The following is a 288,358-nucleotide window of genomic DNA, read 5'->3' on the forward strand; positions in this document are numbered from 1 at the left end:
AGTTTTGATTTTGTGTATTCAGGATCCCACCTAGCATATTGTTCTTTTGAGTGTGGCTACTATTCATGCCTTAGCTTTTGAGGCTTTTTTGATATTATGAAGCAACAACTCCATGAATGATCAAAGGATGGGAAATTCAAGGTTGATTCATGCATTTTTAAAGTAAAAATGTCTTACAGCCTTGGACACAGTGAGAAGCAAAAATGCCAACGAGATGGTAACTCTAGAGAACAGAAAGTCCTTGATTTTGATTTAAGAGACGCAAAACCAACCAAACAAAAATGAACAATTTAATCTCTGCAATTTGGCTTCATGTCTGACAGAGAAATTTACAATGATAATAAGAAGGAAGTAAACCCACAAATGACTGGGTCAGTTTCCCCCAAATTACCAAGTGTTCCAAAGAATACCAAAAATCTCTCTCACAGAAGCTTTCTAGAATTCAGACTTGAATATGTCTCTTTGCTTAATGTTTTGTTGCAGGATAAATGCCAAAGTTTATGAAATAGAACACCTTTGTATCATAAACTATGTGTTCATGTTAAATGTAATTCTTAATGATTTTTGGTTAATGGTACTTTTTAAAAAGTGCTTGGTATGCTATAGGTATCTAGTTAATTAGGAATAGTGTTTAGAAGTAGGATTAAAGGAGTCAAGTGCCCTGAGCTAGAAATATGATTCTCTATTTTGCAATTTTCTGAAAATAAGATCCCATTTGCCTAATTTCAAATTACATATTCCAAATACAATCTGCTCTGAAGTAGAGCTTTCATGCTTTTCCTATGAGTTTGCAGGTTATCTTGTCTTTCTTTTTCCTCTTCAATGCCTTTTCTTCAGCTTTGGTGTCCAGCTTTTCTGTGTACCAGGTAGGAAGAGGGTTGAGGATGTAGCAAAATGAAATTGCCTTCTTTTGTGGTTAGCCAGTGCAATGAGCATTCAATCTCCTTGAGGTATATTTTTGGGCAGCTTTCCTGAGAAGCATTTTCCTGTCCCCACTGAACTGATAAGGATGAAACTTCAATCCCTGTTGCCTTCAATCATTTTCTTATTATGCCAGCTCAATGAATTTCTTCAACTCCAGTTTTGGCAGCAGTCTGGGAGTGATAGAGGAGAAAACCAAAACCAAAACCAAAACAAAATCTTGTGGTATGGGCTGCAGTGAACTTGGCTTTTAATTCCTTGTCAATGTGCTGTCTTAAGTCCTATTTAGAAAAAAATTGTGTTCATATTTGTGGCCAAAAAAAAAAAAATGGATACAGAAAAGTGACAAGTGTAAGATGAGAGAAGAGGTGCCTTTCATCATTTTGTTGTCAAAAGCAGCTTTGGATCACCCTTAATAGAAAGCATTTTCTCAGCTGCTTCTAGCAAATTGGAGACTCATTCTCTTGCCCTTTGCAGATTCCTTACCTAGAAGGTTGAACTCCTCACTGAATGTAAAACTTCTGATCTTTAGATCCTTGCTACAAAGCAGCCCAGTTTATAGATTCATATTTCAGAAGAACTGGATCCCTTTGCTCTAAGTATATAGACTCTAATGACTCACGTAATCCTGACAGAAGGAGAGAAAAGTTATGGCAAGAAATTGAACCAGCTACATTTCATAGTGAGGCTTAGTGCTAAAGCGCATACTGTGTACAAAGTAAAAGCCCTTTCCCCTTAATCCCTGTGTGACTGTAATTAAGCAGGAGAGTTAATTTTATGTAAATCATGCATTACTGTAATTGGGCGCAAGTGCACATTCATGTACATCTTATTTAAAAGTGAAATATAATGTTATTATGTGCATGCTGGTGCAGCAAAGTCTGGGGCCCCTGGGGGGAAGTCAGCAACATCCCTGGCTGTTTACAAGGCTCACTCTTTGGTCTGTGAGCTTAATCACAAATCAGCTGGCTGTCTTTGGCGCTGTCCTGTGAAGAATTCAGCCATGTGCCTTTGGAAAGGCTGTGAGGTGTGACATGGAGGCTTCTCTTCCCGTTTCTTTCTTAACCTCCATTTATGGAGCAGTCATTTTTTTCTTTCTACTCATCTTTTCAAACCTAAACAATACTTTCCAATGGTTTGCTGCTCTTGGCAGTCCTGACCCATATATCCCCAGGCAGACCACAGATGGATTTGTCTTCTGTAAGTAGGGACTAGTCTGCTTCCTTTTTTAGCTTGTCTTTTCTAATGCTACTCAGGGTTGCTTTATGATCTGAGGATTTTGTTTTCCAAGTGCAGACAGATCAGATACCATCCAGAAGCCTGCTTGCGTGCTCTCCATGACTCCTGTACCACCGGAAGAGCCAGGGTGGCCTCTGTGTGCAGGGCGGCCTCTGTGTGCAGGGCATGTGCTGTTCCTTTATTCTTTATCTGCAGAGCAGATCCAGTGCTTTGGGACAAGCTTGCCCTGCAGAATATAAAAAATCAAATCTACATACCTTGAGGTCAAGATTCTTGAGGAAGAAAATATGCACATGACAAAAGGTTTACTTTACATATTCTCCTTCTCACCCGAAGGCCTGAAAAGTCTTTTTTTGGAGTTGTGCCCTGTCCTCATTCTGCCCAGCTAGTCAAGCCTACTCTTCTGCTTGTGAACTCTGTGTGCACAGCAAGTTAGCCTTCCTAGACTTCGGGGCAGGAGGCCTTCTGGGGGGTGACACTTTTCTGGCAGCCATTCTATATTCCTGGTCAAATGCTTTAGACTCCTTTCTTCTAGAAGGGCTGTTTAAATAAGCTCTCTTTCCTTAATTGCCTCTACTTTTGGTAATTCAATTGTTTGTTATCTCCATTCCTCTCACCTTTTCAGGGCCTTTGATTTCTTGTTCAGCTCCTTCTTGCTCACTTTTCTGCCTGTTCTCTATGTTGTCATTTCTCACCCTGATGGTTCTTACATGACATGCTATTTGTCTAGGGGTTATGAACAAATGAAGTAACTTCTAAGAATTTTCTTTTTCCTCCACAAATGAATAAAGAGGTAAGTGTGTTCCCTAGTAGTCATAGTGTTTTTTCTTCATCTTTGTTCTTCTATTAGACTCCTTAAAAATAACATGTGGTAAAGCAGATTAGCAGAATAAATTGTCTTCACTAGACCAGTGCAACCAGTAAAATTCAAGCCAACTTCAGCTTAGGAAATGGGTGGTAGCTGTTTGTGTATTCCTTGATTAAAGACAATAATTTTTACTTTTATTTACTTAATTTTATATTGTGTTCAAGTTTGCACATACACTTACATAAGTGATCTGAAATTGTGCACACAAATACTGTGGTGTTTTTCTCTTGGTCTTGGTGTATTTTATATTTTTTGGCTTATTCATGTTTTCTAATATTCTTGGCTAATCAATACATTTATTGATAAGTTTATTAATACTGTTCTAAGCCCTGGTAACAATCTGGGGCATTACTCTATGCTTTGTGTTCATAAAAAGTGGACTCATATAGAAGGCCCCAGTTTTCAAGGTCTAAGTCCATGAGGAGAATTAAGCTGAATTGTAAGAAAGTCTGTAACAAAGGATGGATGTTTCATGCAATGACGAATAGAGATGGGTAATATTGTGAGAATGGGAGGAAGCCCAGTAAGAGGAAATATTCACAGACAGGAAGGGCAGAGAGCCATCTCAAAATACACCCCAAAGAGTAGGTTTGGTTGTGTGGGTGCTAAGAACTGCTTCCCAGGGTGATCACTGTGGGTAACCTTGGGTGGAGGGAATGGCTTTGATGGGTCTGAATATTTAGCATGGTGTGAGACAGTGAGGAGCAGAGGCCAGGTCTTGCTCCTGCTCTTCTCTCCTGTTCTCCATAATACTTGATTTTGGACTTAATTCTAACTTAGGTTCTTGTTCTGGGTTCTTTTGAAAAAGGAAAATATTCCTTTCTGATGTACTGACAATTAATTTAAAATTAAAGGTATACCAGAAAACCATGTTAACTCATTTACTATTACTGGAGATAGATATCCATCAGAATAGGTGGACCAGTAACTTGGGTTCTGTTTACAGTGAGGCTAAATCAGACTGGATGGGCAGCACATCACACTGAAATCACACTGGTGCTGATTTCAAAGAACCATTCATTTGTAGATTTATGCATGGGTTATAAAACAACCCCATTGCTTTATATAGTCCTTCAGACTTCCCTTTTGCTTTATATGTGCTTTCTGTGGATGTTCATATAATGATATCAATTAATTCAATGAAGAATCTTTCATTATTGATACCCACATGATTAATTATAGAAGTGAAATGCCTACTATAATGGAGGAAGAGTACATCTGGGCAGGTGCTGCATGGCTTTGGCAAAGGGAAACAGCATCTAAGGGCAGTCATTAGCAGAGTCTAAGGTGACTTTGAGATAAGCTCTGTTATATTTCAATTGTCTGCATTGAGTTTACCTCAAGGATCCATGAGTGCAGAATTTGGTCCTGCTAAGTCACTGTGATACTGAATCACTCATTCTGCATCTGGAACACATGGGAGATTCAGTAGTATGTGTTTTGATAGAGCAGACTTCTTTTGAAATGAAAAAATGATAACCCTTCTTATTTAGGTAAAATACTAGTGGATGCCTTTGGGTGGAGGAAATTAGAGGAGCCCCCTTTTTAAACCTTTATATTACCTTATTTTCCAGAACCCAAACAAGTTTTCTTGTCTCTAAAGACACAAGAGGCTCTCTCTCCTTTGAGTGAGCATGTCTGCTGTATTCCATCTAACTCTGATCATATGATTAGTAGAAAAGTATGATTTCTTGTTATTGTTTACTATTGCAACAAATATTTGTCATATTCTTACAAAATATTTCCATCCTGAAAATTTACTTTGTATGCATTACTGTTTTGAGCCTGAACATTGTCTTTTTTATTTGTCATACTAGTCATAGTAGATATGGCAAGGTATTTTTCTCTCCTTTTTGAAAATGAGGCATTAAAGGACTGGGGGCATGGATCAAATTGTAGAATGCCTGCCTAACAAGCACGAGGCTCTGATTTCAAACTCCAGTACCATAAAAAAAGGAGGCATTAAAGAGCTAGGGGCATGGTTCAAGAGGTGGAGCTTGCCTAGCAAATGAGAGTTCAAAGCCCAATACTGCCAAAAAACAAAACAAAACAAAACAAAAAAACAAACAAAACCCCAATGAAACATTTAGAAGAAGTAGGCAAATTCCCCAAGGTTAAGTAGTAAAATGGAACTTAGACTAGGACCCACCTCTGCCTTGTTTCATAGGACAGAGTTGAAATATTATAATCATTTTTGTGGCACCTAGTCCCTACTAATCATGATGACACCTTGAAATACAACATTCACATTTTTTGAGCAGAATTTAACACTTTCAGTTTTGTTTATTGTTTGATAAATCCTCTCCAGTCACCCACCTCCACCTCCTCTGTTGCAACAAGAGCCTCACAGCAGGGACCTGTTTCCCACTTCACTACTTTATTACAGTCCTAGAATTGTGTTTGGCATTGTGTAGGTACAAAATAAATGTTTGTTGAATAAATGGAAAAAAAATTGGCAGGTTATTACTTTTCTGGCTTCTCACTGCTTCCAGGCTAAGGACAGACTTGCAAGGGCAATTATAGAGCAACATGAAAAACCCCATAACAGGATTAGGAAGCCAATGGAGTCATGGAGGCCTTGCCCATAAGCTGGTATTTGCTCTGGGTATTGTGAAAAGAAGGGTGTGAAGAGAACATGAAGAGTGTCTAAAATCTTAGAAACAGGATGTCAGAGTGTGAATGCAGAATGAAGAACTCACTCTGTGTATTTCACTGAGAAGAGTCACACCTAACCAGCCTGGGGGTCCTCTTTCAGGGTTCCCAAGACTCCAAACTGGCAAGCCTTTGTTATCATTTTTCATTCCTCTCAGTTTCACCCTTCAGACTGTGAGATCTTTGATGCAAGAAACTGGGATAGTTTGATAGTGAATTCTTTTCAGGTAGGGAGTCTTACTTATCATTGTCATCTCAGAGCCCAGCATAGTGTTTGTAACTGGTGGCCCTCAGTAAATGTCTAATGTATTATGAATGTGTAATGAATAAATGAGTGAATGAATGAATGGTATTGCTTATTATAAGTTTATTTCAAAAGAGGTTTTTGAGTTTATGTTTAGGCAATAAAATAGTTACTGTGGTCTTGGATAGCAATAATAAAAGTATAGTACCTCTTTAAAATTTGCAGAATCTTGATATTACAGAGATAAAGTGACCTTATGGTTGACAAAACTGAGATCTGAGAGGTGGAATGAATTGCTTATTGTTTCACAGTAGTAATTTGTGGTGAAGTTAGGACTTCAGTTTAGAGACCATGGCTCAGTTAAATTTGCTTTCTGCAAGTTGTACTATATTCTGTGCTGGTTAGGCCACACAACTTTAGTAAATATGAAATTTGAGCTCTACACTTTAAGAAATTTATTGACAAAGTAGAGTCAAGGTAAAGTCAGGATAGAATGATCAGATGCCAAGAGGATGTGGGAATCACATCACATGAAGAAGAGATGAGGAAATTAAGGATGTTTCATTTGGAGAAGAAAATACTTGTGGAGGGACTGTGGTGTGAGTGGGAAAACATGATTTCTATCTTTATATTTTAAACATATAAGTCATTATTCCTTTGCTCTAGAGATGAAGAAATAGGAGTTATGAGGAGAAACTACAGAGGAGTGAAATTGAACTTAATATGAAGTAGAGTTGTTTGGAAAATTTTAACTGTGCAAGAATGAAATTCCAAATGATAAGAAATATGCCAGTAGAGGCTGGATTATTGTCTATGAGTACTAGATTGTGAGGCCTTTACATGAGAAACTATGTTTTATTTGTATTTCCCAGGGGCCTTGAATAGTGCCTGACACATCGTATGTGTTCACTTCAGATTTGTCATGATTTCTTCACTGGGTGGGTGAGCATGGAGGTAGGCAAAAGTGTACTGAGGACTTTTCCAACATGTAGACTCTTGATCTTTGATAAAAATTCACATATAGGCATGCATCAGCATCTAAGAAAGCATGTCATTTCACATTCTTACAAGTGAGAGAATGGAATTGTTTCTTTTACACTCTATACATCTCTATTGATAGTACTGTTTTTTCTCCTCTTCTTTGAGAATGAGAAGATTTGTTTGCCAGACTGTTTTACAAAGGAGACTATGGCTATTCATGCTTTCACATGTTAAATAAACTTCATGTGGAAGTTCAGAAGATATTTGACTTATACAAGTATCACAGGACTTGCTCATAGGACCACTTGAGTGATGGTTATATCAATGGATTCACTCTTTTCAAATTGATGACTAACCTAGAAAACCACATTTTTCAAAGTCCTAAACCCTATTTAGATTGTCACCTTTATTTATAGGTTAACAAATGCCTTAAATGTTACCTCAGGAAACTGATTTTTTCACTGAATATTTTATATTCAGAACATATTGATTTAATATTTTTGTCCTCTTTTTGGGGGGGCATAGGAAGGTAATATCATTTCTTTTAGTCCATGCAGGGGTCATTTGAAGGAGACAAAGAGAACTTTATTTAAATATACAATATGAGCAACAGAAGGTATGCAGAGATAAATGATAATAAGGAAATTACTCAAATTATAATTCCATCTTATTCTTTTAGAATTGTCACAATTTATTTTTTCCCAATGTGATCATACTTATCTGCATGCTCAAATCTGACAAAAATTGACACCAGCTTTTCACTAAGGTCCTTTAGATTCTAGGGGATTAATTTTCTATTTTATGATCATGTAAATATGCTCAAGGCATATTTCTCTCTTTTCATAAAATGTTGTCATTGTCATAGTTGCTTTTTAAATAATGGTAACTCATTAGCCATACACTATTAATACGTGATATGTACTTAAGAATCCAACTTTTTTTTTTCAGAAAGTATATACTATGATAATATAATAAGGTTCTTCTAAAAAATTGTAACTTTGGTGTTTCACATTTAATGATGTTATTAAAATTTTCCCATTGCTGCTAATTCCACTCACCTAAATGGAATAGATTTTGCTATAATGTGTACACCTAATATCTAACTTACTCAGGACCCTTTGGATATATGCATTTAACTGAGAGATTCTAAGCTGTTTGCCAAATAAAAACCAGTATCTTCTTTCCTTCTCTTTTATGAGTTTTAAAATACTTTTGCTACTGTTCTTCTTTGATTTAATTTATATGCCAGAGATTTTTCTGCTCAGGGAATGAAAATAGAAGACCAGGGAAGATAGTAGATGAAATATAGATGATTCAAAGATCTAAAATATTTTATCCCCACTCGATATAAAGTAAATTATTTTTTCTCTTTTCCAATAACTATCATTTCTCTTGATCTTGGAATCACTCAAAACCTAGCCACTGAGTCCTGTACAAACTAATGTGCTGTCTTAAAATGTGCAGAAAGTTGAAATACTGAGGCCTGTACAAATTGTACTAGTTGGATTATATTTACAGTTATGAAATACTGAAAATTTAAGAATGCCATTTTTCTCATCACTGAGCATTTATTATATATAACAAATACATGGGAAAGAAAAAACTATATTGTGATATAAATAGTTTATTTACATTACAGAAAAAACATCAAGACAATGTATACTATTTCAAATATATCCATACATAATCAAATATAGCTGTAGTACATGTTTTCATTGGTGTAGATTACCACAAATGCAAGGCAACATGTGTAGATCTCTTGTCTTATTCTTTTGTCTATAATACTGTATTGTGTAGTCCAAGCTGTCGGTCCGGCCACTGTAAAACATGCTCCCTTTAAATTAACCTCGTGGACGCTCTTGTTGTGTTGTCTGAACTGTAGTGCCCTGTATTTTGCTTCTGTCTGTGAATTCTGTTGCTTCTGGGGCATTTCCTAGAAGGTTGGAAAGTTTACAAATCTTAGTCCAATGAGATTACCTAAAACTTAGTCCTATATGCACAGAGTGAAGCTTTGGATTAAGTAAATTATTAAAATATTTCAGATGAAAGAATTGATTATTAGTAGAATATGGGATTACTCTGGAAAAGTTATTTTTTGACTTCTCTTTGCAGTTGTCTTTAGGCTTCTGTTGAGTATTGGAGAACACAAATGGAGTTGAAGAAGAATATATTTACCTTGTCCTCAGTTCATTAAGGCACAATGAACAGACTCAGCAGAATGCAATCAAGCAAGTCATGAGCTCATCTCTTCTCACTTTAAAGGTCTTCAACAATTTCATATTTTAAATGTCTTAAGGAAGAATGTTATATTGACATTTTAGTGCTGCAAGTTAAAATCCTATCACACCAGGGAATAAGACAACTATTACAATCTGATATGTAAATGGAAAGGAATATTGTTTTGGTTTAGCCTAATACCATTTTTATGCATTAATACTCTAAGCCAGAAACATAAATGGTCCCAATTATGCAGTGTCTATAAAAAGCTAATATTCTGTCAAATTACCTGAAAATCTCTGATCTAGTAGTTTTTCTCTTATAGTAAATGACTGCTTTGATTATTCAAATAAGAACAACATAAAGTTCATATAAAATCCTATTTCCCTGAGGGATATTGAGAAATATATATGAATACACACACACACACACATATATATATAAACACACACATACATTGTAGATTGTAATGTGCATGTGTGTATAATTTTGAGGGGAGTTGTATCTGTCAAAAATAAACACAAAACTGGACATCTCATTTCCAGCAAGTGGGAGCTATAGGTAAAATGATTGAAAGTCCAAGTTTTCAACACGGGAACTCTTTTCATTTGGGAACATGTCTCTAGACATCTGTTTTTTTGTGACACATATTCTGAAGGAGAACACCAGTTTTTGACTGGACTATAAAGACAAAAAAGAGGATTGAATTACAAAAAAAGAAAGCAGGAAGGAGAGACTAGAAAGAAGAGAGAAGTATAAAAGAGAAGAGACTAGATGAGAAAGATATTTTTAAAAAAGTGAAGAGAATGAGGGAATCTCTGCTTGGTGTGATTTTGAAAATATTTTAGCACCTAGATATTTTGGAATAGGCTTTGGCAATAAGTATTGCTAGGGTCCCCAGGAAAGTAGGGTGTTTTGGTGGTAAGAAGCCTGCCTAGTAGGAAAGTCTAGTTTCTAAGCAGAATGTTTTTGAATGAATGAAATTAATGCAAACTAGGAACTGGTATGGTTTATTGACTAGTATGATTTATGGAAAGACTTTAGAAGGTTTGGTGGACCAAAGACAGGTTTATAAAATTATTACAAGAATTCTATTTCTCTTTCTCAAAAGTAAGTAGAGGGGAGGTTTTATTCAGATTAACACAGACAGTGAAAAAGGCCACATGCCTTGAAAATACAACTTACTCTAATTGGAACTCAGCTTCGATAGTCTTGAGCAAAGGATACAAAAAATCATGACCAGCCCAGGAACAGCAAGAGCAGTCATTAAGTATACAGGCTCTGGTCTGAGGCAGCTTCCAAACCATTTTTGCCCTTATTATTTAACTGTGAACTCAGCATTTTGATAATTTCTCATAACTCCAGGTTTTGACCTTGAAAATGAGGATAACTGTTCATTCTTTGTAATGTTATTAAATGTGTATATATGTGTTTGTGTAAATATGTGTATAAATATATAAATATGTGACTCACATATAACATACATACACAAATTCCTGGTGCAGGAAGGACTTTGTGTATTCTATTTGTTTCTATTGTGTATGGGAATGAAACTGTGATTAATAGAGTTGAAAACATCTGAAATACTTAAACTTTGTATTTTTCAAGATGTGCAGTAGCAATCAAATTATTATGATTAAATATTAAATATGGGATTTTTTTTAGGTATGGAAATTGCCCCTATAGTAGAAAGCCCAAGACCCCCAGCACAGTATGGTAGAGTTTCCTGTGTTTTTAGCTTCTTTTCTATCTTTTCTTTTTATACTTAATATTTTTGGCTTCTTGAGTTATCTTTCTGGTCCCCAGAATCTATTTTAATATAATCCATTGACTAGCTTGGCATCTAAACGTGAGAGTCAAGTTGATGAACTCAGCTTGGCTCAGAGCAGCACAAAGCTCCAGTCAATGATCTTCCTTAAGCCTTTAGGCCAGGCAAGGATTTATGAGCCGTATTTTGTCTTTTTCAAGAGCAAATGCCACAGTTGTCCTCAAAGAAGATAGTGCAATATAGATACTGAGATATATTATGTCCTTTATTTTCTAAAGATATTATACTTTTTATTTTCTTGTTTTTTAAAACAAATTTTGGGGGAAACATTTCAATTTACTGTAGAGCTATACAAATGAATGGAAGCTTAAATGCCACATGGATTTGGTGAAAACCTTACAGAACTTCCTGAGAACTTTTTAAAGGAGAGTGAAATCAGATCAGAAGGAAGTATCTTCAATAACTTTTCTACTCACATGGGACATAAGTGATGCATTTGGTTTAGAATCTAATTCTTGGTTACTATGGGTTTGCACACTAATGAAGTTAGGCAAGTCCCTGGCCTCAATCCTTTACTGCAAGCCAAGCGTCAGACATCACTAATCAGTCACGGTTTACATTCCCACTGAAACTGGATGAGCCCTCTCTCTCAATCTGGTTTTTCAGGAAACAATTACTTTTTGATTGGACTGGGAGTTGAAAAAAAGTTTGCTGTGAGATTTGCTGCTTGTTTCTATGTATCAAAGGTTTTCATTTCCTGAAACACAATGGTTCTTGTTATAACTATTTTTAAAATTTTGTGATTCAAAGTTATTTTGTCATCATGAGATAAAATGCCTTTTTTGTCTATACAAAGTATGTTAAAATTGTTTACATTTGAGACCTATGTAGAAATATGAATGCTAAAAATGAGAAGCATAATTTAACACTTTTATATGCCTTGTATAAAATCTACTCTGGCCTCTTTTGATACAGACAAAGATAAGGATATACTAGTCATTTAAATAGGCTGTAGTCTGAATGAAGACTGATTTCTTATAAGTCAAAGAGAAAAGAATATTTAAACAAAGGTTGGCATTGTGTGTTAGAGAAAAAAATCTTAGAAAATAAACAAACCTCATCAGAATGCAAAAATAAGGAAAATAGCTTGTGCCAGTCCAACATGAAAATCCAGGCCTTTCCATATGGCCATTCAAATGTTTGTAGAATGAGAGCGAATGGCTGCAGCAGTCATTAAGGGACTCGAAATCAAAGGAATCTGATTTTAAAAGGAAGGACAACATATCCTCTTTTTTGGGTGACCAACAAGTATAACTACTGACCTTGTGATGCAGAGGACCACCACACAGATGACAGCAATCTGAATCGTTCCAATCACAGCTGCAATTAAGACATACTGAAACCGTACAGGACCGGGAACAACGTATAGAACACTGTAGTCCTTTTTTTCACAGTGTTGTCCAGTGTAACCAGCATCACACCTGGAAGAAATTATAGTGTCCAGTTACCTGTGGCTGCTGAATTCTCTTTTTAAAAAAAATTCTCTTAAATCAACCCAAGTCAACATGTTTCTTTGAGAAAAAGTTTGCTTCTAATGATATGGCATGGTATTTATTCGTTTTAAATAGAACATCTTCTATGCTATTGCAGAAAAAAAATGTTGAAAAATATTAGGACTAAAGATAGAACAAGAGTCATTTCTTTAATTTGCTGGTCATAAAGTCACCTGCTGATGTTGCACAGTTAAATTTTGCTACAAAAATAATTATGATATAGATAACAGAAGTCTGCAAAACAGCCAATGTAGCATTCTTCTGAGACTGATTGGTGCCTCTTCCTTACTCAAATCCCCAATTGAAAACTCAGGTAGAAAATCTGAGTATTTAAATTAGCATTTCACATGAAACAATTCATTAAAAATATACTAAAGGGGATCCACTTGTCATTGCTTTGTGACTTCTTGGTACTTGACTTTAAATGTCTTGTAACCTAAGGTTTTTCCTGTCTGCATCAGGACGGTTCAATTGACTCTGCTCAGGAGGGAGGGGCAGCGAGAGTAGCCTCTCCCTTTACATTTTGTTTACTCTGCTTGTCTTTAGGAGAAGGCAGGTGCTAGTGTATTCTGTGTAGGGAAACAGGAAAGAAGATAGTTGTATATGATGGTGTGGGGGTGGGAGAGAGAGAGAGAGAGAGAGAGAGAGAGAGAGAGAGAGAGAGAGAGAGACAGATAGAGACTGACTCAGAAACACACAGAATTAGAAAGAGTACTTCTGCTATATATTAAAATTTCCTTCTTCATATGCCACTTGTGTATTAATTTAAACGTAAATACATTTGTTGTTTTTCATTTTGGCTTTGCCATCTTGGAAATAATTACTGTATCTTCTAGACATGAATAGTCAGCAGATATTTATAAACTAAATCTAGACAAGCAATTTTTTTGTGTCTCTACTTACTGTGAAACTGCTTAGAAAAGACTGAGTGCCTGGTAAAACCAAGTTTGATGATACTTATTAGAAGATCTGGAGAACTTTGGAAATTATGTCCTCCCAAAAGTAACGCTTGAGAAATATTTAGTGAGAAGTGCAGAGCACTGTTCTATGTTCAGAGAAAGAGTGGTGAATAATAATGAGTAGTCTGTGCCTTTTAGGATCTTATGTACAAGGCACAATTTAAAATTTTATTACAAGAGTACATTTAATGATTAGTTACTTAGTACTTGAGTATGTAAGGCATACACAACTTATGCTTTCCTAGTGCATGTATATGCATGTGTGTGTGTGTGTGTGTGTGTGTGTGTGTGTATACAAAAGAGGCAGCGAACTTTTCTACTGGTCACCCATTCAAGCATGATGCCAAACAATCTTCTGTAAACATTTAAAATTTAATTTCTTTATTTTTACTTTATACATTTGGAAAGTTTAAGAGTGAAAATGTTACCTGCAAGATGGCTCCTGCATATTGACAGAATGTTCACACTTCCCATGCATACAGAAGCCATTGTAATGTTCTGGACAAGGTATGTGGTGTTCTCTGGCACTTTCTTCTAATTTGTTAGCATTCTCTGTGAATACAGATAAAAGCAAGTACCCCCTGTAAATATCTTCTTAGCCCAGTAAGATCAACCAGTGCATTAAGAATCAGAGTTGCAGTAGGCAAAGCTATTTAAAAGGGCAAAAACTAAAAGACCAAGCTTCAGAAGAAAGAGGGAGGAAGAACTGAAAGACAGACATCTTTACAATTGTGTTTAGAAATGAGACTGCAAAATTACCCAGTGCTTTTCATGCTTTTATGCAATTTCCTACATCTTTAACAGCTAGTGATGTTTCTATGAGTTGTCAGGCAGCTTTAATTTTCCTGTGTAGAGACTGTACATTGATCATAAAATAATCCAAGAAGAAATATTCTGTTTTTTGAATTTCAAAGCCAAGCACAATGTCCCTAAGAGTAAATTGCTGTAATACCTTGATACTTTCTCAATGTGAGAGCTTAAAATTTAAAATATGGCCATGTTCAATTGTTAAACAGACATTTTTCCAAACCAAATGCAAATTCCAACAAATGTGTTCTCTCAGGCCTTTTAAATCTACTGTGAACACGAATTTTACTAGCATCTATACATGTTTTTATTGCCAAAATAAAGCTATTGAAAGTGCAAATGTTATTTCAGAATCACTTATGTAGATAGTCACACAGTACAGACTGAATGCTCAAAGTGTGCTTTAATCCGTGCTATTTGGCTTGAGTCAACAATCTTTATGAAATTTAAACTTATGATAAAGAAAAAAATTTGCATTTTCAAATGAATACTTCCCCCACCTTTAACAAATTTTGCTTTCCTCATGTTTTCTTAAAGATAACCAAATATTTTTCTGACTTTTGTTTGTCCAAATATGTTAATTTCATAATTGTAATGTCATCTCTAAGTGGTCTTTCAATTCTTTCTATGTTCACTTTACGATAAAAGGTTTTCTTTGTCATTTCTTCTATGGGCTTAAATATGATACTCCTGAAAATTTCTACCCAAATACATAAGAAGTATAACTTTCTTGACATCAGTTTAAGACATTAAATCTAAAGATACTGTTCAACACCACAGCAATTGGTCAGCAGTAATGAAAGGTTGCAAGTTAATTACTATTTTTATGGACCAGATTAGAATTTCCACATAGGTTTGTAGTTCTTTTGATTACAGTGTATCTTATAATTTTCATAAGCAATTATGGATGATGAGCATATTCAGCAGAAGAAAAAGCCTGCCTCTGGCATTAGTGAATTGGACAAGTGTATTATTTGCGTTAAGGCAGAGCTGTAAACTATCTCTACAGTTTAAAATCTAGATGCCATCTGCAAACATTAAAGTTAGAAGTAAATTGTTAAATATGGCCAGTGCTTTCTTGTGCAGGGATATTTATGTATATTGTTATGATAGTAATATTTCAAGTTATACATCCAAATTCATAAGGAGTTTACCAAAAGTATGGCAGAGATCTTGCCAATGATATTCCAGCCATATATTTGTTCTATATCAGTGTTCCTTTTGCTACGATGGTTAGTAATTCTTTGTTTGCATTATGATATTTCTACATTGATATTTGTCATTAAAGTTAGTGAGTGACTGCTTCCATACAAAAGACTATGAGCATATATAAAATTCTTTTTGGTTTTGCCTCATTCTTTTATTACAGAATTTGTTTTGGTAGTAAATTGTACCTGTGATAAGCAAACTCAACAAAACTGAAGTGAATAGTATCGGGTGAAAATTTCAACATGGGGTCATTTTACCAAAATGGATGCACAGCAGCCATGATTTTTAGACACACCTTGCAATGGTTTATGGTCACTTATGAATCTGTGGGGAAGAGTAGGCACATTCTATGCCAGGGCTGAGGAGCAACGAACTAGAGTGGTCAAAGCATACACCATACCTGCTACTTAAAAGAAACATTAGCAGTGGGAATTGTTAGTCCTACTGCTGATGAAATGAGCCAGCACTGATTTTCACCCTCTTTCTTTATCGTATTCCTATAACAAACTATTCAACACTTCTATTTAGTGTTTGTTAGTAACCCTTCAATGCTTATGCATACCTGCATGAAGGGAAATTTTGTAGGAAACTACATTTTTGTTATTCATTGTTTTCAGTCATAGTATATTTCAAACACATCTTATTAAAGGACTATTTTTCTTTCTATAGCTGCAAAAGAAGATCAAGAGTTTTCTTACCTCAAATCCATTTTTAAAAAAATTTCACACTACCTAACCCTATATTAAGAGTTTGTTTCTTGTTTGAACCATATCCACAATTATAAGGGCAAAATAAGAACTTGTTTCAATTGAGGTTATTGCCTTAGTATAGTAAGAAATGGATATTTTCATAAGGTTTATTATCCAATGAAAATGAGCTCATGGGAGGGGACTAGTTTCTATCATAAAATGTGCTAATTAGTTTATACCACTCCTTATGAGCTTGGAGTGCTCTGTTGTGCTGCTCATAAGATACTGTCAAGTAAGAAAGTAGAGATATTGAAAATAAATGAGTAGAAGAAATGATTCCTGGACAAGAAAATGAGGAATCATCAATATATGTCAACAAATTTATAGTCAATCCAAGCAAGTAAACCAGTTGATTGAAAACCTGAATATATAACCACTTCTAGTAATGCAATAGACATACTTTAGAAATGAGATTTAAGCATATTAAGAAGAGCAGAAACACAGAAATCTAATATCCCAAACAAATATGTGTATGAACCATGGTGGGTATCTGTGATCCTGAAGTTTGTGTATAGTAAGTATTAAAGCAACAATAATGCATTTAAAGATTTAAAATTACATAAAAATGATACTTTGATAGTCTGCATGGTTCCTCCAGTGGCTTAGTCAATGATTTCTTGTCTTCTGTTTAAAAAGAGGTTTAATGTAAGGGTTATACTCTCTCTTCTAAGAGAGATAGTAGTGATGGCAGAAACTCTTCATGTCACTTTAAAATCCTCAAGCAGTTTCCTGTTTAAATGTTTACCAATGGTTTGTTCTGAAGGACATCTTGACCCTTTTACGAGACAATTTCAGGTATAACTTGAGTTATTTGCAGCAGAGCTAATAGGACCACATGCCCATTGGTAGTCAACACTCGTCAAAAGCTGCTGAAGTGGGCTGTTCTATAGCACAACTACACATATTGTTTCTATCCTGGTGCTTTCAGGGAAAGAGACAGACCGCAAAAGCTAAGAGACAGAAAGAATGGCAAATGGCAAAGTCTTACTTTGCTACAAGGCAATTATAAGTGGGTAGAAAAGGAACAAAGAAAACTTAGCAGTTCAGTCTTAAACCAATATGGCTGAGTAGTGTGTGTGCGTGTGTGTGTGTGTATATCGTTAGTTCTATCTTCTTTTTCCCCAAAAGCTGAAAATATAGTATTCTGAGAATTAGTCTATCAAATATACACACTATGGATTAAAGCAGAAACATGACTGTGAAACTTGACTAACACCATTCAAATTTCTAAGCGTTTCCCTTTGGATAATGGTTAGGGCTTGGCTAAAGAAATTTTGAAAATCAAGTCCTATAAACTATTTAAATGCTCTCCAGGGTTGTATTTCCTGAAAAGCCAACTTGAACAAGCAAGCTTGGAGTACCAGTTAGAGACAGACCCAGCATAAGGTGCAACATGAGTATCTTATCCTTTTGACAGTCATATATTTCATTTGAGTTGACTGGTACTGATGCTTCAGGACACAGGTTTCTACTGCTTACTTTAAAGCAACTAGAGCTGTTTAACAGGCAAATGCACGTATAGTGACACAGAAGGTTCCTGATGCTATTAAAAAGGATCTTGTTGCCATTTCCCAGAGATGTTATATGTTGTTACAGTATGGAAAATTCAATTATTTCAGGCATCTTGGTTATTTGACCTACAAAGTATTATTTATTTCTATTGCTAATATTTATTTATGACATTTCTAATAGATGTTTACTAATATTTATTGTAAAATACTATGTTTGATATTCTAGGAGAAAAACACACTAAATAGGGATATTAGTTATATGTACTTTTTAAAAAAAAATTGAGGGCTAGTGGAGTGGCTCAATTGGGAGGATGCCTGCTTAAGAAGCACAAAGCCCTGAGTTCAACTCCTAGTACTGCCAAATAATAATAATAATAATAATAATAATAATAATAATAATAATAATAAATTAAAGAAGAGAAAAAGAGTGAGTTTTACCTCCATTATGGGACATTTTATTTTTTAAAGGTGTAAAATATCTTAAATTTGACTCTCTATAATTCAGACACACCAGCATGAAGTGATCATTATTATGTATTCTGCTCCTTTTGGGGAAAAATTTTGTGGATCTAAATTCACTTTTTTTAAACATCATCCTGACAGGCACACGCATGTGAGCAGTGCAGTTTGGTTTATTATCATTTTATCTATCTTGTCCTGTGGGCACACAAAATGTGTCATGCTTTTCTAGAAAACCAAAAATTTCAAAGTTGAATATATTTATGCAATACTGCATTTTTCATATTTAATGATACTATGGAGAAATTCTGAAACCTATTGTGATTAATTTTACCCTTTTTTAAAACTTACTGCTATATTTCCAAAGTAATTTGAAAATAATTTTTAACCAACTAGAAAAATAAAAAGCTGTTATTTTCCATTATGTTTACATTATGTGTAGAATGGAAATAAATTATGAATTTGAAGTGAAGACATGATTGCTTCCATTGCTCATTGGAGCTGGTCTCAGACAGGATATACAATTCTTATGATTCCTCTCCGTATCTTATCAGGTGTAAACATGTGAGGTGACACTAAAATCTCCTATCTATCTTGAATTGCAACTGAAGGTTTTTAAAGACCAAAACAGTGTTCCTACTGAACATGTTCTGAATGTAATGCAATATGGGTTCTTGCAACCTAACAAATTCCAAAATAGTCTCACCTGCTGTCATAGTTTCTTCAAGGCATAGATGAGTAGATGAGAAGAGTGTCTCCTTTTTTTTAAGCCTCTACGACAGAGACTTAAATAAGAATGCTCGCTAAAAGTGACAGCAGAGCACACAGGATACCGAGGCATTTAAGAATACAATCAACTCTCAAGTTCTCTGAAGAGCAGAGAATCAGTCATAACATTCTTAGTTATTTAATCTCTGTTAAAGATGTAAGAAAATAACTCTTCAAAACAAGTCCTTCAAAGGCTATGAAGTCAATATTTTTTTTCTGCAAGTCAAACATTATCCTATTTTTTTAGAAGACTGATTGGAACTATTTGGATCTGAAAATTTGCTAGCTAAGGCCATGGCATGGGTGGGGAACACCCATGGGAATGTAAAGAAATTCCTACTTACCCTCCACCATACACTAATAAGAAAATATGAAAAGTGACATTATCCACATCACCACTTGTGAGCATTCTTATTGGACATAAAATTAAAGTAGAAGAGAACTAATTATTATCTTATCACATTTTCAAGCAAGGTCTTGATGGCATTTTCAGGGATTGCTTGAGTTTAAATTGAAAATGTTCAGAATATGAAATATACATAGTAATTTGAGGACTATGGTAGCTGAAATGCAGTAATATGGATGCTTTTCTGCATGGTATTTTATTATCTCAGTTTCTACAGGTAATATATTTACATAGATAAATACAGAAATCCATGAAATCTTGTGAGAGAAATTTGTATGTAATATTCTATTGTATAACATCCATAATACAGTTATTATAATTTAAGCATTTGACATAACAAGGCTTATAAGGATTTATTTTAAAATCCTGATCCTCTAAGAAAAAAGGAAAATATTATTTTTTGCTTATTTTTAAGAGCAAAATATGTATATTCTAAACTGTTTGCTCTATATTTTGACTCATAAATGCTCTGCCTGGCATTGGATGACAGAGTTCTTTAAAGAGTGAAGAAAGCAGAGTATTAGAAGTTATATTCCACCTCTAACAGTCTTTTTCAAACTTCACCATTCAGCTAAGAGCCTATTAACTCTCAGCAAGTGGGTAACTCTTATAAGTTTAGAGGATTTAGCTTGCAGACCTTTTAAGAATACAATATTTCATGGACCTTTAGAAGGCTTTGACAACACTTCCATAAATATCAGGCCTTGGGAAGAGGTAGGGATCTACGGTCATTAGGCTCCTGGGAGTCCACAGCTGGAGTTATCTGAGTTTATCAGGGTTGATTGTCTACAGCTCTCCTCCTGAGTTTTTGTTGCATCATTTCTTCTTACTTCCAAGCTGCTCTCAGAAGACAAAGTTTGTTATAAATCTTAGAGAAAGAAAAAAATTATGGGAAGCCATTTTATGCTAAGAATATACCCCTTCTTTTGTCTTTAACTAAGCCTATGTGTTTCTGGTTAAATTTGTATGCTTAGAGGCTAATCTGGGCATCTTTTCTTGGTGAGCTTCTTCGGTAGAAATTCTGAAAATGATACTAAGTGACAGTAAAAAGAAGAAATTAGTTTAGGGTTTCATCCATTTTAGCCATTTGGGCTATGTGAGTTAACCTATTTTCTTCTTCTTAGGCTGTGTATGTATAAATGGATAAATAATCTAGATAAGCCTTATCAGATGACACATTTGTTTTTCTCTGTGACCTGAAGTTATGAACTCACAGAGTGAGGAGGATTGATACTAGAGTATTTATTAGAACATGGTGAAAACAAAGGTTTTAATAATATAAAGAGACTCAAAAACAAAAGCAAAAACACAGATTAGAGACCAAAAAAAGACCTCTTTCAGTAATTTAATCTGTGGATATTTGAGTAGCTATTATGTGTCTGGCACTGTGTTATGTGCTATATTTATTAAGCTCTATCTATTATCTCCCAATGATTTTGCTTGTTGTCTTCTAAACACAGTCCAGAAAATAAATTCTTAAGACAAGAGGACAATAAGTAGATCTACAATTGCTTCAGAACCCACAGTAGGACTATCATGTTAACATATAACATGATAAAAACATGCTCCTTTATAACAAACCCTCAAGGTGTACTTATAAAATTATCATTTTGTGTAGATTAGGAAATTTAAGCTGAAATAGATTAAATTAATTTTGTTAAGAAATTTATATAATTGATAATCAGAACTGAGTTCAAAATCATGGATTGCTCCAGTGTAACACTCAACTATGCAGTTAAGAACTTACAAAAATACAAGACAACATCTGGCTGCCATTACCTGGTTTATTTCCTGTTTATGACTCCTGATTCTTTATCTCACCTAGATCCTATTGTTAATCTGAAAATGAATTCTTTTCTGTTTTCTTCCTTTTATTCCAGGAGCCATGTCTTGTCTAAGGTGAAGCCATCATACAAATCCCACCCCTTCTAGCTTTCTGAGGGGCTTGCTTCATCAGTTTTCTCCTTGATCCTCTTAAATCTTCAACTTTCTTTCACTCCTTCCTCCTTCCTGTCAGCATTTAAACATGTTAAAATGTCTTCCTTTGCACAATTAAAATTTAAAAATCTTTTTCAATCCATGTCCCTTGGCATACCACTTGTCATCCTCCCCTTGCCACTACAGCTCAGCTTTTTAAGTGTGTCTGTGCTCCTTTTCTTTACTTCCTCACTAACTTCCATTCGTTCTTTAACCTGCAGCTATCTGGACACCCCTTCAGAAAAATTGCCATGGCCAGGGAGAACAGAAACATCTTTGTTACTAAGCCTGTGAATCTCTTCACAGACACAACTATCTCAATCCTCAGTGATTGCTACAGCTGACCACTTCCTCCTTTGTGAAGTCCTCTCATCTTAGTTGCCATGATACTGCCTACCTCTTATTTTTATTTTCTTGCTTTTTCTCCTTCATAGTCTATTTTGTAGGTTTCTATTTTCCAACTAATTTCATAAATGTTGATGCCTTCCTAAGGGTCTTCCCTTTTTACACTTTAAACCTTCTCCCTGAGAGAGAGCTTATTCTCACCAAAGGATTCTGTCATCACCTAACTGCTTCACCTTTCTATAGGTTATGGTACTTTATAGCTTCATACCTATATATCAAGGTGCCTATGTCTCCCAGGCACTTCAAATTCATCAGACTCTCCTCCTACTTCCTTCCCCAGCCTGCTTCTTTTCCCAGGTATATTCACCTACATAGTGACCAAATTAGAAATTTGGTTTCACTTCAATTCTAACTGAGTACAATTATCATGTCCTGTGATTTATACTTCTCAAATATCTCAACAACTCACCAGTCTTGCCTCTAATCCTACCTTCCCCCTAAATCAATTTTCTATCAATTATCCAGAGTAACCTTTTTAGAAGAAAAATCTGAATGTACCATTGCATCTCATAACTGCCCACCTCCCAAGAAACAATTCCCAAGTTATGATTCATTATTTCTTCAATGAACCAAATGTATAATATTACTTAGAAGACCATTCAGAATCTGGTCTCAGCCTTTCTGTTCTCAGCATTTGTAATTCTCTGACATCTTCTTACACTCATCATATGCTGTTCCCTCAGCCTGCAATGCTCATGTTTTTTCTTTTTTATGCATTCCAATCCTACTTATTATTTATGTCTCATCACTGGCATTCTTCCTTTAAGAAGCTTCTATGATGCCCTCCGGTCTTCCTTTGCCCCTCAACCCTACTGGCTGTCCCTGCTACCGAAAACTACTCCCTACTTCTTTCCACAGTTTCTGATGTGGCTAATGGAGGAATGAGCAGATCATCTAGCTTTTAAGATAATAACCCCTCTGTTAAGCATGGATGGGTGATTTTAAAATGAAAGATTTATAAGCACCTTGAATTAAAGACTGAGGAATATGGGAATTTTAGTTCTTCTAAGAGGTGGGAAAATGAACATTTCTATGCATGCTATAACCATAAAAAAATTCACACTAGAACTGTGTGTCACCAAATCTGAATTTGTAAATTTCAACTAGGCCATTCACACTCTGTCTGTGGTACTGTCCAAAAGTAAGAAATGTTAAACTTTTGTAGGACAATAAGGAGGAAAACTTCTAGCTGGGTGTGGTGGCACACACTTGTAATTTCATCACTCAGAAGGCAGGGGTAGGAGGATTATGGGTTCAAGGCCAGCCCAGGTAAAATTAGCATGACCCTACCTCAAAAATAACATACAAAGAAAGGGCTGGGGACATGGCTTAAGTGGTAGACTAAGTGTGTGCAAAGCCTTGAGCTCAATTTCCATTAAAAAAAAAAACCCAGCAACAATGATGACAACAACAACAACAACAAACAGGCAAATATATTTCAAAATAGAAACCAGGATTATAAATTAATAAAATGTTTTCCATTTCTGAATACAATCATTCATTTATTTCATACCTGAAAGTATTTTATGGTGATAGATGATAAACACCAAAGCAATAAGCGCAGACACACTTGATGGTAATTGCAATGAGTAAGGTTAGCAATCAGTTTGGTTTTCTAAAGAGCACTCCACAGAACCATAGAGCTTTTATACTAAGGAACAAAGATGCAGTTTTTTCTCAAAAGTACTTGAGAAAAGACACTGGGAGTAACATATAAATCTCTATGGAAACTGTTTTAAAGCTGAACTTCTGGAAAAAAAAAGGTATTAAATAAAAGTTTCATAAAGTTGGTGGAGAAAACTTCTAATAGCTAGAAAAGTTTTGTATTATTTCAATGGAGTATTTATGTTTAATGTTTAATTCTAAATATTAATGGATTTGCTTAATCTAGAAATTGTAGGCTGCCATGACTAGAGATATTATGCAATTCTAAATACCTGAGTAGCACCTCAGCATTTGGATGTCATAGAATCCAGTCCTCTTAGATGATACTCTTGTTGCTCCAACACCCATCACAAAAGTAGGCATAAATGTGCATGTGCTTTATATGAACACAATTCTACTATGATCTCTTATAAACCACAAAATTTAATTAGGTCAAATGTAGTGAGAATTTTAGTTTATTAACATTCCTCTTTTAAGGGCATTATTGCTTGTTCTAGTATAGACCCATTTTCACTGATCTGAAAAATGGTTTTCCAGGCTTTGGCCCTGGTCAGCTCAGTCAGAATCATCAGCCAATAGGCATGAATCTATCTTTTAAAAGTATTCTAGGGAATCCAAGATGGCAACTGGGACAGAGCTGCAGAGCGAGTGAGCTCTGTGAACTAAGCACTTTGCTGAGATGCTGGAGACAGCCTTGGCTGAGGTAAAGAACAAGGGAGAGCCAAAAGTGCGGCACTCTAAACACCTAGATTGTGGAAGGCTTCTCCATGCCACAATCTACTAAAAGAACAGCTGGCCTGCCAAGTCCCTGCCCCATAGGCCTGCAGAGTGGCTGCTCTGCTCTGCCGGGCTCTCCACCCTTTGGTCTGCACCAGGCCCCAGCTCTGTGCTGAATTCATGCCCTACCAGGATCCCTGTCCCCTGGGCCACTCTGGGCACCAGCTCTGCACCAGATCCATGCTCCGTAGGGATCCCCAACCCTTGGGCTCCCTGCCCCTCAGGCCCTACCGGGCACCAGCTCCGAGTGAGACATGTGCATTCCTGCCCTGCCCCTCGGGCTGCGCTGGGTCCCAGCTCTGTGCCCCAACTCCGTGCTGGATCCCCACCCCTCGGGCCTGGGCACCAGATCCATGTGAGACAACTGCATCCCCCACATGGCTTGTATCCCTGCTCCTCAGGCCACACCAGGCCCCAGCTCTACAAGCTTGCCAGATAACTGCTCCACCAGGCTCCAGCTCAGGCTGTCAGAGTAGGGCTCCAAACCTGCCTAAGAGACACAGACAGACAGGACTGGATGCTAAAAGAGTAACATCAGAACTACTAAGACTGCAATTCTACTGTTCCAGAACTGGTGATTTTTTTTCCCCCTTCTTTAAAGATTTGGCTGTCTGGTTTGTGATCACCCACCATCTCTCCCATATTTTCATTTTTTCCCCTCTTTCTCTTTTTTTCTCCTTCTCTCTTGGTTTTGTTAGTATTAATATTGTAGTCCAGATAATATTAAGTTACACATACTCCAGAGACAGATATGGTACCTACTGGAAATATGGGAAGAAGAAAAAGGGATGGAAACCAATCTCCCCTCAAAAATAAAGTAGTACAGGATTTAGAGTGAAATGAAGAAAACAGATACCCAGGTCCAGACTCCAACAAAACAAAGATAAACTATACCAATGAACCCAATGAAGCCCATAAGAACACTCTGAAAGAAGAAATCCTACAAGTAATTAATGAGAATTTCATAGAGATGATACCAGACATGGTCAACCAAAATGTACACAAGGCACTCAAGAAATTTCAAGACAACAAAAACAAAGAATATGAGAAAACACAGGAACAAATAAATCATAGGAGCCCTAAATAAACACCAAACTGAAACAGAGATTACCATAAACAGAGAGATAAATGAAAAAAGGGCAAAAAATTAACAATATTAAAGAGGAAGCAATCCATGATATGGAAAACATCAGGAAAAAGAATGAAACAGAAATACAAAGCAAAATAGAAGGCCATTCCTGCAGAATAAAACAAACAGAAGACAGAATCTCAGAATTTGAAGATGAACTGACAATTAAAGGAAAAACTGAAGCACTATGTTAAACAACTCAAAACCTGTGAAAAGAAAATGCAAGAACTCACTGACTCCATCAAAAGACCAAACATGAGAATCATGAGTATTGGAGAAGGAGAATAGGTGCAAGCAAAAGGAATTTATAATATATTCAACAAAATAATAACAGAAAATTTCCTAAATCTAGAGAAAGCTATGCCAATTCAGGAACAGGAAGCCTCTGGGATACCAAACAGACTTGACCAAAATAGAATTACCCCACGACATGTTATCATTAAAACAACAAGCACAGAGAACAGAGAAATAATATGGAAGGCTGTAAGGGAGAAAAAACAAATAACATACAAAGGTAACCCCATCAAAATCACAGCAGACAAGATCGGGCACATTCAGGGTGGTATGGCCGTAGACAAATGGATCAAGAAAATGTGGTATCTATACACAATGGAATTTTATGCAGCCATAAAGAAGAACGAAATGTATCATTCGCTGGTAAATGGATGGAATTGGAGAACATCATTCTGAGTGAGGTTAGCCTGGCCCAAAAGACCAAAAATCATATGTTCTCCCTCATATGCGGACATTAGATCAAGGGCAAACACAACAAGGGGATTGGACTTTGATCACATGATAAAAGCGAGAGCACACAAGGGAGGGGTGAGGATAGGTAAGACACCTAAAAAATTAGTTAGCATTTGTTGCCCTCAATGCAGACAAACTAAAGCAGATACCTTAAAAGCAACTGAGGCCAATAGGAGAAGGGGACCAGGAACTAGAGAAAAGGTTAGATCAAGAAGAATTAACCTAGAAGGTAACACACATGCACAGGAAATTAATGTGAGTCACCTCCTTGTATAGCTATCCTTATCTCAACTATCAAAAAAACCCTTGTTCCTTCCTATTATTGCTTATACTCTCTCTTCAACAAAATTAGAGATAAGGGCAAAATAGTTTCTGCTGGGTATTGAGGGGGTTGGGGGAAGAGGGAGAGGGTGAGTGGTAAGGGAGAGGGTGGGGGCAGGGGGGAGAAATGACCCAAGCATTGTATGCACATATGAATAACAAAAAAAAAAAAAGAAAAAAAAGGTTAAAAAAAATCACAGCAGATTTCTCAAGGGAAACCTTAAAAGCAAGAAGTGCATAGAGTGAGGTACCCAGGCATTGAATGAAAATAACTTCAATCCTAGGATACTCTACCCAGCAAAACTATCAATCAAAATAGATGGAGCAATAAAAGTCTTCATGATAAGCAGAAACTAAAACAATATATGACCACCAAGTCACCACTACAAAAGATTCTCCAAGGAATTCTGCACACAGAAAATGAAAGCAAACAAAACCATGAAAGGGCAGGCAGTACCAAACCACAGGAGAAGAAAGGGCAAGAAAGTAAAGAGTAACACTGATTCAGCTACACACAATCAAACCCTTAATCAACAAAGACAATTACATGACAGGGATCACCACATATCTATCAATACTAACACTGACTGTTAATGGACTAAATTCTCCCATCAAAAGACACTGACTGGCAAACTGCATTAAAAAGGAAGATCCAACAATCTTCTGCCTACAGGAGACCTATCTCATTGACAGAAACAAGCACTGGCTGAGAGTGAAAGGCTAGAAGAAGATTTACCAAGCCAATTGTCCCTGAAAACATGCAGGGATAGCCATACTTATCTTGGACAAAGTAGACTTCATTGATCAAATGAGATAAAGAAGGACACTCCATACTAATAAAAGGTGAAATACACCAAAAAGAAATAACAATTATCAACCTATATGCACCCAACGCCAATGCACCCAATTTCATCAAACATACTCTGAAGGACCTAAAAACATATATAAACTCCAACACAGTGGTAGTGGGAGACCTTAATAACCCCCATCACAAATAGATAAGTCATCCAAACAAAAAATCAATAAAGAAATCCTAGAACTAAATCACACCATAGATCAAATGGACCTAGCTGATGTCTACAGAATATTTCATTCAACTTCTGCACAATATACATTCTTCTCAGCAGCTCATGGAACCTTCTCCAAAATTGGTCATATCTTAGGGCACAAAGCAAGCCTCAGCAAATATAAGAAAGCAGAAATAATCCCATGCATTCTATCTGACCACAGTGCATTAAAACCAGAAATGAACAACAAAAACAGCAGTAAAAAACATGCAAACAATTGGAAGCTGAACAACATATTGCTCAATGATCAATGGGTCATTGATGAAATAAGAGAGGAAATTAAAAGGTTCCTGGAAGCTAATGAAAATGAAAACATGACCTATCAGAACCTATGGGACACAGCAAAGGCAATCCTATGAGGAAAGTTTATAGCCATGAGTGCATATATTAAAAGGACAGAAAGATGTCAAATCAATGACCTAATGCTACAGCTCAAACTCTTAGAAAAACAAGAACAAGCAAATCCCAAAACAAGCAGAAGGAAAGAAATAATTAAAATAAGGGCTGAAATCAATGAAATAGGAGCAAACAAACAAACAAAAAAACCATACAAAGAATCAATGAAACAAAAAGCTGGCTCTTTGAAAAAATAAGTAATATTGAGAGACCCCTGGCAAACCTGACTAAAATGAGGAGAGAAAAAAACCCAAATTAGTAAAATCAGAAATGCAAAAGGGGAGGTAACAACAAACACCATGGAAACCCAGGAAATCATCAGAGACTACTTTGAGAGCCTATACTCTAATAAATTTGAAAATCTCGAAGAAATGGACAGATTTCTAGATACTTACAACCACCCAAAACTGAACCAAGAGGACATTAACCACCTGAATGGATCTATAACACAAAATGAAATTGAAGCAGCAATCAAGAGTCTCCCAAAAAAAGAAATGTCCAGGACCTGATGGATTCACTGCTGAATTCTATCAGAAGTTTAAAGAAGAACTGATACCAACCCTCCTTAAACTGTTCCATGAAATAGAAAGAGAAGGAACACTACCTAACTCATTTTATGAAGCCAATATTACTCTTATCCCAAAACCAGACAAAGACACCTCCAAAATGGAGAACTACAGGCCAATTTCCTTCATGAATATTGACGCAAAAATCCTTAATAAAATGTTGGCAAACCGAATTCAACAACTCATCAGAAAGATCACATGCCATGACCAAGCTGATTTCATCCCAGGGATGCAGGAGTGGTTCAACATATGCAAATCTATAAATGTAATACAGCACAAAAATAGAAGCAAAGACAAAAACCACTTGATCATCTCAATAGATGCAAAAAAAGCCTTCAACAAGATCCAACACCACTTCATGATAAAAGCTCTATGAAAAGTAGGAATAGAACGAATGTACCTTAAAGGCTATATATGACAAACCTACAGCCAACATCATAGTTAATGGTAAAAAACTGAAACCATTCCCCCTAAAATCAGGAATAAGACAAGGGTTCCCACTATCCCCACTCCTATTCGACTTAGTCCTGGAATTCCTAGCCAGAGCAATTAGGCAAGAAGAAATAAAAGGAATACAAATAGGTAAAGAAACTGTCAAAACATCCTCATTTGCAGATGATATGACTCAAAAAACTCTACCCAAAGACTCTTAGACACCATAAACAGGTGCAGCAATATGGCAGGATACAAAATCAACTTACAAAAATCATTAGCTTTTCTATACACCAACAATGAACAAACTGAGAAGGAATATATGGAAACAATTCGATTCACAATAGCCTCAAAAAAAATCAAATACCTAGGAGTAAATTTAACAAAGGATGTGAATGACCTCTACAAGGAGAATTACAAACTCCTGAAGAAAGAGATCAAGGAAGACTACAGAAGATGGAAAGATCTCCCATGCTCATGGATTGGTAGAATCAACATAGTAAAAATGGCTGTACTACTGAAAGCAATCTACTTGTTTAATGCAATTCCCATCAAAATCCCAATGACTTTCATCACAGAGATTGAAAAATCTACCCTAAAGTTTATTTGGGAACACAAGAGATCACAAATAGCCAAGGCAATAAATACTCAGCAAAAAGAGCAATGCTGAAGGTATCACAATACCTGACTTCAAACTATATTACAAAGCAATAGCAATAAAAACAGCAGGGCACTGGCACAAAAACAGACATGAAGACCAGTGGAACAGAATAGAGGGCCCGGATGTGAATCCACACAACTATACCCATCTCATTTTTGCCAAAGGTGCCAAAAATATACGATGGAGAAAAGACAGCCTCTTCAACAAATGTTGCTGGGAAAAGTGGTTATCCATCTGCAAGAAACTGAAACTAGATCCATGTCTATCACCCTGTACTAGTATCAAATCAAAATGGATCACGGACCTAAATATGAGCCCTGAAACTGAAGTTACTACAGGAAGGAGCAGGAAACACTCTGGAACTACTAGGTATAGGCAAAGACTTCCTCAATGGAACCCCAGCAGCCCAGCAACTAAGAGAAAGGATGGACAAATGGGACTTCGTAAAATTAAAAAGCTTCTGCACAACAAAAGAAATGGTCTCTAAACTGAAGAGAACACCCACAGAGTGGGAGAAAATATTTGCCAGCTACACATCAGACAAAAGCCTTATAACCAGAATATACAGGGAACTTAAGAAACTAAATTCTCCTACAATCAATGAACCAATTAAGAATTGGGCAACTGAACTAAATATTACTTTCTCAAAAAAAGAAATTCAAATGGTTAAAAAAACACATGAAAAATTTCTCACCATCTCTAGCCATAAAGGAAATGCAAATCAAAACCACACTAAGATTCCACCTCACCCATGTTAGAATAGCGATCATCAAAAACACCACCAACAACATGTGTTGGTGAGGATGATGGGAAAAAGGAACCCTGGTACAGTGCTGGTGGGAATGCAAGCTGGTGCAACCACTCTGGAAAACAATTTGGAGACTTAAACATCTAAACATAGACCTCCCATATGATCCCACAATCCCACTCCTGGGGATATACCCAAAGGAATGCAACACACGTTACTCCAGAGGCACCTGCACACCCATGTTTATTGCAGCGCTATCCACAATAGTCAAGTTATTGAAACAACCAAGATGCCCCACTACTGATGAATGGGCCAAGAAAATGTGGTTCTTGTACACAATGGAATTTTACTAAGCCATGAAGAAGAATGAAATCTTATCATTTGCAGGTAAATGGATGGAACTGGAGAACATCATTCTGAGCAAGGTTAACCAGGCTCAGAAGACCAAAAATCATATGTTCTCCCTCATATGCAGACTTTAGATCAAGGGCAAATACAGCAGTGTTGTTGGACTTGGATCACATGACAAGGGGAGAACACATACAGGAGATAAAGGAATAGGTAGAAAACCCAAAGCATAAAAGCGTTTGATGTCCCAACTCCAGAGGAGCTAATACAGAAACCTTAAAGTGACAGAGGTTATTATGAGAAGGGGATCAGTAACCAGTGTAAAGACCAGTTAGAGATGAATTAACATGGGTTGTAACATATGTGTACATGAAAGCAATGCTAGGAATATTTCTGTATAGCTATCCTTAACTCAAACAGCAAAAATGCTTTGTCTTCCTTATTATGCTTATGTCTTTTCTTCAAAAAAATTAGAATAAGGGCAGAACAGGTTCTGCCTGGAAGTAAGGGGGGGAGGGGGAGAGAAGGTGGGGAAGGGGAGCAGGGGGGAGAAATGACTCAATGTGTGCACATGTGAATAAGTGAATAATTTAAAAAAAAGTATTCTAGGAGATCTGACACTCTATGTCGATCATGAGACTCCTGACCTCACCTAGCAATTCCCCAGGCTTCATTTTGAGCCATCCGATGCCAGGTTTTCCTGTACTCTAGACCCCCTTCCTTCCTTGGTGACTGTCCAATGCTCTGCCTACTTTCTTGGTCCCAAGTCTGTTAGCTCCTGAACTCCTGTGCTGTCAAATGTCAATCTCAGTCACGATCTGTGAATGTGTGAGTCACAGACTCAATCTCATGCACGGTCTATGAGTCTGTTCCTCTCCCCACCAACCCCCAGAGTCCAACCCTTGCATGTCACAGGAATTAGTCAGGAGCCTTCAGCTTTCCATGCTTTCCTTACCCTTGGTAGTCAGTCCAAACAATTCAATTTAAAATATCATTGCCTTCTTTGAAAACTCAACACTCAAAGAATAGGCTGTGTGCCTGTTCAAGTGCCAACATCTGTGGTAGATTTCTAAATTCTTTCAAATCTCAGACATGTTGAAATCATCCTTTCCAAACCTCCAGGCTTCTTTAATGACCCCGTTAGATAGTTCACAAGAGCAAGAACTCCCTATGTGAAAGCTAATGAAACATCTTTTTTGGTATAGGAGAAAAAGACACAGTCAAGGAAGGATGCAAATTATGTCAGTGTTTATGATTGCTTCAGTTTCCACATGGGAGAAAAAGAACAGTTGGCCTGTTGCTGAGACTGACACAAGTTCAGCTCATCTGTCGAAAAGATAAAGTCACAAAGAGAGGCAACAGGGGCAGGAATGAAGGCAGAGGGCAATAAATGGAAGCAAAATTACCATTTGTCACCATGTGGCAACTAGGAGAGATGAGGCTGAAAAAACATATCAAGTATTACCAGCAAAAGAGAAGGGGCAGCAGGGGTTGTGGGTTTCATGGGGCAGGACAAGTAGCCATCTGTGCTTTTGTGTTGTTGGCCTTAAACACTTGGTAATGCTCTCTAAACCAGAATTCTCTAACGGGAGCAATGTGGATACATTGCTACTTCTATAGTTGGCTTCATGAAAAAAAGGCGCTGTAATCAAATAAATTTGGGAAAGAGTGAATTAACAAATTACTAGAGGTTTCTAGACTGCTGGTTTCTTCAAGGCCCCTGGTAGGCTAACTTACACTGAGATGCCAAGAGAGAACACACATTATGTGGTATTCCTAAACTCATTCAACTATGGAAACTCCCTCTTATTTTGAGGGGAATTTTGTAGGATTTCTCCATCAGATTACATTCTTGGAAATCCTACATTAGACCATGCATTTCCAAATTTTTCATGTTGCCACACACAGAAAAAAAATATTTAGTTTTTGGTAAAAAGAGAAAACAACTAGCAAGAAGACTCTATCTCCCTAAGACACCCTGAGGGCCAAGGTGAGTCAATGCATTAACATACCTGTTACTTATTCAGCACATGAAAAAGCTCTGTGCTGGATTCCACTCTCTTGTGTTAGACTGTATTGTTTATTGTGTATCCCCTAGGCTTTAGAATATGGGCTGGCACAAAGTGGGTGTACAACATATAGCATGAATACATGAATGAATATTACAGGAATAAGAAAAAGATTTCACAGCCACCTGGACCTTGGTGTGGTGACTTTGAGAAAATTAATGCCTCTTGGTTGTTTGCCTCAAAGAGCCAGCTACACTTTAGTGATGTAATATACCCATAAAGGCATAACCAATCCCACTCTTAGGTGAAAAGTCAGGTGCAGAATGGTCTCTACTCAACAAAGTGTATGATTCAGTATGAAAGGACTAAGTACTAAGGTTAATGCCACATTTGCTTTCAGTCTTCCTCAGTGAAATGCAAAAAGTATGAAACTAAAAAATGTTTTGATAATTATAAATGACACAAAGGATATCCATAAATGAATTGAAAGAGCAAGTATAAGAAAATCTTGATTCATATTTCTTCCATGGGATGTCATAGCCCAGAAAGGGCAGTTCAAGAATGCATACTATAGGTCTGGATTCATGTTCAAATTTAGCATACTGCCATATGACAGTATCTGACCAAATTAATGCAAGTGCTTCTCACTTAAAAGGGCTAGAAGGTAAATAATCTCTTCCAATAGTCAAGGATAAGGCAAAATAATTTTAAGAAACAAATGTAGTTGATTGTGCTATGAGTATTTCCGAAGGTGGGTTTGACATTTCAAATTAGCATTCTACGTAAAATTGATTTTTAAAAAGTCATGGAATCAACTCTAACACAGAATTTTAAAGCTTTTGTAAATAATTAACTTCTGAACACAGTGTAGGCTGTGAACAATTTAATGATTTTGAAAAGCTACTTTGTTTTGATGGTATTTCTCAATTGCATCTTAGAATACATGAGTTAATCAAATATCTTTGTGTTTAAGCAGAGTTAGGACAGCTGGTGTAGGTGGGATTGCTTTCTAAAGTGTGAGAGTCCATCATAGAGTTCCACATTATCCCCCCATTTCATGTTACAGAGACACAGTATCCACGAACAAGTCTTTTCGTGCCTAGCATTACTAGTTTTATTTTGTCAGCAAAATCTTATGTCTAGTGATTAGTAACATAATAAACAAATATTTTATTCATTCCTGCACTGGGTCAAATCATGTCCCTCTCAAAGTAGAAGTTTATGTGAAGATGGAGGGAGAAATTGGTACTATGCTGCTATATACCAAGGCATATATAAGACATCAGATCCTGGAAGAGACAAGGAAGGATTCTCCCTTTGAGCTTTGGGTTGAAGTGTGGAATTGCACCTATCTGAATTTCATATTTTCAGCCTGTCGGACTGTGAGATACATAAATTTCTGTTAGATCATCCTAGTTTGTTATAATTTGTTATGGCAGCCCTAGCAAAGTAATACAGTTATCGTTTATCAGCCAAACTCTTACAATGATGAAGTATACATTTCAATAGTTCATTATAGAATAATGAGAGTGAGCTGAAAGATGGGTTTCAGCTGTATGTGACCTGACAGGTCTTAATTTATGTCTGTTTTCCTAGCATGGTTATTAATGGTGTCCTGTTTCAATCTCAAAAGATTCCTAGTTTGGATGATAAACTTTATGATCACCTTAATTTAAGCATATGTTTAAGCACCTGTACATTTCATTTGCAATGCAAAATTATGTTTCGAAGGCATCAATGTGTCAAACAATGTTAATAACTAAAGAAGAATTTTGAGAAAACTTTTTGGAAGGGGTTGCATTCTTTTTTTATTTATTCATAGCATCTTGTTTCAAAAAGGCAGTCATTTAATTTAAATTGTTCATTTTGTCACAGAACAAATGGTTTGCATTTTATCTTTTTGGGAAGAAGCAAATGAGCAAGAAGCAAACCAACATCAATGATCTTTTGACAAAAAGATTTTAGGTCGAGTCTTGAGTGTGATCTCCCACTTTAACTCTGCATTTTCAGAATGCCTGTAAGGCTGATGTTCACATAGAATTCTGCTCATTAAGAAATGTTAGAGTTTATTTCATATCTTTTGTTTAAGAAGGATGGAAATTTAGAGCACTGCATTAAGAAAATTTGAAAATTAAATGTTCTTGTATTTGAAGGGCTACCCTTCAGTTAAGTGCATTTTTTAAAAAATCTAGGACAACCCCCAAGTATGTTTAATAGCTATGGACTCTTTTGTTTTTAATCCTCAGTTTTGAGCAATAGATTTGCTTTTGACACTTTACTTTTAGTTAGTGAAAATGCTGAGGACATAAAACTACTCTAGAAATAGTTAAGGATGTGTGGGTCTGAATAGCTCCTTTCCACTTGGACATCAGTTAGGGCTTGAAATTAGTTACTAAGTAAATGGTACTTTGTTGTCTCATAGCATTCATTTACCTTTAACAGGTCTAGCACACTCCCAGTATATAATTTACACTCTCCAAGTACATGGTTAGCCACTCAAGAAATCAATATGGCTTATAAAACACGGACAAACTTGAATTTGGAGAGAGTCAAACACCTATTTTGTCCATCGAAACAGAACAGCTGACATTTGCAGTTGGGGATTCCAGAGAACCATTTATCTAGAAATAGAAAAAGCACAAAATGAATATATTCAGAGATAGGAGTGGAGTGTGACATAGATAATAAAAACTTCACTTTTGTTTTATTTGATATTGTTAATTTTAACTCATGTATTTTGGCTGTTGGTATGTGATCAGGTAGCCTTGGAATCTGAAAATTTAAGAAACATGATCCCTCTCATGAGATATCTAAATTTACTACAGCCTCACCCTCTTTGTTTCTAATTAATTCATTAATTGATTCATTCACTTAAAAAATATTGACTCCAGTGGTTCGAAGCCAACCCAGGCAAATAGTTCGTGAGACTCTATTTCTTGAAAAAACCTTTCACGAAAAAGGGCTGGTGGAGTGGCTCAAGGTGTAGGTCCTGAGTTCAAGCCCCAGTACCACAAAAAAAAAAAATACTGACTCATTTCCTGCTATGTACATTATACTACAGTATAAGGTGAAAGTGGTGAGTCAGATAGATAGCTCCTTTCCTGAAGGGCATATATATTAGGGAGTCAGATAGACAACAGACAAAAACAAAAGCCTAACATCTAAATTAGAAGTGCTACAGGGACAAATGGGTTATTCAGATATAGAATAGTAGGGTAGGAGACCTAGTTTAGAGAGATAAGGAAAAGTGTATTAAGTAAGGAAGTATGAGAAAGAGCTAGTCAGATGAAGAGCTAGGAGTCACCCCTGATTGAGTGAGGAGCATGCAGAGGAAAGAGATGCTCCAGAAACTAGGGTTTTGAGCTAGGGCAGAGAAAGTCAGGTAGAGGGGAGGGGAGGGGACTGAAGGAGAGAGAAAGATAGATAGAGAGAGAGAGAGAGAGAAGAAGAAGAAGTATTGCACATACAAGTATTTATCTATATATATTGCATGTATATACACACATGTATATGTATGTGTATATATACATATACATATTTTTCCTTTGATAAATTAGGAGATTGAAGCCAGAAATATTCAGTTTGCCCTTAATACCATACCGTAGGTTAAAGGCAGATAACTACCTCAAGACACTACATGTGTCTAATTTTAAAAGTCCCTTTTAAAGTAGATGTAGATTTATTTACAAAGAGAATATGGAGAATTCTCTTATATGCACATTCAATTTTTCTGTATGTTTTCATTTTTAATGTGGTGTTTCCTTTGCATTGTTTCAATGGTAAAGAATTGTCTTAGACTTGTACATGCAGAGTTAGGGGAAAAATGAAAGAGGCAGCCATCTGGATAATTCCAGAGCAGAAAACAATTTTGTCTGAAAGGTATAGATAATTGAGACAGAAATGTTTTTTTGCCTGGAGAAATCCCTGTGATTGCCTTCCTCCTCCAGTTGAGTCTGTATGTAGAGTCATAACCATAGGTGTTTCACTTACTAATAAAAATGAATCATTCAATGTGAAGAATGTGGATTTTTGGAGAGTACTAAATTGCTTAGTTCTGTTTTCTTTTATTTTAAAAATAAAGTATACTTGGTATTTTTCATTATAAAAACATTTCACATTGAGCTGAGAGTAATATAGATAGCAAAAGAACAAAAGAAAGCCTGTGAACATATGAACGTTGAAACCTAAGAAACTGCTATCAATGTTTTATTTGTTTACTTATGGTCTTCTTGCTACATCTCATTTTTGTATCTGTTTACTTACTTTGGACAATGCAGGAGTCTTTTTTCTTCCCTCCCTTCTTCCTTCCCTCCCTGCCTTCTTCTTTCCCTTTCTTCCTTTCAAGCTTCATCTCAGGCCATATCCAAAAGCTGTTTCTCAGATAGTGGGGCAGTTGAACACAGTGTGGTTCGCATAAGAGACCATTTATTCTATCTGGAGAGGAACTGCAGTCATTAAGAGCTACATCTTATGTTAGTTTGCCAGCGGTTGATGGTGCAGAAAGAATTTTAGGTATCATGAGTGGGAGGGAATATGGTACAAACTTTAAGAAATGAATATATCAAGAGCCTCAAAAGTAGACAACCCATATTGTAAAGATAGTATGTCACCATCCAAAATACTGAAAAATAGAAAAGTACCTAAATTTTTAGCAATGGAGTAACAGCTAAATAAACTATAGTATAGGAAGATGACAAAACATTATTTGACTAAAAAATATGAAGAATTTTGATAACATAAAAACGAGGAGGGCTAATACATATAATATGGGAGAAATATTAAAAAAAGAAGGAAACTCACCAAAATTTGATAGTAATCATTTCTATATTGTGGAGATCATTCCCTATAATAATTATTATTTTTCACTAAACTACACACTAATTGAAAAATAAAGGTTATTAAGTATTCTCCTTACTTTTTTGGCCTAACAAGGAATGGTGAAGTCATCAAATTTAAGATGCTACTCTCATTAAATTCATTTAGATTTAGGATATTCAGAATTTTTCATTATTTATAAACAACTTTTTATAATAAAAGTGTGAAATCTTTGCCATGCATGGTGGTACACATCTATAATCCCAGCACTTGGGAAGCTAAGTCAGGAGGATCAGGTGTTTTGAGACCTTGTCTTAAAAAGAAAAAAAAAATGAAATCTTACTTCCCTCAACTTTCTCAAATTCTAATATTCACCAGCTGCCTTCAGAACTTTATACTGTTTTTTTGTAAACAGTTTTTCTAGTTGTCAAACTAAAATATGTTTTCATGTCAAAGAGATTGGTCATCTTTCCTATCACAGTTGGCAGTACCAATATTGGGCTAATTGCTTTCAGAGTCAGAAATTCTTTCATATTTCCACTTTTTTATTGGTCTTGGGTCACTGGAGGCAACTGTGACTGTGTCCTAACTGTGGCTAGAGGCGATAAGACTATCATTTCAGAACACTGTCAGGCTTAATAACATCCAATGTGAGGATTTACATCTGTAATTTGTAATGAATCTACTGCACTAGTTAAAGAAGATGAATTTAATACAGAGAGGATGATGAAGTATGTGTAGTAGAGGCACAGCTTTGCAAAGTCCTGGATTCCTTTTGTGTCTGCCACACTGAGTCGGATCCATACCAGCCCTTTAACATCGTTTCACACTAGGCTATTCCAAAGAAATGAGGAGCAATATATGAGCTGGAAGAACTTCAGGCACAATTATTTCTCTTTTATTTTCTAAGTACTTCATAGTATTCTAAGATAGACTATACATATATAAGACATGTTTGCTGCTTAGTCTCATAATACATAATTCATACACCTCGTGAGTCAAACATAGTGTGGTAACTGACAGTGAATTTTTGCAACACTGAAAAGAATCTCATTTCTCTTAGAAATGAAGAGTCACTGTGTCAAATTGGTTGAGTTCAAAAGCTGGTGCCTCTGCTTAGTTGTGGGACCTAAAGCAAGTCATGGAACCCTATGTAGCTGTGTTTTCATCTGTGGGATGGGAAAAGAGGCCCATAATGCACACGGAATGACGTATGTCCAGACTCTAATGGCCTCACTTTAAGATGGGTGATAAGGCAGTACTGGCTTCAAACATTTGTGAGGTAAAAAGATCCAAGTGTGGGAGTTTAACTGTCTCAGTTCAAAGCTTGTTTTGTTTCATCTTGTTTTCCTTTTTTCCTAGTTCTGGGACCCCAGGCAACTCATTAACTTTTATGTATGTTTGTAAAATTTATAACAATGCCTGGGACACAGTAAGTACTCAACAAATTATACCTATTTTAAAATAATATGTGCAATGAGTAAAAGAGATTATGAATATACTTACTTAGCACAGTGCCTGGCATATAGTAAGTACACAATAAATAGAAGTGGCTGTTCCAATCATTGTCATTCCCAGAGGAAAGACATATAAACTGATACATGAAGTGGGGACAAGAATTAGACAAATGAAAAAAGCACAAGAGTATTCGATCTTGGAGTAATCTACATAAAATGTTCCAGACATAATGGAGCACACTTGTAATCCCAGCTTCTTGGGAGGCCCAGATCAGGAGAGTGCTGTCTTAGCAAGCACAAGACCCTGAGTTCAAAGCCCAATACCTCCAAAAAACTCTGTGTAAAATATAGATGGTAAATGAAGTGTGGCTCATAGGGGAACTAGCTATATCAGGGAGCACAGAGACGAAAGAGATAAGGGTAGAGGACATGGATTAAGGAATGTGGCACATATCATTAAACCTGTCATAGTGGTTTACTCTCTCAGCACAAGCAGAGAGTGCTCCTACATTCTGCCTCTTCAGTAGGACCAGCAGCCATCTGCTTAATCTATGTCCTTGCTGGCATTTTATGGAAGGGATTCAATTATTTTCAGTAATAGATACTTGTAAGAGCCCGAGTAGTTGGTGGAATCCTCAACAGGACCCAAGGTGGTCAGGAAAGATTCATTTCATTTTGACAAACTAAAAAGGAGACAAAAGCCACGGTGTCTCTGTATCTAATAAAATAATCTCTGCTCCATGAAGTTATATACAAAAGAAATGGAATACTTTCTTGGAAAGTATATACATATATATATATGTACATATATATATATGTATATATGTGTGTGTGTATGTACATATCAAATATTTAGGCTATTTTATAAAGGCAATACTAAAAATATAATTTGAATTGCTTATTAATAACAACAAATCATGACTTGAAATGTATTCTCGTTTCTTAAACATAAGTGTTGCTGGCTCAGTATGGTCTATTCTGATGGGAAGAAGTTTGTTATAACAAGATAATACCCATATTTCTCTGTTTAAAAATAACTTTATGTTTTTATATTTGATGGAATGATGAGATTCTGTGATACGCTGGGAAAAATCATGCATGATATTCATTCATTGTGGCAGCATATCATAATTATCCAGCTTTCCTTTCTCATTAATAATAGAGAATCGTGAATAAAAACATACTAATATCCACCAGCTGTTCAGAAAAACATAAATATCCCCACATGTCAGCACATTTTTAGCAGAAAGTCAACAAAATTTTCTCTACTTCTTTTTCCTTTTTTAGTTTTCTGAACATGTTCTTTGATAAGATATTTTTAATCCTCATTAGGGATTTGCTTTCATTCCTTTAATATCTGCCACAAGAGACTGTATATTTTCAGATGTACCCAACATGCATCTTGCTACCTTTTCCCCATTACTTTAAATATCAAGGCTGGTGTAATGGAAAGAGATCTCTTTTTTCAGAGATCACAGCCTACATACACTATCATCTTCTTAAATATCAGGATGATTTTGGACAAGCTGCTTAAACTTTCTGAGTCTAAATTTTTGAATCTTTCCAGTGGTGACAGTAATTCTTTTTATTGAAAGGTCATTTCAAAGAGAAACACTAACAAAGTGTCAAGCATTCTGTTATATTTAATAAAATTTTTCAATGATATTTATCCATTTGAAGACCATTCTGATTTGTGGGTTTCCTTTGACCATTGGATTTTTCATTTTCTTCCCTATTGATACTTTAAACTTACTAAAATTTCTTTCTTTTTTTCTAAAATTCAAGTGTTTCTCTTCAATTGTCATTCTGGAAGCTTATTCTCTTAGCCTGACTCCCTTATAAATATGCAGTGTAAGGGCCAAGGCAGGCTTTCTTATGTTTTTTAGTACCTAAAATGAAATTGTGGTACAGGCATTACCTGATAGAGTGCAGTCAGCTTTTGTTGGTAGGAAAACACGATTCCCACTTGTACTTCATGAAATGGCCAGTAAAATTGCATAAAATAATTTCTTAGTTTTTTTTTTTCCCCTTGGAGCTGGGAGCACCATAACAATGTAGGAAAAATATAATTTATAGGATGGTATTCTGGTGTCCTGGATGGATAATATATTTGATACAGGGGAGTTATTTACCCCTACCTGGTAGTTTACACGCTATGGTTTGCAGAATTCTTCCAAAGTAACCCTCTTATATCGAGGTAAAAAAACAAATATGAAATAAGAAAAAGGTAAAAATTAAGACTTATTTTTTGGCCCAACTTTAGAAGTTTACATTAAAAAAAAAATCCTGGCATAGAGGTTAAATGTAGGAGACCTCATGAGTCCTCTGATGTCCATGTCAATATTTGGAAAGGAAGTGAATACTTGATAGGAAGTTGTCAATTTTTGATCTGTGAGTCCCTTTTCTTCAAGCTGGTTCATTTCCATTAGCATTCAAGCACTGTGGGACTTGATTTCATTTTGGTTTGGATTTTGTCCAGGTGGTCTTTGACCTGGAGTGTTTCAACAGTATTAGGAGGTAGTAAAGATGTGCTCTTCCATATTTTGACTCACCACTACTCTATTAGTTTACTTTTCTTTGCTAAAAAAAAATTGGCTAATGTTATACAAAGACTCCCTTCCCAGGAATTCAGAGAGCAGCTTATTTATATGTAGATGTAGCTATATGACATTTTCAAATGCCATACATTTGCATATGAAGGTCTCTTTCTTCCCCTTTCAGTAAACAGTCTCTGGTATCACTTCCAAAGCAAGGTTTGGAATTATATTTTCTATATAAGTTCAACTTTAAAATGTTTCTTTATAAATGCTTTCTTTATAAATGTTTCTTTGTAATTTTATAAAAAAATTAAATCCTCAAATTGGAATCCAGTAGTTCTTTTAGGAGTGAAAATTAATCTATAATTTGTGATATATATGCATATCATCTTTTAGCCCTTTCTGTTTGTATGGTTTCGCACTGAGTTTGTAAAATATTAGCATAATATTAATATGTTAAGATTCCTTAAGAAGAAAACAAAGAAATATTAATTTGATAGGGAGTCTCCTTTAAAAAACTAATATAGTTTGGTTTCTAGAGCAATGATTGCTAGTCTTATTCATTTATTCAACAAATAATTATTGAGTATCTCCTACACATAAGAAATTTTTCCAGATGCTACATTTATAGTGTGAAACAGAACAAATTTCCTGCTCTCATGGAGTTTATATTATAACAAAAGAAGACAAAATAAAAAGGAAAACTGTAAATGCATACAAATTCTGTTTATGTTAATTTTGGAAAGGAAATGAAACAGTTTTGGCATAGAGAATGTGTGGGTGCTGGTGGACAGAAGGGTGACCTAACAGGCTTCCTTTTGCATGGTAGCACTAGGGCAAATAATAAGCTTTAGACATAATTGAATAGAAAGTAAGTTTTGAAACAGGAAGGAAGTTTTTAGATATAACTATCTAGAGAAGAAGAACATGAAACTAGGATAAAGGAAGGAAACAAGAGGGAGTGAGGCTTCTGAGTGGTACCACAATTTCCATTTGCTTCCAGGGCCTCTGTTACCTGCCCATGTTCTTCAGGTATATTCTTGGTGATCTTTGGTTTTTCTTCTACATGAATTCCCTGGCACATCAATGGCTTAGCTTCTATTTGACAGTAACCATATAATCATTTTTATTTCCACTTCTTTCTAGACCCATAGGTTCATTTGTATGTTGATATCACACAGTGGTTCATTATTTTACCCCCAAATCTGCTCTTCCTCATATGGTTTTCTCTATCTTAGGGAATGAAACTATTTATCAATCATCCAGGCAACCAAAACAAGGAATCTGAATATTTTTTTTGACACTATACTTCCTTGGTATTCACATCCGGACAGTTAGCAAATCTGGTGATCTTTTATCTCTCAAATCTACTTAAAAGATGTTCCTTTCTCAACTGCCATCACCAGCAATAATATTCATTCTACGTTACAATCACCATATTCTACTAATTTACCTTGCCTCCTATTCCTTCTTTTTTAGCCTATTCTTCCTTCCACTATCAGGGTTTTCTCCTCCTCATGATCTTCCCACCTTCTCTTTCTCTTCTTCCTCCTTTTTAAAATAAATGACACTATTTAAAATGTCTCTACAGCCTTCAGTTGAACAGAGAATAAATGTCAACTTCCATTAGGAATGAGGAGAAAGCCTTGATCGAATCCATAAATTACTATTCCCACTTAGCAGCTTCCTCCCTTCTTCATGCTTCAGCTGTGGCAAATGCTCTGTCCTTCCCTATACCTCCTAGCTCACAGTCTTTGCCTTTCAAATGTCTTTCCCTATCTTTGTAGTACTGTTTCCTCTTCTCTGCCAGGTAAACTAGATGCAAGCATCAACTTTTGTAATAATTCTGATTTCTCTTGTTGCTAGTTGTAGTCCATTTCCTTGAATCTCTGCTCTTTTGCATCCGTGTCTTTGAGTTCCACTTTCCTCATTAATAAAAAGGTTTCATTATATGCATTCTGCAAGTAGACTGTGAAGAGATGAGACAACATGTTGTATGTATAATGCATGACAAACAGGAAGTGCAAGGAATTTCTTATTTCTAGAAAGTCAAAGTAAATATTAGCAGTATGATAAACTGACCAATCCTCTTAAGAAACTCACTAGCGAAGGGCTGGGATGTAGCTCAGTGGTAGAACACTTGCCTAGCATCCACAGGGACCTTGGTTCAATCCTTAGCACCATTAAAAAAAAAAAAAGAAAAAATCATTAATGAAAAATTTGAACCCAAAATAGTTAACTAAATTACAGTTTTCTAAGGCACTGCAATTTCTACATGAGTAGACTTTGTGGGTCTCAGGTTGTTTGGTATATCTGCCACTTTGAAACTTTGAAGTCCTGGATATCAGTAGTTTGAGAACCAGGACAGTTTACTTCATGAGGGTCACAATTAAAGCCATGATACTTCATAGTGACTAAAAATAACTGGTAGTTTTCTAGGCTTAGAACTTGTTATTTTTATGAGCTCAGGCCAGTGAGGCCAGCAATGTTGACTATAGCAGCAAGGAATCTATTAATTATTTTCAGGATTCCAACATATTTATGCAAACTCCAGAGAAAGTCATGGTTAAGCAAGGACTGAGCACTTCAGTCTGTAGCTGTATGTGCCATTATTTATTATACAGAGTAATAGGGAGATAGACTTTCATCTGGAACAAACATTGGAGAGCATCTCTTTAAGATCTACATCTTACAGGTAAGAAAACCAAGGCTCATGGTGGTTGTGATCAAAGGCAGGACTTTATACTGTCTCCCTGAGGATTAGTGTACAGAAACAACTAGAATCAAGAGTGCTTTAAATCTCAGTTCTGAAATTCTCCCACCCTCACTTCATAGGTATTAGCAGATCACCTTAAAAAGAGGTAAAAAAAGAAAAAAATGGCAAAAAAAAGGGTGGAGAGAGTTGTGTGAGTTTTAAAATTACTTTGGTACAAGATGAAAATATTAAAATGACTTAACACCCTTGAAAAATTTGACAAACCATGCTAGTTTTAGAGATTATAACTTTTACATTAAGAACAATAGATGAGATACACCATCATGAGTTTCTGATGCTGCATCATAATTTTCTATCAACATTTCCATTTCATTTTAAATTTTTGTATATCATATTATTTCTAGGCATTTGAGTATTGACAATTTAATCAAAACAGCTTTTCTTTGATCCCTTAATCTTTGAAGGTTTGCTTCATTTGTAAGGTATGCTTTTGAACTCTTAGAACCATTTCCCAAAGTGAAATATTGTGGATTTTATAATGAAAGTCATTAGAAACCAGACTTCATTGACTAGAGATTAGATTGAAGTAGACCTTGAAGTAGATATAGGAACCCCAAATATCTGTACTTACTCTTACACAGAAATGGGCATTGAGCATACTAATTTCTTAGTGGGACTCTGGCCCACAGTAAGACTTCACTGTCTCATATATATTTGACAATTTCCAAAACATCCCACGTGCTAATGCTCTAAAAACACAATAACAGAGGAGAAATGACCGGAATAGACATTGGTAGATCAGGATAATATGACAAATTGGCTGAACTGACAGGCAAGTGATGAATAATTTTAACATGACCCTAAAAATAGTGAAGGAATGTTTGCACATTGACACTTCTCTAAAGGCAGATGGATATGCATGACCTGAGTTTTTAGACAGGTGTCAGGGATATTGATGGGTGATACGAAGATGATCATTTTCTTGGCAGTGTTGCAGTAGACAGTTTGCATGATTAATGATGCATCTTAGTTTTTTTTTTTTCTTCTAGGGCAAAAAGGGCTATGAACCACTCCAAGGAATGTAAGAATTTTGCCTGAAGGGTAAGGCAGGAGAGCTTTATTCACCTAAAAGCTTCATTTATGCTTTGGAGGTGAAGAAATGGTAGTAAAAGATATAAGTGATACTGAAACATCAGATGACAGTGCCTGGTGGGATGATTAGAACATGCCTCTTACTAAGAGGGTTCCACCTCAGGGCATAGGAGCATTGCACAGCTCTGCAGTGTAGAATGCAGTCAGTCTGGGCTCTGACTGGGCCTCTGGGATGCATCTGAACACACACAAAGTTTGAATGAATATTAAGAACCACTCAAAAGAAACAGAACAAGACTAAGGCAGGAAATAAGAGGTGAGATCATCTTCCTAATGTTTATATTCATTTCAGGTTTTCAGAGACAATTTTCTGATTCAAATCAATGCAATATTGTTTCTAAATGCTGAATCTGGTGAGAAACAGCTTTTCTTTTCCAAGAATAATACTGTTTGCTCAGGTTTTTAAAATGTCACATAGAGCAGTGAATGAACTATGCTATTTCAAGGCTCAAAATTAAATCCAAAGTCTAATAATAGTTTGTAGATGTATTGTGCTAAACCCTGAATAGCCTGTCTACTAAAAATATTATGGTAAGTAAAGGTAATATAAGCTATGGAGGTAAACAAGCAATGTTTCTTTTCTTTTGTTTCTCCAAGGGCAGCTTAGAAATCAAGTCCCAATGGAAAAACTGTTAATTAGAAAAAGACTTTCTTTTTTATAATCAAGGAGTATTAAAACTATGGGTTAGAAGATCAACAAAACTTAGCAAACTTATGCCTACCCAGGAATTTAAAAACAAGATAAAGGCTCATTTACATGAAAGGAGGAGGTTAGAATTTAATCTCTGTGAACACCAGTGACTAGACTGGCTATTTCTTTATGTTCTGTTTACTAAGAAAATGGACAAGAATTCAACTTAAAATCTCTCCTTTGCAGTACTAGAAAGGTTTGTGCTTACATTGACTATTGTAGTCTCTCTATGAAATCCCACAGTTTGAATATGTTCTTAACATTTCTAATTTATAATTTTAATGGGTATAATATTACACTTAAACACTGTAATAGATTTCTCTCATAGGCTAAATATTGCTTTAGACCTGCACAGCTTTTCTCCAACTTTGAAATCCTCTATACATATTAAGTCCATGTAGAGTCTCTTCCTAGACTTTGTGGTAGAAGCATGTGAAGGAGGATGGAAAGGGGTAAAACTCACTGTCATAATACAAGTGGTTGCCTCAGACAGTCTCTGTGCTCTTAGAGGATGGAGTTTGAGTGAAACTTAAGCTAATCAGTGGGGAACAGAATAACTTGGGGAATGAATTTGAAGCGTTATATGTAGTAAGAGAAGACAGAGCTCAACAGATTTGTCATCTACTCTTTTATGTCACCCAATTAATAAACTGATACACAGAAATGGGAACCTAGAATTAAAAAAATCTTCAGGGCAAAATAGTTTCTGCTGGGTATTGGTGGGGGGGAGCGGGAGGGGGTGGAGTGGGTGGTAAGGGAGGGGGTGGGGGCAGGGGGGAGAAATGAACCAAGCCTTGTATGCACATATGAATAATAAAAGAAAAATGAAAAAAAAATCTTCAGTTTGAATCTTGTTAAAATTAGATCAAATTTTGCTATGTAAGCTAAATCACTACTTCTATCTGGAAAATAATCAAAATGTTGATGCTAATATGGAAAACATGCTAAAATGAAGCATATACACATCCTAATTTTATGACAGTAATCCTTATAGCTGCAGAGCAAGTCACATTTCACAAGAACTATTGTGTCTAAAACAGATGAAAAAGGAAGAATATATTAATTTTCACTTTACAGAGGTTAGGAGACTTTCCTAGATCGTATGACATTTGTAAATTGAGCAACTAGGTTTCAAATTTAGGTCTTTTAATAACTTGTATTTTCCACAAAATCCCAAACATTTTGGTAGATATTAGGGGGTCATATAGAGAGTAACATTTAATGGAGTATATATAATTTGTATATTATTTTATTGTCTATGCCAGAATCATTTACATCAATTTTTCTTTTAATGGCTTTATCTTTTGGCATAAAACTAGTGTAGGCAAACAAAACAAAACAAAACAAACAAAACAAAAACCTAAATGAACTATTTCGCCTTTCAGAGATAGTCTGTTTTCACAAAGGACATCATAATTTTTTAAAAACATTAACAAAACTTTCTAAGAGAATTTATTTACCAACTCCTCCCTCTTAGATTTTTTTTTCTCCAGTAAAAAGGGTAATGGTGCACATACTGAATGAACAGGTAGCTGTATAATCTACAACAGAAAATAGCATTGCTGTGAAAGTTATTCATTTGTTTCAATGCTAAAGTAATTACTGTAGCAAAGACTTGCTCATTTATCATATCCTGTTGTCTTTGCTATTTCTTCAAGTTGTCTTTTTAAACAAATATCCTCATTGTCCTTGTTGTAAAACCATTAACTTTATTTCACTAGGTAAGTCTATATACCAATGCAGCCAGGTTTATTCCCTGTTCCAAGGAGGGTTTGTCCCTGGCAAGAACTACTCATTTGTGTCCTTCCCCTGTAGAACTGGCACAGAGTATTTCATCATTAAGGTGCCATTTAAGAAACATCTTTACGTTCTCCTGCTTTTCACAAACACTTGAATTCTAAAAGTGTATCAAATATGAGCATCATAATTTCAGTGGTAAAAATTATTGTTGATTGTTTCAATTGAATTTAGTCAGTGTATTTCTATGAGCAAAAACTTACAAAAATTTATAATGAGGAGTTGCTCAGATAATAAAAGTAGCTTTGAAATGGCTGCTATTGCTTCCTCAAAGAACATCATTAAAAAATCTTTCAAATAGGCAGTGTAGGATATGGAAATTTAGTAAAAATTTTTAATAAACAGCTAATATGAGCAAAAAAAATGACAGCTTTGAGCAAAGCAAAGCAGGCACTCAAGTTATGAGACTACAAGTTAGGAATACTGAGAAAGGTAAGAGATCCAATTTGGACTGTGAGATTCCTCAATAATTTATGATCACTAACAGTACAACTTCCTCTTTAGCCAGATGATGTTTTTTCCTTCTCATAAGTCTTTATAGAGATAGATATTCCTTCTTTTTTTGTGAAACCCTACATTTCTATTATGAGTCAATTATCACTTTTTAAAAATGTGTGCATGTGTTTGAAGCAACAAGATGAAAAGAACCTTGCTAAACCAGGGATCCTTGGCCTTGGATTATCTCTCCTTTGGGAGAACAAGTTAGTTGGGAAATGAATAGGCAGTCTACCTCTGGACTCCACTAGGTTCCCCTAGCTTCCAGACCCTCCTCATGTGCACTTTATCATAATTTCTAAATCCATAGACAGGATCTCTTAACCATGGCAGCTCTATTTGCATTTTGAAACTAAGTCAAAAGTTCCTGAATTACTATGCCAAGTTCTTTCTCCTACAAAATGCTATTTGTAGGTCATCTGCTCCAAAATCCAAGTGAAATTAAGAAATAAATATGATTATCCATATCATTGGAGAATAGCCTCTTAGAGAGTCCAAAACAACAGATAACACATACAATTTCTAGTTTGTTTTGGAATGAATTAAGTGAGCCCATTTCAGTGGTATTTTTCCTGGTGATTATGGTGATGACAATCATGATTATAATGAAGATGATAATGGTTTTCTTAGCATAACATTGCAATTAACTGTGTTTCCTGAGCACTTATCAATTCATGGCTAAGGTGAAGAGCTCAAAAGCATGCTAAGTTGCAGAAAGCAAACAGCTTAAAATACTAGAATATAGTTCTGATAATCTGCTTAGATAAGAGTTCATGGTTGATAATCATTGTTGATGGGATGGTATGCTTACTTTGTTATACACATAGAAGACAACACACACAGTTTATTGAAGCTGCCTTATAGAGAAGTTTCCCTAGTCTGCCTGTGGGTGCTTTCTCCTGCTTCTACTACTACACTTCACTAAAAACCAGTAACGAAGCACATGTGCAACTGTGGGGCGTGGGTAAGTGCCCAGTGTGCGGGGATAGGAGTGCGATTTGCTCAGAGATTATTTAAAACAATTGAGAACTTTTAACTTCTCCAGGGTTCTTTAAATAACAGAAAAATAGATAGACAAAAACCCCAGTGGTGTAAGATTTGTAGAATAATTGTTACAGTGCATAGACAATCAATCTGCAGTAGTGAATTTGCATGTGTACCCCTGACAAAACACTAATCACTTGGTTTAAACTCTACAGTGTGATAACATGATCTTTCTGGAATACTTAATTTCTGGAGGAGAAATGGAGTTTGATTTTTTAAGATAATTGATTGTTTCTTAGATAAACAGATGTTTGATTGTTTCTTAGATAAACAGATGTTTGTTTCCATTATTCAATGAAAAATTTAAACACATACTCTTAGAAGTTTTACTATATGACACATGCTTTGATCCTCAGAAAATGTGAACTCAAGCTAAAAAGTAGAGGATGTTTTGTTGCTCTGGAATTATTTTATAGGAACATTATGTAGTACTATCAAATTTGATAATGCATTAACAGTTCTCTGCAGAGCATTCCATCTCATTCCATGTGAGATAATTAATAGATAACATTCTGTTTGTAGTTTTTGAAGTTAAACACTGACAATTTCTCCATAAAGGACCTGAGGACAAGTTTTAGCATAACTACTAAGAATTACCTTAGGAAACCCCCAAAATATTAAACTTGTTTCCTAAGGTTTATTCATTTTTCTTTGTTATTGTCAAACCTCTTTGCTGGTTTCACAATGCAGAAGGACCTGCTATCCAGTATGGCTTGAATTATATACCAATTTGTCACACACTTGTGCCTGGAGTTTGACTATACTTTGGATTCCTCTTGATCACATTTGAGTTCAAACTAAAAGTGTATTTTTCAAATGAACAACTGGTGGAAATGAACTTCACCCATAAAAGAAGTAACAATTTGGAAATGCAACTTCTCTGAGGATTTAGTTTCACAGGTATTTAAAAATATTTTTGGATTATTATGTTTGCATGCAGTCTCAAATCATCAAGATGTAGAAACTGAATTTCTAATGTCTTTGATAACATGGGCTCGTATGTTTGGGGTATGTCAAACTCATTAACAAAAGTGGCAAATCAAGGTACTCTGAACATTTTTAAAAAAAACTGATTGGATTCTATTGACTAATTTTATGAAAAACATTGTGCCTTGAAATTACACAGGACATTGGGACATATCTATTCTTTCACTTTGATACATTCTACTCATACTTAGAGTACACTTCCTAGAAACAGGAATAACATGCTTGGGGTGAAGAAGGTAAATTAAGGCGGGGAATTATGGCATTTTCAGTAGCAATATCTGAGTGTTCCAGTTCAAACAGCATTTCTTTCTAAATGCAAAAGTATTTCTAAAAAAAAATCTGATTGTAAACAATCAGAAATACTTGTTCTCACTTAAGATATGTGTGTGTTAATCATCCACATGTGACCACTAAAATTTATGAATGAAAAATAATGTTTTATATAGGCAGAAATAAATTCCTGTATACTACAGTCCTATTAATTTTTGCTTTGGTGACCATTGCATAGGTTTCTTTTAAGTAATGAATTTGTAGATCCTTCAAGCATCTACCTTGGGGTATAAATGATGAATTTTAAAGGTTGAATTGAAAAATAAATTTGATATCATCATCTGTAGATCTGTCATATCCTAATTCCTCCCACCAAATTTTTATTTAAATATTGCTGTAAAAACTTTATGTTCATATTATTAAGTAATCAAAGTATATCAAATGAAAAATTATGTTGACTGTAAAGAAACTGAAATACTAGCTTTATGAAAATTTAGATATGCTAATGTACTAATGACATATAAATGAATGCTCAATAAATATCACTTTGTGGATGAATTAAAAAGTCAGTCAACATCTCTTACAACAAATTGATATATGACTTGGGTTGGAAAAAACCATGCAAACCTATTGTAATTGAGTCCATAAGTGGTAATATATCTATAAAAACACATATAACATAGACAGATCATATTCTGTACATTATGTCATGGTTCCCTTAAAAATAAATTCATTTTAACCGTCAGGCCAAGCCAAAAGCAATAAAAATAGTTGCTTTACTAGCTGTTTGTTAATATCTGACATGACATCTTTAGTTTATAATTCAATCCTTTGGATTTAAGTTTATTATTTCATAATCATTGAAATCAACAAGAGCATACCCAGTGTTTAAACTCAGTCCTGTCTGATTTTGTGCCTATAACCACTAAAGCAGCTGCCACACATTTATGGGAAAGAAAGGTAGATACATAACACCTCCAAGTGAACAACTTGTATTAGAAAGGAGCATTTCAAATAGGAGAAAGTGCACATAAATGTTGCAGGATGCATTTATGAACTGAGGCATAAACATGAAGTTTTCCAGAGTGTCTACTAGGCCCCAAGGCAACTCTTCAGCAGCGAACCTTCATCTGTATTGCAAATACCATTTTTGTGTTTATCTATAACCATGAACATAACATAATATTACAGATGACTGGCTACATGATTTTAGGGAGAAAACAATGAAAGCACAGAAGTTCAAGAGAGCAGGAAAAATGGTGAGTTAGAGTTCATACAAAGCCTTATGAATTTTGCAGCTCGTAATGTAAATCCCAGAGGGGAAAATACTTGAATTGAGACACTTTCCCTCAGAAACCTTGAGAAACTCTTGACATCTTAATTCATTTCCTGGGCTTAGATATTCTAGGCTAGTCTAGTGGCACTGTAATAGCCTGGGCAAACATTTTTATTTATTTCACTGCTGATACGAATATTTGTGCTACAATCCGCTGCCTGCATTTGCTGCTATTTATTTATTTCCTACAGATCAAATTATTGGCCCAGACATAACATGTTTTCCAGTGAAGTGTTCCTTGTGCTCATGTGCAAATGGAAAAAGCTTCCATTTTAAATGTAGATTATTGCCACATGACTGAATCAATTCTTGTTATAAATATGATATGAAACCACTTGATATTCATGCCTGCCTATGTACAGTGGAGGGGCAATTGAGGTAAATATTTGCCAAATCAACCAAGTGCCCTATTTGCACAAGTGGATGGTCAATATGTTAAAATCTTCTGATGAGAACGGGTCAGCCACTTAACTTTACTGAGCCTCAATTTTATTTCCCCTAGTATTTGTAGCCTTGTTTTATTGGGTTGATATTAGAACAAATGAGGTAATGTGATTTAAGAACTACAAGGTATCACAGAGCTTGATGATTTTTTAAACTATTATTAATGTGGGATTTCTTGGTAGCAAACATTACTCTGTTTTTTCTTTTTCTTTTCTTTCCTTTCTTTCTTGTTTCTTTTTTGTCTCTGTGGAGAACTAGGAAAAAGATTCACTTTTTGGAGAATCTCACAGCAGCATAGACAACAGTTTTGAGAATGGAACTCAAAGGGTTAACCATCAGGGGATAGTGTCAGTCTCAACACTCCTAGGAGAATTAGACAGTTACACTTCTTTCCTATTATTCCCTCACTGTTCACACTTGCTGGCTTCTGGAATTAGCAATGATGGCTTGAACCTTAGATCTAACACATATTCTTTTTAGTTAATCTCTCTGAACCTCCATTTCTCACCTGTCAAAGGCATATAATATCTCATCATATTTCTGTTGTGAAGACTGAAGGAGACACTATAGATGGAAAGGCTTTGCAAATTGCAGTGGCTTCTGCAGAGAACAACTTATTTTGACAATTCACTTAGACTATCTAGGTACTCTTTAAAAATGTCAGTTTCTGCTTTGTGTAGAAAAAATGGGTTGATGGAATTTTAATAGGACAGATCCATTTGTTGTAAGTATGCATTTTTGGTTTCTTCCATCTTCAGAGCTGAGCTTCACTTCTCAATTATTGCTTACAGATAAAAATGGATTTCTAAAGATAAAGATTTATAAATATTGATGCTTCTTAAATGTTACAGGAAATGGTGAGCTGCCTCAGTGGAATGCTCAAGTAGACACATGGGTTCCAGGATTCCATGAAGGTAGCTAGCTACACTAAGAGCTAGGGAGACCCTGGCTCACTTTGAAGGTACACTGGACCTGGGACTGACTTACCTTTCTCATTAATGACCATTAAAAACAGGGGAAGTTTCTTTTCATCACATATATGCTGTCATCTAGCATGTTCTTCATCTTACTTAGGTTTTCTCACTATTCTGTTATCCAGTTTCTATTTATCCTACAGATATGTGAGGAAAATAAACTGGGTATGCAACCCTCACAGACATTTCCTCATCATTCTGTGTTATTTATTCTTTCCAACTTGGAAATATAAAGGAATGGAACTCATTACTTTAATCTGCCACAAAAACACTATCATTGAATTATAGATATTTAAACTCTGTGCTTTAGAATGTTATCAAAAATTGATTTAAAAAGTCTCTAGCCATAACGGGAGCTTCTTGGCATATTTTGTCAAAATCACTGTTAAGGATTTTATTCATCCTATGTTTGCAAGTGATAGTTCCTATATAATTTAGCACAGAGACACTTTTTCTTTTGTTTATGAACTTATTTTTAAATAATTTTTATCAGATAAGGAAAACTTAAGTTCCATTTTGGAGACACCCAAGTTTCTTTGTTCCCTTTTATGCAGCCCAGGACAAATGCACATAGCAGGGACTCTATAAATAATTGTACAGTAAATTGATTCAGGCATAATTTCTTTTTTTAAAATATTGGTTGCAAGGGTGGTTAGGGCTAAATACAGTAACTGCATTAGTCTGTATTGCTGATGTATTTATTTTCCTGAACAGTTCTGCTTTTATGTTTTCAATTTCTGTTTAAACAATCTCACTGAGTGTATTTTAATTATAAGACTCTGCAAATCCTTTTTGGAAACTGGTATAGGATGTCATAAAAGAAAATACATTTTATTTTCTAGATGATAAAAAAGAAAATAGTTGAACATCATGTTTTTTAATGTCTAGCAACTGATCAAATTAAGTACATTTTTACTGGAAAAATATGTAGCCACATTTTCTGAAGCATAACTAGACTTTTAGACAAAAAAGCAACACAGTCAGAAAATACGTATCAGATGAAGGGAAACAAAAATAGTTGAGCTTCATTGTCTTTTTATTAAAAGACATGAAGTGGATAAATAAATATATATATATGTACACAGATTACCATATAGATGTACATATTTAAAAATATTGCAAATTTCAAGAGACATAAAACAGTTGCTATTTTAAACTTCCAGAAAAAATTTAATATTAGTAAGTTGAAACAATGGAAATTCCATAAATCCCCAGCTTTGTGTTTTATAAAATTTGTGTTCTTTGCATATGTCTGCAGGTAAGAGTCAGGCCTGAATCTAATCACAAGTCTTCAGTGATAAAGGGAGAATAACATGAATTGCCTGGTTAGCTTATTTAGTAGGAATCTTGTCGCTAGGCCTGGAAACTCAGAGATCCAAAGCCCTTCTTGACTCAAGGCTCTGTAATGCCTAGGGTCTCATTAAAGGGGAGAGGATAAAGTAGAGATCCAAGTTAGGACAGCCAGAATGTAATACTCGCAAGGATGGTCTGGCAAACGTTTTGGTTTCTCGGTGCCAACTACATTTACGTGCCTGCGAGGACCATGAAATTCACATCTCTGCAAGTTAGACACATTGTAGTTTATTGCACAAGTTAATTTAAAATTTAATCTTTTTGTAATTTAGCCTCTGTTGTTCCTTGTTGGAGTCCTTTCTTTTACATTGCATTAAATAGGAGATATAATAAATTTCTTTTAAGATTTAGACTTTCTTTAAAGTAGATAGGTACTTTATAATTAGAAAATGTGCTCTTGTATTAACAGCTTTTTAGTAGGCTTAAAGGAAAAAAAGGGACGATTGGCAAAGGTTTTTAAACTTACTGTATTAATGACATATAAGGAGGAAATAGTGTGGTAATATTACTTTCCTCTGGCGGAGAGTCCATGAATGTTTGTCTAACAAAGGAAGGAGCTGTGACATTAAATTAGCTGTAAGCACATAGCAAACCTCAAGGAATGTGTCATACACTTCCTGTTCTCACTCCTAGGAGAGTTTTTAGAATGTGAAGTATAAATTAAGAGGACAACAACATACTGACTTCTCCCTTTGGCTCCTTTTAGTTTTTACAAAGGAAAATGACAATACTATTGCCAGCTAGGAAATGATGATGATCATAACTATTTAAGTAATTTCTGAAAAGGGGTATACACTGCATTTTAATAATATTATTAGTGAAGATAAAGATATCTAAAGTAAATTTGAGGTGATTTTAACTTACATAATCAATGTTTAGTTAGGAATTGTGAGCTTCAATTGACATTATCTGCTTTCCTATCTGGATTTCACTAGGTATGTAATTTTAAACTTTACTTTTATCTTAAAAGTTTTTATTAAAGATATAATAGATAAACTTGATGTCAAACCAGAACAATCTGGACCATGTGAGTGACTGAATACTTTTCATTTGCATGTATTTAAGAACATATTATCTTTCCTTTCCATGTCTCATAAAGAGATAAGAAAGGAAACAATGTCACAGAGGCACTGAACATCACAAATTATCTCTTTGAAATCAAACCAAAGAAGAACTTATTTGGAATAAGAATTTAATCCCCAAATCTCTTTGAAAGTAAAAGTGTTATATGCTATATGAATGACATTGACAGACTGATAAACTCTTTTATGATGTTTCTTGGTACAATTTTATAAATGCCCATACATTTGCACATGATGTTGATCAACTTGTAGAGTTTTTTGTTTCGGGGACAAAATTCTCAGGAAAAGGTTTGATTTTTTTTTTTTTTTGTAAAGCCAATGATGGATGGTTCAATAGAGAAGCTAGTCATAGAATGTTACATTTTTGAAGATTTTTCCAAATGAATTAATTTGGAATAAAGTTATTTCTACAGTAGTTAGCAGCAGCAGCATCTAATATTGTCAAGTCTTGTTTATAATAAAATATAATTCCTATTTGACTGTATTTAAAATTTAAAATATGTATTATTAGTCTTAGATATTGCTTTTTTCATTATCTTTTATTACTTTTAACAATATTTCTGTGGATCAGCATATTCCAAGTGAACTTTTGGCTGGTACTACAAAATATTCCATCAAAAATGTGTCATTCACCAAATAATCTTGATGAAAGCAGTGTACTGTAAGGAAATATACATAGTCATTTTAGGTGTGATTATGGTGTTATGGTTTGTTTTAAAAAAGGTTGATCAACAAGAAATGGTCTCTAAACTGAAGAGACCACCCACAGAGTGGGAGAAAATATCTGCCAGCTACACATCAGACAAAGGACTGATAACCAGAATATATAGGGAACTCAAAAATCTAAATTCTCCCAAAACTAATGAACCAATAAAGAAATGGGCAACTGAACTAAACAGAACTTTCTCAAAAGAAGAAATTCAAATGGCCAAAAAACACATGAAAAAATGCTCACCATCTCTAGCAATAAAGGAAATGCAAATTAAAACCACATAAGATTCCACCTCACCCCTGTTAGAATAGCCATCATTAGCAACACCACTAACAACAGGTGTTGGCGAGGATGTGGGGAAAAAGGAACCCTCTTACACTGCTGGTGGAAATGTAAACTAGTACAACCACTCTGGAAAAAAAATTTGGAGGCTTCTTAAAAATCTAAACATTGATCTACCTATGATCCAGCAATACCACTCTTGGGGATATACCCAAAAGAATGTGACACAGGTTACTCCAAAGGCACCTACACACCCATGTTTATTGCAGCACTATTCACAATAGCCAAGTTATGGAAACAGCCAAGATGCCCCACTACTGACAAATGGATTAAGAAAATGTGGTATTTACATACAATGGAATTTTATGCAGCCTTGAAGAAGAATGAAATGTTATCATTCACAGGTAAATGGATGAACTGGAGAACATCATTCTGAGTGAGGTTAGCCTCACTCATATGGTCTCCCTCATATGCGGATATTAGATCAAGGGTAAACACAACAACAGGGGATTGGACTTTGATCACATGATAAAGCAAGAACACACAGGAAGGTATGAGGATAGGTAAAACACCCAAAAAACTAGATAGCATTTGTTGCCCTCAACGCAGAGAAACTAAAGCAGATAATTTAAAGCAACTGAGGCCAATAGGAGAAGTGGACCAGGAACTAGAGAAAAGGTTAGTTTGAGAAGAATTAACTTAGAAGGTAACACACATGTACAAGAAAGCAATGCGAGTCAACTCCCTGTATAGCTACCCTTATCTCAACTAGCAAAAACCTTTGGTTCTTCCTATTATTGCATATACTCTCTCCTCAACAAAACTAGAGATAAGGGCAAAATAGTTTCTGCCTGGTAGCGAGGAGTTGGGGAGGTAAGGGAGGGAGTGGGGGGTAAGGGAAGGGGCGGGAGGGAGGGGGGAGAAATGACCAAACATTGTATGCACATATGAATATAATAAATAAATAAATAAATAAAGGTTGATCATCTTGAGGTGTATGCTAAACTATTTGTTAATGAAATAAGGCAAATTTTTTGAGATTTGCCTCCACATGTTTGTTATTTGTTACTGGTTTTAAGTGGTAAGTACATGTGTGTTCATTATACTATATAGTCTACATTTGTGTGTATTTTGCATATGTTAGAAATCCTCCACAACAGAAAGTTTAAAAATATGCCCCTCCATATCTCTTGGTTCTATATTCACAGATTCAAGCATTCATAGATCAAAAATATTTGAAAAAATTGCATCCTATTAAACATGTACAGTGTTTTTCTTGTCAACAGTCCGTAAACAATACAGTATAAAAATTATTTGCATAGAACTTAACATTGTAATCTAGAGAGGACTTAAAGCATATGAGTTTGCACAATTGATTTTATGGAATACTATCCTTTTTTATATAGGGCACTTGATCATCCTTGGATTTTGGTATCGGCAATGGGGTACTGGAAACTCATGGATATTTAGAGATGGCTGTCAATAAAACATGCATATCTCTAAAAATTTTATAATGAAAATAAGAGCTGCAAGGAGTGCTGGATTCAAGATCCATTTGTTTATCTCAGCTCTTCCCAAATTTCCTTACCATGAGACTTTTCAAGAAACATTTATGAATTTCTCTCTTGGATGCTTTGGGAATGGATATGTAATAGTAGAGTAAACGGTTTTCCATGTATCATTTTTCATGAGAATTTCAGGCTTCTAAAAGATGAAACATTTTGGAAAACATTAAGCTTTTGAAATTTGAAAAAATTAAAAAGAACAATTTTGTTATTTCCAAATTCTGTGATATTTGAGTAATTTATAAAATTTCATAGAGATTTATTCTATATACAAACATGACAGAAATATTAAATAAAATGAAATTTCAGAAAAGAGAATGAATGGTAGTAAAAATTTTGAGAGACAATAAGCAAATCTTTTTGATACAGTATTAGCTGCAAAAACAGTCACAAGTTCTTATAGCTAAATGGAAAGTTCTATTTATAAAATACCTTACATATCACTATTACTCTCAATGTTTTATCCCAAATTTCTATGAAATTTGAGAATCTGATAAAATTCCAATTCTATAACCATAAATTATTTCTCACTCTAGGAAAATTCTATTATATAGAGTTTTTACTCAGCATAAAATTCTATAGTTAATGAATGAGAGTTATATTCTTTATCACTTTGCATTCTATTTTTTCTAGAAGATGCATTCTAGTTTTTAAATAAATTAAAGGAATTATTTCAAAAATAAATTACAGTTTTTAGCTTGCCTCCAAGCAGAGACAGTCTGTATATTGCAGCTATCCTTTTTCTCTAGCTTTTCAGAGAGTAGCAACCTTTTATTGTTGACTTTAATGAAAATTCAAACAAGAACATTTGCATTTATTACAATATACTGCCAAAATTGCATTAATTTCCATTGATACCCATTAATTTGATAAATGTTTTGTCATTTGTAGCATTTTCACTGTCAAAACAAGTTAATTATATCTTACTGACATTTTTGACAATTGCTTTAACTCTGGCAAAAGGAAAAAAAGTGAGTTTTATTTGTTTCAACAAAAACTTACTCTTTCCTGTTGAAAGCCTGAACTAAGCAAGAGAAGACCATCACATGTCAGAACTCTTGCATGGTTCAATGTAAGCTAAATAGTAAACAATGATTGCCCAACGCTTGTATAGAGGGGTTCACATTTTACAATAGGAATTTTATGTACCTGCATAATCTGTTCTTGCATAATGTCCATCTTCAGATTTAGTGGTCACGGTTGTGTTATCTGTGTTAAAAAATCAGCAACAAAAGATAGATTAATCATTTCTAAAAATGTACTGTCAACCTTACTGTTCCAACAGTATTTTCCTTGCAGTTAAAGTGTTTTTATGACCATAATTTTAAGCAACCTGTATATTAAGACAGATTTCCAATACATATTTCAGCTTAAGTGTAAATAGAATTGTGGCAGCCTTCTAGTGTTTAGGTCAGGAGAAAGTTCATAATAATAACTGAGATATGTTGAACAAAGGAGCAACAACCCACTCCTATAATTGTTCCTGAACAAAAAGCAAAATAGAACATTTTAGTACATACTGCTTTTAAAAATTCACTTAAAATCTATCTCTGTTGAATTGATACACAGTAAAGAAGGGATTTGCTTTTTATTTCAAGGTTTCTAATAAATTCTTAGATTCTTTGTTAAAAATGCTTTTGATTCTCTTTTTTACTTTTTGCAAGGAGAACATCTCCTATCTTAACATTGACTTCTGTGTTCATGGCATTGTGTCAATACAGTCCCATTATACAGAAAAAAGATATGGACACAAATTCTACTGCAGACTATACTATCCATTGTAAATCAAAACTGTCTTTCGGATATGAAATAGCTGCCTAATAAGGAGTTATCTTCACTTTTCATTTCTGTGCAAAGACTAAAAACATTCTTTGAAATGAATTTTGGTATGAACATTACCTTCACATCGACCCAAAGACATGACTTCAATTTTCTCCTGTTTCTGACACGATGCTTCTTTGATTTGACATGCATTATCATAAGATTTCCCATCAGAAGCACAGAGGGGATTGAAGTTGGTTTGAGAACAGTCAATGTTGCACACACACCTAAAGGAAGAGAGAAATAATAATATGTAACATCAGTAGAGTTGTTACCACATCATAACTAAAGCACAAATGAAAGAAATGCTAGGTTGGCAAAGTGCAGGTTGGCAGTTTGAATTATATCCTTCCAGGGAAGACCTTTTGCTTTTCTATCCAAGATAAAAAGAAACACCGAACTAAGAAAATAATTCAAATGACTGAGCAATGGATAAAACATGAAAAGGAAAAACTTCAGAAAACGATCATCAGCTGATCTCTGCTCTAGGACTTTTCAAACATGCACATAAACTTTCATGCTATGACTGCAGAATTTGAATAGACTAAGGTAGTCACAAAACTTTGCTTTAGAGTTTCCTGAAATGTAATCTTACTGTTATCTCTTTTCTTGAGATATTTGAATGGTAAGGCTTAAGGAAAATGTCTCAGAGGACAGTTAATAGAAAACAAGGAAATTATTCAAAATGCAAGCAGGAAAAAATTTCTCCAGGATAAATAACAATATGCATAAAATGTGCTCACTAGGAATCTTTTGGAGTGTCACAAAACCCTTTCAGGTCAAATGAGAGCTTAGATTCCTTCCCAGAAAGAATCATACTCATAAAAACAACTATTTCTATAACATTTCAGGGGCCTTTTGGGCCTTTTAAAGCTTATTCCATGGGTTCCCTTTTTTTTGTGCCTCTTGTATTAAATAATAAAATAATAAATACAAGTTGCCAGTCATTTAAATATTTTGCTATAGTCTAAAAAACACTGGCTAATTTGTGAGAAGTAGCTCACCTCAACTATTATCATTAAATATTTTAAAGCAAACATTATGTAACTTTTTAAGGTTCCTATAGATCTTTGAATTTTACAATGTACGTTGTTACTTAGAACATTGCATTTTGGGAGTGTGTACAAACCTGTCACTGCCTTAAGATATATACTTCTCAAAGTTGCGATTCACATGCATTCCTCTGGTACATCTTACTTAGAGCTGGGCATATGATATAATGAGAGTAACAACCATGCTCTTAATATGCATTGCTTTTTTTTTTTCAGGAAAGAGTATATACTTTATAATAATAAAGGAAAAATTCCATAGTGAATATCTAATAGGAATGTAACCAAATAGCACCAAAATTCAATAACATGCATGAATTCACAGCCCAAGAGATTACATAAAATCAGAGAGCCTGTAAATTGCAGAACAAGAACCTACTTACAGATGAGTTAAGCTAAGTACCACAGGCTGAGAATTAGGATCTCCCAGAGAACTTTTTTGTTGTTTTTTGTTTTTTGTGGTACTGAGGTTTGAACACAGGGCCTAATTGCTGTGCAGGTGCTCTACCACTTAAGCCACACCCCAGATCGCCCAGAGAACTTTTAAGTATACAGATGCAGAAAGATATCTGGACCCCAGGAAATCTGGGGTAGAGCCTAGGATTCTATATTCTCAAGTAGCTATGCTGGCACCAGAGTCATTTCCTAGAAATTACTACTTGGTAAGTTTGTTGTTTGAGTGTGAGTTTGTCTACACACTAGTGCATCTCAGAATGTAGTCCTTAGACCACCTGTGTCAGAATGATCTAGACATGATGTTAAAAATACTGTCCTGACAGGAAATATACTAATGCACTGAAAAAGTATTTAATTTGTGAAAAGAATTGCTTTAGGAGCACTTGGTTATTTTTACATTCACCTGTTCAGGAACAAATAGCTGCAACAGATGGTAATAATCACTTAAATGCCTAAGTCATGGGGAAACAGTGTTCCTGCCTCAGTTGTGATGGCAAGGAACACAGCATTGCTACCTTGGCTGATTCTCGGCATTTGAAAATCTGAGATAGGAGCTGCTTACATGTTGAAAACAGTTTTGGTGCTTCTCAGAGTGGATTTGGAGGAGTGAATTTGTAGGTTTGTCTTAACCATTTGTATCAAAGAAGGTATGGGGAGTCTGCCTTTCAGCCTTTTCGAACAAGTAGCTCCTTTTGGTTTCAAGCCAGTTTAGATGTCAACAATTTGTTGGATTATTTCCAAGTGTTAAAAATTATTTTTTTAGCAGAAGAACAAAGGAGAAGAAGGCTGTTTCATCTTCCTATCTAAATAGTAAATTAAGTAACATATAAACGGCTTCATATCTCCAAATGAACTCCAAAGAAATTCAGAACTGCACATCACATATATCTGGAACAAAAATAATTAGCAGTTCTGAAATCCATGAAATATCATAAACCAAAAGATGAAATGAGAACAGAAATGAGAAGAGAAAATTTGACTGAGTTGAATTGGTCAGAAACAATGTTTCAGTGGACAATTCACTTCATGAAGCCATAGCAATTTAAACAATTGTGCTGGATATCTTACAAGATCCTCCTTTTTTCAATGGGTTAATTTCTTTTCTTTTTTTTTTTCCAGTTTGACTGATTTGATTTTAGTTCCCCAGACCTCTGTCAGCCAACATCATTTTCCCTTTCCTTTATTAGCTTTGCCTGCTTAGGACCCTCTTTTCAAGATTTCCTTCCTCTTTGAAAATTCCTATTTGCCTCAGATGAAGACTTCCAGGGAATGGCTAAGGAAAAAAGGTATAGATATTTGATATTTTAATTGTCACCTCAAAAGGAGGGCATAGATTCCTTGAGGTGAAAGTAAGATATAGTTTTCATTGAATTACCATGCTTCATGAAAGCATGGGTATATTGGTGTGTTTGTGCATTGTGTACCTTCATTATCCCTACCTCTTTTCTTCCTGCTCTCTGTATTTGGATATTAATATACAAAAGTAAATTAAAAGAAAGATTTTTCTGTGAACCTCAGTATCCACTGGAAACTAAAAATCTATAGAGAATATTTTTTATTTTTTTAATAAGCGGAAGAAGCTTCAGAAACTTGTGAAAATGGCTTGAAAAATATGTAGTTTGGGGAAATGTGAATGGATCTACAAGGACTCTCTATTTCCAGGTTTCCATTAGACCAATGAACTCTGATTACATAACTGTGTGCATTTAAGACTGTTATGCTTTTATAAATTAGAAAAGCAGGCAGACTTCCAAGACCAGGGTTTGAAATTTTAAGTCCATCTTGAACTTTATTAGCAGTGGATGAATTGTCTTGGCATTCTCCATTTTTCTGAATACTTTGGACACACTAAGCTTTCAGAAACTACATATTGAATAGATAACTAAATGAAATGAATGAAGAGAGTAACAATTTTATACTCTCAAAGAATGGTAGCCATGATTACTGTCTCCATCTTATAGATAAGAAAAATGAGTCATAGAGAAGTCGCACAGCTTGTAAGTGGAAAAACCTAATTTCAAATCTAGGCAGTCTGATGACAGAGCCTGCACTATTCTACAAACCAAGAGTTCAAGGCAGAGCAAGACCAATCTACATTCATATCATTAACTACCTAAAGGAATACTTGGAATGACTAGGATTTGAGAAATAAGGCCATATTTACTCTTCGAATATTTATTATGGCTTTATGAATTTACCTTGATTCTTAATTCTGGTTTTCTTAAGTAATACAAGCTTTGTTGTACTACTGGGATATGTTGGTGAATGATAGTTTTAAGACATTGTGAACAGGTAACCTTATGGGCTTTAAATTAATCTCAATACTTAAAGCACCAATTATTCAGATCATTTTATCCTTAAATCAAATGCTATATATAAAGTTGCTCCACATAAAAACACACATTAAATATACACACACATGAGCTACACATGAATATATACAGCTCAATGGACTCAATTAAAATGACAAACCTAGAGGGTTTTAGCAATAAATCTTTTCTGAGTTTCCACTTTAAAAGTTTTAAAGGGGAATTTTGGGAAGTTCATCTTCAGGGGTAGAGGGGCTTTATGTGTTAATATCAGTGAATGAATTTGTGCATGGGGAGGGGCTCATATCTACCTTTTGGTGGCATTTACTGCATTGTTAATGTGTTTATTTGCTGGCTTATATCTTTACTCTTTTAGCCCTTTCGAGATCAGGTTATCCTATTTATCTTTCAATTACTAGTACACAGCACAGTATATTATAGCTGGTCTTTAATAAATGCTTGTTGAATGAATTACTGAAACAATGGCTAGAAGGACTTGGAAGGAGTTCAAGAACACAATCATTCTAGACATTAACACCAATGAGAAAAATTCTGAGATGTCGTAAAAGGGCAGGGAGAAGTAAAGCAGAAGAGAGGAGATGAGGAATGTAATGAATGCATAAACAAATGTGGGAATGTATATGAACTTGACTCAGATCCCAGTTTATTGAACTTCAGCTGCCACTGCAACCAATTTATGAAAAGAATTTTCTCAACTATTAATTTCAACGAATCTCAAAGCACCAAGGACTTCTGTTTAATGGGCCCTCCTCCTGTCTCAACACTTTCCCTGCTTGAGGTTACACTACTCCTTTCATCAATAATGAATGTAAATTCAACCTAAACAACTTACACTTTGCTTCTCTAAACTTCCTTATAAGAATGTAAGTCCAAGCTTCTCTATAGACTTGCTGCTGGTAGTAGGAAGCTATGTCCCAGAAACATGGTCTTTTCTTTTCTGTCTCTAATTTCTACAAAATAATTCCTTGTATTTTAGAGAGCTCTATTTCAAGAGCTTTCATTTAACAATACATGGAGGAGAAAAACAGTGTCGCTCGCCTGACTATGTGCTTTGGCACATGTGGGGCCATAAAAGAAGGAGAAGGAGACTCAAACACTCATGGTTCATGCTCTCCTTTTGTTTGGCTCTCCACATGACCTGACTGTCATGGATGTCCAAATGTGACAGAAGATGCTTTTACCAGTCAGGCTGCTGCTTATATTTGTGATATCTGGATTCAGTTTTAGGCACCAATATAATCTGAACATGGTAGCAACTGTCATTTTATTGCCAGTTCAAACCTCTGAAAAACACAAGACTTTGATAACAAAGTGACAGAATTACCATACAGTATAAAGGTGAAATTGCAGGTCACTCTGCTTTAGCTGCTTATGTAAATTAATCCAGGGTCTCTCTTTCTACAGAAATGAAAGGCACACATTTTTAAAAACAGACTATCGCCTTCCTCACTGCTTTTGGCAAATAATTGCATTATTATTCATTCTGAGAGGAGTAACTAGTTAATTACAGCATGTCACAAGTATTTTATGTGAGCCAAGGATTTGTAAAGCTGAGGACTGCACCGATGACTTTAAGGTTTTTTTTCTTTTCTTTTTTTTTTGGTGTGTATGTGTTTTCTTTTCTTTTCTTCTTTCTTTCAACCTATCTCAGTCTTTCGACATTTTGACACTGCGATTATATAGATCTCTTTTCTTCTAGGCTACAAAGAAAAAGAAATCAGCCCTACTTGAAAATAATAATTTTGGGGGTCTCTATCTGGAAATACTATCCTCTGAAAAATCCTTTGAAGACAATTAATACTGACTAAAAACCTTAGCTGTCTGAATTATAGGAAAGAAGAGAAATATAAAATAATTTAAAAAGACCACTCAATGAAGTAATGAAACTGAATTATAGGAAGTAAAAGGTGGCACCTAAGACAACTCACATACATTTATAACTGTCTCATGAATATTTTGGGAGATTTGGGATGAATTTAGTTCCCTGCCTCATTTGAATTGGCCCTTCCAAAGATGATCTATAGTGAGTTAAATGAGTCTTTCCTGTGTGTTTAGGAATGCCTGTCATCCTCCTGAGTGTGAGGATGCAAACCCTGCCAGCTAGCAAATTACTTATTCATGTGTCTGGTTTGTGGCTGCCCTCTAATTTTACTAGATTTTTGTTTCATCTATTAAACATGGCTGTCACTTATTCCTCTCTCAAGGTCCTTGACTTGGTGTCCATGCTGTATTTTAACTGTACAACATTCTTAGTCACTTTTAAAGAACCTGGTGACATGGCAGTGAGGGTTGTTTTCTGAGTTGTTTTGGACCTTGATGGTGGTTTGTTTCCTTTACACCTGTCTATCTCTGAGGTTATTAAACAGACCTTCTCTGACTTGGCTAGTAAATGAGGGCAGAGCTGCTGTCTGTACTCACCATAATGGATGAGCTGCATTATATTAATAACAGTAAAAACAATGTGCACCTTTCATTCAAGACTCTTGTGATACTTTGAGCCCATTTACTCATTAACTCTTGTCACTCCTTTTGATGGTGCTTGATTATAAGTATTTTATCTGTATTTATTTTTCCTGCAGTGCAGGAATGACTGTGAGCTGTGAGGGAAGAAAATGAGGGAAGAGATGTGAAAATTCACTGGAAAATTAAACCCTCTGTGTGAAGGGCAGAAAAACATTGAGTGGTAAGATTAGTAAGTCTCTGATATTATTGCTCAAGTCACCTTTAAAAATTTTTTTAACATCATGGTCAGTCCTTTTAGTTTTGAAACTGAGGACGAAAGGTCAATACCCTTCTCTAGAAACATTACCTAGAATTCACTGAGGTTTCTAAAGGTGGTCAGGCTTATCGTGTATGTGCAAAAACCTTAGTTGCCAGTAATACTGATCTCTTTAGAAGGAGACAAAGCATAGAAGTTGGTTTATGAGGAAGGTCTCGGGAATCCTGGGACTCATTGATTAGAAAGGGCGTAGGATAGCCAGTTAAAGGAAAACTAAGTCAAGAAACCCTTCCCCTGGCTTCTGCCTAAACTTTCAAATACAAAAATCACATGTTGAACAGAGGTACTTATTTTTGGGAATGAGATTAATGGTTACATGTTAAAATGATGTCTCATGCAATAAAGGAAGCTGGAGAATATGACTAGAGCTTGGGATTTGGTTTGGATCGACCTATGTTTAATGTAGGCTTGATTATTTACGAGTGTGTGGCACTGGAGTAGTTATATAACTTCCTCAAGCCTTAGATCATACCTGTGAAAGTGGAGCTAATGCAGGATTGCAGGGTCTAAATGGAATTACGCACACAACCCGCTTAACACAATTCCCTACAAATTACAATTTCATGATTAAATTTTGGTCATCATTACTTTTTACTTGCTAATATGGATTTCTAAGCCTAGATACAAATCAAAACCTTCTGTAGAATGTTTAAAAATCCCCGACGCTGGGGTCCCAAGCCAGAGATTCTCATTTAGGAGGCCTTGTATGAGGCATGAGGAACTGAAGCTGTTAAGCGCACTATGGGTAAATATAGTGAGCCACCATGTGAGTTCTAATTATATTAGCTATCCTTCTTCTCCATTCAAGACCACCTAAGAGATTTTCCAAATTTTGTGTGTGACAGATTTACTATGAGATATCTGATGCAATGGGACTGGGCTAGAACTCAGAACTCAGCATTTAAAGCAAGAGCCTTAACCCTTTTTATTCCAGAGGGCTTGCATCACCTGTTGAGAAATCTCACTTTGGTTCCAGCCACATCTAGTTTACCCCTCTTTCCTCTCATTCCATTATAAGGAACTTTTAATATTGTTTAATGCACACCATTCAGTGACATGTGTAAAAAATGCTTTCCTGCACCTTATACATACTTCAGGCAATATGTGTATGCTGTCAGGTTACAGAGATGGGTAATTAAATACATTGATTCAAAAATATTAATGGTAGAGCATTCAGCAAAATTGATTCACCAAGTAAAATCAAGGTGAACTAGTGAGGAAAGCCATGGTGCTTGCGGGTGGCAGGGGCTGGAACTGTGAGTGGTGGAGCAAATGACACGGGGAATGTGTGCAGGTGGGCTGCACATGTGCTGGGAGAACCACCAGTAGATTAGCCTGATTGGAATGAGCTCTTCCCACTGAAAGTGGCTGAACATAGCACTCTAGACAGATTGCGAAGGGCCTCATTCCAATCCAAGGAATAGCCTTTATCTTCTAGGCAATGGGGAGTCCTGAAAGCTTTTTGAGCACAGGGTGATGAGAAGGTCAACATGATGAAAGCGGTGCTTCAGAAAGATTATGCTAGCCATGGAGTGTAGGCAGAGGGCCTAGTTACTAGGCTATTTCTGTAAGGTAGAGGTAAAAGGACAGAAAGCCCAGGAGTGAGGCATTACCTAGAAGGAAGCAAAGAAAGAATCAATAGGACTCAGTGGCTTCCTACTTAAGGCATGGCACAATGAAGTACTAAGGCAAAATGTCACCATGATGCCTTTCTTGATCTATCCTTTCCTGCCCTGCCCTGCATTGGGCTCTAAATTTGAAATTTAGAGGAACAGCCAGACTCAGGGAGCAGCTGTGTGTGTGTGTGTGTGTGTGTGTGTGTGATGTATTTGCTATTGGGATAGGAAGAGTTCTGTCATAATGGTGATCTCATACAAACACCCTTAACTACAGTTTAAGGAGAATTATTCTTTGTATTACTGTATGCCTTGCTTGATTTAGGAAGATGGAAACAAGACCACAATGGCAACAGATACTTATTAATGACACTCTCTGCTTTATTGAGCAAACAAGGCACCTTCAAAGGCACTGAGTGCTCCCACACTCCTCTTCAGTATGTATTAGAGTTAAAGCAAGATTAATTCTCAGTCCATTGTCATGGATCACAATTGCCTTTTCTCAGCATTATTATTATTTTTATTTTTTGAAGCAGCTGCATTTACATCTTAAAATAATCAAAGTAAACAATTCCTCTTACTCATGTACATTTTTAAAAGTATCTTGAAGCAAAATCCCTCATTAGCATCATGTGTGTGCTCTTCTTGCTCATTAAGCTGGAAAACATATGCAACAACTGGGGGTGGCTTTGTGATTACTGAGAAGTGCATTTGCTCTGACTGGATGAGTCTTAATACACACCAGAGTCAGAATGCATGAAAACCCAGAGTAAAAAGTTGGAAGGGAAAAAATGCAATGAAACTACTGAAAACACATCACATTTCAATGAGGTGTGGACTACAGCTCCATTTTTTCCTTTCTGTGATGCTCATGTTGAGGGTTTCAGCACCTTCCTTGGGTGGAGCTCCAGGATTTTCCCCTCCCCCTTCAACCAATAGGATGGCTTTGTGTTTGTGTTTTATAAACTGGTCCTCTGTCATGCTTTTATTTGACAAAATAAAATAAATAAATAAATAAATAAATAAATAAATAAATAAAATAAATGTGTGTGGAATTTTGTATCATGCCTTGAATTTCATCCATGAGAGATAAGAAACAGTAGATGAATTACAGTTCTGCATTGTGGCTAAGCTTGCTAAGGTGAAAATACTGGCTCAGGTGGTTTTTATTTGGTTAATTTTCATTTATTCATTCATAAGATGGTCATGATCGTTCTCTTCAGAGAAAAAGTAGTCTCACCTGATGATGTGACATTATCTCCCTTCATTAGAAAATGTCAGCTATAAGATCTGATTAATTTTCTTCTCTTCCTTGGCCCTGGTGGAGCTCAAAAATAAGCAGAGAATAAGCATGTGTGAGTGCCTATGTGGGTGTGGATGCTAGATGAATGACAGGAATGACAAAACATCTATCCAATATGTCTAATTAGATTTTATTATTCTCATGATATAGTAGGAAAAATAAGGTATCACTTACATGCTTGTAACAAATCCTCATGGAATTAACTCTTAGTGTGTTTATGTGACTTCCTTACCTATATTTATAAAATATAGGTAATCAAGTATAAAAAATGAAGTATTGATTAAATTATGGTGGCATGCTGGGCACTGGTGCTTGTAATCCTAGCTACTCAGGAGGCAGAGATCAGGAGGATCATGGTTTGAAGCCAGCTGGGGCAAATAGTTCACGAGATCCTATCTCGAAAAACCCTTCACAAAAAAGGGCTGGTGCAGTGGCTCACAGTGTAGGCCCTGAGTTCAAACCCCAGTACCACCAAAAAAAAAAAAAATTATGGTGGTATTACTTTCATTCATAATTATTACTCGTATCAAGTGATTTTCTTTTATGATTACATCATTCTTTAACTTTCCCTTAATTCTTTTTTTTTTCAATTTAACTTAATTTTTGTTAAAAAATAATATTTACTGTATGTTATAACATATGATCATAAATTTCATTACTTGAATAAAAATATTAAAATATTCATAATGGTTCTGTACCCCAAACTTGGAAAGGAAACCTGGGAAGTATGATCTTAAGGCCGTAGAGTGCCTTAACTTTATTTGTAATGTTATAGTTCTTTAAAAAGATCAAAAGCAAGTATGTCAATTGCTTGCATTTGTTAACACTAGGTAGCATTGGCAAAAGTAGTGGAATACTTTTTTCTGTTTGCAGTACTAGGGATTGAACCCAGGCGCTCATTCTTATGCCGTACCTCTTGAACTATATCCCTTCTTTCACTTTTCTTTTTCTGTTTCTGAGATAGGGTCTCACTAACTTTCCCCAGTCTGGCAGGATACTCCAAATAGCTGGGATAACAAGTATGTACCACTGTGCTTGGTTGTTAGAGTTCTTTTGATAATATTTCATAATTAAAAAGAAAAATATGTTTTGACATTTTTCTGATAAATAATTAAATTGCCAATCTTGTTAATAGTTTTTGCCTTGATTTTGATTTGGATGGTTATTTCTAAGTGGTTTAAATAAAGTTCAGAAAAGAAATATATGTGTGGCACAATTATAGTGAAGAAGATAACATTTCTTTGTAACTAACTGTTTAAGATTGAGTTTATATCTATATAAAAATGATTTTCAAGTAGTGTTTATTTTATGAAGGAATCATATCTCTCCTCTGTTTCTCTCTCTCATCATCTTACGTGTTCGCCCACTGAAATGTTTTACTTGAAAACACACGGTGGCATTTTAGTTTGCAGTCTCAAACCAGTCATTCCTCATTGACTTCCTGCAGTATTACCGGTGAGTTTTGATTGCTCTGAAAGAAGGATGTATGGCTGTGCTGTCAGCCAGAAATAGTTGTGAGCTATTCCAAAATCCTTGAGATGAAGGACTTTAAGTAGAAATGTTTGAATATTTGCCTTGAAATAAAAATGCTTCTGAGTTTCACAAAAAATATTAAGCTTAAAATGTAAGAAGGGAAAGGATTTACAAATGCCTCTCTCATAGGAGTCTCAGGTCAAGTCCTCTTGTTGAAGGTGTTTGGAGGTCAGCAACTATTCCTACCATCCTTTTTCTTTTCTCCTCCTTCTGGGCACATGCGTTTTTACTTAGCACAGATCTTATTTAATTCAACTCAATCCCATATGTGTATTTGAGCACCTCATTGGTAGCAAGTCCTGTCCTGAGCTAAGTAAACATGGAGACACAAAGATGATGCATGTGATCTCAGTTGGCAACAAGGACCACAAAAAGTCAGAAAAAACAAATATCCATAAATCAGCATCATCAGAGCTGGCCTCTGTTGGCATGAAAAATGTACTTTGAGATCCCTGAGGAGTAGTAATTACCTATACCTGGAGGGTACAGAAAGGTCTCACAGAGGATGTGATGCTTGAGCTACAACTGTGAGGAGTAAAATTTCAACAGATGGTTTCCCTGATGGCTGCAACAAGGGGACTTCTAAATCCTTCTCTCCGCTGAGGATTTCCACCAGCAAAGCCATGTCTCACTCTCCTCCAGCTCTTGATCTCTCTTCTGTGTTTTCACTTATACAGTACCTGATAAATCAACACCTGTCTCCTTCTCCATTACACTTGCCTCATGTTTCATGTTGGAAATGACACCACATGTATCCTGTTTGGGGCACAGAGATATTGGGCCAAGTAATTAAAGAACCCTGCAAGTTTGAGTTCTCACTTTTTTAGCTGCTGGATCTCTGGCCACAGGATATTGAAGGACAAGCTGGCCAAATAAGGTGACAATTAGAGTGATCAACTCTAAAGTTCTACACTTTGTTTCCTTATACTCATAATACCAATTATTTCTGTTTATTCAGCCCTTCCTTGTCTTCTTACCAGCCTCACAGTCTCTCCTGAAGCTTCTATTAAGTGAGGTCAACATTTTCCTCTGCTTTTCCTAATCCCCAGCACACCACTTAGTACGTAAACAGTCATCTTACCTATGATGGAATCAGATTTTTCAACTTCTCTCCAATTCCTTCCTAGTCAGTGAATTAGTCAGAATTTCATTTGTCAGGGGTCTGACATTCTTTGCCGTCTGGAATGCTTCCTTCCTGGAGCTCATGCTCCTCCACTTTGCTGTTTGATCCTTCATCATTGGAAGTCTTAGTCACTTAATCTCCAGTGTGCTTGTTCACATAGCTCCACAATTTAGTGAGAATTAGTGAGCCACAGGTCTTGAAATTAAGACCTTAGCCCATTATCCATTTATCCATGCCTAAAAAAATGCTTGTTGAATGAATGTCAGGTGTGAGTTAAAACCTAGTTCTTCAAGTTACCAGATTCAACTACAGAACGTGGGAAGTAGTGCGCCTCTTGTAACACATACCTCAAAAGGTTGTTCTGAGCGTGCGAGGGGAGAAACAATGGAAATAATTGTATATGACATTTGTGCATAGTGGGTGCCATACTTTTCCTTGCTCCTACAGATTTCATTCTTTATCTTTTATTAAGTTGGTTTAGCTCATTCCAGGCTGGACATCAAACTATATTATCTTTCCTCCTAATCCTCACTGAGCAACTGCAAATAATCTTTGGACAAATTTTGATGAAAGACTTATTTGTCATGCATATTTATTTAAAATCTATAAATCTCGGGTTTTCTTCCATGTTTGGAAATACAGGTAGAGTCATGTCTCTTTATTTTTGGTTACTAGCAGACAGCATCTCTAGTGTATTCTATTTTAGAGATGAAAAATTTGGCACCATCCTCTAGAGTTTAATACATTTTATTCTATGTATATTTTAAAATTCAGAAAACAATGGCTAATTTATCTGATTTCCTAGAAATATGAATTCTTGTAAAATCTTAAAATATCATTGCACTGAGCAATGCTAAAAATTAATTATTTTCTCTTCTACATTTTTCCAGTCATTCATGAAGCTTGCCATTTAGCAGAAAAACTTACCATTTAAAACATAAAAACATTAAAAAATGTTGATAGTAGTGTAGAAAACATTCTTATACATTGTTTGGAAAGACAATATAACTGTATTATATGTATATGTGTGCATATATATAAATATATATTTAATTAAATAAAATGATTGAGATGTATCTACTTGTATGTCCAAGCATAGTAGAAACAAGCTCAATTTATAGATTTTAGGTAAAAATACACAGAAACATGCATAAAATAATAGTGAATTCCTTTCTCTCATTTATTTTTTCATGCTAGAGTTATTTGCTAATGGTGCTATTCTTTTTATTCTAATTAAAATGTCTGCATTTCTATTCTTAAGCATGGCTGTGCAAAATGTTCCTGCTCTTGGCTTCAGCTCAGAGGCGTTTTTCAGCTGCACAATCAAATGTGGACTTTTCTTTTAGTTATAGTAAGTGGCCACTCTAGGAACAAAACATATTTTTTAAATGGTGTTCTGAATTACTTCTAAAAGGCAAACTCATTTTAATAAAACCTATAAGCTACTAAATATAACACATTCAGAGTTAGCATCAGGTGTTACCTAAGATTTGGCAATTTTTTTTTTTTTACCATTTTACCATTTTGGTGATTGTTGGTATTATATTTGGTGTATAAAATAGATTTGATTCATCCTTACTCATGCTAGTAATTACTTAGTAGTACCTTGCTCATGCTGGTCATTCTTTCATAAATTGTCAGTCTTCTATCTGAAGTAAGTTACATTATAGTCTCTTTGAACCCTGTTATGGTTTGAGTATGAAGGTTCTCTGCAGGCTCTTGTGTTGATGTCTTTGTCTGAAGCTGGTAGGGTGATTTTGGGAAGTTCTAAAAACTTTAGGCCTAGCTGGAGGAAGTAGGTCACTGGGAGCATGCCCTTGAGGACTACATCTTGCTCTGGCCCCTCCCTACACTTTCTTTCTGTTTCCTAGACAACACTAGTAGGTGAGCAGCTCTGCTCCACCATCCACCTTATATCAGCTAGAGCCTATCAACAAGATATGGAATTTAAGGTTCTGTTTTCCTTGATAAATTATTGGTCTTAAATAAGTGAACTGGTCTGTTCTCTAATTTGGAATTTTTCCAAATTTTTAAACATAAAGTCCTAATTGAAAGTAACATAATATAATGTAAAAGATATAACAAATTAGAAATGTAATGACTTTTGCTTTGTATTCATAGTCATACAGACCACAGCAGTTTGAGTCACAGAAAAGCTATCAGTATATTCACTGAAACACAAAGAAATAGAAAACTTTATAAAACTATATACAAATTAAAAAAAAAAGCTGATCATTGAAAAATTTAGAGGCTATTCCAGAATAGGATACTAAGATGCTCAGGATCTAAAAACAGCTAAGCGTGAGTCTACCTGTATCAATCACCAGGGAAGTGGAGGAGCCTCTGAATTGCTCTCCCTGTACTACTCCGCCCTCGCCTGGGTCAGTTTGCATCTCAGCCAAGGTGACACTTTTAAAATGGAAATGAGATCAAATCATTCCGTTTTGCTCTTGCCACATGTCGAAAGTAACTTTGTCTGCTTATTTATTGTTGCATTCTCTATGCCTAGAACAATGTCTGGCATGCAACAGTAAATACTGGTCAAATGAATGTGTAAATAAATGAATACATTTTAATGACTGAAAGTGCTTAGTTTTTAGTGGTGTAGACATAAAGTTCTGTTTGAATTATATAGTTAATTAGATCAATGCATGCAGTTTTGCTTCAATTATTAGGAAAATATTTCTTCATATATACAATAAATACTCATCAATTTTTGTTAAATGCTTAGCTCATAGTGGACATGCAATAAATACAAATTTGTTGAATAGAGTGGCTATCGTGTACAAGATGTTTGATATTTTGGTATTTAATTACCAAACAATGATCCAAATATCCCTATTCTTTGGTGAAATAGGTTATTTTAAACATGATGAGGGGCTTCATGTTCCAAGGGTCAGTTTTCAGCAACAGAGTAGACGTAAAGGTCTTTGCAGTCTGAGAGCCCAAGGCTGCATAAAGTGAATACAATTAGCCTTTTCATTATCTCTGTACATTTTGGGCATTTAAGATCCACATTATATAATTTCAGCTTTTTATTGTGATGCTTGAAGTGGTTTAGACACCCTGTCTGAGCCTTCTTATTCTAAAGAAAAACTCATTGAGTCTTGTTTCAGTCAAGACTCAAACTTTATTACTAGTATCCTTAAGATCAGCTGCCCTTCAAAATATGAGTCAATGTTTACTGCAGAGGTAGAAAATGATTGAAGGTTACTGTCTGCTCTGAGCCTTAGCCAATCAGCAATTTTTCATCTACAGGCAATTCAGCATATGTCTGATTTAAGTAATTTGATCAGCTGATTATTCTATCTGACTTCCAATTATACGTATATCAACAGATTTATGTCATTTCAAAGATACAGGAATATACTGAAAACTGAATAAACTTGGGGCTGATTAGATTGAAAGTACTTTCTGTGAGTTCAAAATTTTAGATAGAATAAAGAAAAAAGTATATGAATTTATTGCTTATATTACATGCAACTATTATTATTAAATCATGAATTGCAACAGAAGGCTTGCTAAATATTGCATACATACTTTGAAGTGAAAGATTTTGCCATATCACAGACATCATTTTTATTTTGACTGTAGTTTATGGAGAGCACTGGTCAGAGAGTATATTCTCTGCAGCAAATGAGGTTAATAAGGCAAGTGAATGCAAAGCAGTCAATTCTCTCTTGCTTAGTGAGAGTTCTCAGGCAGCAGTGCTCTTTTGCCTCCCTCACACATACACTGGACTTGGGGCAGAGAGCATGCTGTCAGGGTTGTGGCTAATGAATATTAGGCACTGAACTATATGTTGCAATATTACCACTTATCTATAAAATGACTTATAAAAATTAGATCTAAAAATGATAGCTGGGAGTTGTTGCTGGGATATTTCTGTTGATAGAGGGACAGAAAATTGTTCAACAGCATTCTAAAGGTTATCACAAACTTTTTCTGCAAAGGTCGATAAAGGCTAAAATGCTTACAGGGTGTTAGATGCTTACTCTAAACATGGTCCATTTGGTTACAGATTCTGCAATATGTGTGCCTCCTTGAAAGAATTTATGATTGAAGCTTGAACCTGTGGCTAAATTGCTCAGACTACTGCCTATTTTTTTGAAGGTTGAAGAGGGATGTTTGGTAATGTTTTTTTAATAGTTGAAAGCACAAACTTGTTAAACACAATACATTTTGAAGGAATCGTACTATAATCCTTACTAAAATAAGGGCAACCATATTTTAAAGAATATTATATATGCAGGAAACAATGGTGATCAATTATTAAGTAGGTCAAAATATTTGACCAATACGTGTAACATTAGATGAAGGCTCCTTTCCATGAGAAAGTGTACACATTATTTTACATGGTATTATATTCAAGAAAGTGGAATCACAGTTGTTAGATTGCTTAAGCAATGAGGGTCTGTCCTCTTTTCCTTGAAGCATAATGTCAATGTCACAAAATGTTGTTGTCCCACTATATTATAACACAGTGTCATAGTTCAAGCAATCACAGTGTCTGCCTATGTTAATTGAAGTGTAGGCATGCAGTCATAGACAATAAAAGAAGTTTCACAAGACAAGACATTTAATATGAATGTTGACTAAATGTGAGGTCTGACCAGAGATGAATTGATATATGTGTACCAAAAGTCACACAGGAAGGTACTCACTTTTTAACTTATAAATTCTAAATACTGCTTTCAATAGAGAATGATGATGGTATCAATTTTGGGGGTAGTGGCCTCAACACAACAGAGAACTTAACTTGCTCATGGACCAAAGAGGATAGAATCCCAGGAACTGAGATAAGATTAGCTTAACTCTGTTAAGAATCTTGGAAATAAACAAAGATATCAGGCTACAGGAGGATGTATTAAGTAATTGTCAGTTTCATTCAACATAGTATAATTACTGGTAAATATATGTCTCCCTTTGTTTATTAACCGTTCATAATTAGTTTAGATCAGTTAAGGGTCATTTACTTTAGCATCTTTTTGTACATTTCATTCTGGCATGGCTAATCAAACCTCATCAGCAACTATCAGCATAACACACTCAATAAAATGACCAATGTTATTTTAAACCCATGTCTCATCAACTGAAATGAGGAAACCCTGTTCTCAATTGGGGAACTGTATCTAGCACCTTCCTCATGCTGTCCATATTTTCACTCATGTTCTTTTAGTAGCTAGTTACTAGAAGCCTGGTGAAATTTGACATTTCTCTATTGCAGCCAATGGAGGAGAATCAGAATTCCAAAGATGCCTTTCTCAGCTTCAGTGAGAAATAAAAAGCCAAACTGCATTTTCTTGAACATTACCAAATACTAGATTTTTCAACTGAGTAAAGAAGTAAGGCAGAAAGCTGTTGAAAAAAAATTACAAAGGCAGAATTCTGGTATTTTCATTCATTCAGTCAACAGATCTGTACTAAATATCTAACATGTAGCACCACTAGTTTTGGACATAAAGATGAATAAGACACTACCCTACAGTTAAGAGGAAGAGAGGAAAAAAAAATAAGAGAGAAATTAATTGGACTGTTGTTGGGCAAATGTGAGGCTATTCTCAGAGCTGTGGAGAGTTAAGGCTTCCTAGAGGAAAAATGCAAGTTGAGTAGGTTTTGGTTGGGTACAACAGTAGGAGACAAAACCTCTAGCTTGAGGGAAGAGCTCATGCCCAAGCACTCCTTTATTCAAGGAGCTATATGTGACTCAGTAGCAGTGGCAGTTCTCAGTTTCCCAGGTACCAAGCAAGGAGTGAGGCTGCAGTGGTTGGTGTAGCCTTGCTTAGTGAGTGCTTGGGACTTTACCTCAAGGGTGCAGAGCTTTGAAGAGCAGAAGAACGATAGGAAAAGAGGTCTGTTTTCTGGGTTAATGTGAATGGAGAGACTGAAACTGGAAACCAAGTGACCAGTTCAAAAGCCACATGTCACTACACAGGAGAAATGATGAGGCCTGGATTAAGTATCTGATCACACTGTTAGCAGCATTTATGATAGATAACTATCCTTTTCTTTTAACTTTTTTGTGTTTGTATTCTTTGCTGGTTTCTTTGTATCTGTCTTTCTCCCCATTCTTAGCCTGCTTCATATCTCTTTTTCATACATTACAGGTTGGCGTTCTTCAAAGCTCTATTGAAATCTCCCTTTCCATGTCTTTTCCCTAGGCAATTTTTTTCATTCACATTATGACGTCAAATTTATTTCCCCCCACCAGATTTCACTAGAATCCAACTGTCTACTTGATGTATCCATTTGAGTATCCTATAGGCATCATCAACTAACATTAAAATTAAACTCTTCTTCTTTCCCCAGAAATCTATTTCTCTTTCCCAAGTCAGTAATGGACATCTCAATCAACCAAGCAGGCAAACTAATAGTCAATGAGTTAGGATCGCTATCACCTCTCACTCTAATCTTTCATCTCTGAACCCTCACTTTCTTCACTGCTCCCTAAGATAACAAGCTTATTGAAGAGTAGTTTCTGACTTACTTATAGATAGCAAGGGACAAGGTGTCAGAGAAGATCTGTATCACTCGATTTTGTGAGGGCGATAGCTTTTATCAGAGTCTATAAAAATGTAAACCTTATTAGACACGGTTTTAATTTCTCTGAGCCTTAGATTTCTATTCTGTCAATAAACAAACATTCTTTCTAATTGGTAAAAAATCATTTGAGATGTCCAGTGGGGAAAGTTTTGTATAACTATGTTAGAATTTTTACTCAGCAAGAAGTTAAAGTGATTCCACACTTCCCTTTGCTTTTAGTTTATTCTTATTATACTGTTTCTTTTTATTCATACACATAAAGACATCATAAATAATCACTTCCTGATTCTCCTTCCTCTGAGTCTTGCAAACATTTTTCATTTATTCCCTCTCATCTTTAAGCATTTAATCTAGTGCACTTGTCTTTCTTTCCCCTCAGTTTTATTATACTCAATTATTATTTAAAGAGAATTTGATTGACTTTGTCCTATTGAATTGGCATCCTTGTGTTTGGCAATGCCAGCTGAAGGTTGACTGGGACTGGGGCTAGATGCAATCTTCTCTTCTTCTCCCCATCTATTCCTTCTTCACTCAAATCTCTTGATGATATCAGTGTGATACTTCAATTCAATGTATTTGTAGATAACAAAAATGTAATTAAATATTTAAACATTTCAGAGATGAATTTAAAGGACTCATTAATTTCCAAAGTGATAGTTTTTCATAACTTAGACAAATCAGGTTTGTGTCTATTTGTGGTATTTTTTTTCAAGTTAACAAAATGAACTTTGCTACAAAGTAGCCAGGATATAAGAGCTTATTCTAATTTTCTGTATTTATGTAATCAAATAAATTTCTTCTAACCATAATATTATCACTATGTAAATATTATTATTCTTTGTTACATATATTCACACAATACCTACTGTAATGTTTAAGATGTAAGTATTCTTAGAATATAATTTTACATCTGTTACATTTCTATTACAGACAAAATAGATAAAAGTGAACAAATATCTAGTTGACACTTTGCTCCACATTAATAGGTATTTATGCATATTATCCCAAAATATGCTGAGTGAGTTCTTTATATGCCAGTCATCACGTGGCACCCATCTGACTTCAGTAAAAAGGAGAAGTTCAATAGGCAACACTATTTCTTTAAATACTTACTATTAGAACTCATAAAACAAACAAGCTAATAAGTTACTCAACACGCATACATCAGACTCATTGTCGAGAAGCTGTTAGGACAATCTTCACTTAAATAGGCTATGCAGAATTTGTCCTTTTGGCTTACAGTGCCCCTATATGTATAAATAAGGGGGCATTCTGAAGTGACTTTGGCTAACCAATTTAAATAACATAAAAATAAAGGCATATTGCATACCAGGAAATTAACTTTGACTTAATTCTGAGCTTAAGGAAGGAAAAGATAACTCTACCATAATAGGTACAAATTTAGAAAAAAATAATGTTTGTGTAAAAATAGCTTTGAAAACTTGTTTTCAGAATTGCTTCCTTCCTCTGCAATGATGATTATAGCAATGCACAGATATTACATTTAAAATGGTTTTTTTTTGTCTTCTTCAGGGTACTTGTGTTTTGCGTTGGCTTTTCATGATGGTACATTTATATTAAAGCTTATACACTTTACTAAGAATAATGAAAAGTTGTTGGATGGCGATTCAATAGGACAGAGCAGGCTAATCAAATAAGAGGCTAATATGTAAACTATGGTCAAAATGATCAGAATACTACATAGGGAACTGGTTTTGCATAATGAGAATTATTTTAAATACCTTCAGGTTTTATAACATGAAAAAATTAGTGTAGTTATATTACTTTTCTTTGCTCACAGAGAAAGTGTCTCTCTTGGAAATGGGTTTGAGCAGGTACACATTAAAATAGTAGGTTCCATATTATACTTCTAGGAAACTGCTCAATGAAGGTATTCTGCCACTAAAAATAAACAAATAACATTTTTTCCCCTGATCTGTGATATTTTTCTGAACCTTAAGCTTTTCTTCCCTGCCTCCTTTTTTTTTTTTCTGGTTTTGTTGATTCTTTGTGTAGTGTGCTGCCTCAAAAATGAGTGAAGCAAGGCCACATAACTGAAGAAACAAATGTACATGTTAACTCTCAAATATATGCTTTGAGCCAATACTTTTTAATGTGTGGATACTTGCCTACATATAAAAATGACATTTATGCTGGCATGTTCCCTTCTAATTCTTATAATTTAATTAAAATGTCATCCTTTCACAGCAATCTTCAATAAATATCATGATTTTTAGGTGATCAGGCAGTTTAACATAACTGAAAACCACTAAATTAAAATGCTAAATGTATTTATTAGTTTATATGTTTGAGTATAAATTGCAGCCTAGATACTTTCAACTATACTTCAGAATCACAATTAAGTATGATGACCAGACTTCATATTCTTCAGGCTCATGCATTTCTCCGAAATGGTAAAGAAAGTATAAAAATGTGAGAAAACATATTAGTGTATGTCTGTGTTGGAAAAGTTATTTTCAAAATGGTTTATGGTAAGTGATACTATTAATGGCTGCATATCTAATTTAACTTGAGACCTTGAAGATGGCCTCTAGTTTGCATTCCATTAAAAGTTTTTAATAAGATTTCAAAAAAATAATAATAAAAAGCATTCCACTTCACCTTTGCTTCTCCTTAACAATTCAAAGTATCAATTATAATATAACCTTCATTTGACTTGCAACCACCCTTGTGCTCTCAACAGCATATTAAATTGTGTGTTAATGCTTTAAAGGCAAAATAAATGTCTTGTTTTATATTTTAACTTTTGTTCTGTGAAAGAATAATGCAGAGTAGAGGGCCTTGAGATGAAATCACAACCAACTCAGAGATATACTTTGTGACAGTCACAAATATCTTATGTATGTATTAATTATTGTTGAAGCACAATATTCCCATACTTCTTTATTCATGGGATAATTTTGAATGTATTTCCCACACATGGGGGTTTTCCATAATTGATTTATCATAAATACTGAACTGAATTATATTTTATGGATACTTTCTGCTCTTCATTTTACTACCAGCTGCATTAAGTCAATAGAAGCTGTATTAAGACAGCATATTATTTCATTTAAATATAGCATGAGTAGTCTATTAAAAAATTCAAGAGCACCCTTCAGTACTGCATTATTTTTGTCTTATCTTTTATAATATGGTAGGTTCTTGTCTTTTCATAAGTGAAATCAAAGAGAAATTATGAAATTTATCAAATTAAGTGGAATGCTTTCTTCTAGTGGCACCATGTACTACAGAGCTATAGCAGGCATGCAAATATGCATAGCTTTTGAAATAAATTTAAAAAATGTTATTCTAGAGTAAAATTTTAAAATTTGGCTCAGAATTCACTTATTTAGGTATACAAAGCAAATACATTTTTAATATTAAAGACACAAATTTTGAAACATATACTCTACTCTCAGAGTATATGGTTGGCATTTCATGCCAGTTTTTATGTTATGGGATAAAGAAGATAAATGTCAGAGCTTTACTTTTTTTAAGCATTTAATTTGGAGTCTAGCCTCAGCTTTATTTATGAATTGTTCAATGGTATCTGCAAAAACATTTAACAGTCAACATTTCTTTCTCTGTCAGTGACCACTGAGAGGCCGTAGTGTGAACGTAAACATAGAGTGGATTCTTGAGAAGAAAAATGTTGTCACCTCCATATGTAGCAGAATTTTCTAGATTAAGTTCATTGCATGGATAATTTCCTATAACCACAGGGGGCCAGAACCAATTTGTTGGTTGACTGGGAGAAAATTAACGTAAAGCAGAGAGGCCTAAACAAAGAATGAATGAATGAGTATACCACTGTGCAATGTAGGGAAACAGACAAATGCCCAGAAAGGAGGTGATCAGAAGTTACCCACTCAGGACTAAATCACAGATCTGGAGGAAACACATTAGCATTGAGTGAGGAATCCAGACTTCGAGCTATACTGACCACTGTGTTGATGACTATGGAGTCTTATGGTTGCTTTGAATGAATCATGTCCACCTTTCTTGGACTGTTAATGGTGTGTTCAGTTTCAATTGAAAGCACTTCTATTGAGCTTTTGAATTATTGATTAGGGGATGATGAGGGAATGTGCCTACAACCAAATGTGAAGTTACTGGCTAAGTTAGTGCTGGATAAGTTCTTATCTGAAGCAGAAATTCAGCACAGAGGAAAACATTTTTTAGTAACATAGAATTTTTAATGGGAAAAAATGCTTAATGGAAAACAATACAGTTTAAATTCAAGGAGTTGGAAAACTCTCTCTCAGGCAACAGCTATAAGGTGTAGAAATATTTTTCTGGGCAACAAAAAGTAAAACTTCTGCTTCAGCATATCATCATGGGTTATAAAATTCAGAATGTGCATTTTCTATGAGAAGAGATCTGTAGATGTGCCACAGTAATAGAAAATTCTGTCTGGAAGCAATACGCTGATTTTTGGCATATATCTTTTTAAATTGGAAGATTTGGAATTGCATAAACAGATTCCTCGTGCTTCCTTCCTCTCTAGGTGTGGCACTAGTCTAAAATGAAGCAGGATCTGGGATGGGGGCTGGCTCAAGGGGCCCTTATACACTCTGGGGAGGTGAAATGTCTGCATGCAGAGCACAGACTGCTTTTGCAGTTTAGCACAAGAGAAAAATACATACCCAACTGAACTATTTATCCAACATGTTTATTTGTAAGCTGTAGAGTTGAATTGTCACTTGGCTATTCATGCGTTCTTACATAAAACATGATTAAAAAAACCCAACAACCCATACTGCCTTTATTGCTAAAATGCCAGAAGAAATTGATAAAGAAATAAATACAATCAATCGCTTGTGAACTTCCCTAACCCTCAAAGCCCCTGCCTGATTCTCACTTTTGCTCAGTTCATAAAGCTGAAATAATAAATGTCATTCCTTTCTTGGCCACACAGTAGCCCATTAGGCATTTTATTGTAGCTAAACAGGCCACCATGAGGACACCAGTCATTTTGCTGCTGGACTTCCCAGGAAGGAAGGATATAGAGGGCTTTGTTTTGGTTGGGTTTGGGAGGAGTAGGAAAAGCTGGAGTGTAAAGACAAAGGTGAAGGACGGAATAACCCTAAAGTGGCCTGGTGTGGGTACATTCCTGCTGTAACAGATGACTATGTGTCAATGTACATTAATATTTGATGTGTATCATCGCATTATCCTTCATTGCACTTTCACAATACTGTGAGGCAGCAAGGTTGGTTTAGACAGGGATTTATATGGTCAAGTGCAGTGGCTTTTACTCGGTGAAATTAGCACACATCCTGTTCTTACAACGTCAAAAGGGATGCTTCTGTTTATATTGAATAAACAGGCAGAGGCTGGGTCCAGCCTCCTTCAAAAACACTATTATCTTGAGTGCATAAACAAGACTGACAAAACAGTTTTTCTTAAATGGCACACTGATGCATTTTGTATTCTGCTCCTAAAGAAACAAAGACGTACTTTCTGTCATTTTAAAAGACCCTTGAAACAGATCTGGAAGTGAAAGCTTATGCATTGTAGGATAGACCAATGAAGAGAGCTGAAGAAAATGCTTAGATCTACAAAGGCTTCTGCTCATTTTTATTTTCTTTTTCTGAAAACTGAATACAAGCACTGGGAAGCATTATTTGCACACACAATGCCTGACCACATGTGCAAACCATTAAAAGGGCGTAGCTCCCCTGCCATTTTGATGTAGTCCAAAATAAAAATATAAATGTCAATGGAATGGTTTCTCCAGATATGCTCCAGCTGTCCCTTGTATCATTAATTTTATTCTCAAGAACAATAATTCATCCATAACAATAGCCTAAGTAAGATTTTTTTCAGAGGTCAGAAAGAACCCATATTCAGAGGGATGGGAGTCCATGACAAGGCAGAAAAAAGAGAAATGAATACATGTGGCTTCTGGGAAGAAAAAGATTTGGAACGATAAAGATAGTCAGTTTTAATCTTCCTACATTTGAGAAAAATATTAAGGTCAATACCTCATATTATTTCACAAAGACCACTCACTAGAATTTAAATCAAAGTTCTACTGTATTACTTGTGTATTTGCTCATTCCAAAAAGATATATTCAGTGTTTATTATATGTCACATATAATATATGACAAAGGAATGTTAGGATATATATCAGAAAGGAATGCTGTCTTTGAGGAGATAATTTCCTAGTATGTTCTCCAAGATAATATACACATATAAAGTCTAAGAGAGAAAGGATTAAGTCCAAAGAGGAAATGATGTTGGATGTGGCTGAAAACATCTAAGATAGTCCTCACTGACCCCTGCCCCTCTTGGTACTCCAGCCCTCATGTAATCAACTCATGTGTGTGTGTGTGTGTGTGTGTGTGTGTGTGTGCGTGCATGTGTGTGTTATTACTTCCCTGGATTAGCCAATTTATGCTGCATATTATTATACAGGCAGAAAGGGAAAAATATGGCAGACTATAGCTTCTTACCCACCAATAAGTCAATAGTAGAATGTGAGTACCAATAAATTAAATAAAAATAGTTGACTTAGGTTTTTGCAGTAGTTTTCAGTTTTGTATTAAGAATAAAATACATATGCATGTAACAACCTAAAAAAGACAAGCTAACAGTATTATTTTTAGTGATTATAAATTAAATGCTCATGTTTGTGATTAAACTTGGCATAGTGTAATATAAAAAATAAGACTTAATGATAATGACTTAAAATTCTAATGTTTCTCTACTCTGAATTATCTAGCAAATAAAAATTGCCTAGCAAGTCAAGAAAGAGAGACCAATAGAACAAAGGAAAAAGTCTTTCATAGCTCTTATTTTCTGATTTTTGAACTAGGGACTTCTTATATTCCTTTCCCAGTGGGCCCCACAAATAGCAGGCCATGATGATGCAACATGACTTCCAAGATCAGGTTACAAAACTATTCTGGGTTTCCTCTTCCCTTTGCTTTCTTCCTTCTTTCTTCCCTTCATTTTCTTTTGCTTTGCTTTCCTTCTGTTCTTTTCTTTTCCTGTCTGTGTCAACTCTGCTCTTCCCTTCCTGTAGCTCTTTTTCAGGGTTGGGAGAAGGGAGGAAAGCAAGTTGCCATGCCCTGACTCCTGACTTACAGAAATTGTGAGGTGATAAATTTTATTGTTATAAGCTCTTAAATTGTAGGATGATTTGTCATGCAACAATAGAAAGCTGACATACTGGGATTCAGAATAAGAACTTATTTCCAAGGTCTTTTTGGATAAGCATTTAGTTTTGCAGGAAATGGCATTGTATGTAGAGGATGCTGTGTAATCTAGGCTAAGGCAATGTTTCTCAACCAATTTGCTTAAAGCCATCCTTTAGAGCCTTAAAAATTATCAAGGACCCCAAAAAGCTTTTAAGTACATTACGCCAGTCAATACTTATCATATGAGAAATTAAAACTGAGGCATTAAAATTTTTGTACTTGCTTATTCATTTACAAACAATAATATTCCATTACATGTTGACATAGATAATACATTTTTATAAAAATGAACATATTTTCTAAAAATAAACTTACTGAAAAGAATGCCAGTTTGTATATTTTTGAAGATTTCTTTAATGTTTAACTTAATAGAAGAAAGCTGGATTCTAATACCACTTTCTGCATTGAATCTGTTGAATAATACATATCAACTAGCCTTTGCATGAGAAGGAGAATGAAAAGTCAACTAATACCTTAGTCCCTGGACTACACATTGAGATCAACTGATCTAGGGCATGGAGATAAGAGTTTGGGGCACAAGTAGGCTAACCAACAGTGTAAAAGGAAAAAGTTTCTCTCAAAGGCTTGGATATCATACTCAGTAGTTTATTCAGTAGAGGCTTTGGCAGTCTGCTTCCTGTCTTTTCTGCTCAAGAATCTTTGATTCTGCTCAGATATAGGGAGGGGAAAAATGTTGAGTGGTCTTCCCATTTCCTCTAGTTGTGATGAGCACATATATGTAGCACAAGAATAGCAATGAAAAGAAGTCAACTGTAGTAGGTGATGATAAGCAGTCAGAAGTTTTCTTTAAGACACAGGCCTTGCTCCTTCCTGCTTTTGAATGCTGTGCTACCAGTCTCCTTCGGTCATTTTGCTTCAATGTGAGAAGGCCTCAGGGACCTGAGTGGGCTGAACCTGAGCCTGGATATTGTTGATTCATTTAATTAATGTGTCCTGGAACTGCCCAACCTATTGTTTAAGATATTTTGATTCAGAGAGAACATTGTTGAAGATATTGTGACTGTGAGCTGATAAGTCCATTGATGTCTATGAATCTGGGCTGAGCACCAGACTGGTGAAGGTAAAGGTACCATGGCAGCAACAGAAACAAAAAGAACTGATGTGAAAGGATTGTAAAATAATTTTTAAGACTTGGCATCATAGTTGAGGAACCCTGGTGTGTAGACAGGGGAAAGGAAGCAAACATCAGCCAAGCCGTGGTTAATTGCCTACTTGGGTGACTAGAAGAACAGAATGGTGGCACCAGAAACACTGCAAATTAATAGATTTGGGGAGGAGAGTAAGAGGATGGATCAAATTTGGACACATGGAGTGAAGAAGGATACACTTAATATACATGGTACATGGTTAGTGCTCATTAAATGTTCATCATGATCTAGGTCAGAACTGATATGGTATCCATGCTTCCTAATGTTAACATTTTAATAAATTTTTGTCTCCTTGGGAAGCCTTCCTTTGTCACCCTATCTAAAACTAAGTATTCATGACCTGCTTCTTTAATTCTCTTCTTCAATATGTCCTAATAAGTCCTATGTTTTATACATTCTTTTTTACCTGATCTCTTATTTCTATTAAACTAATGTATTTACTTAATTATTATACTTTTTAAAATCAACAATGAAGCTTCTTCTCTTGTTTTTTGCCCTTCTTTAAAGTCGGTGCTGGGTATTATACCTGACACTTAATAGATACTCAGTTAATATGTGTTAAGTGAACCAATGAATATTCAGAATATGAGAGTCATGGCTGCAAAAATATCTGTCCTTAATATGTTTAAAAGTAAAAACTGAAGCCTTGGGACTAGGTAAATGAATTGTGATTAAATGCTGAATTCACAAAGATAACATCAGAAGTTTACTAAGTATCAAGGACTGTCGTAGTACTATATAAATATAGCATTTGACCCTGTAAAAAATCTTGTGGGTTGGGACTGTAACGTCTCCAATTTACTGGTAGAGAAGCTGAGGTTCAGAAACTTTGGATAACTCAACCAAAGAACACAGAGTTAGTGAGAGAGCTGGGCCTTTATGCAAAACAGCAGGGTAAACCCAGCAGAAACATTAATAGAGATTCTATCCAATGGATACAATTTTAACTTATCTTCAGCCATTAGATGCAGTTTTTACGGAAAATGATACAGTCTTTTTTGTGTTCAGGCTTTGTAAAAGGTAAACATGAACCCCTTTTAATCTTTCAAGGAAAATAATTCTTGTCTTTGAAATTAGATCATTCAGATCATACGCATCCTTTAAACATCTCTAACATCTGAGTAAAGCAAAAGTAAAAGACTGAGCAATAAAAATTTTAACTGCTAAAAATAAATTGTTCTACTGAAAAGACAAAGCACTGTGGCCCTACCTAGAACCACAGTGAAGTGACCTGGAGGACCTTATAAAATATATGACATTAGCAAGGTGGGAAGATTATACTTCTCTTGAAGTCATAAATTGGCTGTATGATAAAGTTACATGACATAAAAGGTTGGTCATGACATCTTTTTCCTTAATGCCTCACAGACACACTTCACAAAGAAAACGAACTCACACTTATTTTATTTAAAACAGATTCAGCCTAAGGATGCTTTTCTTCTTTCTATGAAAAAGCAGGCTATTAGTGGAGATAAGAACTCTTTTGGCTTTGCAACACATTTTTACATTTCACTCATGGACCTGAGATGGAAAACAAGATGAAAATGATTATTTTATTGAGCATTCAATTAAAAAATGTCATGACTTTACCATTAGTTTGTATAAATCTTAGAAATGAGTTTCGAGAGTATGTTATTATGTTGAGGAAAAGATGGAAGTATATAACCTTGGGCAGATCATTTAACTTCTCTCTGCTTCACATTTTAAAGCAGTAATACAAAGAGACTACACGATATAATCTCCAAGATCACACACAGCCAGATTTAACACATTATGGTCATTTGAGAGGCAATTCAGTAAAGTGACAGGAAGCCTGGGCTCTGGAGCCAGATCTCCTACCTTCAGATTCCACCCTCCACTCATTAGCCATGTGCCACGTCAGTGGTGGGAGGTATCACAGAGCCCTTTCAGCCCCAGCAAAAGAATAGTAACTGTAGGGTCCTCTTAAGTAGGAAACAAAATCACCTTTGTAGTGTGAACAATTGACCTTTACTTTATACTATAAATTAAATGTTTTTCTCTAATAACAACAACAAAATAACTTTCCTAAGAGTTCAGATATGGTATGATTTTTCTTGCTTTAAATACTTCATTATTTAATATTGACACTACAATTTGAAGTATAAAAACATCAAACATTAATTTTCTTTTCACTATTCCAAACAATTTCACTGCTCCCCCCAGACCCATGTAATAATGTGAACATGTGAGACCTATTTAAATGGCTGCTTTGGAGACTTAAGAAGAATTTCTGTGGTTAGTTAGGATACCATCATACAGGTCACCAATAATGACAGAACAAATGACATTCCTCTAAATAACAGTCTGAAGAATAAAAGATTAAGAATTAGACAAAGGGCCAGAGATGCAGCTCAGTGGTAGTTCATTGTCTAGCATGTGTGAGGCTCTGGGTTCAATCCCCAGCACCTTAAAAAAAGAAAAAAAAAGATGGAGGCTAAGAGAAGCACGTAAGTATTTGAGATACAACTTTTAAAAACAAATTCAACATGAAAGCAATAGTAGGAATCTCTCTGTATAGCTATCCTTAACTCAACTAGCAAAAACGCTTTGTCTTTCTTATTATGCATATGTCCTTTCTTCAACAAAATCAGTGATAAGGTCAGAAAGGGACCTGCCTGAAACTGAGGAGGGGAGTGGGGCAAGAGTGGGGGAGGGGGCCAGGGTGGAGAAATGACCCAAACAATGTATGCACATGTAAATAAATAAACAAAACAAAACAAATTCAAAGAAAACTGAGGCTAATAATAATAGTTCTTAGGTATCTTCCTACCGATTTCAAAATATAGATATTCAAATTCTTCTCATATGGATAGAAACCCTGTGACTAAGAAAGGTTACAGAACTTGCCTAAAGCTACACAAAAGTAAGTGACAACACCAAAATTGACTTCTGTATCTCAGTTCTATATTAAACTGATGTTAGCAGAAGACCCTTTGTTCCAGTTTCACATAAAACCTGGACTCTCCCAAGATATCAAGCTGCCTTGTTACATGAATAAAAAAATCCATATGCCATCTGTCCATCCATCCATCTATCCACCCACCCACCCACCTATCCAAGTATATCTTTCCTTATTAAAAATAGCCAACAAGACTTGAGCTCTTGGCTTATGGCCAATGAATAAGTGAGGCAGACTTTTTAGATTTAGACTTTGACACAGTATGAGCAAGTTTCTGGGATTTAGGTTCCATTCAATCATAAATTGATAGCCTACTATGGCAGGGCCTTTTTGTTAGGCAGTGAAATGTCTCTTCTTGAAACAAACTTTCCTAAGAGAATTAATTTTACTAATTTTGCCTTGTCTACTTTTAAAATGGAAAAAAAAAGCCATGGTTTTTGAACTTGAAATATAAAGATTGGTGGTGTATTTTGTATTTAAAGTTCACAATGAAACTGAAAATTCCATTTAAAAATTAAAATAATTATCTCAAATATAGTTGTAAGTATAGTTTCTAAAATTAGACTTAGGTTTCTACAAGTCATCAAAGATTGAGCTAAAAAAAGTACTCATTTTATTTTCTTTCCACTCTCCTCATCTCATCTCCATGGGGGAAAATCACTAATATATTGCACATTATTGGAACAAAAATGGATTTACTTTTTTTTTTTGTTCTCTTTTATTTTAGTAATCTCTACATTGGTAGGCCCCATATGGAAGATCAATTTCTGCTTTATTCTTGTAAGCTTGTTTTATCTTCCTAAATATATCCTTCTTGTCACAACCCAATCAAGCATTTTGCTCTCTCCTGTTTATAAATTGTTGTCCTACTTTATGCTTTTGGTTGTGATTTTTTTCCAGTTCTTTTTTTTTTCACCCCCTGTGTTGTGGGCATTGTGGCACTGGAGACCTAGAAGCACTACTCACCGTCCTCTCTAATTCAGATCCTTGGGCTAGTCAACCTAATTTGCATTAGTTGTGAGGAAGGAGAGTGCAATATAGCTGGCCCATCTGAGGAGGACACCAGCTTTCCTGAAGGAGACGGCCCATCCTACATTTCACCAGGCGGAACATGTATGTAGGTTAATCCAGGAAGGGGCAATGAAGTTTCCATGGTAGTTCCACATCAAGGCCTTTGGGGATAAGTGTGATAGAAGGTTGGCAAGTACAATTTGTCAACTTTATGTTTCTTCCTTCTTAAATCATCTTCAATTTGCCCTGCTATGTCCTACCCTAGGAGTGAGTCTCAATTCATTGCTATTCATCCCTACTTACCACCAGTGCTGAGTTCATCAGTAAGGAAAGATGTTATGTCACAGTAAGAAACACTCCAAATATCTCAGTGGTTTAAAATAGCAAAGATCTTTTTCTTTTTCATACTGTATATAGCCCTCTTACTCCAAGATGATGGATCAGTCAACTATTTGAACACTGTTGGCTACTATGCGACAGAAAGGAAAAAAGATTTGTAGATTCTTGTATTGGCAATCAAATATTCAGCCACAGGTCACAGTCTTGACCTAGACAATTGAACGTCCCCATCCACAAAAAGCCAGGCCCTATTTCTCCTACTCTGTAGGTGGGAGATCAGAAATACTTAGTGAGCAGAAAGGCAATAATTTGGTATTTCAATTAAACAAATGGAGTTAGCAGCTCAGTGTTTTTTTCCTTTGGTTTATTTCTAATATTTTTTGCCTTTGTGGAACTCATGTCCTTGTGGTTGCTAGGCAAGTGCACTACAATTTGAGCTGCACCCCAGCCCTTATTTCTAATATCTTGTTTCTAAATTAATGTATTTGGATGTCTTTCTAGTTCCTATAACTTATTTGCCCTTTCTCTACAATATACTATTATTTTCAGTAAATATCATGTGTCATTTTCCCCAGCAGAGTAGGTTTTTGCTACCTCAGTGTCTGTTCTCATTCCTCAGCCTCAAATTCATTTTCTTTATTAGATTATTCTGAACTCTTGCAGTCTTTTCAGTCTGCATCACACAACTTAACCTTTACTTATTTGCCCACTGAGCATTCCACTTGTTTCTGACTTTTATCAGTTGAATCAGACAAAATTTTTTCTCACCAACACCCTCCTCTACTCCAAATCAACTCAACCTCCTCTTCCTCTATTTCTAAAGTTGTCCCATTATTGTTTCCAGGGCTCAGAGGCAGTCTTCATTTCTCTTTGATTTGCCCTCTTATTTCTTGCTTCTTACAATTTTACAGATACCAGATTCTTTCCTCCCCATGAACGCAGTGTACTAATGTAGATGAAATGACACAGTGAAAGTGAAAGTGTGTTGCACACTTTAAACACAGGGAGATACGGCTCTATTTCTTTCACTATTTTCATTCTTTTATTCATTAATTTATTCATGCACTTACTGAGAACCTAAGTGCTTTCTTGGAACTGTGCTTGTCTCTGAGGAAGCCACAAATTAAATAGAAGTCTGCTCTCCAGGAGGTTACATTCCAGTGTCAATAAGGAGATCACATACCACACTTTGAGGTAACTACATATTGATGTGACTGACGCAAGGGAAAATCCTCTGGAACATGAGTGGAGAGGAAAATGGTATTGTTTTGGAGTGGCCTGAAAGGCATAGGGTGGGAAGGATTAAATCATATCACTTCCAGAATAGGACATTTGGAGATTTCTCAGTATTTCTAAAATCAAATTGAGTCTCCTCATTAAGGCTTCCTAGAACCTTCATGACCTGACTCTTTTTAACTTCAGCTAAGACCCTCTTTTATATTATCTGGGCTGCAGACACACTGACCTTTCTGTTCCTTCAAACATCAGGCTCATCCTCACTCTACTGAGTTGGACCAGAGGTTCTTTTTGCTCAGAATTTTGTTTGTACAGATCTCTGCACAGTAGATTTGGGACAGTCCACTCAAATAGAAATCCAAGAGAGATATTCCCCAAATATGTAAGCTCAAATTGTATCCTCCTCTCCCGGAACCCTATTTTTCAGAACTATTTTTCTTTTTAAAACATATTATCTGAAAGCATCTTGTTTGTTCATTTGGTTATTGCCTATTCTTGTACCCCTCCCTTTCTCAGGATATAAGCTCTTTAAAGAGGAGAGAATTTGGTCTGTGTTTTACACTGTATAGAGCATGACCTATGATACATACTAAATAAATATCTCCTGATATTGCAGAGCTTCCTAAACTGTAATCTCTCTTTCAGGGACCATTAGCAAACCTCATTATTGAGGTCTTTCTCTTTAATTACACTTTTACTATCTAGTGAATGTGATGGCCAGTGGAATGTGGGTGGAAATGCAGAATGTCACTTCAAAGACGAGCTGATCCTTTAAGATCTGTTCTTCTCCTTTGCTTTCTATTGAATGAATGAATAGAACCCCAATAATTTAAGAAAAGCCAAGCTTATGATGTTGAAAGTGCCCTGGCCTTATGTCAGGCTGCCTGACCATGTATTAGGCTGCCTGATTTGGAACATATGCCCTGAACTGTAGTAAGAGCAAAAAAAGAAAAAAAGAAAAAAAGCATGTGTTTGTGTTATATCTGTGAGCATTTAGTTCTGTTATAGCATTTAGCCTTAACAAATATATTTTACCCTAACAAATATACTTTATAACCAAGACTTTCTTCATTTGGTTTCTTGTACTTTTCTAACTCTCCAGGTACTACATTCATACTAAACATAGACTATTCTTTCTTCCGAAAGGGCAGTTGCACTGTCTTAATTCTACCTTGATATCTACACTTTAGCATTATGCAATGGAAAGGACATGGACCTTGCAATTAGAAAAAGGTGAGATTGAACTCAAGGTCTGTCTTAACCTAGCAACATACACTGAACATGTTGTTCATGTCTTTGAAACTTGTATTCATCCCTCTTATACATGGAGGAATATAATACCTAATGTTTCTGTAGTGATAAGATGGTGTATATGAATTCACATAGGTTAAATTGTGTATTTTTTTTCTGATTCTCCCTAGAAACTTCTTCCCTTTTCTACACCTGTAAAACTCCCCTACATCTTTATCATAAAAATTTGATCAGGTCAAGCCACACAAGTGGCTCACACCTTTATTTCTAGCCACTCAAGAAGCAGAGATCAGGAAGATTGTGGTTAGAGGCTAGCCTGGACAAACAGTTCTTGAGACCCTACCCCGAAAAAACCCAATGTAAAACATAAAATCTGGATGGTGGAGTACCTCAAGTGGTAGAGTACCTGCCTAGCAAGTATGAGGCTATGAGTTCCAATGCCAGTACCACCAAAACCAAAACAAAATTTGATCAGATCAAACTTTTCTGATGTTTTACTACTTATAGTATAAGCATATGTTTATTCTTAGAGTAAAATAAAGTATGAGTAGTGGAAAAACTATGCAAGGAAATGATACTGTCACAAACCAAATAATCTAATATCCAGTGGTTCATAGAAGGTTTGAAATAAACCAGAGAACAGTTCAGTAAGCAATATCCTAGGAGCATCTCAGGACCCATGGCACTCTTTCTTAGTCTGCTACATAAACAAATTATTTTTCCCCAACAACTGCTTTATGTGCTATCTGTATGTGGAAGTTATAGTTCTAAAGGCTCATATTAGATATGTTAGATGTTCTGCCTAATCTCTGGCTAAGATTACCGATAATTAAGAAGTGACTAATAATACATTGGCCATTTATTTATCTTGGTTTCTAATGAAAAAATGATTTGGTGGAAATATTAGGCCAAAAAGGAAAGCAGAACAATGACAGTGGGAGCACTTGTGATGCCTTGGGGGCAGTGCTTTTAGCTAACAGTAGTTCTTACTCCTGTTGTAGACAATGTCAATATCATATAGACTGACACCCTCCTTTCCTATGAGAAAACAGAGCTCAGTTCTGCATAAGAATAAACATATAGATCACTGGAATAGAATGAGGCTACAGAAATAAATCCTTATACCAAGGGTTAATTGATTTCAACAAGGGGGACAAGAAAACTCAATGAGGGAAAGAACAATCATTTCAGCAAATGGTTCTGGAGCAATCAGATCCACATGCAAGAAATAATTTTAGAGTTCTTACTCACTCAACACAGAAATACTAACTCAAAATGGATCATACATATAATTATAAACTAAAACTATAAACTACTTAAGTGAAAACGTAGGAGTAAATCTTTGTGGCCTTCAGTTAAGTAACACTTTCTTAGTATGACAACACTAGTGACAAAAGATAAATTAGAGCTTATCAAAATAAAAACCCTTGTATTTCCAAATATGCCTTCAAAACAGTGAAAAGACAGCTCCATAAAATGGAGGAACTATTTTCAAATCCTGTATCTGATAAAGGATTTGTATCTAGAGTAATATCTTAAAAACTCTTCAAGTCAGTAATAAACAGACAACTCAATTTAAAAATGCACAAAGGATAAAATAAATATCTCCCCCTTGAAGACATACAAATGCCAACCTATACATAAAAAGAGACCCAATATCATAAGCCATCTTGGAAAATGCACATCAAAATCAAAATCATACACACTAGAATTATAATTCAAAAAAGATGGATCATGACAAACATAGCCAAGGATATGGAGACTAATATACTACCACTGGTAATGTAAGTGATAGAGTCACTTTAGAAAATAGTCTGTCAATTCCTCAAAAAGTTAAACATAGAATTACATACGAATTCTACTCCCAAGAGAACTAAAACATGTCCACACAAAAATGTGTACAGAAATGTCCCTAATAGCATTGTTCATCACACCCATAAATTGGAAACAACCAAGTGCTCATCAAGTGATGAACAGATAACCCAAATACAGCAGTCACATCAATGCATTAGGAAATTTTTTTTTTACTCAAAAGAATAAAGTACTTAGACAGGTTCCAAAAAGGATGTCATGTTAGATGGAATAAGCTAGTCACAAAAGATCACATACTGAATGACTCTACTTACATGAAACATTCAGAATAGACATGTTTATAGAGACAGAGTAGATTAGTAGTTGCTTTGTGCTGGAGGAGGTAAATTTAGGAACAAATGGGGTGTGTACCAATGTGTACAAGTTACTTTTTAGAATGATGAAAATAAATTTTGTTGATGGTTGTACAAGTTTGTACACTAAAATTATTGTACTGCATGCTTTGGTAGATTTTACATGAACTGTTTGTATCTCTGGATAAGTACAAGCATATATGTGTATATATATATTTGCATATGAAAACCACAGGTAATAAGAGAAATGATGTGATTTTATCCAAGGTTCAGTGGTTCAGTTTTAGCTCTCTGAAGTCCTCGTTCAATGGTCTTTCCACTGAGTTTCATTAGTGTACTTTCTCTCTCTCTCTCTCTCTCTCTCTCTCTCTCTCTCTCACACACACACACACACACACACACACACACACACACACATACACACACACAAAAATATACCTAGTAGTTTTGATGAAATTATGGCAAAAATCATTCAAACCCTTCCTTTTTACGCATGTTGATCATTCTTAACCATTCATAGGCTTTGTGTATTTATGTTCCAAGTGAGGATCATCTACCACAGACATGTCAGAAATCACAAGAGAGGAGAACGTAGTTTGAAATGTATACAGTTCTTAAAATGTTAGTAAGTTTTCTTCTGGCTTTTCTTTCATGACATACATACTTCAAAAGACAAATACTTTCTCCAACATAATTGCAAGAAAGTAGTTACAAGAATTTGAATTCAGCTATAAAATGTAGCATAGTATGTCCATTAAATATATAATAGATTTATACAAAAGTGTCAGATATAGATGGTGATGGATAAAATTATGTGTTAATTTGACAGATATCGAGACATTTGGTGAAACATGATTCTGGGTGTCTGACAAAAATTCAGGAAATTTCAGTGAAATGTCTAGAGGTATAATGATGTGGGATGTGTTGAGCTGCCTTTTCCAATGTGAAGAATAAATTGTTGCATCTGCCCCTCCTACAATCAAAAAAGAGGCACAATGCCTAGTTGACTTCTTTGAAGTTTGAAGACAACGTATTTCTCATTAGTGCCTGTTACTCTTGTCCATTTACCTAGTGCCCTGAGAAGCTGCTAGGTTTGAGTGAGGCCCAGAATAAAAAAAAAGGCTTGGGCTGCCATGTAAGCTGTTCTGCCATATGACCTAGCAGATCCAATGCTGCTTGAAGTGTCGGTGGTAGACAGAGATTCTGTTTTAAACCTGTGGTAGGCCCCTACAGATGAATCACAGCCTTACACTTTCTACAGGTAACTATTCTCCTTTTGAGAAATAGCTCTTGGTTTGCTGTAGGCCTTCGTGGAGACTGAATACTTAACCTCAGGCCACCAAGTTAAATATAACCTGAGCTTTCCATCATGAATGTCATTTCTCCCACCATGTCATCCAGTTTGGTGTGTACAACAGTACTTCACAGAGTGCTTTATACGAAATCAAACTATTACATGAAACTATTATATGAAAGCACAAGTAAGTTTCAGAAAAGAAGACATGGTTACCATTCCTGCTTCACTACCTTCTCTATTCTAGCCTGGACCTTTGGGTTTATGGAAGAACTTCGTATGACAAGTTAACAGAAGCAAAGAAGACTTGGATCTGTTACACAGATGATTCTCCATAATATACAGCTGGACCACTAGAAAGTGGACAACTGTAGCATTATAGCTCCTTTCTGAAACATTCCTGAAGGAGAGTGGTGAAGGGAAATCTCCCAGTGGGCAGAACTTTGAGCAGTGCATCTGGTTGTTCACTTTTTTTGGAAGAAGAAATGTCAAAATATATGATTATACATCAATTCAAGGTAGAAGGCTTAAGGTTTGGCCAATGGTTAGGAACTTAGAGAGAGCCTGATTGAAAAACTGGTGATACAACAAGGGGATTGGACTTTGAGCACATGATAAAAGCTTTAGCACACAAGGGAGGGGTGAGGATAGGTAAGACACCTAAAAAATTAGCTAGCATTTGTTGCCCTTAACGCAGAGAAACTAAAGCAGATACCTTAAAAGCAACTGAGGCCAATAGGAAAAGGGGACCAGGAACTAGAGAAAAGGTGAGATCAAAAAGAATTAACCTAGAAGGTAACACACACGCACAGGAAATCAATGTGAGTCAATGCCCTGTATAGCTATCCTTATTTCAACCAGCAAAAACCCTTGTTCCTTCCTATTATTGCTTATACTCTCTCTACAACAAAATTAGAAATAAGGGCAAAATAGTTTCTGCTGGGTATTGAGGGGGTAAGGGGGGAGAGGGAGGGGGCAGAGTGGGTGGTAAGAGAGGGGGTGGGGGCAGGGGGGAGAAATGACCCAAGCCTTGTATGCACATATGAATAATAAAACAATAAAAAAAAAGAAATGTTTTATTTGGGGATTATTTTCATCAAAGAATTGAATTATGCAAAAGAATTATGGAGCAAGTCTTACTACAATATCTGATTCAAATGACTTACATAGTCAGCATATGCCATTTTAAATAACCACTTTGTGTTTTAAAACCTCTTTTGAATAAATTTGTTGGATCTCACTTTGTACCTAGTTAGAACTCAAAAAAAAAAAAAAAGAAAAACTGGTGATAAGGAAATATGAAGAAGAGGTATACAGGCAGAACTCTCCCAATAGACAAAAATGTGAAGGTATTTGTGTCCCATGTGAATGGTTACCAAAGGGTGATTTTAACAAAGGAGGATTGTAATAGTTGAGTGGTTAAGACGTGTTCTGTGAATAAAAGTCAGCCTCTTTCTCCAGCCACCCTTTAATTGCCCAATGGGGTGATAAAGTGGTCATGGTGGCAGGGATGGAGGCTACAACTGGGCTCAGTAATATAAACTTCTATTTGCCAAGACTAGTCAAGCTATAGCCATAGCTGAGTTCCTAATTTGTCACCAGCAGAGACCAATACCAAGTCCCCAATATGGCATCATTCCTGGGGGTGATTAGCCAGCTATCTGGTGCCAGGTGGATTATATTGGGCTTGTTCTTTCATGAAAGGAGAAACATTTTTTCCTTATTGAAACAGATGCCCTAGATATGGACTTCCCTTCTCTGCACATAATGCCTCTCCCCAAACCACCATCCATAAACTGTCTTATCAGTCTTGGTATTCCATGCAAAATTGCTTCTGACCAAGGAGTTCAATTCACAGCAAAAGAAGTATGGTAATTGGTCCAATGCTCATGGTATTCACTGGTTGTGTTTCCCATGACTCAGGAGCAGTTGGCTTGACAGAAGTATGAAAGATTCTTTTGATGACTCACTGGCAATGCCAGTTAGGTAGTAATACTTTGCACTGAATCAGTAGCTATAGCTGATTCTTCCACATTCAAGATTTATTGGTTCAGGAATCAAGGGGAGGAAGGGAAGTAGAAAACCCACTATCACCGCTGGTTACTCACTAGCAAAGATTTTACTTACTGACTTTGCAACCTTATGCTCTGCTGGCCCAGAGGTCTTGGTTCCAAAGGAAAGAATGATTACATTCAAGAAATACAACAAAGACTCCATTCCATGGAAAGTCACTATGCCTGGGCTCTTTGGTCACCTCATGACTCTGAATCAACAAAGAAGGGAATTACTGTGTAGGGTGTATGACTGATACTGGCTGCCATGGGGAATCAGGGCTACTACTGTACAATGGAGAAATAGAGAATCTTTGGAGAGTCTCTTAGTAGTACCATGCTCTGTTATTAAGGACAATGTAATAATACAATAACCAAATCTAGACAGATGGACAAATGACTGGCAACTTTCAGGGATGATGGTTTGTGTCACCTTATCAGGTAAAGAGTCACAAACAGTTAGGTGCCTGCTGAAGTCAAAGGAAACACAATGGAAGAAAATAGTTATAAATACCAACTATAGCCATATATATATATATATATATATATAGTTATAAAAACAAGATCTATAAGGGTCAAGAATATTTTCCCATTTTATTACTCAGACTAAAACGGTGCCATCATCTGTTCCTGGTCTCTAGCTTGAACTTTTCAGCCTTCATAATTGTATAAGCCAATTCCTTATAATAAATTACCTTCTCTATCTACCTATGTATTTACCTTACCTATCAATTAACCTATTTAATAGTTCTATTTCTCTTAAAAACCATGATTAATACACCGATATAGTGATCAATGTACTTTATTTCTGACCCCTTTCCAAGTTTTGTTGTATTTTCTTTTCCCCAAATCAACATACTTTCTACTGAAGGAAAATCATATTCATTATAATTAAAGCATATGCTGGTATAAAACATATTATTTTTATTTCTTTGTCATTGATTTTACATTTGACTATCCTAAAGTTCCAAATTTATGCAGGTATCTATGTTTATTTCAGAAATATGTCACTAATATTTGCTAATGTGAAGGTAATACCTTATTTCATTTTTGTATTTTATCAATTGCTGTGCACTTCTTCTTCCAGATATATGTCTCCTAATATCTGCTGATTATAAGCCTTTATGGCTAGTTGGGAGCTAATATCACTTTTATTACCCTAGATGAAACAATTTTGATTGTAGAGAGTTCATTTTAGGATGAGCTTAGAGAACAGAATGAACTACTATGTCAAAGACTTTGAAAAGGCAGCAATGAATAAAAAAGCACTGTCGTAAACAATCCTTAGATGGTCATCTGTCCAAGTGCATTGTCCTGATTTCTCATGTCTAATTCATAGCTTAGTGATAAAGGGATGAGTAGACTACTCCCAATTAATTTTATTTTGCATTGGGGGCTAGAAAAATCAGATATTTGTTTTCATTATTTATTTTCCTTCTTTTAATAAGCATTTAGACCTTCAGCAGCATTGATTTTTCAATTGGGTATTTCATACAATTTTACAATTTGTTCAATCACTTATTAGATATTCCACCTTCTGTTCATAGGGGAAAATGTCTGGAATAGACTGATATGGGCTACTCAGGACAGCTTACTGGTTTGTTGCTTAGATGAGCCAACATATGCAATTTATCATATTTGGAAGGAAACCACTGAAGACCAGCAATAGTTTTTACCCAACTTAATACACCTTTGGGAGGACAGTTTCTCAGTAAACAATGCTTATACTTCAGAAAGCTATTTATTATGAACACTCTGGATACAGACAATAGAAATGTTATCAGTACATACACTATCTAGTTTCTTGGAGTTATTCAAGAAGTTTGTCTAGCACAGACTTAGAGGGGATATAGGTTTGGTTAATTTTTTAGATTACAAATGGCAGGCTAGTATCCTCAAACAAATGTGTGTTGAGAAGTTTTCAATTTATGCTAAAAGAACAAAGTTTATGTCACAGAAATTAAGTTCAAATAAAAACATTACTAAATGTGTGACAATATTCCTAACAACTATCAAACATCTCAGCCTCAAGGTTAAGTTTTCTAGAGAGATGGCTGCGATAATGTGCAAAGTACAATTAGATTTTCTTAAAACACACCCACCCCCACACACAATTTCCTCCCACACATTCATGGGAGGAAAATATATTTCAAGATTTTAGTGGCTATTTCGGATAGGGATGGCATTTTTCTATAGTTTTCAAAATCTCTATGATAAATATGTATAACTTTTGCAATCAGAAAAAAGTAAAAATCCATCTTCATGTAACCATGCCAAGACATTGCCAACAGTATAGCGATGAAAACTCACTCATGTATGGATCATATTTATTTTCCACTTCATTTGGTGATTCTTTTCTCTTTTTCTATTTCTCATCACTAATAATTTCTACTCTCAGCAAAATATACCATTATGATAAAATATACATTTCTTTGCCACTTTGAATGGGCACATAGCCCACTAGCTCTTCCTAAAGGTACTAAGACAAAAGAACCCAATTCCTATCTCTTGAGTTCCTTGATTCTGTGCTCTTTTCATAACCCTTTGAAACGCCAATGGTGGCATTCAAGGACTGAAGAAGGAAGTGTGCTGTCATGGCTAGTCTCTAAAATCTGTGTTATATACCTCTTTACTGAATCAGGTAATCTGAAACTTGTCACTAGGTTAAATGCATAAATGTCTTTCCATGTTCCATAATCAGGATTGCTAGTGCTATTGCAAAACAGGTGCATCAAATTGAAGCTTTAAGAAATTAGGTTTTGGTGAAGGTCTGTCTGTTTTAAATCTTAAGACTAGAAACCTGTTCATCTAATTGTGCACACATATAACCAAAATGAGGATATTCCCTATACATAATAATTTAATATACCATTACAAAAAACAAATGAAAACCACATAATCTTGGGAAGAAGTGAAAAGAAAGAAAGCGTATGTACCTATTAGTAAGAACCTCATGGATACAGACAATACAGATGTGCTAGTGATGGACTGTATCATGAACAGACAGTTAAAGTCTGCTTTTATATTTCATTAAGAAGTATGAAATTCAGCTGGACCTTATGGTTCATACCTGTAATCCCAGCTACTTGGGAGCTAGAGGCAGGAGGGAGTTTGTGGCCAGTCCAGGCACAAGGTAGTGTGAGACTTCAACTCAAAAACAAGATAAAAACAAAAGGGCTGGGGCAGTAGCTCAGGGGATAGAGCGCTCATCCAGCATATGCAAGGCCTTGAGTTTAATCGCCAGTGGCAAAAAAAGGCATGAAATTCTACACCAAATGTATAGCATATATGAGAGATATACAGTATATACATGTATCTGCATACATACATAATATACTCACAATTTATGCTATTAATTTTATGAGGAGACCTTTAACAATAGTTAAGAGCTTGTTTCTGAGGTCAGCCTGGCTGGTTCAAATTGGGCCTCTTCTACTTATTGTTGGGCTTTGGGAAGCCTGATAAACTTCTCTGTGTGTGGCCTAAATTTTCTTTTTGATATAGTCAAGAGTATTAGTGTACTGAATTTCATAAGATTGGTGTGAGAATTAAATGGCTTAATAACATGTAGGATGGTATCTGACACATAGAAAGCACACTTTAAAATTCTGTCATATTCTAACAATCACATTGAGATTCATGCTTTTATCTTCATGACTAAAATGTTACACTGGGACACTGGATTATGGAGATGAATGCCCTGATTCTAGGGACAGGAATCACTGACTCAGAATGTGCTAGAGATTGTAGCCCCCGAAACACAAGAAAAAAATCAAGCATGAGACTTTTATGAGTGAGCACAGCATTTCATTAGCGGAGTGATCTACAATGAGATTTTTAAAAAAACAAGTAGAAGTGAAACAAGTAATGGGAACAGTTATCAGTAGCAGGAAGCAAATATATGTTAAAGGTTTGTTTCCTTTCTTCTGTTATCATGTAATATTTCATCATTTTCACATAAAATAGAAGTTACATGATTAATACTTCATGGCCTTCTTAAATATTATAAAATATATTAAAGTTCAGAATTTTTATTTCTGTGTTTCTTGGCATTTTACACTAGATCTAGGTTTGTAGCTGTTATACTCCAATTGTGTCTTATTAATCACCATGTGATAGCTAGCCTAGCTGAAGTACAGAAACAGAAAAATTCAAGAGACTTTCTAGAATTTAGGTGAACATCAAAGTCTTTCTGAAATAGGCTAGTATCACAGAAAACCTAAGGTTTTAAAGACTATGGTTCATTTTTAAATCTCAATTTTTTTGTTACTTTTCATGAAGTACAATTCTCCTTGTTTAGAGGATGGGCTAGTTGTTAATTGTTATTAATTGACTATTGCTTATTTGTAATTTCCTTATTAATTTATCATCCAAAGTATCATTTGAGGCATTGACTGCAGAAAGAAGCATGAGTCCAGTGATAAGTCATTTGTTGACACAGGGCTTTGTTTAATGTCTTCTATAGACCATCATATAGATCATGCTAGAAATACTAGTTCAATCTGTATATAATTACATTAATAAATTTTACTTCATTGTATGAAATCTAGGTAAATAAACTGATTTTTCAAGGTAGGTGGAGAAATGCAAACTATAAAATGAAACTCAAACTTTTATAACTGAACATTCCCTTGCTGGTAAATATCAGCATTTTTCCTTTGAAATTATGAGAGTGGAAGAAATTGTTTTTTCCCAAATCAGGAGCTGATTTTCTCCTCTCCTTAAAAAATGTTCTAGGCAAATGGAAGCATTGAAGGGAAAAGAAGAGTCTTTACCCCTCCCATCTACACAAATAAGAATCACAATGGCAAGTTTCAGAAGTGACAACCACTATTTTCACGGTAAATGAAGGTAAGAGGCAAGGGAGCTAATACTCCAACCACAGGAATCTTTGAACTGAAATGGGCTTCTCAAAAAAGCCATTTATACATTTAACAAAAGCTTCAGATTCTCTATTTTTTTCATTGTCTACATGAGTAAATTCTTCTTAGAAGCCAGCCCTAATTTTGGTTTACCTCATTTACAGTTTTTGAGGTCAGAGAGCAAAGGAAATCAATAAAAAGGAAAGACTGAATAGATTCTTAGTTTGCTAAAATTTTGTGGGGAATCAGCATCCCCTTCTTTTGTACCATGTACAATCCTAACTGATCTTCTTTCTACTAAGTAAAAACAACAGGAAACTTTCCACTGGCAACACAGTCTTTTTGTTCATTTTTCAACCAGTAGTAGTTTTAAAAGAAATTAATTTCTGTATTTTCCTCAGAGGTGTCTTAATTTTCCCTATCAAAGTTGCAACCCAAATGGACTAAAGTCAGCAGGACCTAATGTCTAATTTACTTATATGTGTGGTGAAATCCATTGCCAAGGATCATCCATGACCACTGCCCTGCTTCAAATATTCATGAGTCTCCACAGTTCAAAATGCATTAAAGGTAGGAAAGATGCCAACAACAGAGTCTTCCTAGTGACAAGGAGCCTTCTCAGATCGAAAGAGCAGGATGTTAAAGACTTCAAACTAAATGGGCTTTGTGAGAGATACTCACAAAAGAAATGCCAAATCTTACACTCCATTTTACTTATGAACATTAGTGAAAAAAAAGAAAAATAGATGCTTAGTCTTTCTCTCTTGTGAACTCTCTCTTTTCTTACCATTACAGTTGATCACAAAGATGTTATATATTTGTGGACAAGCACTGTAGTACTGGAAAACATTACTAATGCTTTCAGAGACAAAAATGAATGACTACTGAGAAATTAATAGCATTTAAGCCAATATAATTTTGCTAATGGAGCCTGAGTGGGCATGTAGATATACTGCAAAAGCAAAGTTAAAAGAGGAATAAACAGCTATAAAGCATTTGTATAAAGCAGAGACATATAATAATTTAAATTGTCTCTTTATGTCCTTTATCATCTGGCTGCATCTGCTCTTACACCTGTGCTCCCTTCTTTGATTATTCTGATGCCCTGGAAATATAGGCACACAGCCAATTTCAAATCCAGCCATTCTTATGATCACAACCAGCTTTCAACTTGCTTTTTTTTTAAAAAAAATACATTAAATCAAGTATCAACCCATGGGCTCTGAACTACTTCTGACTGACAGGACCAACAGAAAGTGCCAGGCTAATTACTTTTAAGGAATAATTCCTAGAGCAAAGAGTTACTACTGACCTACTTTGGACTTACTGAGATAATTTATCAGGTGAGATAATTAAAGGAAGATAAAACTGTTTCTAAAATGAACCAAGTATCAGATATATTTGTTGAAATCATGAGTTGGTATTCCCAGTGCTATCAAATGGGGCTTTATTACTTTACAATGAATCAATTTATTATGTTTATCTTATTTATAAGCCATTCTTTTTATTTATGAAGTACAGTTGGTAGGGTGTACTTGAGAGTCCCTTTGATGTATAAATGTGTTAGTTTTGACTCTTGTCAGTCTGAATATAAACACTCTTTCAAGTTCTTCTCCCTACCCCCAACCTCTTTCAGGCATCACATGTCCCTTTGTGCAGCTGTTTCAGGTGTTTCCACCTTAAATAAAGGATGGCTTTGTTATGACAGTGGAAATACTGCAGTATGGACCATCCATTTTTCTGAATTTTAACTATATCTCTTGGAAGCTTAATCCTTTCCTACATTTAAGTAAATATCTATAACTGAAGAATCTTTTATAGCAATCATCTTGTTGTCTTTCCTTCTAAGATACCTGACCTATTCTGATTTTGCAGGCTTGATATTTCTATAAGAAGAAAAAGACAAGAGAAAACCTAGAAATGAAATCATGGAACATAAACTCAATCTTATATTAGATTATAGCCATCTGTTTTTTCAAAATAAAAGCATTAAATGTTATGTCATTAGAATTATGGTGTATCAATGCCACCCTCTAATTATTATTTTCTCTTTTTTAACTCTCCTTTTCACAATCACTTTTATTTTGTTTCTTTTCTATTTCAAGTGTGACTTGCTCCTTAACTCAAAAGCTCATCTAACTATGAAAAGATGATCAGCTGACTGCACTGACTTAATACTAACAAAATATTTATACTCGCCTTAAAAGTCTTCAAGTATGTTTGAGGACCTAGACTTAGCCCTTGTGGCAAAATGTAAAATATTAATTGCTTAGGGTAGGGTTAAAGAAAGATAAGGAATTTATTTTTCACCTTTATGTGTATTTCTTAGACACAGTAATATTATTTCTCACTAATATTTACTTATATCTCACTATTACTTCATAGTGCAGGATTGAGGAAATTTGTATGCACAGAATTATGGTTAAGCTGGTGTAAAAGGCAAAATGTAACATTGAATGCTGAGTTTTGCTCTTTGTTATCACATAGCACATGCAGTTTTTATATTTTCAAGAGGATCTGGCAATGGTTTCATTCACAATCAACAGTGTATTGAAGCTCACTGGATGCAGTGAAGATTCTGTTGACTAGTACTGTACTCACATCAATCCCCAATTGCTTCCTATCTTACTTTATGGCTCTTCCATTCCATGCCTATTTAATTTCATTTATTGCTTTATTCTTGTGTCCTTCAGCTGTTTCCAATCTGCCCTTCATGGCCATAACTAAATACAATATGTTAACATACAAAGGTACTTATGTAAATGAAAATCAATGCACTCATTTTGGCACCATTCTTTATTGCTTACATTGGGCATTTTAAATACATTTTACTTAAATGTTAATAACTTTTCATTCTTGCCTGGGAAGTATAATGATCTTCTTGGCTCCCTGCCCCTGCAGCCATCTAATCTTCACAGCTATGGCCACTTAGCCCCCATCTGGAGGTTCCGACTTATTCCAAAATTTGGAATGAATCTTGTCTCTAGGCTGAGGGCATACAAGATAGCCTGGCCAAAAGCTTGGATCATCAGTTGATCAAGCATCCAGTTGGTCTTGCTGCTGGTTTCATTTTGATCTTGTCATTTATTTCCTAGATTTAGGCTACACATTTCCTATCCAAGGTTTGGCTTTTTATAGCTCTCCCACTAAGTGGATATCCATCTACTCCTTCCTGTTTCAGTCCTTAATCCATTTTCCTGACTGATACCCAATTCCTCCATGACTAAGGCTATGCTTTCATACTTCTTCTTGTACCCTTTATAATTAAGCTTCTCTTTCTGAACTTCAGATACCATGTTTGGTCCCTATTGACAACTTCTGAACCATTCTGATACCACCAGTCTTGCCTATATCTCCTTGAACTTCCTTCACACCATCTATCTGAACTTTTTCAAGAATACCACAAGTATGCTTCTTGGATGGTTTCCCACTGCCTGCCATAACATCTTCCTGGTCACCAGCTCTAACCTGCAGGTCTTGGGAGTCACTGCTTATACACTGCCTGCAATTTGGCTATCTCATTATTCTAGACACGACAGGAAAGAAGTATATTTTAATTGCATCTTTGGTTGACTCGTCCTGCCACCACCCTTTTGGTTACTTTCACCTTATTTCTTTCTTGGCCTTGCTACTTAGAAACTTCTTGGTTCCTCTTTGTAAAATAAACCAATAATAGAACCTATCTCTTATGGTTATTTTGAAAATAACAGAGAAAAAATGTTTATAAATAATGAAGCACATAGTGTGCAGCCAATAATTTTAGCTGATACTATAATCTCATGTCATAAATATTTGTACTTGAATAATGAAACTATGTTGCTTAAAAATGATGGTTAAAAAGATTAGAAACTAGAAGAAGAGACCCATGGCATTACTAAAGGAAAGCTTGAACTACAGATGCATTCAAAGATTCTTTGAGTTAGCCATTTATTTTAAAGCAGTATTTTTGTATTCACGTAAGGAGTTTTAGAAGAATAAATTTTTAAGCCCCACTTCTCTGAAATTTGGATCCATTAAGTTTCGGGTGGAACTAAAGAACTGGTAAACTTAAAGATTTCCAAAAGTAACTCTGATGATCTATCACATTTGAGAATCACAAATCTATCATCCATTAGGATGCCCTGGATGTTCTTAAGAAAATATATATCCATCTGTTTACCTCAAGCAAGTGGCTAGACTCCACAATGCAACTCCTATCTGCCCAATTGCTACAAGTGTTTGGCAGGAATAGAAGCTATTAATGGCTACTTTTATGAATGGATAATTATTTAATTTACCTGAAAGTACCCCAGTTTTCTCAGATGGAAGGTTCACCTTAATTTGCATTAAGAGATATTGTGAGTGCTGTTTCACTCCTGCTAAAATTATCTTGTCTGCATTTTCTCTGTTTCCTTCATTTCCCATAGGTGGATTCCTCCTTCTACTCACAAAAATTTGATTTCCATGATTGTGAACTGCTCTAAGTAAGTAATCTGCATATTGAATTTCATAGGAGGAGGAAGAGAAAGAAGAGGAAGAAGAAAGGTAAGGGGAGGAAAAAGAGAGACTGACTGCATCTTTTCACTATTATGACACAGAAGGCTCACTCTTAATTTTAGATTATTTACTTTGATATATGATCAGGCCAAGACCAATACATGTGGATGCCATAGAAAGCTAAATGTCATGGATATTATCGATTATTTGTTTCATATATCTTCAAAAGTGTTGCCAAATATTACTTGGAGGAAAGGAGAGGATGATCTTAGTGGGGCAGCCAGAGATTTTTTTTTTTTTGCTTAAGTGTCACCAGTTCAACTATAAATACATGCATACTCCCTATCATAAATCTCAAAGTTACTCAGACCTACATCTTAGAAATCATATCAGCAACGTCTATGGTTTCTATGGTTTGTGTGAATCTATTTGTTAAAATTCTTACCCTCAAGGTGATGGATGCTATTGGGAAGTGGGGGTTTGATAAAGTCATGAGGGCTCAGCCGTCATGATTGGGATTAGTATTCTTATAAAAGAAACCCAGAGAGCTTTCTTGTGCCTTCTACTGTGTAAGGGAACAGTGAAATGAAGGCTGTGCACAAGAAAGCAGGCCCTCACCAGACACTAAATCTGCTCAAGCTTGGATCTTGGAACTTCCCTGCTTCTAGAATGGTGAGAAATAAGTTTCTGTTGTTTATCAGGTACCCAGTATATGGTATTATAGTAGCTTGAACAAACTTAGCAGCCATTCATTTTTTCTTGATGATGTTTCTTGAGATACTCTAGTAAATATGATTTTTCCCTAGCTGTAATAACACTGAATATTTTAGGGGACCTTATGATATTTTAGTGTATTTTATCAAGAAATACCTTGCACAGCCTGCCTGGGTGGCCCATTTCTTAATCCAGCTCCAGAAATTCCTTGTTGCTATTATAGCCTTAATCCACCCCAAGCCCCATGCAGAAATTAGAAGGAAATAAAAATGCTGACAATGTCTTCCTCTGAAGAATGACTGATAAATAAAAATAAATTAATCAATGGCATTATTTTGTTTAAAAGACTAAAAATAGCATCTCACCAGACATCCTCGGCATCTTCATCACATTCTGCACCAAACTGGCAAATATCACAGGTGGATGTCTCCTTTTGACTGGTTTCTCCAGAGCCTTCAGGGACTGTAGGACAGAAAAACATAAGCAAAGGAAATACAGATAAGTGTGCATAATATCAAAACTTTAAGGCAAATCTGTTTTTAAGATGTTACTTCCCAGCGGGCCTATTTGTTAGTGGGGCTTCATAAGAACGTTGAGAATAACTCTAATAGTACTATGCTACCCATTGGTATGGAGTGAAAACTGCTTTTTATAAGCAGGAAAAAAGCAACTATCAAGAGGGTGTACACAATTTATGAAAATTGCTTAGATAATAAGCAGATCACATATGAGTTACTTAGTTAAAAGAGTTCGGATTGTTACCTTGTAGAGGAAAAATCTAGACTCTATATTATATATATATTTAAAAAAGACTGACCATTTTCTTATTCGTAAATTATAGATTTTCTTTTCATTTGAAGAAGGTTTTCAAATGAAAAATACTAGATAGGAGGAATTGCCTTATTAGATATACATCATTTCCCCCTCAAACCCTTAACTACTACAAGGAAAATATATTGACTATAAATCTCTAAAAGATAACTCAGTTTTTCATAGTAATTTCTTGACTTTCACATCAGTATTACATGAAGATCACCACAGTGATTTTCCGTGAGAGTTATGAGCATAAATTTTATTTTAAATATATATATTGAGTCACTGATGATGATTATTGATATTGGACCTTCCTCTCAAAGTGTAGGTATAAAAATAGCAAAAGTTAATTATAAAATTTGTTGTTCAAACTCAGAACACAATGGTATAAAATGAGAAAAAGTTTCTAGCATTTTAAATGCATGGAATGAGCAATGCTTTTGAGGTGATGGATGACTGCTAACCCAATCAAGATATAAAACTACTGTAAATATAAGATTCCGTGGACAGATTCTGTACTCTACAGTAGATGTTTAAAAACATTAAAAAGTGTGCTTCTGCAAAAGATCATGTATTTTCAACAGAAAGGTAACATGAGCCAATCCTATCTTTATGAACTCTAACACATCATGAATATGTCCTCTTAACCTGTTAAATGCAACCTTAGTTTGTTTTAACATATATTATTGTTTTAAAAAGAGAGTTTTTAATATTTACAAAGATAAAGATCTTCAATGATTTTAATGTATTGTTCGGTAGATGAGAGACTTGATATACAAAAAAGATAAGAAAAAGAAAGAGACATGAAAAGGTCTCCAGGAGAGTTCTCTGTTTTATAGTTCTTCCAGGAAATATAGGGAGACTTATTTTTTCTAAACGAACAAATTTTCTCCTGTGTTTGATGATCTTAACTTGCGTTTAACTTATGAATTAAAGAAGTCAACTTTAATTATGAAAATATTGATGGCATAGTTTTTAATCTGGATTTTTTTTTAAAGGAAGGAATCTTAGACTGTGAAAAAAGAGCAGCACTTGTCTTATCAACCACTTTACTACTCAAATACAGACGAGACCATTAGAGTGGACCATGGGGATAAGAGGAAAACTGGGGCCTTCCCACAAGGGAGCCTGAACAGCTGAGCCTGGTCTCTTTATTACTTTCTTATTATTAATGCAACACAGAAGCTGCTAATGGGAGAGAGCCTTTTAGTGTTAGCAAGATAGGCAACTTCCAGGCTAGAACTTCCCATCACTCAGGAAACATACAATCAAGATGGGAAGGCCCTTAATGACCAGTGATAGCCTCTTAGGGGCAGCCCCACTTCTTCAGCAGCTGAGATCCTTGGTAGGGGATCTATTGGATACAGGGACAAACTTTATGAACTCATCAGGACCAATACTAATACTTCTACTGTAAGTCACAGCACATTTCTATAAAAGGGCAGTTATTGGTAGAATGGAGATGTTTGGAAGTTCTCCTGTAAGGAGAAGTTAAATTCAGAAGAAGCCATAGCAACACCCCTATCAGTAAATATTCTGGGAATAAAATGCCTTTATATGAAGGCACTCACAATGAAAAATAAAGAAAACTCTCTCCATACTACTTGAAACACAGGTTTTCATCTTTGCAATACACAATTAGATTAACGCACACTTTCCTTTTAACCCTGTAGGGCCAATGGTTCTTAAATAGAGTTGGGCTCAAGAGTTTTGGTAGATTTTGTTTGTTTACTTATTTACTTGGTTTTTTTTAAACATAAATGTCCAGGAACATTCTTGGAGATACTGAATTAATAGCTTAATCTGGGGCTTGGATATAATATTCTAGAAAAAAAAAAACCCAAACTATCCCTGAGTAAGAATTTCAGTGTGAAGTGCTATGGAGAAGACTCCCATCAATCCAAAGCAGCCTTTCATGTACCGTCTACCACAAGGCTTTTGACATTGTTAATGCACAGGAAGCACCTAGAGGTTTGACTAGAATGCAGACTCTGATTCAGTAGGTGAAGAGCAGTTCAGGTTCTGCATTTCTTACAAGCCCCCAGCTGCTGCTGCTGTTGCTGGTCCACAGAGAGTATTTTTGAGTGGAAAGGATAGCACTGTGTTTTTCAAACCACAGTTCATAACCTATTATTTGTTAGTGAAGCTGGTGGGTCACAACCACATTTTTGTAGATATGAAGCAGACTGTACCAGACTAGAATACAAAAGAGTGCATCTTTGAGCAAGAATAGGCTTTATTATATAATAAGTGTTAGTTAGACATACGTACATACACAGAGGGCTGCAATATAAATTACAATTCTACTAAAGGTCACAGTCACACAAGCTTGAAAGCCACCAATTTAGCACATGTTGCAAGATTAGTAAATGTGTGTTGAACTGGAGTATTTCTTCTCTTTTTTCTACACTACCAGAAATGGGAAGGGAAGAATCAGTGCTTAATTATTTGCATTAAGATTCAGATTCTACTAGAATAAAATCTACTTATCCTGAAGTATTATCTTAACCATGCATTTATAGTTTAAGCCTATTGTTTTGAGTTGAGAAGTAAAATAATTATGTCCTTTTATTTTATTGCAACTTAGGTTTTAGCAAGGAGGAAATATTAGAGGCAAGGGAGCTTGTGCTCCTGAAAATACAGTGTATTTAATATGCTGTTCTACAATAAAACTGATTTATTCCTTTTAGGGAGATTGGGAATTGTAGGGTAAAAAAAAATGATCAAGTTACCTCTTTCTCAAATCTCTCTGCCCTGGAGGTTTCATCTGAAGGTTAATGAAGTTCCTTCTTTCTCAGTTTGGGCTGGACTGATACAGGTATTGACATTGGTCCTAAACAACCATGTGTACTGAGCCAAGTTCTCTTTTTACTTCACTACTATACCTCCTGCTTCTCTTGTAACATTCTTAGCCTATTTCTAAAGACATGGCAATATAAATTTATCAAACATATAGTTATTCAGTGTCATTCATTTTGTGTATGAACTGAGTTAAAAATGATATTCATGGAAAGACTTGGATTTTAAAGCTACTTTGAAATCAGTTATGAGGAATGCCTGTCAAGACACAGAGGACAATTCCACCATCTCAGAAAGTTCCCGTCTACTCCTTCCCACTGCTACCCCATGTCTCTACCAGTACCCTATCTATGGGCACATGAATGATCTGATCTCTATCATCACTATTTTAGAACAGTACATTAATGGAATCATATAATACGTAATATTTGTTTTGAACTTCCATCACTCACAATAATTGTAAAACTCAGGTGGTTATATATACAAGTAGATTAAATACTGTTATTGTTTAGTATTCCATCAAATAATACAACATAGCTTATTGATCCATTCTCCTGTTGAAGGACACCTGGGTTGTTTGGAGTTGATTGGAAATTATAATTAGGCCATGGGAATAGCTCATTAACTTGGTGGGGGGCACATGTATGATGTACGAGGCCCTGGGTTGGATCTCTGGCACCAAAAAAAAAGAGAAAGAAAGAAAAGGAAAGAAAGGAATTATAAGTGGGTATTTATGAATAAAATAGTTATAGTCATTCTTACAAAAGTACTTTTGTATACATATGTTTTTATTTCTCTTGGATAACTCCTTAGTAGTAGTAGGATTACTGAGTCTTAAGATAAAAATTATTGTTGTTATTGGTATCTTTACTTTTAACCTCTGGTTTCAGAAATTTTTGATATATTTTGGACACAAATTTTTGTCAGCTATATGTCCTGCAAATTTTTTCTTGATGGTGGTTGCCTATCAATGAGCAATAGTTTCTATTTTAATGAAATCAATTGTTTTCATTTGTGATTTTTACTTCTATATGTAGAAAGAAATATGTGACGTGCAGAAAGCCTTCTATTTAAAGTACAAGAAGATATTTTGTTTTCTTCAATTCTTTATTTTTCTAAATTTTTCAATTTGCATTACACTTGTGTTTGTGATCTGTCTCAAATTGAATTTTATGTTTCATGTGAAAGTAGAATCTTTTCATTCTTTCCTAATGTGATATTTCTCTCTTGATCTACAATGGAATGAAGCACAATGATTTTCACATGTTAAGCCAACCTTGCATTCCTGGGGAAATTCAAACCTGGTCTGGTATATTAACTTTTTAATGTATGGATGGATTTCATTTCTGTTATTTTGATAAGCATTGTGTATCTATATGTTCATTATATACTCTAACTGCAATTTTTTTCTTATCTTGTTCATGCTTGATTTTAGTCTGAGAGATAAAATAGCTTCATGATAAGAGGTGGGAAGTGATACCTCTTTCTCTACTTTAGGAAAGAAGTTGTATAAGATGAATATTTTTTCTTCATATGTTTGTTATAATTCATCAGTAAAACTATCTGGTGCCAGAGCAGTTTTTAAAGTTGTTTAATTGTAATTATAAATTTTGTTTATTTATATAAAGCTATTTAATTTTCTGTTTTATTGATTTCTGCTTTTGTTATTATCACCATTGTTACACACTTAGTGTTAAATTTATTTTTCTAGTTTATTAAAGTGGATGCAGAAGTGCATTACTTTATACCTTCTTATAAGAATTTAAATCTATAAATTTCATTGTAAACAGTGCTTTTGTTACATTCTACAAATACTAATGTCTTTTATTTTTATATATTTGTGTTTGAGATATATATTGTAATACCCACTGAAATTTCTTCTCTACCCATGAATTAGTACTATGTTTCTTAATTTCCAAATATTTAGAGATATTTCAAAGGTTTATTACTTTTGTTCACTCTTAATTTCTTAAACTTGACCATTTAATTTGTCATGCCTAGGAATCCTAATTCAATTTAAATCTTTTTAAAGTTTTGAAAATTGTTTTATGGCCCTGGATACAGTTTATGTTCAATATTCTAAGTGCACCTTAGAAATTGTAACTTTCTCTTCTGGGAGTAATTTCCTATCAATCTTAACCAACTTAATGATGGTTAATATTGTTCAAGTTATCCACAACTGTGCTGATTTTTTTAAATTGTTTTATCCATTACTGAGAAAGGAATGCTAAAATCTGCATTGGTGACAGTAAATTCGCTTCTGGTTCTTTCTAGTTTTGTCAACTTTTGTTTTATATTTGGAAGTTGTGCTATTGAGTGTATAAATTCTTAGCAGTTCATGTCTTATGAAAAGGAGAAGAGCCTTTTGAGTCTCTGGCACTCCTTTTCATCTTGAAGTCTAATTTACTTTCATATCCATATTATCATGAGCTTTCTACTTCCATTCTTTTACTTTCAACCTCTTTGTTTCCTTATGTGTAAGATGTGCTTCTTGTAAACAACATATATTTGGGTCTTGCTTTTTTAATACAGTATGAATATATCTGCATTAAATCAAAGTGTTTACTCCATTTCCTCTAACTTAATTATTGGTATGTTTTGTTTTAGTCCTACCAACTTGATGTTTGATTAATATTTGGTTCATCTTCTGTGTTCCTCTTTCCTGTTTTCTTCTGTATTTTGTTGAGCCAAGTATTCTATGGTATTCATTTTATTTTATTTCATGTAATGTTTTAGATGAGGGCAGTTATTTTTGTTATTATTTTAGTGGTTGCTTTAAGAATTATGATATGCATTATTAAATTCTCATAATCTATTACTTCATTAAACATTTAATAAAATTGTGAGAATACATTTCTGATGATTATCTTACAATCCTTGCATTCTTATATATTTTATTTCTATCTTGTTTGTAAAACTCATGCCAATTTTTAAAATTATTTTTACTTAAATAGATATCTTTTTCTTTTGTGATAACTGCAAAAGCAAAAAGCCAGAGATTTCAGTAGTAAGACACCTGCCAATTATTGTTAAATGATTTGAGTTCTGACCAATATTTTCCCCAACTTTTCAATACCACATTACCCATGGAAAACAATATTGATATATCACACATTGTATTATTTTTCACCATTAGTTTTCCTCTCCTTGTAATAAAAGGATTATATATTTCTTATCATAGCCATATGGCTTGCAGTTCCATGATGTCACACTTGGCCTTTTGACATGATTTGCCCATGAAATGTGGGTTGAATTGGGGAAGTATGAAATAGAAACTATGAAAAAGCCATCATGTGGACTGGTACTTTCTTGTACTTTCTGTCTGTATAATAAAGATACATCTAAACTATGAGATGTTCTTTTAATCAGTTCCAGAATGAGAAAGTACATAGAGCAGAGCTACACAGTTGATCACAACTTACAGGAGCAAGAAATGTGCCATTGATACTTTCAGCCTCTGAGTTTCTAGGTCATTTGTAACTAACTGTAACTTTACCTAGTGAAATATGACTAGAAGGCATGGACCAATGCCATTAATCAAGTCTAAAGGAACAAATACTTTCACATCTCATATTTTGCTTGCTTTATTTATCTATACCCTGGATCTGCTTTTAATTTTCTCCATGTTTGTCTTTGAGCCTTTTATTATTTCCTTTCTATGTCCATAAATATTCTGCAATAGTTAAAGAATAATTCTTCTATTATATTTTGATCTTCTTCCAAGACAACACACCTTTCCCATTCTGCATATGGTTTTCATTTTCTCTTCTATGTAGCTTCATTACATTTCTTTGTCTAACATATAAGATGTGTAGTTTATATTAGGCATAATGTAAACACATTTAAATAGAAACCTTGACATACATCAAATCTAAAATAAAGTAAATGGCTCCTGAAACTATAAAATTATATTAACAGGAGGAATGAGATTTCCAACCAAAAACAGAAAGACAATATGACTCTACTATACCATTCCTGGGCATATAACCAAAGGACATAGCTATTCATACTAGCTAAGCTACTGAATCTGCCTAGGTGCCCAACAACCAATGGAAGGATAAAGAAAATGTAGTATACATACACAATGAAGTGTTATTCTTCAGTCATAAAGAAGAAAAATGCAATCATGTTGTTTAAAGGAAAATGGATGGAGCTGGATATCATCCAGCTTGCTTGTGGAGCAAGATAAGCAAAGCCTTAAAAGACATGTTCTCACTCTTCATGTGGAATCTAGAACTGAAATTGACAATAATAATAATAATGAGACATGACTGTAAAGGAGAGACTGGTGAGGGGAGCCAGCAGACGGTAGAGGAGAAAGGAGAGGGTAAGAAGGCATGAATATGACCGAAGTACATTGTATATTTGTGATGATAGCAAAATGAAACTTACTAAATCCTGCAAAAAGAGGAGGTTAAGAAAGTGTAATGGAAGGGTGATCTTTACCAAAGTACATTATAGGCATATACGGAAATATTAAAATGAAACTCCTTTGTTAATTATTAAAATTTTGTTAAGCTTAATTTATGTTATTAAAAAGAACACTAAAATGAGATTTCCAGATTTAAAATGTAGACCCATAGTTAAAGGATCTATATGCGTTTAAATTATTCCAAAGTTGAGAGAAAGAAAAACATACAAAACTTGCATGCAGACATTAAACAGAAATGTTTCAAAATTTAGAATGTGTGTTTTTCTACTAGTTTGCAGTCAACATCAATCGGGTGCTCAGTGCCTCTTTCTTAAATAGTCAGAATAGCAAAGTAATTCTTCATAGACTTAATTATTTGTTACCTTTTTCTTAGATAAAGATTTTCTCAATGATATTCTGTTATAACTGTTAAAGCTGTTGTAACTAAACTTACTTTGCTTATACAAATTATGAACATCAACTTTTTTTTTTTGCAGCACTGGGGCTTGAACTCAGGGCCTCATACTTGCTAGGCAGGTACTCTACCACCTAGTCACTTCACCCAGCCCTGTTTTGTGTTAGGTTTTTGCAAAACAGGATCTCACAAACTATTTTCACAGGCTGGCTTTGAACCATGATCCTCATGCTCCCTGCCTCCCAAACAGCTAGGATTACAGCAACTTTTTTGAATAAATTGTTTAAATTATTATCTCATTATTACCAAAAAGATGAACGGTGGGTTTGCTTTCCATTGAAGGATACAATCTACTTAATGAATGGAAAGAAGTTGTTAAATAAAAACTCTCCATTCCTTCTTTCATGTGTACAATGGGCTTACATTCCATCCTGTTTGTCTTTCCCTCTCAAGTGCTTCTCCCACATGTAAGTTATATTTAGATGATGGAAACTGTTGACAGCTCCTAGAATCCCAGAAAATTCTAAGTTGTTGTTTGAGCCAAAGTCATGTTATCTTTCACATATTCTGATTTTTTCCTAGAAACCCCAATAATCATCGTTGTTATCATCATCATCAGAAGAAGAAAATACTTCCCCTTTTCTCATATTTGATGTGAGGATATTTGTTATTTGAATAGTAGTTATACTGTTCCATACTACTGAAGTACTAAAATAAGAGAAATGATATTTTGGTTTACTTTTTACAAAGCTAACATTGTTTAATACCATATTTTAAATACGATAACATGCATATATGCATGTCATAATGCAACAACATGCATTCCAATTTTAGGGAAGAAATCTATTACATTTGCTTTCCTTGAATTAAAAGAAACTTTTCATTGCCCAAAACTAAACAAGGCTGAAATTATACTTACATAAAATAATTTAAAATTCTAGAAAAACACTTTAAAATCCCACTTTAAAACATCAAGTTTATGACTGAGCAATGTAATTTCATATTAAAGATTTCAAAAGATATCATTACAGAAATTTTAGTTTTTTATCATTAAGTTGGTTTGCAAGAGCTTGACAAAGATTCCTTAGAAATCACATATAATTTACCTTCTGAACAACAATGAAAAATAATTTAAGAGATTAATATGCAGCTACAGTTGAGGCATGATTCTATTGTCTTCATTCAAGCCTGACGGCTTTTACTTGGTTCTGTCTGAGTCAGAACAGATGTTACTTATTAATTTAAAAAAAAAGTATGAAAGAGAAATTAAATAAAAAGCAAGAAAAGAAGCAGGGAAGTGAAAGAAGGAAGGAAGGAAAGAAAGAAGGAAAGAAGAAAGGAAGAAAGGAAAGCAGTTTGATACAGCAGAATTCATTTACAGTAATTTTTATGCCAGACTTCATAAAATGATATATCAATTATATGATAATTATAAGCAAAAATAGTTCTATTATTCTAAGCATAAATAATTTGAACAATTTTATGCATATTCATACACTTGTTTTTGAATTTTTCCATATTGAATGCCTGAAAGATGAGAAATTTTTTTAAGTTATTTTTTTCAGATAGTGTCTTGTGCTTTTTCCCCAGAGCTGGACTGGACTGCAATCCTTGTACCATTTTCATTGTGGGTAGCTGCAATTACAGATGTGTTATACCATGCCAGGCTTGCTTCTTGAGGTGGGGGGGTCCCACTAACGTCTCTTCCCTGAGCTGTCCTCAAAACCATCCTCCTCTGATATATACCCCCTGGGTAGCTGATATTACAGGCCTGTGCTATCATATCCAGATGAGAAATTATTTTTTTATTGATAGGTTATAAACATTTGGGATACTGTAGGATATAGTGGGTACCTAATCCTAATGAGAGGAGACTGAGAAAAGACTTGGAGGAAACAGTAACTTACTTAGTGGAAACAGTAAAATTGAGCAATGCTTTTGCAAAGATTTGCTGAGAAGCATAGAGAATGCAATGTTAATTAGATTGATATTCAGGCCAAGAGAGGAACCATTGTATGGTAAGAGGGATGGTGCAGTAGAGAGGAACAAACTTGGATGGTAGAGGAAGGGGATAATCACACAAGCAAGGTCCTGGGAACAAGATTGGGTTTGGACAAAGGTGCACAGTTAAGGGATGGTTGAGTGCATGAGTAGAGGAAGTACCACTGAAGAGGAGAGATGAAATAGATCCTGTCTGCTGGAGTTTTTGTCTCCTTTGTCACTATTTAGAGACCATCAGTTGGTATAATGTGACACGGACAAAGAAGAAGCCATGAAAGACTGTGGGAGAATGAATAGGAATAAAGAATCTGATACTAATTTGTTACTTGCCAACTTTGTACTTAATTCTTCTAATTAGTCACCTTCTAGCGAATAAGGATACATCTTTAATAACTTACACTTCTGTATGTCTTTGGTGTATGGAATTTGGTTTTGGTAGCTTAACTGTATTTTTTGATATGAGAATTTGGTTTGAATCATCAAATAAAGGCTAAATTGCCAATCATGTTATTTTTCACCTGCTTAATGTTGGTTTTGTTAAAGAGACTTCATAATCTGGTAAAAACTCACCATGTTTCTGTCCTAAATATTTCCCCACTCCTCACCTTGTACTAGTTTAAATTCTGTTTTACCTTACTGAAGTTTTAAAGTAACCTTCTAAGTAGTGGTATACACAAACTTGCCTCTTTTCAATTTGTTTCCCATGTACCTTACTGAAACGAGTATCTGCTCATGGCACTTAAAATTGAAAGTGACATGAAGTGATTTAAAGACAGCCATGTGCTCATCAAAATTCAGGCCTCATGATAGGAGAGCTAGAAGTGGGTTGTCCAGATTCTCCCTAGAGCTCCTGATTTTTTACTTGTAAAGGGAGATTGCTGCTCTGCTGAGCTCACAGGCTGGGCTGAAGTGCAAACAGGTGGGAAAATGCTTTGCACCCTCTAACTTGCTCTGCCACCTTAAGGTGCTATCATTAAGAAAGTGTTAAAGGTGAACAAAAGTCATTCTCATTCCAAGAAGGATTTTGGTGGGAGTCCAAAATGGGTCAGCATCTCAAACATGAATTCTTGGTCCTGGAGTAAAAAACCCTTGTGGGAGTAAGGAAATAAGAATTACAAAGCAACATAACAAAAACAGAGAAATAAAGTATTATAGAACTTGTAGAGGAAGGCTTGCATCAAAATGTTTGAATGTGGCAAAAGGATTGAGGGAGAGTCGACTAAGAAGCATGTTAAAAGTCTCTGTCAGGTTCTCAGAAACTGACCAGAGGTCCAGGTCTTGCTCAGTACACTGGACCTTGAAACAAAGAATGCGCTAAAGGGTTGCTATGTTCTTTTTTTTTAGTGATGAAGAGAAGAATGAAACTAAGGAGTTTATCCGTTTCTTTTTGTACTTGCATGCTACTTGTGCTGGTTTCCACAGTAAGCCTGAAAAATGCAATCCATCTAAGTTGTCTGACTTCTAAGTCAGACTTGAAGATAAGATTTATAAAGACAAGGCTTGTTTAAATACTCAACTTAGTGTAAACAGGCCAATGAAGTAAGAGGAGCAGTAATAAGCCAATTTTAAGAGGTCACAGCATTTCATAAATTTGGTAGTTAGAGCAATAATTTTCTTGAATTGCCTCTATTTTCTAGCCTAGTTTTGTTATTTAGGGCTCAGCCCTTGGTTATTGGAATTACAAAGACCAAAAAATTAGGCAGAGCATCAGGGTCAGATTTCAGTGTCTGTGATTAGTTTCAGTCTTTTGCTAGATATAGAGCCCCTGCTTGTTGCATATTCAGAGAGTCCACTTCTGTGGTTTTCCATCTGCCATTGGCTCCAGTTGGTAGGGCCTAATCTTTCTTATTATTCCCTCTGCTAGCTTACAACTGTGCCTCAAGCTCTGGTTTCATATGTGTAACTTATGATCTACCCTTCAAGGTCCTGAAGAGCCTATTGTGATGCTCTGTCTTGGAACTTGACCCTGTTGATACCTAAGTAAGGCAGGCTTTGGACCTAAGTATAATTCTTAGACAAAGTACTTTCTCGTACATTATTCCAAATCAACACACAAATAAAAGCAACCAAGAACAGAAAATGTATTCTTAAAGATATAAGGACATAAAAGTCAGTTATTTGATTTGAAGTGTAAAAAAAAAAAAGTTATCTTCCACAAAAAGGAAAAAAAACTCCACAAAATAAAACCCTATTTTCCAAATAGTCTATGAAAGCTGAAGTGCTAAAACAGGTTACAAATTGACTTTGAGCTAATCAATGTGTCTATTTACAGACCATTAGCTCAGTCTAAAACTGTAAAGTGTAAAGAATGAATAATTGTCACAAGATGGCCAAGGCTATCCAGAGATAAATGAAGAGATAAATTTACAATTAACAATATTCAATGTATGATTTCATGAGACCAATTTTATAAACTTTACTTTTTAATAATCAAACCAGTTTCATTCAGAATTGTATTAAGATGCATAGGACTTTCATTTTTAAACACTTCATATATACCTTAATTAGAAGATGATGGAACTGGATCTTCTAGTTTTTCTGGGTTTGGAGAAAAACTTTTTTCTTCATGTTTTGGGAAAAATTGCTACTGGCCTAAACCATAGACTTAATAGGTACCATCACTGATCACTTCTGTTTAATGATTGTTTTAAAATATATTATTGAAGAAAATATATTCTAAAGTTTTTAGATATGAAATATGATTTCTATTTGTGAGTGAATAAAACCATCTTAGTAAATATAATAAACACAAGAAGTGAACATTTTAAAGGTCAAAACGTCTTACAATAACATTGTGGGTTACATTGATGGAACCAATAAAATAAAAACCATTTTTACTGCTGCTCATGTTTAACATTATAACTGCTGTTTAGAGGTCTAAGGAGGATTTCTAATGAATATAACATATTGGTTAATAAACAAATATGAATGGCATTTTAAAAATATACAGCAGATTAAGATACAAACTCTTTGGGTTTAAAGTCTATCAATTTAAAGATCAAAATTCAAAGTCTTTTATGACTTGTCCACAATCAACCACTCCCCTTTCATCTCTTGTCCATGATCAACATTTTTATGTTACAGTTATGACTTTCCCAGAAACTTACACATGCTGTTATCACTGCCTATTGGAGCATTTCTCCTTCCACCCCATGGGCAGCCTCATACCATTCAAGAAAGATGGCCTCACATTTCTCCCTTTTTCTCCATTGTTGTGTTGGGTCCTTAGTTTGTTACTCAAATGTTCTTGGCATTTACTACCTTCTAGAATTTGGGTGACTTTTCTGATTTTCCTCATTGTCCAGGAGATTTTCAAGGTCAACTTCTATGTCTTTTTTTTTTCTTTTTGATGTCAGGGATCAAACTCAGTGTCTCAAGTATGCCTAATTTGCTTTTATATCCATCTTAGCATAGTGATTGAGAGATGGTAAAAAGTAGTAGTTAGAGAGGGAACTTCAGAATTTTTGGTCTTAGGGTCATAGCAGTTTTGTGTATGCTGTTACATGTCCAGATGATTAAAATTGAATTTGAGGAGTCTAAGATGCTATAGAGCCAGTCTCAAGAAGGAAGGTCAGATAGACCTAGTTATAGTTACTAAAGCTGTCCACTAAATGTCTAGGAATGGGGAAATACTATTTTTCATGGGTGCTCTGTGGTTGACTGGGCTACATGATTAGTTTTAACTAACGAGTTATTGAGTGGAAGTGACACAGGTCAGACTTCAAGCTAGAGATCTTAGTTGTAGGTTGGAGACTGAAGAGCATTCCCTACCATGTGAAGGGTGCCTGAGAGGGTCAAGAAAGGAGATCATATTAATATAATGTAGCAGAGAGAGAGCAAAAAGCATCAGGGGGCATATAATTTGGAGAGAACTGATGGGTTAGGTCAATGCTCAATGCTCGGGTCCATGAGTGACTGTATTGGGCAAAACCAGCTACTCCCATTAACACCTTGACCAGACAACTGCAGTCAACAAGTAATAAGAGTGAAAACTAAACCTTGGTATTTTTAAACCACTAAATTTGGGGAGAGTGTATTTGTTACTGTTGTACAGCTTTGCATAACCTAGGGGAATTTTGCTGGCTCAATTTTACCAGCAACTCTCAAGTGCCCAGAACCCAAAGGTTACCTTAGCAGAGAGTATATGGAAAGCAAGTCAAGGGCTAAGTCATTGAGAAAAAGGATAGTGGTGGAGTTCAGCAGCTTGTATTGAAAGTTGGGGAAAGGAGGGCATAGGCAAGTAAGATGAGCTTTGAGTATCAAGTTGTTTATTGGGTAATAATGACAGATTGCATTGACAGTGGTTTAAAAATGACAGTATGAAAAAGAAGCATAAAGTCTTCTCCTAGCTTTACATAGGAGAGAAGAGTAGAAGTAGCTAAGACTTGAAGAGGTGTCATACTCATATTGGGAGGGGAGAATACAGGAAGAAATTGGGACATTTAGAACAATTTCACTTTACTCTTTCAATAAAGCTAATATTGATAATTATTAAATTTGTAAGAATATACTAATTTCTTATGTAATATATAGGCTTAATTTTACTTTCACAGAGCATACAGGAAATATACTTTTTAAATCATCATTGGTATCTTAAAAGCTATGTTCACAGGCACACATTTAATGCCTCAAAGTCCTTTGAAATAAAGATCAGATGGTGGCTGACTCAGGGTATCCCCAAATGGAAAACACATTCTTCTTTCTGCCCAAATTTATATTCACACAACATTCATACTGTTGCTTTCATTTTTCCTCAATGCTGCTTAGACTTCTTCATGCATATTTGTATTTTTAGATCATATAAAATGAATAGGAAGTTCTTTCACTGAAAAATATGTAGTGTGACTCACAGAAAATGTTAATGAAATACTTAAAGCTTTGTGAAATATTGATACGGAGCAACAAATTTTGTCTCTATAATCAATTGCTTTTTCTTTGCGTATCTGAAGCACCATTCTTATGAAATGATGTAGATGTACAAGCACTGGTACTGACAGCGTTTTTTAATGGAAAAGAAGGGGAAAAAGAAGGAATTTAATATATGTAGTGGTGAATGGAGAGTGATCATATTTCTACTGCTTTGTATTTGTTTTCCAGGATAACCACTTCCATAAAGAAATACCTTCCAACAACACAGTACAGGTGCTCAAAATGAAGAGGACTCTCCCTGGGTAGTAAAGTTTCATTCCTTTTTGCTCCCACACTGCCTGACAAGCAGTTCATAGAGAAAGGTTGTTAACTGCATTTTTTTTTTTTTGCCAAAAAAGAGATTCCAAATAAAATATGCACCTTAACTTTATCTTAAGAGGGTCAAATGACTGAGGTAATTATTTGTTTGTGTACAAATAATTGCATTAATGCAAAGAAATGGAAACAAAATTCAGGTGAGAAATTTCTAAATGGGGAAGATGTTTTTTCAGGACAGCTTCTATTTTATATCAGCTACACCTGGCAGAGTCCCAGGGCAAGGTGAGTATACTGTAAACAATGAAGTCTCCTTAGTGGAAACTGCTGCATATCGAAAGAAATCTGTGGGTGGAAATAACAGCCAAGAGTGTCACTTAAATTGTATGTGTTTTTAAAACCAGGTTTCACATCAGTTTTAATGCAGCTGGAAAAGATTTCAAACTTTTTCTTTTTTAAACAAATTATTTGGATTTAGCTACTATTTAAAAACCTAGCACTATATATGATCTGCAGACTAACACTAGATTAGAAATAAAATTCAGTCCCAGAATGTCAGTAAAATTAAGTAGCCAGCTGAATTCTTGGTGTATAGAAATGTATATTAAAAATCTACTTGTTTGCTTAGTGCATCTGTTAAATGATACAATATCCATATCTATGATTACTCCAGAGATCAAATTAAGAATGTTCCTCATTTGTTGGTTTGTCTCTAAGGAAAACACAGGAAAACAAATGCTAATCAAACGATTAACGGACTTCTCAATGTATAATACATTAACCACTCTTTCAACCGCTGGGAAACAAAAAGTAAAATTTAAAATAAGGTGTTATCTAACATTTTCTTGGTAAATATCGAACAATTTTAAGGGTCTTGTTGCTATGAATTTGATTTAAATCTGTGAATCTTTCTCTAAATAGTCCTACAGCTATCTAGTAGAAACATCATATATAAAAATGCCCTTTATTCTAGGACAGATGAAACCCCAAGCGGAAGAGAAGATGTAGGTATCTCTGAAGTTTTCTTATCACTCAGCAACATAACTTGCCAGTGGTTTGGTGCCTGAGCGGACCCTCTGAGCTCGCTCACCAAATAAATCAAATAGTCAGCAGGGTAAGAGTGGGAGCCTACAATAATCCCATGTCTTGACTTTCAAATCTCCTTTTTGGTAAGCCAGGAGAGAAGTTAACATGTCACTTGGGGTGACATGGTATAATGAAACCTCAGTAGCAACATGGATCAAGTTGCTGCTACTAATTCTGATGAAATTTGACTCACCTTAGCAATGGCTATATTTAGTTTCAATATTTTACACCACAAATTCCAAAATCATGATATGTTGAGGAAAAGGCAGTGGTAAGAAGGCTAGTAGGGTACTGAGTTTTATATGTAATTTCTTGGAAGAATCTTACCTCAACATAGAAAATCTACTTTGGTGGAAAGATCTTAAAATAATCTAGAAATATTTATTGACTGATGATTAAAACATATTTATTATATATATTTTTGGTTAATATTTTAAATTAGTATTTTAAATTATAACTATAAAAACAAGTCTGAAAAGTTAGGAACCAAATTCTTTCCCTACGTTTGTGCTGTCCAAAATGGTAGCTAGTAACCACCTGTAGCTGTTTAAGTTTACATTAATTAAAATTAAATAAAACTAAAAATCCACTTTCTCACTTGCACTGGCTACATTTCAACTGGTTAAAGCAACATGCATCTGGTGTTTACGGTATGGGACACAGTGGATATTGAACATTTCCATCAATGCGGCAAATGCTGTCAGTCAGGGCTGCTCTATCAAGTGTGTAACTGAGACGCAGTATAGAATACTATTCATGAATCAGTTCACAACTCAGCACTGTTGTTTTCAAGTCTTTCAAGCTATATGAAATCAGTGGTGGCACGATTGCTATTTTCATTTTCTCAGGAAGTAGAGAGGACATTTTATCTTGATCACAGATATGTGATGTGATTAGTGTATATTCCTTTTGTACATGTTATGCCTTAATTAATAAACACAACAGAAATTCTTAATTAATAAAAGTTTGCATTCATACTCTATTTCAAGGGCTTCAACATACCTATCTTCTAATATATTCTCTAAACATCTCAATAATGAGCACCAATACTACTGTGACTTGAAGCTTAACCCATTAAAAGAAAAAGACTAGTTAGAGAAGAATGAATACAGCTATAATGAATACCTTTTGTTCCTCTGTCCCAGGCTCTGGCTACTACACCTGCAATTATATTTATAATTTAGATTAGCATGCCTATCTTATTCACTGAGGCTAATTACTGTGCCTAGACTATTGCAGCACTAATACACAAACTGTGTACATCCTTGCAAAAATACTTCCTTTGCATGGGGACCTAATTCTTCCATGTATAAACTGAGCTATGTGAATTTAAATGCACTCAACATGTAAACCTCAAGCAGTTTCTTATTTGTAATAGGACAGATTTCATTTTGGGTAGCTTAAAAACTTCCTCCAGAAGAATTACCTTCTAAAGTTACATCAACAGTCCCTCATTACTAGCAGTTTGAGGAGGGAGACTAAAGCAAAACATAGACATGTAGAGATTTAATTATATGTTCACATCTAGAAGCAATGATAAGCTGGGGATCTGCCATTACCTTGATATTTTAGAGAAAAAATGGGTATCTGAATAAATAGAATTCTTCAGTCTCAGCAGCTGTCACTACATATTTCACCCTAATTACAAAATATTTATTTTAAACACTAGAACGCACACTTGGGAAACTAATCTCAGCTGGCGAAAGAAGATTTTCAATTGCTAACTTTTTCAGATTAATTGAAGTAATGTGGGAGAGACTAAGAATGGTATTTTATTGTTCATACTTTTGACTTTGTATTCTGTACATGAGGAAGGAAGGAAAGGAAAAAGAAAAGAGAAAAGAGGAAGGGGAAAAATAAAAAGCATAAGGTAATAGTTTTAATGGATAGGAGTATTTATTTTGTTTTGTTCCTTATAGCGTCCACATATCACTTAGCACACAATAGGCCCTTAGGAAATGTTTATTGAGTAAAATAAGGAATATAGTCATTAAGTTTTGTCTGAGGCAAGAAAAAGAGCCATTTCAAAACAATATTTATAGACATATAGTTATATAGTTATAAGCTTTCTTCACTCAAATATGTATTGCTTTGTTACATTTGAGAAACTGATATGCCTCACCATTCCTCTTTTCTTTCTTTTTCTTCTGTTATCAACAGAAGTTTTTAGATTACTCAGTCACATTTCTGATATTTTGATATTTGCACTATAAGAAACAAACTTAAGTATTTATTTACTTAAAATACAATGCTATTAAGTAATCATGATAAAATTAGATATTAAAATTTTTGATTCAATGATATAGATCAACCTCTCTCCATATTCACTTACTCTATTAACATTAATGAACACCTAAGTGGTAGTTACAGTGGAAAAAAACCCAGAAAAATAAAGTCCTTCTTACTACAGAGATTAAAGTATTGTGAGAAAACATTTTAAAGCATATTCCAATCTGTTAAGACTGTACACTGCACCTTCTTTTTTTAAAAATCAGCAAGTTCATTTATTCATTTGGTTGAATTCACTTCCACACCTACTCCCAGCCACCACCACTGTACTTGCATTAGGAAGTGACAGGGAAAGTGAAACTGAAGGAAGTGATTTTGCATCACTGGATGTTGATGATCTGGAGCTCTGGCTCTGGGGAACCCACCATAGACAGTGAAGTGGCAGCTGGGTACATACCGAGTAGCAAGTGAGCCAAAAGGTCTGCATCGGAATCACCAAGGTGTGTAATTGAAGTGGGAATGAGGATCAAGTTCAAGGCTCAGTCTTCTGACCATATACCACTTCCTGAGATTCTCCAAATAGGGCAATCTGAGCATCAGTTTGACCCTTTTTCTATTCTTTGCATTTCATTTTCTTTTCAGAAAATCCTGGCATCAGAAGATGATATCTAAATGTAATGTGTCATTGTGCTGATGAGTAGGGTGCAATGCTTAAGACAGATAGAAACATGTGAGAAAGGCAGCTAGATGGCAGATCAAAGGCATTTCTTGACCAGAAGGTGGAAAATAGCAGTTGAGAGTTTTAGCAAATGCACTTAAGAAACTAAAAGAGCTTCTTAGGCATTTATTACAAGCTAATTCAAACCCTTAGGGTTATTGAAGATTTTGTGAAAAGCACCTCTTCACTGACCAACTGTCAATTAGCAAAGGAGAAAATGCTTCAAGTACTCCATTATGGTGATGATTAAATAAACGGGCTTTGATTACTATAATAATGATAGTATAATGTATAAAAATCTCTGGGTTTAGATATGAAAAGAATTCATAACTTGTGATCATCTGTAAATTCTACTGTGGAAAACTACAAATATAATTGGCCAATGATGCCAATTTATTTTTTCTTCCTCCAACTTTCAGGTGATCTATTATAATGAGAAATAATAATCATTAAGATTTGATCACGCTAATCTAATTTTCTGGATGGCTTATTAACCTTCCAAGGATGTCTTTTTTCTAATTCTTGATCATTAGATCAGGCAATAATTAGACTAGGAATGAGGAACGTCAATTATATAATAATGACTGAGAGAATACAGAACTTGTAACGGATATTTAGCTTTAATTTTTCAAGTTTGGCTACATTATGTGTGTGTATTTATATGAATATATATTTATAAAACTATGTGAATGTGTATATGTTCATATAAGTCATTTATACATATATGTTTATTTATATAAATAAAACTTTCTGATTTCTCATAACAGATTCAATGATACATTTAAAATATTATTTAAATATTTTTCAAGGACTAAATCTTACCCTCTAACTCTAGAAAAATAATAACAGTGCTGTTTTAGATGCTCACCTTCATTTGCACTGGACCTAAGTCCTTTAGGAAAAGCACTAAAGAAAGAATAATTATTCCAACGTATTGTTCATTTTTAGAAAGACGATGGCATAATTGAAACAGATGGGTTCTGGGATCGTGGGACCAGACTTTGTCTGTATGAGTCATACACCTTTGAATAGTGACTGCACTCTCCCAGCCTTAGTTGTATCACCTATAAGATGGGCATGATAATGCCTACTGTGAAGATGTTCCAAGACTGCATGAAATGTATGGAACGATTTTGATCTTTAATATAATATGTGGCAGAAATGATATTTTTTACCTTTCTGGATTGGGAGCTACTTCTTCACTTAATATATATATTCTTGAAGCCTGGGCAAGTAGTTTACCACTGAGCTTTATCCCCAGCCCTTGATTTCTTGAATCTGAACAAAAGTATTTATATTTAGACAAGCTTCTTGTATTCTTTCTCATCAGAATTAATTCTAGTTGTTGAATTTAGACATTAGAGAATAAGAATTTTAATCATGGATATTAAAGATGCATTGTAGAGGTGCTTTTGAGATGAATCAGGAAAACTCACAACTTAACCCTGCAGACTCTCTAGTTTATAGATTATTTGTGTGGCCTTGGGGAAAAGGACCTTCATTTGGTTTTTCTCAATGTTTCAACTAAATATCACATCACAGAAATGAAAAACTATTCTGTGCACTGTCATTTTATAAATAAAAAATAAATAATAAAACTGACAAATACTACACATATAACCCACTACATCAAGTTCTGGTCTGAAAAAAGTATATACATGTTTCTGAAACTCAAGAGTAAGCATGACACTTGTTTCTGTGACATAGTCTTCTTCTTGGCAGGTTTGGCAGGATTCAACTGTGACTGAATCAGTGATGCTCTGTATTGTTTCTACTACTGGGAGATATATATATACATACATATACACATGTAGCTGGTGTCCCTTAAATATTGATCCTGTCTTTATTACAAAATATGATATCTATGGAGGTATCCATATCAGATTTCACTTTAAGGAAGGAACTTGCATTTAGTTGAAAGATTTACAGTTAACTGAGAGCCTCTGGCTGTTAGTGCCTTTGGGATTCATCTCAGCTTTCAATCCCAAGCCACATTCTTGGGCAACCATAGCCAAAGGTTGAGCACAGTAAGGGCACTAGGGCCCAGTTATTTCTGCCCAATATGACATCTCCTAATGGGAATATTTGGCCTGGAGATGCATTGACCTAATGTCTGCTAGATTTCTATCTTGGTCTCGGTTTTGCTGTGCTCAATGCTGCTTCCCCCTTCATCTTTTCTTTCAGGAGAATCAAATCTGCATACAGTTTGATAGCTTTCCTAGCCCAATACTACTTCCTCCCAATTTATCTTTCACTCTCCAAACACAACTTTTGTACCTGGACATTTTTCTCAATGTCTATTTCCCAGAGACTCAACTGACAGGTCTGGTTAACATAAACAAACAAACCTGGATTTTTGACAATTACGTGGGGCAAAGCTGTTCATCTGTCCTGAAAGCCTGGGATGAAATAACCTTTTATCTTTTGAGCCTTTGTGTCTTTCTGTTGCAGCATTAAACTCTAAATAATATAAGTACAAATAAAGATTAAAATGATATTCCCTAACTCTCCAAATTTTATTTGCCTCAGTCATTTCTTTATGCTTTGAGCAGCTTTCTAGAAATAAATTCTTAATTTATTAGGCTTTTTATAAAGATCTAAAATATTCCTCACTTCCTTATTAACTTTTTTATGCCTAAAGCATTTGTATTGCTTGGTGTTTGTTGATCATGTTGCACAAATACAACCTAGGGAAATACAAAAATATGTAAACTCAAGTACCATGATGCATATCAAGATTATTAACTTCCCTTAATATATAGAGTTTAACATTATTTTTTGATTTGATCTGTATCTTACGTAAAAGTTGGGTAATAGTGTTGATAGAGTTGAGGCTAGAGAAACAAAATTTTACAAATGACTAAACAATGATTTTATACTCTGGAGTGTAATGTATTATAAATGTAAATTAGGATATATTAACTCACATTGATTAGATCACATTATGACAAAATAATTTATCAACATATAGGCTTGCTAGTGTTAGTCATTGAAGAATACATAAAACCCACATTTCTTGAACACTTTTGTGAACCTTGTATTGTGGTAGCAGAAGCAAGGTAATTTGGTATTTCTAAGTACATTGAAACTAAACAAATTTTAGACACATTATTTTAAATGATGAATTTTGATGTGCCATGATTTCCTTGTCTGCTTCAAATAAAGACTTGAACTGTATAAAGTAAACACAACACATGTACTCATTTGGGCTACTGTTTTATATATCCATAAGCTTACTTGATCTCCAATTCTTACTTTGTGCATTTCTCTATACATTTCTTGCAAAATATTTGATCAAGTAGGTGTTGTTTAAGGAAAATGTTAAAAGTAACTATACTTCATAGTTTTATTTGTACTTGCTGAATCAAGTATTTTGTAAAGTTCATGTTCATTGGAATGGCATTTTACAAGTTGATACATGAATTTTGTAAGAAAAAAAGTGAAGAATGAAAGAAAGAACATTGGTGACTGTATTTTCAGATGCAATGCTGGGGTCTATCCAAAACATACAAATGACAAAAATTAAAGTGATACTCTGTTTCTCTAGCAGCAGCTTGGTACGTAGCTTATTGCTTTACAACAAATCTTCAAAAAATGCACTGTGCTTTGTAATTTAGTCTTCTTTTCTTTCTCTGAAAAATTTCTTTGCAAAGAAGCTTTTTTGCTTTAATACTAAGCTTGGAAATACAGGGCCTAAAATATGTTTCATTCTTAAGTAGTTTGAGGTTTTGTTTCATTAGTGAATTTCACTAGAAAGAGTCACAAGATGGAAATAATTTATTTCTAGCCATATTAATTCTAATTTAAGAAAGATAAACCAATCAGCTAAAGGATGTGCCAATTTATTAAATTCATATACCTGAAATTGAATTTCTACTGAATTAACAGTGATAAAATACCAGGCCCTTCTTTTCAAAGAAGCAGGGAATTGTTAACTATTGCAAACAACAACAACCAAAAAAAAAAAAAAAAACCAAAGAAGCCAGGGGCAAGGGATGATGTAAAACTGGTATCAGTGGCAGAAAAGCCCAGTGCTTTTTAATCAGTTCAGTTATTTTCGATTTGCTCACTCTGAGCATGTTATGTCGAAAAACAGGATAGAGGGAATATTAAAGTCTTCTACATGAGCTTTAAGCTAGTACTTTTGTGTGAAAATGAATGACGGTGTACCATAATCATTAACCTATTTTACTTGTTTTTGAAGTTGCCTCATTTTTTTTTAGCAATTACGGTTAATTCTGTGATGAACACCTTTTAAATATATTGAGGTTTCTATTTTTTCCACTGAAACCTGTGCTTACAAGTGGAATTTTTTTAACCAAAGAATCTGAAAGAGGTTTTATCCTTCTTACTACTGTTCCCTTTCCTATGACAGATGCTTCTATTCATGTCTAATGCTTTTTCCTGCTAAGATCACATGGAGTTTTGAGTTCTACAACATAGTGTTCCAGTCACTACAGTTAAATACAAAGTTAGAGTGAGCATGCTAAATAGAACCTATTTGTCATCTTTCACCTACAGTTTTCTAAAATAATCTTCCAAATTTCAGTGCTACCAAAAGCAAATGATATGTAACATCATTGCAACTTTGCTAACATTCTATCACTTTTTATCATTTTTAACTTTTTAATGAGTTTTATCATAAGGCCAGTGCATTTGTGTTCCTTGGAATACATGTGAGGATATGCATGCTTATTGATTTTATTATAGAATGAGCTTTCATTAAAACTGCTTTGCTTCTTTACTTAACTTGGATTCAACAGGTGCAGGACCTTCCTTAAGAGCTGAATTTGGATCACCTTTACTCCTTTGGGGCTTACTTGGGTGCATTTCTATAGACATCACTAAAAACCAATTCTCATCCCCTTGATAGGTAACATGACTTATTTTCAACTATATGTTTTTAATTAAAGAAAAATGGAAGCAGATACGCAATGTCAAAATGCTAAATAGGACATTTTATTTTATCTGTTGTGTTTCCAATATTTTAGATCATGTCTAGACTAAGAAGATTTTTGGAGGATTGATTTATTCTTCTGAATGAGTTCTTTCAACTACTTTCAGTACATTCTTCTGCAATGTTGGTGAATCTCTGGCACCTAGTATGTTTTAAGGACACACAATACTCTGATCAGTTACATCATATTTACACATACAAATGATAAAATCAACATTCTCAGTCTCTTACAGGGAAAAAGAAGAAATTTTAAAAGTTCAGCTGAGATGCATGAAAGATAGCAAAATGGTGGTACTCAATGTTGAGGGAGGGGTAGAAGAATGGTAGACTAAAGTGTCATTTTATTTTGTGTCGGTTGTTAAAGTTACTACTCCCTTCCTAGTCTGTCTCTAGTTCTTTCCACATGGGGACCTGTGGGCTGGGACCATAATATAAACTGTATAAAGGGACAATTCTGCTACTCATATGTGGTTTTAGGAAAGGATGGGGCCAAACCTCCAAAGTTTTCTGTTTATGTAGAAAACAGCAATATGGATGGTAATGCTATTGGTATTTTCTTCTGGAAGAGAAATGCAGATGTTGATTAAGAAAAGTGTCCTTTTCTGGCATTCTGCAATTATAAATGCTTGATGAAGTGAACTGAATTGAACTTCTCCCTCTGCTATATTAATTTGGCTTACATATGGAGAAAAGTTATTTCAAAGTCAAGTAGTAGAAAAAAGCCTTCTACACAGCACTTACCAATATGTAGTAGTTAGACAGCTCATCAGCTTTGAAAAAACATGAGGTAGTACTACACGATAAGTACCTACTCCCCCAATCCAGTTTATTAATTGCTTCTCAAATGCCCTAATTGTATTTTCAAGCTCCACACTTTGTTCACATAAAAGCAAACATTCACATATTGAATACCAGTCTCCCTTTCTTAACTTCTAAGACAAATTTTAACTCAAGATTCAACTCAAGCAATTAAAGAGCTAAATGGCTTTGTGGATGAAAGGGGGGCTTATAAAAGGAAGCTAAAATTCATGCAGGGCTTTTTCTATGCCAAGTACTTGTCTTAAAAATGCTCTTCTTACTAGGGCCATTGTTACTACTGAGTTGCACCTACTGTGTGATAAACCCTGGAGTAGTTTTGTACATTTCCTACAATAATACTCAAAATATATAGGGCATTATCATCCCCACTTACCTATTTAGAGTAAGTCATTTTTAAAGTTTTACTGCTAATATAGGCAGATATGGGATTTGTCAGTAGGACCATTGGAATTCTACCCAGGCTGTTCCTCTGTCCCTCCTGCTCCTTGTGCCTCTGCTCTGATCTGTAAGTTTTAATTTTTACTCTAACATGAATTGCTCATTTAAATACCACTTAACTGGCATTTCCTTCCTTGTATCAGGCATGAATGCCTGTATTGTATATTTATACTTGTATCAGCATACGTCTGCTGTATTCTATAATCAGATGATCACTTCCTGAGAAAGGATGCCATTTATTATAAAACAGTGCCAATCCTGATGCTTTGCACACAGTAAGTACTTAATAAGCAAATTTCCTTAGGATATTTGTTAATCTAAGCATCCATGAGAAAGAAAAGTGATTGTTCATTATTATTTTTTAAGAGTGAAACCAAACCACTCTTATTGAAAGAGAAGAAAAAAATCACATTTTATAATTTCTCCACTTTAGGTTTTTCCTTTTTACCTCTTTGCTATAATTGTAAACATATTTACATGTTAAGTTTTTATTTTATATTATATTATTTTTATCAAGAGCTGTATATAAGTGTTTGCTCTATTACCATTTTAATTTGTCACTTAAACAGAAAATGAGATCCCACCAAAAAAGGGGAATCAGTACATGTGTATTTTTTGACAGAAGGTATTTTAAAATGTGTGAGTAGGTGTCTAGTTTTAGTAGGTGTCTAATACTTAGTTTTACATTAACTTTTTTATCCAGAGGGGATTCATTAGGTTTGTATCACTGAATTACAGGTACTTTCTAGCTTCCTTGCTTTACTACTGCTAAAAAATGCAATCGTAGCTATTCTTAATCTTAATACTGCTTGAGTTCCCTTTAAATATTTTAAACTGAAAGCTGAAATAAAAGCTCCTTTAGGTTGAACCATCATCCAATACAAGTAAAGTTTTAGCTTCTTTTCTTGTCCTTCTGAGAAATGAAATCTGTATTCAGGATGTAATGCTTCTCCTGAAGTGCTTGGAGAATCAGAGAAAATGGCCCATTTTCATTTTAATGAATCATGCTGGAGAATAAATTTACATGATGTTAATACTGAGACCTGGAAGATGGTATGGTATAATGCTCATAGTAAAGGGTTTAGGAACCATGACAGTTCTAGGGTATGAATTCTGGTAAGCTACTCATGTGTGACTGTGGATAAGTTACTTGAGCTCATGGTTCCTCAATAAATTGAGATGGAATGCTAGGGAGAGGCAGCACACCACTGAAAACCAACTCCGTGAGGCCAAAATAAGATAAACAAGGCATTAGGGCTTTGCTCTCCCTGTCCACCCTGGGATTTTCTGCACATAAAATAGTGCCACATAGTCAGGCAGCACTCATTGTGGGTTCTTTAAATGAATCTGACAGCAGCTGAAAGGCTTTGCTTCTACAGATAGTGAGGTGTAATCCCATCCCAGGCAGCCATAAGGAAGGGGCGAGTGAACTGTAAGGATGCAAACCTTGAAGCAGTGTACTTGGCTCCAATACCTGGCTCCAACTCTCTCTCTCAACTGTGGAATCTTCAACTGTCTCTGTCAAATAACCATATTAAAGAGGAATTTGAAAGGGAAATTCATGTCTATGAAGACAGAGGGAAGATGAACTCATAGAAACAGAAAGAAAACATTTCAGGATCTAGTAAGCAAATATGGGTCAGAGAAATCCAGTATACAAATGTACGAATCTGATTCTTAAGAGCAGACTTTTGTCATCATCTCTGAGCATTGGCTATTCATGCAATTAGTACTCCAGAGAGCTCTGCATTGCAAAGGATTCATTTGTATGGACAGGATCCATTTTTCAAATGCAATGCAGAGACACTTTAAGATGGCTGCTTTAGTAAATTGTTTCATCTTTCTGGGTATTAATTTCCTCTTCAGGAAAATGGACCTCTATCCAATTCTACAAGCTGTTACAAAGATCAAGGAAGTAATATGCAAAAACATAAAAGAAATTTGCTATTTGGTTGAATCTTCATCTTTGAAAATTAAAATAATCAATGTTATCAGAATAAAAGGAACTGTAACAAATAGTTGGTTATAGGATCCACTGACATTCAGCCACAACTAAAGGGCATTTAAGCGTTTGGTATATTCAGTTGTTTGTTTGTTTCGCCTTATGTTTGTATAAATGAGCCATTATGAAAAATATTTATATAGAAAAATATTTATATAGAAATGAGCCATTATGAAAACTATATAAATACACTTAAAGTTTTTTTCTCCCCTTTGAAAACTATGTGACTCCAATTATCCTGTAACTTATGTCTTCCCCGGGCAGAGGAGTGGGGAGGTGGGGGAGGATTGCTTCTGACTGGGTTTTTGTCTTGAGTCAAGGTTTATGTAGGCTCTTTCAAATCACCAATTATAGAAATTTTGTAAAATCTGGATGTCCATCTCTATCTCAATTTTTCACCCTTTTTTTTTTTTTGTACATGCTCCACAGTATCACAATCCAAAAAAACGAAAAGGACTGCTGAGATATGACGTGGTATTTGTGGGTTCTACATTTTGGATACAAAATATACTCACAGTAATGATCAGACTTTACAGTGTATCTAAATTATCATAGGTGCCACACTAGTAGAGAATCGGGCAAGTTTCCTACCCAAGGAACAAGAAACTTTAAGTTCATACATCATTTACTCCTTGTGGGATCCACCTCTTATGCTTTTGGCCTACATGCAACCTCATGCATTTTAATTTTGTTAGCATGTAGGGTTATAATTTATACATGGTAGAAAAATATATTAAAAACTGATTTTCTCTTTTATTATGACACACATATAATAAAATTAGGCGTCATTTGCTAGACCAGATTTTGGGAGAAAATAATTGAAGTATGTATCTTTTTAACATTAAAAAAATTAAATAAAATTAAATTCTCAACCTAGGAGTTTGTAGTCATTTACATTTAATACATATTTATTATAAATATTAATTTATATAAATCATATATTTATTATAAATAAGTACACTTATTTTATCATGCAGTGGTCAGGAACTCTAGGGATAAAAAATCCAAATAATTAACTGAGGAAGATTTTGCCTGTTTATTAGAAAAAACTGCAAAGTAATTCATTCATTAATGTCCTAATTGCAAAATATTTAATCCTCAATCATGATGGCGATAAGGAAGAATATGCAATACCCAGAGAGAAAACAGTTTATAATTCTGTTCAATCAAATGTCAAGGCTGTGGAAGTTTTAAGGTAGAGAGAAGACAATACCCAACTTAAAAAGATGAGTAAAATCTCAGGAATAAACACTGGCTCTGAAGTATGTGGATTCTAGTTTGACAGTGTCCTGGGTCCCAACAGCAGCTGAGTAGAAAATCACCTTAGGGGCAGTACTTACAGCTGCAGGAATTACCTGTGGGGCTAGAGTTTAGAGACAGTCCATCAAATCTTTGTTTGTTTAATAAACCTAAGGCATAGTGCCAAATTGGTTAAATGTAGCATGTCTGAGTTCACTTGAGCATGTTACCACAGTGAAATTAAAGAAGAAACGAGAAGGGAGCTGATCCATTGTAACTAGATGCAATAAAGGAAACTAGATTATATTAGAAACTTTTCTATATTAATGTACAGTACGTGTGGTGCTGACAAACACTGTTTCTGAGGAAGTTCTTTATATCCTAACTCACTCAGGTCCCTGTATTATGTCTGTTTACTTCCTCTGTTAATATCTTTATCAATAAAACCATATTTTTAGCCATGCATTATTTTCTATATTGCATATTTCGGGTATACATTGAATGGAAAAATAAATCCTTGTTTGTTAAACCAAAACACAATTTATTTATAAAGAATTAAAGCTGGGAGGCAATATTTACTACAATTAGTTTCAGGTCCTTCCCTTGAGCTGAATACTGATTTGGAAAAGACAAACTTTTTCCAGTGTGGTTCATAGCCTCTAGTTGCCTGATTCACTCAGGAACTGCAGCATTTTGGTGTCTAGTTTTCCTGTTTAGGGAAAACTAGAAGGCGATGTAGGTATAGAAACATCAATTCTATCATTTCTAGAAATTTACCATCTGCTCAAAGCAAATTGGATTTTTCTCCCAAACACATCCAAGGAGGCTGGCATGTGCTTACAGGCAAGAAAGGATAGGGACTGAAGCCAGGATAGGAGGGTGGGAAAGGCAGTATTTATGAATATTGACTACTTAGAAGGCCTGTATGTCCCACAGCCTTGGGAACATGTGGTCAATGAATTTTTAGTTGCTAGTGTACTTGCATTTTTCTCAATCACTACTGACTAAATTTACAAAGGGAGATTGGTCTCAGCTCACCTGATTAGCAGAAGTGGTGAGTAGCAATTGGGTCAGGGTGAGTGAGCTGACCTTGATAGTATTATGGGCACCTTTACAACTAATTGTGTCTGCATCAACTGCTCTGAGTGAAATAACAACTAGGCAATGGAAAATGGAATCAGTTATTCTGCTATTTACTAAAATAATTATGTGCCCTTTTGTTGTTTATGCAAACCCAAGTATTCAACCATATTTCATGTTTTCCCAGGTTTTAATTTTCTATTTCATGCCATCTCAGAATGTCCAAAGCTTATCACAAACATTCTAAATACCACCTCTGGAATAACTTTTGTTCTTAGCCTTCCACTTATACTTATTTTTTCTTCTAGAAGTAAGTCTTTCTCTTCCGAGCTATACAACATTCTATCTGACCCTAACTTGGGTTACAAATCATTTTTGCTTTGATTAGAGTTAATTGTGGGTATGTGGTCTCATAATCCTCAATGAACTCTTTGAGTATATGATTTTTGTGTAATTTATATTTGTAATCCTTAATCCACTTACCATATTATACACCCAGTAGATATTTGTTTAATAATTACCTTTATTGGAAATCAACAGAAAACTGATACTTGAGGATTGAACCAGCCAATTGCTTGAATTTTTCACTGAATGTAGGATATCAAGACACAGCCCTTTCTCCCAGGACTCCAATAGTCTTTCCTAACCTCCTTTCCTATTCTTTTAAAATCCCTTTAGGCTCAGGTACAGCCTTTCTCTCCAATCCCACCCAAGCATCTCCTACTTGACCTAGTTACTTTGGTAGAAGAATTAGGTAAGCAGCCTAGGGACCAACAATCTTAGTCATTTTTTTTTCTCCCAAAGGTAAGGATGATTGAATATTATTCTTCAGGTGGCAAAGAATTCTTTTCTTTTGTTCTTTGACAACTCTGGAGACTACAGAATCTAAGAGAATACATTTTCCTCTCTCTTTCACGAGGGTCTTAAAGTCAGCAATCTGAAAGTTCAGTGCTGACTTTAAGACCCACTCAGAGTCTTATTCAATAACTCCCTTGTTTTTTTCAATACTCAGATAATTCTGACCATTTTCCCTAAAAACAACATCTTCAATTTGGGTCTACTTCTGGATTCCCAGATTCACCATCATAGACTGAACCTACACATACTATCTATTTGTACCATGACTGGCACACAGTTATAGTACTGCATAGGCCAGGTTTGAGAACAAGTTATTCTGCTTCCAAATGGTGTGACTTTATGGAACCTCCCCTAAATTTTATTTCTTCATCTGTAAAATGAGGATGGTAATATATATTTTACAGAACTGCTGAGAAGATTATGTAAGAGAAAGGGTTTTAATCAAATGACCTGAATAGCTTAAGAAATGTTCTCAGCTGCTCTCTGTATAACCACTTTCTTTTCTTCCTCCATCAGTTGTTGTACCTAAGGTGCCTTAATTTCTCTTTCTCCTTCTTAAGGAAATTCTATTAACTCACCAGTTGACTATGATTTTGTCCTTTATAATTCTATCCATAACCAATCAGCTTTTTTTTGCAAACATCACATATTTTCTGCAACACAGAAATTAGAAATGTTATACATTATTTTGCATTCCATCCTATTGTTTTCTATGTGATAAAGCTGATTGTCAGATCTTTGAGGACAGGGTCATGATTTATGGTCAAGTGCTCCATTGGGATTAGTCAAGTGCTAGCATATAACAAGTAAACAATCAGCATTTATTGGCTTAACAATTGAAGGAAATGCTGAAAGACTAAAATTGTACATTCTTTACTGGAGTGACTCTGAGCTTTCCCAGAATTGTTTATTACTGCTCTGACTGCTAATTTCAAATGTGGCAAAAATGCTGTGGTCCATTCGTAAAGTACTTTGGCATCATAGCATGTCTTTAATCTTCTGTTAAATATAATCACAGTCAAATGCAGTGATAGAATAAAATGAAATCTATTATCATAATAAGTTACCAATAGTCAAATCATTCACAATGGCAGTTTCTTGACACCTTGCCATGCCCAAACTCTCCTTCCGTAATGTGTGATATAACCTAATTTACATGTTTTCTCAATGAAGAAGAATCAAGAAAATCTGATCTCTGATGTAGGAACACCAAGAGTAGCTCTAAAATTATATACTACATTTGCCCATTACATTCGGAAGCATGTCAGATGCAAGCATTTGCATATTAATTTCTTTGGGTGTTAACCAACTCTGAAGATGCCTATTGCCATATTCTAAGTGCCACAGGTACTTAAACAGTCAAACTAGAAACTGAATAGAGCAGGTATGATGGCCCAGATGTCTCATTAGTTATACACAGATTTTTTATAGGATAAGAAAAACTTCATTGCTCTGACAAGAAATTATTCTTCTACATTTTAAGGTTGGCAAGACAGTACCAATTTCATGGTTCTATTCCTATCACTCAGCATGCCATGAACCCCAGTGCTCTGTTAATGTGTTGGAAACAGTGCGTGAGGGAGACGGTGGAAGCAGCATCTGTCTCACCCACTCAAGCTGTGTGCTTTTTTGTCTTCAGTCCTTTGGACATTGTTGTCAACTCTTGGCTTCCCAGACTCCCACTCTAAGTAGTATTGCACCTGCTGCAAGGCATAAGGGTTCTCTGCAGCCAACTCATGGTAGTACTTGTGGTAGGTTCCCACATGGGTTGCTGTTTAATGCTTTGATGGTTGTTTAATGGGTCCTATCAAACACCTATTCCTGAATGACAGTTACAAACCTAAGTCTAAGCAAAAGTCACACAGTAGCAGAAACAACAGGGAAAACACTGATTACCAAGATAGTAGAGAAGTTACCTGAATAGTTATATATAATACCTTCTCTCTAAATCACTACCCTCCACTCCATGCCCTCATGTTACCTAGTAAGTTTGTAATTTAACAAAGGAAAGAACCTGATCAAGAGAGAGAGAGAGAGAGAGAGAAAGAGAGAGAATATACTTTCTTTGATGTCTGTAATCAAATAAGCTTATTCATGCATTTTAAATTAAACCCTTATTTTAATAGCTACACACAAAGAGCAAACACTCAGAAAGTGAACTGTCTCTGTAACATTTACTGGGAGAGTTTTACATGCTAAAGTTAGCATTCGGGTTTATTATGTCACTTTATTAGGCAATAACATTAGATTTTTTTCAAACACAATTTATCTGAAAGAAAATATTAATTTGAAGGTTATTATCATGATACTGAATTTCAAAGTAATTCCTCAACTCATTAAAAACCATGAACTGGTGTGTGCATTTCATACTAAAAACCAAAAAAATTGGTGATAAGAGAGGCTTTAAAATTCCTAAAGGTGAAGTCTACATGCTGAAACTCTGTCCTTCCTCTAGCAGATCTGTATTAATGATTCTTCAGAATGATTTATTTTTATGATTGTGTGACTACTTTTTCATAAATATCTTGAAAACATATGGGGTGCTTTCTTGATCAGAAACAACTGAACTCTAGGTATTTGCCCAGGAATTTAACTCTCAATTTCTCAGCTCTTTCCCTCACACGAGAGCTAGATTACAAGAAATAATATTCTCAGAAGGTTGGTTGGATGTTACAGCTAGTGACACTTCCTATTGTACTCTATGTGATGCTTTCTTCTATTTCTGATTGAATGGGTATGAACAAAGTAGTATCATAATAAATCTCACTTTATTACTCAGAAAAGCTCTTCAATATTCTCTATTTTATGTGTAAAATGTTCTGTATATTTATTTTCACACGTATAGGATTCTTCTTTACCAACATGTGGCAACCCATATTTACTATGTGTATGGTATTTAAGGTTAATTGATATATTATTCGGAAATTAAGGAAGAAATTTGGGCACTATACAAATAATCAAGAAAAAGATGATCTTTTTTTTTTTTTTGGTTTTTTGCAAACTCTTCAGGATTCCCAAGGGGAAACACTTTTGTTTTCATTGATTGGGTATTTGCTAGGAAGAAGGATTCTCTATGACCCTGCAGTACAATATTGGCTCCTCAAAGGTGTGTATCTTTTATTCTCTAGACCCTATATGTATGTTATCTTGCCTAACAAAAGCACTTTTACAGATGTGCATTAAGGACCTTGAGGGGAGAAAATTCTCTTTGAGTATCTGGTTGGACTCAATGTAATCACAAGGGCCCTTATAAGAGATAGACAACTTCAGGTCAAGTTAGTAGAGATAAATACCTCTACTTCTCTCAGAAAGAGAGAGATAAGGCAATGTGATGCAGACCCATGAACCAAGGAACATGGGTGGCCTCTAGAAGCTGGAAAAGGCAAAGCAACAGTCTTCCTTAGACATCTGTAAGGACACAGCCCTTCACGTACCTTGCTATTAGCTCTGAAAGACTCATTTTGGAAGGCTATAAAATAATAAATCTGTCTTGTTTCAAAGCTACTGGTTTTCTGGTAATACATCATAGCAGTGGTAGGAAACACAAACTCCCAAATTAAGGATTTGCTGAGAAAGACTTCTCTTGATTTTTTCTCCAACTGCCCTTTTGATGGGTGGATATATATCTCTATCGTCTCTTGAACTGTTCTTCTCTAGCTTCACTCATTGACTAATGATCTTTTTAAGACAAGTATTTTCCTTGCCCTGTGTGTCTCTGCTATCATGCAACTCATATTTTGCTGGGAGGGAATAGGTGTTACACAAGTGGACTAAAATTTGTAGATGATACAGTAGATAGTAAGAAAAATAAGTCAGAACAAGGAGATGGACAGTGATGTTTTAGTGCTATTGATAGTTGATATTTGATCTAGTTTACTAACTTTTTCAAGAATACATCTTGAATTCTGTTGTCTATGTCAATGTTATTGATAAGTATGTTTTGATATGTTATTATGTTATTGTCAATTTTCCATCCATAAACAAGGGTTTGTTTGGTATTTTCAAATAGACTTCTGTTTCTTAATAACATCCCATCCTTCATCAGATTTTAGAAAGTCAGGTGTTCCTCATTTCTTAGAACTAGTCATAAATGGTCATAAAAAAATACAAGAAGTCATCTGGATGTAACTTCTTGAATTCCAAGACCTCAGCGGCATAAACATTTCATCTTCCTAGCAGTGGCTGAATGGGAACTAAATAGAGCCATCTACACCAGAACCTCCCCCATGCCCTTATAAATTGTTATCACTTGACTCAGGCCCATTCAGAAATTCAGAATTTATTGTCACTTCTAGGTTAAGTACAGTGACTTTAGAGTTGAAACCAAGGTGAAAGCCTTTGTAATTAAATTTAAACCCTAAACCCTAAGATCTCTAAGGTTAGAAGGAATAAAAAAAAAAAAAAGGAACAGAAAGGAAAGGAGGGGTGAGGACAGGGAATGAAATGGAAGCAGAGGAGGAGAGGGGATGAGAGGAAAGGAAAAACTGGGTTTTCAATTTGGGTGCTGATCTCACACCATAAGTATCCATCCTGTTCCACCCAAACTAGGCATTTGCTTGCTCTTTTGTTTTCTCAAGCCTCTGGGCTGTTTTTAGATTCATCTTATTGGAATTAAATCACACTTATTCTCTATATTGTCAAATTTAAATGTCTTGAACTTTGATATTCCACACGGTTACTTTTGAATGTACTTATTTATTAATTTGACTTGGAAGTGTAAGCCTTTAGATAAATATTTATTAAAATAAAGCCTATTTTTTTAGATAAATACTTGGAAGAGAGAAACACCAAGGAACTTTATTCTGGTTGAAGTTTTTGAGGTCGTCCACTTACAGTGGTAGGATCAGTAGAATTTGGGTTCAAAACACAGGTAACAGATTCATGAGCTACGACTTTTATTATATTGCCTTTCAGGTTTCTTTGTTTGCTTTTTTTCTTATTTTAATGTGCAATGCAGCCTTTTAACCTACCTGTGCTCCATTTAATGTGACATATGGCTAAATTCCAAAGGGACTGATTCATACCCATTTTGAGCAGTATTTGAAACCCATTTAAAATAAAATTCTATCACATAGCCAGGGGCAATATATTCATATAAATTGTGTTTGTTTGTGCATTCAATATGTCCATCTAGATGTTCACTTTGCCTTTAAATTTGTGGCTGAGGGGATGCTCTCTGATAAAAGAAAATAAATAATTTTCAAACTTGAAAAGTCTCCTTGCAAACCAGCATATCTTTGTTTAGAAATCATGTTTGAAAATTTAGCTAGATTTTATTAATATTCATTAGAAGCCTTTAAATATATCTTGTGATTTTAATATTTGATTAAGAAACTATTTGGAAATATCCTTTCTCTCCCCCAGTAATTCTTCAATTCACCCTTAAGAATTATTATACTTTCTATTTCTGCCTTGATTTGCAAAGGGCATGGTAATCAATAATAACTGTAAAATAATGTGGAACAATTAGTTTTTCTTGCATGCTCATAATTTGTGTTGACATCACTTGGCAGTAGGTAATGCATATATTGGAGACAGGGAAATTAAGCTGCCAATAATTAAGTTTCAGACTCACTGCTATTATTTCCACCTATTGACTTTAAATAAAGAAATGTCTGAAAAGTTTATATTTTAGCATCCCTCTATCAACAGAGATATATGTACCTTCTCCTAGAACCCAATGTGTTTCCAAACATCCCCCCAAAAATACAATGAGTCAATCTATTTGAGGTTTACTTGGAAACTACTTATGTCTACATCAAAACTCTCTCCATAGCCCTATGAACTCAATCTGTAAATCCACTTGAGGGAGACAGTTCTCACATTTATGTAGGTACAACATTTGATACTAGGAGTCTGAATTTAGACATCTGGGTTTAACTTTCTTCAAATGCACTTGGTAAAGCTACAAGTATGGCCATGTTAAATTATCTCCATCCATCATCCCTTTCTTGCCTCTATTATGTCGCAAATAAGTTTGCTATTGGTTTCTTACTCTCTCTTTGGGTGCTGTTTTATTGTTTTTTTGTTTGTTTGTTTTGCTGTGTGGCTCCTGGTCTTCCATGGCCAGCATTCCTCTCCTATAGACAGGAGAGTCCTATTTGGTTTATTCCTTCTGATTCTACAAAGATGTGAGCTTGGGAGGCCATTTAGGGGAGAGAAAATAGCTGAAGACATAAAGAGGTTTATGCTTTGTGTCTTAGTTTCTGGTTTGACATATTTTACAACTAAAATCCTAGAGAGGAATAAGGCTAATTTTATACATTAACTATTTGGGCTTAGAACTTCCTGCTTGTTTTTACCAGTGAACAAAACCCTCAAATATGAACTATAACTTTTAAATAATAGTTTAAGAATGAAAATAATTTCAGCACCATGTTTACAGTAAATAACTGTACAAATAACATAAAGCAAAAATTGATCTCAGTAAAGGACAGATATTGAAATATATCTTTCCAGCTCATGCTGTCCTGTGAATGTTCTTCCCTGTGATATCTCATATATATGGCATGGTCAGAAGTCCTTATGGAGTTTTGAAATAACAATGTCATGGAATTCAGTAGAGGGAAATATGGTTGTCTTTCTGTCAAAAAATTTCTAAATATGTGCTTTTGTGGTGGTACTGCGATTTGAACTCAGGGTCTTACATTTGCAAGGCAAGTGTTCTACAAGTTGAGCACTGTTCTTTTTGCTTTAAGCTATTTTTCAGAAAGGTTCTTATGCTATTTTCCTGGGCTAGCCTTAGATTGCTATCTTTCTACCTATGCTTTCTGCTTAGATGGGATTACAGCTGTATGCCACCAGTTCTGGTTTATTTGTTGAGATAGAGTCTTGCTAACTTTTTGCCCAGGTTGGCCCCAAACAGCAATCCTTCTTATCTCTGCTTCCTGAGTAGCTGGGACTATAAATATCAGCCATCATGCCCAGCCCCTAAATATATGCTTTTAAATGGCAAACAAGGTCACATATTATTCTAGTTTTATTTCTAAGAGTGTTCACTGAAATATTAAATCTATAAGGCTCTGGATAAGCACAATAAACCCAAAATCTTCCTATGGCAGAAGCAAAACCAAAAATAATTAAAACAAAAGCAAAAACAAGAAACAACATGAATACTTATGATATAGAAAATGTTGTCACTACTTTACTTTGGAAGTAAAGACTTTCCAAAATAATGCTGGCTACAAGCTAATGGCAAATCAGCAAAATATTAGAGTTACTCATTATGACTTCTAATTCAAGCCTGGTTAGTTCTTTCTGTACTCTGGGAATAAAAGTCTTCAGTACCTTAGTTTAAATATAACACAAATGAGAAATAATTAAATGTCAACATATTTAGAAACCACAATCAGCCAATAAATTCTATTTAATGTAAATATCCATTATGATTGTGGACATAATCCATTAAGTGAGATTAAGATAAATTCAGGGGTCATGTGACTAAAAGGTGCCCTGAGGGAGCTGAGTCTTCTGTTACCTCCTCATAAGCTGTGAAGAGGTTTTCATAATAAGGACAAATGGTATTATAGGACTTGGTGACACCATCCCACAACAGACTTAGTGGCAGGAAAGTGGAGTTTGGATGGGAGTTCTACAGCTTTGAAAGAAGTAGTTGATATTAACTTTCTCCTCTGCTCAGGCTATGCTTTGGTCATCCATTAATGTTACAATGAAATCAATGTAACATTAATTGGACCCTTTCATTCTGAAGGACAGTCAGTTGGAAGCTTTTACATGAAGAGATTTTCACTGAAGTTAAAAATTTTATCTACATAAATGTAGATGGAGCATTAATACAAATGTGACTGTATTTATTAGACAGGTTAATTTTTAATGGCTTATGGAGCACTATTAAAAGAGGGTTTTTGGTCCATCATTTAGAAATGAGTACTCATTCTACGTATGAGAGAATATTCTTTATGTGACTGATTTTTTTTCAAACTAATCCTCTAAATCTACACACTAAATTTGATTTTATAAATAAACTAATTATTTCAAAAAATTATAAAAACAAAAATAATATTTAAGTTGAATGTGTATTTAACTCTGAGTTTTTATTAACATATTCTAAAACACAAATGCATTTTTGTATCCACTTTTAGAGTATTTCTTAGTATTTATACATACAAAGAGAATACTTGGTAAAGAATGGAAATATCAGATTTGTATTTATACTTCATTTTTTAAATAGAATACCAGCTATAAGTACACACATTTATTAAGAAACTTCAGGAAATCATGTTGGCTTCCCTACAGGTAGTGATTGAGAATTTTTAAAAACTTACTAGAGCATTTCTCTGTGTGAGAAGCTCCCCTATTTGTTAATTACAAGAATACTATGCACAGCGTCGTGTACAAAGGATTGCAAGTGAGGATTTAGTTGCAATTCCAGCTTGTTTGTTCCCTAATTCATGTATTGTATCATCTTATCTGCTAAGCTGAAATTTAAGAAAAATATGTTCTTTAATATAGTCCCTTTCAGCTGTGCTAACAGAAATATATTGTAAACTTGAAAGCAAACACCTGTCAACTTAGACAACTCACCCAAATATTTCAAATAAATTTTAAGATACAACAGATACCTTCAGTATCTCACTCTTCTGTGAGAAATAATAATTCAACTGCTCATTTTAAAATCTCAAAATGGATTAAGTCTTAATTACAATTTTAAATACTCTTTTATTTTTGTGGTATAGCAGAATGAGTAAGTCAATTACAGTTCATCATTTCTTACCTGTACTTCATGATGTGAAGTGACTGTCATAACTAGTGTTTTATAAATCTGTATTTTATTTTATTTTTATTTTTGTGGTGCTGCAGATTAAATCTATGGCCTCATACATGCTAGACAAGCATTCTACCATAGATCTTTACCCAAGCTTCAGAATCTTCATTTTTAATTTTACCATACAAATCTGTCATTGAAAATACGTTTATATTCAATGCTCATTTAATCTAAAACTCTTTCTAAATGCCTGAAGAAGACACAGAGTCAAGATTTTTGGCATAATACCTGTGGTATCACATTGATATTTAGTCAAAATCTTATTAAGTGAAGACAATACTCTGTTTAGACAGCAACTTGGAGGAAAGGGAAGGTAAAGAGCAAAGAAAGATTACAAGTGTTTGGCCAATGGTAACCACATTTGCCACAATTAATGAAAACTTATAAAGAACATATATTTCTTTATATAATCTCACTTCAGCTATACTTACAGAAATATATTGCTATCTTGAAAATAATTCACCCAAAAATTTCAAATAAATTTTGAGATAAAAAGACACCTTCAACTGAGATCTCCTGATCTCCTTAAAGGTAAGTCTATTTTATTGAAGGTAACTTTTGTATCTTAAATGTATGCATTTCTGTGCTTGCCATATAATGATACACATCATAATTTGATAAAGTTTTAGGCTACAAAGTACTCCAAAAATAATAATCTCAAACTTGAATTAAATATTAACTTACATGTTCTTTAAAAACAAAAGAGGTTGCTGCTCAGTGAGTATATTGTAAGGTCACATTCTATCAAACAAAACAATCACAGTCTAAACCTCATTTGAACAGAATCCTGATCTCCCTGTGTGAAAAAAAGGACTGTTTGTTTAGACTTTGAAATTTTTGCTCAATACAAAATCAATGCTTGCAAAGTAATTAATTTGTCTGTCATTCAGGATGAAAATACTTTGCTCCAAAAAAATCTCTTCATTATCTAACTAAGCATGCTGCTAAAATGAAACTGGGCATGTGTTGAGTGATCAGAAGAAACACCAGGAGTTTCCCTGTAGATGGTTCCCGATCAGACAGTACTTTTAGGATAAGGAGAAGCAAATACTTTTGTGTTTTCTAATTTAGTTTACAGTATGGAAGTTGAACTAGAGGCAGAAGCTGTCTGCTGGTCTCTCGATTCTATCATAAAAGTTCAGTTTGAAAATAAATAAAAATTAGGTAAACTGACAGTTCAATAAACCTGTAATTATAAGATTTCCTTTCCTGTGCAAACGGCAATTCTGTGAAGGGCAGCAGAATTCTTAAAAGCAAGACTTCTGCCAGCTAATAGTCATACTTCATTATATTTATCTGAGTGAATATTAAATTTGTTTAGAGTATTAAGAAATGAGTTTGGTGAAATAATATTCAGTTTAAATATTCAAAAATTGGCTTAAATTTTCAAAGTACTTCAGTTATAGAAACCAAGCATGAGATCTTGGGTAATTAGAATTTTTTTGTTGTTTTTAAGCACAGGCATTATATTTTTGAAATTCATACCATTGCCAACTTACCAAAACTATATTAGCACTTGGTTAGCAGTATTCTTCAAAGACAATCAGCTCCCAATCACAGGGCATGCATCCTGGGAACTGGGAGGGAATCAAAACATGACCTTCCCATATTCCCTCTTGTACCATTGCTGCTATTTCAATGTCTATAGTAAATAAAATATTTTTTTCTTCTCACTACTAATAAGAACAGCAAGCCTTGCATAATGCTTATAGTTAAAACACATTTTTAGTATCCAAATATATATTTTTGTTTGGTCATTTGCATGTTTACTACCTGAGTAATATCTAGATAGTTTTCACTCCTGAAAGGACAGTGTATGAAATAATTCTTTAAGAAATTAAGGGGCTTTCCAGCTATATAGCTGACAAGGGACTGATAACCAGAATATGCAGAGAGTTCAAAAAACTATACTCTCCCAAAATCAAAAACCCAATGAAGAAATGGGAAAATGAACAGGGCAGAGTTTTTTCAAAGGAAGAAGTCCAAATGGCTAAAAAACACATGAAGAAATGCTCACCATCCCTGGCCATAAAGGAAATTCAACTCAAAACCACACTAAGATTCCACCTCAATCCTGTTAGAATGGGCACCACCAAGAACACAAACAACAACAAATGTTAGTGAGGATGTGGGGAAAAAGGAATCCTCAAACACTGATGGTAGGAATGTGAATTAGTACAACCACTGTGGAAAGCAGGATAGTGGCTCCTCAAAAAAGCTAAAAATAGAACTGCCATATGATCCAGCAATTTTACTCCTTGGGATATACCCAAAGGTATGTAAGTCAGGTTACAGTAAAGGCACCTGCACATCCATGCATACTACAGCATTATTTACAATAGCTAAGCTATGGGAACAGCCGAGATGCCCCACTACTGATGAGTGGATTAAGCAAATGTGGTATTTATATACAATGGAATTTTATTCAGCCACAAAGAAGAATGAAATTTTGTCATTTGAAGTAAATGGATGGAGCTGGAGAACATCGTCTAAGTGATCTTAGCCAGGTTCAGAATGCCAAACTCTGCCTGCTTTCTCCCATATGTGGAATGTAGACCAAATACAAATACAATATTATGAGAAACAGGTCATGGTAAGGAGAAGTTGCACATGAGAGGGGGAGAGTAAAAGAAAGAAGCTAAGAAGGTGAATATGTTTGATGCACTTTCTATACAAGAATGAATATAGAATTTGAAACCACCATAAGAAAGGGACTAAGGTAGAATGAAGAAAAATAGAGGTGATGAACCAGTTCATGCTTAATACATATATACTTGGAAGTGCCATAAGGAAACTCCCTGTGTAGCTATCTTAAACAAGCAAAAATGTAAATTTTTTTGTTTTATCAAATCAGAGAACAAGAAGGTAGAACAGGTCCTAATAGGGGCAGGAGGAGTTGGTAACAGTGGGAGGGAGAGGATGTGGGGAAAAAGGTGTAGGAGGGTGAATATAGTGCAAATACTGTGCACACATGTATGTAAATGGAAAAATGATACCTGTTGAAACTATTCCAGAAATGGGGGGAGAGGGGAGGTAAAAAGAGAGTGGTGGAGGGCATGAATTCAAGTATATACATTTGATATACTGTAAGAACTTTTGTAAATGCCATAATGTATCCCAACCCAGCACAACAATAATAAAAAAAAGTTTAGTGACTTGGAGGTATAGATAAGTGATAGAGCAAAAACAAGCAAAGTCATGGGTTTGACCCCTAGGGCTTCAAAAAACAAGCTTATAACAGTAGCATAGTTTGAGAACTGTCATATTTATTTTTTATTCAAGCCCCCAAATTTCACATATATGTTTCTTATTACTATTATATTTCAATTTTTTTGAGTAGGCATAGGCAATGTTCTAAACCCTTGTACTCAGACCCAAACAAGTTTCTTATTCACAATTGTGTCATAATTATTTAAACTGTGTAGCTTATCTAGTAGTTCCAGGTGGTCCATGTACAGAGCTCCATAATTAAAGAGAGGGTGACTTCAGTATGTAAAAGTACATCAAATTAATAACTGGCAGCTTCAAGGGTTAAGGGGAAAAGATTCTCCTATCTCATTTTCTTGCTTTGACATGCAAGCTACATCATATTCTTCAGACCATGCTGCTACTCAACAAATCCAGGAACAAAAACCACTCAGACAACTTAGGCTCATTTTAAGATTCATTTTCCCAAACTTCTCTAAGGAGACCTAACCCCTTGGACTTATTCTACCCCAAGGAACCTATATTCCCCAAATATTTAATGACTTTCCCAGGATCACATCACTGAGAACAAATCAAACTTATTTAAGGAAGAAGGGTCTTTCATCCATTGTTATGCACCCCAACAGCACATGAAAATGATTACCGTGCTTTTTCCACCTACAGTAGTGACAGTATATTTTGGTTCAATAATGCTTTGGAATTAACAGAGTTTGACAAATTGATCAGTGGAAAAAATGAAGACAGCTTTTAGTTTTTCAAACTGTTTTTATAGGTATTACTCAAGTGTATTACAAATATATACATCACTCTATATGATGGTCAGAAAAGTCATTGAATAATGCCCACAGTAAGAAGAAATGTTAGCCTAATAATGAATTATGATCCTGTCCACATTTTTATTATCAAAATTAGTAATTGCCTTAAAAAACCATAAAAATAAGTTGGAAATTCAATAACGCTCTTCATTTTTATACCAAGGAACCAGTTTTACCTGATTTAATTCAAATTAAATTAAATTAAACAAACATATATTGAGTGCCTACAGGGACTGGTTTTGCTTAAAATGTACACTGTGCACATTTCAAGGTAATTCTTGTTCTGCTTGGAGGCTTAAAAACTGAACCTGTGCATGAAGCTGTCAGAACTGTGGCCTGTTGGAAATGTTTCCAGAAAGACACATCTCCTCTCTAGCTTATGGGGAGTTCAACTCCAGCTTATGTTCACTATTGTTTTCTAACAATCTTGGCTGTCACTTGGGTAGAAGCTGTCCTGACATGCTTTCTCAGAGCACTTCTTCTACACTTCTCTTTCTGGTTGCTGTACTTAATCTCATTGGATAAAGCTTGTTGAGGCCGATTAATTATCACTATGGATTACTCTTGTGATGTTCTGTAATAAATGGCCTGTTTTGATAATAATTTAGAAGTATTTATATTTTGTTATGTTTTATTTTCACATGTATATAAACATTCACTTTTGTGCCTAATTTTTGTATGCTTTCTCTTAAAATATGACCTCATGATCTTATGGAGCTTGTACCCTACTTTGGGTCTTACTATTTTTCAGAGAACACAATGAGCCACTGGGAAGTACCACATAACCAATCAGTGAATGTGCTGGGATGGGAACCCCTGGAATCCGTTTCAAGTACACATATGTGGAATCACTAGACATACTGCATCCCAAGCAGTACTTCAGGCTTTGACAAAAGTCTGAGGATGCAGATTGTCTTCTTACTTAGAAGTCTATTTCAACCTGCAGGATATACTCTGCAGGGAATAAAAAGTTTTAACCACATGTTAGAAAATCTAAAGAAAATATCTGAAGAGGGAACTCAGATCCACATGTACACAGTATTATGACAAGGTTAACCAAGACACATGTTTTGTAAACTCTATGCTTTGCATTTTTCCTGTCAGTAATATGATGGTGGTAATTGTCTTGTGCTGTTGGAGAAGTAAGTGAGATTCTATATATAGCATATAGCACAGTGTCCCATACAAAAGCTCAATAAAAGTCATTTAGTTTAGTTTTAGCACAACTGAGCTACAAATTCAGAAGGATTTGGAATGTTAAATAATAATGCAAAGTCTGGGAGAGACACATGAAACACAGCAAGCACAAATTACTGAAGCTGATGTGGTAAGAGACTATTATCATATAAAATATAAAAACAAAGAAGCAAAATTAAAACTTATTCCCCTGCTTTTCTTATAGCTTTCAGCTAACCATTTTGCAATGGTTACTCCAGGACTGAACCAGGCTTACAAGCTCAGTACACAGAGCCTGTATTCTTCCATCAAAAGTCATCTATTGGCATTCTATCTCACTTAAAATAAAAGACAAAGTCCTCACCATGGTGGTAAACCAGAGGATGTGTCCTAACCTCATAATCCATTTTCCAACCTTTCTTTCTCATTCTGCCTCAGCTATCCTTGTCTTCTCATAATTCCTCAAACAGAACCTTTGCAGTTGCTCCCTATACTCAGAATGCCCTGCCCCCAGATATCTACATGATTCTCTCTCCCTCACTTCCTTTTAGCTTTATTTTCAAGTCACCTTTTCAATAATGTCTTTATTAACCATCCTATTGGGAATTGTAAGCTCTAATCCATTCCTAAGATAAAACTTATTTTCTCTATGAGCATTCTGTGGCTGAATAATGCAGGTGGGTCTACTAGACTTGTTTCCTAACTCTTAGGATCACTTCCTGGATCTTAATATTGGGAATAAAGATTTTAACTAATTCAAATTTGGAGGTGACTGGATACACTCAGCAACTGAATTTTACTCTTGTTAATGATGTCCATTGCCCTATAACTCAATTTCTCATTGAATATGGTCTTCTTTGATCTAATTTCTTTTCTTAAAACCCTTTTCTGATGGATATTCTTAGTCATAATGGATATTTTTTCTCTGAACATACTAAACTATGTATAATTGCTGTTGTATTTCCTTTCTCTAGGCCTCTTTCCTAGCATTAAGTGACCACTAATAAGTACCTTCACCACCAAGACTATTATTAGATTTCCAATCAGATCTATCACACCTCTGCTTGGATATTAGCCTGGATATGGACTTTTAAATTAGCCTGGATATGGACAGGCATTTGTCCTCATTTGTTTATCTTAAAAATTAGTCTTTGTCTTGCTTCCATTCTAGAACAGCAACAATCCTTTGGATCCAGAAGAACTTGAATCTAACTTTTCTATACTGTCTGGTTCTTTTGCCAATTATATATGAACAAAACCCTAGTTCTGACTTAGTATCTAATCCTTAATGACAAAAAAGCTTATAAAAAGGTAGTTTTATTTTCAATTCTATAGATAAAATACCCAGCAGAATATTATATAAATCACAAATTATTGTGTCTATTCAATCAGGCAGTCAGTCTGTGAACATGGATCCTAAGGCTCTCTTTTTGAAAAGCAAAGTCATTAGTAAAATGAAAAGGAATATAAAAATTGTGTGCCTTTGTTTTATACGCAGAGCTATTGTAGCCTTGAGGCAAAGCATGCTTGGTGTATTTGAAGAGAGAGCAGAGGGGAAAAAAGTGGTAAGAGATAAAATAAGAGAAATAGCAGGGATTAGATCATTACATTGCTGCGGAGTTACTATAAGACTTTGGCTTTTATTCTGAGTGATATGGAAAGCCACTGGCGGTTTTGAGAGGATTGACAGACTTCTGTATTAGAGAGAGATGTAGGAAAACAACCACCAAAACATGGGGAACTATTAAGATACTATTTTAATAATCTAGGAGGGGCATGGGAAGGAGTTTAAGAAAAATGATCTTTTAATGAAAGTATTTGTTACCCTCTTAGAATACTTAAAAATTCCTCAGGTCACCATCTTAGGTGACTTGCACATTTAAAGTGTCCTTGCTTCTTCTTCTGGATTCCTGTAAGCTCCATTGCCCACCAAACTGTATGACCTAACCCATCTCCCAAGCCTTTTAGCCAATTGAGGGAGATTGTGAACCTCTGACCGGGACAAATCCTGGGTTAGGGGCAAGTATAAATGCATCAGGGATATAAGGAGGAACCATGTTCAGCCATTTTGTGCTTGTGTGTCTGCTCAGCTGGAGTAAAATACATGCTCGCACCCTTTTGATCAAAAGAAACTATCTTGTCAAGATTTTCTGTCTCTCTTGTGCCTGTTTTTGGCACTGGAGTGTCTTTAATTCCAATAGGAGGACTAGAGATATAAAGAGAGATTAAGAGAGAGGCAGGACAGAAAGAGGGATGGGTGAAGGTGGTAGTAGTAAGCACTTGTGATAAGTATACTGGAAATATTTCATAGGTAGCTTCTGACAGGATTTGCTGATGGATGTGGAAGAAGAGAAGTTAAGGGTGACTCCAAAGGTTTTTACATGAACAAGTGAAGAATGCTGTTAGACACAGAAATGGGGGAGAACACAGAGGAATATTTTGAGAGAAGATCAGAGTAACTGGTAATTAATTTTTTATTAGTTTTGTTTGAGTGGATATATAACATACATGCATAATAGATTTTCATTTAATGTCTAAAGATTTAGGTCAAATATTTATAGCCCTGAAAACTCATTATATTTTGTACTCTATCTTATCATTCTGATTCATATTTCAATATATGAAAAAGCAGAAAATGTTTATTTGCAAACAATTTAAAGCAACTTTTGTTTCATATTGTATTAATCTTGGATAATTTAAATGGATGAATTAAAGGTAACATAAATTATTCAACTGTAAATGATTTAAAAACAAGTAGCAGATTCATTTCACCACTTTTTTCCTTAGAGTCTTTCATTAAATTTAGTCATTCTGCAATTAATTGTCACAATTTTCTGGCCAATACATTCATTTCCTATCATATTCAAAGCAAATAATTTGAATTTAAAAAATCTTATTCTACATGTAGTGTATTGGACATTTCAAGTCTTGACAGTTTCATTTTATATTTGTGTCATGAAAGGCAGTTCTTTTCTTTTTACCTGTTTTATTTCTTTAAGTTAGTTATAGGTGAAATTGTAACCCTGACTGTTATATCATATTAACTCAAGACAAGAAAACATGTATGAATATCATGAGGCTATTTGACCTGGAAACTTTTCATTTATTGAAAAGGCTGATTTTGGATTTTACCACATGAATTATTACCAAATCCTTTAAATATTCATATGAAGTCTAATTGATGTGGTAATGTCGAGCAACATACTCTTTTCATTTGACCTATTCCAAAATGACACAGTTTTTCCCCCCAATTTATTTTAATGTGCATCAGACAGAGGTTGATTATATATATTTCATGAAGTATTACTGAAGTGAATAAAATTAATGCTGTTTGCATGTTCCTCTCTAATGTAGTACAACTCATTCTATAATAAAGTCATTTACTGAGCATTTCTGTCACATGAACCTATATTTTAAGCAGTCATTTCCCACATATTGTAGGCATAATGAATAATAGCTGTTTTTATGGAGTTCTGGTGGTAGGCACTGGGAAGCTTTATCTGCATTACTGCCTCTGCCCTCATAACCACTCTTCAAAGAAAGTATCATTGTTATTTTTATTTTGTGAATGAAGAAGTGGTATCTAAGAACTGTGGGGGTGTTGCCCAACTTCACAACATCATTAAGTGACCAGTACCACTTTGAATCTAGGCACTAAATTACTCCAGAACTAGAATGCTTCTTTAGTTCAGCTGGAAGTTTTGAATTTGCAGCATTAAGTCACCATATACTCTACACCACTAATGAATGTGTCATTATCCACCTAATTCTAAAACAAGTATTTTCAGATTTGTAGAAAATGTGAAAGAGTATCTAAGATATTGCATTCTTAATCTGATTACCTTTTCTTTAGAAAAGACTTCACTTAATGTCTCCCTAATAGATAAGGATTTTAATATATTCTAACTTTGAGAAATATTTTAGACAATGAAGCTTGCATTAGAAGCAGGGTGCTTAAAGAAGTCACTATTAGGTATTATAAAATACTACTGTTGACAAAGGAAATTGGCCAATAAAAATGTCTGGAGGCCAGGCTATTAATATTTATCAATACTTTTAATAATATACATACTTTCTGGGCAGAACATTTCTATGTTAATGAACTTATTTAAAAAATAGTTTAAAATGAACATACAAATTGAATCACATGGATGAAATCAAAGTAATTTATATAGAGCAAAATTTAGCATATTTGAAAAGTCTAAGGACAGGGATTATACAGATAATAAAGGAATGCTAGGCATCCATTAACAATTATGTTTGAGCTGGTTCACACCTGTAATCTTAACTACTTGGGAGGCTGAGATCTGGAGGATTGTGGTTTGAGGGCGGTCAGGGCAAATGTGTGTGACCCCTTCTCAATGAATAAAAGCTGAGTGTGGTGGTGTGCATATATTTTTCCAGCTATAGTAGGAAGCATAAAATAGGAAGATCAAGGTGCAGGCTGGCCTGGGCAAGAAGTGACACTCTACTTCCAATTAAAAAAGAAAAAGAGCAAAAAGGACTGGAAGTATGGCACAAGTAGTAGAGTGCCTGCCTAGCAAGTGCAAAGCACTGAGTGTAAATCCCAGAACTGCCAAAAAATAAAAAATAAAATGATGTCCAAGAAGCATATTTGTTGGCATGGAAACAAAATCATGATAATTTGTTATTAGGCAAACATAAAATATAATAAAATACATAAACTCTTCCCTTTTGAAGGGTTATGAATGGATCTTGGTATACATGTGGGTATGTTTGGTAATGGGGGTAATTTTACTTGTGTGGATTTTTTTGTTCCTCATTATTTTATATGAACATATAACTTGATAATAATACCAAACATTTCTTACTATTTCATGTGTTTTCCTGTCCTGAGCATTTCCACTACTCAACATGACATTTTTGAAAAGCTGTTCATGATTTAAACAGTTTTGTTAATTCTTATTTAATGAAGAATACATTTTACTCTTCTTAAAATGATATTTTTACAATTTATATTTATTGATATGAGTCTCATTCATTCAAAATGAGACATATGAAATGGATCCATCACTCTCTGGGACACTGGGAGTTAAGCATTGTTACAACGCTGTTAAATACTGTTAATTTTAGGGATAAGCCTTTATTGAAAATATCCTGTTTCATGTTTAGTTTTCTAAAGAAGCTAAGACTTTGGGGGCTGCAGTGATTTGACTCTGTAACTGACAGCTGTCAGACCCTTCCCTGCTTCCCTGACTGCCTTGAAGGAAGGACTGTCAGCCAAGCAGCCAGTCAGATTGCTCTCATGACACCTGCTACTTTGAACACTGTGGACTCCATGAGGAAGCCACACTGTAGCCACAATTATTTCAAGCAGCTTGCAGTGGACTTTTTGCCATTACAAGCCTCAGTAAACCCCAGATAACCCTGGAGCCTTTCACCCAGACCAGAGCAAAGCACTTTTCCTGGTGGCCCAGCAGAAGACTATGATTGGTGCAAACACCTTTGTCACACCTCTTTTCTGGCTATCTAATGAATAATAGTTACTAGTTGTTTGAATCAGCTAAGAGAGATATCCTCCCATGCTGCCTCCTGGTGTAGGAACATTAGGACCAATAAAAGGCTTTTTGGGGGGGGGGGATAAAGGACAATGGTAGATGGGGTAAATTCAAGTATCTTTGATATATTGTAAGAACTTTTGTAAATGCTGCAATGTACCCCCACCCCAGCACAACAATAAAAAAAATCAATCAATCAATAAATTTCCACTGATGGCAAAAGTGGGGAGGAAAAAAGCCTTCTTCTGAATGATCTTTTCTTGCCTGCTTTTGATCTTTATCATTAATAGGGTGGGCTGAAACAGGAGGGCAACTAAAGAGTTCCAGAGAGCAGCAGGGCAGAAATGATGGCAATCAGAGGCAGCAAAGATACGATGGATGGCAGAAATGGAACAAAAAGAGAGTGTGAAGAGCCAAAGAAAGATAGAAGGTCACCAAGAGCCAGAGAAAAGAAAGTGTGAGCCCCGGCACCTGGAAGAGTTTTAGGGAGCTGCCAAGAGTTCCAGACATCCTAGGCCCTGGAGTTACACTACTAACTGCTGCTGAGGACTGGAGATTCCATCACCCAAGGCTTGTTTGAGGGCTGTTAGCACTAGCAGCTACTGCCTATTGCTGCTTGCTGTGTCTGCTACTACCCCTCACTGCCACTGGATTACAAAATCTGACAAGTTCCAGGTCTGCTCAGACCTGAGTGCCTAGAGTTATAAGTCTCTGGTTTGGAAAACCTGGAGCAATAGGTATCTATCTCTCAGAGTGTGGAGTTCCAAGCGTCTGGTCTGGCAATATAATCTTCAGGCTTTGGGGACTCAGGACCCAGAACTACCAGAAGGGGAAGAACCTCTCCCTGCCTATGCATGATTCCTATCTGCTTAGAGAAAAAGGACCACAGCCAGTTGATTGGTAGCAAAAATGATAACTTTATTTTAAGTACACTTTGCTTACCACACACATTTTTGGTACTTTGGTAAGTTCCCAAATGCAAAATATATGGCCCCAGACTCCATAAAACTCACACACAGAAGAAATAAGGAACACAAAACCTAACTATAATTCCAGGAAAATGTAAGTAGCATGTTAATGGTGATTTTAAAAATAAGTCTCATTGTTGCAAAGCAGTGGAAATTATTTCCCATTTGATTACACAAAAGTTTAAAGGAGATGCTGACATTTGATTTTTAAATTGGACTTGAACATTAAGTGGGAATTTTATGGGTGGGGTCAAGGAGTTATGTATTTCCAGTGGGCTGTACATACATGAGGAACATGTAGGGGGTAAAGTAGATTGAGTATTACGCTTTGTTACATCTGCTATTTGATAAGTAATAGTGAACTACAACATCTAAAAATAAGTTGAAACAAGGTCTAAAGACCTTGAAGAAAAACAAAGGCTAAGGAGGTTGGACATTTGTTTCTACTTATTGAGGAGCTAAGGGACATTTTCAGTAAGGAGATAACATAATGTTAGAGTATAAAGAGTAATTAATGCTAGATATAAGTAGGGTCAAGGGACTACTAATCCATATATATATCAACTGAACCCTTGATTTTGAATATTTTAGCAGGGTACAATAATAAAGAATCTCAATATCTTGGTTGACTTGCACGAAAGGAAAAAAGAATTTTCAGAATGCTATTCTTTCAACTAGAGAACCTAGGAAATTCTTTCTTCCTGTGTTGTACTCAAGCCTTCTTTTTTTACATACTCTGAAATTTATTTAAAAGAATGTTTACACATATTTAAATCTTTCTATGAACACCAGTGCAAACACTTATGCTATACACAATCCTATGTTGGAAATTAAGAACTATAGTTAGGAAAGAAAAGCTTCTCTAAACCAGAACTACCCAATTTATACAGTATCACATGCTGGCAAAATCGCCTTTCAAACCAGGAATGACAATTTTTGTAGATGTGGAAAATGTAAGTGTGCTCACAATTTCTTCATCCTATGCTTATGAGGCATGATGTCTACATTCAGCTCACAAATGTAACAATTCATCTGACTTTTCCTCACCTATCAATGTAAGAACATATGCTTCAGTAAAGCTTAGAAGTTTCCCAACAAAATTTCATGAATATATCAGTGAGGTAGAATAGTAAAGGAACTACAAGGCAACAAAGAAAGTAATGGTGATTGTCTTCATTTTTTGTCTGCTCATAAATCTATTTCTCTTATTTTCCATGAAGATAGAAGCATATGTCTTATTCTTATAAAAGATAATTTCTGTTTAATAATATAATAATCACTATTTGTTATGCAATATATTTATTTCTTTGTTCTGACTCAGTAGAAAAAAGAAACAACTGGGTAGCCAGTCATCCATTGCATGTGATCAGGTCAAATGGGTCAACTTTTTAAAGCTTGTTTTTCTAGCAGGTAATTGACTCTGCTCCTTTTCAACAGATAGATTACTAATCTAGACAGCAAGCTCAAAATCAGTATATTTAGTTATCTAGAGATTGGACAAAGCAAAACAACAATGAAATGGCTAAATCAAAATAGCTTTTTGATTATCCTAACAACAATTTGAATTACATGTAATACTCACATGTGTTATCAGTATAGTCTAAATCTATGAAGGACAGGACTTTATCTAAATGTTAACGCTTTGTTGTAAAAATGAATGCCAGATCAATGCATACCCTCTATCGCCTAAAAGATTTTTCCTGGTCATTTTTCTATGCCCTAAAACTCTCATTTTAAAATTCTTTAATAACCTTTGCTAATGCATTGCAACAAATGTACCATAGTAATTTCAAATTATCAAGCATTAAACTAAAGCCATCCACAAAAGGGTATCAATGAGAGGAACTCCTGTACACTGTGGTTGGGAATTTAAAATAGTACAATCACTATAGAAAATAGTTTGGTGGTTCCTCAATGACTTAAACAGAATTATTAAATGATTCAGCAATTTCCTTCCTTATTATACACTCCAAAGAATTGAAATCAGGGATTCACACAGATACCTGTATATCAAGGTTCACTGAGGCAATATTCTTAAGAGTTGAAGGTAGAAACAACCTAAATGTCCATCAACTGATGACTGAGTAGACAAAATATGATGTATATAACCCAAAGGAAGAACACCGAGCCATAAAAAGCAATGATACATAAAAAGTATGATATATATTACAACAGATAGAAAACATTATACTAAGAAAAATAAGCAACACCAAAATGTAAATACTATTGTTCCACTTATGTGAAATATCTAGAGTAGGCAAAATCATAGAGACAGAAAGCATATCAGAGGTCACCAAAAGGGAGGTAAGTGTTTACTGGGTAGAGTTTCTATTCAGTTTGCTGAAAAGATTCTGGAAATTGGCAGTGGTGATGGTTACATAAGACTGTGAGGGTAATTGACAAAGTGAGTCATACACTTACAATGGTTAAAGTGACAAATGCTGTATCACTTTATATTGCATTTGGGAATTTACCTTAATAAAAATGTACCAAGAGCTATGTGAGAGTCCATTTGCTATATTCTTGCTTATGGATAATTAGATTGTGATTAAAAAAAAAGTCAGTAGAGGAATATTGTTGGTTCTCATGTACTCTACTGCAGGTTAAATCTCTGTAAATTCCCTTCTACTATATCGACACATTCCTGGCTGCCTCTTTTTATGAACTTTCCATCCCCTCAAGGCACTTTTTTTACTTAGTACATTGATTCTCATTGATTTTATTTCTTACCATGCTACTTGATCAGGAAATGTTAAATTCTTAATCAACAAACATGGTTAATTATTGAAGTCTCCAGATGTAATGAACACTTTCCATATATTTTTTTTTTATGGATGAAGAGGGGAAGAAGTAGACAGCTTCAAGACAGACTTTGATGCCAGGTCTACACTATCACAGAGGGCATATGGCGAGAAGGTCTGAGGGAGGGGTAAATACCATGATGAATTTTCATTTTCTTACAGAATTGGATTGAATTGAAATAGGAAACTCTGGAAAAATCTGATTTTAATGGATGCAAAATGTGTGTATGTCTGTGTTTGAATAGATAATTCATTTGATTTTGGACATATTAAGCTATATGTTCTTTTAAAGCATTTTTGCTTTTCTAAGTCTGAACCTCAAAAAATTCTGGATAAGAGGCAAAAATGAAGACGGCATTAGAATATTAAATCATTAAGTCAAAGGTATGGGTAATATGGCTGAAGAGAAAATTTAGCACAAGAAAAAGGTGAGAAGAAAGGAGAAAAGGGAAGAACAGAAGAGGGGATCTGAAAGTGCTCATCAAGGACCTCTAATAAATAACATGTGGATGATGAAGATGAGTCAGTTAAAAATTCAGAGAAGCTGTCACAGCCATGAAAGGAAAGTAGGCCAAAGAAATTAGGCTGGTCAAGTCATGTGAGCTGATGAAATGGATGATTTTTAAGAACTGAGAGGTCTATAGGCTCAATTATTTGTAAGAGGTCACGTTGAAGATCAGAATATGTGCACTGTATTTCATGATGCAAAGGTCACTCATCAGTTCATACAGGACTATTTCTGTGGCAAAATGGAGTCAGGAAGCAAAGTGAAGTGGAATGAGAGCTGAGTACAATGTATGGTAGAGAGGGGAAACAAGAGGGTGCTGGTAGTTAGAAGAGGGAGATTTTTGATGTTTTAACTGATAGCCTTCATCTTTGAAATAAAAACACAGCTGTACTTCTATTCTTTTCTGTCTTACTCTTTTTCCTCCCAAGACTACATCCTTGCTCATCTCTTTCTACCTCCTCCAACGTACACAACAGATAATAACTAACTTTATGCCACCTTGTTATAAATACAGAAAATTTTAAGATTTGTTGTATTCTTTGCACATCCCTTAGTATCATGAATTTCTCATTCATTGCTACTTATTTTTTTAACATAACTGATGCTTTGTCTATTATTCCGCATATATGTATCTTTTTGGATAGTAGTTTGAAATATTTCTTCCATATAGTTGATGTGTTTTAATATGGAACATTGTGCCATAGCACTTAAAATATCTATTTATTAAGGATATTTATTGATTTCAAAATATTTAGGCTCCAGTGCTATTAAAAATACTGACATTGCAGCCAATGTTATAAAAATCGTGTCAGCTCTATTCTTTGTACCCATGATTGCTAAAACTTAACGTATTTCTAATTGGGCAGATTAAGTAGAAAAAAGTCTACATAGTGGCATTTTTCATGTAAATTACAATGAAATCTTCTCATATTTTTGAATATCTTAGTTATCACATATCTTGCCATCACAAAACAAGAAAACTAATTTACATGAATTAATACCAGATTTATGCTTATAAAAAGTAAACAGATGCACAGATTATAGCACAGATTACAGCACATATATTTGTTTTGGGTATATTTCTTCATTAGGAAATTTATTTTCTCTTAATAGAGATAATATAAAATAAATATGACATTAAACACAATAAATCAATTCTAATAAGCTGTTTAGGTTGTTTTAAATATATATGTTGGTAAATATAATTAGCATCCCTAAATAGTAAAAGAAAATGAAAGATATTTTTCATAAATAGGAAACTTATAAAATGAGAATAATACAAATTCTCAAATAGTGATTTAATATGAGCAGTTCCTCAAAAGCAGGTATCATTATTAGTAGCAAACAGTTGCTTAGTAGCTAGTATTCATCAGGCTCTTAGTCCAATTTGCATAGCTACATTTTAACATTATATCCCCACTGCACTGATAACAGAAGCTCAGAAGAAGGCATACTGCTGATTGTAGAACAGGGATCAAACTTAGCTCTGTCTTACTTTAAAGCTTAGCTCATAACATGTACACTTTAAATAACATCCACAGCCAAAACTGATGCTGTTTTCTACCTAGATTTGCTCTTTTCCCTGAGAACAACGTTGAATCAAGCCTGTTACTTTCATGTTGCATATATGAGGGTGGGGGTGTTAATGTTCTTAACAAAGATTAACAACAACAAAAACATTAAAGAAAATATGGATGATCTCTGTCATATGATGGTTGAACTAACAAGTTATTGATTTTACTATGGTGACAAGGTGATGTGTATTCAGTAGAAACTACTTCAAATTGTGAAGTTTGATCTTGACTCGGGCTAGTGTGATATCTATTGGTGCTGGCCAATAAGTCACAGCTACCCATCAATCACAGGATCATGAGGATAAGCAACTAATACTCTACAGTACTCTAAGTTGCTTAGCTGTGATGCTTGGAAGTCAGTTATGCTCACCACTATACCACTAATATTGATGCTGTGGTGCTTGGTAGGCTAGGTGTATTAAATGCATTTTTGTGATCAAGATTTTCAATTTACAAGGGACTTAGGGAAAAACCCCATTGTAAGATGAGGAGCACCTCTATAAACAAATAACTCAAGATTGTGGATTTAATATGGCAAAATTATTTTGATCCACAAGAATAACATATTTTGTGAAAATAAAATCCAGATATGAAGATAAATGAATGAATCAATTCAATGAATACATGGTTCAGTACTACATTTTACTAAAAGAACATTTTATGTTGATATGGCATAGCTAGACAGGGTCTGGAGAACTATTTGCCCAGGCTGGCTCCAAATTGTGATTCTCCTGATCTCTGCCTCCTGAGTAGCCGGGATTTTATAGTTTTTGTTGTTGATGTTAACAATCTGAATAGACTGATGTGATTTTATTAAAAATGTAACTATCTATAAATAAACACAACATGACAGTGAGTCTGAATGTGTATTAAATATGTTTTAGAAGTCTTTTGTATAAATTAAGATGACTGTTTTTGTCATGATGTAAGAAATGAGGAAATCAACTCTCACTTGAAGTCTGGCTTCTCAAAGATGCTAATCTCAGTACCTCATGCTATCAATGAGTGCTGGTGAGAGATTGTAAACCACTTAAGCAAGACATAAAATATTTGTGTCACAGTAGTCATTCTCAACAATTATATTTTAAAAATTATTTTTATTTTATGAATATTTTTCTTGTATTCTTATTAATAGAACCTCTTAAGTTCTACTACATGTGTTTCTAGTAGATGTTTGATATTTGTTAACTATTTTTTCAAATAAGAGTTTCAAAAGTGATTACCAAAAGGTAGAGACTATAAGAGAATGACTATGATCAAAGGTGGTGAAAACACTGTGTCAGAAATCTTACAAAGATGGTTGGTTCAATGTTAAGGAGTATAATTTTCATAAACTGTGCATGGTACTTGGATTTATCTCTGAGACCTATAATAAACTTAAGGATAAGCAGACAATATTATTTAACATTAAACTGGTATATCCTGTTATGTAGTCATACAAATTTGATACAAAATTAAAAATACTGGTAGTAGTTAATTACTAACTAGAAGTAAATGATTCTTAAAGTGGGGTGAAACAGCAATTTATTTAGTGAAAAATCAGGATCCAAGTAGAAAATTGGGAAAAATAAAAATAATAAAATGTTTAGGTAAATGGTTTCTATTGATGAAATATAGATTTAGAATAAAACTAATCTAGAGAAAAGATTGTTTTATTTTTATTTTAATCCTTAAAGCTTATGAACTTCATTCTGTCTCAATTGTGAAAGCTCCTCCATGAAATTCTAATCAAAATAGAAGGCTTTGTGCCAAGAATTTTAGACTAGAGATCTTTTCACAAGAGATCAATATACCAACAGATGCATTTGATCCTCTTCAATTGACTACCTCGGGCGGCTGCCAGGTTTTCAACCTGTTCTCTGAAGACTGTATTTCTAATAGGCAACCACTTTGCAGGGAACATTTCAAGAATGACATAACTACTCCACCATGATAGCTTTAAGAAAATCAAAGTTTTTACACAGAAAATTGCTTTGTCTTTAAGGGATATATACAAGTAAGAGTGAAACAAAACGCCTTTTCTCTTTCTTCTATTCTGAAGAGCCCTTGGTATGTGTTCAAAAATGCCACTTTACTAAGAACACAGACAGTAAACAGTGAAGAGGTACTTGCTGAGTTTAATTATGTAAGTTGTTGCAGGAACTGAGAGCTTATGCAGCACACCTACCTGTGAAGGCAGTCTTCAGCTTTTAAAAAATTATAACAATTTACTGCCTGAAAGAAATAAATTTACCTGAAAACTAAGTTGGTTTCTTTAGACAACTGATTTAAGGAAATTTGACCTCTAAATGCGAGCTGTTCAGATATGAAAACTTTATATTGATTTCCATTTTTGCTTCCCATACAGTATCCCATAACCCTTTATACCGATGACTAATCTCTGAAAAAATTTAACTATATTTTTAAATATACCAGTTATTATAATTATACATTTTACCAAAATTAGTTAAAGAGCAATTAAATATATTCTGTGACATTACGAATTTTAAATTAGTGAAGATGATTCCATTTTATTCACAGACTTAGTAGATATGTTACCTCCTTCTGTTTAACCTGTTTCTGCCTCTAGAACATAGGTCACAACCTTTCTCTGTACAGTATCAAACAGTAAATATTTTAGGCTTTATTGACCAAGGGGCAAAATTGGGGACATTATATAAGCTCTTATGTGACAAGGGACAAGACAAATTTCCAGTTTTGATGACATTTAAAATAGAACAATAAAACTGGAGTACAGTTTTGTGTAGTACAGATTTGTAAGTGAGAAAATGGAATTCTTCTTTGGGAGATAGCTAACATTTTGTTTCACTCAGTTTCAAAGTTGATTTACCTTTTAGCCAAAATTAATTATAACAAGATATTACATATTACATCTTTATGTTATTTCATCCAGATAGGTAGTGTCAAATGCTAGTACCAATGCATAAGTATATGATTTTAATTGAGCACATTTGTCATTTAAAAGGAATTTATAGAACCCCTTCAGACTCACCTCTCAATATATGCCATTAAACATACCTGTCTTTAAATTGCAGATAGATGACTTCTAATGGAAAGTTAAGTGGGAATTCCTCAATTGCACAATTGAATGAATTTTGTAGTCCAAAAAATACTGGTGGACTGTGTGGTTTGAGCTTGGAAAATAAACTTGCTACCAAGATTTGTGGGAATGAGGATCTCACTTCTTACTTTAATTTTGATAGCACTTGGAGTGTTGACTATAGCTTGATATTATTTGTCATTCAAACAGTGTTAGTTGTCTTTGAAATGACTATAGCAGTATATATTGTGCAGTTTGTCATGTACTTGCAGGTTGACTTTATAAGAAACATCAATTTTGCAGCTAACCCTAATTTCTAAAGCCACTGGGTTAAATCACAGTGGCTGAGAACTTGCTTGGCCCTGGGTAGTGTTTGGATTTTATACCAGAGGATCTGAATGCAATTGTTTAAATGGTCCTATAGTAAATATTTATTGCTTTTGTCTTCCTTGGGCAAGATGTAGAGAAACATTAAAGCATCCATTCTTTCACAATTTATTGAACAAACATTTGTCAAGGACCTACCATGTTACATGAACTTTAATAAGTATCAGAGAATAATGAAACACAAAGTAGTGGGGAAAAGACAAATGTTAGTAGGCAATTCTAATATAATAAAAAAAGTGCTAAACAGAAATAAGTAAAATATACTATAGAAACAAAAAAGAGAAAATGAGTTGTATTTGAAAAGAAATGCCATAACATAACATGTATGTATTCCATAATGTAACATGTATGTAGGAATTTCTTAGAGAAGTTTGGAAAGCAAATTGGGGACAAGGAAGCTACCTTGCATATGGAGGACTGAGGCAAGGAAAAGTCATTCTGAATCAAGACGAAGGAGTGCCAGAAGAGGAAGGCAGGGAAGGAGGTGGTAGAAGGATACACCTAGAGAGGCAAGACAGGAATGGAGTGGGGCAACCTATGGATCTAGGGCTTCACAAGCTTCAATGGGAAAACAACCCACTTAGATCATTGTATTTATTTGGGGGGTGTTTTTGTTTGTTCAATTCATTTTAACTGAAACAAACATAAAATAGTACAAATTAATGAATACTACTTGACATTTCAATGCATGTATACATTGTACAATGTTGAAATGAGATTAAACACATCCATCTCTTAAAAAATTTATATTTCTTTATGGTATTAAACATTCAGAATGCTCTTTTATAGCTTTCTGAAGTATACATTATTATCATTACCTGCTCTATTGTGCAGTAGCACATTGGGCTTCTTACTCCTTATCTAACTGTAGGTTAGTATCCATCAACCAACCCTTGCCCATTCCTCCTTCCCCCTTCTTTTCTTCAGACTCTGGTATTCACCATTTTACTTTTAAGTTCTATGAGATCAACGTTTTTTAGGTTCCATATATTAGTGAGATCATGTAGCACTTTCTATGCCTGGCTTATTTCACTTCACATAATGATCTCCAGTTCTATCCATGTTGTTGCAACAGATGGAATGTTATTCTGTTCATGGCTGAATAGGATTCCTTTGTGCATATATACTACTTGTTCTTTATCCATCCATCAACTGATGAGCACTTAGTTTGTTAGCATTTCTTGAGTATTTTAAATAGTGCTGCAAGAAACATGGGAGTGCAGATATTTCTTTGACGTATGATGATTCTATTTTCAGTTTTTTTGAGGAACCTCTAACGATGTTTTTAATAACAGCTGAGTGATTTACATTCTTAGCAACACCATACAGGGGTCCACTTTCTTCACATACTCACCAATATTTACGTTGTCTTTTTGCTATTAGCCATTGTTGCTGGGGTGATGTGATATCTCATTGACTTGCATTTCCCTTATATTTAGTGATATTGTACAATTTATATAAATTTACCTGTTAGTCTTCTTTTGAGAAATGTCTACTTAGGTCAGCTGTCTACTTTTTAGTCTGGTTATTTTTGTGTGTGTGACTGAGCATTTAAATTCCTCATAAAGTCTTGATATTAACCCCTTGCTGGATGTTTGCAGATATTTTGAACAATCTTTTTAAAGTGAAATTTGATTTAGCTGGTCTGGGGTGGGGCTCCTTTTTGCATACCTAATTAGATCCCATTGGGCAGTAGTGCTGTTGCTCTGAAGACCCTGCATGACTAGAAAGATAGCATACCACAGTAAGGGGTTTAGCTGTCATCTGGTAGTGAATGAGATGTAGCCCACATGTTGTAACTGAGCTGTAATACACAGGAACCAGTGAGAGTAGGGAAGATTTTATTGAGAGGAACTTTTTGGGAAACAAATGCTGAGAGCTTATAGTAAGCAGTGATAGTGATGACAGAAAGAATTTAAAAACATTCTGTAGGTAAATACGCAAATTGTGCAGACTGGTAGGTAAGGGGTGTGAAGTTAACAATAGCTATCTCTCTGAAAAATGTTCAGCAAGTGGCCCAACTCCATCCCAAACCCTCTGTTCTCCAGTGAAAAAGAAAAAACAGAATTTGATTTCTTTAATGTTTAAAAAAAGTATTTAGTAACAGGACATATTCCAGCAGGAAACAGACAAGAGAAATATTTTGGCATATAATAGCTAACCTTCAGTCTGCTAAAACTAATGTCAGAGGGATTTGGATTCTGCCGATGCAGAAACTTTATTTTAAGATTCCAAAAATATTCAGATGATAAGTTATGCAGATTTTCTTTTCTTAAGAATGGGATAGGCATTTCTCCTTTTGGAATGGCTTCATTCTGCCAGAGAACTGTATGATTTTTAAGTTCCTTTCAATTACAGTGCATACTGCTATATTCAATGGCTTCTGTAGTGATCAATAGGCAGTGAAATAGACTGTGTAATGTCATGTTTGTTTATGAAATTACAAGTGCTAATTTAATGTAGAGTAATAAATCAGAAGATAATCTTTATGAAATAAATATGTGTATAAACACTACATAGAAGTAAATAAAATTCTTTTATTAAATGTTATTGAAAATATTATTAGGTACTAATAGATTGGTAGAGTTATACCTTTACATTATTCAATGTGATTAATCACTTATAAATACAGAAAAACAGTAGGACAGCAACAAAGTGAAGATATAAGAATCAGATGGGCCACCCAAAATGAAAATGCAGAGTATATATAATTTTAAGATGTATGTATAATAAGGGATGCAACTTGGATTCTAAGCTTTACAGCAATCACACAAAGTTGCTTATGCATGTTCCATGTGCATAGTAAAAACTTTTCCTATATACCTAATAGGAGACAGAAATGAATAAGTCAACACATCACTGCACTTTCAAATCATATTAATGAGAAAATTCCTTTCCAACCTTTGGCAAGTTACCTGTGGTTCATTCTTGATGTGTTAATAGCTGCTGTTTTGTAGTTTCTCTGTAGTGTGCTCTTTAGTGCATTTATGAGGCAAAATTTGTGATGCCTTGGCACATCTGCATTTCATATTTCTCTATCCTGTGCTGTACTTCTGATGGGATGTGTTAATTTGATTTTCTCTTATTTGTTTTGATAAATACATTTAATTTTTTTCTAAAGCCAAAAATTGCGGTAATTGCTCTAAATTGCAAAAACACTTAAAATTGAGTGAATCATGGGGAGTTAACAACACTTATTAAATCTTTGAGGTTAAAAACATGACTTCATGACTTACAAGGTATATACAGAAGGTTTTTCTAATGTAGTCTGTAGAGTTAGGCAATGATTATATAGTAAATACAGATGATCAGTATTAGAATTATATTTAAACAATGCATTACATCTGCTATTAACAAAATAATATTTTCAAACTGACCTTGCTATGTTGGCACTGATTTTCTAATACACTACAACAAGGGAATCCTTAATGTAAGGTTTCAGTATCTGTGTCAATTGCTATTTTGAACTAAAACTTATTCTCTTAACATCAATATTCTTGTTTACAAACTAGTTCTCTGAGTTATTACAAATCATGATGATATTTTGAACAGGCTAATGGTCGAAAGAATGTTAATCCGTTTTCCTATTTGGAGAAAATAACTTATAAATACAGTTAGCTGCCTTCTATTCAGTGTCGAAGTGGTTCATTTGTAGACTGGTTTCATTTTGATTCAGCAGAATTATGAGAAATAGGAAAATGTTTGAATTTTCAATGCACTCCTTTCTGTTGTGACATTTTGTTCTTTCATTCCATCATCTCCATTAGTTTGCCAACTGGCGCTGACAAGAGTGTAAAACTAGTGCAAATTGTTACTTCAGCAGTACTCTGCCTGCCAAGAACTGATCAGCCACTCCTCCAACTGCACCTTTCACTCTTTCCTAACTAGGAAGTCTGAGCCTAAAGTGCTGCTGGGTTATAAGTCTCACCCAGCATCATTTGAATTTAGTCATGTGACTTCTACCATGTTCAGATAAACATGCAAGAATGCAATCATTATGAAAATGAATGTGCAATCTGCATACTGGAGAAGTGTAAGGTATAGAACCATGGGTGAGCATGCATGCTCTTTTCTATTTATGGCTTTATTTGAACTGATTTATCTATCTCTTTCTCCTCTCCACTGTCTCAGCAGTTAAAAAGTGAATCACCATTTCTTAACCTGAGAACCCAGTTAAGCTTCTCCCTACAGAGGATATTCTGATGAGGCTCTGAGGTTCACCTGACAAAGGGCTGGCAGAAATGATGGATGCACCATTTTTTTCTTCTGTGGATCTGAATGCTTTGTACTTTCTTTGGGTCAAATTAAGACTCCTGGGAAAAATATCTGGATACCCCATATAGCTGTGAAACTGCCAGGTTCTTCTGGGTGGATAAGATCAGCAAGTATTTCAAATTTATGTGACCCACCTCAGAGAAACAGACTGTCTACTTATAAAATTTTCCAGATGACAGAAAACATGGATAAGCAGCTAGAAAATGGTTTTCTTGGCTGACACCTGACAAATGGAGTTTGAACATGTAAGGACAGAAGAGCAATTCATATTGATTATAGATAGAGCTAAGAAGAAACACAGACACAGTCTTTCAGTCTCAGAGTTTGTTACTAGCCAAGGGTGTCTCATTCCCTATAATCTGTCCTCATTGTTCCCTAAGCATGTTTCTGTTGAAGACTGAATATTAGTCACACTGTAGAACTGTTTTGCCTCTTGCATGATAGTACCTTAAATTTTGGGGGTATTCTGTATCAAGAACTAATTCTTCTCCATTAGGTGCTAAGGCCTTATATCCTCTGAAAAGCTTTATGGCTAAATGTCCCATCATAGAGGCATTAATTCACTGGAAATGCATACCACAAAAAATCCATTACCAACCCTTGTCCCAAACAACATGATTTGTATGAAACTATACAATTCAGAATTATCTTTTTAAATTTTCTCCTTTAAAAGGGGAGACATTTGAAAACTAGTGTGAAATCTCTCTCCTTATATTGGGTATAACTGAACAATATAATAAGTTAAAAATGAAGTCGTAAAATACATGTTGCAGATAGAAGACAAATAAGAAGTAAGATAAACTTATTCTCAGCTCTTATATATAGACCAATTTTGAGTTAGAATAACATTTAGTCCAACTCTTAACAAAAATATACTATTTTGTAATTTACAAAATTATAACAATAAAATGTCTGTATTATAATTAGTGATATTTGGTATTTTCACTAGGTATCTTTTAAAGGATTAGTTTTATTTAATAGTAAAGGATTATTTTTAAAGTCATCAAAAATATTCTTCAAGTTGGCTAGCTATTAATTTCATTTAAGTTCAAATACAAATAAAATATTTCAGAGAAAGTAAGGTTAATAAAAATTTATTTTAAAATTTATCAGTGAACATAGAAATTGAAAAATTCAGTTGATTGTTCAGATATGTGAAAAAGAAGTAATTCTCTTCAAACAAATAAGCAAAAAAGGAGAGCTATTTTATCAATGCAGTGGTTAAAATAATAAACACATATGTTTCCATTTTCTGAAACATTTTTATCTTTATTACATTCAGTTGCATATTGCATTATACAATAAAATAGGTTTTTAATATGCTGTGCTAATTAATGAGGTGATGGGAAATGATAATCTGAATAATTTACCATCTCTTTCTACGAAAGTGTTCTCAATTGTGAATGCATTTGCCAAGACTATATGATGACAGGTTGGATAGCAGAAAGTCCTATAAATTATTCAGGTGTCTCAAATACATTAAAAATATTTGTGTGAAGATATGGCATGTATCTTCAAAAAAAGTATCAAGATTTGTATGGAAAAGTAAAAAGGACAACTAAAATTGCCAGTCCCAAACTCCAAACAGACTGGACTGTTCAGGTTTCATGTCACAACCTGATTCACTCTAGATACTCTATGGTATTTGCATTTGGAATGAAGAAAGACAGACACACTTGAAGTTAAAGAGCTAGAGAGATGACTGACACTAAAGTATTCGGTGTTTTATATTCCCACTGTGGTTTCCCTTTTTACAGGGTCATATTGGAGAAAATGAGGATCTCGTAAGCTCCCCCCAGTTAGAAAAACTCAGCTTGGTTAACTGCAAACTTATTCTCGTCGGTGTGTAGAACTGCCTCTTATCATCAAAAAATCCACTGACTTTGGCTGCTTTAAAAGACTGCACCATTCATTCATTCATTCATTTGTCCATTTTCCATTATTTTTATGAACACAGGAGTTAATTTGAGCTTTGGCTTTTGGGATTTTGTTGTTTTGCTACATAACTTGGAACCACCATATTTATGTGTAAATAAGAAAATAGCAAAACAGTTGAACTCTGACAGCTATAAGGCTAAGCATATGAGTGAGATCATTGGTACAACATGACCTTTTCCTCCCCCAGGCTTTCTGACAGATGAGAGTCTGCAGCTCCTCCCTCAGTCATGCACTGATGGCATCTGAACTGCCTCTGACCATTTCCAAATGATTCAGCAAGGAGAAAGAAAACTTCACCCCATCTTATTGTTCAATAAGGCGTAAGTATTACAATGCTTATAGAAAGCTGAATATTAACTAACAATAGAGTAAATTATATAAGGTTCATTAAATATTATGAGGTGCCTAATTCACAGCTGTTATCTGAATGACTTCTTCATGGTGTTAGAGTATTTTCCCTTCAGTTTTTAAAGTGCTGCCCTCCCTACTACCTTCTATACTAACTCTTTCTTCTCTAAATCCAGAATGTAAAAATTATTGCATTCGAGGAACAGTCAAGAAATCAACATTACCATTATTTTTTCCTCAAACTAGACTAGAAGCTTCTAACTATTTTGGAGAAGTAAGTGACCTGTTGGCATGGAACAACTGTTTGGAGCAAAAGTTGAAGCACTCTGGTAAGGCATGGCAAGAGCAGAGTTGACTGTGTCTAAAGTCAAAAACTAGGCAACAGTACAATTTTGTAATTTTCAGTTTATGTTACATTAATTGGAAAACTGAGTCTTTTAAATTTGAGTCGTAAATATGGTAATCCAATAAATCTTGGGCCTTTTAAGCAATGCTCTCTGTTTGTGTCCTATTTCTCCTCCAATCGTGAGCCCGAGCTCAGCAGAAATTCTTTAAATTACTAGACATATTTTCTACCTGACACAACTTTCACTTTACAGTGATCTAATCTGAACTTTCATTTTAATGTGATGTTAAGAAACATAATAAAGTTCTGAGATATGTACTGCTGGGCTGGTTAGTAGCATTCCTTACCATAAAGTTACAGACCTACTTTGCAAAATAGTGATGATTTATATTTCTATTCCTGAATTGTCATTACAACCTTAGGTTTCAGATCACTGCAATTTTCTGTCTTTTATACAAGTTTAGCCTTTCACTGATTAGACTTAAGTCAAATAAATTACCTTTGTCACAAATGTTTTTTAATATTTGCCATTATGGATAAAGCTTATTTTTTGAAAATAGTTAGAAATGCTGTTTTTGGTTAATGTCTATAAATATTTATTTTCATTTGTTCCAAGTCTCTCATCTTTAATGACATTTAAGAACTGAAAGATAATAGAATACAGCATCAAACAATAAAATAATATTCTTAATTTCTACTTAGATCACTGACACATAAAATATTCTGATAAATCACTAACCTTTGAAATTTCTTTACTTCTTTCAAATTCACTTTTTATGTTACCTACTTTATACAAGCCCTAAATGATATTCCTTTATACATCCTTTCACAGTAAGATATAATATTTTGAGAAAAGATAAGCTAAAAATTGTCTGAATTACAGAGAAAAATGACATCAGAAAAAAATACACCATTTTTTTTTAATTTCAAGAAAGAAGTACAAAAATAGCATATATTTTAATTCTTGCGTAAGTCACTTTTAATAGGAAGAAATTGCTGGGCTAGTCAGCATTAGTAAAGCTGCAAGGTTTTGAATATGCCAGAAGCTTATCAGGTACGATATGTTAATTTCTTTCTAATAGTGTAATGAAGTCTGAAGCTTTCAGAGAGATTCAACTCTGATAATGGGCCTGTTTAAAACAACATTAAGAAAACCTTGATTATGGGTTGCTCAGCAGCCTCCAAAAGCTAAAGGAGAAAGCAATTTTGTCCAAGGAGGTTATTGCTCACAGAAAAGGCACTTTCATTCCAAGTGCAGCAGCAGCAGGAGCACATTTTGGTGTCCCCTAGGACAGAGAGGGACTCTCCAGTGTGTCTCCAGACAGTCCATTCTGGGTGATTTGTGCATCTGATATATATTGCCACAGTATATCTTTCAATAGCCACATATTTCCTCTGGGACACTGCTGAGTGCCCCATATGTGAGTATTGAGCAGAGTAATCTTAACCTGGTCTAGCCTGGGGCCTCTAAATTAGGTCTTACAGCTCTGATGCTAGTTTATATTTCTGTGTACCTATGTGGGCCAAGACTGAGAAGATTACTAGGAATCCTGGATCCTTCTGCAGGCCATAGAATTGGGTCTTTGAGAACTCTCCAATCACATATTCTGGATTTGCACTAATTTTTTTTGATACCTACCAATTCCTTCATTTAGCGCACCAGTTATTTGAAAAGTATAACTTACTGTTAATTAATAAAAGAAGAAAGTAAGACACTGATACATTTTACCAGCATGTTAAATAAAACTAAAGGAATGGTAAGATCCTTAGAGAAATGTTCTGGCCACGATATATGTAGTTCTTGGACCATCCAAGGACGAAGGACATTTTTAGAGGGAAGCATTTTAATACTTTAGTTCATTCCACCCAGGAAAATTCCCCATGCTGTGGTACAAGAGTTTGAAGACCTCACATGCATTCTTCCAATTTTAAGAGGCATCTTGATTTCAGTAATATTAAATATGAAAATAGTGCATCATGGAACTAATGAAATTTGGTATCTTTAGAGAGGAACTTGCCAATATTGCTCAAGAACCTCCCAATATAAGGACCTGCCCTTAGTGTGTGATTCTGGGAGTATAGTCCTTTGTGTTTGCATGTGGGACTAGCTGGGAGGACTAGGTACACCATGATGTATAACCTATAGAGCATACAAAATGACAATAACTTTAGTTGGGGACGTATTTGCCATGCCAAGTCATTATTTTTTTTAAATCTCTCATCTACTCATGTTTGTTTCATAGCTTTTCTAAAAACCAATAAAGCAATGCAATATTAATAATAAAATATTTCACCTGATGCTGAAACTAGTCAATTGGCATAATTCAACTGGAGCTGCATTATTTTCTCTTATTCAACTAAAGAATAACTATATGTCTATAGTTAGTCATAACTGTGTGTAAGTGATTTAGATTGTGGTCAATTATGATTTGCATTTTTTAAAAGGTACAACTGTCTTTTAATACTACCTCTTCTACTACTGTCACTAAAAATATTATTAGAGTATATGTATATTAACAATAATCTCAATTTGTCCAGGAAAAAATAGAAATTAAATGTACTGCAATTTTTCCTTCCAAGATTGTGAATATGAAATAATTTAAACTCAATAAAAATAAAATTTGGTATTCAGATTTTCCTCTACATTTCATGCTTTGCCGTCCTTTTTGGGTGGCTGCTGCTTCTGTTAATCTCCTCTCCTCCTATTCATTTTTCTTCTTATAATTGCATCATCCATACGTTTGAGCTTAGACTAAAATTTTGAAGAATTTGCACATAATGCTTCGAATGAGTATTTTCCATTTTTTCAAAATAAATAGGAATCTAGTAATTAAACTAGGTATTTGATGACCTATTAATTCAGCAGTTATTACAATCTATCTTTAATTGGATTAGCTATAATTACACTTAAGTGGCTTTCTGAATCATAAAGGTTAAATACAAGTCATTTTCCATTTAAAGACTTAAATATGAGTTGATTGTGGTAAGAAAGGAAAGGTACTTCATCCTAAGGTTAATTGCTAAGTAACTTTCTCCCTATTTTCAGAGTCAGTTTCCTTATCTCTTGCCAATTTATGATTCATAAAACCTCTTAACTGTTCAGCATACTGTCCAAATACATGATATCTTTTTTATAATTCTTAGATTAAGCCAGCACTTATGCAGCATAAAATAATTCTTTCCCTATATTAGTTAACTGATGCCTTCACTTAAATTGCATATGTGATTGTGTTACTGACAGAAGAGGAAAGAAAGACTGCAGACCTAAATGGTCAAAGAGTAACTCTTGGGGGATTCTTTCTTTTATTTTCTCTGTTTCTTTCTCTCCCTTCCTTTCTTTTTCCCTCCCAACACAAATATATGCCCTTTTATGTTATTTATTTTTTTGGCAGTACTGGGGGTTGACCTCAGGGCCTTGTGCTTGCTGCGCAGGTACTCTACCATTCAAACCGCATTACTAGCCCTTTTTGTTGGATTGTTATTGAGATAAGGTCTCACTTTGTGCACAGGCCAGGCTGGACTATGATCCTTTTATTTATGCTCCCCAGATAACCAGATGACAGGTGTGAGTCATGCCCAGCTCTTATTTCTTGAGATGGAGTTGTGAATTTTTTGCCCAGGATTGATATGGAATAACTATTCTCCTGATTTCCACTTCCCAAGATGTTAGGATTATATACAGGAAATAATCTTGAATGGGTTGGACAAATAGGCCTCAGATGTTTGTATACTGAAACACTGAGTCTGATGAGAATGTATTTTTAAAATTCTGGCAATTTAACATTAGAAGTTGAATTACCTTCAAATTAACACAATGTGTTTTGGGAGGTAACTGAGATATAGAAGGCTTTTTGTTTAAAAGAAATGCCAATAGAAAAGGTACAAACATTCTACTATGTGGTAATGTATGCATTTGCTTAGAAAACTGTGTCACTGATGGAAAATATCTAAGCCAACATAAGTGGCTAAGATATAATACCCTGCATTGCTTCACAGTCTAAAGATATGAATTTTTCACAACAATGGTTCTTAAGCTTTGATGGGTAGGAGAATTACCTCAATCACTTGCTAAAACACAGATTGCTGAGAATTTTTGATCCTATAGCTCTGGTCTGAGCTTCTGAGGTCACATTTCTAATAAGATTTGTGCAATTTGTTAGCATTACACAAATCACAGAAGGAAATGGTAACTTATGGAAAATTCTAACCACCTTGGCATTTACTAGGAAAGTTTTTCTCTTAACAGAGAACACAGGAGACATTCATGCTGTTTTGATCAAACAACATTTCACAGGATGAAGTCAAAATGATGAAGGGAGTTTCTTCTCCTGCTTTAATTCACTCCAGCAAAGAGAAGCTTATTCCTGAATCTGAAACAATGGAAACTTTTAGAGAAAGAATCTTTGCCATTTTAACAGCCATGAAAAAGCTAAAGTATACCCTGATTTTAGGAAATTATATTGAAAAACAATTTAAGAAGCAACAGCTATCATAGTCCCCCCTGGGGATTTCATGACCAGAAAATGGAAAGGAGGAAAAGAGTAAAAATTGAAAATCTGATAATACAATCACAAATGATACTGATGAGGAAAATAAAGAACTGGTATCCAAGGAAACCAGTGTGGTTGCTTAGGGCTTTCTTTTTGATGAGCTCTGATTTAAATGAAATGTGCACAAAATATGAAGGTAAGAACATATAACCAAGGACGACTGTAAAAGAGAAGCAACATTCCTGAAGAATAGGGCTACAAGGCTGAAACTGTTTGAAACTTATCTTTACTAAGGACACTAAAGAGGTTTTATAATATGCAGAAAATATGTGCATATATGTTATTACTACTATATGCAGAGTAAAAAGTAATAAAAACTTTAAAATGATAGATACAATCTCTGCTTGGTAAAAACTGTATACTTTTAAATATGGTTAAATAATAGTTTCTTTCTACTGGGAGAATTATCTTCACATTAGGAAGGATAACACTATCAAGAGGTAATTGAAGCACAAAATAAAAGCAAATATTATGAGCACATTAGACTTCTTAAATGAGTGCACAAGCCCAGACACAGATGAATTACATTTGAAAGGAGAAACAAATCATTCTGGGTAATCACTGGGAAATCATGATGAAGAGAGGCAATCCTATAAGATTAGAGATGAGCCAATGACACAATTTAAAAAATATGGACAAAAAGTCAAAATATGGAATCTTTTGTGGTACAGCTATTATTAAGCCCTGCAAAAATTCTCAGGTATTACCAAACTATTAGTTTGGAACCTCTAGAAAATGATGATCCTATTAACTGATTATGTAAATAAAATAGGTTTAGAGAGGTAGCTTCCATCTTTGGCTCTGTTTCATTCAGTTTAAAATATTTTTAGCAATGTCTTAGCTGAAAACTAAATGGCATCCTTATCAACTACATTGTTGACTTAAAGCTACCAAAACTGACTACTATCTTTGCCTTCCAACACAGGTTTTAAAACAATCTTGACAGGCTAAACAATGAGGCAAAACCAACATAATGAAATGTAACTAGAATAAGGGGTGAGATAGTGCCAAGACAATGAAATTTAACTGGAGTAGATGAAAATCTCAGATTGGTGTCAGGATAACAATTACACATATTAAGGATGAAAGATCTTTTCCTTGTCATCAACTGTGTGACAAGGACTTGGGAGCTAATCAACTACAAACTTCACTGAGATAACATATGTGGAAGGTCCGTCCTTATGGTACACTCACTAAATAGTTTTGTGCTCCAGTTCACTGTAATCCAAGCACATGATTTGGTTGCTAATGTAATAGGCTAATTACAGGAGTGTGGTGCCTCCACTGAAGGAGATAATCTGTCCATTGCATTCTAGACTGGTCAGATCATTCAGAGGACATTTTGCTCAGTTCTGGATTCCTCATCAAAAGAAGTAAACTGACAAAATAAGTAGCTTTTAAAAGGAGGATGCCAAAATGGACATAACAGAATATGGGGATGAGGGCTTGGTGAGGTTTGCAAGAAGAAAATGGCTGGGGTAAGAACTATATCAAAATTTAAAGGATTGCCATCTGAAGAGATAAAATTTTAGTATGTAAATCCCATAACCAGAAGTGAGAGTAAGATGAAAAGAATATTTTAGCTCAAAACAAAAAAGAAGTTTTTAATATGTTTTCAGCAAGGAGTACATGCTATGTCATGAAATAAAGAGCGTTCATGTGTTTTGGCTAGAGGCAAGGCACTGGGGAAGACATGGAAGGGAGTTATTTATTTATTTATTTGAGATAGGGCTGACTCCAGACTTGTAATCCTCTTGTCTTTGCCTCCTGAGGACTGGGTTTACAGGTGTATGCCACCATGCCTGGCTAGAAGGGAGTTTTGAAATTGGGAAGAAGTTAGCCTTAATAATTCCTTTGGTTTCTGTCAAGTAAACTCAATAAATATTTATTCAATATTTACCATGTGGAAGGCAACTGTGATGGTTAATCTTGATTGTTAGTTTGATTTGATTAAGAAGCATCTAGTAAAGCACACCTCTGGGTATGTCTTTGAGGAAATTTCCAAAGAGGCTAACTAAGGAAGGAAGACCTTTGTTAAATGAATGTGCATAGCACCATTCTACAGGTTGGGATAAATAAAACTGGGGAAAGGAGAAAGCCCTAGCACAGGCTCACTTTCTCTTTCTCTCCCTCTCCCTTTCCCTCTCCCTCCCTCTCCTTCCCTCTCCCTCTCATAAAAATTACTGTGATGTGATTCCAATGGTGTTTCAGGAAATGGTATAAGTGGATAAACTGGATGCAACAGGTATATTTAGAAAAAAAATAGCCAAAAATAGAGGCAACTAAGGGTGTTTGTATTTCAACTACATTAACTATATTCCAGGGTGCTAAGTGAGGTTTTTTGTTGTTGCTGTTCATTTATTCACATATGCATACATTGTTTGGGTCATTTCTCTACCCTGCCCCCCTCCCCTTCTTCCCCCCTCCCCCCTCCCCTCCTTCCCCCTCCCCCGCCCCAGTTCTAGGCAGGTCTCGTTCTGCCCTTATCACTGATTTTGTTGAAGAAAAGACATAAGCATAATAAGGAAGACAAAGTGTTTTTGCTAGTTGAGTTAAGGATAGCTATACAGAGAGATTTCTACTATTGTTTTTGTGTACCCATGTGTTACAACCCATGTTGATTCATCTCTAACTGATCTTTACATTGTTTCCTGATCCCCTGCTCATGAAAATCTGTCATTTTAAGGTTTCTATATTAGTTCCTCTGGAGTGGGGACATCACACGCTTTCATGTTTTGGGTTTTCTACCTATTCCTATATCTCCCGTATGTGTTCTCCCCTTGCCTTGTGATCCAAGTATTATATCTTCCTTAATTTTGCTAGGTTTATATGAGAAAATATAAATGGAGAAATGCTTTACCAACCAAGTATTTGTTATCGCATGGTGATAATATAATCCAGAAACATATCTGACAATAGTCTTTCCAGAAAACATAAGAAAATAATCCATTTGAATATTTTTGAACGACCTCCTTTGGGAAGTCAAAGGGAGAAAGGAAGAGTTTTATGAATATTTTTATTATATCTACGATAAAAAATGAGACTTTCTATGAAAATGTAGTTTATAAATTTTGAATACAATATAACATTAAGAATCATGTGTTTGTAACAGTTAGACTGAAATTCTGGACTCCCCTGAAAGGGATGTCCTCAATCTGCCAAGCCAAGAAACTGGTAGATGAATTAGTTCTTAGTGAGCCTAACACAGTGCCTGTTGGTTTGAAGGTCAGAGGTATATCACAACAATGAAGATGCCACATTTCTTTCTTAATCTAAACTCATGAAGGAATCTTGTATACACTGAGTCATGCCACAAAGATACAGAAATTCCTTGCTGTTACATGGTAGATTAGTAAATGATGAAGATGGCAAATTCTAATAGTGGTAATTAGTAAATTCTTTTATTAGAGAATGCATAAATTTCTACTATGACCTATAAACTGTTGTTTAAAAAGTTCCATGGCTTGGGATGCAAGAACTAATAGAACAGATTACTAGAGACAGTCCTGGGATTTAGGAGTTTTAGGAAGGTGGGCTTCCCTTAGAGACTGGGCTATCACTTATTAAAAGCCACCATTGATACAACACAGTGGGCTCCTTCGTGCTCCTAAACTTGTGACCCAGGAAATGTAATTAAATGCTATGGAGAGTCCAATTGACAAATTCCCAAGTGATCAGATTTAGATTATTTATTAAGGACAACTCTACATGAAGATATTTTACATTTGTTCACATTTAAAGATTAGGAGATTTTGCATATAAGTCTAGATGTCTAGTTTCCTGTCAAAAATCAGAAGATCTAGTGTATGTGGCTGTAAAGTCATGCAGGACAATTGTTAGAGAAATTAACTCGTGATGGATTATTTTGACAATGCATGGGCTCTATACTTCATCACAGAGTGCTGGTATTTCTCCTGAATTTTTTTAAACACCCATACTATTTACTTACTTGCTTGATCTGTGTCCCTAATCTTATCTGGAGTTGTTTCTCTAATTTGGAATTAGCAGCAAAGTTAGGCATTTGGAAAGTGCTCAGATTCTACCCTGAAGGTGTGGTCTTCTGCTCAACACAATAGTAATGGTTATACACTAGATTACCTCTGGTGTATGTGGGTTATTACATCCTGTTTGATTTATTTTTTCCTATTAAAAAGTGCAAAAAGTAACAAAAGTCAGTCCTCTGTTTTTATAAATGCATGTGTATTTATTAATGCAAAACCGTATGAGAAAATTAAATTCGTCAGTGAGTAACTACATTTTTATTGTATTTGTTGTGAACATCAATGACAAAATTTGCATAATTTACATATATTGCAAATTTGATATCCATTTTTTTAATATCACGGATGGCTAGACATTCACATAATAAATACGCTTTTACCTTGCATCAGTTGAACTTCAAGAAAAATTAATTACATTCATCGTTTATTTCTTTCTGTAATTTAAGTATCCCCATGACAACTGCACATTTTTTCTTAATTCTGAGTAGAAGAAGCACCTTGCTGTAGCATTCTTTGCATTTATCAAGTGGTTTTGTTGAAGGATATATAAGAACTTAGTTTCATTTTAGTGATATTCTTTAATAGTAATTTTTAAGTTAGGATGAAAAATAATATGCATATTCAGCTATTTATTTCATTTGAATTTTTACTTCATAAAGTCCTGTTCCTAGCTATTCCACTTAGACATTTATTAGCTATGTGTTTATACAAGCAATTACATTAAAAATAACAGTGCAAATATTAATGGGTTGTTTTAAACTCTCAGTGGATATCAAAACATTTACAAAAATCAGAAATCTAGAGCTACCTGGTAAGAAAAACATGCAATTCCTGCTTCTACTTTTTTTTTTGTATTTTCAGTTCAAGTACCCCAAGGCAAACTCTCACACATCAGGGCTCATATTCTTTCCCAAATTGTCCCCAACTTCACTGTTCTCCTCAAATTCTGATTTCAATTCTTTAATGTCACTAGGCAATTTTTTTGTGCTTTTTCTATATTATCAAAGGTGAGTATGAAAAACTGATTTTTTCCCAAAATTGTCATGGCCATAATATTGGAATCAGGTAAGTACATTAATCATAAACTTTAAAATTTCTGATTTTTCAGTTTGCCATCCTCTACTCACACCTGTTTTCTCTGCTTATCCCACTCTTTTTGTCTAGCAATGATTCAGCAGAAATAGAAGGCAGTTTTAACACTTTAAGTTTGCATAGCCTTCCTCCAACATTTTTACTGAATTGTTCTCCATACTTTCTAAAACTTGTTTCTGGCCTTTATTCTGTAGATAACCACAGAATTTGTACTTGCATTTCAAGGATGAGTTAATAGTACTTGGAATTGTGTTCCCTAGTGAAAGCAAATGACAAAAGGGGAAATAACTTATTCAAATGTAATAAGGACAAATGCAGAATTGTTTTGCTTTGTTCGGTTTTGCATGCTGTCTTTTCAAAACAGAAAAAAATGCTCCTATAAATGCTGAGAATAGGTGGCTTAACATATATAGTTTTCTTATTAAATATTATATTTATTTGTGGGATCATTTTGACTTTTGTGAATTCAACTCTCTTAGTGAAAGAATTAAAATTACTAAGGAACAAATAATGATTGATTTAATACAAGATTTGGGAAGTTTTCTGGAATTTTCAAAAATAAAATTTTGAGTTTCTTGGTAAACTGAGTGAGCAAAATATTTGAGTAACCAAAATTTGTTGAAATACTTGAAATACATGGGCATTATTTTCTAAGATATTTTCCCTTTGGGGGGGGAAAAGTGGGTAAACATTTTTGGAAGAAGAAATCCATTTTCTAAGAATGTTAAAGTACAGATTAATCAGTGCTAGTTGTAGTACACAGAACACAGTATTATATAATATTTACATTGCTAATTAGTTAATACTGACATTATTTAATACAATGAATATGACCTTTTTTTTTAGAATCAACTAATTTTAAATCAACTTTTATTAAAATTTGCACATATGTATATATGATTCTGGCTATGTATTATTTAAATCATGTAAAGAATGGAATCTTTTTTCATTGTATATATGAAATATTAAATATATGTATGCACTTCTTATGTGGTTAAATATTGAAGTAAAAAGAATACAGTAACACATACTACCAGTTTTTTAAGTTAAATTTTGTTTCAAATAAGATGTTCCTTTTGATACGAACTTGGAGATTGTATTTCTTAAAGTTTATGTTATGATAGGAATCACACAGATTCCCATTAATAAGATGTAACATTTCATCTTAGAAAACCTTTTGGGGATGTCTCTTCCATATAACTGAGAAAACATAAGTAAATTTCTGCCTGAGGAGAACAGGGTTAGAAGCCATTTATCAATTCTAGACACAGTGGCTCACATTGCCCTACTGACTTCACTACTTACCAGATGTGCAGTCTTGGGAAAGTTGCTTAAGTTCTTTGTGCCTCCATTTTCATCTATATATTTTAGGGTTTTTGCAGTGATTAAATGTTTTATTTTGCCTATAGAGCTTATAATAATGGGCAACATATAAGTAAGTACCATAAGGATATGTTCTTATCATGTCAATGTGGTGCTTCTAGAAGTGGATACCCTTTTGAAGAAAACACTGAAAAACAACGTATTAGTTGTTTAGGTGGACTAACTAACGGAACACACCGCCCATCCACAAGGCAGCAAGTGAGTGAAATAAAGCACACTTACTTCTGTATTTACTATCACTCGATATGAGGGAGGAATGAGCTCAGGAAGGCACAATATAAAAATAAAGCCACAAAAATCTTCACAAAAATATAAATATCACACAAGACAGAATAAGTGAAATCTTGCCACCATTCAAGGTGTCACTCCTATGACAACTGTGAGAAATTTCAAATCTTCCTAGGAAGGGGAGAACAGATTATTTTCAGAAGACAGGCTGTTGGTTAGTAATAACATGGAAAAAGAATGAACAGAAACTCCAGGTTTGGATTTTAAGGAATTCCTCTGACATTTGATATATGTTTGATGCTGTGTTTGAACCTAACACAGGATAGTATGGAGATATCAAGACTAGAAAAATTATTGGCAAAAATATTTTAATTAATTTTCCACATTTTGATGTTCAGGAGATATTTTAATACTTCAAAGACTAATAACAGCATTTTTCCTAAAGCCCAGTTTGCAAACCCTTCTCTTGACTCTCTGCCTAGTCATCAGATTAGTCATGTGACCTGCAACATTTCTAATTCATTGACAGATATGAATAATCTATCTTCTGAAATTGTAAGCTTTATTGAGACTCATAGGAATAGTCTGTAATTTGTGTGTGTAAATTATTATCAATCACACATTATCTAACAACTCTTCTACATATATAAAGAGAACAAAATGTTCTAACAAACCATACTTAAAAGTACTGGCTAGAGAAACTCACACCAGAGCACTATGGGGATATGGATGGCTTGGTGATTACTCTTAAATACTTTGCCTTTTTATAGGCTATTGAGATCTAAGCAATGTTGATTCTCTATGAGGCTGTGGAGAAAATTTTTATCTGTGAAGTTTAAAGAAAAACTATAGCTATAATAAAGAAGACATAATCATTTCAACTTTTATTTTCAAAACCTCATATGTAGTTTTTATGTTTAATAAGAGTAAATTTATTAAGAGGCATCACTGGAATACTCAGGGTGTATACAGAGATCACAACTTCTCCAGGTTAGGTTGTTCTCAGGGTCATCTCCTACCTTTTGAATACCTTTTAAGCATTCCTTTTCTAAAATTTTTGCTATTACTAGTCACAGAAGCAAGCAGGGACTCGTCTTGACTAATGCGGACCAGTATCTAAAAGCTGAGGTACAGACTAAATTCAGGGGCATACTTATGTTCAGGTAGACACTGCGAGCTAGAACTAGTGTACAGTAGCTTAACAGGTTTATCATGACAAATTAAACACTTGCTATTCTCTTTCATATTGCATTTTCAATCAACATTAAAGGGAATGAATACCCACTAGTGCTACATCTTGAATGAATTTCAACTAACCCTTCCACCTCATTATCACCAACCCCAACCACTTGACTGGGGTCCAGTGGAAGCATTTTGCTGACTTCCAACCTCACAACCATTAGCTCTTGGATAGCTATGATTTTTCAAAAGCAGTAAGCAGTTTCCTTTTTTTTTTTTGCCTTACATCCCCAAGGTACAAATAAATAGATACAGAAGTGTATTAATGCTTGATTTACAAAACTGCTTCAGTTGTGATATACATTTTCAATATAATAAACTGACTGCATTATGATGAAAAACTCTAGAATGAATAAGCTCATAAAAATTCATTGGTAATGCCTGTTCCTCAATTAAGGAAAGTCTGTCTATGGAGCCTGGGAGAGTTGTGTCTAATGAGTGGGAAGCTCCATCTGTTTCCCACAATCATTGCAGCTCATGCTCACGTTTAGGTTGCACAGTGTCAATGTGGGCTGTACTTCAAAGACAAGCTCCACTAACCTTTCTGCTTTTCTTCCATCAGCAGCAATACACTAGTTCATTCAAAAGGGAAAAGAAAGCCTGATTTTTATGATCCTGTCACCATTCCATTTGGAAAAACAGCAGCTGTTTGTCCAAATATAATGTGCATTTTGAAGGGAAGGTACTGAATATGAAAGGTTTCATAGTTTCCACAACAATATGAATTATCATAGAAGTGGAATATGAGGTTATCAGAAATTATAATCATATACTTGATCGACAGTCCTCTCACAAACTTGAGATTTCTGTTCCCCTAGGCTTGCATTTCTTTCCCTTGTCCTTCTTCTACACTTGGCATGTTAAAGAATTTTGACAATTGAAGAACATCTCCAGAGTACTTATTACTCTGCCTGTGATCTCCTTGCCTATGTGGAGCTGTGTGGTAACTCACTGACTATCAGAAGGGCTTTTTAAAAGATAGTTTACTCTTTGTTAATATTGAAGACTGCTACAGTGAGTGATCTGAGGAAATCCAAATGGCCAAAGGACACATTTTAAATTTGTTTTGTTCCCAGGCATTACAGAGTAAAAGAATGGTACAAAATTAATTTGGCCAGCAAGAGAGTGAGGGTTACACAAAGCATCTGCTGGCTGCCTCTGGAATAAAAACATTGCATTTGTCTAGACTTTATTTATGATCCATTTTTGGCATAACTAGTTGTTACTGCTAAGAGTCAAATTATCGCAACCTCATGTTACAGATTAGCTCAAAAGAAGACAAATTCTGGAGTGGATGCCTTTTTTAAAAATTTTAAACAAATATATTTTTAGACTATCTCCTATGTCCAGGAGGTCCCTAAAACCCACAGTGTTTATTTTGCTTTTAGAATGAAAAGAAAAACACAAAGAAAGGAGACAAGGAACAGGAAAATGACTTATTTTTTCCCCCAATTCCCTTGATCACAACCCACCAATCATTTAGTGACTACAAGTTTCAGGCCTTTAATTTTGCCTTCAAATCCTGCTCACTGTGTAATAGGTTTCGGTGGATTGGGAAGTCCAGTGGTTCATGTGAAGGGCCCCTAGAGGAAGGGAGCTATGTCTCTCAGAATGACATTCAGTAAAATGCTTTCTCCTGAAGCACTTGTTAGTCTGATGAGTGTATTTCAGTTTCACATCAACATTTTTTTTCTTTTGCAATTTAATTTGCACAAAAGCAAGCAGTGCTCTTCTGCCTCCAAAAATATGTATGAGTGGGTGTGTATACCAGAACGAGAGAGACTAACACAGCAAGTAGAGAGGAAGGAAGAATTAAAGAAAAAGCTCAACCTATGCTTGGTCTCCCCTTAAAACTTTGCTTGGGTCTTTCCTATATGAGAGAGCCATTTTTATGAAACTCTTGTGGGTGGAGGTTATATTTGAAGCAATTGTGTTTCTAAATGCGAAGATGGAAAGGAAATATTAGATGCATATTTAATCTAAAAATGCCTTAAGTGTGAAGTTAAGAGGGTTGGTTTCATTTGTGAATTTTGTTCACTCTCCACCAGGCAATTTTATTGCAATTTGGAACTTCCAATAATGATAGCAACAGGCACACAACTATCTCCTGACCAACAGTAAATAACCTATGGTGAAATATACTGGAACCTCACATTTCCAAGGGAAAAGATTGTCATAAGAAGTCTACCTTGTACATACCATTAACGCTTTCATTCAATTACAGGTTGATTTATCTATTGTTAAACACAGGATCAAACAAAAGCAAAATATAATGTAACTTCATGGTTAACTTTTAACCTTTGCTTAGTATAATACTGGCCCAGAAGGCTTATCATAGAAAATTTTCATATAAAGTTCTGAAACTGATGTTTTGTTGCCAAACATTATTTATAGATGATATTAATAATTTCTATTTGTGATTTTTATCTTGTTCATCTATATAGATAATTTTTAAAAATGACAAATGAATAAATAAAATACCCCATCTTTTTAACTTTTTAAATCCGAGTATTTCCTCAATGAGAATTCAGTAACCATATTGTACCTTTAAAAAAAAATACAAACAAGGATAGTGACACATAGGAGCTGTAACTGTTGACAATAAATCATAGGCTTATGATGACTGAAGGAAAATGAGAGCTCTGAATAGCCAAGTGCCAACCATGCCACCGACAATCTAGGTCAATGTAGAAAGTATCACAGTTCATTTATCTTAAGGCTTATTCCAGTGTTTTAGAAAAATATTCACTTGCTCAGCCTAACACCCCTAGATACACACAATTGCTCTTCTAGCCCGTAAGCTACATCTTGAGTTCTTTGCTCCACTCTCATTCTCTTCTGGTTTGGGTCACTTTCCCCAAAGTGTCTCACATTCAAGGCACTGCAACTTCTCCCTGAGTACATACTCCAAGGTCCAAGTGAGGATGCCTCACAATTTATCTTTACATTCTGTCCCTTCATAACATCTTAGGGAACAAGCAGAGGATATGGGCAAGAAGCTCTCATCTTGCGTGCTTCTTTTCCCAGTTTCTCCTTTGTCTTCATAGCCTTGGAGAAAAGACTGAGCTTTTCATTCTCTTTAGACAGTGAAGGATGAACCTGGTCACATGATACTATTTCCTGGGAGTTTTTCTCTTCTAGAGGTGAAGCATGGGCATCAGTTATGTTTCTAAAACTCTCCAGGTGAATCCTTGGTGGGTAAAATTTTAAATGATCATTATGGCGAGTTCTATATTCACATGTGAATTATGAAATGTCTGGACTCAAGTCCAGGAGCAAATATGCTGTTTAAAGAAGTCTAGGGGAGCTGGTGTCAGTGACTCACACCTGTATTCTTAGCTACTTGGGAGGCTGAAATCAGGAGGACTGCAGTTGAAAGTCAGCTCAAGATCCCATCTCATAGGGCAAAAAAAGTTGGTGTGGTGGCATGCACTTGTCCTCCCAGATCCAGCAAGAAGCATAAAATAGGAGTGTGGTGGTACAGGCTGGCCTGGCAGAAAGTGAGACCCTATCTCCAAAATAACTGGAGCAAAGAGGGTTGGAGGCATAGCTCAAGCAGTAGAGTGTCTGCCTCACAAAACAGCATCCTTGAGTACAAACCCCAGTACCACCAAAAAATAGAACTCTAGGGGAAAATTAGCTTGTTTTTGATTTTGTAAGATTCTCTTTAACTAGGAAGTGATGATTGGAGTTTGGGGGTAAATTTCCAAGTTTAGTTCTACAGCCTAGATGTGTAAAGAAAAAACAGAAGAGTAAATTTGTTATCATACAAACTTTTCCCCAACCCTTGGGGCTGGTATCCCTTAGGAACTATCATGTTGACACAAGATGATGGGAAAGAAGATATGGTCCTCATTTGTAGCGAGAGATTTTAGGGATGTGTTGTATTCATAGTCTGACTTAGAGCATTGACAGGCAGTAGCATCTGTGTGTTGAAGCAGGCATGCACCTGGCTTCCTGAGCAACATGACCAGAGGTAGTTAGGCCAGAGAAGGGAAAAATGGTATGGGTTCCCTATTGGCTGAGAGTAGTTGTTCAGAGTCCTTGTAAAGCATGTCCTTGGGGGTTTCTAGAGTGGTTGGGAAAGATATGTACAGAGAGGAAGGGGGCTGAAGGTCCTACAACAGCAATTAGGAGGTGGTAATGTGGAGATGCATGTGTTACCCACAAAAGAATAATGCATTCATGCATAATGAGAAACTAAGTGCACTAGGATGGCTGCCAACTTGTATCTCATGCATAACTCAGTAATCTATACTGTTCAGCTCAGGACAACAGTAAGGTGATTGTGAGTCACAGCAGAGTTTGCTTTTTCTTTTGTAAGCATCAGTTCAAGACTTTATCTAGATAGGACAATCAGCTGTATGATTTCTTCACTCCCATTTCTATACCATCCTAAATCAGTGATTTCCCTCTAGATTGTCTTATAGGTACTAAGTTATCTGATATTACTGTCATAATCTATTTTTAACCTCATGGAAAATAATTAAGGAAGAGAGAGACCAAGATATCATATAATACAGCAGCATCGTGCAAAAAGGCTTTTAGCTGCTATAAGAGTAATGAGTGTCCTCAAAGGTGTAGAGTCACATTTACCAATTGCAAAATTTCTTATTCATTATTGTAACAACTATAAAATACAATATCTAAGAAGTAATTAGCATGGTGGCTACACAGAGTAGCCAGCACCTATTTTGTATTATATTCATCTTGTTTATAAAAATGGTCATCCATTTTCTCCATTTTCATAAAAATAAGCATAGATTACAGATTAAATAACTGAAAATTATATAATCAGCTCAGAATCATTTGATTCATTAATGATAACTGGTTTATACCAATGAATAATTGTATTTGCTTAATATGTACAAAAGAACTGTGTTGGAATACTACAGCCCACTGTCTTAAGAAATGCTGAAAACTGATTTCTAAGTACTATTATAAACAAAGACAACTATGCTCAGAATACAGCTAATCAAAACCTTATTTCATCACCCTAAAGATAAGCTAGTCATATGTGAGTCTCCATTAGAACGCTAAGATTTAGGACCTTATGCATGAAAACATTAATTTTGTGTCTAATTAAAACTAATGGAAAAGATTTAAATTTAAGAAAATTATTCAATAGTACAGAAAATACATTTAAATGTTTGATTTATTATTATTATTTTTTCATTACTGGGGCTTGAACTCAGGGCCTTCACTTTGAGACACTCCACCAGCCCTATTTTTCTGAAGGGTTTTTAAGATAAGGTCTCTCGAACTAGTTGGTGGGCTGGCTTTGAACAGCAATCCTCCTGATCTCTGCCTCCTGAGTAACTAGGATTACAGGTGTGAGCCACAAGCGCTTGGCTTGATATATTAACACTGTATATTGTTCCTACATTTTAGTGCTAACCCTTTTCAATGATTTGAATTAATTTTATTCAGCATGGTATATCTGAATACTGGTATTATTTTTTTAATTACATATTTAGTAAAAGGTGATAGATTTATGTGACCTGAAGACCAGAGTATGAAATTATGTAGAGCGATTTCCACAGGTGATTTTTGTGCACAACTTTCTATTTCATTTTTCTTGGTATCTATACCCACTTCCTACTTGCCAATGTATTGATGAATAGCCACTCTGTTGATGCATACTTGCTAATGCATCACCACTTCTATGTAGATCAACTGATGTGGGCCAATGATCAGGTGTCAGGGTTGACTCTATGATGTCCATGATAGACCAACAACTATTGAGCAGGTTGAATATTATGTATTTCGCCAACCATGTGACATTCTAATTAGACTATTTAAAGTCAACACTCAGGCATAACTCATGATGGTTAGTATCTGTTGATCTACTATTCTTATTTTCTTGGGGGAAAAATCAACACCTGTGGTATGAAAAATGTATACTATAGGGTGTTGATAGTTAGTTTCTGTTTTGAAAGATGCTGATCTGTCCCAGATTCTGATGTACATTCTAATGCTTGAAATATGAACACTTGAGCAGGAGTGAAAGTGCTGATGCTACTCAAATATGCATGAGAGGTCTGATCCCTCCTCTGGAAAGCACCAGAACTGCTGGCATAGGTTCAATCAGTAAATAAACATAAAATAGCTTTTTCATTTGAGGTAAAATTTTATCAAAACCAACTGATATTTTTACATGGTAGGGGGAGGGTTTATGAATGACAGTGCTTATATCTTGAATTTGAAAACTGAGGGAGTTAAATGCAATGCGAATTCCACTAACCAGTTCTTGCTTAAAGACAATGTTGCTTTAGAAAATGGGGAAGATTTTCTTTGTGCTCACAGTGGTTCCTTTGGGAATCTTATTTTTAGAGGAACCAAACACTAGGGGAAAGAGTCCTAACTTGGCAGCATTACACTTCAGTATTTAGAATGAGGGCTTGTGATTTTCTTCATCCAGAAATGATGTGTGTGGGAGGTACCAAATAATATGTAACACCAGGAATGACTGCAGTGAATAGTGCAGGACTGGTTATAGAGCTTTGTGAATGGGATCATTGTGATTGAGGATATGGCTTAAGTGAGGAATTAATGATGACATGAATACTTTACTTTCTATATAGTGAGATATGAATGCTAATTTAAATTTCTGCCTTAGACCAGACTCTTATTCATTCTTCAAACTCTACAGATAAAGAACAGTGGATATTTTCTATTTAGAATCCATTTCGATGCTACACCTCCTTTAAGGACCACAGGCAGAATGTTATATCACCTTTAATGAACTTTGACATTTATTTCATTTATTTAGGGGCAACAAATAAAGAAGCATTTCTTTTCCAATAATCCAACAAAATTTTTAAGAGCTTCCATATTGTTGATAGCAGTTATGCTCTATTCTCTGCTTTCTGTTTTTTCTATTTTATCTGCACAGCGTTCAGGCAATCTCCAGAGGGTGATTTCTGCTTGGATTCCATCTCTACAGTGGCAGTGAAACACCCTCCTGAGGGTGGGCATTGCAGCCATGATCTTCATGTAGCTGAATTTCAGGCCTCCCTGTCTGGTGTCTGGAAGCTATCTTCCTTAACGATAATGGGTCTCTGTAATACTTTATCTTGGTAAGAACAGGTCTAGATAGGTTTTGCTTTTTTCCTTGTTGAAACTCTTTCAGATCTTTATGCAGAATTTCACAGTATCTGCTTGGAAGTGAGGGGTGGGGGCGAGAGGGAGGGAATGAAGGAAAAGGGATGGGGCCGGGGGAAGGGGGGAGTAATGACCCAATCATGTATGCATATATGAATAAAGGGGGAAAAAAGTAATCTAAGAAACAAAATCTCATGTGTTAAATGAAAAAAAAAAAGAATTTTAAATTGGGTATCAATATTTCTTTCTGTTAAAAAAGGAAATGATTTCCTTCTGATTGACCAATGCATTCCAGGTGACAACTATTAGGTTTTGGTGTTGTACAATATACATTTGTTTGTTTATCAAGTTTCTGCTTACAATAAAATAACTTAAACATCAATAAAATATCTAAAACAGTATGAGTAGCATGAAGCGGGAAGGCTCCTTACATATCATTATGCTTTGACTTAGAGCCTTTTGGGAGAAATAACAATTTCATTAACTAAAGTGGCTGTCCTTGTCACTCTGGCAAATCAGTAGTAACTTGAGAACAGTGTCTACGTAGGGAAAGAGTAAAGATGAGAAAGCACAAGACAGGTATAGTGGCTCATTCCCATAATCTTAGCACTTGGGAGTTTGAGGTAGGAGAAATGCAAATTTGTAGCCAGCCTGGGCTACACAACAAGGTCCTTTCTTTAAAACAAGACTAAACACAAACAAAAAATAAAAACAGGAAAAAGCGTGGGTTTTTAAGTAAAGTAAGATAAAGATTAAAAATGCTTATAAACATGTGACTTACATAGTTGAAATTCTGACACGTTATTAAAAATAAGACTAAGTATGAGATTTTTATCAACTTAGGCTATTCAAGACAGGCATTAATTTGTATCTAGAAAGGGAGGATTGCTGAATTTGAAATCTATGGTTCTAGGTCATGGTTGCTAATTGGAGAAGGGAAAAGAGAAGTTTTTAAGTATTTCTGGAATTGCTGGGTTGGTTTTTCTCTCTGAAATCAGTTTGAAACCACCACAGGCATTTGGCAATGCAGCCCAGCATCTGCCCAAGTAGCATCTGCAGCAGCTGGATCAATATAGCTCTAACACAGGGAACTGCCAAGACCCATGAAATGTCTAAATAAGCAGAGGTCTGATGGTTTTATTTTAAAAACATTGTGGCCTAACATTTGTTTCCATAAGAAATTATCTAAGATTTTGAGATATTTCTGTTTAACATAGCACAGAAAACTGGAACAGGAGTATAGAAACCAAAGCTGCTATTTACTACTCATGTTATATGATATATAGCATATGGCTTAGTGTTACAGAACACAGGGAACCTAAAATACAGAGAAATATTCAGAAAAAATAAGATAATAGGGCATTCAATATCATTGCCTCTTGACATATTCATTCAACAAATATCCATTGGATGCCTATTCTGAGAAGAGTATTTAGAGTGGCACAGAAGATAACAGCTGTGAAAAAAAGCAACAAAATCCCTTACCCTTCTTCAATGCAAATAAATGATGACTTATCCAAAATACTAATAACAAGTAACATATCATGGATGATCACATATGCCAAGCCCTGTTCTAGGTACTACAACTCCATTAATAAACTTAATCTACAAAATGATTCAGGGAAGCAGGTTTGTCATAGATGGGAAAATTAAGGCATGGAGAACAGGATTCACTTGTGTAACGTTTCACAGTAAGGAACTGGAGGCATCAGTGGTCAAACCCACAGTCTGGATCTTGATATACCTCAGCTTCCCCATTTAACAAACCACTGAGCATACAAATGATAGAACTCTTAATTGTTATTTTATTTCTATTGACTTAAAAATGAAACACATTGGACTCTTGTCTTTAAAGAACAGGATTCTGTTTATAAACTGGATATACCATACCAGTAACAAATCCTTTATATTCCAGAAATATGCAGGGCATGAGAGTTCTTAAAAATAAACAAACATCACAGTTCTCAAATTTGACTCTGAATTTGGCAGTTATAAAATAATCACACTTAAAGTGTTCTCCCACCTCTAAACAAGCATATACTGTATATAGAGAACTAAATATCCTTTATTTTGAAGAGTACACAGAAACCCCTGAGACCATGCAAGGGGGACCCCTCAGATTATTAGTCCAAAGCATTTATTTTATAGATAAGGAATTAAGGTTGAGAGATATTAATCTATCTTCCTAAGGTACACTTGGGAGCCTTGTCTGAGTCTCACTGAGAGAATCTGTAATATTCTCACTTGTTATTGAACCAAACTTAAGGATTAATGGACTGAGATTCAGTTAGTATAGGAAGAATCTGTAGATAAGATACTATGAAGTTCCTTCCCTGGCAAATGCCAGAATATTTAATATGATTATTATGATACAGGGAAATCAAGATCAACCTTTTCTACCTGGCACTTTGAACAGTTTAAGGAAGGATTTAAAATTACTTCAGAACAGAAGGTGTTCAGACGCAAACAAGGTATACACAAAACCTGACTAAGGGAAAAATAGCAGCACAGTAAAACCATTAACTTTAGTGTTGATTAGATCTATATTTGAAACTTGATTTTTGTCTCCTAGCAACCTGGACATGTGGGGCAAGTATTTTTGTTTTTCCTTGGAGTCTCAATTTTCCCATTTGTAAAGTGGGTGCAGAAATGCTTATTAGATTGTTATAGACATTGAATAAGGTAATGCACTGAAACTTAACAAAAAGCATGCAAAAGGCTGGCATGGTGGCACTTGCCTATAATCCCAGGATTCCGGAGGCTGAGGCAGGAGGATTGCAAGTTTGAGGCCAGCCTGAGCTACATGGTTAGTTTAAGGCCAGCTTAGACTATATGGTAAGAACTTGTCTGAAACAAACAAATAGAAATACAACAAAGTGAGACTATATGCTAATTAAGAATGCTTAAAAAATTAAAAGTGTACAAAAACTGGACAATTCTCAATCCATACATTAAAGGAGTTGCTAACACCATTAAAAAAGTGAGTTTCTGTGTTCTCACTGTGTTTTTTTAAAGTACTTTTTCTGAAAAGAGAAATCATTGACTCACAAGAAGTAGAAATCGCATTGACACTTTGTACTTCTTATCTTATTTGTACTTCTTCCTTCTTCTGTTTTCATTCTCTCAAATGTTAGTAAAAACACACACGAACAGCAGACTAGAATTTTATTTCTGACGATGTCAAAAAAAGACAGTTAAAATCTTTGATAAATAAGAACTCTTTTTTTAAGTAAAATTCTTCATTGTCTGGCTCCAAATAACTTTTTGAAGCATCACCTGCATTTTTCCTCTTCTTTCTCATTTTATATTCTAGTCATGCCAAACCATTTGTTGTTCCCTGAAAATGCCATGCTGTTCCATGCTGCTCTGTCTCTGTGCTATTTCCTCTGTTTCACATGGCCCTTCCTCTCTTGTTCATTTGCCAAACTACTCTTACCTATTTCTTGTACTAGTGGTCAGCTCCTTGCAGGCAAGATCCATGTCTTATGCATTGTTGCACACCCGGCATGGTGAGAGTGTGAATACCATGCAAGTGTTTGTTACATGAAGGAAGGAAGCAGATGATTGAGCAGGGCAATACTGCATTTGTTTAAAGGTCAATGTCACAATAATATAAAGAAATTTTTTTGTATAGTTGTACATTGGCTCTTTAAGGAAGACTGGAACTGATTTTTAAAAGAGTTATTGACTGATGGCGTTATTGTTCAACTGTGATCATAGTTTCATGAAAAATTACATGTGAAGGGCAACACGCTAACACTTATTGGGATATATGTGTTTGAGATTATACCTCGTCTACGGCCATACCACCCTGAACGCGCCCGATCTCGTCTGATCTCGGAAGCTAAGCAGGGTCGGGCCTGGTTAGTACTTGGATGGGAGATTATACCTCTGTTACATTGTGTGTCAACAAGTTTGTGAATCTAGATTTTGACTGTGAAAACTGTACATATCTGATATTTGCCAAGCACTTTGGCCATCAATAATGTTCATTACCTAACATGAAATTAGTACTTAATAATATGTTTTTAAAATAATATTAAATGATACACACAGAAGATAATATATTCAAATCTACTTTAAAACATTTATATCAGACTATCACAAATCATAACAACCACCTACGGTGACACAAACAATACAGAAAATGAGCATTTCCCTTGTCTTTTTGTTTCTAGTATAGTTCCCTGACACTAGTATTTATTATTCCACACTTTCATACTTCTAGGACCCATGAGAGACTCAAAACCAAGCACTCGTCATATGACTGTTCTAGAAACATTAATAAGACTACCCATAAAATGATTCATTGCAACCAGGAAGAAAATTGTGTCATACACTTGTAATAGGGAACTTTTACCTTGTGAATTGAAAAAATAAAGCAAAATGGAAAATGATAAAAACTGTCAAATTATTCAAAACCTAAACTGTCCTTTAAGGTTTATTTCATGTCCTACCTCTTTTCTAGAGTTCTCTGCTAGCTAATATCATCTGATCAATTGCTTCTTCTGAATAAACATACACCCTGCCTTTGTTGTGATGATTCTATGTGTACAGGTTTTCACTCTTCCAAAGGAGAATCAAATCCTCCTCAAGTACAAGAGATTATTTTATAAAGATTCTTTTCTAACCCACTATGCTGTAAAGAACAGTATATACATAATAAATATTAGTTGGCTCTTATTTGTTAACAAATTCCAAATGGGGAATGCCATCCCAACAATGGAGACTGTTCTGTGCTAATATTATTTGTAGCTAATGGAAACCCCAAGGCAAGAGTATAGGCAAGAGTGTTGAGAGGGGAATCGAGACAGAAGGATAACATCAGAGACTAATTTTTCATTTGAAAAATAGATTGTCTCCTGTTCCCCTGGCAGTCTGCTGCTGAGTATAGATGAGCTACAGTAACCAGATTGGTTCATTAAAATATGGTCCCTTTAGTTTAACATGACTCATCTTGATGATGAAGCTATGATTCTGGGAACTAAATGTGCTAGTTTGATACTCTCATGACACCCAAAAGAGTAACATAAAACTTAATTTGTAATGACTTCATATTCAGTTTACTGTTACTGTACAGCTCACACCCTGTATGGACCCAACATCTACCAAAATTTAGTAATGCAAAGAGCTATCAGAGTGGCCCTTTTCAGCAATGGCCTACCTACCCTGCTTGGTCTGAACATTTGTAAATCTCTACCTAGGAAATGTTGCAGATAGTTAAGCAGCCCTTCCCCTTCTTTCAGTATCTCCCACCTTACTCCCCTGCCCTATCAACTTTCACTGCCATTTTAATACGTGATTGTTTGCTTTGTTTACTTCTGTATCCTCAGAACCTGAACAAATGACTGATACTTAAAACACTGAATCATGAATGATAATCATTTGCAAAACCAATTTTTTGGAGACCTAAAAGTTGGAGCAAAGAACTTGAATTTCCACTTTCTGAGACCAGGCCTTATAATGAGTAACAAGAACAGTAAGAATTGCTAGGTCACCATTGCCAAAGGCAATGGCAATGACAGACTTTCTGGTTGCCAGAAGCTTAGCAGTAGTCAGAGGGCATTTTCCACTGTGATTTTATTGCCTGGCAAATAGAAGCATCTTGTTCAAACTGCTTTCTAAAATATTGAAAGATTTAGGTTTCTGAGGGGAGCAAGGGTGTGTGTGTGTGTGTGTGTGTGTGTGTGTGTGTGTTTGAGAAGAGGAGGTCAGGGTAGGTGAACTGAGAGAAATAGTTAATAGATTTCACAAAGAGCTTGATTTCAAAGTCACTGTTGAGCCTTAAATCTTGAGTTGCTGGGTAAATCTTTTTAATGGTATGTATCACCATTTGGTTTGGCTCAACTATTGCATATTTTGTTGAGCATGTTCTTGTAATTTCTGTATTATAATATCTAGTCTAGTGATAGAGACTTAAGATATCACATTTTATAAGAATTACTGAAAAATCCATTAAGCTTTATTAGATAGCCTGGCTTTTGGCACAACACTGGACTAACAACCTGCCTGGTAGACAAAAAAAAAAAATTAATAAAAGAATCAGTCCTGCAGTCATTTATGTATAGAACCACAGATTAGCAATAACAAAACAACAAAGCAATTGGAAAGGGAGACGAAGACTTGAATACTAAAATCCATAAGCAAAGACAGATCTAGATTTCTGTGGAGCCTGAGTTACCCAGTTTAGGAGACCTTCTTGAGAAAACAAACCACACGATTACAAGTGCACAATTATACAAAGAGGCATGGATGGAGTTTATGCAAAGTGAGGACTGTGAACTGGAAGCCACAGGGATTCCACGATATAAGTGTCTGCACACCACCATGGTCAGTCTTCCCATGAAAGATGACAATGTCTATAGAAAAGTGTTTTAGTTAAATTCAAGACAGGAAAGAGAAGATACATGGCAAAGAAATGTAAGAATAGAGAAAGACTTGTTTGTAGTAGCAGTGATGCCATGTTAATTAAATGCTGAAGTTGGAGCAATAGACAGGAGCAACTCTGGGAGGGAATAAAGTCAATACTTAGGAAAGAGAGGAGAAAAGAGCTTTGCCCTGTAGGAACCACAGAGCAATTTAAATCTGAGAATCCAGTCCAGGGTCATCACTCTGTCATACTAAAGGCTTATCAACCATAGGACAGCTATTTTATTGCTAGAAAATTGCTAGGCAATTGTGGAGCTCACCCTGACAAAACAGTAAATGCCTGGGAACATTTTATCATCTTTCAGTCTCCACCTTACATTCTTCTCCCCTTTCTACCTCCCACTTCCACTCTAGGGTTTCAGGCAGATGTAACGTATGAAAATGCACAATAATTTCAATGAAAATTCTATGACAGAAATGATTTCATAGTTAATGTCCATCCAAATGTAGGCATTGTGCACTTTCAAATTCAAAGACTTTCAAATTTGTTAGACATAATGTAAGCAATTTGCCAAGTGGTCTGAGCCAGTGTCAGCTTCAAAGACAAGCATGTGGACCACTTTGGAAACAACTGTGTCCTTTTCTTCTAGTGGAGAAAAACAGGCTGTAGAGCCATCCTTTCCCCAATATGCTGAATGTTTACCTAGAACTTGCGCAAGTCCAGGACCAGCTATGGACCATGATACTCCTTCCTACGCCTCCCTTGTATCTGCGACTACATATGCTCACTACTATGCCTTGTTTGTTGGTTGAGATGGGATTGTGCTAACTTTTGGCTCAAGCTAGCCTCAAACCATGATTTTCCCTGTTTCCACCTTCTGGGTAGTTATGAATGCAGATGTGCATCACCATCCCTGACCCTCTATTTTTTAAAAAAAATTTTTGGTTTCTTATTTGGTGGTTGACATGAGAATAAGATGTCTGTGCTTTCTATAAAGCACAAGAAATGAGCAAAGAGTGGAAGTATTTTTTTTTCACTTCCTGCAGACACATTAAACAATAAGAAGGGAGGCGAGCATAAAATGCATGAGGAGGTACTTGGTGTCCACCACATTAAAGATTCCAAAATTACAGACAACATTTTGAAGTATGCTGACACCTCAAAGAAGAGTCATAACAAGCTAGAAGAAGAAAAGGCAGCAGGAGAGGGATGCCTCAGGCTTTGGTTCCTTACTGCTTTTTGTGAAAGTCATTTAGTCATCAGGTGACTTAGAGACTACACTTGATACCAATTTAGTGAGAAAGACAAATGACTGAAAAGCAGAGTTACTTAAGAGGCATTTATGAGAAAAACAAGTTCAAGTGTATGTCTACTCCACTCACATCAACACTTGCCTGTTTATGTTGACCTACAGTCATAAAACAAATACCAAACCCTTCAAACTGGGTGCTGTGCCTACTATTTTTGGAGGGAAGCAATTTGACAATACATTTCAGGAAAGAAATATGGTAATATGTTTTAAAGCCTCCACATTTCAGCTATCTGAAAACTTCGACTACATAATGCAAATTCATTTACCTACACCACTTAAATGCTTCCTGGACTTGAGAGTTACAACTTCAGAAAATTTTAACTTTTCAACTGGGGGAAATAGCTTCTATTCTAAACCATAATCTCTGTTGGACTTAAAATAAAAATAGCTCCACCCTTCAGTAGAAAAACCCACAAAATAACTTTTCTCTAACCCATAAAATAGGCATGGTATGAGCTCCCCCTACTGGTACAAGACTATTCCCACTTCAGGAATTCTGTAAAGAATAGCTTCTGTGACTAGTAGGGTGAAAAAGAATTTCAAATTTAGTATTGAAGAGGAGGAAAAACTGTTTCTAAAAACCAAACAATATAGAAAGACATCTCTTCTCACTGTAAAAATAATCTCTGAGAAAGAAGAATGCAAATGATATGCTTATAAATATTTGAGAGTGTCGTTAAGCCCCCAACCAAGACCAGACAGGCAGAGTGAAGTAAACAGCTGTCACTCTCAGGATGATCTGAGGTCCTTATTCTTATTCAGACAGAACAGGTAGCAGAGCTCAACAGCAGTGGTGGTTGCATATGTATTGATAATGGACTCCCTCCCCCTTCCTTAACAGCACATGTGAAAATAAATTGTACATGGAGGATGAGCAAAGTTTGGGTGTTAGAGTTTTCTGCTTTAGGAAATGAGTTCTCTATGGCTATGTGAACTGGGACACTGAAGATGGAAGTCCTACGTTTTATAATTCAACACCCTCAAAATTAGTTCTCTCCAGAGCAGAAAATCCAATGTGAGAGAATCAATGACAAATATAGGTAAAGTGCTATTGTGGGGACATTCACACTATCAAAGCAGGAGAAATGCAACAAAGGTGTTGTTGGTGAAAAGCTGTTACAGAAATATAAGGGAAGAAATGGAACTCCCACTCCTTGAGTCAGCAGAAGGGAGCTATTTCATGATATTTCCTATATTTGTTAGGCTGCAATTTGATTATATCTGATTCTGTTATCACAATCTGTTACATATCCTACATTGAATATAAATACATAAAGCCATTTAAAGGCCAAATTATAGAGCTGTCTATTTTTATGTTTTACCTTTTACTGCCATAATTAAATTGTATAAATTTAAAACGGCAAATGAAAAACAACAAAAAAAAATCAGTATATTGAAGCTTTATTGAAAAACAACCAGCTGAAAACTTCAAAAGTACATCAATCTGTTTCCTTCTTTAAAGTCTGAGAAAATTACCCTAGATGAATATAATAAGCTCAGTGCATGGGCTTTGGTTTTTGTAAATGATGCTCTTTATGAAACATTTTTGTGTCTTAGAAGTAGACATGCATTTGCTTATGTTGATTGTGCATGGAGGTGACAGGCTTATGATCCTTTTGTCTTCCCCCTTTCCATATACTTATTTACTTTGGCAAGCAACATTTTAACTCACACCCATGTCAACATAGAAAGGAATGGAAATAACTAGACTTGGGTCACTAGTACATGTCACTTCTCTCCATTTTTGCCACAGCCACTCCAGTAAGGTCAGGCTCATCTTTCCCTTTTCTACTACAGTAATCTTTTTACTGGCTTCTCTGCTTTCAATTTTTCCTTACCTCCAATTCATTCTCCACATAGATACCATGGCAATCTTCCAAAAATATAAGCCAGATTATATTATTGCCCTTCACAGACTTCCTATGACACTGTGAACAAAGTACAAATTTCTTACCATTTCTCCACTCATCTACCATTTCCTGCTCAATCACTGTGCTGAAGCTACATTTATCTTCCCTCTGTTGCTAGATTTCACTAAGATCTCACTTAGGGCATTGCATTTGCTCTTCTGAATACCCTGCCTCTGCATCTTCACTTACCATCTTTCCTTCTTATAAGAAAAGCTTCAGTTAAAAAATCTCACTCTTCCCACAAAACCTAGTCACTTTGTATTATAGCACCTGTTTTACTTTCTTAAAAGCAATTATCACTCTCTGAAGCATTCCTTACTTATTTGTGTCTAAAAAAGTAGTTGGCACAAGCATAATAATATTACCCCATGATATTACAAAATATAACAGAGTAATAAGTATTATATTTTCAATAAATGCTAGCAGAGGGAATTCTCTAAGTAAAAACATAGTGTTTGTGTGTGTATACATGTATATATGGATGTGTAGTTTGTGTATGTGGGTATACGTGTGTATGTGTGTAGATGCTTTTGCACATACAACAAATAGTAAGCAAAAGTCACATGTCACAAAATAAAGAGCATCAATATTTCTTTGATTTGTGAAAAATTTCTACTTAACAGCAATACCTTACTCTCAATCAAATTAATAAATTTTTATTCTGCCTTAAATACCTGACATTAAAATATATAGCAGATTCTACGTGGAATGATGAGAAAATGGAAACTTTGGAGCCTAAAAAGCCTGATTATAAATCTTGGCTTTGTCACCAATACTGTATGATGTTCAACAAATAACAATCTTTGTGTTCCTTATTTTCTTCATTAAAAACTGGAAATGATATGTCTTTCCTGAAGAATAATAGCAAGCATTTAATATATAGCTATAAAACACCTGACACATAGTAGATGATTATTTTCTTAATAAAAAATAGTATGAGTTACCCTTTCAAGTGCTAACTGGCCTTATCAATTGTGGGAGAAAGATAAACTGAATGAAATTTAGCACTTCATATATACATATGTATTAACATTAATGTGATTTTATCAGTGTTTTCATAATTGCCCAATTTGAAAGCAACATACTTAAAATTAATATATTTGAAGCACTTTTCCTTCTGCCTTCTTTCCTCCTCAATAACCTCAGGGAGTAGTTTTCTTTTGTGTGGACTTGTCCCAGTGGCACAAAAATTAGAGATTTTGTCAAAAGGAATGCTCCCTCAGCATTACTAGTAGATACTGTGTTCTAGAAGTGTCAGAAGTAGTACTTTTAAATTCTGAGATATCTAGAGCTAAAAACTACTCAGAAAAAGTTAGAAAAATTTCTCTGAATTTAGAAAAATTTAAGACTTGTTTGAAAAAATACATTTTTTGAACACTATGCAGTGTGAAAGAGCACCTTCCATAAATTCTTTGGCCAATCCTTTGGCAGTCACTGAAATGGATTTTGTGGCTTACAGTTGTTTCGCTAGTGAAGAGACAAACACCTGTCTCTTGTTCGGGATGTGGTGGGAAGTAGAGATGTGTTTAGCCAGATGGAGGTTTTAACTGCTGGTTAAAAAATTAAAATTAAATTTAAAATTAGGAAAAAAAGTTGAGTCTAAGCAAGTGGTTCTGAATCTGAAATTTTTTGTTTTCCAAATATTGAAAATGTTTGTATTCCACTCTATGCCTTTTTCCCCTTGTCTTATTCTCCTCCCTCCCCTCAAGTAGTGTTTACAGTGAGAGAGATCAGAGGAAAATGACATAAATGTCTATGCTGTCATAGAACAGCAGCCTTGAAATTCATCACTACTTACTGCTTTGAATCTTATACCCACTTGCCAGCATGTCGCAACTAGCATGTCGGTCACCTATATGTGGCTCTTCAAAAGAAGTAAAAATACACTGCATTGCTCAACTTCACTAATCTGGATACCCTATGGCACCATAGTATCTTGAGGCATTCAGGTTCCAAAGAGCAGTTTTAAAAGTGCTGGGGTACACAGATGTTGTCTGGATCCCCTACTCAGCAGAATGGAGCATTGATTTCAACTTTTGTCTTGTCTGGCAGGAATGAAACCTATTTTTCCTAATGAAATATCCACTGGCAGCATTAAATGCTATTTTTGATGGGTGAGAAAATGAGTGTGGAGGTGAAATTAGGGAGAAAGTCTACATTGGTAGCACATTTTTCTTGCTTTTCTTCTTAAAATATAGGTGTTGCAAGTATAGAAAAAAACAAGGGGAGAAACGCATTGAAAAGTAATTATTATAGGTATGAATATACAAAAAACTGTTAAGTTGCTAAAGACTAACCCAATATACTATACCCAAACCTGAAACTATTTAAAATCCCAACTTTTTTGCTCCTTACTTGAAAAGTGGAACATTCCGCACAAATATGTAGAACATTACTGATTTTTGTTCTTGTGACATTTGACATTGAAAAGTCCTTTTCTCTTTTACTAGTTTGTTCTTTTTTCTCCACACTTTCATTTTATCCTTTCAAAAATATCTTTAATATCTGAGTACAGCATTATAACATTGTTCCAGTTTCATTTGGGGGAGATAAGTGGAATAGAAGAGAATGAGGATGGGGTATGAAGTCTTCCTTGAAGTTGGTGCAAGAATTTGAATCACTTCAGATTTCTTGAGGGATGATGACTATTATAGCATTTCCTGTGCCTGTTCTATGTAATTTGAGGCCCCTACTTAGCAATTACTAGGAAGCAGAAGCATGACCTCCATGTTCATGCAGTCATCAATTAATTGCATTCATCCTAGTTGACATCACTGCCCTGCCATTCCAGTCATCCATCCCTTAATTTAACAAATATTTATCAAGCACCTACTCCATGCCAGGCACAGTTCCATGAAGCTCTGCTCATTGACTCTTTACTGCCTATCTATTGACAGTGATATGACTTACTCTAAAATCACCTGTTCTAGAATCTCCATGGCAACACAGGCGGTTCCATCTTCCTCTTCCATGTATTTCTGTGTATTTCATAAGTTAAAACCAAAGCTCACAGATTCTACTCATTATTTCATTACATTGAGACTTTCAGGATGTGAGAAAGTAATAAGTAGTATCCAATGCTTCATTTTCCAAGTAATATTCTTTGGTAAGTAAAATACATTTATGTGGGGATAATCATTGTAATTTATTGAAAACTCAGAAAAGACAGGTTGTTGTTTTTTTTTTTTTTCTCTCCACTGGTTCAATGTCAAAGTAAATGAAAGCATCAAATGGACTTCCAAATGATTCTCTATTCTCTGGCCAAAGTCATTTGGTATTTTAATAAGTAATTTGGATATGGAATAAAGTATTCACAGAGGGTAATATTACCTCAATTACCTACAAACTAACTAGAATCCTAAAATAACTTCAATTCTTTTTCTCCACATACCACTTTTAGGAAAATGAGGTAGATCACAAGTGAACAGTTGATATCCTGGTATCACACACTATGTATTCAAGCCAATGCAAAGGAAAAGCCTCTCAGCCTACACTTGGAAGGTTGTAAGATTCCTCTTGGATTTCCTTGACATTCTTTAGGTCTTAGATATGTAAATTAGTGCTTATTTTTTAGGCTGGTTTAGGTTTTTGAGTATCGTATTCATGCCTTATTCTTGGTGAAATGGACCATGCTCTTTTTTGTTGTTGCTGTTTTTCAGTCTTCTATGAAGTTAAAATAATTCTATAGTTATTTTAGTACAATAAACCATATTCAATATGCTTTTTAAATTTTCAAATAATTTAAGCTATAATATGCAAATGTGAATGAAAACATTTAGAAATTTAGGCACACATTTTTGTTGTTAGTGTTAAGGCCAAACAAATTATTAAGGCTGAGCAAATATTTAATGAAATCTTAATAACCACTGGGTTTTGCATTCTGATATAGGATTACTAATAATAACTAGCCCAAAGCACATATAGGTACAGATTATTCTAATGAAGCAGACTGTTGATGCAAAGTAGAATTGATGAGGGGTATTAATTCAAGTTGAGATTGAGAAAAATCATCCTGAAGTGATGACTTCCAATTTAGTCTTGGAAGATATTGGAAGATATTTAGTCTTGGAAGATATTGGAGTGTCAAGTGTGATGCAAAAAAGGTGAATTGATGAGGATGGAGAGTCAGGAACTACAGCGGTTCTAGAAGTCTTTGTATCTTCTACTGGGAAGACTGATTTTTATTCTAAGGATGATGGAAATATATCATTGAGTTGTAAGCAGGGGAATTATATGCTTAGATATGTATTATATATAAATAATTCTGGCTGTGTAAGTAAGAAAATAATTAGGATGACAAGACTGGAAGCAGGCAGACCTGTTAGGAGGATTTTTTTCCCCAATATCATAGACAAGAAATGTCTAGGGCTAAAATAGGGGATTGGTGGAGGGTCTGGAGATACAGATCTGAGAAGTATTCACAATAGAAAATCCACAGAGTGTGCTGATTTATAGGATTGAACTCACTTTATAACTATGCCACATCTTATTTCAAAGCACATTTCAGCACAAGGGAGCTCTCTCAGTGAAAGGCCAAGGGAGTTTCGGGCAGCCTGGATTTCAAAGGTAGTGTGTACATGGGCTTCCAGAATATAACTATTTAAAATGCAGAAAAATAACTCTACTACTGATTCTTTTTTATTCTTTAAAATGCCAGCTGTGTTTCACTTTAATTATATTTTTAAATAACACCTACTTTCAAAGATAACCACTTTCAAGTTGCATTATGGTTGTCTTTTGAATAAATGAACAAAATCCTCAACATGGTATAACTCCCAACTCTTAAGGATTAGATCTCAAACTACATAATGAGGCTCAATGATGACACTATATAGCTCAACATATCATTGTACCAAATTGCCACCACTGCCACTTAAGTCAATGTGTCAGAAATTCTACTTGCCAAAGGTCATGTTTCTCTTTGAGTATCATGGTCTCTGGAGAGGATAGTCAATGTATCTGGAATGACTCTTCTATCTCAGTGCTTATTTTCAAGATCATGCAAAATCTCTCACTAGAGCCTGAACCAAACGTGTACCAAGTACACCATTTTGTGCCGATGAAATTACAGAAATGTGTTCCCTCTTTAACTGATTCTACTAACATGATTTTACTGTCTGTGGCCTTCCCAAAGGAAGGTAATGATAAAACAGTATTCCAATTGCTACACTACAGCATAAAAGACTGAGAATGCACCTGCAAAATGAGAAAAAAGATTAAGTTTATAAGAAATTATTAAGAATGGATCTAGGTTAAATGATCCAACTGTAGAACAGGTTCTTGGAAGCATCAAGCCAACCTTCTTTAAAATCCAGTTAATTCTGTTTTTATTATTCTCAGAAATGGATCAACAACAAATACACAATTAAGAGATTTTTTAGAACCATTCTACTAACCAATAGGCACTGGAATAATTCTTCTGGCTTGACTTATTGAGCCAGGATGCTAACATAATTTAAACATTGTTTTCTATTTATTTATGGATTTCTAAAAAATATTCCAAAGCAATAACAAGTGTGTAATTTACTAGAGAAAATGAAATTGCACTTTGTTAAGAATACATTGAAAATCATATGCTACAATATGTATTGTACATTTAGTGCAGTAAAAAGGCTATATTTTCAAACCCAAATATGAAACTAATTCAATGCAATTTGGCATGCATTGCAGCATGCAGAGACATTCCTATGCATTATATACTGTCTGGAAACAAGGGGAATTTTCTGCTTGCTTAAAAATATCAAATCAGGAGAAATGTGTCTTAAATAAAACCTCCAATACAAAAATACCATAAGAGAAAAAAAATGTATTTGTCTACAGCAAATAGACACATAGATCCTCAGATGAGTAGCAGACTGATATGTCTAAGACAGACAAGGAGTCCTGTACAGAACATAGCACAAACTCCTGAAAATCAATGCCAACCAGAGAACAAACACTTTATGTTTTCCTTTTAATTGCAGAAGACTCTGCACTTCTTCCTTAACTTCTACACAGTGCTTTTCAGCTGGAGAATGCAACTGGAGTGGTCTTTGAAAGTCACCAGTCAGATCACAGCATTCTTCTTTGCTCCAGAAGCTCCCAGCTCATTCAAAGAAAGAGTCAAACTCTGTCAGAGAGTCTGTAGGGTCACATACCCTCATTCTTCATCTTCAACCAAGAACCTTCTGGTTGCAATCCAGTTAACATCCTTGATCTTGGAATTCCTAAAGTATGCCTTTGCTTCAGCTTTTTGCCTTGGCAATGTTCTCTGCCTAGAGTGTCTTGCCTGACTTATCTACAAGTTTTGCTCCTTCATACTCTTCTCGTCTTTCTTTAGGCCTTACTAAACTCCCCCAAGTCCCTCACTTTCCTTATCCTACTTACCCCCGCCCCCACATATCACTCTTTACCACCTAACAGTCTACATTTTTCGTTGTTTGTTTACTGTTTGTGTTTCTTCCAAAGAAAAAAACTCTACAAGGGCAAGGATTTTGCTTGTTGTTTTGTATTTTACAGTTCTTATTGGATGCCATGGGGCAATGTTCACATCTTTTCTTTCTCAGCTCCTGGGAGTGTTGCACTCAGACAGTTCACAGCTGTGTTTCTCTCCAAGTATAACTTGTAGGAGAAGAGAACAATCTGGCTTAAGATATACTCCCTCTGGTGGTTCATCCACATGATTGGTGATCGGTGGTGCGATGTAAAGACGCAGTCCCATCATCCCAATGAAGACAACTCATAGGGGCCATATCATCTTGAGAACTCCATATGGGGTGTGCTCTGGCTTTTTAAAACTGCAGCAATTCGAATTCTTTCTCTTTCTAATCTTACTTTCCTTCCTTCCACAAATGCTATTCCTTGAAGTACCTATCAGTAAACTTCATGTACACAAATGTCAACCTCAGTAAACCCTGCCAAAGTCACAATGAAGAAAATAAGGTAGAGCCTATTAACAACCTGCTCAGGTCACCTGGCTAGTAAGTGATGGGCCATGATCGGATCCACAGGGTCTAGCAACCCAGAAGTTATACTTTAATAATTACCTCTAACTGCTGCTCACACAGTCATACCACATATATATGTAGACACTACATACTACATGTATATGTGTGTATTTGTATATACATATATACATTTAATGCATATTAACTACCTTAGAATGAATACCTATAGCATATGAGAAATGCTATTATAAATTATAGATTATTATGGATCTATTATGGATTATAGATGGGGAGCAAAGATGAGAAGTAATAGAAGGGAATAGACAGCAAGCAGTATATACTATGAACTGGGGACTATGATTAACTTAGTAGATGATAATATATACCAATGGGGGTTTGAGTACTACTTTGAATAGAACAGATGATTTCAAAAGTAAAAATAAGAGTGGTAAGGGGTAAGAAAATGAGACAATAAATTATTTTTCAGAATTTATAATTTATGTAAACACAGAATATGAGATTTGGTATGCTTACTGCAAACATCTATTAAAAGATGACAAATTGAGGTTTCCTTCCTTCTTGAAGTTTGAGGAATGCCTTAATTACTGTATTTACTATTGTTAGAACTATTGTGAGCTGCTCATCCCTCTGGTCTTCATCCACACATTCAAAGGCTGTTGTGTTAAAATCAATAACTGCTATGATGGTGTTTTTTATAAAGCATAAAATGTTTTACAAATAATTATCCATGAGTATAAGCATGCACACAGATTTACCTAATTCATATTCTCACATTGATTGGAACTGTAGTACAATCTTCCCACTTATTTTAAAAAGACTCTTTCTAAAAAGTTCAGAGCCACTTAGGAAATCTCTGCAATGCTTAGAGCCCTGGTGGGAATTCTTCCTTGTAGGTGCTGAGACACCATATTGTGAAGCCCTCCATGTCTTCCTTGTTGGTTTCTACGGGGTATCGTACCTGACACTCTACTTTCAAGAACAATTATTTATTGTTTTTAAATTTTAACATTATTTCTTCTTTCTTATCTATCTTGGGTACCTACAGTTTCTCTGGATGCATTTCTCTTCCAGTGTGTGTATCAATGCTATCATTTCCTTGTTATCTCCTCTAAACAGGCAACTGTATTAAATTCAGAGACTTATTATTATCCCAGTATCAACATTTTATGCCATTTCATTTTATTATTGTTTTGTTTCACTGAGACAGGATCTCACATCAGTGAGGACAGCCTCAAACTCACAACCCTTCAGCCTCAGTCTCCCAAGTGATTATAGGAGTAATTATAGATTATAGAATTATAGATTATAGAAGTGTGCCAGTGTGTCTCAGCCCAGAATCAATATTTAAATTGGGACTTAAAATTCCTAATTAAAAAATTCAAAATTCTAATTAAACTCTTCATAGAAATTATGTCCTTAGAATAACTAGGAATGAAGAGCAAATGGTAACATGAATCCCTTCAGTTTCATTTTTTGGAGTTCAAAATTCTTTGCATTAGTTTATTATGAAGATCTTTCCCATAAGCAAGATGGATGTGATTCTGTTTAATCATTAAAATAAATGAATCTCCATGGAGGCCGAGAGTAAAAAAAATCTTAATAGATAGCCTTAAAGCCAATTGAAAATCTAGAATGTGAATCTCCTGATTCATAATCCAAACCATTTCTATCACACTGCAAAACATGATTTAACTTTCTTTCCCTTGTAAAGTTTTTTTTTTTTTGGTGGGGGATGGTATTGGGGTTTTAACTCAGGCCTTCCTGCTTGGTAGGCAGGTACCCTACTGCTTGAGCCACACCCCCATCCCCTTTACTCCCCCAGTGTAGTTTTTAAAAACCCAAGTGATGATTCAGACCAAGGCTTGTATCATCCATTTTACATTCCCAAGCAATCAATAAAATTCAGAAAACTATTGCTGTTCTTTGGAAGAAAAAAATTGTTTTTATTTGTAAAATGGTGTTCGTGGGTGAAAATAAAGTATCATACAGCCATGCTGATAACAAAGGTTGTTTTTTCTCCTTTTTCATTTTTCATCATTCTCACTTTGTTTCCTTCCTTCTGTTTGCCTCTTATGTTTTTCCAATTTTGTTAGCCATTACGTGCCCCTCATTTGTTCTACTGTAATTTCATTACTCCATCGCAATATTGTTTCTCTTTCAGGTAAAGAAAAAGCAAGATGGATTCCAATCCATGAAAAATGAGATAAGATTTCCATTGAGGTTCTGATAGCTACAAGCTCACTTCCAGGCAGAGCAGCAGCTCTTGTGTGCAGGAGAGAGAAGACAGGACAGTTTCTGCTTTCTACCTGTATGTATTGCCTCAGAAGACTCTCAGACCGTGCATGCTTGGTGGAATTTCTTTATTGAATTACTATTTCAGCTGAAGCTGCTTATAACTGATGTCTGTCAGACTTTGGAGGCAATGTGAACCCAAAGAAAAAACTTGGTGAACAATACTGCTTTCTCCAGAATCTTACTGTGATAGTAAAGTGAAGAGGGGCCAATGCTGGTCAGGACTGGGATGAGAACAGCAACATACAAAAAATTTACTTTGTCTTACATAAGAATGTTTTATGGAATTATTCAGTTCCTTGTTATCTCCAGCATATTTTAACATTTCAGTTCTGTAGGGGATTATTCTCCTTTTTATAATTAGAATAATTTTTCCCATTGTGTGCTGGGAAGAGAATTTATATGTAATCTCCTTGAGTATAAAGAAGGGTGTCATATTCATCAGTGCAGTTCCAGGAATCTTGCCACAGCATCCAGGTTATATTAGACTTGTCCAAGTAAACAATTCAACTCAGATAGGAAAAGACTTTAAAATGATGTTTGAGCTCTCAAACTTCTTATGATACTCTGCCAGGTTTTAGCCATCTACATGATCAGAAATAGCAGCCTAAGGTTTACAAGTGGTTGCAATGTAATCCTTTCATGCGCTATCCAAAATGTATATGAAGTAAATGTTTTAATGAGGACACTCTGAGTAGTATTGTAAGGATAATTTGCACAGAAAATTTTTCATTAAGTAAAACAATGTGTCAACTAGTTTTCAACACCAAAGTTACCATACTAAGAATTACCTTGATAATTCATATGAAAATCACGTTTTCTTTACACAAATAACAGTTACAAAATTAATTTTCCTTGTTGCTGTACACATCTGACATTAATCTATTTAAAAATTCTCTCAGAACTGTATAACTATGTACATCATATAAATTGGCCAAGTGCCCCTTTCAGATCATGAAATAAAAATATACCTATTGTATCTGTGCAGTGTATCTAAGACATGTTTTATTTCTACAAACACCATAGTACCTCCTATAAAATATTTAAAAAATTCAGTCATGGATTCTGTCTCATGTAGTGCAGGACAATTCATTCACAAATATTTTAATAGTTAAATATGGCTTTCATTTTAAGGAATGTTTTTAATTTTTAGGAATCTAGAAAAATCTAAGAAATCAGAAATATTTTAATAAAAGAATAATGTAAAATATTCACAGTCTTGTTTTTATAAAATTTGACTGAACAACTGACAGAAAAGCAAGGGTTAAAAATGATTCTCTAACCACCCACACACCCCTGGATCTTGAGAGGAAGATTCTTTAATACTTTTTCTGCCAGCAGTATTTGTTGCTTAAGGAAGTCTGTGGGTAGATAAGAGGTTATTATCCCTCCTACACACACCCCTGCTCTTATTTACAACACCAAATCTCCATATATATAAGTATTTGAAACACTAATCCTTTTCTTTCAATCCCTTTCTCAAATTCTTTGGAACTTGGTCCACATTATATTCAAAACTAATAGCGCAAGGTTATTTTTTATGTTACAAGTTTTCTTACACACTAGAAGAGGATATTGTCACTGAACTGAGAAAAACCAACCTTTAATATTTGTATACAATGTTTGGTCCTTATTATTCTACAAATTATCTTTATGAATGAATGCACATTTGAAGATCATGTCAGAGATAGAATAAACATGTTTTACTAATAAAGTGAACCATTTGAAAAGTTTCATCTCAATGAACAGATCAATAAAAGATTTTAAAGCTCCCTATAAAATGCATCCAAACAAGTTAACATAAATTTTATGCAACCTTTATATTCATTTTATTTGTAGTAAAAATGTTCCCTTGAATGCATTAAATGACAGATATGCCCTTGTGAAAATGGGTTAAGTTTAAATTATTTTTAAAAATAATCAGGTTTAATCTTTATTGTTAATGTAATATTTGTTTATTTTAAATAAACAAATCTAAAAATCTAAAAAAGAAAAATCTAAAAAAGAAAAAAATTGATGTTTTAAAAATGATTTTAACTTTGGAAGTTTAGTATCATTTATGACAGTCACACGTGATAAGTGTTTTGATGTGAATTTTTGTACTTCACCACTCAAATCAATGCACTCCACTTGGGAATAATAATAACATTCTGTTAAGTAATAAATTAGAAAATAACCATTGACCTTCCAAAGTGCTTGCAAGGATGACCCTATTATTGAGAATATATGCTGTAGATGCTGGCTAGAACAATCGCTTGCTACAAACTGTTGGACTAGCCAAATTATAACAGGCTGTATAATCACTTGTGGTTAATTCCAAGGAAATGATTCTGCTCTCTGACATCCTGGAAGTGGGAACTCCATGAAAATAGAGAAGAAAATCTACCCTTTGCATAGCAGAGGTAGTAAGCCAAACCCATTTTATGTACAACCCAAAGGATATGTGAATTGAACTTGCATATATCACTACAATCCTAGTTAGTAAGCTTTTTGGAATCTTGTAAAAAGAATTTAAACAAAATTGAAACCACTGGTATTCTAGAATATAGTAACATGTAGACTAGAAAAAGAAAGCAATCCAGTCAGTTTAAAAACCACTCTTTCAACTCTATTTTAAAAACATATGCAATTAAAAGTAAATAAACATTACTAAATTTTTCAGAATACCAATTAACAGAATACAACTCAGAATTAAATGGGTTATATCCTCCATTTTTTTCTAAATTAAATATATCTTAAGAAGTTGTTTTGTTTTAGGGCAGAAGGTCTGGCTCAAATGGTGGAGTGCTTGCCTAGCAAGTGCAAAGCCCAGAGTTCAAACTCTAGTACCATCAAAACAAAACAACAAAACATTGTTTTGTTTTATTACTCTAGGTCACTATAAATCATCTGTAATTGAAAAGAATAATAAAAAAACTAAAATAAAAAGGAAAACAAAATAGAGAAAGGAAAGTGGTTTCCAATCACATGGTAAATATTAAACTCATGAGATGAAAATTATTTTTTAATAAAAGCCCAGCATCATTCAGATCACAGGATAATGTAATGATCCAAAGATTTCAATCTAAAATCCAACAATGAAGGGTGAGTTTGATTTTACTTTCATTTTCATATGCTAATAACAATAAATGAAAGTTAGAAACTAGTATTTAAACCAGACACCACATCTTATTATTTAAAAAAATGAAAAAAATGATACATTGTGATAGGAGATGCAAGTAGGAAAAAAGTGGTGAAAATTTAACAGAAAAAAAATTAAGATATTCTGTGTCCTGTAAATTGGTCTGTTTTGTTTTTAAAGATGCTAGAAAATGAACGAGACTTGTTGGGTAAACAGTGGAACAGTTCAATCCCAGCACACAATCTGCCAAATTTGTCTACACACAAATGGCTGGAAAGTATACAGAATTTTGCACAGAAACTACTTCCTTACAAAAGTAACATTTTAAAAATGAATTGCTTTCTTGATATTCCAATGATGAAACATCTACTCCAGAAATTGCCTTTCCCCATTTCTTTTGCTTTCAGATTTAATTTGTTCTATAAGCTCTTCTTTGCTAAGCCTCTAAGGAAGCTTTATTGAGAATATCATATTGTCCAACCTGGGGATAGGGAACAACCTAATTTCTTAGAAGTAGAGAAATACTGTTTAAGCATCAAGTGACTGTAGACCCTCCTGTGATGCTGACATACGTTTCATACTTGAGTGTTTACTCCCGTCAATTTAGCCTTTATGGGAAAAACTGTGTTCCCATATGCTGTTCTGTTTGTGTTATGTTAGTATAGTTTATTTGAGTTAGTTAAGCCTTTCACTACATAAGACAACTTGATAAAGCTTTCAAATTTCTTCACAGATAAAGGATGCATTAAAGATCTATCCTCCCTGAACCCAAGGATTTCTTTTACCAAATTCTGCATTTAAAAATAAAAATTACCTAGAAATCACAAAGCTCTGGGTTCAAATGCCAGTAGTGCAAAAAAACACCCCAAAAAACAAAAATAGCTTTGGATTGTATATTTAATTATTTTACACAACTTAAGAAGTCATTGAGAGAATGTTTATGTTTTTATTAATCATGAAATTACATCTTTTTTTTTTAATGTGTTCGAAAAGTGGAATTTTGTTTGGATTTCATTTGGGTAAGGCAGTTGAGACATTTACAATGACAGTTTAATCCATTATAAAATGTTTATCTGGTTGTAAATACATCAGTTCAAGCTTTTCAAGTTTTGCCTTTTCCTCATATACTTCCTTAGATAAAACTAATATATCTTATTTTGGTAAAAATAACTTCATATAACTTTAATCAAGGAAGCAAAGATAATGTCTTACATTCATTGACCTAAATTTTATTTTATTTTTACTTTTCTTTTACAAACTAAAGCTCCTTTGGTTTAAAATTAAAATTTTTATTAGCATACGTTGATAGTACATGAAGGTTTCATTGTGTTAATTCCAGAGATGTGTACACTCTCTCTATTATACTTCCCTAACCCCCTCCACCTCCCAATTAAAAATTTGATGATTAAGACTTCTCTACATAAAGTTATGTATGTGTTAATATTAATATCTGGTAACCGAAGGTAGTGTTATGTGCTTTTAAAAAAAACAATCTTTAAATGATTTTTTTCATTGATTCTCCCTGTCCTCTCAACCAGGCTTGGAAGTTTCTGTTAGGAAGTTTTGACATCATGCATACCTGTCTTAAAGATAACTCACACACAAAAAAGCAAGTGAGCAAGGAATATGAAATGGAGATAGAGCACAATTCATAAACAGATCAAATAATTTGCATGGAATATGCATTAACTTAATAAGGAAATGAATTTTAATTTTTTTCCTTTCATAAAATGCAAAATGTAACTTTGTCTTAGATATCTGCAATGGAAAATATGTAAGTAAATCTCCATAATATTATCTACCTCCGTGTCTTCAAATATAGAAAAAAAAGCAGCTCCTACCTCCATCTCCAGATCCTGATCCTGCATCTGGGAAGGAAAATAAGAACAAAATTTACATTTGCTTGAAAAATATCTAAATAATGTGATTTCTGAAGATCAAGTTTACTTTCTAAAGACTAAGATTATTTTGAAAATAATATTTAATCTGATAATGTATATTCATATCAATTTAATTTCTATTAACATAAAGCATAAAATAAGTTGCCTACCATTTTTATTTTTAAACTTTATGAAACAAGTATTTTTTAGCTTTGAGAAAATTCCCAACTGCTGTTTCTACCTAGGTGTAGACATCATCTACCACTTGCCTCTCTACTTCACAGTCTAAATACATTTAGTTATGTATTTTTAATGCTAATACTGGGAAATATGACTAATATTGGTGTTCTCTGCCTGATGCACCATCATCTCACATCAACATCTCAACTGGGGTTTAAGACTTATATAAAGCACCACTTCTTTGGATTTGTATTTGATAGTTTTGTCTAACTAAAATAAAATATTTCTTCCCCCATGACACATATTGAGAGACAGTACACAGAAAGTGGCATGGCATATGAAGTTCTACAGTTGGTTGACACACATGGGAAGGAGGATGAGTCCCCAGTAGTATCCCTTGTTATGGATTAACACTGCTGAGAAGGAGCAGCAGTTAAATTGTCTATCTTGGTGGTGACTCACATTAACCAAATTCGCAGGTTCTAACACTGTATTGTATCAGAATGTCAATTTGATAGAATATATCAATTTGACATAATATGTGATGTCAATTTGAGGGGGGGGTGGGTGAGAGAGGGAGAGGGGTGTAGGAGGGAGAAATGGCCCAAACAATGTATGCATATGTGAATAAATGAGTAAAAAAAAAAGAATGTCAATTTATTAATTAACTGCTAATGTGACTGGGCATAATCTTTAGGCCAGTATATCCTTTCCTTAAAAGCAAGCTAATGGCCAAAACAATTTATAATAAAAACGTTCCTTAGGAAATATAAAACCAAATAAGGATTTTCATCATGTGACTTGACAGTTTAATGATAACAGATCAAGAAAGGCTGGTGCATTCATCTCCGTAATTGGAGAATATTCCTGACAACTACACTGAGGGTCATAATCACACCTCCACTTCTTTCAGACAGAACAGTGCTTGAGTGGTTTGCTAAGTTTCCTTTTAGTTTATATTCACAGCTAAAATTTTAATTGACTTTATTTGAATTCATTTGAAAGCTCAATTATTACTTGTATTGTCAGAGACGAAATCACAGGTTGTACTATATTATAGTGCTAACACAACCTACTTACATTTCAGTTGAATATACATAGTTTATTTCTTTCCTACTAAAATCATAAATGTCTGTAAGTCAAGGACAACATGTTCTTCATCTTTCTATACATGCATGTACATAAGGGGAAATGCATAAAAGCTTATGGGTTCCAACCTGCAAACCGTACTCCATGGATGACATAGGAATGTTAGCCAGCCCTCCTCAGCTTATTCTTCCTCTGTTTAATGGGTATTGAATGCTCATCTCATTGGGATATTTTGAGGCTTACTGCACACTAGCTTATTTCAAATGTGTAAGCACTCTTTGGAACAAAATAATTAAAATGCTGAGTAACATCTTGCCTCTTCATCTTCAGGTTTTCTAATAAATACGTATGACTTGGGAAAATCAGAAAACAAGAGCAGTAGTGTTTTGGCTTGTATTTCTCACACATGCTTCTAAAAATCCAAAGGCTATGGTCCTTAAGACAACTAGTATTTGATTGGATCCAAATTAAATTGTTAGGGAAGAAAGAAGGAATAGATTGGGAACATGGTCACCAAAGTCAACAACATCATTACAGAATAGTTATGGGAAGCTTTAATGTTTTCTCAATTATAAGATGAGTCATCTTGGCAAACCAGAAAAAAGAGGTTATACTGTTGGACCTGAATGCTTTTCTTACAAGTGAGACCATTAAGGAGACTACCCAACAGGAAAACATTTTCTGTTTAAAACAAGATTTGTAACTCCAATGACATATAATAAATACAAAATTGTATCTTCTATGGCCTTTGATTCCTAGAGATCACAATTTGCCACCTCCACTGAGTGTCAAAAAGCATTAAAAATACATGGCAACATTATGAAGAAAATAATGAGAATCCCTTTTACTTATTTATTTGTTGATTTATTTCAATACTGGGGTTTGAAACACTTAAGAGCCTGGAGCTTGGTAGGCAGGTGCTCTACCACTTGAGCCACACAACCCCCAGTGAGAATCCCTTTTAGATTAAAAGTCAGAACACCAATTTATTTACTGTCAGAACTGGTTAATCAAAATTACTTTGGTCTCCCCATCATCACTTATATCAAAAACCTTTTAGATTTACTAATCAATGGAAGATACATCCAGCAAACTGGTTTACTAATTAAGTTCTTTAGAAATTTAAGTATGTGAATGAGCTAAGGACAGCTTATTCATTTGTGATTAAATTTTCTTCTTGGCTAAGTATTTATTTTCATAGTGTAACCAGCACATAGGGACTAGAATGAAAAGACTTGAATGAATCAGGAGAAACTAATTGTGTGTGATAATAAGAACTTGGAGGATGGCAAGTATGAAAGACTGATAATTTTTGCTACCAAATGTCACTTGCCATAACCATAACTTGTGGCCTATTTTTTCAGAACTACTACCTCCTGATACTCATTTGGTGATGTCAGAGAAAGACAGCTATCGCCCTTGGTCTTGAATAAACAAATACTTTCTTCAATACTCTGTGGTATTTGCCTACAATCTTCCTGGTTTCTGAGAGCCAAAGGTTCTATTTCTTTCTATTCCATTTGTCCTAAAGTCTCATTTTTTTTAAATTTCTTGGGTATGGTTGAGTGATTTCTCATAATTAGTTTGCTTCTTATCGTTCTTTCTATTTCCCTCATTCCTTCTCTGAAAGTAGCACACTGATCTTCCTTCCCTCCTGGGGAAGCCTGCCCAATGACTCACATGTGCTGCTGTCACTTTTATGCATTACTTCTCACTCAAGACCAAGCAGCAATGACCTGTTTGCTTCGCCAAATAACAAGTAAGTGGAGCACAGTCCAGCTGCCTCCTGACCACTTTCCCAGAAAGGCATTCACATCCTGAGGCAAAGAATCATTTAAGAGAGAAGACCACTTAACAACCAACACAAAAATAAGAAACCCTACATCCCTGTCCATGAGAAATGGCACCAATTCCCTTCTGCTCATTTTTCAAAAAGCTGGTAGTCACCAATACATCTCAGAATATTGTCCGTTACTAACAAGCAGTAGTCTAAGATAATCTTTTAAGGAATATGAGACTTTTCTCCATCATTTTCCTCTCGAACCCAGCCATCAAACACAATGCTATTTTAATACAATGCCCTGAAATAGAAATACCTGTAATCTAAGAGGGACTTCTGAATAAAATAGATTTTTTCCTGACATTATTTTCTATTTCTGTTTTTGAAAGAAGTTTACATAAATCATTTTTTTCCCTGAATATGCTGACATCACTCAAGTTATCAGAAAGTATAACGTTCCAGAAAGAAGCTATTTGCCATTAAGGATAGTTACCATGAGACACTGAAGTTTCTTTAATTTAAGTGACTATGATACTTTCAAGCCTAATGTGAAGACTGGGTTCCATTTTAAAGCATTGCTTTATCAAGCTGGGCTATACCCCTCTTGGTTTTTTCCTGCCTATAATGCTGCTGAGCTCTAACAATCACCACACAAAAGGAAAACCTGAAAAGTTAATGAGCATATGAAATCACTTTTCCTCCTCACTTTCCTCATAGCATTCTGAGTACAATATAACTAAAAAGCTCTGTAGAACCCCAGGTTAACTGTGTCAGGTAGAACAGATGTCAGTATAAGTCAAATCATATAATGTTAAGAAGAGCATTTTGTTGAGCTGCTAACATTAGATCTTAACTTCAGAACTCAAACCTGTAAAACTGCCCTTCAGCAGATAATCTGTTTTTCAAAGAAAGTAAGCAAGCATACAAATAAACTTTATCCATGCATAGATAAGTTTCCATACATTTGGTACCTGGGCAGTCAATCAAAATTTCTAATTATATTTTATGCAACTGTCTGCACTTCATTAAACAACATATGTATTTAAACCTAGCAATATTCTGATTATACATTTCCTCTTTCTTCCAGAATTAAAAATGCAAAAAGAAAAAGAATAAGAATAATGCATGCTTTGTACAAAAGAATGAGTGGATATTCTAGTCAATATATAATCTGAATTATTTACTTGGATATAATCTAACAGAAAATGCACAACATGATTTCTGGATTCAGAATGTATTCAGAAGGTTTCAGAAAGGACCACACACATACCTGTAGCACATGATCCTTCTGAGACCACAAGTATCTCACTTTGTTGTTTGCAGGCAGCCTGCCGCAGGTAACACTCATTCTGGTAGCTCTCCCCATTGGAGCCACACACAGGCACATAGTCACTGTTGCACTGGGGAACAAAGAATATAAGCCTATGGTTATTATTGGTGTCTGCATCTCTCTAACATCATGAATTCCCTCCAATCAATTAAAAAACAAGCCACATGTTTTTGATTTTAGTGATCCCCATTGTATTCTGTAAGTCTTTAACCTTGTAAGTGCATCATTTACAGATTCACAAAGGCAATGTCAAATCAGCCAACCTGTCATTTTAGACAGAGGCAACAAAAAGTATCTAAATTTATCAAGTGATTTCAACAAAGTGGTTGAACAGTAGTATGCAAAAGATACAGCAACACATGTCTCACTCTAATATTATTCTGATATATAACCCACCTGATGTGGTAGAAAAAAACTAAACACACTACAATGTTCAAGTTATTCAAAACAAAGTTAATGTCTACATGGAGAAGTACTTAGCTAACATACCAAACATATCCAGTTCCTCCTGGCTTATGTTTTTTACGATTAAATTTTAATCTGAACAAATTGTGAATATTCAGATAAGATATTGATTTATAAATTACTTTTATTTTTAAAGCATAGGATATTTGATATAGACACAGTCTAGAAATAAGACTGTAATACAGAGAAAAACTTCCCAAATTATTGAACTATATGTTAACTTTACTGCATATTCCCAAGTATAATTATTAATATATATTTCAGAAAAAGAAAAGTTCATTTTTAAAAGTAACCTCATTAAAAAGTACACATTTTTAAAATGGAAATTAGGCAACCTACTGGGTATAGTCATCATAATATAATCAAACTCTAAGGCATTAGAGATACTTGGCTGTGTCCTATACCTGCTAATTACACCAGGGATGTGATTATCTCATGATTACTACTACTGATGCACTTCATTGTTTAATTATAATAAATGTAATGATCAAGATTATTATTTATAAATGCTTATCTATGCCAGCAAGTAAGCAAGGAAAATAAAGAATACAAGTACATGTGAAAATTCTTTCCCATTGGCTGGGACTTGGCTCAAGTGGTAGAGCCAACCAAGTCTAGCAAGTATGAGATCTTGAGTTCAAACCTAGCACTGCAAAGTACCCATCCCCCCAAATTTTTTTCCTGTTTTCTACTATTAATTAAAATATTTGAACTTTATGTGCTATAAATTTATAAAATATATAAAACAAGCCAATGATATAGTGAGGTGAGTACAAAAGTTTTTATATATATAAAAATAAACTTAAAACGCTACCATAAGTAAACTTCAACTCCAGGATTTATGGAAAAAAACCTGCCAATTAGATGAGAATCTGACTGTGAAAAACCTGACGTAAATTTCTATTTAATTTCTTAAAATCTCTGTACCTCTTTATTCTCAATTAACTATTTAACTCTTGCTCTTTGCCTAATAGCTTATTTACATGATATATATACATATATATTCAAGTCAATGTTTTCTGAAATAAAAGTCTTATATGTCTTGCTTTTTATGTATCATTGAATAATGAAATAGTACATTTTGTTAATTGTGATCTACTTTTCTCAGATAGTGAATCCAACTGTATGACACTCATATTATGATGGTGCTAATTGCTAAGAGGATGATTTAGCACATATTTTAGAAATCCTTATCCTTATTTCTACAATTTATAATCTAGACATCTAGAAGGCTTCTATATAATTCCATTCCATAGTATAGTATTGGTTTCTAGATTCAGTCTATTTATGTGATTATAACTAAAAATAGATTTTATTTTTGCTAATCTTTACCTCAAGGAGAAATTTATTTCTGGTCAGTGACACCAGGGTAAAGGAGGCTTCCACAAGCTTTCCACATATATGTATTTTTCACTTATATCTGAAAACTAACCTATGATATGAAAAAGCATTTCTACTATTACTTAAGATAGAAGGCAACAGCAAAATATCAGTGAAGAGTTGTATTTCTTAACCAGAAGTACTGAAGAGGAAAGAAATAATGAGGCTTGTGTTCATGTCATAAAGCAGTGGATGAATAGGTGCTTGAAAAATGTACAGTGTTCAGGACCTGTACAAAAGGATGTAAGTAGGCTTTATGGGTCTCCATAATACTAGAATGGTGTCTAAGCACAGGGAGAAAAGATTGGAAAGAGCTGGCGACATTATGGGCAATAGACTTGCTAAACCTTCTAAGAAGACACATGAGACTTTAAATTAATGTGGATGGAGGAAATAATTAACTTGTTTGCTTGGGCCTAGCACCTCTTATCTCTGGTTATTTTTTAATCTCCATCTTCAACCCCAGTTATAATACTTGGTATGTAGATTATCTGGGTCCACATCTTCTTCCATCCAACCCTTAAACTTTCTCTATTCATCCTTCACATGTACTTCTGCAGACTAGTCAAATGCAGAGTCAGTGGACTGTGAATGGGAGTGGGAAGTATTTATTATCTCTGTCAAGTGATAAAGTGATATTACACAATGCTGATATGCATCTTAAAATATCGAATAAACTGATAAAGTGCTCATATGTTGCTTCTGAAGGATGCAGTAAGCCAAATGCGAACAGTGCTAAAAACAGAGCTGCCAAGTTCCATGCGCAAGCCAAAAGGGAGATTTGTATAGAGCTGAAAAGAGCTTAACTGTAGATTATCACCATGATGTTTTTGGCCTTTGTATCATGACTTGCACTCGTTAATATGAATAACACAGGAGGAAGTGTACTCTAAATCACTATAGTGCAAGAATGGAAGTCTAGTTCAAGGTGTTCTTAGTTCTCTCACTGTCTTGGTGTAGGACCTTGTGTGTACTACTCAACAATTAAATATTTAACAAGTTGATGCATTTGTTGTTTGATGCATTAGTTACTGCATTTGAAATGCTTATATGGCATATTTGGGTAACTAACAAAGTTACATTCTTAAAACATGGAACATTTTGGGACTCTTATAAGAAGAAATGTAAATTATTTGACTTTCATGATATACATTTTAACTAGCAGAGTCACCATCTAACATTAACACCAAGCATTTCTAGAATTAGAAAACAAAGGAAAGCAGAATAACCTTAACCATGAAACTAAGATAATTATACTACATTAAAATATGCCAAATTATTGGAGATGGTTTTTAATGGTATTATGATATTGCTCAGTTTCAGAGCAAAGAGAAAACTCAGATGTTGTATGACTTAACGAAAGGCTACCCACTGGCTGGTAAAACAAAAAAACAAGACTCAAACACAGATGGATGGGTCCATAATGTATGTATTGTACAAAGTTTCTCTCAGAAAAAAAAAGTGACTTTATTTTTCTTAAGCTGTTTGCAAAAATCTTATTTTCCAAATATGTATTCTTCAATAGAATGATTTGTTCCAAAATTTCCACATTGCTTAAGAAATCAGCAATACACCACACTAGTGGATTTAATAACTTGACACATTGGAATATATGGAATTTATTTTTACTACCAAGGGATAAAAACAATGTTAGAAGTTTTTCATATGATTCATTGCTTGTTCGGTTAATAAGTACTTTTTAGCCGAGATTTCAGCATTTAGAAGCTATGTATGACTTAAGTTTTATAGATTGTCGGCACCTTCCACAGAGTCTGGCATGTAGAAGGTGCTCAGCAGATGTTAAGAGAATTCTGTTATATTCCCAGTTGTCAAAAGCTTAGGAAGAATGGCTTGGTATATGGTATATTTCTCTTCCCAAAAAAGAGAAAGATAAAAAACTCTGCATATGTTACAGTTGTTTGACCATCCCATAAGTAAATTACTTCTCTGTGACTATATTTCCTTAAGCTTTTAAGAGTGGGCAGGCCTTTGACTGTAGTCAAAGTGACTCTATGTGACCTCCTATGTAAGGAAATTACAGGATACAGCCTTACCTGGCTGTTTCTGTCTTTCTGAATGCTGGCCCTTGAAACCCAGCTGCTGTGCTATGAGGAAGCTCAAACTAGCCCATTCAAAAAGATGAACAAAGAGGAGCCAGATCTCCAGCTGTGCTGTGGCATGAACTTGAGCCCTGAGATGAGTGTGACACCAAGCCTTTAAGTTACCTCCCCTTGCCCCTTGGCTAATGACAAAAGAGAGCAGAGATGAGCTGTTTCCAATAAGCCTTGTCAAAATCGTAGATTCATGAACAAAATGTTCATGAATGTTCCTTGTCAAGCCACTAGGTTCTGGGCAATTTGTTATGCAGCCCTAGTAACTTGAACATTTGCAGATCTAAAGCATGGCTTATTAAAAGAAAATATTTAATAATTGAGTTAGATAATACATGAAAAACATAAGGCCTCATCTTATTTCTAAATTACAAAGTGAACATTGATCATTGTATGACCAGCCCAAAGAACAACTACATGTATCTTCTTTTCTGCCTCTTTCTCTCCATACCTTTCATCCTTCTTTCTTTCCTTTCTTCTTTTATCCATCTATTCATCTATATACTCATTCTAAATTTTCAACCTAATTGATTTACCAGATCGTATACCATTTGATGTATAGATAGGAAGGGAGGCTGCATGAAAATGCAAGACATTCTTGGAATTCGTACTATCACCTATCACATAAGAGTTCATTGTATCTTGTTAATATTCTTTATCCAAAATGCTTGGGACCGGCTGTGTTTCAGATTTTGGAGTCTTGGGGATTTGGAAATATTTGCATAGATTTTATCCTTTAAGTACCCCTAATTTAAAAATGTGAAATCTAAAATGCTCCAAAATCCCAAACTTTTTGAGCATCATGTTGGATTTTGGAACTTGGTTTTCTGTATTATAGATGCTCATCCTGAATTGCTTTGACTATTAAAAATTGTCTACAAAAACTGGCACTTTTGTTATATTATTTGTATTTTCATTTTCATGAGTAGTATCTTGAAAAAATAGATTTGTTGCCAAAGGACATAAGTCATACTCTAGGATCACCACTTAATGGTAAGTTACTTATACGAATGGACCTGAATTTCCTCATCTTTAAGAGGAGGAGAAAGGGCTTGGGATGTGTTAGTGGTACACACGTACAACACATGTTTAGCTTGTGTGAGATACTGGGCTCAATCTCCAGCACTACATGAAGAAAAGAAAAAGAAAAAAAGAAGGAGAAAATATTCTGTCATCCAGTTATTAAAAAAATAAGTGAGGTAATATGCTGGAAGGGTAGAAATCAGTTTAATTTAAATCATCTAAGTGAAGTGAAGACTAATATATATTCACTTTAGTAACTAAATAGTAATACAAATTTGAAGACACTGTAAGTTACACACAAACATATCCGTTTCATTGATGAAATTTAACTTTCATCCATAAATTCTATAGTTTGCAGCCTATTTTGAATGAAAGAATTCATGCTTATTTCTGAAAATGTAAGAGAAACAGAAGTTTAGAAGATCACATAGAAAATAGAACTCAGAACCTCTTCTTTTTTTATCAGCTATTAGAGCACAAAATAAAAATAAACAAACAAAAAAAACCCCCTCAAACTCATGGGAAAGTACTGGGAAGAGACAAAACAAAATCACTCTAAGATATCCTACCCATTGTTCTCCATAAAACTTGCACATGTTTTTTAATTTTCCATTTAATTCAGCCACTCTACATTCTTGGCATATGCAAAGTCTAAATTTTCCACTACAGCGATGTTTATTTTCTCCTGACAGATTGACAACTATTGTACATTAGCAGTAGTAGTAATCCAGTAGTAAATTTAAAATGCTACAAGTATTAGCAAAAGCAAATTTACATTTTAGTTTTCTATTCAAACTTGCATTCATTACTTCCCAAACTATTCCACTTAACATTTTTTAAAAATTAATGACAAATACAGTTGGCTAACTAATGTATAAAAACCTCCACAAATATCTTTGCTGAGAAAAAATTTGACAAAATCTTGTGTGGCAGCTAACTATGAAATCTTTCAGTTCTCATAGCAAACCTAAGAGACTCAGGATTGGTTCCACCCCTTTAAGGTCCTGAAGTGAGATCTACATCTGGGGTGAAGAGGAAGTCTAACTGACATCATCAACACCTACCAATTTCCACTGCTGTTGGGAATGATGTGTATATACAGTGGTATGGCTATATAATCTGTGGGGTTTGCTGCAAAGTGAAAACGTGAGGTCCCTTGTTCAAAAAAGTGACACATAAATATATTGAAATATAAATAAACAAAAACGTGGCAGCAGAAAATCTAACTCTAACATAATTCCTTTAATAAGAAATATATACATTTCCATTTAGTAGCATTTACACATTTAGAGTTTTATCAACTCCTTTTGTTCCCTTCTGGGTGAAATCGTAAATCATGACCTTCCATTTGAGGAATGTTCCTCTTGGTTAATTTTATACAGTTTATGAACTCACTTTTTATATCTACCCCTGTTTACAAAAATAATGTAAATTTATGGAAATCACTAAATTAAAGGGGAAAAGCCATAAATCCTGTGTGTTTTTAATTACTGATTTATCCTTTAGTTAACATCAGGGAAAGAATGAATGGGGAGCTCTTGTGTACCCTTTCTGTCGTGAAAGTACATAATTACATTGTTAAATGCAGTGGAGAGTCAGATTTGGAGTCACATGCATGTTAGATATGTACAAATATGTTTCTAACTTATTAAACACTGGTACAGTCACATCAATACCTACTTATCAGGAGGTGGGCATATTACAAATATAGTTGTTTTACTGTGTTGCTTAAAAAGGAGAAGATAATGTCTATGAAACTTTTTTCCTTTCCTAAAAGTAACTCAAATCATACTTAAATGTAAATTTCTGTCTCACTGGGATGTTGGATTCATTCTAAAATGATTTCATCAGTTCTAAATATGGCATATTAAACCAAATATTTAGGCCTGAACTTGAGTTTAATGTTCTACAAAATAACCTGAGTTATTTGTTCTATCCCCCCTCCCCCGCCCTGCTTACAATCTTGGAAAATATTCCTTATCTCCCATACATAGTTTTGTTTATATGTATATTTCCTGGTTGAGTCTTATGTTAGATGTCAAAGTATATTTTAAAATGTAACTCAACACTCAAGGGCGAATATAGGATATTAGTACAATATTTGCATGATTTGAATGTTTATGTGATTATATGAATATTTGAGAGGAAAACAAAGTTTATACTTTACATGGTAGACCGCATGTGTTAAATAATGACTATAATAGCAACATTAACAGTTTTATCTTTAATTCATACCAACAACCTAGCTTTGAAGGAATCTCTAGTTTGCCAACTTTCTGTTTCAATTTTTGAGAACATTTTTAAAAACAAAAGTGCATCTTCCTTATTATCATGAAATGATTTTTGTTCTATGTGCTCATTTGCATTTCTGGAAAAGTCAGTTCTAATTAAATGTGCATGAACAAGTTAATATACATTGATCACATCTATGATTTCCAAAGTAACACAGTAGTTTTGGTGTCACCTAAATAGGAGTTAATTTAAGATTTTAATTATATTGCCAGGATAATGAAACTCAAGTCCCAAAACAGAACAATAAGGCACCCTTAGTCAAAAAATCAAAACAAAACCCAAAAGAACAAATCCATACAGTTTACTCATTGATTATTTTTACTGTTATCCTGTCAGTTGACTTATAAAATGAATGAGAGAAAAACAATTTTCCTTCCACATTCCAAGAGCACAATCTGAGGATATCTACCTCTAATGGCATTTGTAACTATGGTATATACATTTCTGCAGAAAGTATATGTCTTCTTGACATCAGTAGGATCTCTTGCCAGTACTTTTGTTTGATGCAAGCTTTCTTCTTAGCCTACATAGCTATAATTTGTTAAGTGATGAGTTGTAGAGGGAAGATTCTTGCCTTGCAGTTTCTAATGAATTAGAAGATGCAAATATAAGACATCTTACCTTGAACTGACAGACGCAAGTCACAGTGTCTCCGATTCTCAAACATTCCCCATCAAATTTACAGGTGTTGGTGTCACAGAGGAAGAGATCATTTTCTCTGTCATCATAACCTCAAATTTGAAGAGAACACTACAGTCATTAAAAATGTTATAGATTTTAACAAAAACAGAACATTACTGAAGCAATTAAAGGATTGCCCTAAATTTTAGTTTAAAAAAACCATAGATGTTCTACAAAGTTGCTCTCTATTGATAATCTCAAAATCTAGTTGAGTGATCAATATCCATTTTCAGTTTTCACAATTACTTTCTAGCCAATTCTTCAACATTCTCTTTGATATCACTATTTTATTTAGCTTGGGTTAATACTGACAGTGGTGAATGAAAGTTTGATGCTTCCTAGCTTCCTTATTTTTTTCTCATTAAGTGGGCTATATTTCTGACACTCACATTCGGTATTTTGGAAAAGAACTGGTGATGATCTCTGAATGCCATTTTACCATTTCTCCATCTTTAATTCTTCTTTGTTTTAAGGTCTGAAACAATCCTTTATTTGGAATTTATCCAGACAAAGAGGAAACAAAGCCCCAATAATAAAGATAAACAGACACTGGGTTTTCTGTGATGGTCTGTCTGGCTCAAATGAAGATTGATCACCTCTAAGTTAACAGAGGTGGAAGAGGGGTGCCAAGTTCTTGACAATCTGCTTGAAAAATCAGTACATTCTTTTTAGTTTGTGCACATCCCTTCAAGATATGTGGCTAATAATGAATTTCTTGATTTCTCAGTTGATTTCACAATTAAGTTATCTATTTCTTAAAAGAATACTATAGTTAGCAATGAAGGAAATCAATCATGATGGACTACAAAGCTATCAACATTTGAAACAATTGATCTTGAAGGTTGTTTCACGTTTCTATAATAAAGCACCAAAAGATGTGATTGATTAAGGGCCAGCAAAGTGGAACTTATTCTTTCAAAAAATATCACACAAGCATGCATGAACCAAGAATAAATTGGAGACATGTTGAACTTTATAAAAAATTCCAAACTTAGAAATTACCAAAAGCAGAACAAAGTCAATCTACTCACTCAAATCTAATAGAGATGCACATCTCAACTTGTCTTAAAAGGATAAACTAGAATCATGCATGATAATTTTGCTCTTGGATTTTATATTAGCAATAACTTAGAACTGTATATTCTTTCACCTGTAAGTTACAGTTAGTCATCCCTTCCTCTCAAAAGTTACATACACTTTCTTCAGCTCACATTCCTGAATGCCACTTCATTCAGAGATAGATTTAATTGGAACAGAATTATATTTACTGAAGATGAAACATTACATACATACTTGCTAAAACTAGAACAGACCAGACTTGGGGGACAATATCCAGGCATGTCAATGGAATTTAAAATGGCAATGAAACCTCGCACAACTCCACCTGGTATACTACAGGCTGTCATACTGAAATGTGAAGCCAGCCAGCTAGGAGAGTGCAGCAACTCCCATCTTTGGGCCCTTTTTAATTAGGAGGTTTCAGCAGAGTGAAACCTGCCAAGCTTTTGAGTTCAGACTCTGAAGGACAGGAACAAGAAACAAGGGGAGTGCCTAGCCCACTCTACCAAACCTTATCCAGAAATGGAGTCAGAACCTACTAAGGTCGGTTCACTGTTGGCCCTTGCATGAGCCTGCTGGCCTCCGTCATAGTTGCTCTAGCCTGGGAGGTCTGTGAAGGATTAAGGGCTCTTTTTCAAGTTCCCTTCACCACACAGGAGCTCAGGGAAGCAGAGGATGTGTATTTCTGGACCACAAAATCAAAGGAGGGAGGGAGGGAGGGAGGAAGGGAGGTAGAGGGAGGAGAGGGTGAGGGAGGGGGGGAAGGAAAGGGAGAGGGAGAGGAAGAGAGAGAGAGAGAGAGAGAGAGAGAGAAAGAGAGAGAGACACACACCAAGACCTACCTCCTTCACAATCTGTGACCTGGTCTTGAATGGGAGACCATTACACTCTCAAGGCACTTTTGGCAGGAATCAGCGATTCCCTTGCAGTCACCATTTGATTTATTGCTTTCTCGCTTGCTGTTTCTAATAAAGTTGTTTCTCGCTCATCCTAGTCAGACTTTTTTTTTCAATTATGGGAAAGATTGTTTTCGTTTTCCCTAGGATTAGTGCTCTTTTCAGTGAACCTGGAAAATCAGCCCATTTAAATATTTCTCAAAATGCTTGCAGCTTCAATTCAAGTGCCAGCATTTAAACGTTCCTACACCTGCACTTTCAACCTATCCCAGCACCCCACCCCCCTCAGAGGCCTGAAACAGTTCCCTGTGTTTCCCTGTGTAGAGGTAGGAGGTCTCTAGTTTGGGTTTGGGGCAGTGGAGAGGCAAGGGTTACTTGTCTAGGCTGGTCTGTGCAGGCTAAGCGCGCCTTCTTCTGCGGGTTAACGGGGTCGGGTTGGGGTTCTGGACTTACCAGAGCAGTTCCACCCGGTGGGCGTTTGGCAGTCACTTAAGGAGGTAGGGAAAGCAGCGAGCTTCACTGGGCGTGCTACGATGAGCAGCATCACCGGCAGCAACAGCAGCCAGCAAAAGCCCTCGCAAAGTGTCCAGCTGCCGCACTGCCGCGGGGACTCCCACAGCACCATGACTAGTTCGCGCAACTCTGCAGCAGCAAACGGCTTCGGAAGAACACAGGATCGCGGGGACCACGCAGCGAGCTACTGAGCATCCCGCGGACGGCGGCAGCAAAGGCGGCGGCGGCGGCAGTGACACCCGGCGGGGAAGCAGCAGCCAAACCCGCGCATGATCTCCAGAGTTTCACCAACATCCAGTGACCCGGCTCAGCCTGGGGAGGGAGAGGGTCGTCCGCTGAGAAGCTGTTCCAGAGACGCGGAAAGCTGCTGCCATAAGGAGGGGGCCCTGGGAAACCGAGGAGCAGGAAAACACAGAAGCCAGGGGGTAAAGGAGAGGATCCGGAGGAGACAGAGTGAGGGGACAGTCAAAGCGCCCCGCAGCCCACCAGCCGCCTCTCGCGCTCTGCCGCCCGCATCCCTCTGGCGTTTGGGAAGCAGCAGGTCCTTAGCCCGCCCGGGGTCACGTGGAAAGCGGCACTCGGACTCTGATTGGCGGAGGGGGATGCAGGTCCCGGGAGGGAGGGGTCGGCTAGGAGGTGCAAGGAGGAGGCGGCCGCGGATGCCACAGATGGGCTAGCTCGCTGGGCTCTAGCCCGAATGGGGCTGGGTAGGGATGGCTCATGTTAGAAGCTCAGGCTTCAGGGTGGGCGACCCTCACACTCTTTTATACCACTTGCCTCACTCTCTGCTCCAGGACGCCCCCTACCGAGCTTGGGGTCCGAAGTTGGCATCTCTCTTCGGTGCGCGACCCTGGGCTTGTAGCCCTCGCCGCGGCTGGGTGGCGTTGTCTTCGAGCTGGTGTGGGTGGAGGTGGTGCAGGAGCCGCAGAAGCAGGGCAGAGAGGGGGAAGAGGACCGGAGAAGAGGGCGTCCTGCTGGCGCCCGGTGCTCAACAGTGCGGGAGTGCGCCGCCTGGGATGTAAGGGGATACTGGCTGGGAATGCCGCGGTTAAGAGCCCAGGGATGGTTCTCTATTCGGTAGAAGAGAGAGGGAGGGGTGAGAAGAGATGGTGTGAGTATGAGAACAGCTCTGGCCGACCTGGAGGCAGCAGCATTTCCCAACAGAGCCTGCAACCCGGAGGCTCGCCAAGCTGCCTCGGTCAGCCTTGAAGGTTTTCTCTGCCTGCCTTCTTTCTCCCCTCTCCCTTTCCTTGTCTCCAACCTAGCCCGAGAGGCCAAAGGAAGGTTTGAATCCCTCTCCCCATCACATGCTCTGGTTCAGCTAGGAGCCTATTTGTGTGGCCGCCTGGAAGGTGCGGCCAAATGCGTTTCGAAGGTCAGATTTGGTCGGGACAGGTGGTCTGAGAAGCAGCAAGGACTCCTCTGCGTAAGCCATGGGCTGCTGGGCTCACCGGTTGGAAGCAGCTTCAGGGGAGAGCGGACTCACTTTGGAAGCCCTGGCAAGTGACTCCCCCAGCGCTTTACTCGGGTGTCTGCCGAATCACCAACGACCTGGGCGAGGCGAGAAGGTCTAACTTGGCAAGAGTCGCGGGCTCTGCGCGTTTCTTTCTTTCGCTCCAGCGGGCACTGGGCAAATGGCACAGCGGGACCCGCCTTCCGCCTGCTGCATTCTTCATGCAGTTAGACACACTCTTTTGCCTAATGGCATTTTAGTTGCTAGGTCCCAGAGCTTTCTGGGACAAGGATGGAAGGAGCGCCTTTCTCCCATGACTCCGGTCACTACTGCAACCACAGTGTTTTGATGCCCTACAAGGAAGAGTTTTCTTTTTGTGTGATCCTTCAGTGATTCAGGATTTTTATTTTCTTTTCTCTACATGCGTTCTATTCTCTTATTCCTCCTTCTCCCTCTTTCTCCTCTTTCAAGTGCCCTCATATTTTCCCTTTTTCTTTAAATTGTGTTTTATCTCCTCTCCTTCCACATTCCCTGAATTTACACTAAGCATTGTTTGATGGTATCTAATAAGCAATTAGCGACCATTCTCAATCACTTAAAGGCACTAACATACTTTGAAAACATGTCCTATCTATCTTCTGCAGGCACCACCAGAAAAACAAATTGTGCCCCAGCAATCTTTTTAAGTACTTTAACCTCCAACCTCCTCCCACTTTCCTGTTTTTAACTTCTCCTCCGAGAGATGTGATCGTGCAGTGTCTCTGTGCCTCAAAGAAATCTCTCTTCCCTTCCATACGAAACCCACCCCTTTACATCTCCGCCTCCATTCAAACACTAAGTCTCCCCTCCCCCGCCTACCTCCAAAGATCTCTGAATATTAGTGTCTCTCACTCCTCGCAATTAAGCAGCAGCAGATCCCAGCATTCTAGTCACTGGCATCTCGTTCCTCACCTCACCGACGAAGACTCCATTAAAACAGATCAATTTGACCAGACGTTGGAGGCATCAGAAAATCCGCTTCTAGGCAGAGCAGTTAAATTCTTTAAAGAAACGGAATGCCCAGTAGATAGAGCTGCCAAATGATATTGCAAAAATAAAGAATCAGAGATGCTTTTCGGCAAAGATACAACATAAATACAAGCTTAACGCAAATCAAGCTTTAACAACTCCATAGTCCAGAGTGAGAACAGGTAATTTTCCATAGCAAGGCTGGTGTGGTAACTAATCAGGCTTAAAAATAAGCCATGCTTGAAACTAAAGGGAAAGTCCTTAAAAGTGTTTATGTAGTAATTACGATAATGAAAGGGACCTGCTAGGATTTCAGAGCTTGGCTATATAAGTAAAATTTTACAGAACCTCTTAGCAGAGGAAAACTGTTATTGAATTTCCTGCTAAGTAAATTTTTGGCATGCTTTCCAATAACATGTACTCTTCCTAAGACATTTTGCCCATAGTAACTTAAAACTCCAGAGGAGTTAATTACTGGTTGTGACTAGTTAACAAATACAGTTTCTTCCACAGAGGTTCTTTAAATTATTAAACAGTTTGAAGCAAAGCCTTTCCAATGGGAATGCTGTGATTTTGTTCCACTTACTATGTACTTAGTGTTATAGTGCCACCAAGAAACAAATTCTGAAACTGGCAAGCACCACCAAGTGGCAGAAGAACATTATTCACTGAACAGAGCATTGTATAGTTGAATATGTAAATAAAAATATATACATTATTTAGTTCACCATTAGATACCAAGGAAAGAGACAGGCATTGCATTTTATTGCAATGAAGATTGTGTTAGTGCTTCAACTCTTCCCCAACAGGGTCAAATCAGTTTGCTTATTAGAATTAAATTTAAAACCAACTCTATGAATTGTACTTTGCATTGCATATTATACGATTACTAGTAATATGATCAAACTATATCATGCATCTGCAAAGTTCTTATTTTAAAATAGTAAACACTATTAGCTTTCAGCGTTCCTAAGCTAGAACAATTAAGTTGTGGTGTACATGCTCTAGAATTGGTACAGAAGGATAGAGTTAAGTTGTCATATTTTAAAATAGAAATACTACAAAGGTTTTTTTATTTTTTTATTTTTGCAGAGAACTTTTTTAAAAGATCTGGAGGAAACTAGGTGTCATTTGATGGCTTGCCTACCATGCATGAAGTCCTGACTTTTAGCCCCAGCACCCCACCCCAACACACACAAAGATTTTGTTTTTATGTGGAAAGGATATCATTAAGAACTGTGAGATTATCTAAAACTTTCTGATTGCTTCTTTAAAGGTAGAATATAGTGTATGCAAACATTTTGGTTTCATCCCGACACACTCCTGTGAGACAAAGAATATCATTATTCCTTATTTTTTTAATAGAAAAGAAACATGCCTTTCAAAGCTTTAAGCAACTTGGAACTCAGAAAACTTCATTTCCTGCTGTATCACTGCTGCCTCTCAACATCTGAGAAGGGAGCTGTATTTCGGAATGTATGGGCTCTTCCCATTAAGACTTTTTGGCTGTCCTTTCTTTAGTGCATTAGTAATGCTCCATTCATTAAATCTCAAATATAAACATTGAGATCCTTCAGTGGTTTCCATATCTGGTTAATCTTATGACTACTTGAGAATGTCACACATGTACATAAATTCATATATTCCAGGTCCTACTAGCAGGAACTCCAATTCAAAAAGTCTGGAGTTGGACCCTGGAATCTGTATTTTAGTGTTCATCCTCATGTCAGAACTAAAGTAGCTAAAGTGTCACCTATACCTAGATGACAAGGGAAAAGATACCTGAGCTTTTGCTCAGTTTTCACTGGGATTTTTAAGAGAGGTTTTAAAGAAAGGGTAAAGGCCTCAACGCAGTGTACAGATAAGTTGTTATATACATGAATCTTATGCATATTCACCAAATATATATTAATCATCTAATATGTCTAACTTAGTAACTTTGTAACTATATGCAATGTCCTCAGTTGCAAACTGTGTTACCCACATTTTGAAAATGAGGTAAGTGCCTTAGGTAAGTACCCTAGATACTTACCACCCATCTAAGGTTGCTCAGAAGACCAAGGAAGAGATAATATATAAGTTAATCACAATGGCTTTGGGAGCACACAGATTTAAATGGATGAGTGGATGAGTGAATGAATAAGTGTGCAGTTATGTATATAATTAAAACCAATTAAGACTGTACAAATAAAAATTATATGTGAATGATATTGAAGCACACAATAAATTGATTATTGATAACTAAGGACATTATTATTTTCTGTTCTAACCCCACACCTTAATATTTTATAGGTAGGTAGATAGAATATCTCAAATCATTATTGCCTTAGTTTTCATGTGTAATATTTATTTGAAAAAGTATCTATCATATTATTAGTATGAGATAAATGTATTCAGCTTTATTGATCAAATGCTATTGACAATATTTCACAGAAGCAAGCTTTATGTTTGCTTGACTTTTTAAACTGAGAGTAATTAAATTAGCAATTTTCTACTCTTATAGTTAGTTAATGTATAAATTACAGTTGTTGTTTAAAGAACTAATTTTATAAATTTAAAGTTTCCTTATGCTTTGTTGATTTATAGTTTACATTTAGCTTTGTAATTTCAGTAGTGGAAAAGTAGTGTATTTCATCTTGGGGCATTGGACCTTAGTCGTGACTCTACATTATGATCTTCTGTGGAATTAAAAGGAGCTCCCACCCCAAGACTTGGAAACCTTTTTAACATATGGTATATGTTTAAAAGTTTCCCTCGTGACAGTCTTGGTTGAGTCACTGTCCTGGGGAAAGTAAATGATTGAGGGCTGTTTCCTCATACAAATATCTGAATTTCTGAAGGTAAAGAGTACTTTTTTCAGTTAAAGCTTTTTAAATGCATATGTCACAAAATTTCCCTTGATTAAAAAATCTTATCAAAGCAATATATACTGGTTAATGTTTGCCAAAAGTTTAGAAAAAAACACCACATTGAAATTCAAAAGATTTAAAAGCAGCAGTCACCTCATTTTGGTGTATTTCTATTTACAAATTCAAATAGTTTTCAGTTTCTATTATTATAATCACAGCCTTAGTCTAATACTCCTTTCCCCCTAAAATTCATTATGAAATTATGTCTTGGAGACAGAAGAATAACTGGTTTAGAATGAAATTACTTTTCAGGTCTCTCTTTGGAAGTCATGGCCCCTACTGGGCTGAAGAAAATTTCCTGGCTTTGTGAAAAGAATTAGTAACGGTGGTTCTTTCCTATTTGGGGTATTAACATTTTCCAGTTTTTTGTTCTGAGCATTTTAACTCATTTCTTTCTCACAATAAGACTCAGCCATTTCTCCCTGTCTATGACATTCAATTTTTTTTTTTTCCCCAAGCTACTTATCAGTGTCAGAGCAGGTCCCTCAACCACTTTCCAGCTCCTATTCCAATGTTAGAAGGAGGGAAGGAAACAAAACAAAACAAAAAAAAAAAAAAGGAGGGGGAAAAAGAGAAAAAATATGAGAGGGACTTCTGTCATTAACATATACTGAATTTGGGAACAGCCTCATGTAAACACTACTCACTTGTAGCTTCACTGTGTCATTTACATATGAAAGGCTCTGAGGAGCCCTGTAGTAAAATCAAACCAAAACACATCAAATAAAACTAAACACCTGTTTAACTTTATTGAACTTAGATTTTCCAATTTTATTTGATCATGGAATCCCTCTTAGCAAAAAAACACTACAATAAACTATGACAATGGATTTCCATATATTACTCTATTAGACTAGTTTAAAGGAAAGAGCCTCTTAAAAAATTATGTCAGTGTTTTAGAGGAAAGGGCTGGTCATTCCTTCTGACTTCTCTCTTTGCAGAGACAATAATAAAGCCATCTCGAAGTCAGGAATGAGTTTTCTGCATCAGTAGTGTAAATGTTACCAACTCTGCATTCTGATGCAATATTCCCTGCGATTGTGAACATTTGGGAAGATGATTAAAATATCAGCTTTTCCTGATACAACCTTTAAAACATGTCCTCAATTTCATATTAGGTAAACTCTAAATTACAGTAATTTCCTTAGTGTTAGTAACACAGGGTTAGATACTGACTGTGTCAGCTATCATTACTTTTTGAAAAACTGAATCTTACCTTGTTGAATATGCTTTAAAAGTTTAAACAAAATTTCACAAGACTTTTAAAAGAATTTAATTGACTTCTTTACACCCCCATTTTTATCTGTTTACAGCATAAATATGCACACTTACTGGCAAATTAGAGCTTCTGATATAATGACAGTTAGATCACATGACAGGAGATAGACATCTATGACAACATGATCTAGAATCTCTGCATAATGCTTAGAAGTTGAGTGTCCTTGGGAAAGTTACTTAATTTCTCTAAGCTTTAGTTTTCTGTCTTGGCCAGAGTTCTTTTTGTTACTTGGATAAGAAAGAAACTTAGCCTGGTGCCATAAGAGGGAGAATATGTCCTGGAACTCTAGTGGAGGAAGGAGGCAGATGAGAGGAAGGACTGAGACCTACAAAAAGAAAGACATCAGAAGTTCAGGCAACCTCTTCTTTCATCTTCCTGGACAGCTCTTCTCATTTTTTACTTTAGTTATTAGCATTCTCCTTTCTCCATATAGAACAGTTTTCTCTGCAATTTCAACACCCTCATCTTAGATGTGTTTATAGTTACATTTAGTTATATTACATGTGTACTGTATATTACTTATGTATTATAAAATTATAGGTTTTAAGTTTTGGCACATTTAATTATCAAGAAAATAACTAGTTTTTAGAAACTGATCAGTTTATGTTAGGAACTAATTTATTCAAATTATCTAATTTGTATTTTATAAATCCTGACATTCATATATAAGATTTTCTTTTTATGTACAATTACTAGTCAGGTATTAGTGAATTTCAATGATCTTTAATTGTTGTTCATGGTTATCATCATTCTTTTTCTAGGTATAAATCAAGGATATAGCAAATGCTTCATACATAGCTGGCTTTAAACAAATTGTGCTAAATTATATTGAAATGTTAAAACTAAATGTATTAATCACATCCCAAAAAGGATGCATCTACTTATTCAATCACTAGGAATGGTAGAGAAGTCACCTTGGAATAGCCTGGAAGTTCAGTTTAGACCTTCTCTGATTAGTAAGACCTATCATGGAAGCAAAGGAGAGCACTGAGAAGGTGATGGTTGGAGCACATAAGGAGGCACTTCAGCAAGGGACAGAGGTTTTGACTGCTCCCTCTTCTGCTTGTGGGCTCACTCAGAGCCTTCCTTGGTCTCATCACCTTCTATGTGGAATACTTTATTTGTGTTCTTATACCATATTTGTGCCTTTGGGTTTTTTTTGCTCTTTTTACATTTCCCATCATTTCATATCAGTAGGTCTAATACCAATTCATTAGACAATAAAACAAATAAAAATCTTCTTGATGTGAAATTTTGAGGAGGGTTCTGGGCATTGAACCAAGAGACATATGCTTGCCAACCTCCAGATCTCACTCCATAGAGATAATGTCTGTCACTAGTTTTTTGACAACCCTTAAAGATTTATTCAGACAGGATCATGGTCTCTCTCTCTCTCTTTCTCTTTTCTCTTCTCCCTCTCCCTCTCTTCCTCTTGGTATCTGCAGGTGTATGGTTTGGAGAAGACTACTACTGAGGAAAAACTGAGAATGCTCAAGAGACAGAAAGTTCAGCAGGACACTGTGGGTGCTTCATTAATTTTCCCATAATGCAGCCCAACTTCTGCTGAAAACATGCCACCTTTAACCAAATCTAAGACTTCCATTTTATCACTTAAATTAAGTACATTAACTTGTACCTTGCATTTGAGGCAAGAATTTGCTTTTAGGGAGGCATATTTCTACAAATCAAGGGCAGGGAAACACTCAGAAGAAGCACAATGATTTAAACACAACTGATGATAACATGGGATTAACTGAGAACTTCTCCACATCAACTAAACTATGAAATGATTGTGGGCCTTTAAAACTTTTGGTTTTGAAATTTCTTTTGATATTTAATTTACCATTCTTTTAACATTATTGGTCAAAACTTTTGATTTACAAATAAGTTCTTTTATTTATTGTTTAATTACTTAATAAAAACAAGAAGAGCTACTTCATTTGCCATGTTAGAGGTTTCATAAATTATTCAGACCACTACTGTGGATATTTATTTTACTTGATAATTAACATTGACTATATATAATATATTCTTTTTGTAACAAAAATGTATACCTTATTCCCCTCATACCCCAAAACCCCTAAAGTGACAAATGAGAGCATAGCTATGCTTGGGTAGAGCTAGCAAGCAAAGCTTTACATTTTAATTCTTAACAACTTTCAGTGAAGGATATATGTAGCCTGAATATAATACTGGAAATGTCTTTCAAATTTAATTAGATACACTTACACATAAATGTTGTAGTCAGAACATAATTTACCAGCTCCATGCTGGACATAATGAACCCCTGAAATCTAATGTAATATTAGCTACTACGTAGTATTTTTCAATGTAATATGGGTCATTCTTGAAGTCTTTCCAAAGGTGCTTAATTATATCATATTGTGATAGTCCCATCTATTATGCTTAAAAAAAAAACCAGTGTTTAACTGACATATCAGTATGGGCAGAGTAAATCACCTATTTGCACCTACAAGGCTAAATCTTTCACTTTTCAGTTATAGAAAATTCAAAATGTATTATTGAAAATTACATTTTTTCCCTGAATAGAAGATTGTTTATGAACTACTAATCATACCCAAAGCATCTTTAGAGTAATGGCCGGGACATTGAATTTGAGGTAGAAAATCTGGCTTTAAACTTTGGCTCTGACCATTGAAACTGTATGAACCTAGTTTTTGGTTTCTTATTTTCTTTATGTATATAATCTGATAGTCTGAGGAGTAAATAAGTTTATACAGACCCTCTATGCAGGTATTACTTGCTATTTACTAATGTGTGTACAAAGCAAAGGAGGGTTAGGATGGTTATATGATTTGTTCTTTGTTGCTGAAGCCAAAATTAGAAACCATGGTAATTATTGGTGACACGTTTTCTACCAATTGCCTCGACCAAACGCTGCAAACTCCTAACTTAAGAGAAAGCTAGATTTAACAAATGTAAATAAATGGATCTGTGTTAGTATAAATTACAACATAAATTACTTTTCTCCTATTTTTTTTTATCTATGGACTTATGACATACACAGAAGGAGGAAACAGAATGTAAGAACCATAGATTTCAAACACAACTAATTCACTTTGTTTAAAGTAGAAGACAATGATTTTGCCATATTCCATTTTTGTTGAATATTTGAACAGTGATTTCCATTTAAGTAAGTGAATGTTAATAATTTAGATGTTTTAAACATTTTTCATACAAATTTTGTAATTGACTTCTGTATCTTTAAGATATTTGGGATGTTAATTCAGTGAGTAGGTGAGGAAATGAATGTTATGTGATGGTGAATGTGGAAAAAGCAATGCTAATTTCATAACCCTATTTTCTTATATTAGGTCAACTCTTTAATTATTATTGATAATAATGTTAATACTATAGACTTAGCAGTTGTTTCTTACAAATCTGTTCAAGTATTTCTCTCATTGTCTTTACCACACACAGTTTTTATTTCTATTTTAGAAATCTGGAAAGTAGTTCTAAAAGATGTATCTAATGCTTCTCAACTGAAGTTTGTAATGCTCCTGTAAGAACAAGTTTGCCTTTTGAGTGGTCAAGATGACTACAGATAGCTGAAAGAGCTTCTCTTGTCAGACTACATGTATTGTAAATATCAGTTTCTTAAACTGTATTCATAAGGTAAATAATCACATCCTTGTGTGCATTCTCTCACTTGCAAAACTGTACAGGAAATGGATGCTAATAACCTTGCATTTGGCTTTTTTATGTGGCAGAATAGCATATTTCTTAACTGCATATCATTTAACATGGTCAATCATTTAGACTAAAGAGCTCTGTTCAGCATGTATGACTGGGAGGATATTGTGGTGAAAAGATATCAACAATAGCTCCATTAATTTTTAGCTTATACCTGCATCTAATGGGTGATAATGCATTCCACATGACATATGTGAAGATAAATTTATAGCATTAATAGGCTTACATTCCATAATAATAAGCTATTTCTCTAACAACTTCTACTTAGCTAATAAAACATCTTTCTAGTTTCAACCAATTGAATGGTAAGGGTTAGACGATGTATGTTATTTTTACAACAAAAAATGTAAGCAAAAAAATGCCCACATTTTGGGGTATAAAATATATTTGTATTATATATAAGCATATTGAGAACACTTCATGAAAATATACATTTTAGAAACATTAAATTATCTATCCAGAGACATAGGTCATATAACATTTAAGATTGCAGTTCAGTTTTAAAATGTTATTTATTTTTATTGAATGTTCAGAGAAGATTTAAGACAAGTTTAAATCAGTTGACTAGTTCTTCCATGTATCTGAAATTGTAATCACAAAGTGGCAGTCAATCAGTTCAACCATGATAAAATTTGATTTCTACAGATATGCCCAATGAAAAGTTTTTTCAGTTGTTGATTCCTGATCTTGAAATTACTTGCCATGTGTTTAGAGCACATGAAAGTCTAAATAGTGTTAACTAAAACAAAATTGAATGTATTATTTTTCCCATTTTAGCATTATTATGACAGCCTTTTGTAAAAAAATGATTTTGAAGTCTCATTAACTCTATTACCTGTTTCACTGTAGACGTGAAAACACTTTCCTCTATATTGCTGTAGTATCACATCATATATTTTAGGGTATCATACTGATGAGTAGTTATTGATAAAAGCTAAGTTCTTCTTTCCAGAAAAATGTTTAGTATGTTTGCTCATAGTTTTAGGAAGTTGAAAAAAATGTCTCCAAACTCATGAATTTTAAGTTAAACACATTTTATGAGTCTTTTTAATTACTGATAAAGAATGTCACCAAATTATGTAAGCTATTCTATTAAAAGAAAAGCCATTTTTGTATAGAAGTATGATATTGTATTTCTAAATGACTTGGTTCACTTTGTATTTCCATAATAAAGATTGACTTTCTGATAAAAACAAGGCTGTATTATTAAAGTACATGTGATTTCAAATTGGGGTAAATATAAAACTATGGTGAATGCAATCTTAGTACAAGAGAACAAATTTGTATATGGATGTCATGGTTGTTTTAATATTTTGTATGTTAATTTAAACTTAGATAAGTGGAAAACATATTACAAATATATGCATATCGACATAGTTTACAAAGAACATGTATTGACACTTATGTTCTACTTCTTACATTTCTAATACTGTCTGCAGATGTAAATTTTTGAATTAAGAAACCAAAGCAAACACCTCAAAGTTACCAAAATACTTTTATATACCATTTAAAAAATTATTATGGCTTTGAAAATATTTTATGAATATCTTTGAATAAAATACATTCCAGACTCTAGCATTAGATGATTATTGCTAGTAAGAATGCAGAAAGCATAAAAATCTGCTAAGCATAATTTTCTGCACATTTTTTCTTGATTTGCATACTTATTATAAGAACATCTAATGAATTTTGGTAGAATAAAATAAGTAAATTAAAGAAACACCTTTCATGACAAGAGAGAACTGACAATACAATTTGATCTTTATATCTGAGTCTTGTATTTAATTTTCTCAATTTTCGGTCTCACATTTCTTTTACATAAACTTTTGCTGAGATTTTTAACTCACTAAGTGCTTTTATTTTCTAAGTTAAATTACAGTGTAACTAGGAAGCAGTCATTAGAACAATAAAAACTGAAATATTTAACTCTCAAATCATGACTATTCATATAAATAAGAAATGCTATATTGATGTAAGATTGCCCATGACTTATAAATAGGTTTTATTTTCAGTTTATCGGCATATTGTTAGTAATTTAGGGTTCTTATTCTACCTCTCTCATCATCTGAGTGTCATATACATAATCCATGACTACATGTGAAAGGTATGTAGATGAGTTTGCAAATATGTGGTAGGATTGTATATTCATTTATTCCATAATATTGAGTGACTACTGAGTCAGACTTTGTACGACCTCTAGGGGTGTGACAAACAAAGTGACAGAATCTTGGGGGTTCAGTAGGAAAATTGGGATAGTGGCAAAGATAAACATTAAATAAGTAATCACACAGTGTATAACTTGAATTATGAAAGTTTCCATGTAGAAGCAATGCAGGGTCTTCCTGCACCGAGAATAGAGTAGATGATAGAAAAAATTAGCTGGATCTGGACCTCAGTCAGCTATTCATTTTTTTCTTCATCCAGTCTTTTAATAATGGAGTTTCTTAGGCTGTTTCTCACCCTCATCATGTTCTTATCTACTGCTTAGGTGGAGCTGAAGAGGAACTATTATAGGGGATTGAGAGGTAGTGCTTTTTTGGTGGAGGAAATTATGACACAAGAGTATGCATATGGGGAGTAAGTAGGCTTTGGAGAGACCAAGTATATGGGGAGTAGGCTTTGGAGAGACCAAGCATATGGGGAGTAAGTAGGCTTTGGAGAGACCAAGTATATGGGGAGTAGGCTTTGGAGAGACAAAAGCATATGGGGAGTAAGTAGGCTTTGGAGATGAGGGTTATAAATGTGTTCTTTGAATTTTCAATGTGACATCCACTGGTGACTTGTTGAGAGTTATATTAATGGAATGGAATCTGGAGAGAAGATAGTAGTTTGGAGGTAGTGTGAAGCAACATAATTTAGGCAATGCATACTTGAAAACACAGCAGAAATTCAGAGAATCATGATTCAAAGACAACCAAAGTTAGTGAGACTCCATCTCACAGGAGTGCACCTGTGATCTTGTGATCCCAACTACACAGGAAGTAAAAGTAGGTGGATCATTGTTTGAGGCCTGCTCTGGGCAAAATCACAAGACCTTATTCTCAAAATACAACAACAAAAAAGAGTTAGTTTCATCTGATAGTCAAAGCAAGTTCTACAAGGGCAGAAATCCTGCATTCTCAGTCACTAGAAGAACGTTTAACACATATTGCACTCAAGCATTTGGTAAATGAAATAATTTAATGGTATGAGTTCTGGAGGGCAAGTTAAATCTTGTGGATCTGCAAGGTCTTGTAAATTGTGGTAAGAATTTTGGCATTTGCCACTTTATAAGTATAATGTGAAACCACTCAAGGATTTACTCAGATTGGATTCATATTTTAAAATGATCACTGATGTTACTTTGTATAAAATGGTAAGGTAGATAGTATAATAAGGTTTCAGATGAGTAAGCTATGAGACTTCTGGAATTTTCCGATACAAAAAATTTTGGAGTAATTAAGCAAGCATCTAGACCAAATGACTAGAAAATGAGTGGTGAGCAAATGAGATATTTGCATCCCACTGGGGTAATGGCAGATTAATGATGTCATTATGCATATAATAAGTGATATAAAATGACATGTCAAATTTTTAGATTACTAAATTTACAAGCAGCATAATTATGCTATATTAAATGGTATTGTTTTTATCATTTAACAAACAACCATCTTGTGATTGATCAATGAGGCTGTCAGAGTATATCTCTGAACCTATAGGGACTATTTCAAACCTTTTCTAGAGTATGAAATCATTCATTATTTCTATAAATCAGTCATTCTATACTAAGCTTTTTCACTTAAACCATGTTGTTGGTGCTATGCTAAATAATGGGGTAGAACGCCAAACAAGATAGACATGGTCTCTGCTTTCATGACTTAGAAGGAACAAAAGATGAAATTAAAATCAAATATAAGGAGTATTTGCAAAGTGAAAGAAACAGAAAAATGCTTGATGATATCATCCATCTAAGAAATTAAGTCTATTCTAGGCAGTCAAGAAAGCCCAACTAGAAGGAAAATTTGAGCTGAAATCTTGATGCTTCAGGGTCACATGGAAATGAAGAGGGGATAATATTTATGGTTAAGAAAACAATGAAATATTCAGGCCAGGATTTATAAAGAGCATGGTTAGCTTAAAGGAACTCAATGGCTAGACAAAGATGAGCACTGATGCCTTTTGGAGGACCAGAGCTAAACTGAACATATTCCTGTGCTTGATGTTAATGATTTTGAGTGGTATTTCCAGAATAATGGAGACATGAAGCGGCTTCGGCAGGAGAGTGATGCCACTCACTGTTTAGATCTGTAAGCCAGATGCCATATAGGGCTTCTTGTTCTTGAGAATTTTGTTTGATTTGGCTGGAGTTCTGATTCCTTCATCCATTATATAATTCAAAGCTTTCTGCACAGTTTCGGTCAGTTTCAAACACTTGCTAACTTTTGTTCCTTTCTCACTCTGAGCTCCAGGCTGCTTGAGGACTGCATCTGATTTCCTCCCCCATAACACTAGGATTTAGAACTGAACCCCTTTGTCCATCTGATAAGCAGCCCACACATTAAATATTGTACAATTAGTGATTTCATGACTTTGGAAGGTCACTGGGGAGAGACTTTTCAAATAAAGTGCCCTTTTGCTATTTCCCTTATTCTATTTAATTTCTGATCTTTCATCAGCCATAAATGACATTTTCTCTTATCAGATTTAGAACTATTTCACTCATGCTTGTAACTTTTAGAGTCTTATCTTTTATCATTAAACACATACAAATATATCTTTCCAAACATACAATACCTCTCTAAGGTGAATTCAGGTGACATTTATTTATATACTGTATTTTCATCTTATAATCTTATCAACATTTTGTAACTATTGTGTAGAAAAACATAACCTGCTAAAAATAAGTTTAAAGGTTAAAAAAGATAATCTAATTACTCAGTAATTACTTAATTACTTCATGTAAATGATGGCATTTATGCTCAAAGACATTTATTTGCCATCTTGTTAATGGCAGAACCTGGGTAAAGATTTAGCCAGCTTTCCTAATTTAATATTCTTTCTATTAAGGTTTTGTTTCTTCTCAGTATGACTTTTATCTCTCTGGAACATATGTAAACTCATAAACCTTCTCTATTGGTGGGTATATCTTTGCCCATAATTCCAAGTTGCCTATGTGGCTTGGTCAAAATTTTGCTCCCATACAAAGGGAATTGTCCTGGTCTACTCTGAATATTATAATAAAATATCATGGACTGGAGAGGTTATAATCAAAAGAAATTTATTTCTCACAGTTCTGGAGGCTGGAAAGTCTAAAGTAAGTTTTGGTGTCATATGAAGGCCATATTCCTAGTTCATAGATGATACTTTAGCCATCTCCTCAAAGGCAGAAAGGACAAGCCAGTTTTCTCTTTTATAAGAGTGCTAGTCCTATAAATGAAGCTACATCTCATGACCTAATCACTTCCTAAAGGCTCTGTCTCATAATACCATCCCATTGGGGATTAGATTTGAGCATATTAATTTTGGAAGGGGGGCATAAACATTTACACCACAGCAGAAATGGTAAAGAATGGCACTTATTGTAATAATTTTGTTACAGATGTAGCCTGTTTTAAACTGGGTAACTTAAACAAAAACATTTATTTCTCATAGTTCTGAAAGTTGTGAAGTCCAAGGCGAAGACCTCAATGAATTCAGAGTTTGGTGAAATCCTGTTTCCTGATTCATAGATAGAAGCCTTCTCAACTAAGTATGCATGTGGAAGAATAGGTGATGGATTGCTCTGAGACCTCTTTTATAAGGGCACTAGTTCCATTCATGAGGGTTCTTCCCCAATGATCTAACCATGTCCTCAGATCTCCACCTTTTAATAATATCACCTTGAGGTTGAAGATTTCAACATATAAATATTGGGGAGATGTACAGGTGCAGACATAGCATCCAGTCAAATGGCCACAGAATCAAAGGGACGATAATAATAATAATGAGGTACTTTCTTTCACAAACAAAGCAATGAAAAGATTGCTATTGAAGAGTAGGTTAGCATCCACATAAATAATTATAGGTGCTATGTATTTTTTAATCTTGATAAATATTTAAGTCATGGTCTCTGCTGAAGCTTCTTTTTCTTTTACACAGCAGGGAAAAATGGTTCAAAGGAAAAGAGAAAGAATAAAGAAAAATTGAACCATATAATGCTTTTGCTTAATATTACAGATCTTTACTTTCCTTAAGTTCTCTGAAGTATTTGACATTTTTGTTCAAGTTCTGCCATGTGCACAAGTCCTGAAATCTGTAGGACATCCTGTGTTTTTCTCCCTGCCTCTTGAGTTCCTTCTTTTCTTCTCTTTTCTCCACATTCACCTCCCATCTTCAAATTTGGTTGTTCTTTAAAGCTTAGACCCTAGCCTTCACTCTTCTACCTTCCTTTCTCCTTTACTATTTTCCTCCACTTTCAAAGTTGAACCATTCCCACTAAATGAAAGATATTTGCATCTAAGCATGAATTCATTCTTCTTTTTCAAGTAACAGTTTATATTTTAACAACCTTTTGGAAATTCTGACATAAATGTACAATTATCAGTATCAACATGTTTAAAATTCTCCTTGGTATTCCTTTCAATTTTCTCCTAAATGCTTTTCTAATTCCACTTATATCACTCTGTCTTGTGTGCTATCATCCTATTAACCTTCCATAAAACAACTTCTATCATAGGATTTCTCTACCATTAAGATGGGATTGCACCATCTGCCCCTGCTATTGTAGAAGACCTTGTATTAATGCATTTCTCCAGAGTCATTCTCAAAAGACTCCATCTAATTCCTATTTATCTGATAATAAGAGAGAATAGCCATTATTTCACACCAGCAAATGATATCACAGATGCCAAAGCCATCTCTAAATTGTAAAGGACTCAAGTGTGATGTAGTTTTTTCATTAAGGCTTTCAAAACTACACACAATGCTACAAAGTGGAAGCAGCAACACTTCATATATTCCAAGTTGAAGGTCAATCATTGCTTTTCTTTAACCATTCCTATAGATGATATCTATGGCAATAGGTAAATTTAGTTTTGCGTATTTGTTTTGCTTCCTGAATTATTTATTTTTGCTCTTTTACAAACAATCCTATGTTCTGTTTTAAAGACTATAATGCATAACATAAATACATAACTTTCCCTACCTGTTTACATCTGTTACATATTAAATTGCCTTAGAACAAAAAGTAAATATTTAATGAGTAGCAAATTTATTGAGTTTTCCCTCAAACAGAAGTCTGCTAAAGTAGTTGTCTTCCAATGCCAGTTTTCACTTCTCAGTGATTCTTTATAGTTGAGGAAAACTTCTCAAACAAAAACTGCAGACAGTGTTTTCTTCTTTTAATTGGAAATTTATCAAGACCATCAACTTAAATCTATATGATCTGAACATCCGTTCAAAAATAAATTTTGGAATAAATAATGTGCAATGTACTTAAATGTTCCTTATATTTTTCTCTGTTTAATGAAATAACATTTTTGAAAAAAAATTTGTTACTTCTTTAATACTTTATTATCCTTGCATAATCATCAGATTCTACATAACCCAGGTTTGACTATGAATTTGGAAAAGCTATTTAACCTCTGCACATTTTGCATTTCTCATATATAAAAATTTGATTAATGAGAGTATTGTTAAGAAAATAAGATTGACTAGCACATAATAGATAATAATAAACAACTTCACTTATTGCTGCATATAGTAAGTGCTCAGTAGATGAATGGTGCTATTTTTATTTGTCAAGACAATACTATAGAATGAGGACTAAGGATTTAGGAACATCTTAAAGGAACAATCTACTGCATATTTTATGAGAAACTAAAAGAAAGGAACTCAAAGTCTCCAAAGATAAAGAAATGATAAGGAGATGAAAATGCTAATTACCTAATTTGATTGGTTCACATGGTATACATGGTATTAAAAAATACCATATGTTATAGATGTATATAATTATTTCAGTTTAATAAGAAAGAGTTTTTTCTCATTTCATGCATATTACATAATGGTATAATTTTTAAATTTACTGTAATGGAGAATGGAAGATTAATTACAATCTATGCTCTTAAAAGTTTGTCTGTATAGATTGCTTTAATCTATTATAAGTGTTTTCTGATTCCTTCTTTAGCAAATTCCTAATACCTAAAATAGAATTTTTAGGCCTTCAGTCTTCTTTCATTATTTTCACTTGTGGAGGAAAATATATCTAAATTATGATAGTTGGACTATTAAGAAAATACATTTCTGTACCAAGACTAGTACTAAAAGTATCATAATTTTATTTAAGTACAAACACATTATTATGTCTTCTATTTTGAAACCTTCCTGGAACATGCAAAATTATCATTATCAATAAGGATAACATAAATCTTTATTCTGAGAATGTAAAGAACCTCAAGCTTTTTCCTTGGCTGAGTTTTAAATTATGGGGCAGATTATTTGCAAACATCATAAATCCTAAAGAAATGCAATACTTATTGCACCCAGGAAGCCAATACAAACATGGACTGAAAAATTTAATCAAGCCTATAATTAAACTATTTTAAGCCAATTAGTTATTCTCTAGTAAGCATTTCATTAGTCAATAGTATTTTATGTTTACATCAAATTTCTATCCTGCTAAGAAAACAAGGAAGAAGCAGTAAAATTTTTGGATAACATTTATTTACCCTTTTAAATGTCACTTAAAAATTAAAAGGAAGGAAATTAATGTGATATCTCTACTTTTTGGCTTCAAGCAGATCACTTCTTTGCCTTTAGTAAAATCAAGGAATTTATCAGAATTCTTAGCCATAACCCTTAAACTGTGTATTTTGCTACTGAGCTTGTGGCAGGAGAAAGGTGACACCACCTTAGCCTAACTCAGAGCTTCATTCAGAAGCTACTTTGGAAGTACAGACTGCCCTAGGTACTGCAAAACGATGATGGGTTCGTCATGTAAAGTTGCTTGAGCTGAATAAAATTCTGAGGATTTTATCTAGTTTCTCTGCTGAATCTCGTAATGACATTAGGTTGAAGGAGGTTTGTTTTCTGGTTGATTTCTTTTTCTTCTTAAAGCATGAAATCTGAACAGATGGGATCTCAGATTCAGCTTAGTGATAACTGAAGTTGTTTCATACACTTTTTTTTTTGTCATCAGAAACAAAAGCCAACACCATTACTTTAGCCTGAATCTGTACAGTGCCGGTATTGTCTATCACTGCTCAACGATGGAGTGTTAACTGCAGCTGCACACTCAGTATCTAGGCCTTTGTTGTATTTCTTGTTTTAGGAAGCCATTAATGGATGCTTTTTTAGTATAGGACATTTTCCTCCTTTTAATTTGCATATGTTCTTTAAATAAAATACTTTATCTGCTAAAATCAGGCACCAATAAGAAGGAGACTTTAATAAACTATTTTGAAATTAATATTCTTAAATTAATTCTCAGTTATCACTCATTTCCTTAGGAAGGAAGAATGAAAAAAAGTTATTAAATTTATGACTATATTTATTGGCAACTGTTTATAAACTTTAGTCTTGTTATTACCTACTGGATTGTAAAAGATTTTGGTTATTCCTGTTCTTTCTGGGTAAATCATTGTAATTAAGTATCAGAATGATTCCTGTATTAGGTGTGATATAATTTAGATTCTCCTGGGTTCTCATTTACTGAAAACCCATTTTATATCCTTACACTGCAAGAGTAATTTTGGATGTATCATGAGATATTCAGGACATTAATTAGAGATAAAAGATGTACAATGTTATTTGGCACAGTCGTTTTGTGAGCAAAGATCATATATTCACTCATCATGCAACAAAATTGTTGCATCATGGAATTTTAGAATTCAAAGAAAAGCATAGAACTCCTGTCACCACACTCTCTTGTTTTTCAAATGATGCAGTACATTTCCAGGTAGGTTAAGTGACAGACTGCCAGTCATATGCCTGGCCATTGATAATGCCAGAATGAGACAGCAGAAGGCTAGTACAATCTGTTTTTTGACATCATGAAAGTTCTAGGCAGCCTTGGTCCCTTTGCTGTTGATTTCTTCCCAACACACAGTTACACTCATTATGTTTGACACTCTAGTTATGTTAATTACATAAACTACAATTCAGCCATTACATAAAAGCAGAAGAAAGCTATTCATACATGCCAAAGTTTCAGCACACTTTGGACAATGAATTTTATTGTGTTTTATGAATAAAGATTTTATAATTTTCATATCCTGTGAGCTAAGAGCTCATGTGTACCTCTCAATACTGGGAAAAAAATCTTCTAAAATATGAAACACAGTGCTTGAAAATGCCTTAAGTCAATTGGTTTTATTATTCCTCTTACTTCATTCACTACTGTGATGTCTTCAATTCTTTATTTATAATCACTTATCCAAAGTTTTTGATCTAATTCTACTTTACATGGCTCTGTCAAGAAAACCTAAATTTTAATTACCTCCTCATGATATTCATTAATTCAGGAAGCTGTTTCTAAAGTTGTCTTTGACTAAAATGTTTTGGAAAAGAGATTTTTATTTATAGTTCTCATCTCTATGAAAATAACACATTTTTATTGTGACTGAAAATATTGCATTAGGCCAGAACCAGAAAGCATCATTTTTTTCTATTCACAACTTTAAATTCATCCTTAGATGTTATCTCTAAGAAGGATATTGTATGGGCTCCTTTTCACAGCAAATCAGTTGCCCTCTTCACTGTATTTTGACAAGATGTTTCATTATACTTACCTATTTACCCATCTGTATCTTGATCTGAGCTATTAACTCTTTCGAGGAGGTCCCCATCACTTCCCTATTGTTTATTGCCTGAAATACAGTATATGAGATACTTAATAACTTTTATGCTAAATAAATAAAATAATGTATCAATAAATAAGACAAATAAATTAATCAGTCACGATTTTTATGCTTATGTAATTAAATAGAAATTTAATTAAATAGGAGGAAAATATCTTCTAGATTCAGATGATGTTGACATAAACCTTGAACCCAGTATTTGAAATGCTTATAACAACCATCAACTATCTAGTACTATATTTAAGCTTGAAAGTAATTTTGCATTTCTGTATAGAAAAAACTTAAGTATTACTTGGTAATTTAGAAAAATTCGATTTTACTATTGATCCCAGACTACTTCTACATTTATCTATTTATTTATCATCTCTGACTTTTATTGGCATATATTAATCATACAAGAAGTTTCATTGTGATATTTCCATACATCCATATAGTGTACTTTATCAAATTTGTACTTTCTTTTCCTCCTCCTCTCCCTTTCAAACAATTTTAATGGGTTTCATTGTTCTGTTTTCATAATTGTGTATGAAGCAATTTGATCAAATTCACCTGATCATCATTCTCCTTTCCTCCTCTCTTCTTTTGCGGGTTCCCATCCTTACCAGTTCCCTTTTTGCATTGTTTTAGTTCTGTATTCCATGTATGAGAGAGAACATGTGACATTTTGTCTTTCTCAGTCTGGTTTATGTCATTTAACACGATTATGTCCAATTCCATCCATTTCTACAAGCCACATTCATAATAAGAAAAAATAGTATTTTTAAATACTTTTTTAACTTAAATACTGTTTTTCTTGAAGAAATTTAGTCCGTTATGTTCTTAGAGAAACTTGCCTTAAAATTACTCCAGGAAGTTTTAAGCCATTCACGTCCAACATTAAAAGCTAGACATTAATCTACCATTTGATCCAGCAATACCACTCTTGGGGATATACCTAAAAGACTGTGACACAGGTTACTCCAGAGGCACCTGCACACCCATGTTTATTGCGGCACTATTCACAATAGCCAAGTTATGGAAACAGCCAAGATGCCCCACCACCGACGAATGGATTAAGAAAATGTGGTATCTATACACAATGGAATTTTATGCAGACATGAAGAAGAACGAAATGTTATCATTCGCTGGTAAATGGATGGAATTGGAGAACATCATTCTGAGTGAGGTTAGCCTGGCCCAAAAGACCAAAAATCATATGATCTCCCTCATATGCGGACATTAGATCAAGGGCAAACACAACAATGGGATAAAAGTGAGAGCACACAAGGGAGGGGTGAGGATAGGTAAGACACCTAAAAAATTAGCTAGCATTTGTTGCCCTTAACACAGAGAAACTAAAGCAGATACCTTAAAAGCAACTGAGGCCAATAGGAAAAGGAGACCAGGAACTAGAGAAAAGGTGAGATCAAAAAGAATTAACCTAGAAGGTAACACACACGCACAGGAAATTAATGTGAGTCAATGCCCTGTATAGCTATCCTTATCTCAACCAGCAAAACCCCTTGTTCCTTCCTAATATGGCTTATATTCTCTCTACTACAAAATTAGAAATAAGGGCAAAATAGTTTCTGCTGGGTATTGAGAGGGTGGGGGGAAGAGGGAGGGGGCAGAGTGGGTGGTAAGGGAGGGTGTGGGGGCAGGGGGGAGAAATGACCCAAGCCTCTTAAAATATTGGAGGCAAAACAAGCTAAGTGTATAACAAGCAATTATCTACTATTTTGATCTCTTCATTAATTAATAGAAATGAAATTACACATCCGAATCTGTAACTAATTAAACTAAGGAAACAGAGATTAGGTTATGGAGAGATCAAGGCAGCTCAAATTTGCCCAGTAGAATATATAAGAGGAAGGAAATACAGAATGAGAAAGATTGAGAGAGAGAGAGAGAGCTGAGATCTTGAAAGGGGCTCTCTTAAGCCTTTGGCTGAATAGTAATTTGTACATGAGCAGGGTGAAACCCCATAAGGCCAGACAAACACAACTTCTAAGGAGAGAAGAATTACTGTGGAGTTGTAAGATAGAAAAGTTTTCAAAGTTCATATAGGACTAGGTGTGGTTGTTTTTTGTTTGTTTGTTTCCCACCTGGTTAAACCATGGATATCCAGTAATATCTTAGATGGTCATGCTGTAAATTAGGGGCTTAAAAACAATAAAAGGTACTCTAAACTTGACCTAAAAAAAACCTAAAAGACTCAAAAGATGAAAATAATCTGCAAGTAATTTAGTCACCTGTCAGAAACAAGGAGTCACTTAAAAGAATACCAAAAAATCTAGCACTCCAGAGCATAAATGTCATATCTTTCCTCAAATAAAAGTCTAAGGACAATGAAAATTCAAACAAAATTAAATTAATTCCAAATAATTTTTAAGTATCATTGATTTCAATTTGCAAAGTTGGGAATTTAATTACTAAATGAATAGTTACAGTTCTACTGTCATTAGAATATATATAAATACCACATTTTGTGAACACCTTCACATAAAAGTAAGTAAGACATTTGTAACGTATCATCTCTTACAAAGTAATTTTTAAACTTATTGTCTCAAATAATCACAAAACTCTGTGTAATCAGTAATATTTGTTAAAATCTACTCTATGAATGAGGCTCAGAAAAATTCACAATGGTTGAAGTTTCAGGAATGGGATTTAGACATACTGACTTCAAATAGACTTTATTTTTTAAAATTCCATCATATTACACCAGAGTATATATTATTCCCTGCAATCTTCAAGTAGTAAGTGAGGTTATGAAATTCTGTTACTACTTTCATGAGACACTGGTGAGGATTGTAAAAGTCACAAGATCCACTATGGGTGAATCAGAGCAGAGCTTCAAATAATTTCAATTTCAATTTCAAATAAATGAACAAGAGATCATTAAATATCCACAAATCTTAAGTATATAAGAATGGAATATTGGGAAGGAAAAGTGAAACTGAAATAGGAAAAGATTTCCTAGGGAAATCTGAAAGTCACCTGTGAGGAAACACAGCCAAGGGTAATTGACCTCCTGATGGTGAAATACATACTAGAACAATTATCCACCTAGTAGTTTGAGTATTTTGTTGACTTTCTCATTTTTCACTTGACAACAAAAGTTTTGATTTTTTACTCTTTTCCAACTTCTTGTAACCTATGTAAGGAGAAAAAAATTCAGATTATCAAAATCACACCCAAACCCTACTATTTTATTCCTCATCTCAGACAACACCATTTTAATCAACAAGACAAGTAAATAAATATTCTCTTTATATGCAAAGTAGGGCATGAAGCAGTCAATTTTGTGGATACTTCATATTTTCTGAAATGTCATAACAAGAAGGATTTGAGCCATCAAAGGTGTCCAATCAGAAATAGGACTTTTTTTTTATTAGCTCAGTAGGAGCAATCAATATGACTTAGTACTTTCATTTGATCAAAGTGAACTTGGCTCTATAATTCCATTCTTCAGAATAGGAAAAGTTAGGAGAATAGGTTAGCATCTTCTATCATTTCATTTTTTTCAGGTCTATTGTTAGCATCAACTTTCCATTTGTTTTGGTCAATACCCCATTTATTCTATGAGTTCCTAGTTCACTTTTTCTGTTTTTGTATTGATAATTGTCGTTTCTTGTATCTCAGTTTCCTTACCTGGAAGTTGGAAGAATTGGGTTTTCTGATCCATATCTATAAAGTCTGTGCTTTCTGCAGCTACCAACCATGACTTTTATTGATGAAAAAAGTCAACCATGGTATTTCTACCTTAGCTGCTTATTATTATGAGTGTTAGATTGTGATGGTAAGACACAACTTCAAAAGGCTGGAAGCAGCCTTACAACTCTGTCTTCTCAGGTAGACAAGCAAGGGTTTACTGAGTTCCTTTTGCTGTGATGATACCACAAAGGATGAAAAGAAACATAAAATATAGCCATTGCTCCCAAGGAATATAAACTTCCCCACTTATAATAGCAATTAAAAGTCTGGTATTCTATCTCTTTAAAGAGTACTATTGGCATATTAGTTTACTATCTTTCTTACGGGAAGTGAACTAAGAAATATCTTCTTTATTGCCCCAAGTTTAAAAGAAAACAAGCAAGCAAGTGAAACAAACACAAACATCAAGAACGGCACAAATTGGCCAAGCAAAAGATGTAGTAATGTGATTGACTTGGTTTTGACCATGTGACAGTGGCTGTCTAAGATGTCAGGTCCAACGGGCATCGTGGGATTGAGAATGAGGCAAGGACAAAGCTTGCACAAAAGAAGAAGGCCCATCCTTGGAAAAGAGCTGCCAATGGAAATAAATACTAAGCCTATTCAGGGAAAAAATACTATAGCCCCAGCTCCTAACCAAGTAAGGCATTATCTACAAAAGGTAGCTGCAGATTGGTTGGAATCCAGCTGGTTACAGCACAAACTGGGGAGAACAAGAGAAAAAGCATGGAGCACTGCAGGTAGTGCAGAATGTGTGTGTGTGTGTGTGTGTGTGTGTGTGTGTGTGTGACTATGGGCAAGAGTGAGTCAGCTGGGAGAGAACACATACAAATCCAATCAAGCAAGGTCACTTCCTCTAGAGATGCTATTGTTTTTATTCCTTCTTCACTTTTCCACTTCAAAGCACATGTACAATCTCTCTTTCTTTAGAGATTTCTATGTGTTTTTTTCCCTTTGTCATAAATGATACACCTTGCAAAAAAACACGTACACTTGCTTTCTGAGAAGACCAGAATTCGTATGACCTGGGAAAACACAATCGATCTCAATAAAGTGAAAGAGCTGTGAGGATGGAGTTTCAGAAAAAGAGAATGTTCAATCTAGGGAACATGTGCCAAAAGAGAAAGGCAGCTTAAAGCTGTTGCTGGCATCAGGTGGAGGGCATGAGTCTGCTGGTAACACAAGTGCAATACAAAGAACATAAACCTAATTAACAGACCACTCACACTCCGTCGAGGAAATTTTTTCTTCAGGAATAACCATTTTTCTCTCCCTACATCCCAGAAGGAACTTAAATATCAGGCAATGTGTGTGCTTTGATTGATTTAAAATAACCTTTTTGATACAAAGTCTTATGATTTAGCCCAGACTGGTTTTGAATTTGCTGTGTAACCCAGGCTGACCTTGAACTGATGATCCTTCTCCTGCCTCAGTCTCTGGGATACTGAGAATACACAGATGCACGCCATTGCCTGCTTTATAAAATCTATTTTAAACCAGGTCATTATTATTGCTATTTTATTTTTTGACTGCATTTAATATTTTCTTAAAAAGTTGATTTCTGTTCTATACGAAACATAAAGCATGTAAGTATAAAACTTAATGTTTCTGTAAAAATATATATGAAAGTATGTATTTCTGTAAAATATGTGAAAGTAAATATATAAAAGCACACTACACTGAGATAAATGTAGAGCAGGAATGGAAATGATAAGCCCCAAACTGATTTTTGTCTCTGGGAATAAAATTATTTTCTCAATTCAAAATAACTAAGTTTCTAGTTAATGATAAGTACTTCCTTCATCTCCCTCTGAAGTATTCAGACATTCTATTTCTTCCTTGACTATTTCTTCTCCAGTTCGGGTCAATAAAGTTACTCTTAAACAGAAAATTAGTTTTGATTAGCAGGAAGTGTAGCTCTTTTGTGCTGTAAAGTACAAGAGGAAGCTATGTTGAGGGCACATATACCAAAATTAGTAATGGCCACTTGTAAAGCTGAGGATTGAAGCACAGTGTGAATTAGTGGTACAAATAGGCCTGATATTGTGATGACTAGGAAAATTGGCAAATCCGAAGTTGACTAACATTCATGAACTTCAAACCCCAGGAGAATGGGGTGAAATGACAAAATATCCCACCAGGCCATACATTAATTTCACTAAAATGCCTTTACGTGGAATTGATTCTTTCTTTCTTTCTATTTGATGAACTGGGACTTTTGATTAAAACATAAACTAGGAATAACCAAAAATTATTTCCAGAGAAATGATTTTAGAGCATAAATAGTACTATGTGAGAAGGCCATACTGAGTCTAGAGGCTGATATCTAGGGATAGACACTGGAATTGAAACCACCCTCAATCTGTATACGGAATTGTTGCTTCCTAGTTTTTAGATAATACTGGAATAAGCAAAGAACATGAAAATAATAACAAATAACTTCAGGGTGCTCACACTAAATTTTATTAGTAGAAAATTCTTTGTAAGCTTCAAAATAAAAAATGCATTTGTAAAACAATATCTAAAATATGCTCCTTTCCCAAGAAACAGCATATACTTACATATGAGTTAATTTCATCTACTCTTCAAAGAAACCCTATAAAGAATTGTTATCCCTGTCTAGAAACAAAATTGGGGAGTATGCTTAAACTCTCTAAACTCTACACGCATGTAAATAAGGGGTGAGCCCAAAATTTTAACCCAGGAGTGTTAAACCAAAGAGCCACATTTTCATCCAATCTGTTTTGCACCTTCTCCACACTGAAATTTAAGCAGCAAATTGTAACCAGAATTTTAATTTTATGAACTAATTTGCAACTTTTGAATGTTGCCAAATACATCTTACATTAAATCTAGGAAAGTAGAGAAATTAGATATTTCTTGAGAATCCCAAAATAAAATATTCCAATATTGTAGAAAAGAATCCTGGGCCAACTACGGTGAAAAGAAATATGTATAAGTCAGGTTTTTCTTCTCTCTCCAAAATTGAAAAAGTCAAAAATTCATAAAAAATGTGGATGAGGGATTAAAAGGCAACTTTTGACATCAAAGATCACTCCCAAACCTTGTTTCTATGTTGTTAAGAAGAGTCATGTTGCTTGTGGCTTCCCTAGAAAACAGAACTTTTCTCTATAATTAATGCATTTAATTCAATTAAAATAGTCTGCTAGATAAACAATAATTGATGTCTAAACACACAGAATTTGTAATTCAATAGTGGAGTAAGTGTTGTATGGAATAGTGGTGTAAAAACATTTCCACTGGAACATGAAAGGGAGATACTGCTTTAATTGTGACAATTAAGGGTTTCATGAAGAAGGTGAATTTGAAGGGAAGAAAGATTACAAAAGGCAAAAGGCAAGAAGAGAGGCTAAAATTATCTGAAAAATAAGTGTGTGTAGGTGCTAATACATTTTTTAAACAAAATAGGACCCAGAGTTCTACATCCTTTGAAGGCAAAGTTCTCCATACAGTCACACAGAAGAGTTTAGTCTGGCTGGAAGTTTGGGAACAGTAACAGCACCATTATTTACCTACCATATCTACCATATGACATATTCAGAGGTCAATATTAAGTGTTTAATATGTGTTTTCTTATTAAATTATACAATGATCTTCTAAGTTAAGCATAAATCTTGCTTTGCTGGGAAGAAATACAAATGTGCAGGTAAGCTTGCCTGGGGCTGAGTCATTTGTGAATATTGAAGCTGTTTGTGACCCCCAAGGACATCAAATTTCAAGTCCCATGCTCTTTCTACCATCTCAATTTTCCTAAACTGTGTTCTTCAGAACACTATCCTCAAAGACACTCCATGAGAAAATCATTCAGGAAATACTTCGTCTATATTCACTTCCTTGGCAAGTTTCAATTCACACTAGCATCCTAAAGGTTCTGAAAACTATAGAAAAAGGAATGAGATTAACTTTATCATATAATTTACCAAATGAATTTGACCTTGGAGACTTTTTTGTGGTACTTAAAATATAACCCCTATTAATATCCTAAAAGTAGTGTTCACGGAGACTTCCTGTGGGAAACTTGTCTTAGTGGAAACAAGTTTAAGAGTGCGTGAGCAGTGCTGTTAGATGTGAAGAGATAAATTCACCAGCGTGAATCAGTGCCAGACCACAGAAAGCTTAAACTGAAAACCTGAAGGAAATGAACTTCATTTTTGCAGGCAGGTCAGAAAGAATCCTTGAAGGATTTTAGACAAGAAAATGATGAGTTAATATAGTGCCTAGAATATTCCATGCATCTTCAATACTTAATAATAATTACTGTTATTTCAGTAATACCTTTTGACATCACAACCTCTGCTGATATTTAGTGCCTCCATCTTCATAAAAGAAAATTTGTATATCTTGAGTAGAACCAATGCCACACTTTACTAGAAAAATGGTTCTATTGTTTTTGGTCTGCCATCGTCCATCTTTTGAAATCATGATTTTAATGAATTTATTACTTACCATGATCAAAAACTATTGAATAATAATACTAAGAGTAACTTTACTAGAAGTAGCTCTGTGAGACCAATAGCTAAAATGTTTTCACACTTGACATGTCGATTGAAGTTTGCTTTTATAAATTATATGGATTGTCTTTACCAATAAATAATATTTAAATGGAAATTTATAGCTACTTAGTTATACTTGCTTGTGCTATAGCAATGTAAGCCCTTACTTAATAGAAAAAGATGGCTTATAGCCAAGTTTTCTAAAGCATTTGCATTCCCAAATTCCACATGGGCTCATCAGCACTTTTTGTTGTTATTGCATAATATAATGTTCCTCAAAAGAGTGGTCATTGGCAGGCATTTTCAGAATTGTTTGCAGTAATGGTTAAAAACACAGATTAAAGTGTTCTCTTACAAATCACCTGAGCTGACTTCTTGTGGGCAGAGGAGGGCATAAACTAAAAAAGTTCTAGGAGGTATAGATGAAAAGTCCTGCTTATTAGGCCAGTAAAAAAGGGAAAAAAAATCCCATTCCCATTTTGAAAATAAATGCATAAAAGCAGCAGTCCAGTTAGTTGAGACTGATTAAACCATCACTAAACACATATTAAATAAATGAAGTCTCTATTAGACTTCAAAAGATGACCTCATTGGAAAACTAAAAGTCAAACAAAGGACTTAGCAAACATGCAAAAGAACATATTGGATGTAATATATAAATTAGCAGGTGGTATATATGCAAATATTATATATAAGGGCCTCAAATTTTTATAAATACTAAAGAATTTCTCAACCATCAAACCTTATGGACAAGAAAACCAAGAGTTGAGAACCAAGCTCTGTCTTAATGTAAGTGTGTTCCTGAGTTAACAATTTGGAATTTTTATTCCCTTTGCCTAGGAGGCTCTTTCCCCAATATTTTTTCTCATTTTTCACAAAACAAAACTTTATGTCTTTTGATGTATTTAGGGAGACCTATTCCTATGGATGCAGGACTGAGTACAAGAAGGACTAAGGGGAAAGAAGACTGAGACAGAGAGTAGAGAGAGAGGGGGTAAAAAACAGCAAACTACAAAGGCTCTTCTATGGATCTGGTCACTGCTTGGCATCCAGTGACCCTAAGGTCTCCAATACACAGAACCATCTTCTGAGGTACAAAAGATTTTGCCTCAGGATTTAATTCTGCGAAGATGAAATGAGAGGAATTTATTTTCCAGTTCCCATCTCTCATTGGTCAAAGTACTCACCCTGAGGCATTGACTCCTCTGCATTTCCAGATTTCATATGAATGTGTACCAAGCAATTCAGGTAGTATCTAATGCCTCAGAATCAAAAGGGAAGGCAGTTCTAAAGAAAGAGGCAAAAGAAATGTGAGTAGTTCTGAGAGGATGTTGTGCTCTTGAGATGTTAGACAGAGCCCTTTTGGAGTTAATTCACAAATTATTAGCTGGGGAAGTACAGGTATCCAAAAGACCCACTGAACTGGCACAGGGAGTACCTGATAAGAATATGAATGAACATGGCTTCCTCTTTTAAATGTCACTTCCAGAGAGAAGACTTTCTTACCCTCTTGCTCCTTACCTTGCATAATATTTGTTGTAGCAATTCTTTGTGATATTATGTTACATATTGGGTTTTTTGCATACTGTTTTCCTCTCTCTTTAGTATGTAAACCCCACAATTTGAAGAACTTTGTTTAGGTCATTGCTTTTTATCAATGCTCAGTATAGTATCTTGAATATAGTAGGTTCTCAGGAATAGTTGTTTAATAAATGAGTAAATGAATTAAGTGACTTGCTCAAAGTTGCTCAGCTAATCACAAACCAGAACAGAACACAGTAGGGATTAAAATCACTTAACATTGTCTTATTAGGAGAGAATATATTGATAAACAATAATCTAAATTATAGAAAACTGGACTGTAAAATAAAAAAGGTTAAGTGAGTAATTATTTCATCTGTCATAAATTGTCTAAGTCCATGCTCTGTAATAGAAATTTATGTCATGATGAAAGTTTTGTATCTGTGTTGTCTAATATGGTAACCACTAGTCCCATGTAAATATTTTCTACCAGAAATATGTTTCTTGCCACTAAGAAGCTGGGAATTTTAAATTTAATCAATTAAAACTTAGTCACATGTGGCTTGTGACTATTATATTGGGCAATGCATCTGAAGGCATTTATTAATGATTTGTAAGACTAATCATTTTAATATCTAACCACCTGACAAATGAATCAGTTTTAAAGATTTAAATCTTGTCCCAACTTTTATATTTTAAACTTCCTCTTTAGGACCTTGTGTAAGGATTAAGTAAATGAACCAGACATTACAATTTATAACCTTGGAATAAGAGTGCTTTGGGACAGAATTCATTGCATTATTTGTAGACTAATTCAAAAATAGAATAATGGAATAAATAGGATAATAGAAACAATAAAGACTAAAATAGACTGTACTTAAAAAGTTTTCATTGAAGTGGCTTCTGTATAGAGTGAACTGAAATCTAGTTTGAACTGCAAGCATATTTTAATCTAAACTGAAAAAATACTCTTGAATCCAAGCAACTGAATCTCAGACAGTCATAGTGGAAGAGCTTCACCCATTACAGGTTGCCAACTGGCCGTATCTATAAGACTAATGCTGACTGCATCCAGTCAGGTTGTTTCTGTAAGCCACTTCATTTTCTCAGGATATAGATATAACCTGCATACATGGAGAGATGAGGCTTTCTGAGCTGTCATTGGCCTGGAATTTTGTCCCATTCTGGAAACTTTTCCTTACTCTAGCAAACTTTGTTAAGTGAACTGGTTTTAGTTTTTCTGTTAACATTTGAATAGTCCATTGTTTTCTATTTTTTTCCTAAAGTAGTAGATTGGGCTAGTACTGCCATGATTAGGACAAAGAAAGCTTAATGCAAATAGAGCTTAAACTACTTAAACTTCAGAAATCCCTTGTTTTATATTTTTCAAAAACATTTAAATCAGAAGGTTTCTGCTTCAACTCTGTCCAGACACCTTGATGAGCTGCCTTGCTATAAATAATCTCCTTAGGGAGAGAAACCATAGACATACCCATTTTCTGGGGAGATATGGTGTTATGAGTGCTTCCTCCCAATCTGCTTTCCATACCCCAAATGGAGGCTAGAAGGATGCTTCTAAACCCTGCATAAAACTTGTTTAATGAGTTCTTGGAATATTATTTCACTTTCTCCCACATTTTAGACTTTCTAGGAGCAAACTGTCCTAACCTTTTTTAAAAGTGAAAATCAATGTGGAGATAAACATATTCCCTAAGACATCTCTATGAAAAGAACAAAGAAAAAGGCATTGGGTTGGCACAGTCACTTTTATTTAATTCTTTTTATGTTTTGAACATACTAAAAAGAGAGAGTGAAAGGCATTCAGTCAAAGAGACGCATCCCATCAAAATAAAAATATAATTTGTTATAATGCCAAAATAACAGGAGCACTAATATAAAGTACTGAAGGAAAACTGTAATAGAAAATTAGAGACATTAGGCTTAACCCAATTAAGATAGCATGCATTTAATGACCTCTGGAGAAAGTTAATTTTTTAAACCTCTCAATCTCTCTCTACCTGGAAATATCTTTTTATGTCTAACTTAAATATCTCATGGTGCAATTTAAATTCATTTCCTTTTTGTGATGCCCAATGGAGAAAAAAGTATGGACTACTTTCCTTTGAGGGACAAGCCATAATTTGTTTAAAGATCGATAAATATGCAGCTTCTCAGTTTTCTGCAGGCTAATGACTATTTAATGTTTCCTTAGAGGCCTCAGTTATTGTGGTCATTCTACCCTGAACCCTGTCTAAATTCTCTGCTTTCCTTTTAAGTTGATGAGCCTCACAGTCATTTCCATCAGCTGTGTCTGTATGCCAAGTGAGTGGCACACAGCTCTCAAACACTGGGCTTGGCTGTCATGTGTGCCCGGCCATTATACGTAATCTGCACTGTGCCTGTTGTTCTGCGTTCTCTTAATGTACTGCATTGGAGTGGAGTCAAGTACGAACAGAAATGCCAAGCATCTGACTCCACTTCTGTGATATTTGTAGATCTGTAGGTAAAAGCAGTCTTTTGAGTATTACCTTTCCCACTTGATATTTTTTCCCTTTATTTTTTGCCCTCTTAAAAAGTAAATTGGCGAGATCTGGTTGTATATGTCTTGGTTGCTGCGGATTAAGGTTTCCCTGTGTTGATTCTTTGAAACCTTTAGCAAATAGATTAGGATACTTGATTTGCTGCATTTTCTTTGCTTATTGCTGTTTTCTTTTCCAAGCTTCAAGAAAATGACTTGACATGGTTTATGAATGTATACTTTTCATTCCTTTATGCTACCTCTGACTTGTAAAACTATTTATTTTTCTTCAAATTATTATTTCCTAGTTATTCCACAGCTTCCCTACTGTTTCATGAGCAAATATCTCTTTTATTTTCTTATAGTTTACCAAAAGTTAGTGAAGTCATGAACAGCCAGGAGCTTTTAAATATAGAGTGGGCAGTAACTGGACATCACAATGATTTCATCTAGACTGGGAAAGTTATTGAATTTGGAGAATTAGTTGTCAGCACAGTGAGGAAGTTTTGTGAACAAGTGTAAGACAGATCTCCCTAAATGCTGCTTTTGTGGTTTTGCTTCTTTTCTCCTTTGTAATTTTTTTCTGCAATAAGTGAGGCTTGTCTTATTCTCTGAGCTAATCTCTGCCTAGGAGGACTTTGCTCCTTCTTAGTCATTGTCTCCCCCTTTAGCTCACAGCCAGGTGGTCCTTCAGCTCCTTTGTTAGCATACACCTTACCATGCCAGGATTGTTTGTTTAAAAAACTAAGAAAAAAATCGCTATGGAATAATTGGGGTTATTGTTGGGGCTTTCCTATGCATTTTCAAAAGAAACATTTAATTGTGATGTGTCCAAAATCTTACACTTGACAACTAACTTTAAAAAGTTAGTTGATCTATGCAATATATTATGTATTGTCAAGACATGTCTTTGACAATAACAGTTTGAACTAGTTTAATTTCACAATTTCTCGAGTAATTTTCACTTCAAGCTCTGGAATGCTAATAATTTGCACCTATTTTAGTAGAGTCGTTGTAATTTATCATTCTTGTTAAGAGATCCATTATATTCACTGTGAAATTTAGTCTTACTAGTTTATTTAACATTAACTCAATGTATATGTAAAATTTTACTTTTCAAGAATGTATTATTTCCTTCCAAAGGAATGTTGGATTATATTTGAAAACACTACATCCAAAAATTTATTTATGAAACAAATAAATGTTTTACTATAAAAATTTAGATAGATAATCATTCCTTTTCCATTTAATGTCCTTATTAATCATTTCCCCTTCTGTAATAACAAACACTAACAGCCAGTATTAGACTACTATGAATAACAATGCATTTTGCATGATAAGAATTAACCTACTTTAATAAATAATATTTTATATGGATTTTGTGGAGATAAAACTTCTACCATTTGCTTTCCTACTGGACTAAATGTATTATTCAACCAGATACAATAATTGATTCCTTAAAAAATAAGCATTATTGCATTCTAAAGGTAGAGAAGGTCTATGTTTAGCATGATTGGCATTAGCTATAAAGAAAAACATGGGCAATTAAAAAAATGCTGATGAGATATTTGCTTTATGAAAATGTTTATTACATATTTATCAAATTAACAGTACATTAAAGTCAACATGTGTGATGAAACAAGGGAAAGTTTTAGATTTTAATATAGTGATTTGACACAGAAATTTTTTTCTTCTTAATATGAATAATAATAGTACTGACTCACATAATTAACTGGTTCCAATTAATTATAAAAATACTTATAAGTTCTTATTATATATATTACATATATGTATGTGTGTATATATATACAGTCTTGTTAGAATTCATTATGTATGGAGATTTAGCACTTAGGATACTGATTTGGTTCTTGTCCTCTACTTATTGTCCAATTCCAAAGATATTAAGAGATAATTATAATATATTGCAATTGTGATTGGTACTATCAAGAAAAAGTGAATAGATCCAGAATAGCACCTGTCTCTAGTATCTAACCTAATCTCAGGGATAAGTGAAGCCACACTCAATGCAGCTGAATTTAAATTGAGGAGAGGAAGCTTTAACCTAGCAAAGTCAGAGAAGAATCTATTAGAAGGAAGATCTGAAGGTTCTAGAAAATCACCAAGTGCTGATGGCTCAAGCCTATAATCCTAGCTACTCAGGAGGCAGTGATCAGGAGGATCACAATTCAAGACCAAGCCAGGCAAACAGTTCATGAGACCCTATCTCAAAAATACCTAACACAAAAAAGGGTTGGGGGAGTGGCTCAGGTGGTAGAGCAACTGCTTAGCAAGCATGACGTCCTGAGTTCAAACCACCCAAACCATCAAAAAAACCTGAAGATTCTAGAAAACAGAAGTAGCTTGATGATACAGGAATGAAGTCCAGTGAAGCCATGCAAAGCTCTTAAGCTTCCCTTTTCAATATATGACCTGTTTGTGAACTCCCTAATATCGTTTGCACTCCTCTTCTTTTCTTTTTTAACCCTTTAATTTTCTTATTGATGTATTGGGTAGGGGTACATTGTGGCATTTACAAAGGTTCTTACAATGTATCAAATATATCATACTTGAATTTACCCCCTCTTTCATTCTCCTTTATTCCTCCTCTCCCTCCATTCCTGGAATAGTTTCAACAGATCTCATTTTTCCATTTATTTATGTGCATACACAGTACTTGCACTATATTCTCCCTCCCACACCCTTTCCCCACCTTCTCCCCCTCCCACTAATAGCACTTTATTCTTAATAGGGCATATGAAAGAGACAAAATAATTACTTAACTGAAGTCTGGCTATTTCAGTAGGGTTAGCCTAACCTAGGTATGCCTGCCTGCTTATTAAAATTAGCTATAGTATATTTTTATTCAACAAAAATATTGCACACATCATATTAATAAAATTTCACTGACTGCCAGGCCAGAGCCATCAGGAATCACTGAAATCTCACAGACCTATTCCACATTTAAAAATTTGTTACTGCTTATATTTAGAAGTCAGAAATGTGTATTTGGCCTTTGTGTTCCATTCTTTACCAAAATAATTGGGATGACTCCAGTTGGAAATATATTTTGAAACATTTTTTTTAAATAAAACCTACATATTTTGCTTCCTCCTTTCCAATGCTCTAAAATATTCCTAATTTAAATTTATCAACATTTTTATATAGAAAACTAATTTACAGCTTTGCATCAAGAAACGAAATGAAGCTTGCTGAGCTATCTTCCAGAGGTCTTATCACTAAACAATGTATTCATTATTTCTACTTTAAGCATGAACAGATGTGTATTTTTGTTTATTTGTTTAAACTAAGAAACACCATCATGAGAAGTAATTTAACAGCCATCCTGCTTTAGGACAAACGACTTGATACATGTTTATTGCATATTGAAATGTGTATCCTCAGGTACCACCTCAAAATTAATGTTTTTTAACATTACACTTTTAATATAGTTTTTAAGATATAGGATTTAGAAGGAACATTAGCAAACGTAATATAGCAATCAAAAATCAAGTTGTTTCAGTTTTTATACTTCATTGGTATATTGGAACTCCTAATTACATTTTGTGAGGGCACACAACATTAAAAAAACTGTTTTGATTGTTAAGTTTAATACTTTTATTGCCAAATAGCAAATTTATTCAGACTAAAATCTATCAAGTTAACCATCATTTAAATGAACAGAGAAGAATGTGACAAATAGTTGTACTAAATTGCTTCTTTCAAATCAGTAACATCAGTACAAGAAGTAGATTCTAATTGAAATGCATTCTCATGTATTCACTTTTTCACAAACACAAGCTTTATGAAATTGCCTTGTTAGCCAACAATTGGCAAACATGAGAACATAATACTTTCATTGACATTTGAAAATTTGAATATTATTGACAAGCACTGATTGATTGACTGTCTAATCTATGCTGAAAGTCAGATTTTGGGAGAACAAAACTGTAAATCTGCCTGTGAAGTTTTGTTATATCATGGCTTTTTCTAGTAGAATGTCATGCTTTTTTTTCCTCACAACAATTTTGTATCTCATTATATCCTGTTACTTCATTTTCCTTGGCTCTTTCTTTTTGCCAATCTGGCTGTAAGTTTTTTTTTGTTTTTTTTTTTGTATTTTTTTAGTAATTTAAACTCTTCACTAACCTAACAAAGAAATTTCATCTTTTTTCCTTTTTCTTTGGCTTTTCATTGTTCACACTGGCTTTCAGTTTTGCTTGACTTTGAGCCCTATAGAGAAGTTTACAATTGCATTTATCTGAAAAGTTTAATAACTAAAAGGTAAAATGCTAAATGTAGTATACCATGATCTTTCCTTAGGTGTAATCACTACCTTAAATAATTTTTCTCTCCTTTAGTTCTCCCAAATCTTGAATTCATTACTGGATACTTTTATTTTGCTCCAACTCCTGAAATAAATTGCATAATTATATTTTCCCATTGTTATTATCAACTTAAAATTTCCCATTATTATCAGTACTTAAAAATATTTCTGCTTATTCTCCCTTCCAAAATTAATAAATAGTATTTGATATTTTCAAGGTTCTCGCTTTCTTTAGATGCTTGAAATTTAATAAGGATTTGTACCACTGGTTTTATTTGAGAAACCACTTTCTTTTCCATTGGTTGGTTCCCTGACATTTTAACTGTTAATGAATTCCATAACCATATTAGCATGACATGGTTATCACTTCTCTATCAATGTCTTCAAGAATATTTTCAACTTAAAATACAGTTCTAAATGGACTAGAATATAAATCTGTTTTATTCTTTTGATGAATTTATTATTGTCATATTTGATAAGGTTGTGTAAGATGTCACAAAAAAGAGCAATTGACAACGTTCACAGGGTAATGGAGGATTGGGGATAGGGTTTTACTGTATGTGCCTTAGGTAAACACTGAAAGACATTGGCTAATATTCTACATGACAAAGGAAGAAAGGAACTTTATTGCTCTAACCTTTCCCTTGTATGTCCCACTTTTCCACTTTGATAGTATCACATACATTCAACTCTGAACATCCCTTTAGCTTATCTTTTGCTTTTCCCATTCTTTCTTGTAATGCTGTTTTGGAATTTCCTTTCTATTGTTAGAGAACAATAGAGAGTGAATACTGATGTGAACATATGGGAAAAATCTTGGCAGAAATGATTGTAAACTTACCTCATAGTCAGCAGAAAAGAATGTTTCTACACAAGACCACCTTATACTTAAAAATTCAGTTCTTCGTTTGGAATAACTACTAAATTCCAAACATAGTCTTAGTACTATTCACTCTTTTCCTACTGAAAAATTATAGAGTTACATGGAGATTGACTTTCTCCTAATTTTTGTTAATAAATCTTTTACTTGTAGACTAACATGCTCTTCATGGAGTGTTCACATTGATTTTGAGTTTTGCAACGTAAATTTCCTAAAATGAATTTGTATTTTTCATATTGATACCTCTAAAACATGTCTATCAAAATTCAATTAATATAATACTATTTTTTCCTTTCTTCTATACCTGAAATTCCAAGGCTCATTTTGTATCTTAGAATTATATCTAACAATGCTTTGTGAGAGTGAAACTTAACTAAGTTAATTGTATTCATTTCTCTTGGAAAAATCTAGTTTCCATCATAGTAGCAATAAAAATAAAACATTTTCAAAGTATTAAATGCCTTATTAATAATTAAAATTGGAAATCATAAAAATATTATAACACATCTCATTATAACTCCATAGGAAATTTCTGAATAAAAAATAGAATCTTGTGAGAGTGTTGCTGTCTAGAACCAGAGCCTTGGATCCTAAGCTGGTAGAAAATTTATCATTCTATATTCTTCATTGTTTATCCTAAGTGGTTTACTATTACAATAAAACAAGTAATTGGTTTATATTTTTAAGTAATGAATAATGAAGACCACTGAACAGCACATGACTTGTGAAATAAAATTTGTGTCTTAACCAATAACAAAATGACCAGATGTCTAATCAAACATATTTGTTAGGAATAGCCCAATCATCATCTAGAATACATACGCATTATGCATACACAGTTACATTATAGTTAAACTATTTGCTAATGAATTGATCATCATGTAGAAAGCATTATGATTACATAATATTTACATAAAATTCTAAATCATGATTATATATTATGATTACTTAGAAAAATAAAATAATGTTGGTGCATAGATATGTTTCTAATATTGACTATACTTCAGACTAGTTATTAGTTTTTTTCATGAGAGACTAGCCCCAAAGCCAGCTGCCTAGTCCCCTGCAGAGATAGTACATGCCAGAAATATTCTAGCACACCACAAAGGCTAAACTATTTAAACTCCTTTTTGAAAGAATAATCTTGTCCCCTACCTGCTTAAAAATGGGCAGGCTGAATCCCTCTGGAAAAACATAGCCAGAGACAAGACTATCTAAGCTTCAATTTGAAAACTTTTCTATTTTGTTACACCCAGACTGGTTGAGAAAGAAAGAGTGTCATTTCTCAAGACCATGACAACTTTAATGCCCTTTGGAGATGAAATTCCTGGCTGAGATTCTAGACAAAAATGATCGTATGTCAAACTACAAGGAATTCAAAAATAGTTTATGTTGGAAAGAAAATGGGAATCGCCACTGGTATTCTCATAATGTCAATTTGATTGCACATTGGTCTGCTTACAGCCAGATGTCCTCCTTTGCTATTGAGCACATTGAGAAATTAAGATTCCATGCATTTCTTTAATTGCTCCCTTGAAATGAACGCTTCTGGGGTCTTTCTCATAGCCACTTTCAAAAATGAACACTGCACATTTATGTTAGTACAGTTATCTTTAACAACAAAGATTGAGAAGTAACAACATTACTAGTTCAGTGATGGGTATATATGAAGACAACAATTATGTTGTCTTCCTGAAAGTGTGAGATGTCCATAGTTAGTGAAACTGAAATTAGCAGCTGCATTTTCTCAGTAGCCTAAGGAGTGCAGATTCATATAGAGGAAACAGTGCTCTTGAGTAACTAGTCAGCTGTCACTTAATATTCCCTACTAAGAAACAGATTTTTTAAAAGTCAGAAAGAGAGACAATAAACACAGTTTTTGACTAGAAAAAAGTGTGCCAAATTGAGTGGTCCTGGCCCTGAGAAGGAGGGTGTTAAAATGTAGAAATATTTATGTATATCCCAGTAGAAAATTTAGTTCAAATTAATTTAAAAAAATTCAGCCAATGGCCTACATAGCCAGCTGTCTACAAAAATGTTACTCTGTGATATTCTAACATGGTCACTTTAAGTTAAAATTAAATGTTTAATATATTAACTTCACTTTATACTTAGAAATGTTTAAGTGGAAAGCATTGGAATGTTTGGTTTCAATCCATTTCTTACCATTGTGTTGTTGAAAAGATTAAAGGGCTTAATCATAAAAAGCCAAATTTATTTAGAATTAGAGATGCATGCTGATTTTAATCATACTGCCTAAAATAATTAATCTAATTAATTATATAATTATGGTTCTTTAATTCTATTTTATCAATATAGCGATGTATGTTAACTTTCGTATACATGAACTAGTCCACTAGCTGTAGTTACTCCTTTCAGAATTTCTTTTTCCACGTTAACAATCTGAAGAAGAAGAAAAGTTAGTATTGTGAGTACATTTAAAATAGGCAAAAGAGGTATTACTTCTCGACTAGAGAAAATCAAAATATACAACATAAACTATAACAAGAAATACAGTATGAACCAATAAAATAATAAAAATTTGAATGTTTTCTTAAGACGAACCTTGAGAAATTATAGCATATCTGGAATGGAGTGACCAAGGAAATAAGATGGAAACATGTTATATGATAAGTAATAAAAATAAATGAATACATAAGGCTTGGAAAATGATTTAACAGCAAATTCTAAAATTTGTTAAATAAATACCACAGATTACAAATGCAAATCTACAAAACATACATGTATATTATGTATATTTATGTACATATATTTAGAATAGTTTTAGCTTAATTGACACATAATTGTCTGTATATGTATACAATTTGTAGTGATCAGATCAGTGTGGTATGTCAATCACCTCAAACATTTATCATTTCTTTGTACTGAGAACACTAAGAGTTCCTATCTATTAGCTTTTTTTTGAAATAAGCAATTAAATATTGTCAGCCATAGATACTGTGTTGTGGGACATTAGAAGTTATTCCTCCTATCTCTCTACTACTGAATCCATTAACAATCTTCTATCTTTCCTTCACTCCCCCTCTCCCAAAAGTTTTCAACCTCAACTCTCTAATTCTATGAGATTAAGTTTTAACTTCTACATATAAATGAGAAAAAGTCCTTTCTATACCTAACTTATTTTACTTAACATACTGTACTCTAGTTCATATATATATAATATATATTATATATATATTTGAGTTGAATCCAAATACTTTCTGCAGTAATTCAAAAATAAAGGAGAAAGTCTGGACCCAGTCTAGCATAAGACAAGTAGCAAGTATTTAGTAGTATGATTATGTACAATAACATAAATAACATTAGTTTCCAGATCTTATATGCAAGGTTCATGAAGTGACTAGAAGAACATAAGATGACATCTGAATAGTATTATTTCGCATATATACACATACTCATGTATAACTATAAATCTATATATCAAACTTATATATGTAGGAGTCTCAGGGCAGAGGTCAAAACTAATAGAGAATTATAGGGTGGCAAATTTTGACTTTTAATAAAGGATATTGTCCTAAAACTACTGTTTTTAAAGTTTTTGTCTATATTGCTACATTTCTAGTTCAAGCAAAACTTTTAATTTAATTGTTACATATTGCACTATACATCAAATTTCTATAATATGTCCCATAAAGTTGTACAAATATTATGTTTCAATAAAAAAGACAGACTACTGATCTACTCCTGGACTATTATAACAGCATCCATCTATGCCTCAAATTTCCTAAGGCTCATCATTCATTCCTCTGTCAAAAATAAAAGAAAAAAAACCTTTCTAAATACAAAATGAGCATGTATTTCTCCCTTTAGAGAATTTCAGTGATTCCCTATCACTGGTGGATAGCACTCACATTCTGAAACACATTCCAATCCTTCACAATTCAGTAGGTAGTAGATATCATCCTTTTTGTTTCCAATCACTTCATGCATCTGCATGCTATTTTTGTTACCATGCATATTCATACTTCTAAACATTTCCTGTTTTTCTTATGCTAACTTGGTCTACACTTTCTCCATTATTTTTCAATTACTTGGCAAAAATTCTTTGGGATCTACCTCAATATTGTTTCTTTATTGAATCTTTTTTCTGACTTTTCAAAGAATAGACAGACTTTTTCTCTATTCTATTGATTTGATTCCATTGTGACATATTTTAATATCATTATCTAGTTTTGCTTATTGATTTGCTTTTCTCTTTTTACAAAGAGAAAGACAACCCTTTGGGATCCAATACACACAGTTCATTTTCATAACAATAGCATAAGACAGTGCTTAGAACATAGATGGTACTAAATCAAACTTTTCTTAAATATAAGAAATGGAAGCCCCCATTCAGGAAGTAGATGCTGGCTCTTCAGAGATGGGAACAAAGGTTGGCTCTATTGACAGGAAACTAGACTTGCAGTTTTCCAAGAATACCAGCAAAACACTAACACTTTATTATGGAAAAACAGGTCTCACACACACACACACACACACAGCCACACCAATAACAGTAACAAATCTATCTAGAGAAAATCATCATAATTAAAAATTTTCTTGAAACAATCTGTTCTGAACACAATAGCATGCTGGAAATTTTGATATACTATTGTTTTCTGCTTACTTTGCAGTTAAAGTTATTGAGAAAGAATAAACATGATGTGATATGGAATAAAGGTATTCATTGGAGAGTCATTATTAATTGGCTTGGTAAAACTGAAAGTTTCAAAACTTGGAATAATTTCTTTATCAATGAGTGGTATTAAAATTTTAATGTACTGATATTCATTATTAAATGGAAAATATCAACTTTTTTCTTTCTTTTATTTTATCATTTTTATATTTACTTACATGTGTACACATTGTTTAGAACACCTACCTCCACATCCTGCCCTTCCCCCTCACCACCCCCCCAGGCAGAACCTGTTCCACCCTCTTTTTTTAATTTTTAAAAATTTTTTTTTCATTTATTCACATGTGTATACATTGTTTGGGTCAATTCTCCACCCTGTCCCCCTCCCCCACCTTTTCCCCCCTCAGTTCCAAGCAGGTCCTGTTCTGCCCTTATCACTAATTTTGTTGAAGAGATGACATAAGCATAATAACAAAGACAAAGCATTTTTGCTATTTGAGTTAAGGATAGCTATACAGAGAGATTCCTACTATTGCTTTCATGTGTCCATGTGTTACGTACCCATGTTGATTCAACTCTAACTGATCTTTGCATTGGTTCCTGATCCCCTGGCTCATGATAACCTCTGCCATTTTAAGGTTTCTGTATTAGTTCCTTTGGAGTGGGGACATAAAACGCTTTCATATTTAGGTTTTTCTACCTATTCCTGTATCTCCCATATGTGCTTTCCCCTTGTCATGTCGTCCCAGTCCAACCACATTGCTGTATTGGCCCTAGATCTAAAGTCTGCATGTGAAGAAGAACATACGATTTTTGGTCTTCTGAGCCTAGCTGACCTTGCTCAGAATGATGTTCTCCAGTTCCTCCATTTACCTGCAAATGATAAGATTTCATTTTTCTTCATGGCTGAGTAAAATTCCATTGTGTACAAGTACCACATTTTCTTGATCCATTCATCAATAGTGGGGCATCTTGGTTGTTTCCATAACTTGGCTATTGTGAATAGCACTGCAATAAACATGGGTGTGCAGGTGCCTCTGGAGTAACCTGTGTTGCATTCCTTTGGGTATATCCCCAGGAGCGGGATTGTTAGATCATATGGCAGATCTATGTTTAGATTTTTAAGAAATCTCCAAATTTTTTTCCAGAGTGGTTGCACCAGCTTGCATTCTCACCAGTAATGGATTAGGGTTCCTTTTTTCCCACATCCTTGCCAACAACAGTTGTTAGTGGTGTTTTTGATGATGGCTATTCTAACAAGGGTGAGGTAAAATCTTAGTGTGGTTTTGATTTGCATTTTCTTTATGGCCAGAGATGGTGAGCATTTTTTCATGTGTTTTTTGGCCATATGAATTTCTTGTTTTGAAAAAGTTCTATTTACTTCAGTTGCCCATTTCTTAATTTGTTCATTGATTTTAGGAGAGCTTAGTTTCTTAAGTTCCTTGTATATTCTGGTTATCAGTCCCTTGTCTGATGTAGAGCTGGTAAATATTTTCTCCCACTCTGTGGTGGTCTTTTCAATTTAGAGACCCTTTCTTTTGTTGTGCAGAAGGTTTTTAATTTTATGAAATCCCATTTATTCATCCTTTCTCTTAGTTGCTGGGCTGCTGGGGTTCTATTGAGGAAGTCTTTGCCTATACCTATTTGTTCCAGAGTGTTTCCTGCTCCTTCCTTTAGTAACTTCAGAGCTTCAGGTCTGATATTTAGGTCCTTGATCCATTTTGAGTTGATACTAGTACAGGGTGATATGCATGGGTTTCAGTTTCTTGCAGACAGGTAACCACTTTTCCCAGCAACATTTGTTGAAGAGGCTGTCTTTTCTCCATCGTATATTTTTGGCATCTTTGTCAAAAATGAGGTGGATATAGTTGGGTGGATTCATATCTGGGTCCTCTATTCTGTTCCACTGGTCTTCATGTCTGTTTTTGTGCCAGTACCATGCTGTCTTTATTGCTACTGCTTTGTAATATAGTTTGAAGTCAGGTATTGTGATACCTCCAGCATTGCTCTTTTTGCTGAGTATTGCCTTGGCTATTCATGGTCTCTTGTGTTTCCAAATGAATTTTAGAGTAGATTGTTCAATCTCTGTGATGAAAGTCATTGGGATTTTGATGGGAATTGCATTAAACATGTAGATTGCTTTTGGTAGTATAGTCATTTTTACTATGTTGATTCTACCGATACATGAGCACAGGAGGTCTTTCCATCTTCTGTAGTCTTCCTCGATCTCTTTCTTCAGGAGTTTGTAATTCTCTTTGCAGAGGTCATTCACAACCTTTGTTAAATTTACTCCTAGGTATTTACTTTTTATTGAGGCTATTGTGAATGGAGTTGTTTCCATGTATTCCTTCTCAGTTTGTTTGTTGTTGGTGTATAGAAAAGCTAATGATATTTTTTGTTGTTGTTGTTCTTTTTTTCAGTTTTTCTTTTTTAATTTTTAAAATTTATTTGAGATAGGTTCTCACTGTGTTGCTCAGCATGGTTTTGAACCATCCTGAGATGGTTCAAGATATCTTCTTATCTCATCCCCTTGAGGTCTGAGACTATAGGCCCTCCATACCTGGCCTTAAAAGTACTGTTTTTTTTTATTGTTTTATTATTCATATGTGCATACAAGGCTTGGGTCATTTCTCTCTCCTGCCCCCACCCCCTCCCTTACCACCCACTCCCCCTCCCGCTCCCCCCCACCACATCAATACCCAGCAGAAACTATTTTGCTCTTATTTCTAATTTTGTTGTAGAGAGAGTATAAGCAATAATAGGAAGGACAAGGGTTTTTGCTAGTTGAGATAAGGATAGCTATACAGGGAGTTGACTCCCATTGATTTCCTGTGCATGTGTGTTACCTTCTAGGTTAATTCTTTTTGATCTAATCTTTTCTCTAGTTCCTGGTCCCCTTCAGAAAAGCTAATGATATTTGTAAGTTGATTTTGTATCCTGCCACCTTACTGTAGCAGTTTATGGTGTTTAAGAGTTTTTGAGTAGAGTTTTTTGGGTCTTTAAGGTATAGGATCATATCATCTGCAAATAAGGATATTTTGACAGTTTCTTTACCTATTTGTATTCCTTTTATTTCTTCTTCTTACCTAATTGCTCTGGCTAGGAATTCCAGTACTATGTTGAGTAGGAGTGGGGATAGTGGGCACCCTTGTCTTATTCCTGATTTTAGGGGGAATGGTTTCAGTTTTTCAGCATTAAGTATGATGTTGGCTATAGGTTAGTCATATATAACCTTTATAAAATTGAGGTACATTCCTTCTATTCCTAGTTTTCTTAGCGCTTTTATCAGGAAATGGTGTTGGATCTTGTCGAAGGTTTTTTCTGGATCTATTGAGATGATCAAGTGGTTTTTGTCTTTGCTTCTATTAATGTGCTGTATTACATTTATAGATTTGCGTATGTTGAACCACACTTGCATCCCTTGGATGAAGCCAACTTGGTCATGGTGAATGATCTTTCTGATGTGTTGTTGGATTTGGTTTGTCATTATTTTATTGAGGATTTTTGCATTGATATTCATTAAGGAAACTGGCCTGTAGTTCTCCCTTTTGGATGTGTCTGTCTGGTTTTGGGATGAAAGTAATATTGGCTTCATAAAATGAGTTAGGCAGTGTTCCTTCCCTTTCTATTTCATGGAACAGTTTAAGGAGAGTTGTGGAGAGTTCTTCTTTAAATGTCTGATAGAATTCAGCAGTGAATCCATCAGATACTGTATTTTTCTTTTTTGGGAGGCTCTTGATGGCAGCTTCAATTTCTTTTTTGTTATAGATTTATTCAGGTGACTAATATCCTCCTGGTTCAGTTTTGGATGGTTGTAAGTTTCTAGAAATCTCTCCATTTCTTCTAGATTTTCAAATTTATTAGAGTATAGGCTCTCAAAGTAGTCTTGAAGATTTTCTGGATTTCCTTGATGTTTGTTGTTATTTCTCCTTTTGCATTTCTGATTTTACTGATTTGGGTTTTTTCTCTCCTCATTTTAGTCAGGTTTGCCAGGGATCTGTCAATCTTTTTTATTTTTTCAAAGAATCAGCTTTTTGTTTCATTGATTCCTTGTATAGCTTTTTTTTTTTTTTTGTTGTTTCTATTTCATTGATTTCAGCCCTTATTTATTTCTTTCCTTCTGCTTGTTTTGGGATTTGTTTGTTCTTGTTTTTCTAGGAGTTTCAGCTGTAGTGTTAGGTCATTGATTTGAGATCTTTCTGTCCTTTTGATATATGGACTCATCAAAGGGACTGCCTTTGCTGTGTCCCACAGGTTATGGTAGGTCGTGTTTTCATTTTCATTAACTACAAGGAACCTTTTAATTTCCTCTTTTATTTCATCATTGACCCATTTGTCATTGAGCAATATGTTGTTCAGCTTCCAATTGTTTATGTGGTTTTTACTGATGTTTTTGTTGTTGATTTCTGGTTTTAATGCATTTGGTCAGACAGAATGCATGGAATTATTTCTGTTTTCTTATATTTGCTGAGGTTTGCTTTGTACCCAAAGATACGATCGACTTTGGGGAAAGTTCCATGGGCTGCTGAGAAGAATGTATATTGTACAGAAGTCAGATAAAATATTCTGTAGACATCAGCTAGGTCCATTTGATCTATGGTGTGATTTAGTTGTAGGATTTCTTTATTGATTTTTTGTTTGGATGACCTATCTATTCGTGATAAGGGGGTATTAAGGTCTCCCACTATCACTGTGTTGGAGTCTATATATGCTTTTAGGTCCTTCAGAATGTTTGATGAAATTGGGTGCACTGACGTTGGGTGCATATAGGTTGATAATTGTTATTTCCTTTTGGTGTATTTCCCTTTTTTAGTACAGAGTGTCCTTCTTTATCTCATTTGATCCATGTAGGTTTGAAGTCTACTTTGTCCAAGATAAGTATTGCTACCCCTGCCTGTTTTCGGGGGCAATGGTAAATCTTCTTCCAGCCTTTCACTTTCAGCTAGTGCTTATTTCTGTCGGTGAGGTCTCCTGTAGGCAGTAGATTGTTGGATCTTCCTTTTTAATCCAGTTTGCCAATCGGTGTCTTTTGATGGGGGAATTTAGTACATTAACATTTGGTGTTAGTATTGATAACTGCTTGGTGATCCCTGTCATGTAGTTGTCTTTGTTGATTAAGAGTTTGATTATTTGTAGCTGAATCAGTGTTACTGTTTACTTTCTTGCCTTTTCTTCTCCTGTAGTTTGGTATTGCCTGCCCTTTCATGGTTTTGTTTGCTTTCATTTTCTGTGTGCAGAATTCCTTGGAGAATCTTTTGTAGTGATGGCTTGGTGGTCATATATTGTTTTAGTTTCTGCTTATCATGGAAGACTTTTATTACTCCATCCATTTTGATTGATATTTTTACTGGGTAGAGTATCTACTAGGATTGAAGTTATTTTCATTCAGTGCTTGGAAGACCTCACTGCATGCTCTTCTTGTTTTTAATGTTTCTGTTGAGAAGTCTGCTGTGATTTTGATGGGTTTACCTTTGTATGTTATATGTTTTTTCTCTCTTACAGCCTTCAATATTCTTTCTCTAGTCTCTGTACTTGTTGTTTTAATGATAATATGCTGTGGGGTAGTTCTATTTTGGTTAGGTCTGTTTGGTGTCCTGGAGGCTTCCTGTACCTGAATGAGCATAGTTTTCTCTAGATTTGGGAAATTTTCTGTCATTATTTTGTTGACTATATTATGCATTCTTTTTGCTTGCACCTCCTCTCCTTCTTCAATGGCTATGATTTTCTGGTTGGGTCTTTGGATAGAGTCAGTGAGTTCTTGCATTTTCTTTTCACAGGTCTTGAGTTGTTTAACTAATACTTCTTCAGTTTTTCCTTTAATTGCCATTTCATCTTCAAGTTCTGAGATCTGTCTTCTGTTTGCTCTATTCTGCTGGAATGGCCTTCCATTTTATTTTGTATTTCTGTTTCATTTTTTTCCTGATTTTTCCCATATCATGGGTTACTTCCTCTTTAATATTGTCAATTTTTGACCTTAATTTGTTTATCTCTCTGTTTATGATGGCCTCAGTTTCAGTCTGACATTTATTTAGGGCTTCTATGATTTCATTTATTTGTTTCTGGGTTTTCTCCTATTCTTTGTTTTTGTTGTCTTGGAACTTCTTGAGTACCTGCTGTACGTTTTGGTTGACCATGCCTAGTAACACCTCTATGAAATTCTCATTGATTACTTGTAGGACTTCTTCTTTCAGAGTTTTCTTGTGGTCTTCATTGGGTTCCTTTATGAGGTTTATCTTTGTTTTGTTGGAGTCTAGATCAGGCTATCCATTTTCTTCATTTTGCTCTAAATCTTGTACTACTTTATTTTGGGGAGGAGAATGGTTTCCCTCCCTTTTTCTTCTTCCCATATTTCCACTAGGTCCCATTTCTGTCCTTGGACTATGTGTAATTTAGTATTGGCTGGTAACAATATTAATACTAACAAAACCAAGAGAGAAGAATAAAAAGGAGAAAGAGATGGAAAGATAAAAGGAAAAGAGAAGAGAGGAAAAGAGAAAAAAAGAGAGGAAAAAAAAAAGGGAGAGATGGTGGATGATCAAACACCAAGCTAGGCACCAAATCTCTTAAAAAAGGGGAAAAAAAAATTCACCAATTCTGGAACAGTAGAATTGCAGTCTTAGTTGTTGTGATGTTACTCCTTTAGCATCCAGACCTGTCTGTGTGTGTCTCTTAGGCAGGTTAGGACCTCTCCTGTGGCTGGTGGCAGGTGGGTGTGGTCCCAGAGGCCTACAGGTGGAGGCCTTTCCAGGCAAGCTAGCGGGCCTTTGGAGCATGGGCTTGGCATACCTGAAGGGCATGGGCTGACAGAGTGGAGATCCTGCATGTCTGTGGATTGCCAGTTTGGCAGGTTTTAGGGGCATTGTCCCAGTGGAGATCCTGCAGGCCTGCAAGCGTGAGGGGCACAGCCCAGCGGAGATTGTGGAGGCCTATGTGGGCCTGATGGCATGGCCCAGCAGAGATCATGAATGTCTGTGGCTTGCGGCTTGGCAGGCCTTCAAGGCTGGCCCAGCTGATTGGAGCTTGTGCAGTCCTGTGCGAACCTGGTGGGGCGTGGCTCAGTGGAACAGAGGTCGTGTGTGTGTGGATGGCTGGTGTGGCAGGCCTTGGGGGCATTGCTCAGCAGAGCAGAGATCGTGCAAGCCTGTGCAGGCCTGGGGGTGAAGCCGGTGGAACAGAGATCGTGTGTGTGTTTATCCCCGGCTTGGCAGGCCTTAGGGGTACAGGCTTGTGGAATGGATATTGTGCAGGCCTGTGCAGGCCTGGGGGGCACAGCTGAGCAGAATGGAGATTGGAAGTGTGTGGATCACCAGCATGGCAGGCCTGAGCTGCGTGGCCCGATGAAATGGATATCAGTGCAGGCCTGTGCAGACCTGGGGAGCACGGCCCAGTGGAACAGAGATCATGCATGTGGGGATCTCCTGCATGGCAGGCCTTGAGGGTGTGGCATGGCAAAGCAGACATCCTGCAGGCCTGTGCAAGCCTGAGGGTGTGGCCTGGCAGAGATTGTGAATGTTTGTGGATCTCCGGCTTTGCAAGCCTTAAGGGCTTGTTCGGCAGAGATCGTGCGGGTCTTAGGGGTAGGAGCTTGGGGTAGCATTGCCTGGCAGGGCTAAGGAACAGGGCCGGAGTATGGCATGGTGTGTGGAGTGGTGGCTCTGCGGGCCTATGGGGCAGGGCTTGGCGTGCAGCCCTGGTTATTATTTTACTATATTGTGGTGTGGAGAAGCCTTCCATGAGCTGGGGGTTCAAAGTGCTGATGTTTCAGCTCTCCCTTGTGCTTTACCTCAGTCAAGTGTGTCTCTAGCCTCTCAGCAAAGTCCCTGGATCATGGAGGTCAGGAAGTCTGTGGCTGTGTCCTGGTCACCATCTTGGATCCTCTCCTGTTCCACCCTCTTGTTCTCTGATTTTGTTGAAGAGAAAGCATAAGAGGTAATAAGAAAGACATAGTGTTTTTGCTAGTTTGAGATAAAGCTAGCCATACAGAGAAATTCCTAGCATTGCTTCCATGCACTTGTGTATTGCAACCCACATTGGTTCATCTCTGCTAGACCTCTTCAAGACTTCCTGGTCACCTTCCCATAGTGGCCTCTGCCAGTTTAAGATTACTATATTTGCTCCTCTGCAGTGAGCACATCAACCACATTCAAGTTTTAGGTTTCCTTCCTGCTCCCGCTCCCTCACATATGCATTCTTGCCTTAGTGTGTGACCCATGTCTAATAACATTACTGCATTTGATTCAGGTCAATAATCCACATATGCGGGAGAACATGTGATTTTTGTCCTTCTCAGCCTGACTAACTTCAGTTAAGATGATGTTCTCCATTTCCATCATTTACCTGCCAATTACAAAATTTCATTCTTCTTTGTGGCTGAATAAAATTCCATTGTGTATAAATACCACATTTTTCATAATCCATTTGTTGGTTGTGGGGCATCTTGGCTGTTTCCATAACTTGGCTATTGTGAATAGTGCTGCAATAAACATAGGTGTGCAGGTGTCTCTGGAGTAATCTGAGTTGCATTCCTTCAGGTATATGCCTAGGAGTGGGATTACTGGATCATATGGCAGATATATACTTAGTTTTTTAAGAAGCCTCCATATTGTTTTCCAAAGTGGTTGTAATAGCTTACATTCCCACCAGAAGTGTATGAGGGTTTCTTTTCCCCACATCCTCACCAACATTTGCTGTTGGTGGTGTTCTTGATGATTGCTACTCTAACAGGAGTGAGGTGGAATCTTAGTGTGGTTTTGATTTGCATTTCCTTTTTGGCCAGTGATGGTGAGCATTTTTTCATGTGTTTTTTGGCCATTTGGACTTCTTCCTTTGAAAAAGGACGTTTAGTTTGGTTGCCCACTTCTTTATTGGTTCAGTGATTTGGGGGAGTTTAGTTTTTTGAGCTCCCTGAATATTCTGGTTATCAGTCCTTTGTCTGATGTATAGCTGGCAGATATTTTCTCCCACTCTGTGGGTGGTCTCTAACTAGAGTATTCCCTGCTCTTTCCTGTACTAACTTCAGAGTTTCTGGTCTGATATGAAGTTTCTTAATCCACTTTTTGTTGATTCTAGTACAGGGTGATAGACATGGATCTAGTTTCAGTTTTCTGCAGGCATATAACCACTTTTCCCAGCAATATTTGTTGAAGAGGCTGCATTTTCTCCATTGTATGTTTTTGGCAACTTTGTCAAAAATAAGGCTGGTATAGCTGTGTGGATTTATAGCTGGGTCCGCTATTCTGTTCAGCTGGTCTTCATATCTGTTCTTGTGCCAATACCATGCTGTTTTTATTGCTATGGCTCTATAGTATAGTTTGAAGTCAGGTATTATGATACTTCCAGCATTGCTTTTTTTGCCCAGCATTGCCTTGAATATTCGCCATCTTTTGTGTTTCCAAATGAACTTTAGGGTAGAGTTTTCAGACTCTGTGATGAGTGTCATTGGGATTTTGGTAGGAATTTCACTGAACATGTGGGTTGCTTTGGTAATATAGCCATTTTAACTATGCTAAAATGCCAATCCATGAGCATGGAAGATCTTTCCATCTTTTGTAGTTTTCCTTGATCTCTTTCATCAGTGGTTTGTAGCTCTCCTTGTACAGGTCATTCACATCCTTTGTTAAGTTTATTCTTAGGTATTTGATTTTTTTTTGAGGCTATTGTAAATGAAATTGCTTTCCTATATTCTTTCTCAATTTGTTCATTATTGGTGTATAGAAAGGCAACTGATTTTTGTAAGTTGGTTTTGTATCCTGCAGCATTGCTGAAACTGTTTATGGTGTCTAGGAGTTTTTGGGTAAGTTATTTGAGTCTTTGAAGTATAAGATCATGCAAATAGGGATACTTTGACAGTTTCTTTACCTATTTGTATTCCTTTTATTAATTCTTTTTGCCTTATTGCTCTGGCTAGGAATTCCAGGACTATGTTGAATAAGAGAGGGGAGAGTGGGCACCCTTGTCTCATTCCTGATTTTGGGGGAAATGGTTTCAGTTTTTCTTCATTAAGTATGATGTTTGCTGTAGGTTTGTCATGTATAGCCTTTATAATGTTGAGGTACATTCCTTCTATTCCTAGTTTTCTTAGAGCTTTTATCATGAAGTGATGTTGAATCTTATCAAAAGCTTTTTCTGTATCTATTGAGATGATTAAGTGGCTTTTGTCCTTGCTTCTATTAATATGCTGTATTACATTGATTTGCATATGTTGAACCACCCCTGCGTCTCTGGGATGAAGCCGACTAGGTCCTGGTGAATGATCTTCCTGATATGTTGTTGGATTTGGTTTGCCATTATTTTATTTTGCACTAGTGTTCATTAAGGAGATTGGCCTGTAGTTCTCCGTTTTGGATGTGACTTTGTCCAGTTGTGGGATGAGTTATAGAATGAGGTAGGCAGTGTTCCTTCCCTTTCTATTTTGTGGAAAAGTTTAAGGAGCGTTGGCAACAGTTCTTCTTTGAAGGTCTTGTAGAATTCAGCTAAGAATCTGTCAGGTCCTGGACTTTTCTTTTTTGGGAGACTATGGTTACTTCAATTTCATTACATGCTATAGATCTGTTTAGGTGGTTAATATCCTCTTGGTTCAGTTTTTGGATGGTCATAAGTATCTAGAAATT

General features: G+C 34.9%; 1 protein-coding gene across 1 annotated transcript; it reads right to left on the minus strand.

The window, feature by feature from the left end:
• Nucleotides 1-8,509: 8,509 nt before the first annotated feature.
• Nucleotides 8,510-235,029, minus strand: Tmeff2 (transmembrane protein with EGF like and two follistatin like domains 2). Its single transcript, XM_020158141.2, has 10 exons — nucleotides 234,423-235,029; nucleotides 231,955-232,064; nucleotides 224,003-224,132; nucleotides 219,645-219,671; nucleotides 109,884-109,980; nucleotides 60,168-60,316; nucleotides 59,418-59,477; nucleotides 13,831-13,954; nucleotides 12,213-12,371; nucleotides 8,510-8,838 (listed from the first exon to the last, which is right to left on the minus strand). The coding sequence occupies exons 1-10, from the start codon at nucleotides 234,592-234,594 to the stop codon at nucleotides 8,742-8,744; spliced, it is 1,125 nt and encodes a 374-aa protein (XP_020013730.1). The 5' UTR covers nucleotides 234,595-235,029; the 3' UTR covers nucleotides 8,510-8,741.
• Between the last annotated feature and the right edge of the window lie 53,329 nt (nucleotides 235,030-288,358).

Source organism: Castor canadensis, chromosome 4 (assembly GCF_047511655.1).
Source record: "Castor canadensis chromosome 4, mCasCan1.hap1v2, whole genome shotgun sequence".
In the NCBI taxonomy this organism is placed as follows: Eukaryota; Metazoa; Chordata; class Mammalia; order Rodentia; family Castoridae; genus Castor; species Castor canadensis.

Bases quoted from the DNA above. Each gene is read 5' to 3' on its own strand.
- Tmeff2 (XM_020158141.2), bottom strand. From the start codon at position 234,594: ATGGTGCTGTGGGAGTCCCCGCGGCAGTGCGGCAGCTGGACACTTTGC. The intron at 224,133-231,954 runs GTAAGATGTCTT...TTTGTTCCCCAG, and splicing joins CTTGCGTCTGTCAGTTCAAG to TGCAACAGTGACTATGTGCC. The intron at 109,981-219,644 runs GTAGGAGCTGCT...TCTGTCCTACAG, and splicing joins ATCAGGATCTGGAGATGGAG to TCCCTGAAGGCTCTGGAGAA.